Source organism: Eupeodes corollae, chromosome 1 (genome assembly GCF_945859685.1).
Source record: "Eupeodes corollae chromosome 1, idEupCoro1.1, whole genome shotgun sequence".
NCBI classification, from domain to species: domain Eukaryota; kingdom Metazoa; phylum Arthropoda; class Insecta; order Diptera; family Syrphidae; genus Eupeodes; species Eupeodes corollae.
Window position 1 is genome coordinate 7518386 of NC_079147.1, and position 217741 is coordinate 7736126.

Below are 217741 nucleotides of genomic sequence, written 5' to 3' on the forward strand. Positions count from 1 at the left end.
ATAACATTATATACTATTTTTCAAATTCCTTGCAAAAGGAAATCGCACATCACTAGAATTCTTGAATAAAAATAATTTCCTGGCCTACAGCATTTATTTTCCATCATCCCATAATCATGTAAATTCCGTACCTCCTCCTCCTCCCTGACAACTTTTACATTCACCAAAATATTATTTGCATAAATCAACCATTAATTGATAAACTTTATATTGATTTATCTATAAATTCATACTCATACATATACAAAAAATTATATCCGGTTCGGTATTATTAATTGGTTGCATTGAAAAATTTTAATTGGTATTTGTATTTATTTAATAAAATGCCTGTGTGTTTTCCAAATGAGCCTATGAAATGTGTTTACCTATGTTAAAAAAAAAAATAAAATGTTTTTGAAACAACAAAGAATACAATTTATGGTTATTTAGAGGTTTCAGATAAACATTCTTTTGCCGACCTTTGATTATTATTATCCTTCGGCTTTGGGTGGGTTAATTAGACCGCGGACAAATAAGTCCGGCTAATAACTGAATTCCGTTAGTTAAGGAATGTTCATAACGAGCTATTGGGGATGGAGGTTGGGAGTTAAAATTTTGAAATTCCATAATAACCAATATAATAAAAGGAGAATGAATACACCAAATACATAGATAATGTACGATTTCAATATTGTGGTTATATACATAAATAGTGTAATGGATACGCTTTGGTTTTTAATTTCAACGCAATTTTGAAATGTAATTTAAATTAATTTGAACTTTAACATACAAAAAAATGTGTTTCCGTTGAAATTAATTATGGAAATATGTAAACAAAATATTGATGTTCGACCTTATGGATAACAGTGTTCGTCAAACTTCTCACCCACACACTTTCAAAAGTAATAAGCAATGTCGGACCAAAATCACAGAAGTCAGTGCTTTGACAATATGTGCTAATTTGATGACAGCAGCCCAATACCTGTCAAAAAGAAATTGTCTGTGCACAAGTTTGGCAAATTTTAGAGCAATCCTCTCACGATTTTGCTGTTAAACCGATAGCTGATTTGATTTAACGGCTTTAAACGTCGGTCGTCTTATAATGGCTAAACATGAAGTTCCTTCCAGTGCTCTCCGACAAAATTGTAATTTTACACGATTAAAGGATACTTAACTTTAGACTACTAGTTATATGAGCAATATTCAATTTACAGTTAAGGAATCTAATTTTTTAATTAAGAAATCATTATTTACAGAAATCAATGGATATTTATTTTACTGTGAAGATGTGACAAAATGCCTGACAACTTGTACCACATTTTTGGCTGTATTTCCTTAGTAATTTAACTTGAATTTTGGACTTAAATGTTTATTATATTTATTTAATAATTTTAATGTGTTGTTGAAGCGTGTAATAGATTTTTTAAAAGTAATGCCGTAGTTTTTTCTTATGACATGTCAAAAGATGACAGCTTTAAAAGTTAAAGTGACAGCTGCCAAAAAAGCGGGCTGTCTTTTTAGAGAACTTAGGTGAGACTTGTAATAATTTTGCCTTATTTTTCCAATTAAATTTTGTTTGCCTTTATTTATCTGATTTGTATGATGTGTTGTCAGCCTTATCATCTCGGTGCACCAGATAATATTCCTCCACAATGTAACAGTGTCTCACTGTAAGATCCAAATCTGGATCTAAGGGATCCTTGGAAATATTTGTGAATAGACCTATTGTTAAATTTAAATCAATCTCTAAAGTATTTTAAGCAATTGTTAAAAATAAACTGTATAATTTGGTTCGAAATCATATTTGCCAGCATCCGCATGGCCTTATGAGCAACCAATTTATCAATATTTACGAATTATTGTGTTGGTTGTTTGGAAAATCTCTTGCAAGTTGAGTTAACAACACCGATTTTTTAAATGCATTTGATCGAGTGCAACATATTATTCTTTTGAAAAAACTTGATCTGCACATTGATTGGATCAAAAGTTATTAGTTTGGATGAAATCAATCAGGTGTACCACAAGGGACCCACCGTGGACGAGTTCTTTTTATTCTTTTGATTAATGATTTACCAAATTATATTTCTTATTCAAAGTGTCTCTTATGTGCCGATGATCTCAAGATTTGTATCTGTGTGTGATCGTAACGAGTATTGTTAACTGGTTCACTATAAATGGATTATAAAATGTTTTAGGATTAAATAATACAATATTGTTACAATGGTTAAAATACTAGATGCATTAAGTTTCAATTACGAAGTTAATAATCATTCATTGTAAAGGTTAACAAGACAAAAACTTCTTGAGGTTATCTTTGATTATAAAATGAGTATCTCCTTCAAATTGACAATGTGATTTCTAGAGCTTAAGCGATGTGGGGTTTTATTTCTAGAAATTCTGAGTCTTTTGAAGATACATATACTCTAAAAACCCATTATTTATTCTTTGAAAAAGTTCAGAAAACATTTGCCAAATTTTATTTAAATAAAGTTTATAAAAACTCATGTTTTTTATCTTAAATGATTTAAAACCCATAGTGCTGAAAAGAGTATTGGCCGTGGCATGGTGGTTAGGGCGTTGGACTGTCCCAAGGGCCCCCATTTCTATGGCACCAGAAGTTCAGATTGAGTTGTTGAGAATTCAAGGTCAACTTACAGAGCTGCAAAGTCAGATAAAGGAGCAAGGTAAAAGGGTTGATCATCTTTACTCTTTGTTGCCTGGCCTAGCGCAATTTAGACCATAATGGGGGCGATGTTGGAGACGCGCCTAAAGGTCATAGCTTTGAATGTAAATTCACTGATTAGAATTAAATGAAGGGCAAACATGTTCCAATTGTTGGAAGTCTTCAGTCCCGATGTGTTTATGGCTACCTTGAAAGAAAATTATGTATTTCATCTTGGCCGGTGATTTGAACTCAAAACATGAAGATTGGGGGAATTACCATAGTAATGGCAGAGGTAACCATCTTCGATGAATATTTACAGCGTTGAATATGGTGTCGACCTGCGGCTAATGAAAAGCCATCATATCCAAAAATCTGTTCCTTTCTGGATCTTTTGCTGTAGGGCACCCGACTGACAGTTACAGACAAAGTGGGTAATCACGCTCGAAACTTTATACAGACAGTCGAAAACGACAGTAATCACTGCGGACTAGCTGCTGTAGTGCAGATAACGAGTGGGACCAAATAGTTGCTTACAGAAACGCGGCTATTGACACACTACGTAGGCACAAGAGTGCCTTAGAGGCAAGACTCAAAAACATGTACAGAAGAGTTACAGACCCATACGACTTCGAGGTTAGAGCAATTAAGTCGTCAATAAAAAATGTCAATCTGTTGATTAAGGAGAACTACAGGCTATTAATTAACAAGTACTGAAACCGCAAGATCCGATCAGTTAATTTCAGTGACCCTATAGTATTATCCCTAAAATCAACAAAATACTCACAAAAAAGAACTATAATGACCTTCTGTGTCTGTAACTCCAAAGAACTGAAGAGAACAGAGGTGTTCTCATGACAGCGCAAATAGATCCTGAAGAAGCCATCTTTGACGGTGACTTTTATATAATTGAAGATCCGAAGGAAAAAGTGGAGGCGGTGGGAGCTGCTTTCCAGCAAGTGTACAAGGTGAATGTAAGCATTTGCCCCAACCACGACCTGGAAAACAGAGCCACACTTAATCACTTTTACGTCCGAAATGATATGACACAATGGCGATCTGAGAAACGAGGTTTTATGCTGTTCAATGACGATTCCTTGGCAAATGCCATAATCGCCGAGTAAACGGGACCAAGTCCCTTGTTAGTAACGAAGGTTGAGCTTCAGCTCATCTTCAACTCAATAAAAAACAAAAAGTCAGCAGGTATCGCTGGTATATCCAACGTTGTACTAAGACATTTACCCATGGAGCCAATTGACATTAACACCACACTCTTCAACAATGCACTAAATAATGCATATGATCCATTGTATTGGAAAACCGTTCATCCTCTCCCGAAAAAGGGAATTTTCAACTCAAAACCGTCAAATCTTCGGTCGATAAGTCTTCTTCCGAGCATCATCAAAGTTTTCGAAAAGGTCACTAATATGGCTCTGACTAAGTGAGCTGCGGAAAACAAAATAATTCCGGATAAACAGTTCGGGTTCAAGGCGGGTCATGACACAATTCATGCTGCGTCTAAACTAGTTTTCCGATATTCAATGGAATAAAACAAACCAACAATGCACAGGTGCTGTTCTGGTTGATTTGGAAAAAACGTACAGAACGGCCCCAAAGGTTGAGGTTATTAGAATTCTCTTGCAGCATGATTTTGGCAAGATTCAGCGATATTGCGACGACTGGAAACTGAAAATAAATGTCCAGAAGTCGGAGACAATTCTGTTGTGAACTCCGTTGGCTGAGGCCACGAGGGATACGTGTAAGAATTGGCGAAAGATGGTCATCGTTGATCTTCACGGGCAACCATTAGCAAGCAAAAGTGTAGTGAAGTACTTCGGTATCTGGTTAGATCAGTATTTATATTTTAAAGACAGGGCCAGAGGAGCCTTCGCTCTGACGAAACGGCTGTTTTTTAGCAATCGGCTTGACCCCAGAGTGAAGGTAATTTGCTACATGGCCCTCATACGGCCGATGGTCGTTTATTGTTGTCCTATGTGGTTCAAAGTTGCCCCTTCCCAAATTGGAATGTCCCGGGTGTTCGAGCGGCAGTGTTTATGACGCTGTACCGGCTTATATCGAGCAGTCGAATTTTATGACGTGCATTACTATTTCAACGAGGGCCTATACAACCGTGCACCAACAGAATTGACAATTTCGTGATAAAACTCGTTCGAGGTTACAATTTTCGGGCGTTCTATTCAAACGACGAGTATTTTGAGAGTGCACACCTGAGCGGCTTCTTTCCATCAGAGGCATTCCTCTTTTTAGACAGATGCGGTCTGATACAGGATAGATTGGCAGTCTACTACCACGTCAGACGAAAAAACTTGGATAAGCGACTCGAGTTCAATCTGGACGTCCTTCATGGCACAAGGCGGAGCAGAACTCCTTTGACCGAAATGATAGGGTTAAGAAGGAGAACCAGTTTTGCTGCCTTCAATCGGCATTTGATAGTTAGAAGTCGGGATGGAGTTTTATGCCTTGTCCGGCTTACATACTTATTTAAAAGTATTAGGGTTTAGTTTAAAGTAGAATAGGAATGGTGGAACAAAAAGAAATAGAATAAAAAAAAATTAAAAAAATAAAACATTAAAAAAAACCATGGAATAAAAAAAAAATACAACATAATATAAAAAAAAAGTTAGATAGTTAGGTTTGCTGCTGTGGTTGTTCTAGTTTAAAGTAGTTTTAGGTTAAAATAGGTAGTTTGTGTTGGTTTAACTCAATTTTTAATCAAGGACCTTATTTTAAAAAGTTTTTAAGTACAAATACAAAAAGGAATATTGATATTAGTTTTTTTTTCAAATTTTCGATCCCTGCCTATGCCACCTAAAGTTTTTTGCACGGGTAATGCCTTTTGCGAGGAACCGACAAATTCTCTAACAGTAATTCTTGTCATGAAAAGTGCTTTCTCAAATTAGCTGTTCGTCTTAAAACTGTAGGTCCCCTCTACTACTGACAACAGCACTTGCACACAGGAATGATTAAAAGTTGTAAGTCACTAGGCCCTAGTTCTCAACGGACTGCTGCACCATTTTATTTTTTAGTGCTGAAAAAATAGCTATATTCGATAAGCTTTGATTTCGATGTTTTGAATTTTAACATCTACAGATTGTTCTACTTTGCTATCAATGTTTAATATTTAGGTACCTTCTCGTAGTTTGTGACCTAAATATGGTAATTTGTTTACCATTTCCTTTTCAAGTACAAATTATGCTAAACACAATCCAATTACTGATTCTTGAATTTGATTTTTTAATCCATTTTAATTAAAATTGTTATACATTTTATTGTATTAAGTTAATTACATTGAACTTATGTATTAAAAATGTTATCATCATTGGATTTAAGTGCCCCCTCTATAAAATCATTTAACTAAAAAAATAAATAAATAAATTAAAATGTAAACGGTTAGGAATACCCTGTTTTTGTTTTGGTTTCAGGTAAAGTATTTAATTTTTTACGAAGGCCAAATAAATCTTCAAAAGTGGACACACTAAAAAATCTAATAAAGATTTCAACAATTCTCTCCTGAGTCTATTAAAAACTAAGTTATGATTGTACTTTTTAAAATAGAAGTGATAACATATTTTTAAATAGCTAAATTCAATTTTATATTAATAGCCCCGTAAATTAAAACTTAAAACTAAAATAAATACAAAATAAAACATCAAAAAGATGTAGATTGTAGATATATGCACGTATGGCAACGGCGGCAGCCCGGTGCGTTGGGTAACAGGCGGCAGTAGGCAGGCGGTGGCGGCGGTACTACTCGAAGTTCAATCAGTGTGACATTCAACATTAATATTTCTTCACCCAAGCCATCGGTTCACACACTCTTTCTATATTCGCGGTACAAATTAAATGACATTTACATGCCCCTTAGACTTATTTACTTTGGCAAATAGTCAATAGAATTAATCACATTCCATAATAATTTCAATCTTATCCAATCCTAATTCGAACTTCTACGATTATAGACATCAGAATTTATGTGAATATCTATCTAAAAAAGCTAGGATACCGAAATACATTACGTCACAACCATATTTTGTATTCTCGAATTCTGATGAATCCAAATTCGCTATTTGCTTACGATACGACAAAAACAAAAACAACAAAAACCACGACGACTACGACTGCGAGTTAAAAGGAGATGTACCGCCCGTGTCGCTTCTGTAACCCCAATCTCCATACCAGCAGGACTGCCACTGCTGCCGCACGCCTGCCACCTCCACCGCCACCGACGCCGCAGGCCACAGGCAACCCAAATTGGTTCGCTCGTAAATCATATCCACATCGTTCAATGTTACGGAGAGTCACAAAATTTGTCGTATTTGATATCGATGAAAACAAATACACAATTTTTTGGCAAAGTTTCAAAATTATTTTTGTTGGTGTCTTGCATTTTGGGCGTACTGTAAAAACACTCTGAGTCACTTGTTTAGAGACAGATTAATTTTGTGTGGGAGTGCGGCCGGCGCGGCGGGTCATGGATGGTTAAGTGAATAACCTTCACATCACTGGTGTCATTTTCAAATTCAAAATAGTTGTTTTCGACAATAGTAAATATCTTTCATTTAATTTAATTATAAAAATAAAACTCCATTAAGATTAAAAAAAGTATATTTCACTTCAGAATTAGTCAGATAATTAAATGCACACACACAAAATGTTTGCGTAACTGAGCTTAAAACTTTTTAATTCTGCATTAGAAATAGAACTAGATATGTTAACAAATTCCCATTCCATACTCAAAGCATTTTCCCCATCCATAAAATATGTAAATACCGGAACTTTGACATTTATGAAATATTAATTTGTATAGTTTCAATTCGAAATGAGGATATGTCATTGCGAGTGTCAACTACAAATAAAGAGCTAATGAATGTCAATGTTTGAAAAACGATTTGATTAGAATTTCCAAATTCAGAATGTTTCAGACCTTTTTTTAATAACAAATTATATAAAGTTTCATATTAAATGAAGCTTCAAAATGTAGAATTTAAATTTTTGTGTACTATTTCTATTTCTATTCTATTCAAATTCTTTTACATGCAAAATATTAATTTACATGTTTTCATTTTCTACTTATGTACAAATTACGAATGTATAATATGCACTATGCCATTTAAATAAAAACGACATGTTTAACGACTAAACGACTAAGCTTAACAATGCACCATTTTTAAATCGTTTATAAAGAATTAAAACACCCTAAATCTATTTATTTGCATGTTGATTTAAGACTTTTAATGCAAATATCTCAAAACACAAAAAATGGACTAAGTGAGTTTTAATAGAACGACGATGATTTGTCGTTCAACAAAGTCTGTATTAGGGTAGAGCAAGAGCTTAAATATCTCGGAGTTTTATACTATCGCTTAATTTTAACTTTTCGAAACACGTCAAACAAAAAAGCAGTAAAGCTAAGATAGGTATAAGTTCGATGTGGCCAAAATGTTTTGGAAATCAATCCAAAATTAGATCTGGTGTCCAAATACCGCGTGTTTCAAGCGTTTGTCAACGCACTCTTGAGCTATGGGGCCCACGTGTTTGGTTTCTTGCCTCTCGAGAAGTTTGAAGCACTTCAAAGGCATTTATTCAAACGCTTAATTTAATAACCAAACACAACACCGAATTATGCTATCTAGGTGGAGTCTGGCATAACGCCAATATATAATCAATATATAATCCAAACCTCAAAATTAACTACGACTACATAATAAGAGTTATGGAAAGAGATGAGAAAAGTCTTCACAAATCGTTTATGGTAAGGCTAGTTCAATGTAAATCCTCCCCTTTCAAGGAATGGAATCAGCAAGCCATCTCCAATAATACTAACGTAAACTTAATCGAGTGGGAGTCTAATGTGGATGATTGGAATAGAAAGAAATTTCAATCAACATCGTTCTAGAGCAACATTAACAACATCCAGAAATGCTTATAGGTATTCACCAGATTCCATCAGAATCAAACTGTTTCAGTAATCATTTGTCGATCGAAGAAATAATCCTTACCTTTAAATGACGAGTTGAATTCTTGCAACTTAACTTTATCAAAAATACATAACTTCATCAAGTTCGTGAAAGAATGCTTTTCCAAAGTATTTCATTCTAGTGTTATCCAAATCAGGACATTTGCAGAGGAAATGGATTATCGTTTCACTTTCTCTTTGGTCACTACAACTACGGTAAAAGGTGTTGTAGGAGATACCCAACTTCTCCGCATGACCTCCTATAGGCCAATGTCCAGTACGAACCGCAACAATCCTGGCTATGTCTTGCCTTGGCCTGCATAGAAGATCGTTTGTACGGGTTTTATTATAGGTGGGCCATATTTTCCTAGATATAATGCAGTTGAGTATATTGCTCCACCTTCGGTTTGATTCAGTTTGGTGATAATAAAGATTTTACCCTTTATACCACCAAGAGGAATGCTAACCATTTCCGCAAGTAAGCTATGAAGGGCCGATCCTTGCCTGGCTAGCTCGTCAGCCCGTTCATTTCCCACGATACCACTATGGCCCGGAACCCAGATCAGGGTGACACCGAGGTTCATATGTGGCCGAGTTAATGGCTTTGACAGCTGCCTGACTGTCTGTAAAGATAGTCGCATTTCGGTTTTGGTTTGGGTTTTGTTTAAGTATCTTACATTCCTCCCTTATTGCCAGCAGTTCAGCCTGAAAAACGCTAGCAAAAGTCAGGAAGCCTAAAGCATTTAGCTACATTTAGGGACTCAGAAAAGATCCCAGAACCAACTCCGCACTCCATCTTTGAGCCGTCAGTAAAGATGGTTGTGTCGAAACCTCCCAATCTTCTCTGAATGCTAATAACCTTAAAACCCCTACTAAGGCTCAAAGTAGGAGTGCAGTAGTCAGTGTCTACCGAGATAATATCTGAGGGAATCAATTTCGTTGTTTTGCTGTGACCATAAGGTTTTGACAACCAGCTGTTTGATTCCTTCAGCCTAATATTTATTACTAGATACTTTATTTATTTCATTTTGTATTTTTTCTTTTTGAAATGTCAATTCGAATCGTTTGAAAGAGGACCCTTTTTTTGGCTGAAAAATCATCTTTAGTGACGAGGCTCATTTTTAGCAAGCAAAATTGCCGTATATCGGACGACACTTACCCCCGTAAGGTTTACCAAGTGATAATGCATTCTTAAAAGGTGTGGATCTTGGGCGGGTGGAGTTATATTTCCGGTCTGTTTTAAACCGTGTTAGTGAGACGGCCACCGTCTACAGCTATATTACGATGATACATAATTTCTTATGGCCCAAATTAAACCATATGGAGGGACCTAGACGATATGTGGTTCCAGCAGGTTGGCGATACGTGCCGCGCAGCTAACGCCACAATTGACATTTTGCATGAACGATTTAAGGTTATGCCGCTAAACTTTTTCCTATGGGGTTTCTTGAAGTAGCAGGTCTATAAATAAACCACAATCGACCATTGCAGTAAAGAAGAACATAACACATGCCATCAGGAAGATTCATTGAAAATTAGACCACACAGATGAGTGCCACCGTAAGAAGCCGAGTCTGGCATTTAAATGATGTCATATTCCACACTTAATTGCATACATGCACTTTTCATATAAAAAAATATTTTTTTTGATACCTCACACACACAACAACTGTTTAATTCCCTTTTAGTATCTACCCGCCCCTATTGAAAAAACCTTTATAAATATAAGTTAGTAATCGAGATTAAGTGACTCAGGGATAAAATCGGAGCTATCCAAAAAAGTTTCAGACATACATAATTCAAAAGGCTTGATGTTCCTTGCGATTTTTCAAAACATCTTCAACTAGAATTGGACATTTGCCCGGCGTGTGGCCGGCGTGTCTTTGAATGATGCATTTGTTAAGTGTCAACACAACATCCTAGAATGTTTCAATAAATTACTTCCAAGAGTTGAAAGAGTAAAATCATTTTTACTTAATATATATTCTTAAGCAAAAGAAAAAAATGCCAGGGGTCTTGTGTTCAACCCCTGCCTATGTCATCTAAAGTTTTTATGCCTCTTGCGAAAATATGAAAAATCCTCCAAGAATAATTCTTGTCATTAAAGTGCTTTCTCAAATTAGCCGTTCGGATTCGGCTTAAAACTGTAGGTAGGGGACCTACATCCCTGACAACATTTAACGAACACATGAATGATTTTGAGTTGTAAGTCACTAGGCCCCAGTTCTCAACGGACTGTTACGCCACCTAATTTATTTAATAAAAACATATTGAACGAAATCTGAACTGTCAAAGTATTTTTTTAAGGAGACTGAGATTTACTTTTGAAATACTCATAGTAAATAAAAAACTATCGATTTGTTTGGTTTCGAAAATATAGCTTAATGAAACACACGCTGTGATTTTTAGTTATTTCTGTCTGAAAAACAAATATTTTGACACTTCAAAAAATTGAGGGGTTTAACATTTGTCCAATACCAGTTTTAATGAATCGTAATTAATGATCTTAGACTACAATTGAATATTTACTAAATTACTATTGCTACTATCACTTTTTTGAAAGTTTAATTATCACCGAGCTTTTCGTCTATGTAAGATCATTCAACTCAATTTAGTTCAATTAGATTGAAAAATATCCGATTACATTAATAACATTTTTAATATTCTGTTTTTTAACTGAGAAACGTTTGTATAAGTGTCTGGTAGTTCTATTAAGAAAAGGCATAATTGGAAAACGACTATCTTTTGTTGTTTTGGCAGCTTTTCAGCTATCAATTTGACTTTTAATAATCACTTTAACCAAATCCACTCAAGATCTACTAAAAGCTTATGTATGCAAAATATGTCCCTTTACAGATGAACTGGACTGTACCTGGGGTATATATAAATATCTATTAAATACACAATGTTAAGACGACACGACGAATTTTTGGAATATTATAAAGACTATATTTGAAATGCTTCCCTGTTCCCAGTTCTCAGTTCTCATGCACCATCACATCATATAGCCGAACCACAAGTTATCACAAAATTTATGCGATAACTGCAAAATGTTTGCTGAATAAATAAATACAAGTCGAAGTCGGTGTGTGGCATTATTTTGTATAATGTTGATGTTGTATGGCATTAGGTTAGAAAATGGGATTTGGTATCCTGATGGGAGGTATATGCATTATACTGTTCTCATACTCGATCTCCAAAGTCGTATAGCATAGGTATTATGTGGTTGGATAAATGTTGTAGATACATATATTTAAATTATGTATATCTCTAGCTTGATATGAATAAAATTTTTATTTGAAATTTGCATAAGATTGCAGGTTTTGAAAAACAAAAAATAAGGTATGTGTATAATGCTGAGTTTGCTGAGCTTTAAGGAAGAGAATATGACAACTTAGGATTTGTGTTATTTACTTCTGTTGTTGCCTTGAACAAAAATTGGCCTACCTACAATCTATAAAATCCTCCTACATGTGAATATAAAAGCAGATTTCATTTTTGTCAGCCTCTTATATTGTTGTTGTGTTTTTTAATGCTGACGTAAAAACGAAAGTAAGACCTTTATTGCATAGTGTAGTCTTCTTGGGAGGAGATGCGATTTAATGACATCACAATCATCTGTTTGTGTATTTTGCTGTTAAAGAACCAAACATTTTGAATTAAATAGTAAAATAAAAAATTTAGTTATTGTCACCAAATCCACTAATATTTCAGGAGTTGAAAACTCACTGCATCGGTAAAAAATGAAAACAGCGGAATGAAATATTGAGATATTTAATGGACCTTATAAAAGAAGAATAAGATGTCCGTTCTATTTAGTCCTTGAACAGTTGGAAAGGAAAATTATTCATCAGAAGCATCAGGAGAAGTGTTATCTGTTCCACATACGAGGGCGGATCAGCAATTGGCATTGTGAAATGTATAGCCAATAAAAAACGGCTTGTCTTTTTTGAAATATCAACGAAAAAGTCTAGACGCAATTGTAAGTAGAATATAGATAAACTATACTAACGAGGTGAGAAAAGTACTGAGATGGAATTTGATGATTGTAACAATAAATCTTCAGGAAATTTATTGTGACAAATTAGATGAGTAAAGATGAGTCTTTTCTGTAATGCATTTCAAGAGTGCAATAACTTATTTGACGGCTACGTACGCCTAGGAAAGTTTATATGACTGTGTTGATGTAGCTAACGAATGAGTTTTTGAAATTTGTTTGCAATTAAATTATTATTATTCTGTATTATAAACAAAGATTTGAAAGGGGCGTTTGATGAGAATGTGCTAATTATCTTTTTATTATAGCGAAATTCTTGGAAGAAAAGTTGCTACAAGAATAAACAAATATTAACTATCAGAACGGATAAAATATTTAATTTAAATCAACTTTAAGTACTTTTATGCCCTTGGCGTAATGATAAAACTTTATTGTTGTTCAGGAAATGTCATGAGCTTGCCAAACTATTGTTATGAAAAAAATTTATTATAAATATTGTCCAATTGCGGAAAATTCTTTTTTATAGGGATCACAATTCTTATTTACTTATTTATTTATTTATTTCATAAATCAGAGAACATTTACAGACCAATACATAAGTTCTTAACAACTAAACTGGTAACAAAATAAAATTATTGTTTGATATTAAGTATAAATAATTATAAAATTTCATTATTTAAATTTAAGCAGATTTAATAAGTTAGATACATATAGCTTAAAAGTATCGCTATTGCAACTACCAAAAAAATCTAATCTGTTGCAAATAAAAGTAGCTTCCCTGAAGCAACGAGTGATTGGTTCATAATGATCATAGTTCGTTCTCTAAAAACGCGTATGAAGCAAAATTAAATCATGAGAATTACTTCTAGGAACGCGTATACATATTGAAGAAAGTAATAGAGAACATTTATTATGGTATGTGACTACGAGGTGTGGCAATTTAGTTCCAGAAATTTGTCAATAAAAAAACAAAAAAATAAAGTGTTAGGAAAAATTTTAGTATCCACCTTCACAATAATCTCCCTTTAACTCTACACAACGGTTCCAACGTCACTCCCATTATTGGAACACCCTTATTAGTCATCCGAAGTAAGCCCGTTTAGCACCACGACTAGAGCTTCTTGGACCTCCTGTACGCCGCCATGGTGGGTTCCCTTGAGGTGCGACTTCATCTTGGGGAGTACAAAAAAGCCGCATTATGCAATATTGGGGCTATAGGGTGGGTGAGGCAACGTTGGGATGCCTTTTTTGCCAAAAACTCTTGTACAACGAACGAGAATGGGTAAAAACCTAAGGAACCATCTTTGCGCAGATCTTTCGCATGTTCAAATTTTCGTGTAACATCTTGCGAACCGTTTCTTTGATATGTTTAACTCGTAAGGTAATGAACGAATGCTTAGGCGACGTTCAGACATGATCAACATGCACAAACGATCAACATTCTCGGTACGGGAGGTGACGGGACCTCCTTCACGTGGATCGTCTTCCACCGATTCACGCCCTTCCTCAATCGCTTCGCTCATTCAAACACACGCGTTTTTGACATACTATTGTCTCCATAGACAACCCGAAATTTTCGGAGGATTTCCAAGGGTTTTCGCAAGATTTCACTAAAAATTGAATCACAAGACGCTGCTTGTAATGTACGTCACACATTTTCACTACGCCACTAAAAAAGTTACTTGCAAAAAATGCGCATAAAACGCAAACCAAACGTGCTATATACTTCAACTTTGAACTCTAACTAAAAGGAAGATCCCCCTTCTTAGACAGATGATAAAAGTGAAAAAGTGTTTCCACTTTTTAAATTATAACTAAATTCTCTGATAAACATTGTACGAAGACTTTCCAGATTTTGTATTCCAAATAACTGGCACCTGGTTTTATAGGGTAGAGCATGAAAACCGTCTTACTTTTTGTAACTGATGAAATAAGAATGGTAATGGACAGTGATCATGTTACATTGCTAACACTGTTAGATAATTTAAAGGCTTTTGATACTGTTAACCACTCAATTCTTTGTAGAAAGCTGCGAATCAACTTTGGGTTTTCTTTAGAGTAAGCTTAAGTAACAATGCGTGGTGGCCAATGGATACTCGTCCACAGGGATCTATCCTTGGGCCAATCCTCTTCTCACTTTACATAAATAAGTTACCACAAGGTGCTATACATTGTTTAATTCATCTTTATGCTGACGATGTGTAGCTCCTGATAAGTCGACCTCTAGGGGCTAAAAATGATGCCGTAGCTTTAATAAACAAGGGTCCTCCCCATCTATCGCAAAAACTTTGACCTAACGGGTTTCAATCTGTTGAAACTTGACGACGAAACCATTGAATATGTAAGCACTGCTAGAAATTTAGGAGTAGTATTCAATCGCACTTTCACTTGCGATTTGCGAAAAAAAATTAACAAAAGTTGGCAAACATTTACTTTCGACTCAAATAGCTTTTCAAAAATTAAAAATATTGGCTTCAAACTTATTTTATTTCACAGAATATATTGTTTTCGATATTCAGTAATTTTTATATAAAAATCCAACAGTCCGTTTTTTCATAAAAAATGAAATCTACAAAAAATAGTACGCAAATTTGGTAAAAATTGATACTAGTACATATAGGCAAACTTTTAAGCAAGACAAATCGACAGACGGGATGGGAAGTTATCAGTGTGGGTCGCATCCCAGCCTCTTTTTAAAACTAAAAATGTATGCAATGTTGTTAAAAGTCAGCGTGTCAAAATTTTACATTATTCAGCTCCCAGTTATGACTTCTTGCTAAAACGTCAAGGTTTACGTATTTTCTGAAAAATAATTAATTATTGCACATAAAATGCCCTGTGGTCTTATATTTAATCCAAAATCAGAATGAACCTACAAATAAAGCCTTTGAAAAATAAAAACACTGATGAACCGAGGAATAATGTCCTAGACACCCAAGTTTCAGGGTCTTATGAATCGAAGTTCTATCTCAAACCGAGATCTAAATCAGAGTTTGAGAACTTGATAAGAAAATGAATTAGAATTCAATCGTATTCTAATTTATCAATAAACCGAGGTTTAGAGGTTTAAACTTTGTCAAGAAATAAGTCGTAAGAATATCAAAGTAACTTCTGCGAAAAAGTGATTTTGTTTTAAATTTTGAATATTCATTATTAGTACCTATGTATCAGGAAACTTGTAAATTTATCCTACACTGGGGGACAAAACCCCCTTCCAACACCAAACAAATACTTATCTTCTTCGTTCACCCATCAAACATCTATTCGTAGCACTTCATGCGAGATCGAACGTTACGTTTGTATATTAAATATGAATAAGTATCTTCAGTGTCCCTTTTTTCCTCAGAAATCACTTCGGCACATTTGGAAAGGTATCCGTGCGTTTTGATGATTTCTTTGACATAAAAGATGATAATAAAGAAGTAGGTAAAAAAGTGCTTTTCTTTTTTTAATTTCCAAATTAGCTTTTATAAGAGATTGTGGGATAGAAGAAAGTCGACCAGTCTTCTCTTATAAATTATTATTGTTGTTGTTCAAAGAGAATTCCTCATTCATAGGAAAAAGTACAATTTACCTTGTTACTCAATGCCGGACTTAGATTCAAGAAAAGTTCCTTACAACACCGACATTGTACATAGCTTACAAAGAAATAAAGGTTTTCTATCAACTGTCCCAACGTATGAAGAGTTGTTATTAAATGTAGCTCAAGCCCTTTTTATGACTGATAAGATGGACTACGGGTTGAACACATCTGATGTTTCGTCATTTTTGTCTCATTTGTGCTTTTGACCACACAAACAATCTTTTACTAAATCTAAAGGTTTTCACAGCCTTGAATGGTTGACATGGTTAAGTTCAGCCCTGGTCAAAAAATAATAAACCTTCCAAATACACGTTACTATATGAACCCAAGATAAATGTTTTTTTACCTCTGTTGGTCGATTTGATGGTGAAGGACACATTTATACATTATATTAAACGTAATACAGATTACACTCGTTTTGGTCAATCATTTATAATTGGAGACAGATTACTTATATTCTATCTTTTTATTCTTTTCTATTCCATAAAGAACCATCCAACTTACTCAAGTATAAGGAAGGATCCCTTTTGCGTTGTTGGAGGAAGAACGATGGGAAAAGTTGGTGTGCTGTGTCTGATGGAAATAATAGCATCAAACACCATAATGCTTTAAGGTTTTATTCTTCGAATGAACACGATAAAAGAAAATAAATTTAGATATACGAATTTGACAAAATATAAAGAAGAAGAAAAAACAAATTTGATTCGTTTTTCAAATCCTCTTATGGGTCATTTCTTATATGCGAACAACCAAAAAACAGCTATGGTTGATGATGTATTTCAAGAGAAAAAGGAATTTCGATTCGAAGAAGTCCTGACAGAAATGAAAGTTTGTTTTGTGGAAGTTTAGTATGCCATGTTTTATTTGAAGTATTCATCAGGCGTGTGGAATGCTTCTGTTGTGAGCATAGAAATACTGAAATTTAAATTAGATGAAGAGATTTAAATCTGAGTTATAGAAAAGTAGCAAATTAGAATGGATGAATCTAAAGTAGGGACAATACGGAGGGCTTTGAAATCTATGTATGTAGGTATGTACCTACTTTTTAAATCTAAACAAAATCGTTTTGTAAAGCTTCAAATTAAATATTACCTAATTTTAAGGACATTTGAAGCTTTTAAACCAGCTTTTCTCCTTAGGTTAAACATTCACGACACGAGAAAACTGCATCGTGAATGGAATAGGCTTGTTCGTGCGGTTTGCAGTTAACTGTATACAAATTAAATGTGCAGATATTTTGTGTCATAAATATGAACGTTTTCACAACCGCTCATTTAAAAAAAAAGTTTCTAGAGTCGAAAGTTAGGTGCTGATGCAAACGATATTTATGAACCGTCTTTATTGTTTTTTTTGCAATGCTATTAATTTTGCAGAACCAGATAACTGATACCCCAGGAAGATATTCGATTTACGATGAAGATACAGTAAGGTATTTAAGGTCACGCCGAAAAAAAGATCAGAAGAAGACAACCCCAAAAGATTAACATGTCAGCACCTTTTAAAGGAGTGCACATCATTCAACGGCGATGATGCGATGTTATTTATATTTGTATTTTATTTGTTTTAAATATCGCTTACAATGTAGGACATGAGTCTTATAAAGTGTTGCAAGCCCTTACATTAATTTTATAACTAAGACTTCTATTTGCATATTTACATAAAGAAGAGGAAATTTAACATTATTATTTGCCAAATAGTTGAAAAGTAAAAATTTAAAGCTACTTATGCTTCTTATTCTTCTCATAGCGATCATCAGCAGAGAGTTCCAAAGGCGTACAATATGAATACAAAATTGACAATTGCATCGGGGTAATATTAAAGCAAAGGACCTTGTTGAATGAGGGAAATTCATGCTTATCGTATAGATAATCAGGTTGTTGTGTTTAGATGATTTCATGCAGGTAACCAAGAGAGCGAAAGTTTATTAAGCTGTCTAGGCGACAACCAGAAATAAGTACCGCAAAAATGGATATGTGATAACGACGTAGAGTATAAATATAGAGGGCAATTCTGTTTTAAGCAACAACAATTAGCTTCCAGTCACACAGTCTAGTTTACAAAAGACTTCACACCGATACAGCACAATTGGTAGTATAACGGCCTTATCAAGTAGCGGTTTAGTTTAGTTTTAGTTTAGAAATTTCGAGTGACTTGAAGAAGGCGGAGGCTTCCATAGACTTTACCAATGGCACTATTAAGGTGGTTATCCCAAGTGAGAGTGCGATTGAATACTACTCCTAGGTTTCTAGCAGTGCTAACATATTCAATGGTTTCGTCGTCAAGTTTCAACAGGTTTAAACCCGATAGATCAAAGATTTTGCGATAGATGGGGAGGGGTGTTGATTTCACAGGGTTACGGAGGAGATCGTTCTTTATTGACAACTGTGAAATGCGGAGCAGATTAAAGCTACGCCATCATTTTTAGTCCTAAAAGTTAGACTTATCAGGAGCTGCACATCATCAGCATAAAGATATATTAAGCAATGTTTAGCAACTTGTGGTAACTCATTTATGTAAAGTGAAAAGAGGATTGGTCCAAGGATAGATCCCTGTGGCACTCCACTCAAAACATTGAGAAATGTGGACGAGGATCCATTGGCCACCATGCATTGTTGCCTTCCGCTGAAATACATAAGAACAAGCTTACAAGACTTTTAAGAAAACCCAAAGTTACTTCGCAGCTTTCTACAAAGAATTGAGTGGTTAACAGTATCAAAAGCCTTTGAATAATCTAACAGTGTTAGCAATGTAACATGATCACTGTCCAATGTCCATAGCTATTCTTATTTCATCAGTTACAAAAAGTAAGGCGGATTTGAGCTGCACTTAGGTCGAAAACCAGACTGACAGGTATTTAACAGGATGTTGATTGTAAGACATTTTTGGATCTGCCCCAAAATAGTTTCTTCAAACACCTTCGAAAGGATCTATGCACGTTATAAGCTAGGCGCAGCATTCTTGTAATATGCTTAAAAAGGCCATCATTTGTATTGTGAAGAGAAAATATCAGAAACTTCACTGCGTTTTTGGATGATTTTGCAGATAAAAAGATAAAAATATGGTAAGAATAGGTTAACAAACCAATGAAACCGAGGAGTGCAAATCGAAGAAATCTTCGTTGTACAGATTCAATTCTTTAAGAATGAGAGTTCTGATGATGAGACCAGAATTAACTGTAGAGTATTCAAGTAGAGGTCTAACAAAGGAGGTGGATAGGGATTTAGTGATGTTCGAGAATTCTTAAGACCAACGTTTGATGAAGCCAAGGGTTGAGTTGGCCTTGTTAATAATATAATTAAAATGGGCTCGAAAATTGAACTCAGAGTCACAAATGGTCGCGAGCAGAACAAACAAAATGAATGGTAACATCGTGCAGGCTGTAAGTTCGGTAGAGCAGATTTCAACGCTTACTGGGGAATGTTTTGAATTGGCATTTAGCTACATTAAGTTCTAAGACTTGTGTGGCACCAACATGGAGCTATTTTCATGTCATCAGCGTTAATAGAGAGAGTTGAATTGTCAATGCCAATTATAACTTCTTTGATAGTTAAGACAAATAATAAAGGACCTAGGACCTGAAATAAATGGGATCGGAAATTGAGAACCTATAAAAACAACTCTATATCGGTTTGTTTTTAAGGTACGATCTTAACTATGGAATAAAAAAGGTGCGAAATGAAGGGCTTTAAGTTTGAGGTAGATAATTTGATGACTTATTTTATCGAATTCTTTACTAAAGTCTGTAGTGGTAACGTAATCTTCATTCCCTTTCTCTACTTCGTTTAGACCATTCGAAACAAATTCAGTAAGCTTGGTTGTATTGGATCTTCTATTTAAGAAGCCATGTTGGTAGGATGAATAGGTCTACAAAGAAAATAGAAAGGGCCGTAAGAAATGCTTTCGAAAAGTCATCGTCATTATGGAAGAGTCGCTTGATTCGATGTTATTTTTTTAAATATTTATAATTGCTTATGCACATATGTTTGTATTATTCTAAAACAAGTCGTAATCCGAAAATAGAATTTTAAAATGTAAACTTCATGTCCTTTGAAAAAATGTAAACATGTAACTTAGATAAAATTATTGGTTTAAGTAAAATTATGCTACACAACTATGTTTTAAAACATTTTTCAAATGCCTTCTTTATGTAGTTTTCTGCGAAACAGAAGGATCGATGAATGTTTTATTTGGTGGCAGCAGCATTAAAACCCCATTCAAACTCTTCTAAAGGTCTGGAAAAGACTAGAAGATACTTTATGTAAAAACAAAAAACAATATGAACTTTTAAGAAATCGGAGCTGCTACGGTTAGAGAACGGAAATGCAGAAAAGATGATACTTTTCCGAAAGAAAATCACAATTATAATTGAATGCAGATTTTGAAATGCTCCAAACAATAAGCTGAAATTAAATTAGGGGTTTCCAAAACGTAGACTTACTGGAGGATCGGGACTTAAGTTACCAACTGTTTTGAATTGCAAAACTTTTGCCACTTGAAATGTTTTAATCACAATTAATGGTATTCTTAAAGTTTAAGGAGATAGATATAAAGAAGAATATAAAACAGTAAACATAATTATTAGGCTAGGCTGGTATTAAAAGTACTTTATAAGATTAGTAAGAAAGGGATATTCCACGGTAGTTGTCTTGATAAGATATTTCTTCTTTTTTTGGAATGCAAATAATATCGCTTCCTTAAATTTACTCAGCACGATTCTATTATTCAAAATGCTATTAAAGGTTTTTATAATATTTTTTTTAACAAGATCCACCGTTCCATATTTTCTATCAACTTGATTCTATCAGCTTCTGGTGGTTTCCCATCTTTAAACTTGTTAACAGTAACTCGAACTTCTCCTTCTGTTGTAGTAGCTTCCAGAATTTCATCTTTGTATAAGGGTTTTGCATACATACATCCGAATCAATGCATCTTTATAAGAGCTTAAATATTTTTGGAGTGGTTTTTAAGCATTTTAACAGATCACTGATTTGAAGACACTTTCCATTAAGGATCTTAACGTTTCTCCAAAATTCAAATTCCACACTCAAGGGGATATTACTTACCTTATTATACACACAGTGTGAGAACTAGGAAGAGGAGAGGGTTTGAAAGGAGATGTCGGTGCACATTGGTTTTGAATTCCTGAATATTCCAACGACTGATAAAATAGGGTGTGGTTAGCCATTCCACATTCGCGTAGTACGGCTAAAGAACGAATCTTAGTATGTATTTAACAGTACGGCTGAAGTTAGACTCAAGGGTTAATTGATGAGCATTTCTAGAAGCACGAGTAACAGGGTTGCCTGTTTAAGCGGGCTAATTCGAAGGAAAATATTTTGTATGGCATGAAACATTACGGCGGCTATTTCTGTAGAGCTTTGGAGGTATATCAGTTTTGTTGATAACATCCAGATAAAAAGGCGTGACATATTTCTGGCATCGCCTGTAGCCGTACTAATGGTTCTTAAGTCGCTTTCGATCTTCAAGATATTACTTGAGCTGATAATTAATCAGTGTTTCCATGATCTTGGAGGGAAGTGCAATCGGTCGATAATTGGAAGTTGAGGAAGATTCGCCTTTTTTTGGGATGGGCTGGACAAATGCAGTTTTCCATCTACTCGGAACGAGACCTGAGGAGTGGGAGAGATGAAAAGCTAACGCAGTGGTTTCGACAGCGTGGAAGAACACCTCTTCAAAAAAATAGCGGGGATACCATTTGGACTAGTAGATTTATGTGTATTAAGATCTCTAAGGACTCTTGCCACAGTACGATTGAAAAAAAAGAGATTGGTCCCATAACATTAACTGGCAGCGTAAAATTGACGTAAAATGACGCCAATTCTACCAGATAAGCTGTTTCTAAAGAGCCTACAAATGGAGTATCATTGACAACGAGCGTAGGAACCGAGAAAGAATTCCTTATGTTTTTTTTACAAGTCACCAAAACTTTTTACTGCCTTTGGATTATTGCAGTATTTTTTCCGTACTTTTTGATCATGTATAAATTTGGTACGTCGAGTTGGAGCCTTGCATGCCTTCTTGGCTTGTTTAAACTTTTTCCGGCTTTTCTCAGTGGGATGGACATTATACAATGGTAAGGTGTGCCTTAAGGAGAGAGAACACTTACAGTGTACTTATCAGGGTCAGAGGTAAGAAAAAACTCAAAAATGTTTTCTGCTTTCCACGTCCAATCCAATAAGATAAAAATTTGCAATTTTTAAGTTGCAAGGCTCGAGATTTATAAAAATAATTTTTTCAGATAAGTTGATTTTTTTGTTAGCTTCTATATAAAGTCTTTTTAAATACTGGTCGTTTTGGTTTTGGAAAGCTCTTAACCATAAAATAAATTTGATCCTGGCTGCTTCACATTCAGAGTCGTAACACTTCTCCTTCTGCATTACGGATGCGAGGATTTTATATTCTCTTGAAAACTCCTATACTCAGATCTTCTTCAACTTGCAGATTCCTGTTCATATTCTGACGCATAATGCTAATATTTTATAGTTATGGAACTTAAACTTGTGGTTTAAAAGAAATGTACCCTACCCCTTGAACATCACAATTTTGGTCTTTAAATTCTTTAATGCTTCGAATTAAAGCATGTCTTGATTTTTAACGTCCCATAATACATGCCACGAAGGCAAAGCAATTATTTTGTTCTACCTCAAGTTTAGACAAAAAAGTACCTTAGCAAATCTCCTTCCGAAATGTTGGTTCTTTTATTTTTCACACAACACACGTTCAGGATTTTTGTCACAACTCACAAATCATGCTTTACCATGTGTACCTGCAGTTGATAGAAATACTTTTTATTTTGTTCTTTTAAGCAAATCCAACCCCTCTTCCAAAAACCTAAATGGAATAAATTTGAAAATATTTTAATATTTAAATTTCTCAAAGACTTTATGGCTCTTCTATCCTACCTACCTATCTCCTGGTTTTTCATTAAACATTTGCAAATGTAGGCGACTACTGGCAAGCGCATTTAAAAACTTCTGCTATAACAAGTAATATTGGGACTTTTTTAAATACTCAATTTTCCTAATATACCGCGAAGTTATATAGGAACAGAGTGTATACAACATTTAAGGGGTATATCAGCGGGAAAGTTTTAGCAATAATTACAATGCCTGCGTGATGGCGGTACGAAGCGGTGGTGGTGCGGTGCACCAGTGAGTGGTGCGATGATGATGTTGTATAAGAGATGATGGGGGAGGAATCGGTATAGAGGAAAGGAAATGAATAAAGAAGAGGAAACGGCATGGTGGCGGTTTGTAGGTAATGGAGGGCTGCTTAACTTTTAAATCAACAAGATGGCGGTAAGTTGTACCTACTGCTAAATAAGAAAAGTTCTTTTTTCCTTTTCTTTTTCTTTTTCAGCAGACGGTTTAGTGCGTTTCATGCTCGTATATTGTTTCATTTATACTTTTTTCTTAGGGTCACGTTTTGGAGGCTTGAAAACTTTCATTTTGAAGCCTTGACACTCTTGATGTGTATAGATTGAAGTATACGATTGAGCAAAATTACTAAGTGTCTAAATCATTCTAGACCATTCTTAAGTTTTAAGGAACTCCTGGTAGTTAATTGTACTTAACCAATCCCAATTCAAGCAACTTTAACAAACAAACTTGTCCTAATCCAAATAAGTCCCTACTTAAGGTATATGATTACCTAACACCACTGCCTCTTATTTAAAACCTACGCAAAAAGATCCAATTCCAACACCTCGACTATGGACCTAGCACCTTTCCTACGCTGAAAGGTGTTCCTTTCCTAAGCCCACGCCATTCACAGCACAATAAGCATCCATGGAAAAGATGGGGGTGAAGAAGACGACTTAAATCTTAAAATTGTTTCGTCCTCTCAGGAAGTTCGTGTGATGATGAAGGAAAAAACGAAAGCAAAAATTATAAAAAAATAACGGAAAAAGTAACAAAAAAATAAAAATAAAAAAGGACGAAAAGAATACGAAGAAAAAATAAAGTGTTCCCCATGTCCCCTGCAATGTTAGCTCTCGAGAAAGTCGTTAAAAGTTTTTGCCTCCCGTAGTGATTTATATTCTTTTTTTTTTCTTTTTAAGCTTTTAGTATAAGGCATAGTGGGTACACCCCATAGCTAGTGAGTGAATCTGGAACTGGACAAGTCATCTCACTGTTCCCTATCCCTGTCCTTATAACATTACGAGGAAGGTGCATTTTCATCTAGTTTTCTCTACACTGTGCGCGCCGAGAAAGAAGATCGACCGACCTACGATGGACGGGCTGATACGGCTTGTAGAAGGAGTTTGTATTGCGTTGGTTGCTGGTAGGTATGCAGAGGTACGTCAGTACAATGAGAAAGCATTATCTTTAATTCGAAAATTAATTTGCATAGCAAAAAGAAAAAAAAAGAAACGAATCTTCGCGCATTTAGAATATGTCCGGCACAAAAAAGTGCGAACGTTACGGAAACGGAAATGATTCGGAAAGAATTTGAATTAACTTCAATGTTGGATTTTGTTTGTCACTAATGTGTGGACTAAAGCGTTGCTTTTCAAATGAATATTAAAAGAAAAACTTTTTGTTAATTTCAGTTTGTTCAACAATTTGAATTTATTTTATGTTATTTCTTTCTTATTTTCCGTTTGATATAATTTATGGTCATGACACAGCAATTGTCTTTAAACAAAAATAACTTTTATTGTTTTTGTAACAATATTGAGGCTTGATTTTATGTTTATAATAGACAAATAGGAAATGTTGAAGGAATGGATAAGAATTTCGTAACTATTTAATATTTCATGTAAAGGAAAAGGTGAAAAAGTATATGAATAACGGATAGCTTAGGCACCATTTTTTAAAATGCTCTTCAAAATACAGCTTACATGTCCTGTATATTCCCCCTGTTTGCCAAATGATAACTTAAGTAGAAAGGATGGCCGATTAGGACACATCCCGTCATAAGCGAAGCCAAGACAAATAGTTTTCAAGCCACTTTGTCAATTTATTGATATTGTTACAGTGTGTCACACTGAACATTGAACATATATTTACTTTAATAATAATAATTAGGTGGCGCAACAGTCCGTTAAAAACTAGGACCTAGTGACTTAGAACTTTTAAACATTCTAGGGATGGAAGAGACCTTTCGTTCTAAGCACTTTTCATGACTAAAATTAGTCTTGGAGAATTTTTGAATTTGCAATACCAAATGTCACAGGTGGGACTGAACTTAAGACCTCTCGCATGAACAAGTCCTACGCACTTGCCAAAGGCCTTTTCCGAATCAATCAGAATTGACCGAAGATTTGATGGGTTGGAGTTGTCATTTCCCTTTTTTGGGATAGGATGAACCACAGCGGTCTTCCAATGCACTGGATAATATGCATTATTCAGTGCATTGTTGAAGAGTGTGGTGTAAATTTCAATTGGGTAAATATCTTAAAATCGACACCTGCTGACTTTTTGTTTTTTATTGAGTTGAAGATGAGCTGAAGCTCAACCTTCGTCACTAACAAGGGACTTTGTTCCGTTTACTCGGCGATTATGGCATTTGCTAAGGAATCGTCATTGAACCGCATTAAACCGCGGTTCTCAGATCGCCATTGTGTCATATCATTTCGGAGGTAAAAGTGATTAAGTAGGGCTCTGTTTTTCAGGTCGTGGTTGGGGCAAATGCTTACATTATCCTTGTACACTTGCTAGAAAGCAGCTCCCGCCGCCTCCAATTATTCCTTCGGAGTTTTGATTATAAAAAAGTCATCGTTATTTTCTGGATATATTTGCGCTGTCCTGAGTACGTCTCTGTTCTCTTCCGTTCTTTGGAGTTACAGACACAGAATGTCATTATCGTTCTTTTTTCTGAGTATCTTGTTGATTTTAGGGAACATACTAGGGTCACTGGAATTAACTGACCGGATCTTGCGGTTCCAGTACTTGTTAATTGATAGCATGTAGTTCTCTTTAATCAACAGATTGACATTTTTTATTGACGAAATCAGTGTCCCAATTTCGAAGTCATGTGGTTCTGTAAGTCGTCTGTACAAGTTTGTGAGTTTTGCCAGTGAGCCACTGTTGGTAACGTTCCTTGTCTTTGGTATTGTCCGTTCCATCGTTAGTTTTATTGTTTCGTCCAACTGTTGTTGGTCAATTTCTGTATTTGTCAAGTTTCTGTTGTTTGGTGGGGTTATGTCACTCGAACGAAGTGCTCTCTGTAGGGCGTTGGTGAAACGAGGCCAACGCATCTGACTATAATTGTTAGAGTGCCTTGCAACGTATTCCTCGAGTTGCATAACCCGCAATTATATACGTCCGCTTTCCTTGAGTGAGAGATATGCATACAACGCAAATGTCTAGCTTCTTAAGCTTTCGCAATGCATTGTTATATATGGATTAAGTTGGTGCATTCGGTCCGGTCTTTTCTTACGGAATTGTATTGATTTAAAGAGTAGAGATGATCTACCCATTTGCCTTGCTCCTTTATCTGACTTTGTAGCCCTGTTAGTTGACCTTGAATGACCTACATACAATGTCAGGCTGCACCTGTGATGACTTAGGCACGGGGGCCTTTGGAACAACCGTTGGTGGAGCCTGTCTCGTTTTCCCATTCCCTAACACCATTTGGGCGTAAGACTTCCTTCGGCTTTTTGACTGGCCTATTTTTGTTTTTTTTGGTGGACCTTAGGGCAGCCCCTATAGTTAGCCGGGTGCTCTTGGTTTCCACAAAGGACACACTTGAGCTGGGTGCAGTCCAACGCACTAAACTATATTTACTTTAATAATAATAATTAGATGGTGCAACAGTCCGTTAAAAACTAGGGTCTAGTGACTTACAACTCTCAACCATTTCTGTATGCGAGTACTGTTATCGGAGATGGAGGGACCTACTATTTTAATTCGAGTCCGAACAGCTAGTTTGAAAAGCACTTGTCATGATAAAAATTACTCTTGTGGAATTCGTCAATTCCTCGCAAGAGGCAGTACCCGTGCAAAAAATTTTACATTACATAGCAGGGATCGAACCCTGCGCCTCTAGAATGACAGTCCAACGCACTAACCCTTATGCCACGAGTACTAGGTTGCTTCAAATTAGACTAGGTTAAATTGGCTGTCCGTGAAAGGCTGATTATGTTGATATAATTGAGATCGGTTGGATCGTTATAGAAGACTTCTCCTAGGTAATTCCCACTTTTTGATCTAGAGCACGAGATGGACAGAGGAGGTGAAGAACTGTTTCCTACTCTTCCTCATACTTATAGCTTCTCCGACTATCGAGCTTATATGCGACCTGATAAGAAATAGCAATCACTTTGGACGCTTTAAATATAGTGTAGGCTTCTTTTATCGCCAAAAGTTCCGTATGTTACACGTTACAATGACTTAACTATATTCGCCCTTCATAGGGCAGCAATGGAGTATTCTTCCAGACAGATCTGGAAGGTAAAGACATCTGGAAGTTTCTGTCGAATTTGAGTTGGAGAATGGTGCAGTTTATGTACTTTGGAATAGATTCTAAACATACTTAAGAATTACGGAGTGCCCAATGTTGCAAAGAAGCGAATAGCAGAGCTTAATGCTATTTATTTGCGAAGTATATGAGAGATATTAAGTATAGATCAGAGAATTCAGTGCCGCAGATGGGGTCGTAAGAAGCGATCCGCTTATACATAGACAAACTGATGTTGGACTTTATTTAGCTTGTCGCTGTTTATAGCTTGTTCTGAAGAAATTCACCGTACTACCACACTGTACATTATAATATGTCTGATTAGCCAATTCGTAATTCGGGGTTGGAAGGCCCATTTGTTACCAATAGGTTTTTTGCACGAAAAGAGAGCTACAGTATATTGCTTTTCACATTTAGTTTTTTACTTGCTATAGATTTTAATCAAACATGATATTACGATGGTAGAGAAGGCGAAAAAAGTGCGTCCCTCGATTCCGTCTTTCTGTCCACGATTCTGCGATGGTTCGAAGAGGTTGAGAGCCCTTTGTATTCCTTGTGATCAGACCTTGTGGATATTTTACATTGGAACTTGAACAATTTTGATTGTTACAAGTTGTGGTTGCTCCCGGTTTTATTAAACTTTGCAGTATGATCATGTATGTAGCCCAATTAGTCTACCAATAATTTGTAAATGTCAATTAACTATAGGGTATTTGTCCATATTGATATTGAATTGGATATATCTATGATCAGAGAACGAGTAATTTTTGGATCTTGGTATCGCAGACAAGAGCTATGTATATCTATTACTTCTTGTCGAGTTTTAGTAATAAAATAGGATTTAAGTCCACACCAAAAACCAAACAGCCACCGTTTAAGTATGGCACACACAAATGCAGCATTAAACTTGTCAATGATAATAAAAACCTTAAAACAAATTTAAATTTAAGTATTAAGAACTTTATTTTTGACTTCTTCAAAAACTGATAATTAAAAACCTTAAAACTTTGCAAAATACTTATAACTTACGTGCATCCATGAAGTTTAAGGACTTTTTCCAAAAATTTCAACCACATATTTTATCCATAATTTATTACTTTTAAAGTCAAACATATAGAAAAAGCTACATATCGTCTTTAAGAACTTCTTGTTCTCATGTTGCCATATCACAAAAAACTTTTTATCCAACAAAATCCTTGTTAAGTTCCTTTTTTTACCTGAGTTTCCACTTTATTTTAACCCCAAAGCTCCAATATCATCGACGATGTGTGTTTCTTTCCAAAATATGAAATAAAACAAAAAAAAAAACAAACTGAAAATGAAAATGAAAAAAAAAAAGAAACTTAAAGGAAGAAAAGAACTTTTCTTTCAAATACCAATTTCAATAAGTTATTTGAAAGTCCATTTTGTCACAGGCAGTTTCACAAAACTACAATCTATAAGTTCTGCCAGAACCATTCTCCAATTCCTTTCCAAAGGGATACCTTTTAGTGCGTATATGTACTTATTTCTAGATATCGATATACTCATAACTCGTATATCTATATACAAGAGCATACACACTTTAGGTAAAAAAGGCATAGTCTGCATATGTACCCTCTGGCTTCATTTTTCCATTCAATTTGTCCTTTCAAATTCAATGAATCCATATATTTTATATACTCGTAGATACATACATGGGTCCTTGGAACTCTTGCCTTCATTTGGCAATGGCAATACTTCTTCAAAAGAATTACGCTGCTTCCAATACTACTTTACCACCCGGACACACGTTGGCCTCTTCATTGTTGACACGGCAAGGGGAAGTGGGGCTGGTTAAATGTAAAACTCCTTCTTTGTCATACTTGAATACCAATGCCTTCAGAATAAACTACTTGTACTCGAACACATCACCATGCCTTAACCTTCGTACGTAAAATACTGAATAGTTTTGAAGTCACGTACTTTGTGGGAAGGCTTGTTCTCCGAGAACGTGATTGAATTCTTCCAAAACTTTAAGCCCTTTTGCACGAGTAAAAGCCATAAACTACACATAGGTACACTTCTTTAACTTTACATATATTGCACTTGCAATATCCCAAAACTCTTCAAAATCATTAAACTTCCTTTATAAGCGCATCCTTATACAAGTTCAGAGGACATCCATCTGAAGATCGAAGCAAAACTAACTATCTTAAAGATACATACACAATATTATGTCGTCTTTCTAAATCAATACTGATTAGTGATTAACTAATTACGAAACGCTCCCAACAAATACTTGATTATAAGTAATTTTCCAATAGCAATCAGTCGGATTAGGAGGACCGATTCGGGTCCTGAAAAGAGCTTGCCCGTTACTATATATTGAATAGAAGCTATAAGTCCTGTATTGTGAACTTCACTTTAGCTGATGTTTTTGTTCGTTTATGGTAAAATGGTATTTCGACGAAATTGTTGTCGTTAAGTCAATGGTTTACTGCTGTTGCTGTTTCTGTATACCAGACTTTGTTGATGACTGTGACTATGACGGCAGCGGCAAACGTCAACGTAGACGACACCGTTCGAACAAATAGACGGAAAGACGGACGGACGGAAGGAACTAAACTATATATTGTAAAGGTAATGTTAGAAATGTGATTTTGTTTTTGAGGGACAAAAACAGGATAACAAGCTAAGCCATACTACATCCCCAATTTCATTCAACATCAACCTGCCCTATACCTATATCCTGCGTTTATACCTATACATATATATTTATATGCAATGCAAACCAAGCTGACATAAAAGCTAGTACTGGGAACCATACTCATTTAGAGTGCTCCGACCCAACCCCATCGCAGCCACTGTATATACCCGATACCCGAGACCAGGACAGACCCGACCAGACCAGACCAGACCAGGACAGACCGACCGCCTGCAGATTTAGAACAAGCGAGTTTCGAGTTTAGCATCAAACCACCTCAACGCCCCATCGCCATCGCCATCGTATCGCAGCTCCTGCTTATAGCTTGGGTCAATTTGTGAAATTCACAATCCGAACACCTGCTGCTCTTAATCCCATTATTTATTTTTGTTGATTGGGGTAAAATGCTGTTGTGGCTTCCTGCCTGGTGGGATTTAATGTTACTCTTAGCTCAGGTAGCTGCTTGCATACATATACGTCTATAGAAACACTGTTCCTGTACTGTTTGTGTAAAGAGACTAAAACCTCGGTGAAGGTTAATTCAACGCCAATCTATGGATTCAATGTCGATGTTGAAGTTAAATATCCGGTGCCGGTGTAGTTTAAACCACTAAACGGGCACTTGCTTATAATGATCATTTATGCGAAACTATTATCGCAACATTTGATTTCAACAACAAGACCATTATCCATAGGCAGCAGGTTTTTATTGTCTTGTAAAATATTTTAAATATTTTTTTAGTTTAAGTTTATAATCACGTGTATGGGCAATAAAACTATATTAATGTTCCATGGGACATTTTATATTTTTACGATAGTTTAAATTTGAATCAATAAACCCTTTTGGGAATCATTATATTTGTTTGTTTTTTAAAAAGTCCAACGTACATTAGGCTAAAAGCCACTGTCAAAAAAGTTAAGTCAATTTCAAAAATCTTAGTTGACTTAGATATAGGCAAGTTACATACATATGTTATGAAAATTCAATAAGATTGCGATATTTAATTGACGATTTTAAAAAGTAATATAGGTTTGAGTAGCCATTAAGAACGTAGAGAAGTTTGTTCTGTACGTTTTAAATACTGGGCAGGTTCCAGTTGATGTCTTTACCGTCAGACTTAGATCAATACAGATCCATTGTGATACCCGTGAGTATTGGTACTCAAGCTAATAAGAAAAACCTATGTGTTCATGTTCAGTTAGTCAAGCCATTAAGAAGCTTTGACGAAGTTCAGAATGTTACTACCTGGCGTACTAGCGAGTTCTTCTAAATCCCCGAATAAATAGTTGCCAAGCAGTTTCTTCATTTGATGGGAGAGTGCGGTACAGTGACACAGAAAGTGCGGAGTGTCTTCACGCATCTCCTTGTCACCGCATCTTCTGCATAGATCATCTGAACTGATTGTCATCTTTTTCATATGATAACCTAACAAATTATGTCCGGTGATTATGCTTACAAGAGATCGAAGTGATCCCTTGTGTAGCTGCATAATTCTTTGCGTTCTTTGTTTGTTAAAACAGGCCAGATCTTTCTTGTAGTGTCGCAGGTGTCAGAAGGTTCCACCTTTCATCGGCCTTGATAGTTATTATTTTGAGATTTCCTGTTTTAAGTAACAGGTAGGAATGCTAGCTTGGCTTGAATTAGCAAGATGATTCATCAGCTTTCTCGTTGCCTAGTATATCGCTGTGGCCTGGGACCCAACAGAGTCTAATGTTGTGCTGTGCTCCAAGAATAATATAATATCCGATGGTACTAGGGTTTCTGTTTCTGGACTGCGGATATCAGCTACGCAGCCAGAAAAATGAGTAATCACAAGGAGCTCAAGCGTTTCGCCACCGGATTTAGTCCAGCTGCCTTTAGGTTTTTTGAGAGATTAAAGAGTGACTGAATCCTTGGTTAGAATTTTCCTGAGTCTTGCTGATACATTTGTGCTTTCTATTTCGTCGCAGAAGGCCATACATCAGCTTCGTTTTGCTCGTTGTGTTTCGACCCTAAAAATACGTTGACTAGTCTTATAATGTTCACAATCAGCTTCTTTCCTAGTTGTTTTGGCGATGTTGAAAAGTCTTCAAGTTTCTTTTCTTAAGTTGCCTATTTCAGTGGTTCACCAGGGTGGTTTTTTCCTACCTTTTCCCATATGATTGATGGGAAAGCTTTTTTCTAAAGCGTGATTCAGAACAATTCTGAGTTTTCCTGAAGCAATATCTATGTTGGAGGGTTCTTGAATTAAAAGTGTGTCCGGGTTTTGAATCCTCTGTCCAACTTCCATACAGAATACATTCCAGTTTGTTTTCCTGAAATTCCTAAAGGGTTTTGGAGTTGCTGCTTCATTTTGTATAAAGAACCCTATCAGTTTATGGTCTGAGAATGATTCTTCTTAAAGAACATCTTATTGATCTTTACTATTGTGCTTGAGTTATTGCTTAGCGTAGCGTCAAGCACTTCTTTTCTATTTTTAGTTACAAAGGTGGGTTCGTTACCCCTGTTTGCTACTAAAAGATTATGGTCTAGTATAAATTCAAAAAGAGACTCACCTCTGTTGTTGATGTCGGTACTACCCCATTGGGTATGATGTGAGTTTGTATCACAGCCTAGTACCACGTTCCATCTCTCGCAGGCATTGAAATTCATTAATGACAGTCTGTTCAAGAGAATTGTAATAAACAGCTTATAGAGCGTATCGAGAAAGGAGCCTCGTGATACGCGTCACACGCTGCAGTACAATTTATTCCCGATGTTTTCTCGACGAATGTTTTCTTCTATGTTCAGCAGAGTTCGGGGAGTGTTGATGTAATATGTCTCTCTGAGGTGGCCCCATAAAAAAATGGATTAGACTTAAGCCGGGGGACCTCGGTGGCCACGGGATGTTCCCAAAGCGACTAATAAGTTTTCGAGGGAAAGCTTCCCGAAGCAAATTCATCGAATCAAATTCATTCAGCGTCAGCAGCACCGAGCTTTCTCAATAAAAAAAAAAAATGGTCCAAATATCCCATTCGTGGATAAGCCGCACAAAATAGTTACCCTGAGGCAATACAATGGCTTTGAGTTCTTGAGCGATTTAAATTTTGAATGGATGGACCTTTAAATTTTTTTATTAAATTGAGGCTTCCAATTTTCCGTATCGAAAGTCGTGCATTTTCAAGTTAACTCTCTTCAACCACTTCAATATTTTCAGGAGTTCTTGAACATTGACAGGGAACTGGCCGTGGAGTGTTCATAGCCTAAGCCTCTGCATCCACGAAGGAATAAAATTCACACTCGGCCCATGACTTTTTCATCGCATACCAACGTTTGAACTAAACTGTCGACACAAAGTTTTGTTCGAATAATTACTCTTGAAAATGCCTGCACAATGTGCATCATCGTGACTGAAAATCAATCATTCCAATGCTATATTCTTCCCCGAACCATTTATTAATTTTTGAAAGAATCCTTTTTAAGAACATACATAAATCTGCCACCAGACACGCTATTTACGCTTCATCAACGCACTTAAATAATTGAATATCACAGTTTTTTATTGCAATAAGCATTATTGAAAATCGTGAGCCCTAAAAATGCATTAAAAAAAAAAATTATCTTCACTGATGAGGCCTACATCGGAGCAATGGAAGTTCCAGGGGGAGGGGGGTCATAGTGGCCATGATGACCCCTTTAACAATAAAAAAACGAGTAAGCAAACTGATACCGATAATAGTAATTGAATCCCGAAAATTGAGTCCGAAAAAACTACGTTAGAAAAACCTGGACAGTTTTTCATATCAGATCATCTCTCTTGAATTTTTGTAGTGTTCTTGCATTAATAGAAATGGAAACAAGAAAAGTTTATTTTATTTTTGGGAAAAAGCTACGTTTCAAAACAATTTCCTACATCTTTTTGTGAAATGTTGGTGCTCTTAACTTTTTTGTTTTATCTCTTACATATGGCATATTTAGAAAACTGTTAGAATCTTGGAGTCATCGAAATTAAATAGTTAGACCATACCTTGCCGTACAACAGTGTTCTTAAATAATTTGATAACTAAAGTTGTCACTTTAGCCCTTGAAATGTATAAACGTAAGGTAAAGTGTGTGACCTCCTCCTAATTAAAAGTCTGGATCCGCCCTTGCATCGAAAATTACGTTAGTAAGCACTATTGTTGGTCGGTGCTTAAGTTGAGACATCCAAGAATGAGAGGTAAATATCCTCTTCAAAATAAATGTGTCACTATCGGCTTTATTTATTATTTATTTAAGGCACTATTTAAAAAAAAATTATAATTATTTTAATTCTAAAACTAAAAGATATAAAAAACATGTTTCCAACAATATGACGCTTCGTGCCACAAAGTTAAGCTTTTTGATCTCGTTGTTTTCAAAAGAGATGATCAAAATTAGCCCAAGAGAGCTTTTAGCTCAACACTTTTGTACTTTTTTTCACCTTTCATTGTTGTAGGACTCCTTTATAATGGCAACAATTTTTGGCGGAATTCCTCTCCCAAGAAGTGATCTCCATATACATTCTCTGTTAACTCGGTCAAAGGCCTTCTCAAAATCTATAAACATGAGGTTTAACGGTGTTTGAAATTCTGTACACTGCTCAAAAACAATGCGTATGGTCCACGCACGACGACCTTTGCGGAAGCTGGCCTGATTCCTCTTGAGTGTAGTCTCAATTCTAGTCTTTATCCGATTGAGGATTAAAGTTGCCATTAGCTTTGGGAAAACGGACAAAACGGTAATACCACGCCAATTGTTGAAGTTTATGAGATCATCTTTTTTTGACACCTTAACAATCACTCCATCCTTCCATTCCCTGGGATAGGTTTCATTTTCCCAAACAGTTTGTATAAGCGGATGCAAGATACTAGCTGCTGTGGCAGGATCAGCTTTCAGGAATTCCGCTGGTACTCCGTCAAGCCCGGCTACTTTGTTGTTTTTGAGGAGATTAATCGCTGTTTCAATTTCCGCTACGGAAGGGGGTTTGATGTCAATACCCCTGAAGGATCTGGGCATCTCGTTAAGTTGGGGCACTTCAGCACTCTGTTCAACGGGGTCCTCATTTAACAGGGCACAAAAGTGATCCTTCCACCTGCGAAGTTGATCTTCAATTGATATTAATAGTGTCCCATGGATGATTGTTGTTGCTTCTTTTTCCGACAATTGCTTTGGCTATTTGGTACAATTCTCGGATATCTCCTCTTCTTGCAGCTATTTCAGCATTCCAGTCCATCGATCCTCAATCTCCTGTCACATCTCACACAACGATAGACCATTTTGTGTGCAATCCGATATTAGTTTCGCAATTTAGCCTTTCGTTGAGCGTCTGTCTCGGCGCTTATTTGCAGCTTCAACGATTTGCGAAGCTCGATTTTTTCCCACAGTCACTAACGCCTAGGTACAGTCTTCGATCAAGCCTCCATAAAAACACTTTTAATTTGACCCCACATCTCATCAACATCTGAGTCAACACTCAAGAAGCTCTGTAGTTAAGGGTGTGATATAGCTACGTGTTGGGATCACTTAAGGCATTCGTATTGAATTTTGGATTTCTTACTGCATTCTGCGATTGTCTTAATACAGTCGCGGTTTTTAATTTGAGACTCATGACAACCAAATGGTGGTCGCTTCCCACATCGGCATTTCTTATATTTCGGACATCACACATAGACTTCCTCCATCGCTGGTGAATCAAGATGTGATCAATTTGATTTTCAGTATGACGATCTGATTGCACCCATGTGACTTTGTTGCACGTCTTATGTTTGAGTACAGTCCCACAAATTACAAGACGATTTTCGTTACAAAAGTCTACAGGCATGTCAAGATTTTCATTACGTGACCCCAAGCCATGTTTTCGAATAACTCGTTCCAGACCGTCTGCACCGACTTGAACGTTGAGGTCTCCCATGACGATTATGTTATCGGCTCTCGGAACACTGCCATAAACAAAAAAAAAGATGAGTGTAGAACGCGGTTTTGTCTTTTTCGGTCGCTTCGCTTTGTGGGGGCATAGCACGGAACGATTGTGATATTGCGAATTTTTGAGCCGAACCTTGCATTCATTATTCCTTCAGATATTGGCGCCCAGGAAATAAGACTGCGCCTAGATACTTCGTTCAACATAATTCCAACACCATGCAGCCTTTGGCCACCCTCTCTGGATTACAACATTCTCGTTTGTCCATTGTCAGATCTATATTCAGTTCTTCATCTACACTTTGTTTCACTAATAACCAGGATACTGATCTTAAGACGAAGCATTTCGCGCTCTAGCTGTTCGTATCTTTCTTCGCCATACAAGGATCGAACGTTCAAAGCGTATTCATTTCATTTCTTGAAAGACTTCTAATAATTGTTGACGATTTATTTATTATTATGGCGTATTGATTGACGCTGTCGCATGAAAGATTCCGCATCCCCAAATCCGATGTGCGGCTTACTGCAGCCGAAGCTGTAGAAGAATTCTCCATAATAAGGTAACCTCTTGAAGATTCGTTTCCAGTTGTTGTCATATTTCATGTAAAAGCATATAACCTTCCACCATGGTGTTTTCCGAGATAGGATTAATATCATACAAAACCTCAGATTCGACAGGCACACCCGCCCTTTGTATGGTCGAACACATAACCGATTGAATCCGCCCACTATTTGAAAACAGACGCCTTTCGTAGCCGCCCACTCTGGAATACAGACGCTACTTGCTGCTACCGTTGGCCTTCTTAAAAAGCTCATCATCCGTGCCGTTGACCGCAAACTGCAGTTCCTCCGCCTTAAGGTAGATTTTTTTCAACCCAAGGACAAGTCAGTGCCTCGTACAGCAAAGCTGGGTTGGGTGCTTATTCCGGCAGTTGGTCACCTCCCTTGTGCGTTAGTGTTACCCGCTCTCTACCACGAGGAGGCGCACATAGGGATTTTCCTTTCATTGAGCCTAGAGCCACCGAAGTACCGTTACCTATAGCTCTCCAGTACTTTAGAGCACAAGCCGCTAATATATGAACTTCAAATTCCCTGAAAAAACGATGATGCGGTGGTTGGTTTTTCTGATATTGTTTTCTATACTTAGTGCTACACCTTTATCTTTAATTTGAATTGCTTTAAAAATAAAACCTCTTATTGTAAACCCTATATTACAGCTATCTTCCTTTTTCCAAAATTAAAATAAGTTGACAACAAAACAGACTTCCTTCAAGATTTGAACACTAAGCTTACATCTTTTCATAGTCCCTTTAATACAAATTTTACAACTACCCACGGAAAAGAAAAACTATTCGTGCTCAAGAGATTTAAGAGATTCATCTTAAAAAAAGAGACCTTGAACATTTTGATGTTCTTTTGAATTTGTCTTACCTTATCGCGAATCACACCCCATCAGGGTATCGGCTTAGTCCTGTATTTTGTATTGATATATTTTCCAAGTGTGAATTTACATAGAGGCTGTAAATCCACACTCTAATTCAAAGTTATTTTGAAATAAAATCCCTTTTTATCGTCTGTAACTAATACATTCGGGATCGATTCGGGAATTTAATCGAATTAATTTTAGTACTGGACCTTTTTTTATGTGAATATTTGAAGTTTTTCTTTTTTCGTTCGCCATCAGCAAAACAACCAGAATAATCCTCCACAATCTCATTAACTTTGCATCCAATTTTATTTTAAAGCAAATGTTTTTGTCACCTTTTGCTGGAGGGGAGGGATATATACCTTTTTTTTTAAGTTTGGTCATTAATTAATTTGAACTTTTATGGCCTTCGGATTTTCAAGCAAAAAAGTTATGTCCAAGCTACAAGATTAAATTCAAAATAAACGCATAAACATGTTCAAAATTAGTTGAAGGAAAATGTTTGTATGTATTTTAAGTTGTGGTCATTTAATTAGCAAAAGAATTAAATTTAAAATTTCAGATGAATCAGTTTTGAGTGTTAATACAGTACATGAGTCTAAGTTCTTGATTAGTAAGTTGCACTTCTTGAAATGTTTGTTTTATTTTCGTGCCATAGGAATAGAGATACAATTTTTAAAAATAAAATTATTCACAACATGTTGAATTGAAAACAAATATATTTCTTTCTTTTATACGCACTGATTGACACTTCTTATTATACTGTTTGTTCAAAATTCAAAATTTGCAATTTAAATTTAAAACAATGTATCAAACTACAAGCTATTTTAAAAACCTTAAAATACTTGTCATTTTTGAGTGCAAGAAAAACAAAAAATTTAAAAAAAATAATCACAATAGAAAATAAGGTGCGCTGCAATGTTTCATGATTTTACTTTCAAGAACTGTTAAAAGTTTTGGTAAAAAATAAATGAATTAAGAATATTGATCAAAGGCTGTTTAGTTAAGAGGCACTTGGAATAAGGAATTGAAGATTGAAATAAATTTTGAGATTGCTTTTTAAAGTTTCTAAATCAGTTCATGAAGCTTGTAAATAAGAAAACAAACTGGAGTGATTTTAGAGAAAGGCTTTTAAGTTTTAAGATCTCCCATGGATATAATCGAGCAAATTGACCATGAAGTGGAACAATTTATTGCTGATGTGCAACACGCCGTTGAAGAAACTACTCCAACATTTTCTAATAGAAGACAAAATGAAATAAAATATCCTTTAGAGATAAGAGAGTTGATAATAGAGAATAGAAGAGCTCGAAATGACAACATTGGAAAATTGTTGAAGTAATTGTCATACAAGGTAAACCACCTACAGAAGTGACGGCTTACAGACCAATATCGCTTATACCAATTATGGCAAAAGTTTTTGAAGAACTGCTTCTGAAGAGACTTAGCAAAATCATAGAAGAAGGAAGGTTAATCCCAAACCATCAGTTTGGCTTTAGAAATAAACATTCCACGATAGACCAAGTTCATAGAATATCGGATGTAATAGAAAAAGCATTGGAAGAAAAACAAGTTCGTTCAGCTATTTTCTGAGATGTTGCTCAAGCTTTTGACAAGGTTTGGCATGAGTGACTTAAGTACGAACTGCAAAGGGATCTTCCCAGGCAGTACTTTAAAATATTAAAATTGTACATCTCAGACCGATTGCTTCGAGTAAGGTACGAGATCAAGAATACTCGGAATTGAAGAAAATAGAAGCCGGTACGCCACAAGGAAGTGTCCTGGGTCCTACCCTGTAATTACTATACACAAAGGATATTCCAGTTGGCAATCACACCATAATGGCTACTTTTGCAGATGATACCAAAATTTTGGTACCCCACAAATGTGTGTCTAAGGCAGCAGTAAAACAACAAAATGCCGTCGAAATAGTGAGAACTTGGACCGAAAGATGGCGTAATAAACTCAATGAAACAAAATCTTCACATATAAACTTTACAAATAAAAAGATAAACAATATTCATTAATAATCAAGCTGCCAAATACCTTGGAATGACTTTGGATGTAAAGCTAAAGTGGAAAGAGCAAATCAAAAAGAAAAGAGAAGAACTAAACTTGAAATAAGAAAATTGTAATGGTTACTTGGTGACTATTCTGATTTATCAATCCAAATTAAGCCCTATAAGGTGTTCACTAAGTAGTTCAACCTTACTGGAACTGTAGACGCCACCGTTGATTCCATCTCGAGAATTCGTCCGCTGCCGCCTGGATAAGGAGAGGTGCCTTAGTGGAAACACCTCTCCCCCCCTCTCTCGTTTGCTGCCACCAACAAACTTTCCACTAGGGTTGGAACCCAATCTCCAGTTGAGGTACTAGGCACCCGATGTTCACCGCGGGGAGGTGGGAGTAGGAGTTGATAGACAGAGGTGGGTTTTGAGAAAAACCTGTGGACGCTTGTGTCCTCTTGAATGCACATGTCTACCATTTGAACATCAGAAAGGGTTACAGAAGTTGTTAAAAAATACGCTGTATCGCACAACCAGAGACTGAAAAGTCATACTAATTCTGAAATGAAGTCCGTCTTGAATACAAGAAAAGATGTTCGGAGATTAACAAGGAGCAAGCCTCATGAGCTAATGGTCTAAAAAAAACATGGGAAAGTATTAAAAGTTTAAACTTGCCCCAAAGTGATTGTACAAAGTTAAGAAAGAAAAATCTCTAGTCGATCCTTTAAGATTGGTGCTGATAAAGAAGTGGTTTTAGTGGTTAAGAGTCCCACACTACTTGGTGTCGAGTACTGCCAAGTGTCTTTTGAAGATTTCCTTCTGTAAATAAAAAAAAAAGTTCATGAAGCACGTAGAACGATCACTTTGGAAAAGTATGCTACAATTTTTGGCCAGAAGTCTTTTGAAGAAACAAGAGAACAATTCACTTAAAACAAACGAACAAAATTTGTCGTAGAACGAAATTTTGGCACTTTTTCTTGTTTTCAAACGTTTTGTATTGTTTTTATAACTAATGCACTCTAAAACGGTTTTGCATACCTCTAATATGTCAGAGTGTGGTATGTAGCTCAAAGTACGGCCAAATTTGGGCTCAAGGATAAACTTATGGACATTAATAGAAGCTCTAATTGTACGGTATTGTTCCTTAAGGGGAAGAATGCAACTGGCTATTTCAATAGAGCATATAGTCCGTTAAAATAAAGATAAAAAAGCGTGAGACAGAAACTTTACAAAGGTGTTCGAGTGATTTATTCGAGTTGATGATTCTTTTAAAAGATTATCTTTGAATCCTGTTTAAAAGGGTTAAGTAAGTTACTGGATCAGCAGCCCAGAAATGAGACTTATATTCAAGTTCTGAACGTATGTATATTATGTAGGTTTTAGAGTTCGTAGCCATATCAGACGGAGAGGAAAATTTCTTGCATTGTCTAAAAAACCTAGACATCTAGCGGCATTTTTGGCCACATCGCGTATGTGCTAGCTTCATAAGAGCTGGTTGCTGTCGCACATATCGAGGATATCTATAGATTTTTAGATTTGTTGATGCAAGTGCCACTCGTAGATGGTGTATCTTGTTTAACGATGCAAGACAGCTTTGGGTTTTCAAAGCATTACATTAAACACAGTTTCTTTCTTTTACAACGCTGTGCATTTCGGAATTTAATAAGCTTTAGAGCTAAGAGTGCTTTCGTCAGCGAAACAATGAATTGGATTAGAATTTGCAGACAGTAGATCATCTATAAAATGCAAAAAGGGGTTGGAGACAAAACAGAGCCCTGGGGCACACCATCTTTTATTTTATATATTTCAGACTAGAATCCTTCCAAAATAACTTGTATTGAACAGTTCAAAATAAAACAAATCTTTCGGGTTTTTGCGACCACCATACATTTTTTTCACTTTTCTAGTATGACCTCTGCTCTATCGCGCAAGAAAATTTTTGAAGAATGGGAAAAAACTCCCAAAATAAATTGAAAAGACGTCGTATTGTCATTAATAATGGAAAGATATGGTCTTTCAGTTAAATCAGAAAAAGTTAAATCAAATCTTAAGACAAATATTAATATGTTTTGCTTTAAGCTAAGCGAAAAATGGGATAAAAGTGAAAGGCATCGCAACCGTTTTTTGACATCAAATGACTGTTCTAAAAAATCAAAAAAAAGGTAGACTTAAAGCCTTTTAGATTCAACTGACCCTCAAGAAATTGTTAAGTCTAGTGAGACAGTGCTTCGAAAAATGGGAAAGCCAGATTCAGCCAAACTTTTGAATGATTTATCGGAAGCTTCGTCCAGTAAGGGTACGGAATTTAAAAAAACTTTGTAAAAGATATAGTTCTGGAGTATGTACCTTCAGTGGGCTTTTCTGCTGATTAAGCATTATCTTTAATAGTTGATGCTAATTTGTCGAAACATCAATATTTTATTCGGCAAAAAGTAAACGCAAAATGCAAAGATCTTTTTCCCTCATATACAAACATTAAAAAAGCTAAGAAAAACTATTATTCAGCTGAGTTAATAATTGCTGAGGTATATGGAAAAGTTCACTGCAGTCATTAGTAAATCATACCGTTGAGAGTCTTTGTTTGGCTCAACAGGAGGTTTCACTTGGAATAGACGAATTAAAAACTGGTGAAAATCGTATTAATATTCTTATAAAGTGGGGATGCGATGTTTTGTAGGAGGGCCATACGGATGAAAGCTTATTTAGTATTTCAATAGTGCCTATTCAAATGAATTTTAGTTCTCCAAAGGCAAAAATAATTGTTTGGCAAAATCCAGCTCTTTCATCTACAAAATATTGCAGTCCAATCAAATGTGTTTTTACCAAAGAATTATTTTCTCAATAAGTTAATTCAATAAGAAATAAGAGATTTGTCTCCAGTTCTTATCCGAAATGGCGAACCAAATTTTCTTGTCGACTCTACGTTTATGCTTACAATGATAGACGGTAAAATATGAACTGCATTTTTATCTGTGACTTCGTCTTATTAAACGTGCTTCATATATTTGGAGCGAAACCAAGTGAGTTAAATAAACCTCCCATGATATTTAATAAAACTGCTGTCGATAAAAGATCTCTGACCTTTGCAATGTCTCCGCTACATTCATGGATCCGTTTTATATAGTACTTTTTACATATAACGTATAAGCTTCCCATTCTGACCTGGCAAGTTCGAGGACAAACAAAGGATAAATTGAACGATTTCACATTATTTTGGGAGCTTCAGGAAGTGGTTTTCCAATAAACGAAGTTACAACAAGAACCTTATATTTAAATGCCAGAAATAAGGGCACGGAGAAATTTAGAGAGCTGTTTACTAGAAAAACTGTGAGAGTAGATACAAATCCAGATCTTGTCAATCGTCTTTTAATTTCATCTGATCCATTTATTGCAGGCTTACATCACAATCCTATTCGAGTTCGATATATAATAGCAAAAAAAGTTCTTTCACTATTAACTGTTAATGCTCTTGAAGAGAAAGAATCTTTTTACGACGGATATGAAAGTGCATGACAAAGTCTATAAGTGTATTTAATGTAATAAACTAAAAACAAACAAATAAAAACAATTATAATAAAATTTTTAATAGAGGCTCTACTGTAACAATAGCGGCGATGAACTCCGACTTATTTCGTAAAAATTCACTTAATAATTGTAATTATCATGAAGATTTGTAATATTTAACCTAAATACAAGAAGTATATAAAGCTATAAATAATCTCAGAAGCATGAATTTATAAATTAAAAATGTCTGTTTTCGTGCCAGTGAGACTTTTAAGTTTTGGTCTGTTATTATTAAAAAAACATAGTTTACAAAATTCTGGTTGTTTGGATTTATTAATACAATTTAAATCATTGTGTATGAAATAAATTAGCAGAAAGTTAAACCTACGCAAGTTAATAATTTTGTCCAGCTAGATTTGTGATCCACCTTACTGTGCGATGTAAGGTCCACTGTTCGGTGGGATAAACCATTAGATAACCAGTGGACCTATTCCAGTCATTAAGAAGCTTTTGTTCCTCGAGATATCTTTTAATCTGATAAATAATCAGCGTTTTCATGACCTCAGAAAAAAGGGACGTTAGTGCTATCGGTCGATAATTTTGTTGGGATTGGCTGAACAATAATGTTCTTTTCCAACTACTCGGACCAAGCCCAGAAGAAAAGGATAAGCAAAAAAGCTTGGTTTTACTTGCGTATAAGAACACCTCTTCAGAATAATAGCGGGGATATCTTCCGGACCAACAAATTTATGAAAATTAAGATCTTTTAAGACCCTCACCACAGCTGGAGTAAGAAAAAAGATTTATCTCATAGAGTCATTACCGCTGTCTAAGACCGGGGGAATCATGACACTATGAGGTAAGGTGGAATTTTCGGCGATCTGCCTTGTAAACATATACGCTTTTTCAATCGATATAACTAAAGGAGTGCAATTGGCAACATGTGTAGGGACCGATGAAGAGGAAGAATGTATCATGTTTTTTTTTCGCAAATGCCTTTGAACATATTTAAATGGTTTCTCACTCGAGTTGTAAAAATGTTTCCGAAATTGGTAGAAACATATACAAAACTGCACAGTTGGCTTGGACAAATTTGTTTTTTTTTGGTATTCCATGTATAGTACAGTGTGAAATTGCCAATAAAACGATCCGTAGATCTGTCAGAATAGTAATAAAAAAAAACACACAAAGAGAAGAAAGATTTTTGTCAAAAACGACATTATATCCGAACTTCGTGGAAACATATAACTTTGCGAACAAAAATTACAAATAAACACCTTATTGTTTCACACAAACGATTTAGTCAAATTAACGAAAAAAAACAAATTAAACATTAATTAAAAAAAAAATTGTTTGGATTCCAGGAATGAAATGAAAAGAGAAGTCTTTAATTATGTTCCAGAAATAATGAACAAATTTAAAAACCGTTTAAATAAACATAACATTTCACCAGTGTTCTCTAATAGCCAAAAATTAAAAAACATTTTTGCATCTACAAAAGATAAAGTTGACCAAGAACAAAAATCGGGAATTTACGCTATTGAATATGGAGTTTGCAAACGACGTTACATTGGACAAACAAAAAGAAGCTTGAATATAAGATTTAAAGAACATTGCAATTGCATCAAAAAGAAAAAACAAAAACAATCGGCTTTTGCCGATCATGTAATTGCGGAAGGTCATGGTTCTGATGAGAGAGAGCACATCATAACATTACTAAAAAATGTAAACAACTTTAATAGACTTGATGCTTATGAAAGCTATTTTATTGAAAAAGAAAACAACAATTTGAATGTGGATGGAGGAGACATTCAATCACCTTTGTTCTCTCTTGTATAGTTTTTACTTACAAAAAATGTAACTGTTTCTTCTTCGCTCTGGATTTACCAAAACTAATAATTGTTTGGGTCAATTGAGTTAGTGCTGATGATGAGCGCCACTGAAGCGTCCGAAATGCATTCACGTGTAAGTCATTTATAATTAATGTTTAATTTGTTTTTTTTTCGTTAATTTGACTAAATCGTTTGTGTGAAACAATAAGGTGTTTATTTGTAATTTTTGTTCGCAAAGTTATATGTTTCCACGAAGTTCGGATATAATGTCGTTTTTGACAAAAATGTTTGATAGATCAATTACCAAATCAGATCTGAACAAATTTACTCGATTGAAACAAAAAGTTATGTTTCTTTGTGCTGACGTAGCATTTCTCCGAAAATGTGTTAAAAACAATGTGACTCCGCGATTTGTGTCGGTATTCTGTACGGTAAAAAACAGTAGAGCAGAAGAAGCTGTAAAATATGCGAGAGTGAAATATTTGAAATGTGAGATAAAACACATTTTCCGTAAATTAGCCGGGGTTGAATTATTGCTATATGAATTACATATGAAAATTATTAAAAATATGGATGGTCTGTGTTATGAAAAGTGGTCTGAGTTTATAAATGATTGTGAAGAAAAATTAAAATGTAAATTGGAAAAAAGAAAATTAATTCACAAACAAAAGTTTGATTCACTTCTTTGGGAAAAAAATAATAAAAAAAATGTAATTGAAAGTGTATGTAAACCTGCAATCATTCAAGATTATGTCGTTAACCAGTCGAGTGTTGTCTTTTCGGAATTGGAAATGGAACTTTTAAATAAAGGTTTTAATTTCACACCGGTCCCTAAAAAAGAACACTTGCTTGATTTGGTTGTTGACATTGAAACCATGCTCAAGTACAAACCGTTCGATGTGCAGAAAAGTATAAGATCTACTGCGTTAAATTTAATATATTCATATAAATCAAAAGATCGAAAATCTGTGATAAATAAATATAATAAGGCTATTGCTTCAATTAAAAAGAAAAATTGTTATTTCGTTAAGGCAGATAAAGGAAACAAGCTAGTTATATTAGATAAAGATGATTATGACAAAAGAATGAAAAATTTAATTGAAGAAGGAAATTATCAAAAAGTTAAAAAAAATCCCTTGCCAAAAATGATAGATGAAGTGAATAGCCTAAGAAAAGAAATAAGTGATGTGTTTAATAACAAAAAATTGCAGTTTTCGTTAATTGTACCCAACCCAAAAGTTGCTCGTATTCACGGTTTGCCAAAAATTCACAAGCCGGGAAATTCTTTACGACCCATAATTCCGAGCATAGATACTGCGTGTAGCAAAGTGGCTAAGTGGTTGGTACGGGAAATGAGTTGTTTAAATCCCATTAAAAGTGCATCGGTGAAAAATTCTCTACAGTTTTGTAAAAATATACAAAACCTAGTTTTAAGACCGGGTGAAAAGATGTTTTCGTATGATGTTGTGTCTCTTTTTCCGAGTGTGCCTGTTGATGAAGCTATTAAGGCATTAGATGATTATCTTATAGAAAATAATGTGCCAAGTGAAAAAAGATCTGTTTATACAAAAGCTGCCAACATGTGTATGAACCATAGTTTTTTCCAGTTTCGCAGTGAATATTTTAAGTCAACAAAAGGTACAAGTATTGGTAACCCACTAAGCCCCTTCATTGCTGAAATTTATATGGCAAAGCTTGAAATGAAATTGAAAGCTGAAGGTAGTTTACCAGAAGTTTTTTATCGGTATGTGGATGACATTTTTACAATTTTAAAAGAGTCAGAAAGTGATAATTTTTTAAATCTTTTAAATAATCAATGCGAATCAATAAAATTCACAAGTGAAAAAGAAGTGGATCAAAAACTAGCCTTTTTAGACTTGGAACTGACAAGAAAGTTGGACAAAATTGATGTGGCAATATACCATAAGCCAACTAGTACAAAAAGAATAATAACTAGTGATTCTTATTGCCCTATTCAACATAAACACGCGTCGTTTCATTCCATGGCACATCGTATTGTCAATCTCCCACTATCTATAGTAAATTTTAAAAAAGAATATGAGTACATACTTGATGTAGCTATTTTAAATGGTTATTCCAAGACTCTTGTGGATTCCATTATAAAAAAGCATTCAATGAAAGTGTACCAAAATGAAAAATCAACTTTGTTTAAGAAAAATTGTTTGGATTCCAGGAATGAAATGAAAAGAGAAGTCTTTAATTATGTTCCAGAAATAATGAACAAATTTAAAAACCGTTTAAATAAACATAACATTTCACCAGTGTTCTCTAATAGCCAAAAATTAAAAAACATTTTTGCATCTACAAAAGATAAAGTTGACCAAGAACAAAAATCGGGAATTTACGCTATTGAATATGGAGTTTGCAAACGACGTTACATTGGACAAACAAAAAGAAGCTTGAATATAAGATTTAAAGAACATTGCAATTGCATCAAAAAGAAAAAACAAAAACAATCGGCTTTTGCCGATCATGTAATTGCGGAAGGTCATGGTTCTGATGAGAGAGAGCACATCATAACATTACTAAAAAATGTAAACAACTTTAATAGACTTGATGCTTATGAAAGCTATTTTATTGAAAAAGAAAACAACAATTTGAATGTGGATGGAGGAGACATTCAATCACCTTTGTTCTCTCTTGTATAGTTTTTACTTACAAAAAATGTAACTGTTTCTTCTTCGCTCTGGATTTACCAAAACTAATAATTGTTTGGGTCAATTGAGTTAGTGCTGATGATGAGCGCCACTGAAGCGTCCGAAATGCATTCACGTGTAAGTCATTTATAATTAATGTTTAATTTGTTTTTTTTCGTTAATTTGACTAAATCGTTTGTGTGAAACAATAAGGTGTTTATTTGTAATTTTTGTTCGCAAAGAGAAGAAAGTTTTGTGAAAATCAAATGTTAAAATTAACTTAGCAAAAAATAATAACTAAAACTAATAAAATGGACAATTTTCAAGAAGAAATAAGAAAACATCTGGAAATTGATATTCTATTAAAAAAGTTCATTTAATAATTGCAGCTTTGACATAAAATAAAAACTTTAAGGAGGGGGTTTGTTCGTAGTATTAAGCTCGTTTCAATTCTTTATACGAGTATATGTAACTAATCGAATTGAAATGAGCTTGATTTACCTGATTCCGGTCGGGGATCGGAGTCTATTCAAATTTTGTGAAGAAAAACCCTTGTGGAGGGGGTGTTCTTATAGATAATGCATTATGGTCTGCATTTTGTGTAATAAAAATATAGTTAAGTTTTAATCAAATTACATATAAATTGCACATGGAGTGGGTAGCAAATTCTTATATGGCTCTGGACTATTAGTTCTTCATTGTTTCACACGAATCAAACTATCTCACTTGCACTTCATAAGAAACATCGAAACACCATTTGCATTTTAGAAAGTGCTGTCAAACTTAATCATTTTTAAATCTTATTTTATCTAAACCGAGATAACTTTTGGTGAAAACGTAGTAAAACTTAATTAGCTTTTCTCTTCTTGCAAAATAAGCCCAGTTAGTCCATTTTCATAAGCAAGACTAAATAATATCAACAGTAATAGATTGATTTTTTTTCGCTAATGGAAAACATATGATTCCAAATGCACAACTACTCAACGAACACAGCCATCAAGGTACAAATGCAATATCAATGTACCAACATTTGAGAACAAAATCACATAAGATCCATTCGAGGCTTGTATACAGTTCAAAAACCCATCCCTAGTAAGATCGTACTCTAACTTTTATCGCTAGTATTCATACTATGGATATTGTTTTTGTTATTCGTGTAAAATCCTACTACACTATGGATAGATTTTCCAACAAAACACGGATAATTTGAGGATTTGTTGCATACAGAGTTCCAAAAAAATATAAAGCAGCTGAAAAGTAATTCGTCAAAAACTTAGTTGAAACATTTACGCCTCCAAAAACTTAACTATTATGGAAAAAAAATATGTCAAGTGAACATCGCAAGTTGTTAAGGACTTTGTCTACCTAGGCAACGCTATTAATGCAAACAACGACACCAGCGCTCAAATCAAACGAAGAATAGCTCTTGCAAATCTCTGCTTCTTTGGACTTAGAAGGCAATTGAGAAGTAAAGTCCTCTCTCGAGTATCTAAAATCGCCATCTATAAGACACTCATCATCCCGGTTCTCATTTATGGCGCTGAGGCCTGGACCCTGTCAAAGAAAGATGAGAGCGTCTTAGGATGCTTCGAGAGAAAAATTCTTCGGGTGATTTTTGGTCCCCTACGCATAGATGAAGAATGGAGGAGAAGAAATAACAACGAACTGTACGGGCTATACAGCGACACTGACCTAGTTAGCGGAATAAAAGTCCAACGGCTTTGATGGCAAGGTTTTGTAGAGCAAATGGACGTCATCACTCCAGCCCGGAAGGTCTTCGAATCCAATCCCAAAGGACGGCGCAGTAGAGGAAGACCGCGATTCAGGTGGGTGAAGACCTAAATCAACTTGGCGTGCGAAACTGGTGACAGCTAGGGACGGAGCTGGCTGGAGTCGCATGTTGGTTGAGGCCCAGGTCCGCCCGGACTGTAGCGCCACCTTAAGTTAGTAAGGACATCACAGTAATGTGTCACGTCTTTTGTAATTTTATTTTTACTTTTATAGAAAGAATTCTGTTGTATTAAACTTCCCCAAATATGAATCAGTTTTCACTTGGTTTTCATTCGGCTTTCATATGTAGGGATTACAGACAATTTTAGCTGTACATCTAAAATGTGTAATTCTTAACAGAATTCTGTTTTTTTCTCTTATAAATACTCAAAACAATAAAACCAAAGTGAATCGTCACCTTCTCTTTAATCGTTTCTTATAGTCTAGTCCTGATGCCTTGAATGAGAGAAACTTATATATAAAAAAATGGGATTAGATGTAACTTTAAGCTTGTAAATTGTATTCCTTTAAAACCATTAAATCAAGATGTAACGAAGTTATACGTTGTTTTAAATTTGTTCTTTCATTTTCTATTATTGTGTACGTACTTTGGCCTTTTTTCAAAAAATCAAGAGGATTGTGATCCGTCGATGAAATCAAAAATTTTGAACTTAAAATTGATTCTTATTGTTAAAAAATAGTAATTAATTTAATAACATTGTGTCCATGTTTATATATAATATTCTTAATAATGTATTTACTTAGATTAACTTGCAAAATATTTCTTCCTTCATTTATAATTTAAAAACAAATGTCTACTTTTATTTTAAAGAAACAACTTCTCCTTTAATTAAATATCTGCACATGTACATATGACAATTAAAGCGAAACTATAAGAATGTCAAAATATTCCTTAAGCTAAATGTTTGAATATAGGCACTGGTTTAAATGTAGAATAGGTATAGAAAAAAGTTTATCCGAAAATAAACTTACATCATTAATTTTGGCCTGCCAGACACAATGCATTCTTTTTTCATTATTTTAATATTATGTTCTGTCTTTGTGTCTTCTCTCAAAATACTATGCAAACATTTTTGTTTCTAAGAAATTAAAATAGAACTTATAATAATTAGTATTGTAAATGTCTTTCAAAATCTTACACTTCTCTGAGTGAATTGAATATGTTTACATACTTAAATCATTTACATGCATATAAATAAATAATAATAAAATAAAAGTGTACATAAATACTTTTATAGAACTATACGAAAATTATCCCTAACTACTCGTTATTTTCACAAATTAAGTGAGCAACAATGATGAAGCTTAATTAATTGATTTGAATTGCAAAAATAAAAAACAAAGAGAAATTATATTTCATTTGATACATTTTAAATTTAAATAAGAATTATTTAACGTACAAATTTCTAATAGAAGGTTTTCCAATTGCGATGGGAACATTTTGAACTTTCATTTCTTGTGAAGGGCACCTAAGCCAACAGACAAGCTGTCAATGTCAAATAATTTAGTAAAAAGAACCAATCCTGGTAATTATTGAAGAATATGTATGCTTTAATAAGGAAGACAGATATTTACGAGTACGACGATGAATTTATTTAAATTATTATTATTATTTATTATTATTATTATTGTTATTATTATTATTACTATTATTATTATTATTATTATTATTATTATTATTATTATTATTATTATTACTATTATTATTATTATTATTATTATTATTATTATTATTATTATTATTATTATTATTATTATTATTATTATTATTATTATTATTATTATTATTATTATTATTATTATTATTATTATTATTATTATTATTATTATTATTATTATTATTATTATTATTATTATTATTATTATTATTATTATTATTATTATTATTATTATTATTATTATTATTATTATTATTATTATTATTATTATTATTATTATTATTATTATTATTATTATTATTATTATTATTATTATTATTATTATTATTATTATTATTATTATTATTATTATTATTATTATTATTATTATTATTATTATTATTATTATTATTATTATTATTATTATTATTATTATTATTATTATTATTATTATTATTATTATTATTATTATTATTATTATTATTATTATTATTATTATTATTATTATTATTATTATTATTATTATTATTATTATTATTATTATTATTATTATTATTATTATTATTATTATTATTATTATTATTATTATTATTATTATTATTTTTAATATTATTATTATCATAGTTAATGGACAGATTTAAAGTGAAAAGGCAATGAAATGGAGGTGACCTTAATAAACAAATTCAAGTTTTTAATGTTTTTTGAATAGCACCAAGAATGGAAGAAGATTTATGAGTTGGTAAGCAATTTTGATTTAGAGCTTCTTACACTATTGGAAATAATTTATCGGGGTGGTAAAGAAAATTTGAGTTTATCATATATAAAGTCAATCGATTTAATTTGAAAATGAGCGGAGACATATTACTAGTATTTCCTTGGTCATTCCACACAGCAATTGCAACAATGTATTTATCGGCAAGACAACTCATCGTGAAATTTAGGCCACTAGAACAGATTGAACAACTATTGACTTCTTTTTTATGACAATATTAAATCAGTAAAATATGTTAACAAGCTGAGAATGGCGTATCGTTAAGGTTTGGAGACAATATTGAACAAAACATTTCCTTATGTCAGGGTAGTGTTAGTCTAGATAATCCTCATCAACTAAATTTGTCAACAGGTCAGTATCTCACTTCAGGTGTTCTCAATTGCATTGTTATGTAATTAAACGCCAAAGCCACTTGTCTACCATAGTAGTCCGCGCAAATATAGGTAATCTAAAGTAGACCGCGTGAGTATTAGTGTACCAATTTGTTTTGTTTTCTTTTTCTGTTTTCTAAGAAAATAAAGGTTTTTCATCATGATCGTGAGGCGAAAATTCCAGAAATCAAAACTGTAGATGTGGCGAGTTGGCAGGGCCCGAAATAGATCCACCAAAAAATGGTCCAAGACTTGCCACAAATGGATTTGTCCCTAACACCAAAATTAATTTTTGTATTTATTAAAAACAATTTAAAAAAATTAACTATTGATTCTGAACTGCCATTATTATTGTTATTAAATGTTTAAGGCTAAAATGAGTATTACGTAAAAATATTTGTTTCATTTATATGTTTTCAGAATAAAAAATTATTAAATGGTCTACCATATTAGGCCACGTTTATACCTTGGATATCAAAACTAAAATCTCTAGTGGCGGCCATTTCCGATTTTTGTCTGACATGTACGAATATTCACTGACTAATTTAAGTTTTACTAAAGCAGAAATGTACAAATTTGGCAGAATTGGGCGTGTTAATTAACGCAAGAAAGCAGAAAGACCATTGTACTAACTCAGATTTTCAACGTTTATAAGAACACAGCATTTGTTTCTTTTTAGCAACATGAAATTCTTTTTTCAACTTTATGAATTTCCCATAGGAAGTTATTGTAATGGTTCCGATTTGTCAAACTGAAAATTTTGACATTTCTCGACGTTTCAAGGTCCCTAGAGTCGAAATAAAATAGTTTTAGAAAGATGTCTGTGCGTGTGTGTGTATGTACGTTCGTACGTCCATACGTCCGCACGTGAGACAAATCGAATTGACAGTTTTTTTTATAAAAAATAAAAATCTAAAAAAAAACCTTACAAGTTAAATCTACAAAAAATAGTACGCAAATTTGGTAAAAATTCATGTTCCGTTCTCGATATCTCTCAAATTAACTTCATTCATCCAATTTATAAAAATTTAAGAAATTCTATTAAAATTTGTAAACAAAATTTTTCAACTAAAAATCTATTTAACTAAACTAGACTTTCAAACTAAAGTATTTGTTTAGATGAAAAATATTGTTGGTTTTAAAAATTTAAAAAATTTTTAAGAATAATTCAACTGACAACTTTTTTAACCCAACACGAAAATTTACAAACTTTTAAGCAAGGAAAATCGACAGACAGGATGGGAAGTTATCAGTGTGGGTCGCATCCCAACCTTTTCATCTCGATACAGTTTGAAAAATGTAAACAGTCCATTTTTCATAGAAAATAAAATCTACAAAAAATAGTACACAAATTTGGTAAAAATTGATACGAGTACATATAGACAAACTTTTGAGCAAGACAAATCGACAGATGGGATGGGAAGTTATCAGTGTGGGTCGCATCCCAGCCTCTTTTTTATTTTTACAGATTAAGCTGGAATAGCACTTAGAATTACATAATATTTTATTTTTGAAGCAAAAACATTTTGATGAGAGACAACCCTTCTTGCAAAAATATTTTTTGAATCCTTGTCCAGTCCCAGTTAATTGCATACTCGCAATTGTGCGTATGGAAATGTCGGTACTTTGGTATTCAGAATACCTCTTGGGCACACACTGACTGAATTCAGATCTAGAATAGAATTGTTTTATGATTCCATTCTTTTTTCAATCTGATAAAGCTCGTTATCTGTTTTATTTAAGATTACACTTATAATTTTTCGGGCGTCGTCACCACGTCCCCAGTCGACTTCTCGTACGGAAACCCTTACAGAAGTTCCTAAGGACACAGAAAGAAACTTCAAGTCCCTTGTTGCAGGTTTTGCAGAATGACTATTTTTTTGATCTACAACATTTTTGGAACACAATAGACAAAACAGTTTGGACCCTTGTACTTTCGTTGCCTCTATTGCTACAGAACATATGCACTGGCTGAAGGTACTGTGCTGGTCTCACACTGATCTAAATTATTACAGATTGAGATTGGTTTCCAATAATTTTCTCTAAATCTTCTTAAGTTCCGATGTTTTGCGTGAAGTCATGTGGTAACTGTCAGTAGGCCTACCTTAATTTTACATGCAAAAAGGGCTTCATACGCACTTTGCTTGATGCTATCGTGAAAAGCTCTATGTTTTTCATGAGTTGAAGAAACCTTATACCCTCGCTTCAATGTGAATTATTGTCTTGCATCCAAGTGGTAAACGAAAATATCGATATCCTGATTCGCCTTTTCCACACTTCCCTGTTATAAAATTTAACTGCAATTTGGTAAAAAATAATATTTCACTCGAATATCTCTATGAAAATTTAAAGGATTTACTCAAATTATTATTTGATTTTTGGTAACAATTCGATTGACGTTTTCATTTTCTAACGATTTTAATTTTTGAAATGCTATTTGAATTGAAAGTAAATTTTTACTTAGTTTTAGTATTGTTTTTTTTTTCGTTAGGTTTTTATTGTTTGACTGAAAACTGTCAATTCGATTTTTTTCAAAATTGTACCGAATAAATTAAATTGGGTGGCGCAACAGTCCGTTTGAAACCAGGGCCTAGTGACTTACAACTCTCAACCATTCCTGTGTGCGAGTACTGTTGTTAGGAATGGAAGGGACCTACAATTTAAGGCCGAATCCGAACGGCTAATTTGAGAAAGCACTTTTTCATGACAAGAATTACTCTTGAAGGATTTGTCAATTCCTCGCAAGAGCAGCTGAAGATGTCGAGAGAAAATTCAACCCATGGTCCAGAGTTTGTAAAATAAAGCTTGTGTGTTAATAGTGCCAAAATCTGCTTTAAAGTCGACAAAGCATACGTAATGTTTTCTATTTTTTTCGAGATAATTTCTTACGATACTTGTCAGCAGAAAAACTTTTACGAAGGCCAGCCTGCAAGGCGCTTAATTTTGTTGTGTTTTCGATCCCCCCACTAATTATTATAAAGTATCGCGGTGAAAACTTTTCGAAGGAAATTTAAAATGGAGATTCCTCTTTAGTTTTTGGCAAGATTTCTGTTTCCCTATATAATATTTATAACCAGCTTTAGTAAAATTCGGGGTACATAACTGTTTTCATATAGTAAGTTGTAAAGGTTGAGGATATTTTCTTTTAATTCTCTACTACTGTATTTGAAAAATTCAACAGGAACTCCATCAATACCAGACGCTTTATTGTGTTTTAATTGTTGCAAAGTAAATTCAGGTTCAATTGGTGTTATATGACTTATAAGCATTGATTTCGTCAACTTTAGTATTTGGAAGAGCGAAGCTGAAAGTGTGAAGATTCCCTTCGGCCGACGGTAGAGTTTTAAAATGAGCAGGTAGAGTTTCAGCGTGAAGAGTTTTCTTCGTTCTTCTTTTCCCATCGGTTACTTCTTTTACAATATTCCAAAATTCTTTTGAATTATTGCTATGAGATAATTTATTTGCTAGGTTCTTGTAGTAGATAGCTTTCTTCATTGTACTTAGTGATTTGAACCCCTTGATTGTTTGTAGGTAGAGGTTTTTGAAAAGTAGCATATTTGAAGTTCTGAATAATTTTTGGCATTTGAACGATTGCATTCGAGTTTTGTGACAATCCTTGTCATACCACTTAGTTTTAGGGGTAAATGTTTTATATCTATCATTAAGCGGTGGCAAAGATGAGTAAATAACTTCCATTATGTTATTATTATAAAACTATATTTATTTAACTCCACACATATGTACGTCCTTACATAAAACGGCTTAAACTTCTATATTGCATATCTACGATTTCAATAATTTCTTTTAATAATAAAATTGATTTGTTGCATTGAAAATTATAAGCGGGTACAAATGGAAAGTTAAGTTATCAATATGGATCCATAAATATCATGTATGAATATATTTTTCTACTCACTCGGATGGGCAGTGTTTTTCACTTAATTGAACATAGCTTTGGTAAAAGAATTAATTTAAAGAAAATTCTTGTATAATATCATTTTTACAACTGACCATTCCATGGATAAACTGAAAGGTACATGTTAAACAATTCAATTAAAAAAGAAGCAAACAAAATAGACAAAATCCAACATTCAAAGAAATTTCGAAAACAAAAAATTAAATCACACAGCAGACTTTCCAGCGCTGCCAAACTTTTTCATTTCAACTGATGTGCACTAAAGATACCTTGAACTGAAAGAATGCAATCACATTCTTCAATTCCTCTTGATAATCCGTGCATTCATAAAGCAAAAATAAATCTCTTCAAAAATTATTACAATTTCAAATAATTAACGTACAAACTAGATCAAGCCACTTCATCATCATCATCCCTCTCTGCCTCTTCTTTAAAGGATTGCTGAAAAACAATGAAAAAAATACCCTTACATCAAAACTTCCAATATCAAAGCAAACAAACCCGACAACTTTTATATTTTTTTGTTATTTTTCAAAAAGGTCATTTGAACGTAATTATGGTTAGGTTTCAATCATGCTATTTGTTTTTCTCCTCGCTAATTGCCAAGCGTGTTGAAAACGCCCTTCATTTTCATTAAAATTGAAAATTAAAATCATTCTTACACAGCATAAGTCCCACACCACACCCCCTTTCGACATACAAAAATTATAAAAAAATGTACCACCGCATCCAAACCATAGCCCACAAGAGTAATTCAAATAAAAATCAATACCAAATAGAGCACGAAATTCAACATCAGTAACTAACTACATTAAAAGGTCCTTCTCGCTCTCCTAGCCTATCCTTTCCTATCCTAACCTAACCAATTCAAACTATTACAAAAATAACAAGGGTTACAGGGTATAAAGGGTTGGGGAGGGGGAGTAGAAGATATGCTTGGCTGGAATGAATTGTAAATAATGTTCCAATTAATTACAATTATTGTTTTATGTGGTGCACTGTAGTGTGCTTAAGTGGATTATTTAATTTGTAAAATTTTTATTTTCACTAATTTTATGTGTTTTCTGATTTTTTTTTATGTTTTGTCTATTTTTATGTGAGTTTTATGTTTTTTAGTTGCATTCTTCTTTTAATATACATTTTTATGTATTCCTTTAAATTTGAAAAATTTAAAATTTATGATGAAATCAATTAAATACTAATGAATCCCCAGAATCTACCTGGCAAAAAGATATAATTTAAAAATTCCAACATCATAATTTGTTTCGAGACTAATAACCTTAACAATTTCGGTTTGGATTTCAAAAATACGAACTACTTCGAGGAAACACGCATTCTCTTCCGAAAATAAAAAATAAATAAAACATCTGTGAGATAAATTAAAAATCAAAATAGCGACCACAAAGAAATGACACTTCTCGTTTGACTTCGACTCGTTCCTAATAAGAAAATACATTTTTCTATAGCTTTTAATTTTGTTGCTAGGTTTTGGCGCCCTTGGGTGGGAATGTTTTTGGAGTTTATTTTTTTTCTTTCAATTTGTTTAGTTTTCTTTATAAATAAATCTTTTTTTTTTTTGGAATGCGAATATGTGTGAAAGAGTTTTCCATGTTTTTTAATAAAAATAAATAAAAAACTGATACGAATTTTAAATGCCCACTGTCAACATGCGAAAATAGCTCACGGTGCGTAGGTGCAACTAATTTATTACAATGCTTGACAAAAACAGAAGAAAACTTAATTCGAAAAGAAACTTTGGAGAAAAAACTAAAAAATAGTCAAACAATTAAGTTAATGCTGTCAGTCGATGATGATTCTTATTTTTATTTTGTGTATCATAAATAACGTCTGTAATTGCCAACATTCACAATAGAAAAGAATTTCAGCGCTAATGGAAAGTGAGCAGTTGACGTTTTAAAATTCACTTTAAGATAAAAATAAAAAAAAATAAACAAACATCATTTCTAATGATGTCCTTCAACAACGAGCTACGAGCGTCAAACGTCGGGTGACGGGCAACGGGCAACGGGCGACGACAACGACAGCATCAGGGAGGAGCTATGGGGCGTGGGTCATTCTCATTCTCATTCTCATTCTCATCCTAATAGATGTGGTACTTGTCTTTTTGATTTTTAATGCCCTTCGAATGGCAAAACCAAACAAAGCATTCAACGCTCAACACACCATGGCATACAGCATGGCATGGCGTGGCAGGGCAGAGCAGAGCTGAGCTGCAGAGCATGGCAAGCAAGCACAACAAAGCCATCCATCCATCTACCAACAACCAACAATCCCTTACTACCCGCCGACAAAAACCCTGAGCTACACTCTTGGCAAAAGGGAAACCTTCTCTCTGGATAGGATATGTATCTGTATCTCTGGGAAGAACGTTCTTTGAGATTTTGTTATGATTTCGAAAGAGTTGAACATTTTTCCACTCCAATGGCTTTTCACAAGTGAATGATTTTAATGGAAATATTTACTCAGATATACAATACCTACACAATAAAGCAGTGAAGAGGGGATATATAGGTTGTTGTGTGTATTTAGGGTGTAAGAGTGGGTGTGGGGAGGGATGATATTTCACTTCAAGGCTTACTGGGTGAAAATGCAAAAAAAATATGGGAATAAGAAAAGAAAAGCAAAAAAGAAAAAAAATTACTGGTGTGCAGAATCCTTTTTCTTAATTTGCTCTATGATGACACTTTTGTGTTGGGTATTGATTTTCTACGACAAAAATCATCTCATTTTTTCTCAGATTTAGCTCTCAAAAGATCTTCTTTCTACTTTTAAAACAGGTATGCTTAAAGATAGTGTTTTGCATCCATGAAAAAAGTGGAGTTTATGAAATCTTCAACCTTAATTTATAAATTGCTGAGAACTTAGTTTATGGTTTTGTATGAGAAAATAGTTTCACGTCTTTTTAATATGTTTAGTTCACAATGTGGTTTATCCGGTTGAGAGTTGATTTTAATCATTGGTTCCGTGATTTTCTTGATACCACTTCCAAAGCTATACTCTGATTCACCACTGACGACCATCTCGGATAGAGACAATACTAAACCAGATTTCTGACTTTTGAATTTTCTGTAACAATCCTAATCCTGTTATTTGGAATAGTTTCTTAAACAAGTATTGTAATCATAACATTTAGGAAAAGTGCTTAATTCTACAGATTGACCCAAATTTCACACACTACCAGCGGTTAAAATAGGGACCAAAATGGGAGTATCAGCCAGCCTTACAACTGTTCGAGGGATAATACCGAAAAGTGGAAATATATAGAAAATAAAAATAAGTGAACAAAGTTTAACCTTGACCTTGGTTCCGAGGGTTACAATCGGATAGATCATTTCCATGATCTAAGAAAAGATAAGCTTATTTTGGCAAGACATCATAGCCGAACATAGGCTGTAATAGTGTTGGGAGATATAACCTACTATGGCACAGTCAAGTCATTGAAGTATTTATTCACCATAAAGAACGGGAACAACTATTATAAATGTTTGCCGTAACGGTCGTTTACAAAAATACAATGGCAACATCTACACTCCAGGGTTCTTAGAATTTTATCACAAGAGACAAGTTACAATGGGCTCTTAACAGCTTAAATCTGCAGGACCAGATGGAATAATACCACCCAAACTGCAAAAAGCCTCAGACATAATTGCACCAATCCTGGAGACAATTTTTAACCGCTGTTTATATCCAGTCCATATTTCCTCTGTATGGAGAGAAGTAAAAGTTTGTTTTTATACGCAAGGCTGGAAAATGCCCGCAAGTCAACCCTAAAGGGCAAGTATTGATACAATACTTTTTTCTATGTCTGAACATGCTTACTGTAAGGGCAAATCGGTGGAAACATCGTTGCACACACAGAAAGTTCACTTTGGTTAATTTGCTTGACATTAAAGACTCTTTAAACAATGTGGAAACATCTGCACTAACATATTTGAACGTAGAGTAAGTTCATTTAATGCTGACTAGCACAATAATTAACTCAAATCTGGGCAACTATTGTGCTAGAAGATTCAATAGTATAGGAACACCGCAAGATGGTGTTCTATTCCCTATCATCTGGAACCTATTGGTTTATAAAATTATGGATGTGCAGAGTTTCAGAGTGATTGCCTATGCGGATGACGTTGCTATAGCGGATTCAGGAAGGCATCTTAACACCCTACAAATACTCTTACAAAATTCCAGATCGGTGCATATTGGATGTCAACCCATACAAAACCGAATAGCTCCTATATTTTCGAGGAAATATAAAGTTCGATTTGTTAACCATCCCTATATTAAAGGAATCCCATTTATGTTCTAGGATGGGGCTTAGTTTAAACAAAAACTGTACGGTTTGTTAGAATAGTGGATGTCTTCAGAAAAAATCTATAAAATGCGACAAACTAAATAAAGTCCAACGTCTATTTTACATAGGCAAGCTGTACGTTTGACTTAGCGGATCGAATCGCACGACCCCATATGCAACGGTGGATACCCTACTCTACCTAACATCCCTTGATATACTTAGCAAACAAATAGGGAGGATAGGGCATTCCTAGAAGACAGTTCTGTCCACTTTTATACCGATGTATCAAAAACAAATGAAATGGCTGGTGGTGTGTAGTCTGAACGACTCAAATTTAATAAGATCGCTATCAAATCTTTGAGCTTTGTTTCTACAAACTCTATAATAGTCCATAATTGTTGGTTATCTCCAATGTACGAGTAAATGGCACAACAAATTAATATAAACCTTTGATGGATGCCGGGCCATAAAGGCATTCCAGGGAATTGTAAGCCAGATGAACTCTCCAGAAGTGGTAGAGTACAACCCATTCTACCACGCTTGGATAATGCTGGCCTACCAATCGCTACATTTAAGCTATGATTAATGGAAGACGCTATGAAGAAGGCAAAAATCAGGTGAAATAACATCACCACTTGTCAGGTCAGCTCGATACCCGGTGTCATAAACTGGCACTGTCTAATATCAGTTGAGGAAACAGTTCTTTACCTCCTATGTTAATTTTTCTATAATGATCTCAATCATATTAACATAATCAGTCAATCAAGTTTCGTGAGGGACTTAAACTGGTTTCATTGAGCTTAGAAGAAAGCCCTAAGATTCATGTGGTATGACAATGGGCTATTAAACTGGCTTAGGTGTGTCCTACTCCATTACGGAGAGAAAAATAATCTTACTTTATTACTTAAGGTTGCGCTACAGTCCTGTGTAAACTAGTGCCTCACCCAACAAACTTCTCTATTTAGCTAAATCCCTAGCTACAATTCTCCAGTTTCGCGCTCCAAGTTAGGTGAGGTCACGTTCCACTTGTGCGCGCCACCTGATCCGCGGTCTTCCTCTACTGCGCTGTCTTGTGGTGTGGATTTGAAGACTGGCTAAGTCTAAGTGGCAGTACAGCCAGTAAAGCTCGACGTTCCATCTTCTCCTCCACTCCCCTTCGATACATACGGGACCGTAGATCACACGGAGAACTTTTCGCTCGAGCCGACCCAAGGTGCTTTCAACCGCTTTTGTCATAGTCCATGCTTTTACACCGTATAGCAGGGTCCCTCGAGAGAAAAAAGAAAAAGCGGTTAGCAAAAGTTATTCTGCTTTTGATCTCAGCGGTGGTATTATTTTCTGTGTTTACAGTGGAGCCTAGGTAGACGAAGTCCTTGACTAACTCAAAGTTAAATCTGTCGATGGTGACGTTTTGATCAAGACGTCGGTGTTGTAGATCCTATCTTGACGACAGCATGTACTTTGTTTTTTCCTCATTAACCGTCAAAACCCATTTTTGCCGCCTCTGCCTCAATACTCACAAAAGCCCCATTGACTTCACGCTCAGTTCTTCCGATTATATCAATGTCATCAGCATATGCTAGTAATTGGACAGACTTTTAAAAGATAGAGCATCTGGTGTTGACGTTTGAGCTCTGCACTATTCTTTCAAGTACGATGTTAAAAAAATCACATGACAGCGCATCACCTTGTCTAAAACCTTTTTTGACATCGAAAGGTTCTGCTAAGATGTTTCCAACCTTTATGAAGCAGCGTGAATTCTCCATGGTCATCCTGCACAAACGGACAGGGATGCCAAAACTAGACTATACAGCTCGTCCGTGTAGATACTATCATATACGGGGTGGGTATCGATTTGATGTTCTTTGGTTTTTTTCAGGATCGGCGGCAATGTGAATCGATTGATCGATTGTGTACTTTCCTGGTCTAAAACCACACTGATAAGGACCTATTAGATTGTTGACGATGGGCTTTAGACGTTCACATATTACGGCAGAAAAGATTTCGTAAGCGATGTTAAGTAGACTGATTCCCCTAGTTGGTGCAGTTTAGAGATATGCTTTCTTCCGACCATATCTTACAGATAAGTTGGTGCATGCTCCTAACCAGCTTATCTCCAGCTGCTTTAAGGAGCTCGGCATTGAAGCCATCCGCTCCAGCGGCTTTATTAGACAGTTTAGATATGGCAATATTTACTTCGTCTATGTCGGGAGGACGGGATTGTTGGCTTTCGTCGTCTATGTTGAATGGATCATCCTGCCTGACAGCGGAATTCAGTTCGTCGTCACCGTTATACAGTCTGCAGACTTATATCCTCAGCATTGACTGCCATTCCACTATGATGTTTCCACTTTGGTTTTTGCAGCATTCAAGGTTCAAGGTTTATGGACTTGTAAATTCAGTTTCACCTGCCCATAAAATTTTCAAACTTCATTCCAGCTTTTGAGCCTCTTAACATCTTCCACCGCGCGCTTCTCATGCTCTCTCTTTTTTTCCTTCTGAGAAGTCGGTGTTACTCTCGCCTCTTCTGCTCATAGAGATCATGAGTCACTCTCATCCTTTTCTGCAGCACATCAGAGGCGGCTTCTCTGATTGCATCTTGGGAATGTTGCCACTGGTTTTCGATACATTGTGTTGGCGGCAGAGAACTTCGAGAGACGTTGTACCTTCTCCCAGGCTCTCCCTGTTTAGCCCTGGGACAAGAAATCCGAAGTGCTATCATGGCTAGAACGAGGTAGTGGTCCAAGTCGATGTTAGCTTCTCGGAAAGTTCGGACATCCATGATTTTGAAAGCGTGTCTGTCGTCGATCGCAATAATCTGGTTGATGGTAGATTGATCTGGAGAACTCCAAGTTTCTTTAGGAATGTTGAAGTGTGAAAAACGCGTACTGGCTACAGTAACGTTTCGCACCGCAGCAAAATCTATGAGCCTGAATCCGTTGTCGGAAGTGTTGTCGCGCATGCTGTTTTTCCCGATTATTCTACCAAAGATGTCTTCCCTTCCTAGCTGGGATTAAAATCGCCCAGGACAATTTTAATAACGTTGCTAGGACACTGTCCATATGTTTTGTCTAAGAGCTCGAAGAACATATCTTGGGTGTTGTCATCCTTCTCTTCTGTTGGGGCGTATGCGCTTATTAGGCTAATGTTGCCGAATTTAGCCTCGACGCGGTTGGTTGTGAGGTGTTCGTTGATGCGCCTATAGCTCAAGACTTCTTGCCTAAGTCTGGCTCTAAAGACAAAGCAGAATCACAATAGTGAATATCACAGTTTTTTAATTTCTTTGTGCCCGCCCCATCCCATCGTATTTCGTGGATGGCGGTGATATCTGCTTAATAGCAGTCTAGAGCCTCCGCTAATTCCTTGGCTGCAAGTGGTCTGTTAAGGGATGGGACATTACATTCCACGTGCATATCCGTAGTTTGTTGTACTTAATTCGTTTGCGTGGGTTGTCCACAGTAGATCCGTCCGTATCCAATCCTTGTTCTTGCTTCGCACCTATGATATTTTAATGTGCTCAGGAAGTCACCCCGACGGCACAGCCATCAATTTTATATATCAGCCGAAAGCATGAAAAATATTTGAATGCGTTTAAACGATTATTTATAGTAGTAGAATGTAAGAATAAGTTCAAGACCGTGCGACCATTTGGGGGATTTGCTTTTTCTTGAAGATATACAACACGCTGAAGAATGGTATTTCCTCCTCTCATCTCACCTCGTTTTTGTCTGTTTTTCTGTTGTTTTTTTTACTGTTAGATGAGCAGGAGGAACGTCTGGCAGCAGCAGCAGAAAGCAAATAAAACAATATTATATCCTTTATTGCATGCACGAATTTGCCTCACTTGAGCTAATGTAAATTCAGGATAACATTTTGTTTTGTGCACATTTGGTTTTCAGGTAACGTCTTTGCTGGAGCTTCGTCACGTCTATTAAAAAGTTTTCCTTCAGGACGTGCTCGATTTGTTTAGTTTGAGTTGGCCTCACTGACATTTTTGGTGTTTTTGTTTGTTGCTTTTCTTGGGCTCTGGAATACTCGTACTTGTATAGCATATCCACCATCACCAAATGTTAAAAGTTTTTCCTTCGACTCGACCTGATGGGTTCGTCTTCATCGTCATTGGTTTTCTTCCTACCTAGATACAAATATATATAAATGTCCGCCTTCTTATAGATAGTCTTCAATTTTTTATTTATAAAATTTTCACCATCATTTAAGGGGATGTTGCATAATATATTTAACGGAGTTTTGTAATTTGTGGTCTAGTTTTAATGGGTCTGCTGGTCTGTGAGAAGTATTAAATTGAAAATACATAAAACATAAACAAAAAAAAAGTTAACATCTATCCTTAAGAGGTTTTGAAACTTTTTTATTAGGATCAAAATTGAAAAATAAAAACAAAAACATAAAACTTAATAAATCATTTTGTGGAAAATAAATTAAGGTCTATCGATGGGAGGAAGTGTATTTTATTCCATCGGTTTTAAAATTGTTTTTTATCTATCAGTCGGTTATTTTTATCCTGAACAATTAAATGCGAATAAATTCTAAAAACAAAACCATGAATTCCTCAAAGTTGAAAGGTTCCAGAGTTGTGGGGTGTGTTAAGATAGGACTTACACATCACGTAAGAGGAATTTTTTAAAAACAATTAAAAATTGATAACAAGTTTTTATATTTTAAGCTTAGAACATAACTATTTCACAAATAATCTAATATCTTATATGGGTTAAGAAAAAGTGCTTCGGAATTGTAATTATTTCTGAAAAACTTTTATTTTTGGGTCAATATTCAAAGTTCTTCTCGACAGCTCTTCAATTTGTACTTAACTTATCCATAAATACAATAACACATATTTTTATATCTTCTTTACGTACAAGTGCACTTAAGTTACTTTTATTTTCCGTGACGACAGCAGTATCAAGTTTTATTAATATTAAATAATTTACTCTTTTTTTGATTGTAAAATAAACTCACTACATTTTAGGTAAAATTCCGAACAAAGTAAGATTTAACGTCTATTGACCTACAAAGCAAAAAGGTGTTAAACCTTTGTGTCTATTTATCAATAAATTTTCCTCAGTCGATATGTTTTGTTAAATGATTTAGAACTGCAAATATGTACTGTAAATTGGTATTTTCAATGAGTAAGCATGTTTACTTTTATGATTTTTTGGTAATGGGCAACAAATTTAAAAGAAGGTAAAATTTGAACTTGAAACTTAAAGTAAAAGTGTTTTTAACATATTGCCTCCGCAATGGCGTTATATGAACACGATAGCTGGTCTTGGGTTATATCATAAGAGATCTAATCAATCTAAAGTGGTTAAAAGAAGCGTTGAAACATTGTTCAGCATATCAACAGAAACAAATTAATTCTATACCCACATATGTACAAAAACACACTATACTATTAAATTCTCGAGCTTGTACCATTTTCCCCATTATTAGTTCTATGGAAGTCAATATGTATTAAATCAAAAGTACGCAGGTTATAACTTCCTCTTCGGTAATTCAAATGTACACAAGATATCAAGTAAGGTGCATCATTTCAAATATAAAGTCAATATTAACACGCCTTTGATGGAGAGAATGCTTTTAAAGAAGCAGAATACGATGTTCATGGGGAGGCAGATCATAACGATCATCCCCAGGAAGACCCTTTAGGGCAAAGCCAATGAAATTATGTTGAATTAATTCAATACATTTTCTATGAATTTCGTTATAGTGAGTCCATACCTGCGAAGCATATTCAAGGTGAGGACTATCATGGCAATTATACAAAGAAAGAGTTACATAGGGATCATTGAACTCCTTTGCCCAGCGTTTTATAAAACCAAGCATAGAACTTGCTTTATTAACAATCAAATTAATGTGATGTGTAAACTCTAAGTTGGAACAGAAATGAACACCTAAATCTTTAAAAGTGGAAACGCGACGGAGTTTTTGCTGTCAATAGTCAAATACGCTACTGATTAGTTTTTTAGTAAAAGTCGTCTGGCATTTTAAAGAGTTGAGTGAAAGGCTATTTTTCCCACACTAAAATGTGAAACTATCAATGTCGGCTTGTAAGAGAATACGGTCGTGGGTGGACTTTATTATTTTGAAAATCTTCATATCGTTAGTAAAAATGAGAAGTTCACTTGAGCGTAGACATGACGATACGTCGTTAATAGACAGGATGAACAGAAAGGAGCCAAGATGGCTTCCCTGGAGAACACCAGATTGAGCAACAAAAGGATCAGAATAACAATTTTTAAATTTTACCTCATAGGATCTGTTTTCAAGGTATGATTTGATCCAAGCTAAGAAAAATGGTGGAAAACCAAGAGATTTAAGTTTAAATAAAATGATTTCGTGGCTAAGTTGGGAAAAGCTTTAGAAAAGCCAGTGTATTCATAGTCAACTTCATAACCTTGTTCTTAAGCGTTTGAACATATTTTTCAGAATGTGTTGAGATTTGTAACAGTTGATCTTTTTATTCAAACAATTTAGGAATTTAAGAAAGCTCTGCAATGGGCCTGTGCTTTGTTATGTCTACCTTGTTGCCTTTCTTGAAAATTTGTTTTAGAAATGACTGCTTCCATACACTGGGAAATTTGGCTGTTTTTACAGAAAGTTTGAATAAGAACGTAAGGGGTTCAACTAAAGCATTACTACACTTTTTAAATACTATCGGGAAAATACCATCAAGGACCGTACTGTGTAGCACATGTATGTGACTACAACTAGTTTGCGGAAAGGAGTGAAGATTATGAAAATATACTTCATCAACTTCTTCAGGGCTATTAACAAAGGACTCAAGGAAATTTGTTGCGAAAGCATTACAGAAATCAATAGTTTTATCTAATGAAAGGTTCTTGTTAGTGAAGTTAACTGGAAAGCCATCTGATTTTTTCTTTGAGTTTACAAAATTCCAATTTTTTTTAGGATTCTCTTTCAAAGAGGTGTCCATATCAGTAACATAAATAGTAATACAAAATTAGAAAGAGACTTAGATTTGTTAAAAAGTTCAACATAAAAAGAGAAGTTGATAGGAGACAAAGGTTTGAAAAAAGTGTTCCAAGCCTTTCTTTCGTGTACCAAGGGTGATCAGAGTTTATATTTCTTATCTTTTTTTAAAGGTAAATTGTTTTCTAAACAATTATTACGGATCTTAAAAAAAATTGAAATAGCTTCGTCAATATTAGAAATGCTAAAATATCAGCAATTCCAGAAATGGTTAAATCTTCAAAAAATAACTGGAAATTAGCTCTTCTGAAGTCAAAATTATATAAGCAATCAAAGGAATAACTGTGTTCAGTAAGGTGATTACTTAAGTCAAGAATAATGTCCACGGAGGGGTGATATTTATCAATATTAGTAATTCCTGATCTAGATTCTAGAACAAGAGTGCTAACAGCGTCATAAGAAAAGACCTAATCGAGAATTCGATTTTTTGAGTTTTTAATACAGCTTGTTTGCTTTAATTCAGTAAAAAGGACTTTATCGAGAAGAGATAGTTCCAATTGTTAAGAAGAAGGAGAGCTGTCCAAATTGATAGAAGCTGCTTGGCTGTCAGTGCAGATAGGCGTGTTTATATTTTGAGTACTTCATATGCTTCTTTGATTGCTAATAATTCCGCTTTAAATACACTGGCACAAACAGGTAGCCGATAAAACTCAGAGAAGACACTCTAACCAAATCCACACTCCATCTTTGACACCATCCTCCAATCGTTTCTGGCAGGAAAGATCACTTTAAAATCTTTTCTTAGGTTAAAGGCAGGGAAACATTAGTCGGTGTTTGTTGCAATAATATCCGCTGGGTCTGTAAAACCAACAGTTTGGTTCCTTAAGTCTTAGTGTGTTGCACGATACTAAATATTGAACGTGTAAGTATACTGAAAGGAGGTTCAAAATAACAAATAAAACATCTATTGGGCAGGATCGAAGTGTCCTTGTGGTGCCAAAACTTTGAACCTTCCTTAGTTTTTGAGTTTTTGTCAAGGGAAATCCACCACACAATTGATCCATAAGACAAAATAGGACGTACAACAGTTGTGTACGTCCACAAAATCATCTTCGATTGAAGGCCCCACTTTTAACCAAAAGTTTTTCTACAGGCGTAAAAGCCAATTGATCTAGAATGACTCCTAGATTTTTCGTAGCTTGAGAATTAAGCCAGAATTTGACCATTCAGTCGGGGAAGGGTGAAGGCAAATATTTTGTTGTGGTCTTAAAGAGCATCAGCTATGATTACCACCTATTCCACTGCTTCTGGCCCATCTTCAAACTTTCTTCAAAGTCACAGTGACTAACTTTTCCGACACTAGTGAAACCAAATAATCAGCATTAGCTACCGCCGCCGCCTTAAAACTTTTTAACTTTATGAGGATTTTATTTATGACGTGTAGAAAGGTAGCAAGAATTTTTTTTATAATAAGCACACACTCAAGGGGATAATACTAGCCTTATTGGGGAGAGAGGGGTTGAAAGGAGGTGTTGTTGAACATTGGTTTTAAATTCCTGAATATTGCATAGGCTGGGAAAGACGGAGTGTTTCAAGGCATTCCACATTCGCATAGTACGGCTAAAGAACGAATCTCTGTACTTGTCAGTACGATTGAAGTTGGGCTCGAGGGTATATTGATGAGCAGTCCTAGAAGCGCGAGTATTACGGTTGAACTTTTTATACTCAAGCTTTGGACGCATATAGGTCTTGAAGATATAAGCCATATCAGAGGGGGAAACAAACTTTTTACATCGCCCTAGAGAACCAAAGTATCTTGCGGCGTTTTTGGCAACATCAATCAGCGTTTTCATGACCTTGGAAAGAAGGGACAAAAGTGCAATCGGTCCGTAATTAGATGATGAGATGGTGAAGATTCGCCTTTTTTGGGAATAGGCTGGACAAATGCGGTTTTACATGCACTCGGAACTACACCTGAAAAATAGGACAGTTGGAAAAGCTCACGCGGTTGCTTTGGCAGCGTTTAAGAAGAACAATAGCGGGGATTCCATCCGGACCAGCAGATTTATGTATGTTACGATCTTTTATTGGACTCTCGCTACAGTACGAGTGCGAAAAAAGATTTGTTAAATAGAATCACTAACTCACTCAAGTACAGGCGGCGGCGTCATAACACTCACTGGCAGTGTTGAATTTGCGGCGAACTGCCTAGCAAAGAGATTAGCTTTCTCTAAAGATCTAAAAAATGGAGTGTCATTGACATCGAGCGTAGACACCGAGGAAGCGGAAGAATTCCTCATATTTTTTACAAATTACCAAAAATTAGTTCTACTTTTGGGGCATTGGTCCGTCGATTATGGCCGTTACAGGCTTTCCTGGCTGTCTTGAACTTATTTCGGTTTTCCTCAGCTGGATTTGCTTTAAAACAATTTAAACTTACCTTCTTGACCTTAATAACCTCTTTACAGCTCGCATCGCACCATGCGTTTTCCTTAGGTCTGATGCTTTTAACCCTATTCGAGATAAAAGTTCTCATTCCCAGGGGAATCAAACTTGTGATCATATCAGGGCTGGCGTCAACATCACTATCGAGGAATTATAGTGACTATTTAAAGATCCTAAAATAATTGTTGAGACCGTCCTTTTTCGTATTGTTAAACGGTTCTCTTAGGAGCCTTTTCTTTAACTCGAGAGTTTTTTACACGAGAAATTTTCTGATATGACACAATTGTCAGATGTGCCTATTCGACATAGAACACTAATAGTGTACTTACTAGCGTCAGAGGCAAGAAACAAGTCAAGAATGTTTTCTGCCTATATTCGAGTGGGCTCGTTGACCAGCTGAGTTAGGTGGTTCAACTCAGAGTATATTATTGTTAATGAATTGTCATCTCAATGGTACACACTGCAGGGCCCTCTCAGTAGACTTACCTTGGAATTATTCGTGGTGAAATTCTTCTAGCGGACATTCTTCGAGAATTTCTCTGATACAGCACAAAAGAGGTCAAGCAATTTGGCCGAAAAAGCTCTACATATTCACGTTCACGCCTAAACACTGTGTGAATAAAAACTATTTTAACCTGTCTCGATGTCTCTGATACATGATTGAGATAAAGGTGCATCTTTTGAACATTGTCGCCAGCCATATAACTGCTATGCCTTCCAATTTTTTGAATAAAAGTGAAAGAATGAGTTAAGATCTTTAGTTCACTTTAATTTTGTCATAAGCACTTTGATATTTCTATTACTTATTATATTTTCTTTTAATTCATTATTTTCAAGACTTCTTCAATGGTTAATTGTGTTTGATTCATTTAAGGCACTATTATTCTTTTGGAATTTTAAATAAATAAATAAATTAGGTGGCGCAACAGTCCATTGAGAACTAGGAACTAGTGACTTACAACTCTCAGCCATTCCGGTGTTCGAGTAAAATTGTAAGGAATGGAGGGGCCCTACAGTTTTAAGCCGAATCCGAACGGCATATTTAAGAAAGCACTTTTTATGACAAGAATTTCTCTTGGAGGATGATTTGTCAATTCCTCGCTAGAGGCAGTACCCGTGAAAACCAAAGACCTTTAGCATGACAACAATACACACTTACCACGGGTACTACCTGTTGGAATTTAATATTTTTTAATATTTTAAATTTCATTTAGAAATCACCAATCCATTTTTTTCTTTTTATAGCTGTAAAAAATATGTAAATAATTATGAGTCTTCAATCAACTACTAAGCCTAACTGGCCTAAGACTGCCTGTTAGTTTAACTTCTAATTATTATTAATTCTAATTATTATTATTATATATAAAACGTCTCCTTCTAGTTCGTTTCAAATGTTGAATCCCAAACCTTCTTCTAGGGCATCCTTTGTAAACAACTTATGTTCTATCGAAATTGGACAAACTTCCAAAAAATCAACTCTAGTCCCAAAGTTGCAAAGTTCGTAAAGTTCAGTTCAACGGCGTATAAATAAATATTTTACTGATTTTATCTTCAAAACAGCAGTTTAAAAAGTATATATGTATACTTTCATTTACATGATAGTTGAGTCCGCTGTTTAGACATTCCTAAAAAGCAAGGAACCAGCATCTTCAATAGAGTTTTCTTCATCATCATTCACTCACTTTGTCCAACAATAAATTGAATTTCACTCTTAGAAAAGAATTGTCTTCTCAATCGTTGCATTTCATTTCATCCGTTCTTATAAAATATCTTATTATTACGTTTGGTAGTCTCATGTCTTCATTCTTTAGTCCATTTGTCAAAAGCTAACAACTTTTTGTTAAAGTATAAACAAGACCCTATCATTTACAAACAATTCAAAATAAACTTGTTAAGGAAGAATTGAACTACTAAAATTCATACTTAAAACGTTTAGTTAGCCTATTTGCCTTTCAATCTAAAAATACATATTCTAAACTCGGCAATAAACAATCTATCCAAGCAACCCAATTAAAATTCATTCATACCATAATACGTTTACATTGGAATATAAAAACAATTAATACATAATTATTAATAACAAATGTCAAAAATACAGACTAATAACAATTATATCATTTGATTCTAAATTTAAATAAAAAAAAAACTAAATTCTTTCGAAAATGATTAAAAAACTAAAACTTAAAAAAATTCTTAAATAAACATAAATTTACAACGCGTATCTTTGTTAACACTAAACTTGTTAAAAAAATATGTTAGTTTGACATTTATTGTGGTTTCAATTTGATTTATTTTGAAAATTTTAATTTTCTTAATTTTAAAATAATCTCAACATATTATTTTGATTAATATGACAATATTGCTAAAAAATAAATCACCAAACAAAACAAAAGATGACAAATCTTAGGCTATGTTAAAAGATGTGTATATGTATTTTTAAATATATATAAATTTAAAACAAAATACAATTCTATTTAAAATTATAAAACAAAAAAATAGATAATAATAATAACATTCTAAGATAATAAATTGTGTCATAAATGGACTATTAAAAGTAAATGTGACGGAACAATAGATTTTGTTTTTGTTAGTTGTGTTCTTCGAATATTAAAGCAACTTATTTTGCTTTTCATTAATTGAAACATAACAAAAATGAGTGTATCCTATATTTACACGTTAGAAACATCCTTCCCTCAGTTCTCTATAATATTTTACACACAAAAATTATTCACATCAAAAGCTCTTTAAAAACACTTTAACATGTTTTAATCGTGTGCTATCAAAAATTATAAAATGAATTTCCTCTCACTCTCTTTTCTAGTTTCTCTTTCAATTACAAGCGCGCACATCACGATTCATGAACCATCATACCTCCCCTTTGCCCACAAACCCCCTCTGTCTTTCATACCCCCTTTTGTCACTCATAACCCCCCTCGAATCTACCCAAGGGAATTCTATACATTTCACAATAGCACAATATTTCGACAACAAACCGTGTAACCTATTTATATCTTTATATCTACAACATAGTACACTTCAGATCTCAAAACCTCAGAGCGAGAGAGAGATGGAGCGATGCTGTCCTGATGCTTTATACAAAATTGTATAGAAACAAACAAAAATCGAAAAGATACTTTCCTCGTGTTATCTCTAAAGGTGAGTTTTAAAAAACTTTCTGCTATTTAGAATCTCCCCGAAACTGCCCGAATTTTGAGATGAAAACACACCGCAAAGATACATTTTCCCCCTTCCCCCAAAAGAAAAACACAAACTCACCAGCTGAATAAAATCTCACGAGAGATTTTGCACGAAGAGAGCACGAGAAATGGTTTTCTATGTTATGTACGGAAAATTCACATCGGAAAATTCAGTTTTTCCTCCCATTCAGCAGGAGCAGCCCACTGCACGACAAGAAACAGTGGTCCATCGTGTATATCAGCCATCATCTCGCGTGCTCCTCTGTAGCTCCGTCGTTACTCCGTATCCGTAGCTCCGTCGTCGTTACTCCGTGACCAAAATCCAAAGAGATTCTCTCTCGATTGTTGTGCCATGGTCTAGTGTCCTATCGCAGTTGGTTCGCATGCATACGCAACATACCAACATTTTTGCACGGCGCGTTTTATTTTAATTTTTTTTTACTATCAAAATAAATTATGTGTATAAATATTTTCATTTAGAATTTACTTTGCAAGTTTAACAACAAAAATAAAAATTCACAAAAATTATAATAAATACAAAATTTTGTTAAATTTATTTATATAATAAATTGTATATAATACACAAAGTTTAAAAAAATATATATTAAAAAATAAAATACAACAACACCCAACAGTGCTCTTTATCGTCGATTTTCGTGTCTTATTTGTGTTGAAGTCTTTGAAAAAAAAGTAAGAAAATATGTAAATTATTCGCAATTTTTAAAAAAGGAAGAAAAAGAAGAAGGAATCAAAATTGCAAATGTGAAGAATATTACAAAAATCCTTGTAGCTCAAAAAAGTTAATCATAAAAATGGAATAGAGAAAAAAATAAAAAGAAAACCAAAACGAAAACGAGACAAAATGCTTTAGAAAAAAAAAACGTTTAGCAAAATTTTTGTTTTAAGTTTAAACTTAAATTTTCTTTAAATTTTCACTTCTTGTCATAGTTTAAAATCGTATTTGTATTCGTATTCGTCTTCGTCACTTTCGTCGTCGTCGTCAAAGTTGTCAAAGTCGTTTTCGAAATCGTTGCCGTTGTGAACCGTCGGTAGTTTTTGATTTTCCAAATCCTCCAAAAAGTTTTTGCATTTAATCCTTTTTATTTATTTAACAAAAAAAAGAAGAAAGAAAATGTGAGAAAAAGAAGAAAAAAAAGTATATATCTATCTATCTATCAAGTTCGACGACGTAAAGGATGTGGTATTGGATGTGCATGGATACCTGAAAGCAGCAATTAAGTTCTTGAAATTGATGGTTTATGCAGGATACTAAAATAATATCAATTAAATCAAAATCAAAAACGCAGAGAGAAAATCTTATTTAACATCATGGATATGGATAACGATTTTAATATGCAAACATGGATAAATCGAGGTGTGTATTTACTCCTACCTTTTTATAAAGAGGGGGGAGGGGAGGTGGGTTGAACATACAACAACAACAAAAAAAAAAAAACAAATGTCGCAATTTAATATTTTGCAACATCAATAAGGAGAGGGTTGGTTATGGTTCGTTTGTTGGTTGGTTGGTTGTTTGAACGAAAGAGGACAACACAGGACACCATTGTATGCTGCGATGTATTAAAAATCCGACCTTCACCTATTTTTGTTTCCTTAGGTGGCATTGTAACGTAATGTACTGTGTAGTGTATGTCCTCAGTATTGAAATGCATGTGATGTGCGCGCACTTTTAAACCTCTGCTGTTACATTCCTTTACATTTGTATATCCTTGTTTCAGCAAAATATTGTTATAGATACATCAATTATTATTATACCAAAGGTCCTTAGAAAATGAAATTCGATTTTAAGTCCTGCAAAATAAAAATAGAAACAATACTCGTAAAATAGGCAGGAGAGTAGATTTAAAGTTGGTTTTTTCGTTGGTGAAATGGTGAGATGGTGGTGTATGGGAATATCCTTTTTAGAATGAGATCCATAGAATGATGGTTTTGCGCGCCATCTTTTTCGCACTTGTACAGAGTTATATCCTTTCAGGCTTGGAGCATCTAATTCACCATCATCATCAGAGGCATCAGGAGCATTGTCGTCATTGAGTTGTGGCACTATTACCTTTGATTCTATAGGTATACGTATATCCTGTGATGTGCTGTGTTGCAAGTGCAATCGATGCTCCTTCAACAATAAAATAGAAAGCTTCTCTCAAAAAGGACACGATGATAATGATGATGGTGGATAATGGAGATCCCATCATAATGATAAGATAAGTGATTTGTGATGTTGGTGCGGATGATGGATGACATAATGGACCAATTTTGAATTTTTATTTAATTATTTATTTTTCTGTTGTTGCTCTGATAGAGGGTGTTTTTTTTCTGTTGTTGTTGAAAATAGTTAGTGTGCACATGTCATAACATCGCACACGGAGAGAGAGTGAGAAAGAGACTAAGACAACATAATTTGATAAACGAAAGCGAAAGAGAAAGAGAAATAGAGTCTGTCTGTCTACCTGAGATGATAAAATGTAGTTTGGGGAAGTTATTGATTTTATTTTTGTATTTTATGTGTGTAGATACAATTCTCGAAAACGTTGCTTTCGTTGTCATCCTCGTCTTTATCCTTGTCTTCGTCAGCATCATCAATTAACGATTTTGTTTCTTTTTCTTCCTTTCTTGTTTTTTTTATATATGTATGTATATTCCTCGTTTGTACTACCATAATATCTATCCTCGAAATAACAATAACAAAAACAAAAACACCAAAAACAACAACAACAACAACATAAAAAAGATGTAATTTTATCCATTGTAAAACCAACCATGGGCATGCTGCCAATTAATTGATGTATTTACTTAAGACTTGCAAAAGACTGATGATGGTGGTTTAGAGATAGAAAAGAAAAGAGGTGTGGGACGGGAGGGTGGTGCTTGAAGGAATGGATAATGAATGCATAACAAGAAGAAAAATATCAATGATAATAAAAATAAAATATAATTTAATGCACGCAAATAGAAGGTCTTCCTATACACGAGTCTTATGCAAATTTAATTCTAAGAAAACATTCTATGTTTTTATTCTTTTTCGTTGGGCTATTTTTTGATGGCGCTCGCGCCCTGTCGAGACACACATGTGCCACAATTTGTCATTTTAATATTATGAAATGCATATAAAATCACATCTCATCAATTCAAAAGGTGCTACCCCAAAAATTCAACTTTTCACTTGCGATAATTTTGTTGTTTTGTTTGTATTTTTATTTGAAAAAAAAAAAATATTCCACATACGCCCGAGTGAGCAATAATCAATAAATTAATTTTCTATATAATTTTTCATTCATGAAAAATATTATGATCAGTGAAGTTTATATTTTGTTGTATTTTGTTTTTCTTTTTTGTTGTTGCTGTTGTCTGATATTCATGGGTAATAATTGGAAAGCCATTATAATATACTCACTTGTTCCGTCGGTATATTTGTGTTTATGTGAATTTTCTTGGAGGAAAACACTTTATATAGATTAAGAATGAGTCTGCAATTTTTGTTTTCTTTTGATTGTGTTTTTTTTTTACAAATTTACTTCACTTTCTTCCTTTTTTTGGTGGGGGAGGAGGAAGAAATTTTCTTTAGTGTATTTTCTTTTTTTTTCCTTCTGGCTTTGGTGTTTTTTTTTTTTATTATTTTGTTGGGCTCAATCGGCGACGTAGAAATTTTGAACCCTTAGATTATCTTCACGTGTCGTTAAATTTTCCAATTGACTTGATTTTCTCGCCAAGTCAAGAAAACGACGACGACGCACCATGGTTTGGTTGGGTTGAGTTGATGCGGGATATTTTATTATCCATACCTACCCATCACCATCATCCTACTTTGATCTTGAAGAGGATGTGATTATGATGGTATCATTTATTTGATTAAATATATATCTAGCACCTTTTACATTTTACCGAGATGAGAACGGAAAATTAATACTCCGTAATGAATATCAAGTTTTTTTTTCATTTTTCTTTTAAGGGGGAATAAGGTGTTTTTGTAATTTTGTGTTTATATAAATTCAGGATAAAATTGAGAATCATCATTAAAACGAGGCTTCATATAAAGTAACTTTCATTACACTAAATATGTATAAGGAAGTAAATAAAATATTGAATTACTTTTCACTTTATTAGTTAATTTTAAGATCTTAAAATTTCACTGGTAATACGCATCGATGTCGGTGAGGATATATTCTGGCATAAATTATAATTTTATTTTAACTTTTGCTGGCTTCTTTATTACTTTTTAATTTCGATGTCATATTTTCTTTATAAGTTTAATCAGATACAGGAAGGATTTGTATTAATATATCTTGTGCGGTAGTTGAATTTTTACGATGTTACTTTCTTTTCTGAATCAAAGATTTGAGTTCGTTTGAAATTAGTATGCTTTATATTTTTTTTTTGTATTTAAGCATCAAGTGAATTATTACATTTTCGAATGTTAAGGATATATACTATCTAGATACTGGTATATCCGTAGAATTTTTTCGTTTGAAAACAAACAAAATCCGAGACGATTTTTGATCAAAAAGAAAATAATCATATTTTTTTCTGACGTTAAATATTGAAAACAACTTCTCAAAAAAAGCACAAACGGCCAAAGTACACCAAAATATTCTGCTTAGTTTTAAATATAATACATTTTAAATATAAAAATATATAACTTTGAGTGGAGTTTTTGAACAATTTTGAATACCGGCGGTAAATTATACCCATCTCTGAAATATAAATTATGCTAGTAGTGTTCAAATTGTTCTAGTTACCAGAACATAAGTGCCCCGAAGATGTAAATAATAAATACAGAAAATAGTCTGCATAATATGCTGCTGCCAAGTACCCAGCGAGTTAAAACCTAGTTTAAATGTTAATTTCAAAATACGACTTCAAATTCAGTTTCAAAGAAATTAACAGGATGGGTGGCAATTCAGGTTCCATATCCTTAAAAAAAGCAATCTGAGATGGACTTTTCAGAAATACTTTTTTTCAAGTTTGACATGAAGGAGTCAATTTTTGAATAGTGACCGCGAGTGCGTTCACAAACTCTGCTTACACCGTGTGCGACACAAGTTACGTGAACCATTTTCGAGTACAAACCTTGCAGAGTTTTGCCACTCTTCTTCGTTTACACGGTGCAACGTCTGATACGAACAACACAACCTTTTCTTTCTTAAGTTAATCGGGCCACATCAATCGGATCGAATTGTCAGAAAGGTCGGTATACATTTTATTTAATGCTTAACCAATTATTAGATATTTTTTAACAAAATTTAATAAAAGATCAAAGAATGCAAGAAAAAGCAATTTCGTTATAAAAAGCCAAAAAGAGACAAAATAAAATACATACATTTGCAATCACTAGGGCTTGAAACATTTTCGAAAGTCGTTTCATCTTCCATTTTACCAAAAAAAGGCAAAGTTAGTAAAATCCTATCCCTGGTTATCATCGTTGTAGGAACCATCGGTATAAAAGACATGATCAGGGTTGACTTTATCAACCATCTTTTGGTGTAGAATATGAAAGATATCATCAAACTCAAACAATATTTGCTTCAACTTTTATCAAGTTAAATATTTTAAAAACTCACCATACAGAGTTTTACTGTTTTTTTTTTCCGGAACCTATAATTTTCATGGCAATATTATACAGAAATGAATAGGATCAGCAAGGGTCAACTATTTTATATCTTTTGAAGCCGAAATTCTAGCACAGCGCAGATTTTAAGAAACTTTGTGTTTTTACAAAGATAGCATCTCATTGGTGTCTTTTAAAAATATTTTCACATTTTGTAAAAACAACGTGATTAAAAACAGATTTTTCTAAAAATCTCCCCCAATGTTTAAAACAATATTTTCTATGATGTGAAACAAATTGAAAGTTAATTTTTTTAAACCAATTTAATATGGTATTTCATTTTTGAAAAAAAAAAAACTAGCACTACAGAATTGTCCAAGGCTGATCCCTGCCTGTGATACGTAAAGTTTTAATCAAGGGTTCTGCCTCTTGTGAGAAATTGACAAATTCTCCAAAAGTAATTCTTGTCATGGAAATGTGCTCTCTCAAATTAGCGGTTCGGATTCGGCATATAAGCTGTAGGTCCCTCCATCACTGCACTTACTCGTACATAGAAATGGTTGAGATTTGTAAGTCACTAGGCCCTGGTTCTCTACTGACTGTTACGCCACCTAATTTATTTATTTATTCGAAATACAAATTATGGTAGTGGTGTTCAAATTATTCTAGTTACTGGAACACAAGTATCCCAAAGATGTAAATAATAAACTAATAATATTTTGTTCAAATAATATACCTCTGTGTAAACTATTGACATCACATTTTGGGGTAAATTTATTATGAATTGAAACATAGAATTTATTTTGGAATAAGATTTAAACCGATGTTTATTTTCTAATTGAATTTTTTTCTGAAGAATTTGTAATAGTTTCTATGATTCTACTTTATTAACCTGCAAGAAAATTATGAATAAGTATCTATGAATGCGAGTGCCGAATCTAAAAACGAATCATACTCTGCCCAAAGATTTTTGTTCCAAACCGTCTAAAAATTGAAAGTCTCGAAAAATATATATTGATTCAAAATTTCTCAAAAGATTTTTGATAATAAATCGTTTGAAATGTAAAATACTTTGTTTTTTATTTTTTTATTTTTAAGAGACGTTATGTTAAGACTTAATTAGTCCAAATACGGTGAATAATTAAGTCGTGTTTTAATATCGTAAAAATTATTCAGTACTTTCATTTAATATTTACAACTTTCTAATATTTCTTGAAATATGTGGCAGTCGTCCAAAATATATAGTGTCTCAAGGTAACCAACGGAGACGAAAACCATCATATGGTTTAGGAGACCTATTTTCAAGTCAAAAAAATTTTGAAGTAGTTTTGTCGTTTTCACTTCATTTTGAATTCAAATAATTTATACTGTTTTTTGAGTAATTTCTTTTTAACTCATTTTTGACATTTTTAGGTTATAGTAACACGGAAGGAATAATTTGTTATTAATCAATATATGTATAAATATTGCGATAGTAAATTAAGTAACGATCTCTAATTGAATACAATGTTATATAAAGTCCACAGATTAAATTAAGTATCTATATAAACAGAAAATGGTAAATTATACGACACGTTAATTTAACCACAAACGCAAACGTAAAGGACCTGCTCTTAAAAATTACTGGTGAAAAAAAGTCTTACCATTGAGAACGATATTTAACTTCGAAACACTAAAGCTGATAGTTCCTATTTTTTTCATTTTTAATAAAACAAGAACAGTTAAAATTTTCTTAATATCATACATGTTTTTTCTATCGAGCTTAATATTTTATTAAATTAAAAAAAAAGAGGCTGGGATTCAACCAACACTGATAACTTCCCATCCCAACAGTCGATTTTCTTGCTAAAAAGTTTGTATTTTTAAGTGCTTTGTTAAAAAAGTTGAAATATTCTCAAAATTTAAAAACTACCAACAATATTTTGCACATGATGCAATATGAAGTTTACTTGTTTTTAAAATATTTTTGTTAACGAGATATTTTTTATGTACTAATGTACAGAAAAGATGTTGCATTATTATAACATAACATTTTTACGGAATGTCGAAAACAATATTTTTTGTGATATAAAACAAGTTGTAAGCCAATATTTTTAATTTTTGAAAAGATGTTTGAGTCTAAAGTAAATTTTTAGCAACTTTTGTTTATTATTTTGTAGGCTTTTAATTTTTTGTAAAAAATTATTAAAAATTATTTTGAAAATAAAATAATATCTGTCCATGAAATTTCCGAGGTGACAAATATTTTTTGTTCAGTTTTTTTGATTTATAAACAAAACTGTCAATTGGAATTTTTTTATAAAAATATATTTGTTTGGTTATACGTCATATTATATAATATACAATTTAATTCAAGTCTCTAGCGTTATTGGTTCGTGAGATATTAAGGGTTATCCAAAAAACCACAGACGCATTTTCTTGAGAGCCCTTTCGGCATTTTTCTGCATTATTATCTGTATAACTAAATCAATTTGAAGTCGATATCTCTACTGGTTCTTGAGCTATGGCTGACGAAAACCACGTCACGCTGACGTACATACACTCGCACGCGCAGACCTCTCTCTAAAAATCTTTTATTTAGACTCTAGGGACCTTTAAACGCCGAGATTTGTGAACATTTTTAATTAAACAAATCGAACTTCCTATGGGAAGTTAAAATTGGTTATCATATGTAGTTGTCACTATGGAACACCCTGCATACTTATGCATACTTATATCTTCTGATTTATGATAAAGTTCAATCTTTTTTAGGAACAAAAAGGAAATTACTCTATTGATACATTTTGTATGCTGTAAAATGTGCAATATGTTCCACCAATTTTAAATATATCCAAAAAATGTTAGAATTTTTTTTAAATAAACCTCAAGCAATAAAGAAATGCACTATATCGAAAAATTTTTTATTTTGTATTTTCTTGCTGTAAATAGAGTAAATACTGAAAGTAAAACAAAATTTGAATATTATTTAATTGCGCAGAGTGCGATGAGACACACATTCGTCTACTATACATTTTTAAATTTTCAGTACACTTTTTACTTGAAATAGGATACGTGACCGATTTTAAAGGTCCAACATTCAATTTCTTCATAAAATAAATAAATATACTCTCAAATATGCAGAAATATTTCGCATCGAATTTCTAAATTCCAGAACATCATAAACATGCATTAAATTACCCGTGTTTTGTTGGAAAATCTATCCATAGCATAGAAGGATTTTACAAGAATAACAAAAACAATATCAATAGTATGAATAACAGCGATAAAAGTTAGAGTTGAATCTTACTATGGATGGGTTTTTGTCATTTATACGAGTCTCAAATGGATCTTATGTGATTTCGTTCCCAAATGTTGGTACGGTTGATATTGCATTTGCATCTCGATGGCTGTGTTCGTTGAGTTGTTGTGCATTTGGTATGATGTGTTTTCCTTTTGGGGAAAAAATCAATCTATTACTGCTGATATTATTTAGTTTTGTTAGAGAAATGGACTAACTGGGCTTGTTTTGCAAGAGACAACAATAGAAAAGATAATTAAGTTTTGCTATGCTTCCACCAAAGGCTTATGTCAGTTTAGATTAAATAAATCTTCATGGTGTTTCCACCACACAAGAAGATTTTAAACCGATAAACTTTGATAGCACTTTCTAAAATGCAAATATTTTTGATGTTTGAAGTGCAAGTGAGATAGTTTGATTCGTGTTGAACAATGAAAAACTTAATAGTTTAGCGCCATATAAGAATTTGCTACCTTTGTTTTTATTTGATTAAACGAAACTATATTTTTTGTACACAAACATGCTAATAAATAGACAATAATGCATTATCTGTAAAACCAACTCCTTCACACAGTTTTTTCTTCGCAAATTTTGACTTGACTCCAAACCCCGAACGGAATCGATTCGAATCAAGCTCATTTCAACTCGATTCAGGAATTGAGGCGAGCTTCAAGTTCGTTTCAACACCACATGTAAATGTAGTAGTCTGCGAACAAACCCCCTCCTTGAAGCAATTGTTAAAGGAACTTTTTGTATATAGAATTTCAATTTACAGATGTTTTCTAACATTTCTTTTTGAAAATTGTCCATTTTATTAGTTTTAGTTAGTTTTTTTTTTTGTTATGTTAATTTTAACTTTTGATTTTCGCAAACATTTCTTCTATTTGTGTTTTTTTTATTATTATTCTGACAGATCTTCTTTCAGTTGTACCAATTTTTAAATAAAAAAATTTGGCTACTGCGGATCGTTTTGACAATTTCTCACTGTGCTAGATTTATATGGAATACCAAAAAAACGCACGTATTGTAAAGATTTATAAACATTATGGTTTGACATTAGTAGTTCAGTGTAATTAATCTTTACAAGATTAAAATTTTACACCAAAAAATGGTTGCTCATTTAAAATGGTGTGTTTTATCTACAAAATTTAATTTGAAAAATATATCGTGTTAATTGATTTCAAAATTAAATTTTTGTATGAACTATTGATTGCATATTGAAAACAGAGTTGCGAATCAGTTTTATTTTCTAGATACACCAAAATCCTAAAGCGATCTTCAGTTTTTTTCAATTTTAGACTAAAATTCAAGAAATTTTAATCAAACTAAAAATTATCCTTACCGTTTTATCTACCAAAATTATTTTTAAATTATAAGGAGAATGTAGTCTTCTTTCAAAAGTGATAGCTTTCAATTCTTCCGTCGGGTATTTTCGTCAGTGAAAAATGTGCGATTCGCTTAAACTGGCATAGTTAATGTTTTTTTTTTCTAAAATCCTTTATTTAAATATTATGTAAAAAAAATTGAAAAACAAAATATATTCTTACCAAAAATTAGTAGTTTTCGCCTAAAACGACTATGATTATAAGATGATTGTTTAAAAAAATTGTAGGAAAAGAATTTGTCCTTTCAATAATTTGTAACCTCTAATTTCAATTGATTAAGAAATAAAAAAATGTTTGTTTATTTGTTTTCAGTACATTAGATAGTAAAACAATTATTTATATAATGTTTTTCCCACATTTTGGGGAAACCCTCTTAAACTTTTTCACTTTGTCTAATTGGGTGTCTATTTTATCGTACGAATGAGAAATTATAAAAATATGCTAACGTTTAAGTCTAATTTCTCTGCGAAGAAACTAATTATGATGGCTAATATATATTTGTATCGAAATTTCTTAAGAATTCGGTTTAATATTATGTTTTTTTTTCTACTGATTTTTCGTAATTAATGTTTGAGGAGGATAAATGATAAACTGAGAAAGAACAAAGTAGAAGAATTTACTAATTTCCTTTAATAGCTCTCTAATTAACAACAGACATTTTTCTTCAAAATATTCTATTATCTTCTAAATATGATGGTGTATTGTTTTAAATATTATAAATATTGATAATTTTGTTGATTAATATTACTTTGTTCGTAATTTTGTTTGTTTTTTGTTTAAGTTCTTTAAATGTGTGTATTTATGGTATATTATTTTTTATATTTTTTTTTCCTTTTCTTGGTCTAAATTTTGTTATTTATCGTATTTTTTGTTTGACATTTAACAAGTTTGTTTGTCAAGATATTTGAGTCAAAAACATATTGATTATTAAAGTACGACTATTTTCGTTTTATTTTAATTTATTTAATATAATTTTATCTTTTTTATTTCTTGCCGGTTCTACTCTGGCTCAAAAGAGAATAAGAATGTTAAAAAGAAGAAAAACGTCAAACAGCATCGATCACTCGTCGATGACCTTTTACTATTCGAATACTATTCGATGTTTGACGTTTCGAATATTGAGGGGTAGCTTACATTTGAACAAAACAATTATAATATGATTAGATTATGTTAGTATTTGTATAATGTATCTATTTCTCACACACAAAATTTCAGTTGGAAATTTGAAAAATGTTATCAGAGCTAGTTTGTATCAAATAAGGCTTAAGATACTTTCTATTTATGTAAATAAAAAATGTAACGTAAATTTAATTTTTCTAAAAAAAATACTAGATATCAAAAAATGTCCTTCTTCAACACTATACATGGCTCTATACAGCTCGTCTCTGTAGATGCTGTTATATGCGGCCTCGAAATCGATGAAAAGATAGTGGGTCGATTTGGTATTCTTAGGTTTTTGCAGGATCTGCATTAATGTGAATATTTGATCGACTGTGGACTTTTCTCGTCTAAAACTACTCGAATTAGGACCTATCAGGTGTTGTTGAGGATGGGCTTTAGACGTTCACATATTACGGCTGAGAAGATTTTGTAGGCTAGACTGATAGACTGATTCCTCTATAGTTGGGGGAGGATCTTTGTTCTCCTTGAGTCAAAACCATTTCTTATCAGTTTTTTTTTTTATTGTTTGTTAAAGCTGTCAGATAATTCTTTTCCTAAAACATTCAAGGAGTCTATAAAAAACCGTTAATTGAATTTAGTTTAAATAATATGAATTTGGTATCACGTCACATTATTTTATAAAAAAAGAAGCTGGGATTCAAATCACACTGATAACTTTCCCTCCCGTCTGTCGATTTTTTATGGTTAATAGTTTGTAGGATTTCGTGTTGGGTTAAAAAAGTTGTCAGTTGAATTGTTCTTAATTTTAAAATTAGCAACTATATTTTTCATATAAAGAAATAGTTTAGTTTGAAAATCTAGTTTTGTTAAATAAATTTTAAGTCGAAAACAAATTTTTACCAATTTTATTAGGATTTCTTAATTTGAGAGATATCAAGAACTGAACATCAATTTTTAGCAAATCTGCGTACTATTTTTTGTAGATTTATTTTTTTAGGCAAAAATCGAATGTTGGATTTTTATAAAAAAACTACTGAATATCGAAAAAATATTTTCTGTGAAAAAAAAAGTTTGAACACAATATTTTTAATTTAAAAGCTATTTGAGTCGAAAGCAAATTTTACAAAGTTTTATATTTGGTTTATATTTTTTGTAAAACAGCTGCCAATTCGATTTTTCTCAAAATTTGTCCGAATGTAGAAAACAATGGAAACAATTTAAATCCATAATTTAAAATTTTTGGAAAGATATTTGAGTCAAATAACAATTTTTACCAACATTTGTTAAATTCTCGATTTTGCTCAAAATGTTGGAAACAATATTTCTCATATGATAAAATAAGTTTGAAACCATAATCTCCAGTTGGTAAAAAGATATTTGAGTCGAAACTCAAATTTTACCAACTTTGAGTAATGTTTTTCTTTAGATTAGATTGGGTGGCGCAACAATCCTTTGGTAACTAGGGCCTAGTGACTTACAACTCTCAATAATTTCTGTGTGCGAGTAATGTTGTCAGGAATGGAGGGGACCTACAGTTTATATGCCGAATCCAAACGACTAATTTCAGAAAGCACTTTTTCATGACAAGAGTTAGTCTTGGAGAATTTGTCAATTCCTCGCAAGAGGCAGTACCCGTGAAAAGGCTAGATGGCATAGGCAGGGATCGAACCCAAGACCTCTGGCATGACAGTCCAACGCACTTACCATCATACCACGGGTACTGTAATGTTTTTCCTTAGGTTTTTATTTTTGTAAAAAAAAGCTGATAATTTGGTTAAAAACATTATTTTTGTTGCACAAAATTGTTTAAAAGATGAAATCATTTTTTGTTCGTAAAATTTTCGAGGTGACAATTTTTGTTTCAGTTTTTTTGATTTATAAAAAAAAAACGTTTATTGGATTTTTTTCCAAAAAATATGTTTGTGAGGTACCGCGTTACAATATATAATATGAAATTTAATTTAAGTCTCTAGCGTCATTGGGTCGTGAGATATTTAGAGTTGACCAACATTATCACCATTTTTTTAAGCTGCTACGGTAGAAAAAACCACCCACGCAATTTTCTTGAGAGCTCTTTCTGCATCTTTTTGCAATATGTATTTGAAGTCAATATCTCTTCTGGATCTTGAGATATGAAAGTATCGCCAACGTCTGGGCTTACAAACATACGAACAAAAGAACATACGTACACACGCACGCACAGATATCTCTCTAAAAATCTTTAATTTAGATTCTGGGGTTTTTGAAACGTCGAGAAAAGTCAAAATTTTCAATTCGATAAATGGGCCCGAATAAAATAACTTTCTATGGAAAGTTAATAACTTAATGGAACAAAGAATAACGTTTTTCACATCAGGAGAAATTGTGAAAAATCGAATTACAAGTTTGTTTACAAAAAATAAGAAATTAATTCCAAAACTGCTGAATTCTGACCAAAAAAACAATCGCTCAGGAGCTGTTAAATGATGTCAACGACTATCTAAGTTTGCTTGAAAGGGTCATAACTGGTGATGAAACATGGGTGTATGATGGTTATGATGTCGAAACCAAAGCACTATTGTCCACTTGGAAGCATCCAACGTCACCAAGAGCGACAAAAACACGTCAAGTTCGATCAAATGTAAAGGTTTTGCTTACTGTTTTCTTCGATTATAATGACATAGTGCATCAAGAGTTCTTACCACAAGGTTGTACTGTTACTAAGGAATATCACCTTGAAGTGATGCGGTGTTTGCGGGAGGCAGTCCGAAAAAAACTCTCAGATTTATGAAAAAACAATTCCTGGCTTTTAAACCACAAAAACGCACCTGCTCACTTGTCGATTGCTTGATTGTTGTCCAAAAACGATACCGTTGTCATGGCCCCAACCTTCATATTTACCAGATATGGCTCCTTATGACTTTTTCCTCTTTCCAAAGAAGAGACCCACCAAAGGAAGGTATTTTTTCTCGATTGGAGAAATAAAGGCCATATCGCTGAGAATCCTCAAGGAACATATCAAAAAGTGAAAATGAAGAGTGCTTCGAAGATTGGAAGTAACACTGACATAAGTGCACTATATCTGGGGGGGGATGTAAACGAATAAATAAATAATTTTTTGAAAAAACGAAAACATTGGGTACTTTTTGAACACTTTTTTGATTAAAAAAAAAAAAAAAACAATTCAATTCTTCGTTTTGAAATAACTTTTGTAGTAAGTGTGTTGATTGCTAAGCGATCCTTTCACATAAATGCTAAACATTTACTTATGTATACTCCAAGTAAAAGTTAACTTTGACCGGTGTCAAATACCAGGGCTATCAACTAAAATTCATTCTTAAAGTTGCATCCAGGCTAACAAACAAATTTTTGATTTTTTTGTTACCTTTCATATAACACATCATGAATAAATATATGCAACTTATACATTTATGTAAATTTCAACCTTTTTAAACAAAAAATGCAAGGTTTGTATTTGCTCTAAATTTCAACAAAATCAAACAAAATCAGTTTGACATCACAAAATTCATTGTAAAATAATATTGAGTAAAAATAAATATGAAACTTAATGAATTGTAAAAGTTCCATTGAAAGAATTTATATGAATCAAATGTAAACAATTTTTCATGCAGTTTTATTTTTATATAAAACAAAATAAACAAAAAAAAATAGAACATCTCATGACAATAAAGTCTTACAACAACCAAGCGATGAAATGTCAGATCGTAGAGCATTTACTTCCAAGAATTTATTATTATTAAGTTAGCTATGGAAATTTTTCTGAATGTTGGTAGGAATTTCTAAGAAATTATTTTTCTTTAGTTGAAAATTTCCATGAAAACTTCGTTGCATTTTTTTTTTACTTTTGTATGAGCTATTTGACACTACAATGCTTATGAAGGTAAGACTTAATTAAATTCTAGAACAGGTAGAAAGTTGAAAAATCCTTTCGAAAGGGATTTTCAAAAAGTCTTGTTTATGAAAAGCATCGAAATACATTTACATAATAAAAGAGAGAATATAATTTCGAGAGTTTATTGATTGTCCCCGAAATTGAAATATCGAAAAATAATATTTGAGTTCAATCTACTCATTTATATGTATGTACATATGTACATCGAAATAAGCATGATCTTAAAAAGCTTTAAAAAACTGTTTTGATTAGTTTTTCACTTGTGTAATTGCACCCTTATAAGAAATTCCTACATTCAAGGACATCAAGCCAAAAAATACAAGTACGAAAATCGTCTCGAGGTCGAACTTAGTAATTTAATAATTTTGTTCTATATTTAAAGTTATGAATTTATAATTTTTTAAAAGGATAAAAGTTAAGACAAGAGTTGATTAATATAAACGACATAATTAAGAAGGATGGTTGTGAAACTCATTAATATTAATTAAAGAATGTAAGTAGGTACACAAGAAAATGTTCATTTACTATGTTTTGAACTTTGAACCCATTGAGTTTTCAAGAAATAGATAGAGATATGTACATACATACCTACATATTGTTTCTTAATTAGTAATAGTTTATTAATGTGACCCAACATTTGTTCTAAATGTAATTTTAACATTCATGAAATAAAGTTAGTTTTTAATACGATGTAAGCATAATAAATAATATTTTGGGGCAGAACTAGTTTTGTGATATTTTTTGTAAAAACGTTTAAATAACAACTTGGGTACATATCCTCGTCTTGAGCCTTAAATATACCAAACCAACATTTTTAAAGTCTAATAATTGAATAATTGATAAACTTGAAATATTTTTAAATGAAGTAAAAAGGGCTTCGAGATTTTAGGTTGAAACCGTTTTCTAATTCAAACACAATTTCTAGTAATTTGTATATCGATTCCCAAACCTTTTTGTCTCGATGATGTTATACTCGTAAATCAAATTAATTACAACTCTTTTTAACTTCCCATAGGAAGTTTTTGTAATCAGTCCAATTTGTCAAATTGAAAACATTTCTCGACGTTTCAAGATTCCTAGAATCTAAATAAAACATTTTAAGAGAGATGTTAGTCGTATGTCCATACGTTCGCGACGTTTTTTACGTCATCCATAGCTCAAGAACCAGTAGAGATATCGACTTCAAATTAATTTGGTTTTACCTGTAATAATTCAGAAAGGTTCAGGTGAACCTAAAATACCTCACGAACCAATAACGCTAGAGACTTGAATTAAATTTCATATTATATAACATGACGAAGTTTCGTATAACCTGTATATTTTTGGAAAAAAATTCCAAGTAGGTAACGGTTTTTTATAAATCAAAAAAACTAAAAAAAAATGAAAATTTTACGAAGAAAAAATGATCTTATCTCCAAAACAATTTTGTGCGGAACTTAAATAACGTTTTTAGCATGTGGTAAAGTTTTGAAAAAAAAAATCAAATAGGGAGTTTTTTTATAAAAAAATAAAAACCTAAGAAATACATTACTCAAAGTTGGTAAACATTAAATTTCAACTCAAATACATTTTCAACACGTTAAGACATTGTCTTGAAAATTATTTTATCCACAAAAAAATATTATTTTCGACATTCAGTAAATTTTGTTTAAATATCCCATATTCCGTTTTTTCTTAAAAAAATAATATCTACGAGAAATATAGTACTCAAATTTGATAAAAATTTCTGTTCAGTTTTCGATATCTCGTAAACAATAGAAGATATTGACTTCAAATTAATTTCATTCATCCAGCTTGTCTCTTTTATATAAGAAATAAAAACTTTTAAGAAATGCTACTTAAATTGGTAAAAATTGGTGTTCGACTAAAAATCCCATTAAGAAAAATAGGTTTTTAAATCAAACTATTTCATCATATACAAAATATTGTTGGTAATTTTCAATTGTTTAAGAATAATTCAACTGATAACTTTGTCAGCAAAACACGAAAACCTGCAAACCTTTTAAGAAAGAGAAATCTACAGACGGGATGGGAAGTTAACAGTGTGGGTCGCATCCCACACCTTTTTTTAAAGTAGAATCATTTTTTTTTTTGAAAATATCACGCCAAATTAAACAATATAAAACTAAATTAAAGTAGCAAGCGTTATTGGTTCGTGAGATGTGATAAAAAAAAACCCCACTCAATTTTTTCGAGAGTCCTTTCAGCATCTTTCTGAATTATTATTCGTATAACAAAATTTATTTGAAGTCAATATTTCCACTGGTTCTTGAGATATGCACCACGAATATTGCTTTCCGAACATATCTCTAAAAATCTTTCATTAAGACTCTAGAGACCTTGAAAAGTCGAGATATATAAACATTTTCAATTCAACAAATCGGACCGATTAGGTTAGGTTAGGTTAGGTTAAAGTGGCTGTCCACGATGAAAACGGACACACTAAAGCCAGTTTAATGGCCTGTTGTGATACCACATGAATCTTGAAGCTTTCTCCTAAGATCAATTTAACCAGTTTGAGTCACTTTGACTTTATTCAACATATTCCTCTTTATACCTTTCTCTAAAGCAGTCCACCATACTGCCACACCGTACATTAAAATCGGTCTGATAACCAATGTGTATAGCCAATTCGGGGTTGTAAGTCCCATTTATTACCAATAGCTTTTTTGCAAGAAAAGGGAGTTACAGTAACTTTTTTGACTCTTTCCTGTACATTGCGTTTATAATTTAGTTTTTTATCTAAAACAAGACCCAGGTAGTTAGCCTTGTATGAGAATTTTAATTGGACCAATTAAAAATATCAGGAACATTTTTTGTCTACAAATAAATAAATCCAAGAGACTTTAATCTCGTATTACTCCCTAATTCAGATATTCACAAATCCATGCAATCCATTTTTGCGTCCTTAACCATGGTTTATGAATGATTGGCTCAAAAGTGTTGTTATAGTTTTAAGTTGTTCATCAGATAAATCGAGCCCTTCCCGCCATTTTATCGTAAGTGACATTTTCAATAAAAAAGAAAACTTAATTATTAAAATTTTCTAATAACACGTAGAGCCTTGTAGGCTATTGTCATTTATTAACTTAAGCATAATTAATAATTTCCAATACCGACTATGGGAACAAGTTGTTTCAAGGACCAGCAGTAAGCTTTCGATTTGTCGTTTACGATAAAATTTATTTTGGCGCTTATGATAAATTTGCGGGAAGGGCTCGAAAATAACTGAATTTTTATTGCCAAATTTTTGTCTGGGCCCATAACCTACATTTTGTATATTGACCTTTTTTACTTTATAAATATTTCTATTTCAGCCAATATAACTACTTGCAAGAAATTATAAGCAAGATGTAATAAAAGAGGATTTCAAATTTTATATTACTTAGATCAGTAGTTAAGTTTCTTAATTTTAAACGAAAAAAGAATTACATTTGTTTTATATCATAAAAGAAATGAGACATTAAAAATATTTCTACGCTATCTAGGAAAAATTGAAACCCATTTTCTTCCGACAGCGTTTGTCCAATATCACATAATTTATCTAATAGCACATTTGTAAGCACTTTTTTCTGAACTTCCGGACTCGCAAGGCCATAAATCAGGGACGAACGCAGGTAGGGGTTTGGGGAGTTAAATACACAGAGATGCTCTATTTCGTATTATTTGTTATGGTAAAAAATGCAAAAATTGAAAACAGAAAATAAAGTTGTTGTATTCGTTTTTGAAACGATCTCACGGCCACTCATGACACATTTGAATACATACAAATTTATGTTAGCTTTAGCTGTATATTAAAAAAAAAACTTTTAAGTCAATTTCTTCAATTGTGACACTAAAAAATATTTTAAAACAAAAACAGCAACCCTGTTTGCTTTTTTAGCGTTTTTTCCCTATTTTTCAAGAACAAGAATCAAATTAATAACGAAAGTTACGTGATGTCTTCTAAATTCAATATTATTTTAAAATTTGAATGCGTTTCTAAATTTAAACACACCTTAATGTAAGATACAAAACAATATGGGGCAATAGTTAGGTATATTTTAAACCCAAGTCTATATTAACTGGAGTCCAAATTTAACATATATAGGTTAAAGAATTTTCCAGATCTTTGAAGTTCAAAGCATATTCTAATACAATTTTAAAAAATTTCACTTAAACCTATACACAATGGCATGTAAAGGGTAACAAATTGCGTTAGCTGGAGAGCCAAAATCTTTGAAACCTTTTAAACTATTTTGCTTGCTGTTAGTTGAGAAATTTTATGAAGTCAGGCTGTTGGTTTTAAGACTTGAAAGCACGCAGGTAATGGTAAACATTTAATGAATTTCGAATCTACATACAATATCTAGAAGGTCAATCATTAACTTGACAGTTTTTTTTTTCTCGAATTGATACCTTTCATGCAAATCGTCTTCATCTATTTCAAAGGGGTCCAATTGGGTTAAGTAAAGCTTTTTTTGTTAGTTGGTAGCATTCCAACATCCAGCAAAATATAAAAATATTGATATATGATTAAGTCTTTTGACATTTTAATTTTTGATTTTAAATTTTCAAATAAAATGTCTCGCAACTAAACTTACTCAGTCAGTTTGCTTATTTTTGACGTTTAATAGATTTAGAAGCAGCTAAAACATGGCTTCCGTCGTATTTACCTAAAGACTCCAGATTATCGTTTTAAAATGGGTTAAAATTGTTTATGAATAACATAAACTGAAGTGTCAAGGGCCTATGAAAAATCTCACCTCATCTCTTTGTTTTTTTTTAGTACCTACATATATTAAATAGTGCCAAAAAAAACTTGACATTTATAATAAAAAAATAGTATAATATATATAATTATTTCTAAAATTAGCTCTAAATTGATAAATGTTACATATCCATATTTTCTATTGAATTTTATTGAAAAAACTTATCCCCCAGAAATTGACTAACTAAAATTCAAATAAAATATTTGAATAGTTTCGTTATTTTTGTTTTGTATTAATGTTCATTTTTTTCTTACAATTGCGTTTTTCTTTTTAAAATGACAACTTTTTAAAATCTTAAGTTAATTTTCTAAATTTAAACAAAACAGTAGTATTGTTATTTATTTCTTTCTCTTTATGTTCACTTCAATTCTCACGATTATCTTTTTCTGTCAAAATGACACTAAATTTGTCATGTTTTTGAAAACTTAAGAATATTTTCTTCATTTTTTCAGCACTCAGCGGACAAAATCGTTTCCATCTGAAATAAATTAAAAAATGATAAGAACTTGAAAAAAAATCATTAAAAGAACTTTAATCCCAAATCAAAATTTAAATTAATATAAATCAAATAACAGTGGTTGTGTCTTACAAGCAAAACAAAAACAAAAAACAACAATTAAAGAATGTTTATTTATTCATGACGACATAAGCAGAATTGAAAATTTAAGTTTCACATGTGTATAGAAAAAAACAAAAACGAAAAGGTTTAAAAATAAAAAAACAACAAAATATTTTGTTGCTCTTTAAAGTGAAAAAGCAAATCCACCTTTTTATAAGTGAACATAAAACTTAATTACAAAACAAAAATAATAATAATAATAATTAATATATATATAGAAATAAATGTAAAAATTAACACACACTACAAACTAATCTTTTACTAACTGTCTTTGAATAAATATATAACAAAAAAAAAATAAAATTAAAAATTCTGAATCTCTCGTGTGGTTGTGAAAATAAGTTGTATAGCTAATTAAAACAAAATACATATTACTAACAAATAAAAACATTTAAAATATATATCTATATATATTTTTAAAAGCAGTCATAAAATTTTATTATACATAAATATATATATATACATATAGAGAAATGAAACTATAAGAAGTGTTATATACGTATGTAATATATTACCATGTGCTATAACTGCTCTATGATTAGAATAGTACTCAAGTAAATAAAAATCGAATTGTTGTTGAAGTAATAGTTTTTAAATTAAAATTAAAAAACAAAAACAAAAACACACATCTCAATCAACCGTCCTCTATACAAAGTGTTTAAAATTTTGAAAGAAAAAGAAAATCAAATTGTTTAATGGCAGAAAAAACGTTACTAATTAAAAAAATATGCAAATAAAGTTTAAGAACAAAATAAAAAACATCACATTTTCTAATAAATACTTTCAATAACCTAAATCTAGAATTAAATGTTTACAAAAAAAAAATAATATAAATATATATTTAATATGTGTGTAAAAAATAATAAACAAATAAGAGAACTGTAGTAAAAGTAGTGCTCATGTTACATAATTTTCATTGAATGTTTCGTATGAAGTAAATCACACTTTTGGATTATCAACAAGAGAAGTAATTTTTTTAAAAAGATTAAAAGAAAAAGTCAAACCTGATTAACTTTAATGTTGAAAATCAAATGGATATAAGGAATAAGATTGATTAACATTTAATTTAAGGAAAACAAAGGTATGTAAGAAAATAATTAAGTAGATATTTGTTTACAGTAGTTTTTATCCAGTAATCAATTTTGAAACAAAAACCTTTTTCTTAAAATATTTGTCTGATAAAATGATAAGAAACTAATCTTTTCTATAAAAAAAATAAAGAATTTGTTTCTTTAAATAGAATGTCCAGTGAAATTCATGTATGCATTTTCGAACAGTATGTACCCTGCCTTACAAAAACCTTACTCGTTATATTCTAATGAATACCCCCGACGTCTTATTGAAGGTCTTAAAAACTCAATGCATTCAGATCTCTGTCATGTACTTTCCGAAGAGTAAAAAGAGTTTTAAACTCCATAATAGATTGCTACCAGAAAACTATTTTGTATACCTTCCTATTGACTTCCTACACATTCTCTACATCGTTTTGGAGAAAGTAAGATTTTTGCACTTTATATTTCAAAAACGTTTTATTGAGTTCGGAATTAGGGGCCTTACTATGTAACTTGATTCTACAATAAAATAGTTCGAATTCGAAAAATTGGTACTATGTATGTATTTGATTACTTTCGAACCAACGAGAATCGAATATTAGTTCTAGTGGTGCCAACTATATTCTTATGAACTTTAAAATTCAAAACAAGGCAAAATCGAAAATAATCACTCTACATCAAATAAAAAATCCGTCTTTAGAAAGACCGTAGCTCTTGAGAAAACTAAAACAAAAGTATATATTTTTAATTAAGAATGCGTTCGAATATTCAAACGTGTATAGAGGGTATACTATTTCCAACATTTCGGCCGGCATCTCACTAATAAATGCTTAAATCGCACGATCTAGGCGGCCAATTGACAGGTCTCGAACGTGAAATAAATCCATTTTCGCGCAAGTTGTGTGGCATGTGGCACCGTCTTGTTGAAACCACATGTCATGCAAGTCAAGCTCTTGCAATTTGGGTAAAAAAAAGTTGGATATCATCTCACTGCAGCGCTCACTATTCACAGTTACGTTACAATTTGCATCATCTATCCATTTTGCTTTTCATATTTGTTTTCAGATTCAAACCACTTTTCTTGGAATGTGATAAGCTCATTAATTGCATTGTACAAAGGTGAATAAAACAACACTGTCTTGTATCGGTACTCGCACTTGCAATAATAAGACTGGACATCTCTATATGTGTGTCACCAAGAATCTCTAGAAGAACGATCACATACTCGATATTACCAAAAATACCGCAAGATTTTTGGGATCTCTAAGGCGATGGAAGACGTTTATATCTGTTATCTACAAATGTTAATTACGTCCAAAGCTTGAGTATAACTCCCATCTCTAGGCTGGTGTGCCTGCAACTTCCTTAAGAATGTTGAAAAGTATTGAAAGTGTAGAGCATTTAAATTGATGGATGAGACTTCAATACGTATTAACTTTACGTCCCATGAACATTTTCGTAAATTATCTTGTCTCATCATTTTCAAAGTTATTTTAACGGTTTGTGCTCTAGAGATAAAGCCAACTGCTTTCCTTGAATTAAACAGTTCAATAGTAACACTCACGATCTTAAAAATGCCCTTATATCCTTGATCGCAACTTCAGTCCTAATGTCAATTACAGATATTTATTCTTTAGCTGTTCTACGCGAATGCGGAATGCCTTACCACAGTCTGTCTTTTCCAGTCATTGCAATATTCAGGAATGCAAAACCAATGTGCACCGAGATCTCCTTTCTAGCCCTCTATCCCTCACATTGTGTCTCTGCAACTTTTGTTTAAAAAATCTCATAAAATATTCAAACTTACATTTTAAGGAAGAAACAACTTATTAATCTAAACGTTATATAGTTGATTATGAAAAAAAAATTCAAATGACTTTTGATCTGCTTTTGAAATATCAATTGTTAAAAACAGGTCATTGTAATCTCTAATCATACACAAGAAACAATCGACTTTACTTTAGATTAATTCTTTTGAAGGTTTGTCATACTAATTTGCAACATAATTCTTAAATTCGTTAACATAACATTCGTTTGAAACTATAGAAGCATTTTTATAAAAAAAATAATCAATGAATCTATTCTGAATATTTTGAACTTTGGAGCCTGGTATTTAAGGCTTTATTTTTAAGGCTCTTAAAAATGAAATTTACAGGTGGCCACCGTTGAAAATTTCGTATTTTTTTCCAGCATATATAAGCCTATGTCGGGTAGCGCCACCTTAAGTATATAAACCTATGTCGCCAAAGTCATCACTAACATTCTTTATAAAATGACGAAGAGTCTTAAAAAAAGACCGGTTTATATCAAAGATTTGAGGTAATGTTATAAGAAGGGGATAAATCTTGCGATCGTACTAACCACTATAAATCACCTGTAAGCGAGATGAGCCGTTTGAGAAAGTGTTCACGAAAGAGATTCATTGATTTCAAAATCCTGTAGAGGAAAAATATCCTCAATAATTTTGAACGTATATGTTAACGTTCTTTCTGTTTTTTTTTTGCCCCTAACTGTTCAGGAAGTTCCTTTACGTTTTTTTTTTAACAATTCCGATATCCCTAAGCTTAAAAAAATCAATTTCCGATCTGTCATACGACCTGAAGGTGCGCTAAAAGTTTTTCGAATTTACAATGAGTTGCGATGGTCGGACAGCTGAAAGAAAACTAGGCCTCCAGGCAAACGTGCGATCTTGATTTTTCCACCCTTTGTTGATACTGAACTAATCATAACAACAACCTTAGATAATGTGATTTCGAACGCGAGATAAACCAACACTTTACTATTAAAGTTCTGTCATTTTTGTCTGATTCTAGCAGTTTTAACAATAATTTTAGTACAAATAAACAGAATAGTGATTTGTAATAAATAAACTTTAAAAATGTTGGTAAAAAAAGGGTCATATTAACTTGGAATGATGTTAATTTTTAGTAAACTCTTTCTTTCTTCATGCCAATGGTATTTTTGATATATTGTATGCGGTCTTTAACTGTATACCTTGCAACTCCTTTGCGGCAGAAAAGCGACGGTTTATCGACTTAAAGAGAACTTGTTCCCAAGTTATTTTGCTATAATTTCTTTTGTACAAGTATACATAAATGCCTTTTTCAAAGCGTAAAAGCTTAATTTCTGATATTTTTATGGGGTCGCCGCTTATGTTTTTGGAAATATTTAAACACATTTCCTCAAAAAGCAACTTTAAATCGTTGAAGTAATTATAGTTTAATTCCTTAACTATGAAAGCATTTTTTTCCTTTTTTGATGTTCTTATGATCGACACACATTGGTCTATAACCTTTCAATAACACTATGAACGCCATTCATTCTGTGTGTAACCTCGAATAAGAAATGTATGTGTTATGGACTTTATTGAAAAATTTTCTACTGCACACAAATACATTCCAATTTTAAACCTGAAATCAAAATCTAGTCAAAATTTTACTATTTTTAGAAATTTTAAGTATGTAGTTGTTTCACTGACCACCACAGTTGTCGGTGTAAATCACAACGTCTGCACTTGGACGAGTGATCGATAACTCTTGAAGAAACATAAGCACGCAAGATCATATCTCGTTTGAACCTATGTTGCCTAATACCTCGTGCCAGAAATAACAAACAGTTTGATCATTTTTCATCTCCCATACCTGCAAATTGAAAACTAAAAACATTTTAGCATCATTGAAATGTTACGAGTATGGAGGTATTACTTATTTTACTTACAGTCAAATTGTAACAGTTATGTCTTGATTTATAAAAAAAAGCTGATGATTGTCCATGTGTGTTTTCTTTGTCGTTGGTCTTTTCAACCCGATTTAATTTTTTCCTGCTGGTTTAGTTTGTAAGAGCCTTCTAACTGCTTCCTTTCCTCTCCTGTTGAATATTTAAAGGCTTCGCAAATGTCGCACTGATCCTTTTTTGGTGCGAAGAATCGAATATTAAATTCATTATTGAATATCCTTGCGTTTGCATCATAATCATAACTCACAACGTTTTCTTTGGAGGGAAGTTCGATCCGCTTTATAATGCATATTACCTATACATTTCAGCAATAGACAGCCCGCGGTCTATAAATTCCCTTGAAGTCTGAGCCTCTAATAGTGAATTTCGATTTGTGGAATGGAGTTTATGTGGGCGCTTAAATAGATTGTTTTTTTCACAAACAATGGAGCAACTAACACTTGTAAAAAAAAAATCAACAGAAAACTGCCATAACGTGTACTTACGACTTTGTTCCACCGAAAATAATATGACAGTACAAAGACATATTTGCCCTCTGGGCACAAATAGAACAATTTCAATTAGGTCTTTGTTTTATTGGAAGCAAATATACCTTTTTAAGAGTTGTGGCATACTAAACTGAGAAAATTCAAAATTTTCAATAACGTAGTTGTACTACCGTAGGTGCGATGGTTAAATATAGTATCCAAACAAAAAATTTGAATATTAGAAACACACGAATGTACACAAATTGTAAAACGGACGACCATTGATTGTACTATTATAGCCAGCATAATTTTTGAAGAAATATGAACCAATGATTCCCTCTGTTCCCTCTGAAGATGTAATTGTGTGAAGTATCAACAATGGCTTCTGGATCACTGCAAATATGTTAGTTTTACTTATTTTATGTCAATTCAAGTAAAAATAAGCTTCATAGTGGAACAAAATTTACTTGTGAAAATCGGAATCAGGGTCCATTTCGTTTTTGGCGCATTATCCTACGGTGTGCCGCGTTTAGTGATCGTTTGACTTCAATTCTTTCCCAAGTTGTGAGCTAGCAATGCAAGATCCTTCCATAAAATCTTACATAATGTGGATGGGCACACCTCCTATTATTGCGCACTTAGCTGAATGGACTCATTCGGGTCTTCTCCGATACTCGGCTAAACAGCATCATAAGTCTTTTGTGCTCACTATGTGACGTTACTGATTATGCGCTTTATCCACTAGAGCAGTGTTTTTAACGTCTTTTTAGGTGGAAATTCCAAAAGGATGAGAAAATACTTCAGTTAAACAAACCAATAAAGTTAAAAATGGTTTATTAAGAAATATAATAATTAAAGGAAATATTCATTTGTGTCAAATAAACAAAAAATAAAAATAACCTAGGAGATATAATCCATCTTAAATATTTGTATCAAACTAACAAAAAGTTAGTCATAATGTAATAGTTACGCTTGTTTTTCAGAAATCAATTCCTCCCAACTTTGATCCGTTTTTGCTACATTAAGAATAAAATCATTTTACAAATTTAAACGATTTCTTTCCTTACTTTTAATTTTGGCCAGTGATGTAAATGTCAATTTGCAGAGGTACGAGTTGGCAAATGGAATCAAACACTTCAAAGCCTCTAATGTTAACCCAGGATATTCTTATTCCCTTTTTAACCAAAAGGTATCCAAATTAAGAGATTTAAATTCCAATTGCAGCATTCCATCGGCAGATAGATCCAGCAGACTTTCCTTGAACTTGATTGCCAATTTTGCCTCCTTTTAAAACCGGATTTAAGATCCACCTTGGCCCAATATTCTTCAATATCTCTTAAATTGTGAAATAATGACACATTTCATCTTTCAACTTTTCTAACACCATTTTCATACCTGGTATAAATTCCTTGATATTTGTCTCACATCCGAATTCTTCAACAAAAGATTGTGTCGAGGAAAATGAATCTAAGTGGTTTTGATTAAGAGACGATGATCGAAATTTCAATTTTCTTTGTAAAGTCATGGATTTTTTCATCCTGCCCTTGAAGACTTGTATTCAAGATGTATAAGCAGAAAAGTTCGAGATGTCAAAGTTAAGATGTATGAAAGAATAGCTCTATAGACTGTTGCCACATTATTTTGATTAAACAAAATTCGTGTTATCGAAGTTTCAGCTATCGAAGTTCGACGGTACGGAAAAAAGTAATGGATTGCGGGGTTGCGAAATATTTCTTCGTGTTAAAGGATCCGTTTCATATAAAAGGTTGAAAAACACTGCACTAGAGTAAACTTGGAACGAAACCGATTTATGATTGCTCTGCTGGTCGATTATGTCGGCCGAACCTTTTTTTGGTAGTAAATTTGCACGATTTGTAAGCTTTGTTCGTAATAAAATGGCAAACCAATCTAAAAAGAAATCAGACTCCGAAATTAGTGTTGTCGTTATGAAAGCCACACTTCTTAAAAACAAACACTCGTTTCAAGACAATGCTTTTTTAAATTATCCGTTCTGATTCTGCATATAGACTATAGGTGCACTCGATACTTCACAATATCCTCACTCAAGAAAGGGTAAAAGATGCAAGTCCCTGCTTTCTCCTGAGCTGTAGCGCCAACAGTTTTTTTTTTATTGAATTTCAGTTTTAGTCATAAAAAGACAAATACAACAATAGTGAAATAAGATAATTCGAAATAATAAAAAGTGAATGGTAAAAAAAAATTAGATAGAAAAAATGGCCTTATTTGACCATACTCAAGTTATTGATTGTCTCCTTGACACAACTTCAATGTCCGCACTGAATTTGTTCAACACGTGTCTAATATCACATCTAAACGTTCTTAAAAAAACAACCGAACCCGTCATAGAAACTATATGAGATAGCACACTTCTTAGTATTCTCAAAATATTTCTTAAAATATCAATTGAATATATAAATTTTAAATTTATTAACATTCCTCGCTGGCATTTATCCTCAACTAAAAAAACACAATTTAACTCCAACTGCTAAATTAAAAATATAATAAATTAATGAATTTTGAATAGTATCGTCTTTTGGAAACCTTTTATGCGCGTTTCTTCGACAAATTTCTTTCTTTCTTTTATTAATAAAATATCATTCGGGCGTTGATAATAGCGCTTTCCATTGGTTAACAAATCTGTTTGACGCCAAGTGTCACTATTCACTATCCTAACCAATTTATCTCTTTGTCCTTTCTCCGTCCGTTCCATCTTGAATTGCTTAAATATTCTATACAGCCCCTGATTCCAACCCCTCCAAGAAAAGAAAACAAACTTTCTTCTATTAAATTTAATAAAACAACTCATTCATTTATTATATTTTGTCACAACAAGAAACACTGTTGATTTATTCCTTCTGTTAAAATGATAATTCCAAATAACAAACCCACGCGAAAAATCATCAACTCGCAGAAAATTTATAAACGGACCCAGCTGTGCAAAGAAGATTTTCCGCATGTATCTGTCAGATTACAGAGCAACAACCATCAATTCTTTTCTTTTTCCTGTTTTTCCTGAAAGCAAAAAAAGAGAGTTACGTAAAAACAAATAATCAAATAACCAAAAAACCAAAGTGATGGTGCGGTTTGTCAAATGCAGAAATTGTATTTTTAACATCACTGAGATGTCCCAAAGGTGGAATAGGAATTAGACTGAAGTTTAATATTTTGATTGATGTAGAGTAGACTGGGTTTCGCAGGTAAAGTGACACATTTCCTCCTATATAAAATGTATATTGTATCTTATACAGGTGTACAAAGTATGTACATGTTGAACGAATCCTGTGACAGATAAACATACCTCCATTTTGTTTATTTTAGTCTGATTGATGTTTGTACAAAATGAAATTTAAAACAACATAGGCACATAGACTTGAAAATAGGTAGGTAGGTGGGCTATAGAATGCTGATGCCGATGCCGATGCTGAAGCCTCTTCCATATCCAATTGTTTATTTCAGTTTAATTACAGTACACGAGTATGAACCAACCTTACTATTGAAACTTATACGAGTGCTTTTCTAAATGATTGAAAAGAAAAACAAAGGAGCCTCTTAGACTCTTAGCAAAATTGTCGAGGTTGACAAATTTAACATTTAATTGTTACCTTCGAGTACTTTGATCATACTAAAAAGAAGTTTTTGATTAAAATGTGTTGTAAGGTTTTATGGGGAACGAACCAATGTGATGTAAATACGCGCATGAAATGTTTTTAACAAGTTCACATTTAAAGAGGGTAGATATTTGATTTTTTAATGAGTTAACTTTATTTATTTGTGGAATTGTCAATAAAATGGAAACAAACTATTTTACGTACACATGCAAGGAATAAAAAAACTAAACGGTTTGGAACGCGCTAAGCGCTATTTCGTAAGAAGTGTGTGTTGGGGGTTATGGGGTTTGGGGTAGTTACATTATTGCAACATTTTATTTAGACCCTTATCTTATTGTTTCTAAACAAAGAAACGGAAGTATTTTATTTGTACTAAAGCTTTCATCAATTTTCTTAGCTTTAATCAAATGTTTCCTTTATATGCTATAAGGTAAAATTTAGAAATTGTTATTTCAATTGACTTTATTTCTTAAATGTTCATACACATTAAGACATATTGTCTTTAAAAATAGATACGAGCTTTAAAATTTTAAAATTTACAAGTTTCGAAATTAACATTTTTAGCATTATTGTGATGATCTTCAAAGGTTAAATAAGAATACAAATTTTAAAAGTTTTGTAAGACCAGTTAACCAAAATAAATTATCAAATAATTTGAGAATTTAGAAAAAACCTTTATAAGAAGAAAAGAATATGATAAATAAAACAGTTAAATAATAAAGAGCAGTTTTTTAAAGAAAGATGCTTTCGAGGCTGGGAGTTATGATTTTAAATATTTTTTCTTTAGTATTGTAGCACCATTTATTTCACTTAAGGGGGTATTCTGGTCAAGAAATAAAAAAAATCGATTTTTTTTTCTTTTCAAATATTCATAGTTTAACTATTTAAGAATATGTCTAAGAGAGGATTTTCCCAAATTCAAATTATTTTCGGAGAAATCCAAATAGGTTGGGCTGCAACTAATAGAACAGAAGACATAATGGGGTATTTCAAACGCGTTTTTCTCAGAACTGTCTTTTTGAATCTGATACCCACGATTTCTCAGGTTTTGCGAAACCGATTTACTAAAAATTTAAAGAGAGTCTTCATAAGAGACTTGTCTACGTCCGGAACTACAGCCATCTCCAAATTTTTATTTTTACTATTCTTAACAAATCGAAGAATGTTCAAAAGAGTGGTAAATTTTTTTTTTATTTTTAGGCAGTCGCCATTTTGTAAAAAAAAATGTTTGTAACTTTTCCGTTGTTCCAGACATTGCGACATTATTGTAGATTAATAATCTTTTTTAGTTTTTGATTTCAGATTTCTAGGAGAGTTAAAATCGTGGGTATGGTCACGCACCAAATTTTTGAGACGCACCACTTTATCAGCTGATAACTAACGGAATTTTGATTTTTTTTTACTTTTTTTTTGTATGCTTCTAATGTGAATAAATTCTAATGTATAAAAAATTGATGGTAAAATTGTTGCTTGCTACAGCACTTCAAAAATTACCTAAAATTCATGTCTCTAGACCAGAATACCCCCTTAAGTAATGAGGTAAAAAGTTTAAGAGATGTGTAAACTATACAAAGAACTGACGATCAAATCTAAGATAGCGTAGTTGTGTCATAATTCGAGTTCTAAGGGATGAGGCCGTACTTATTACATATCTAATGCATTGGGGTTAATTGGTCAAGAGAAGGGTAAGAAACTTAAAATAGTTTCCAAGGCTTATATTAAGACCATACTTTAAGAATTTAGAGATTACTTATATCATATCTGAAAATAAACATTTTCGTCCTTAACTTGGATATGCTTCACAAGTATTGACTTAATTGACGTATTGACTCTTATGATCTGCCTCCCTATGAACGTCGTATTTAGCTTCTTCAAATGTTATTTCTACTTACTTACTTTAGTTGGCGATACAGCGCATTATGCTCCTGGGCCTCAAGTAATAACTTTCGCCAGCTTACTCAATCTCGGCCTCAACTTGATCACTCCACTGAACATTTTGGTTAACCCTTAATATCTTACGAACCAAAAACGCTAGAGACTTAAATTAAATTTTATATAATATATTGTAACGTGATATCAAAGAAATATATTTTTTGAAAAAAATTCATTTAATGTTTCTTTTATAAATCAAAAAAACTGAAAACAAAATTTGTCACCTCCAAAATTTTACGACTAAAATATGATTTTATCTCCAAAACAATTTTTGGAACGAAGAATAATGTTTTTGACATCTGAAGAAATGTTGGTAAAAATCGAATTGACAATTTTATTTACAAAAAATAAAAACCTAAAACAAATGAATAAAAGTTGGTAAAAATTGATTTTCGACTAAAATATCTTTTTAAAACTTTGAAATATTGGCTTTAATTTACTTTTATCTTTAAAAAAATATTGTTGTCAACATTCAGTAACATTTTCAAAAAAATCGAATTGACAGTTTTTTTTACAAAAAATTGAAAACCGAAAAAAAAATAACGAAAGCTGGTAAAAATTGATTTTCGACTCAAATATCTCTTCAAAAATTAAATATACATATTGGCTTTAAACTACTTTCAAATGATATTGTTGTTAATATTTAGTAAAATTTTGAAAAAAATCGAATTGACAGTTTTTGTACAAAAAATTAAAAACCTAAACAAATTTAACAAAAGTTGGTAAAAATTTACTTTCGACTCAAAAAGCTTTTCAAAAATATTGGCTTCAAACTTATTTTATTTCACAGAAAAAATTGTTTTCGATATTCAGTAATTTTTATATAAAAATCCAACAGTCTGTTTTTTCATAAAAAATAAAATCTACAAAAAATATTACACAAATTTGGTAAAAATTGATACGAGTACAAGACAAACTTTTAAGCAAAACAAATCAGTGTGGGACGCATCCCAAACACTTTTTTGTTTTCAAATAGTTCATGTTATATGTTTATAATGTTTTTTTTTTATTTTTTGCGTGTCTAAGGCTAAAATTATTAAATTATTTTGTTGACTAACCACTAACGCCTGCACTTGTGTTGAATCTCTAATCGTATGTAACTACTTTTTGAAAATTTTTAAGTGTAAAAAATATGTAAATAAACATATTTTTAACAAATGTTCATTTGAAATGATAAACATTAGGGAAGGAAGATGGTTTCTATAAGAATGCCGAAGCTCATCTTCGAAAATATTACGACACATTAGATTTTCTAAATCTTCGAATTTTGCTCTGAATGCTGTCTCAATGCTCTAATTTTTTTTTTAAATGAAGTTAAGCACTAGGCAGCCACGGAATGACATTCGTGACACTATTTCAACTTAATATTTGTAGTGTTCAGCCTTTTACTTTATATTTTTTTTTCTGAGTTCGTTGACTGCACTATGACCATTCTGTAACCTTCCTGTGGACGAAAAAAGAACAACAAGTGTAATATTGAGGTTTATAATTTAAACATTTTTATAAGTAATAGAAAAAACGCTTTATGGAATTGCATAACCAAAAACCGAAAAACGTCATCCTATTAAAACTAAATTACTTAATTTAATACCTCTTTATAGGAGGGCAAATTTCCAATCAAGATTGTTTGTCATTTGTATTGAGATTTCAAATTGGAGTTGAGTGATTTGACGTCTAAAAAACAATGTACTTTAAATTAATAATATCATTTACCATCGTTACAAACTAAAGTTTAAAATACAAAGAAAATATGAATTTTAATAAAAACTTAAGCTTAAGGCCGTATTTACTTAAACAAAAATTGAAGTACTGATATCATTTAATATCATAGTGTAAATTAAACATACATGTGTATATAATATTCTATGAAAAACCTTTAGATTGTTACCATCGACTGTCCAGCTGTTCATCGTCAATTTCCATGACATACCTTCTCTTTGGGTTTTGCAAAAGGAATGGATCTAACATAATAATCTTGTAAACTCGATATATATTAAGAAATATTCCTTAAAGTCCTTTATCAAAAAAATATGAATTACTAAGTATAATTTTCTTTCATTTATTACAAAAATACACTACAAACCAAAATCCATTTCTTTTCGGGATGATTGAATTTCCTTTCCGCTACAACTTTATAATTTAGGTTCTTAAAATATAATAATTTGTATCGCCAAAACTATAACTTTATTTAATTTTTTGTAGTAAATAAATTGTATTCCAATGTTTTCGAATATTTTCTATCAAATCTATCAATTAAGAGTTACTAAACAGCAATAAACCGTAGTTGAATGTTTTCCCATGAAGGGTATCATTTTCAAGAGCTTGGTCATAGAGGCATTTGAAGCTGCCGTCTTAAAACTTTTTACTAGTAAAACTACGACATTCCTTACAATTAAACGATGCTTCAACTATACATTGAAATTGTAAAAATTCACTAAAAAATTCCAAATGTTTGCAAGAAAAGTTTCCTTACCATGTTACTTCTCGAAAAGGTGATCACAGTTGGCAACCGAGAAATTGTAATTAAACACCTTTAGACTTTTTTCTTGGACCAAAATGAAAGATAAGGCCATTGCTTGACAATCGATTTAACGCTCGAAGACGTATCTCTTCCGCAAATGTTCGAATTAGTCATCGTTTTTTCTCTTAACACCTAAATAAACATCGAAATATAACTTTTTATTAAAAAACCCTGCACATAATTCAGTATTCCCTCCGAAGAATAAAATTGAAGTGATGAAGCCTTATATTTAAGTAAATTCAAAAAAGGTTACTCATAATTCAAACACAATACATCGAAATTCCTCGAAGGACCAAACTCTAAATTCTGTCACAAAAAGTATTCCCAATTATAAAAGAATAAATTAAAATTCAAACCCGTGAAATTTGTTTATGCCTTGATACAGATATGTTTATGCCTTAATTCAGATACGTTTGATTTATTTCTAGGACATTTAACAAGGCCAAAATATATGAACTTTTTTTTGTAAAAATGAAATATTCTTTTTAGTTACAAATAAAATAACGCCAACGGCCCTGACGTAGGTACCCTACATAAATCCCGAAGGTTTTTGCATTATGAAATTGTGTTCATGTTAGGACTTTGACAAGTGGCCACACGTTTGTGATTCCATAGAAACGGCTATTAATCAATATGAATTCGAAACGAATTTAATTTCCTCAACCCTCTATCTTTCTGGCAAAAAGAAAATATACTAAACCGTCCTAAAACCGGGGCCATTAATTCTGACCAAAAAAAAAAGAAAAAGAAAACTCACTCCAACTCCACCTTGAAAAACCCATGCACATATATAGAATTGGCAAACAGTATATCAAAAAGCCAAAAGGTTTCTTTAAGGGATAAAAATAAAACAACAATCAAACCGTACAAAAACAGCAAGTATTAAAAAGTTGGAATCGAAGAATGAAATATGGAATTCGTTGTGCATGAATGTTTTAGAAAAATGAAAATAAAAAAAATAAAAATAAAATGAATGACCCCTCAGTTCCAATTCTCATAAACTGTGGGGTTTTCCAGTATTTTCACAGTCTTTTCCCTAAATAATAAATGCAGTATAATGTGTGTTCGTTTATAACGTAAGATCGGCAATGGAATTTTTACCGCCATTCAAGCTTCTTTATTGTGGGTATATATTATTGTTAACTTTGCACAATTTGGGCTTGATTTAGGGGCTGGGGCACCTACAAGTTTTTCTTGCTTATGTTATATTGGGCGCTTTTGGCTTGAATTTATTCTGCTTTTGAAATAAATATATATGTATATGTCATTGTGATTTATTAATCATTTATAGAAATGACATCGTCCGTGTATAAATATAAAGAATTTCTTTTATTCCCGTTTGGAATATTATATGAATTTATTTTGGCCACCTACTGATATTTTATTTGGAAAGTTTACTTCGGAAGGTTTCAAAAAGGGGGAGACGGAAAAAGACACGAATTTATTTACAAGGTATTAATGAGAGTTTATTTTCTATTTCACCATCCCCTTTGTTTGGTTAGGGAGAGATTTAAACTATAGTTGATATACTTAAAAGTATTATTCGACTTTCTATAGAAAAATTCGCTGACTTGAATAATTTATCAATATGGAAAATAAAAAAAGTTATATTTTTGATATGTCACATTTAAAATTACTCAGTTGTATTATGTATGTCAAGAATTTAAGTACACATGAGAAAGCTTATTTTAATTGATGCTATGAGAAATGTAATGATATAAATAGTCCTGGAGCGTTGAAGAAGTGATTTCATAGAAACAAAAAGTAAGGGAAGGTTGCTATTACATTAAAGTGAAACAAAACAAAAAAAAACAAAGTATGCATTAAAAACATATTTTTCCAATTTTTAAGAGTAAGTTCCAACGTTTCAGCCGGTGTCTCACGAATAAATGCTTCAATGTTGTCTTCCATTGTTGCGTCAATTAAAACGGACTTGTCTGTATGAACATTAGCATAAACATAGCCCCACCGGTCCCGAAAGTGAAATAAAATTTTCACCGAACTAGCTTCTCCATTGTTGCACGTGCTGTGTGGCATGTATCACAGTCTTCATGAAACCACATGTGAAGTCAAGCACCAGCCCATAAACCGCACCAAACTGTGATTTTTTATGGATGCATTGATAGCATTGATAGAATTTGGGTACAAAATAATTGACCTGTTTGTATTCCTTGTCCTCCAACCTTCTTATATTCTCAGTCTCCGACTGTTTTGAGTGCCAAAACCATGTTTATCGTCAAAAAATCCAAAAGTCACAAGTTCTTTCGAAAACTACCAGAGATGCTCAACAAGTAAATTTTGGAGCGCAAATTTTTAAATGAATGCAATTTATATTCTTGTAGTTGTCAAAGTTTTTAAGTTGTTCCAAATCATTTCGCGGAGCTGACAATGAATCGGAAGAAATCATTCAGACTCCAACATAAACTGTCACAACTAATATAATAATTATTACCAATCCCTTTTTCTCTTCTCTTTGAAAACTTGAACGGACTCCGAAACATCCATAACATCAGGGAGTAGACACCTTTTGATTTCCATCTAGTAAAATGGAGTCCAGCTTAAATTTAATTTTTCAGAAACGCCTTCCAAGAAAGTAATTGTTAGTTCTAGTAGTCCTCGAGGCTGCAATTGTTGCAACTGAGATTTCTAAAAATACAATCAATTTAACGGACAATGCTGTTTCAAATTTATTTTGATCAATATCGGGTCAAATCTTTTAAATATTAGAATGTCTGGACAAGTTAATTATCCAAGTGATCGCAGGACCAGCAGTTACAACACAATCTCTTGAATGTAGTGACAACATGCCAACCTGCCTGTCTTTGCGGGAAGAATGCATGTCCTATTTCTTCTCCCCGTTTTGACTGATATTGCACTTGTCTCTATCTGAAATTCCCCATTCAAAAACCGTGTCATAAAATACCATTGCGGCAGTCTTACCTGTGCCAGAACTTAACTTCAGTACCGTGAGAAGTTGATTTATTTCTTATCCAGAGACCAAAATAGGTAGGCTATCAACAATTTCATGACGAACTACGTCTTCAATAAGTTAGCCGACCCAATGAATTGTAAGTTGTTTTCTTCTCACGAGGTTTTTCACACTCTCGATGAATCGAATTCGAATTAAAATTGTACTCAGCTTATGTGAAAGAAGTTTAAGAATAGAATTCAAAACCATTCCAATCACTCAATTTAGCAATATCAAGACTAGCAGTACGTAAAGTTTTGGTATAATATTTGTTGTTGAAGGAATTTGTAATTCACTCGTATCTTGGTTTGCAGTATCACCTTCCAATTCTGTTTCTGATGAAGATGAAGATGACGTTAAAATGACCTTAATTTCACGAGACTTTAAATTATTCTTAAGATGATGGATGGGAGAAGTTGGAACATTTTTAACTTCCCATTGGAAGTTATTGTAACCGGCCCGATTAGTCGAATTGAAAATTTAGAAATTTCTCGACATTTCAATGACCCTGACGTTTTTTTCGTCGTCCATAGCTCAAAAACCAGAAGATATATTGACTTCAAATAAATTTTGTTATACAGATAATAGTGCATAAAGATGCAAAAATGGCTCTCAAGAAAATTGCGTGGGTGTTTTTTTTTACCACAGCAGTTTAAAAAGAGGTGAACATTTTATTTAACCCTAAATATCTCACGAACCAATGACGCTAGAGACTTGAATTAAATTGTATACAATATATTGTATAACGTGATACAATACAAGTATACCTACTTTAGAAAAAAAAACAACTAACATTTTTTTATAAATAAAAAACTTACCTCGAAAATTTTACCAATAAAAAATGACTTTATCTCTAAAACAATTTTGTACAACGAAAAATAACGTTTTTAACATCTGGTAAAATTTTCAAAAAGTCGACTTGACATTTTTTTATAAAAAATAAAAACCTTAAGAAAAATTACTAAAAGTTGATAAAAGTTGAATTTAGACTCAAATAACTTTTTAAAATTTTGAGTTTATGGCTTCCAACTAATTGGAACTTATAAAAAATATCGTTATCAACATTCAGTAAAATATTGAGATAAATCGAATTGTAAGTTTTTTTCACAAAAAATAAAAGCCTTCCAATTGATGTTCGGTTCTTGATATCTCTCAAATTAATTTCATTCATCTAATTTCTAAGTATTTAAGAAATGCTATTAAAATTTGTAAAAATTTGTTTTCGACTAAAAAAATATTTTCAACAAAACTAAATATTTAAACTAAACTATTTCTTGATATGAAAAATATTGTTTTTAATTCAAAAATGTTTAAGAATAATTCAACTGACACCTTTTTTAACCCAACACGGAAACCTACACACTTTTAAGCAAGCAAAATCGACATACGAGATTGGAATATATTAGTGTGGGTCGCATCCCAGCCTCTTTTTATTTTATACGGTTTCGAAAGTTAGTTCAATGTTATAAATTTGGAGGCTATTCGAAAGATTTATCTAACGCCATTTTTCAAAAAAAAAACAGAACATTTAAATGTCATATAAATTGGGTTGATGTGGATTATATCTAAAAATGAAGTTCGTAAAATTACTAAAATTAGTTTTGAACTTCAAAATATGAATTTATCAAACATTTTTACATAAAGTAGTTCGAATGTTCCTAAATATATTTCACCATTCGTTTTTATTTAAAAACATTTTTCTGTCAACTTACGGCACTGTTTTTTTGTATATAAACTTAAATTTTATTTTTTAAGTCAATAGAATCCCACAAAATCTTCTGTGGCTATTGACATTTTAAGTTGCCGCCGCATAAATATTCAATTTAATTAATGAACCTTTCAGCTTCCCCATTTGCACTAACAGAGTGTGTGATGTATTGTGCCTATAAGACCACCAAAATGATTCCTAAAGGACATCTCAAATGTCATATCTTCCTCTTGAATCATTCAAGATGTCATGCGAAAAAATTTATTACAGGTGCCCAGCAATTCCCATGTCAACAATAATTCACCAAAATTACTCGAAAATGAATCCCATTAATGTCAGCACCCAAAAGCACGTTTTGAAAATCACCATCTGTCAGTTGTGTCTAAATAAGATAATTATATACACCTACAATCTATATATCTTTATTTATTTGTAGGTATACATATAAATATTTGAATTAAATGCAGAATTGGCATATACCTATCTACATTTGTTACACAAAATAAATGATAAACATACAAATATACAATAAAACCAAAGTGAGTGCGAGTGTGATGCCTGATTAAATTAGTTTTCCGATCAAACTCAATAGAATTGGCAATTAAATTAAGAACGTGTCATGTTCGATTTACCTACCAGCCCATAAAAGATTCACTGATTCAATTAGGGATCATAAAACAATTAATTATAATTTTTGCCGTAGCCATCGCATCGCATAAAAATGAAAAGGTTTTGGCTCTGATTGGCCTTTCCCTATACTCGGTTGTGGTTTCCTGATTTTGTTTTCTCAATTCTCAAAAAAAGAAAAATTATGAACAACAACAACGCGCTATTCTTCCGCAATTCATTCATTAATAAAATTTATGAAAACAATATTACCTTATCCCCCACCAGCTACCAGCCACCAGCCACAGCCCCAAAACTGAAGAACTGACACAGAAACAAACCACATCCTTGCTTCACTATCTGGTAGCTGCGACACCACTGCCACACAATGACGCAAATTACAAGCCACGTTTCTAAGTTGTAATATTATGGCAAGCGGTACGCCATTGCCATCGCCATGGTGCCATCGTCCATCAGCAGCCGGCAGATACGCAAGTACAGCCCCATCGCCATCACCATCCCCAAGCAGTTACTGGTTAACAGCTTACAACATCAAGCACGCCCAGACTTATAATTAAGCATTTGGAGCAAAATATCTTACGTGAGACGTCACCTATTGCCAAACATTTTTAACACAATTTTATGTACCGATGATGGTGTACCTTGGCTACTATGGCTACTATGGCCACTATGGTCTGCGGGGTTCGTTCTGTAATGGCCACGAATCAGATCGTTACAAATCGTTGCTCGCTAGCCATGTTATTCTGATTCTGATGAACATTCGCATTTCTGATTCTGAGAAATCTTTTTTTGTTGATTTACATTGCAACGCTGCGCTGCTCTGCGCTGGCTGCTGCAAAAATGCAATTTGTAGATGCTTCGCAAATATATAGATACTGCGGCATATTTAGGGTGCGTCATCTCTATTCATCGTCTGCCTCCACTACACATCCACATTGCATCCCTTGTAGCAGCAAAAGCAGCAGCCGGCTGGCAAAATTATTGCAGCATTGCAACCGACTCAAGGAAACTAATCAAATTGCTGAACCACACGACCCGACCATTCCACATGAAGTACTTATCATGCGAAGCTCTCAACGGACAGCGACAGGTGGCCCCACATGCACATTGAAGATGCTCAAGATAGTCCATCAGTTCAGACCTACTAAATTATTTCTGAAGACATCACACACAAAAACAAAATAATAAAATTAAAAAAAAAAAACAGAAACAGAAAGACTCATGTTAGTGACAGAAATAGAATGTTTATACAGTGGCAGTTAAATGTTTTCAGTTTTAGATTAATTATTTTTATGTTTTTAAAGTTTTTGTATTGTTTTTTTTTTTATTCTAAGATTTATTAATTTATTGTCTATTAAAAAGCTTGGCTGACGAATTGTTTCAAGGACTGTCATACGCAACGCATACGCACGTCACTAGTCACAAGTCACAGGGTGTGATTTTTGGCATTCCTTAGATTGCGAAATAATTTTAGTATTTATTTTAAATTATTCAAAATCGAAAATTAAGCAGAAATCTAATAATCAGGCAGTGTTCTTGTAGAGCTTAGTTTTTAAGTGAAAAACAAATGTTTGCACATAATTTATTGCTGCAAAATATAAATTCATTAAAATATTTCCGCATTAGAGGAGATTCACCTATTTATTGAGGTTGACAGTAATTTTGTTTTGTTTCAAAAATCACATGATTTTTTGGATATGAGGAAATACATTATAAAGAAAGCAGTACCATCTCAAGATCATTTTTGAAATGATACGCAGGTATTCTTCAATGTATCTCTCAAGTGATTTTATATTAGATCGAATTAAGTGACACATTTTAGAGTATCAGTGGAGACACATTTTTTATTGATTCTTTTTTTTCTTAGATTTGAAACAATATGTTTGAAAAACAATGGGTCTACTGAAGAAAAATTAGTAAGCTTGAAAACTTATATATGAAGCAAATCACTAATAGTTTTACAAAGATGAAGAAATTTTGAACGGTTTGTTGTTTATTTTTGGACATGTTTAAAAAATCTTAATAAGTAAAATAGGTTTGGTGACAATACATGTAATAGAAGTACAAATGCCTCTGTAATTTTCAACATTATTTTTCCAACTAGAATTATAAATTGGGATCAAAAAAGAAGATTTCCATTCGTCCAAAAATATTTTAAAATTGCAATGGAAAGCATACAGAACTCGAGCAATTTTTTAAGATTCTGAAGACCATTTAATACATCCGACCTGAAGACCATTGTAAGTATACTAATATCTACTTAAGGGATCATATCTTAAAGAAAAACCAAGCTTCCTTGTGAAGTTGAGTAAACTGATTCAAAAAATTGAGCAAAAAGATCAAGAGTTTTATTAATGTCAGTAGAATTATCGCCTCTAAATTTTATTGTAATTGGAATACCAATTGATTTCCTTTTAGAATTAATAAAACTCCAGAATCATTTCGGATCACTTTTCAACTTAAGCTAAATATTCGAAATATAATTTCTCTGCAAGAATTTTCTGAGAACCATGAATTCTTTACGAAGTTTACAAATTTGTCACTTTATCGTATCGAATCAGTGGAGAAAAATGTATTCGATGTCTTCGAAATTGCAATCATTTCCGTTCAAAAAAATGTAATTTCATAGATACATTGGTTCAAGAAGACACGAAACGAATGTTCAAATTGAACCCACAAGTTTATTCGGTATTCAAAACTCCAGTACCTTATGAATCAGTTATAATTTTTTAGACATTAACTGTCATAAAAATTCCCACATAGATGAATTTGGGTGAAGTACTTATAACATCTCCTAAAAAGTAATGTTCAATTCTACATAAAGAAGATTATTGTTCTTATCAAATAATGTTTGAGAAATATTGAATTCAGATAAAGGTTTCGTTCGCAATTTCGAAAAAAAAACAGAACTTATAAATCGAAAGCCCGAAAAACTATAAAAATGAAAATGTTTGTTATAAAGTGTGATTTTTTAGCTATTATCTTTTTGACAACACTGGTTTAAACAGGTAACGCACGTTTCGTGTTTTGTTTTACTGTCAAACATCTTCAGTTTGGTCTATTATTTAACCATGGATCATCTAACAAACGAACAAGCTTGCAAATTAATACATTTTTTTTATCAAAATACGTGCTCTGTTAAGAAAGTTCAACGCGCTCTTCTTCCATTTTATGGTCACTTTAATGCACCACATTCCGCACCGAATTTCCATTTTTAGACAATAAACCACCAACACGTAGTGTGCGAACTGGAGAAAATATCGCAGCTGTTCGCAACAATTGGGCCTCAACAACGTGGAAAATTTTGCGAAAGGATTAAGTTTGATTCCTTTCAATACAGCTGGTGCAAGAATTGAAGCCGAACGACCTACTTCAACATAAAACGGTTGGCGAATAGGCTCTTGGAAAGTTGGCCGAAGATCCACTTTTCCCCGAAAAATTGTGTTCAGCAACGAAGCTCATTTTTGGCTCAATGGGTACGTAAATAAGCAGAATTGTCGATTTTGGAGTGAATATCAAGCAGAAGCATTGCAAGAGCTACCAATGCATTCAGAGAAAGTCACAGTTTGATTGCGGTTTATAGACTGGTGGGGTCATTGGATCGTACTTCTTCAAATATGATACGAATCTTTACGTTGTTGTGAATGGTGATCGCTACCGCAAGAGGTTGGCTTGGCACATGACACACAGCACGAACAGAGAGTCGAGTTCGGAGCACATTTTATTTCACGTTCGGGACCGATCAATAGATCTTGCGATTTAACGCCTTTAGACTATTTTTTGTGGGGCTATGTTTAAAGTGATGTCTTTACAGACAAGCCCGTTTCAATTGACGCATTGGAAGACAATATTAAAGCATTTATTTGTAAGATACTGGCCGAAATGTTGGATAAAGTAGAGCCAAAATTGGATTTAGCGGATGGACCATTTGAAGCGTAGTCAAGGTCAACATTTGCATGAAACAATATTCAAACATTAAATGATATGGACTGTACTATCGATTCAAATAGAGATTCTGAATTGTATGTGTTTTTGTTTTGAAAAAAATTCCTATAGCTTTTAAAAAATCATCCTTTATATCACCCTAGAATTTTTCTATATCTGTTTACCAATGTTTCATTCAATCCGTACCAAAGTAACACGAACAAATGTGCCTTTCTCCCCTCTCTGATATGACAAAGATCTACGAACCCTTCTTAATGTCAGAAATTCATTGTGTAAAACATATTCGAAAACCAGGTCAAGTGTTGGCTTCTCTAACTATGAGCTATCTTAATGCAGATCATCTTCATTCATCTCTTTGTGAATTTTTATATCTACAATACATTGACAAACTGCTACATTGCCATTAAACGTCAGACCGATGCGATGGCTTCCCTTCAACATTTTAACTAGACGATATGACATCTACCAAAAACTATTACCAATCTTTTTGCTTTTTTCCTTCAGCTAATCATGCAGCAATAATCTTGACTATAGTTTTTTGATTACTTTAAAGGTACCTCATACACCTCTCTTACTCAAATCGAAAAAAGCCTTGGAAAGATTCCTTTATTATTTCTGTTTATAAAAAAAAGCAAAAATCATGTTATGAACTACAGGACTAAGCCAAGCTTTCTTCAATTCCTAAGGTTTTCGAAGGCGTTGTCCACGACACTCTCTATTTTGAATTTTTATTGTTTCTTAAAAGACAGATCCAATCTTGCTAAATTTTTGTCAAAAACTATGAACGCGAATTAGAGTAAAGAAACGATTATCACTGCAGATTTGAGTAAAGCCTTAAAGAATAAAATCTGTCATCAAACTATTAACTTAAATTATCAACTTAAAGCCCTTCTGTTCTCACCCATTTTTATTTCATGGTCCCTGTGTTTTCACCCATTTTTATTTCATGGTTTGGATCGTACCTTAAAAACCGCCAATATAGTGTTTTGTTTAGGTTCTCAATCTCCAATCCCATTTCTACAAACTCAGGAGTCACTTTTGTCATTTGCCTTAACTATTAACGACTTTATTAATATCATTGATAATTCAACTATCTCTATTTACGACCGACGGTGACAAATAACTAGTTGAGGTTATTCCTACTCCATCTCAATCTGTCTTATTCCAAAATGATCTGTACTCATATCAGACTTGGTGCGAGAAAAAATTCTCAGAACTCAATGAAGCTTAATGGCGTTTCATAACATTTAACCGTAAGCCTTCACATCTTCACTATCGAACTTATAGTCCGCGCGATATGTTACGATTTATTCTTCCTGTTCTATTCGCGACCTAGAAGTTATTTTCGACACTCAGTTAAATTTTTAAGCCCATTTTGATCATATTATTAACAAAGCTTACTTATCCCTTGGCTTCATCAAACGTTGGTTTAAAGAATTTTCGAACTTCACTAGATCCTTTTGTTTGTAAGACTTTTAATTGAATACGCTAGTCATGTTTGGTCTCCCCTTCAGAACTCTCACTGTCAAATAATTCAATCCTAGGTCATCCTTCGGGTGATAATCTATTCTTACCAGATATTGAAGATCGCTTAATACTTATTAATCCGCAAAACCCTCTTAAAACGCCGCTGCGACGTCGCTGATACTCTCTTGCTACACCAGCTTGAACAGGTATCATAGACTTACCATTTCTGGAGATTCCTATATAAACTAATCCAATTTACGTCAAACAGGGCCCTCTCATTTGCCTTATCAGATTTGCTCACTTAAAAACAATATCTACAACTCGTTTTAGACCTGAGCCTTAGCATAATATAAAACTCAAAAAAAAATAGGTTTAAGTCTATACTATAGCTTTACGTCATTTTTGTTAATAGCAAAGTTGAGAGAAATGCCTGTACCAATAATTATAAGGAAACTTTTCATCAGTGCTGTAAAGTCAAAGAAGCAACAACTGCAGTCAAATATTAATACCATTTTGTCCAACGGCCAGCGCGGGTAGCGTTTTCCGTTGACCATCTCCGTACAGGAATCGTCGATTCCGAAATTTCCGAAATAATCTCTAATTTTTTTCTCTACATGTGTTATTATTAGTGGCATCGTTGATGGATGCAACACGAGTTTCAATCTGACGACGACTGTGCCTGACAGTCATAGTCATAGTCATAGTTATTTCTTTTTATTTAGATGCTAGTTGCACTTATTGCAAATGCTTTTAGTAAATATACTCGTACATACTCTAAACAAAAATTTCAATTTAGAGGAAGAAGAACAGCAGCATGTGCCGAAATTAGAAGCAGACACTGTCGATGCAAATAGACAACAAAAAGATATTCTTAAAACAACGACGACTCCGACGACCACGACGATTGGACGGTACGGTACGGTAAGGGAAGATCGGCTACACGGGCGGCTACGGCCAGAGGTGGCGGCGGTAGCAGCGACGACTACGACTGTGACTGCGACTGTGATGATGAAGGGAACGATGAAGATGAAATAATGCAAAACATAGATACTTTCAAAACTATACACGAAATAAATCCTTTGAATAATTTTAATTCCATTGTTTTGTGCCAGTGAGTGTTTGAAAACTATGCATTATTTTTCTTGCATATATATAAAAGTATCTTTATTATATATTTTGTTTTTTCTGTTGTTGTTGTTTTTAGTTTAGGGCTCATTAATTTGTTTAATTAATTCGGCATTACTAACAATGTTAAGAAACAATTTATATTTATTTTAATTCTGTTTGTTCATTTGTGTGACATCCAAATACAATAGGATTGATGAAATTTATTCATCTGCTTTAGGAGACAGTCCTTCGGACCTAAATAATTTAATTTTTATTTTAGGATTTTAAATATTTATGTAAATTTCTTTGTTCTTCAAGAAATGAACGTGCGTCTTTTAGTAAAGCACTGCCAAACTTTATTAGTCACATTGTTTTATGGTTTTGTATTTATTTGTTTTTACTGTTGATGAAAACTTATTGTTTTAAATTCGAAATTTTAAAAATGCAAAACATATAAATTAAGTTTTCGACCAACCATGTTATTTTTTCTTTAATTTCTACCAAAAGATAGACAAATATCTACACAAAGAACACTTTTTTTCAAAGGGGAAAATTAATTTTGGGGCAAGTTAATTTTGTATCAACATTAACTTTGTAATTCGATCTTAGGAAACAAAAAATTAATACTTTTTCTTATTTTGATGACTAATCGAGAAAACTTGTCCTATTTACTTTTTGTCAGTGCCAAAAAGCTGGCAGTCAATTTTGAAACCTTAGAATAGTTATGTTTTTCGAAATTTCTTAAACTTGAATGCACTTTACACTATTTTTGAAATGAAAGTTTAAGTGCAAACGTATAGTTTTTCTTAATTACATTGTATGTTATAGAAATAAAAGATAAAATTATATTGTTTTGTCATTTTTATCGGAACAAATTTGTTTTCTCGACATCTGCATCGGTGCATCGTATTAACAAAAATATTTGTCTTAGTTTATTTTTATTTTGCAACTATAATAATTTTAGAACTGTTTTTTGAAATTCGATGTCAAGAGCGGTCACTCAAGATTCAACGGTTTAATGAATTAAATATAGAAAACCGGAGAGAACTTACACGTTGTCCGGAGAAATTTTAAAGGCAGATTTATTCACTATTATTTAACTTTTTCTCAGCAATTTCAATTACACATTTTTAGAGTGTATTTGAAAACAGAAAATAAATATGTATTCAACTATTTTATATAACAAAAAAACGAGGATGAAAAAAACTACTATTTTTTATATATTGTACTTTTTTTTATTTATTAATTTATATATTATCTCAGTACACATTTCTATTACGGATATAATATAATACTTCTTTGTTAGCTACATATATTTTTTGTTCTTTGGTGAGGAGCATACACATATACATTTTTTGCCGAGCTGACACGGGAGCAAGTATCATAAAATTGTCCGTGGTTAAAACAGGGATTTGTGATGTCACGGCCTGCAACCTTTAGTGTCTGTCTCTGTGCCTTATTGATAAACATAGCAAAACAAAGCTTAATAGAAAATTGTAGTCGTTTAAATTTGAGCTTCAATCACGTTCCTCTGATGCATAGTTACGATCCGTAATCTAGTATCATTACAAAATTTCGGTACATTTAAATTTTTTCATAAGTATTATTGGAGCTCCAATTTTCAAGTATAGTTTATGAGGAGGAAGTCCTGATGTATTCAAAGAATTTAAAAATATTAACATCATTATCTTGATCAGTCAGATTATCAATAGAAAGATAAGATTGTTGTCCAGTGACGCTATCAGCAATCCCAGATGATCCTAATGCTAATGTATTTTTTCCTTGTATTCTAAATTTAGCAAGTAAAAGATTGATCAAGAACGTTTTTCCAGTCGGGCCAGGTGCATCAATAAAGAACATTATTGTCCACTGTTCTGTATCACGTTGTCATTTATAGTGTTGTATGCAAGTTGCTGGTCGTCGTCGGTTAATTTTTGTTCATTTTTTTAAACGAAAATTAAAAGTTGGTTGGCGTCATTCGTTATTTCTGTCACGTTCGTAGGAGATTCCATATCAAAGTCTGACATAATTTTTCCTGATATTTTTAGAAGTTGATCTTCATTTGTGGCGTGATTGCTAATTAATTAATTAATTAATTAATTAATTAATAATGTGATATAACTTCATAGCAGTTTTTCTGAACTACCAGAGTTCTATGTATATGCGTCACTTGAATATACGGGATAATACTGCATTATATGGTACAATCCAACGATTATCAATACGAATAACGTGTCCACTTTTCATCTTCAGTGGACCAGTCTTTCCGGCATCGGCCGGTGATCGACGCCGATATTTCGAATAGCTATCATTTTCTGATTGATTGTGTTTCAAAAAATCCTTTGGAAATGCCTTGCTACATTTTAAATCTTTCATACATGGAGCTTTAGAATTTAATCGATCATATTTTTGCGAACGATATCGTATAAAATAGGATCTTCTTGTTGATCAGGTAACCCAGCAGAAATGAAAGTATCAAAATCGTTTGTCCGTACTTTATCTTGGAGCCAAACTAAAAGATAAATATGAGGCAAGCCTCTTTTTTGAAACTTGATTCAATTTAAGCGTGCCAATGTTAATACATATCGACAATATACTGACTGAATAATTCTCCGCAACGAAGTAAAATAGTATTTTAATTTTCTCTGCTTACACCGGTGTTTTTTGAGGAACTCTTGTTATTGGATGGACTTGTAATACGTTAATTGAATAACCGTCTTCACCATCACTAAATATCAAAGTAAAGGGTACTGCATTGCATCGTAAGCCCGGTGTATTTCACTTAAACGTTTTAGAGTCTTATCTCGTTCTCGCAAAACGATATCCCTTTTTGTAAATTCTTGTCCAACAATTAATACGGCTACTTCATCAACTTGAGATGCATTATAATGACCTCTGTGCTCTGTCTGTGGCTCACGGGCAGCTCTGATAATGACTTGAACATTTTCTGTATTTGATTGCATTGCTATATGTATATATATGGAAAACAAAAGATATTTTGACAATTATATCGTTTTTCGTTAAAGTGTCATATAATATTAATGCGGCCTTAGTCAGAACTTGTCAGAACGAACTTAAGGTATCACTACAGTCCTGTGCGAACTAGGGCCTCACCCAAAAAACTTCCTCATCTTGCACTCCAAATTGGTTGAGGTCAATTTTGACCTGATCCGCGGTCTTACTCTACTGCGCTGTGGGTGTGGATTCGGAGACCGGGCCGGAGCATTATTTTCCATCCATCTCAGTAGTTGGACTCTTATCCTTTCGGCTAAGTCTACGTTGCTGTACAGCCCGTACAGCTCGCCGTTCCATCTTCTAAAAAACTCACCTTTTCTCTCAAAACAACCCAAGGGGCTTTTATCCACTTTTGTCATAATCCATGCTTCTGCACCGTAAGGCAAGACGGAGATGATAAGGGTTTTATAAAGCGACACTTTGGTCGATTGAGAGACCCTTAGCCACTCAATTGCTTTCTTTGCCCAAAGAAACAGCGAGTAGCTCGAGTTAGACTTCGTTTGATCTCATCGCTGGTTTTATTTTCTATGACCATATTGGAGCTTCTGTAGACAACGTCCTAAACTACCTTAAAATTACGTCTGTCGATGTCGACATTTTGAAAAAGACTTTGTCGGTGTTGTAGGTCCTTTCTTGATGACTGAATGTTTTTTGTTTTATGCACTAATTAACCGCTAAGCCCATTGTTGCCGCCTCTGAGTTCTACCTATTATGTCAACAGCATATTCCACAAAGCGGCCTTGAAATCGATGAAGAGATGGTAGATGTCGATTTGATGTTCTTGGATCTGTCATTATGTGAATATTTATTCGACTGCGAACTTTCCTGGTATAAAACAACAGTGATAAGGACATATTACGACAGAGAAGATTTTGAAAGCGATGTTAAGTAGACTGATTCCTCTATAGTTTTTGCATTTTTAAATGGCTTTCAGTATCGGGAAAACAATACTAAAGCTCCATTAATCCGGCATGCTAACTTCGGACCGATAAGTTGGTGCATGCTCCTAACAAAACTATCTCCAGGTGCTTGGAAGAGCTCGGCATTCTAGCCATCTGCTAAAGCGGTTTTGTTAGATTTCAGCTTATATATAGCAATCTTTATACTTCGTCTAAGATTGTTGACTTCCGTCGAGTATGTTGAATAAATCATCCTGCTTGACAGCGGGATTCGATTCGTCGTTACCATTATACAGTCTGCAAAAGTTGTCTTTCCATATTCTTAGCATTGACTGCGGTTCCGCAATTATGTTTCCACTTTCATCTTTACAGCTTTCAGTTCGATGTTCATGTTCTTGTTGATTTTGTTTCCATTGTTGCTCTCTCTTTTTCCTTCTTAGAAGTCGGTGTTCCACTTTCCTCTTTTGCTCATAGAGCTCGTGACCAGCTATCGTCCTTTTATTCAGCTGCGCTTTGCGTGGCTGTTCTTTGGCTGCATTCCTCATAAGACCAGGTGTTTCTTGTTGGTGACTCCTTGAAATCTAGTCAAAGGCGACTTCTCTGATCTTGGCAATGTTGCCACTGGTTCTCGATTCATTGTGTTGGCATAAAAGAACTTCGAAAGATGTCACTTTTGCCTTTTTCGGTATAAGACTTGCAAGGATTTATAGATGTGCAGAATCATAAAATGAAGACTTTTATCATCTCTTGGTACACTTTAAGTTTTTGACTCTTTTAAAACAAAAATTATGTAATGACAGTTTTAAAAATAAAGAGGAATTTTTCACAAAATAATATAATCCGCTTTTGCAATTAAGGTTTTTAAAATTGAAAAACTATTAACGCTTTAAAAAACATTTCAAATTTATTGGCATACCATTTGCCCAGATGCGTGGCATATATTAGCCAGGAAGTCAAAAGGGAAAACCATTTCTTAAATCAACATGGTTGATAAATTCTTCTTCATTGTTGACATAAACATACAGGTAGTTTTTGAAGCATTCAATTATTCAAGCTTTATAGTTTACTGAACTAACGTTTAAATTGAGCGTATGCTGAAGTTGTAAAAGTTCAGGATGTAAAAGTTTTTTTTTAATTCGTCGCATCCGGAAGCTCTTCATTTTTGAGGTTGAAAGTGTTAATGATAAATGTGTGTGGCCGCAAAACCAGCAGCAATCGAATATGCGTTTTTTAGTTTCTGGACTTTTAGAAACCCCATATAAAATTGTTCGTACTACACTACAAAACTATAACTACAAAAATAATCCCACAGCACTAAGAAACACAAAAAATGTTTTCAAAAAGATATAATGAAAATGTATTATAATAAAGAATTTTTTTTTTTCAAACACAAAAATGTGTTGAAAGTTACACGTACAAATATTCAAGTCGTTTGTTATCAATTTTGTTTTTTTCTCATTTTCAGACAACGTATGTCAAAAACATTAACTTCAGAACAATTGCAAATTATAACAATAAAAACTTCACAATAAATTTTCAACCAAACGCCATGTGAATAATTTATTACAAAATGACCGCCACAAAAAAATTAATAATTCACATCCACTCCGATTCATAATTACATCACAGCATCACCAACAGCACCTGCCCTTCGAAAGTATTCTAAAATATTTTTAAGACTTTTTTGTATTTCACTAGTTTCCTGGACATTCAAAGCTATTCATATCAAAATAATGCGAAAACATAAAAATTGCTCTTAAAGTAAAAAAAAAAAACAATTGAATCTTATAGATATACTCGTATCTATGTTGGTATAAACAAAACAAACAGCAGAGAGGTGGAACGATATGAACTATTTGATCGTCATTCAAGAGGCCATATCAGGGTTACGATGAAATGTTTTATCACCTGGCTGCTGGCCAAAAATGTTAACCGAACAATTGAATGTACACAATAAAAAAAAGCATTGTATTGTATGCAAGAATTTTTCACTAAACAATATAAATAAAATAAAACGAAGGAACGAAGAAGATAGGTAGGGTTTGAAGAGGAAGGTATTGTAAAGTTGATGGTGACCATCTCTCTTCAGGGTTTCTACAGTAAATGTTAAAAATATGTCCCCTAACGGCTTCCATTAAGCGAAATTAATAGTTAAGTTACAAATGGTGGATTTCACTTCGAATACAATTTAAAAACATTTTAAAAAATCAGTTGAGAAAAAATGTGAACCATTAAGTAATTGTTAAAATCTCAAAATGGCTACTTTAACTTCATGTGCTTCTGAGTTTCTGACATTAGAAATTGTTTCGTCCGTTTTGCAGACTAAAGTTCTTTTTTCTTTGTATCGTATTTCCAAAGCTTCCAATGCAGCGTTTTAAATTAATTTCATTAACTTAATTTCTTATTAATTGATCGTTTACAATTTTGTTCCATTACATTTCATTTGTATTATGAATAGAAAAAGAAATAAACCGTTTTAGAAAAACGAAAAGATAATGAAGTTGAAGCTGTAGAGTGACAGTGTAAGCGGTTTCGGCTAAACTATTTTATGCTTTAAGACGCATGTCTTAAAATATCACTCGAAGCTCAAAAAATTATAACTTGGGAGTATTATTTTGTACTTTTTATTCTAAGAAACTTGAAAATATCATCAAATGTTACAATATGTTCCGAGAAACTTAATTATAGGAAGTTTTAAGCTAATATCAAGCTCAATTATCACCTACGTTATATCAATAGAGTCAATTTAAAGTTTCAAAGCATTGAAAATTAAATTCAAAGTTTTTGCGAAAAAAAAAGAAGAGATTGAAAGAATACAAATATGGTCACCCTGTAAGTTTAAGTTCTGTAGTACCTATGCATCGGCAATAGAAAAATCGCAACGTTTTTCTTCTTTTTTTTAACCATTCGTGGGGGGCTCGTGATAGGGGATGCCAACAAAAACAACAAAAAACACAGGGGTTGTAAATTCTTTTCGTATTTTACTTTGGTCATACATTGTGTTAAGTCAACATGGGTATGGGGCGAGTTTGTTTGTTTACAAATCGGTGTTGTCAATGTCTGCCATTCACTTTGAAGCGCAAGTGTTAACAAAAAAAATACGATATCATTTTTAAAAAAACAATCTTAAAATTTTCGAACAAAAGAATATAAATGTAAATAACTGCGATATATTAGTATAAGGAAAGAAATTTTACGAACAATTTAGGGAACTTATATGTTTTCATTTTTGGGGATCTATCAGGTTGTTAGATTGTGGTGGGATGGTTAGTACGTAGGACTCTCATTCTAGAGGTCTTGCGTTCAATCCCTGCCTATGCCACCTAAAGTTTTTCAGGGGTATTGCCTCTTGCGAGGAAATGAGAAATCCTCCATGAGTAATTCTTGTCGTGAAAAGTGCTTTCTCAAAATTGTCGTTTAGATTCGGCATAAAAACTGTAAGTTCTCTCCATCCCTGAAACGACCCGCACACAGCAATAGTTAAGAGTTGTAGGCCCCAGTTCTCAATGGACTACATTTTTCTTAGAAAAATATCTTACGTCAACAACTGAATTTAGCACAGAACGAAATCAATTTGAAGACAATGAATTCAATTATTAACGAGATATCGAGAATTAAAAATCTATTTTTACCAATTTATTTTTTAAACCTTTAGGTTGTTTTGGAAAAACCCAAATGTGAAATGAATAAGGTATGGATTAAATTTATATTGCAAGCATACATTTTGGAATTAAGTTGAAAAATAGAAGGTTGATGACGGTTTTTCCAAAGAAATTCATAAATTGAACCAGTTTTTTTGTGTCACATGAATAGGGACAAGATCTAAATTTACCTATTACCGTATTTTAAATCAGATAAAAGAATACTCTGATTCTTTGGGAGCTTAGTACAAGTATTAATTTAATAGAATTAAGAAGTGTGGGTAATGGTCTAACCAATTACGAAATAGGCCAAAATCAAGCTTACCCGGATCTCGGCAAACCACCTGTTTGATAGCCAGCAAAATTTGAAGAAGTTAAAATGTTGTAAACCTCAAGGACCATGAGATATATGAAAAACACAAGGGATTCAAAGGAAGAGTCCAGAAAGCCACATTATTAAAAAAACTGGCAAAAGTGAAAGCTGCTTTAAATTCAAGGCAGAAGTTGGGATAAATGGTAGTAGAACGACTCTTGCTTGGGTTATACAGAAGGCAGACCATATACGACACCGAAAACTGAAGAAAAAATCACTATTGAATGCTGCACGCAAGAGCTAACGCCTTGATGTTGCAACAAATCACATCAAGTGGAATCGAGCTTGGCATACCGTCGTCTTTTCCTATGAAACAAAATTTTTTTTGGACCGACCTAATGGATACAGCTGCTATTTTCATGATTTAAGAAAGGAAAACATGTATCTGGAAAAATGGCACAAAAAAGTACGCGGTGTAATATTGTCGGGAGTAATCAGCTAATACGGAACCGTGGAGCTGGATTTCCAAAGCTCTAAAATGACGTTAATTACTTAACAAATGGATTCTGGAACCAGCTTGTCCGCATTTTTCTGAATTATTTGGTGGACAGCAAGATATTGTAACAATAAATACCGCACGGACAACAAAAACCTGAATTCAGGGGCCAAATGTGAACCTTTTACCATTTTTTGTTATTTTTTTACTTTAAAGGATATTTAATGTATTGTTTACACTTTCGTAGTACATGTAAAATATAAAAAATATTCCAGTTTTGAGTGCAGTTTTTGTACAATCAATTTCAATTCGGTATATGTACCCCGATGTCGGCTACACATATTATACCAATCTTCGGTACATAAATTGTGCCAATAGTGTTCATATTAATCTGGTTACTAGAACATAATATACCCTGAACATTTAATTGGTTTAAATCAGCCATACTCAACTTTTTCTTTTAATGGGCCACATTGATACTTTTATAACGCTACCCCAGGCCACAAAAATTTTTTTTATCGTTAATAATAAATTCATTCTGGAAAACGAAGATTGGCAAACAAATGTAGATCTAAATAATGTCAACAGAGTCTGTGAACTTCTTTTGACAATTGCATATTTTTCGGGGACCATGCTCCAAAATTTTAAGTATTACCCTTCTCCCTTTTTTCCTTAAACAGAGCTTCAAGATTTGAATCGTTTTTAAAATCGATGAACTCATCAAAAAACTTTGCCCGATCTTGATTTAAAACAGAAGCCACTTGTGAGATAGTCGTTGTTTCCAGATGCCATGGGTTTTCTACAAGCGTTAAGGATTATTCAATATTGTTGAGAAGTTTTCTTCAGAGATGTCGATGAGGTCTTTTGTAGCTATTATCATTGTTGGAAAATTTTGTAGCTGTTTACTTCTTATTTCTTCATGAAAAATATCAAGCTTTTCTTCAAAAGCAAATATTTTACTTGCTATAAGAAGAGGATTATTTCGTGACGCAAGAAAAAAAAACCTTTCCAAAACCCTTCCCCTACCAAGCCAGACAGAGGTATGCAAAAGAACATTACCATACTCACTTCCCTATTCTTCCAAAAAGCTTTTAAATTTTCTGTGGTTTAATTCTCTCGCTCGAATATAATTCACAATATCAATTACAATCTTCATCGCAGCATCGATTTTTAAATTTCTTGAGGAATAGTGCAATAAAAAGTAATTAAATTTGTCAAATTATATTTTTTTAAACAAGATTATAAATAAATTTTCAGATCCCGTCATGGAAGGACAGCCATCTGTACACACACGATTTTTAATATCATTCTGCTCTAGAAAATTTGAAATTGTATCAAGATAATCTATTCCCCGGGCCTGACCTTTCATCGGAAGGAAATTGAAAAATTCTTCCAATATAAAATACTGTTCTGTGCAATATCTAAAAAAAAAACACTGAGCATTGAGATAATGCTGAAATATCAGTGCTGGAATCGAAAGCCAAGCTAAAAAAATGCATTTCCTTAAGTTTTCTATTAAATTTTCCCGAATATATTTGGAAATGTCTTCAATACGCCTCACACATGTTGAATCAGCCAGCCGTAATTTTTTATTTCAGACAATATTTGTTTTTTGTTGCTAAATTTGTCAAACAGTATATCGGCAGCATTACGAAACATTCTTTGACAATTTCTTCATAGGTGAATGGTTTCATGTGCTTGCTAAGATGCTTTATTTGCCACAGAGTCTTGAGATAAAGCCACGGACATCACATTTTGGTGTTGTTGCAATGACCATTTTAAAAGAGTTAATTTCTCACATCTTAATTGTGTTTCAGGAAGATAAGTTCCGTTAAAAAATGTGTGTTTTGTGTTAAAATGACGACATATATTTTTTTTAAATAACTTGTTCACGGCATATCATTGTTTTTGCATGGCACAACAAAATATTCAGTTTCCAATTCGTCTTGAAATGATCTATTTTCATCGCAGATGATGTACGTTCTAGTGTTGCTTCCATTTTGAAAACTCAAAAGGATACTTTTTCTCAAGTTTCACTGTAATCACTCTATATTTTAAGAATTTATTAAGCATGCGGCCGGCCAACTTTTATAAGCTCGAGGGCAGCAGGTTGAGTATAGATGGTTTAAATCGTACACCTTGATGGTAATCAATTTACATCACATTTTGGTGCATATTTACTTTAACTTCAAGCATAAAATTTTAGAATCAAATTTACACCGATGTTTATTATCTGATGGAAAATGTTTCCAAAGAATTTGTAATGGTTTTTATGATTTGAAAACTAAAGCAAATTCTGATGAATGATTTTTGACCCCACCCCGTCTAAAAATTGAGGGCCCCAAAAATATTAATTAATTCAAATTATTTAAAAAGATTCTTCAAAATTAATTATTCAAAATCTAAACTGTTTTTTACCGAATACGGGAACAAGTTCAAACAAGCTAGGAAAAAAAGCATGACCAGAAAAAAAGCAAAAAATAATACAATGTCCCAAAGGTAGTACAAATTTCTGGTCATTTGTAAGAAATGTGCGCAACACTACGTCATCGTGAGTTCTTACGCTCGTTTCCAATAACACTCCTTTTGTAAGCTCGATTGATAAAGCTAATTTGCTTGCAGCACAGTTTGATGTTAATTCGATGCTGCCAATAAGTGAAATGACTCCTCCTGTACTTGAAAGCGTAAACGTTTCTATGGGACAAAATTCTTTCGCACTTGTACAGTTGCTAAAGTATTAAAAGACGCTGGCAAAACCACTGCGTAAGCTTTTCCATCTGTCCTATTCCACTGGTCTCTTTCCGAGTGGATGAAAAACTGCATTTGTCTAGCCTGACCCTAAAAAAGAAGAATCCTCCTCCCTCTCTTACGTCCTTACGTCCCTTCTATCCCAGGTCATTTAAGCTGATAAATTTTCAGCTTAAGAAATATTATTAAGAACGGAAGCTTCTTGTTGACCGGCAATACGGCTTTCGTTGCTATAGGTTCACTGTTGATCTCATGGTATATCTCACCGAAAAGTGGAACAAATCTTTACATTGTTTTGGAGAAAGTAAGATTATTGTACTTGATATTTCAAATGTGTTTGAAAGAGTTTGGCATCAAGCTCTCTTATCAAAAATGCATGCATCTGGTATCGATGAACCTCTTCTTTTATGTTAAAAATTACCTTTCGCATCGTTCAATTCAAGTACTATTGGAAAATTTTCAAATCTTATGTTCACAAAATAAATGCTGGTGCAGCCCAAGACAGCGTATGATAAGCTCATTCAATTCTGATCTTTACAGCATTGTTCAAAACCCGTACATCTGCCCCCAATGCCACTTTAAATGAGTGATATTTGCATCAAGGAGACTGAACAACTATCAGTCCTAAATATGTGCACCACAAACCACTTGTTGTGGAGTGATCACATACATATCATCGCCAAAAATGCTACTAAGTGTTTAGGTTTTCTCCGACGATGCAAGAAGTTTTTTTACCCATTCTGATCTGGCTATATTTTACAAAGCTTTTATTCGTCTAAAACTTGAGTATAACTCTTATATTTGGGCTCGTGCTCCAATAACGTACTTAAGTCTTCTGGATATAGTTGCAAAAGAGCTCTAAAAATGATTATAGATCGTTCTCTTACCGAGACAGTTGCATTCCTCCCCTTAAACAATTCAACCCGTACTGCTGGGAAATCCCATGAGTTAACTCTTGAGCCCAACTTCGGACATACTGTTAAGTACAGAGATTCTTTCTTCAGCCGTACTACACGAATGTGGAATGCCTTGCCAGGCTCAATATTTCCAACTCATTACAAGGTGCAAGACATTCAAAACTAATGTGCATCAATTTCTCCTTTCTAATTTCCCGCACTATATGTTTAATCATCATAATAGTATTCATAACCCCTTTAGTGCGCGTATAATATAAAAAGAAAATCAAAAACGTTATGTTAAAAACTACTTAGTCGAAAATACCAAATGCGATATTATAATCAAGTCACTTTAATATTGTAACAATAAATCATTCTTTTCATATAATATCTACAGTTTTTCAATATTTCATGAAATATAAACACAATTGCGAAAAATACAGTACTTGTTTTAGCATTTTTTATTTGTTGTTGAAAGTGTAAATGATGAAAGTAAAACAAAATTACAATAAATATTTTAATTTCATTTGATTTGACAGAAAGCGATGAGACCCAACTTATTTTTTCGGTCTTCTAACAAAATGAACGCTGAAAACTTGATCCTGCCATACATTTCAGAGTTTTCGTTGAATTTTTTATTTGAAAAAGTATATGGTGCTGATTTATCTAATGCAATTTTTAATAATATGTTTTGACACTTGACCTAAAGGTCTAGAGACATTCTTTCAACCAATATAATGTACTCTTAAATAGATAAGAGAGAAATATTTCGCAACGATCCAATTTTCAGAACGTTATCATGAACATGCATTAAATTGTAAACATTTGATAACAATATAATTTTACTGTACTAATTAAGTGTATTCAATACTGATAATATTAAATTCTATAACATCGAACGGCTGCTCATTTAAAACGGTGTATTTTATTAAGAAAATTTGGTAGGAAAATTTTCTGATGTTGATTGATTTTAAAATTGAATTTTTGTATGCGCCATTAATAGCTTATTAAAAAAACTGCTGCGAATATGAACACAAATGTTGAAGTCCTGCGCAGAAAAGTAGTGGTGTAATTTTTACACAGGTATATTTTGCCAGATACCCCAAAATATTAAAATAATCCTCAGACTTCTAAATTTTACACCAAAATTCATGAAATTATACCAAATTATACAATAGTGTCCTACTTGAGAATGATCGCATAGTGAATGGTAATAAGAATATTTATTTTTTTTTTAATTTTGGTACAATCGATGTATCAAAATATCTCAGTAATTTTTCAACCTTCAAATATTCCCCAAAATCGAAAAAAAAATCCCAAAACAGTGTGATTTATTTTCTTACTACCTCAAATGCATTTTTCCATTTTAATTATTTTTTTCAATAAAACTAACTTGTTTTGGAAACCATTTTCATTTTTCTTTTCTTTTAATTTTTTTATTTAAGCCAAGGAAAGTAATTATTTCAAAAAATCGAATAACTTTGAACTGACATTGAAAAGACTCTGAGATAAGAAAATTTTGAGCTAAGACAAATTTGAGATTAGAACATTTAAAAAAAACACTTTGGAATCATTCATTTTATTGATTGAAGAAATTAAAAATCGCAATTAATCTATGGATCTCCCTTAAAATTAAGATTAAAGACCTACGCACATATTTAATGAAACGAAGCCTAATAATTAAATTATTCACAAAAAATAACTACGAGACCGAAATAATACCGCAATGAAATAGTCTCTTCGCCAGCCTTTAATCAAAACTAATTTTGTGCGTGCGATAAATAAGAAAAAAAACATTTAATTAGAAATTCAACTGTGGAATAATTACTTCAACCACTTTAAGTTATCAAATTATTATTAATATAGCTTTCATTGAAACTCATCTTAATTTCAATTTTAAATGTTTAGACTTTTAAAAGGCTTAATAAATGATGAATTTGTAGCCAAAGTTATCCCCATAAATTAGTTATTATATCAAGGAAAAAATAATTACTTAAACCCCATCTTTTTACAACACCATTAAAGACGATTACCGAACTTAGTTGAAAATTATTATCATACAAAATTAAAAGTCCATTATGCAAAAGGATATTTTTGTTATTTTTCAACGTTAAGTTACTCTTATTGGCACTCAAATAATATTATTGATTTTGTATTAATAAAGTTTTTAAGTATACACGATTTTAAAATAAAACGTCTATACGAGTGTCTTAAGAATAAACTTTTTCAATAAAACGATAATGCAGGCGCCTGCCCTAATTAGGTATATCTTCTTTGAAAGTCCCTTTGTTGTTAATCCTGTTATTCAGAATATTTATTAATAAAAGAAAGCACACGTAATATCTATCCGTAACATAAATAAATACCCATAATTATTATTATGATTTCATTACAAAATGTTTTAAAGACTTTTCGTAATGGCATCACAAAGTACAACACTTTGCGCGAGTATTTTAAATTTATTCACCTTAACGTAAAATTTAAGTAAACCTTTAAAAGAATCACTAAGTGCACTAAAAATTATTTTTATTGAAATTGGGCCATTGGATATTCACAAAAAATACTTCAGAAAGCTATTTCAGAGTCCAAAAAGCAAAAGCAGAGACCCTTTAAAATTGATTTACTTTGAAAACTTCTTTATTAACCATTTAAATTAATTAACCTTTTTACATTGTTTGTTATTTTGTTTGTTTTCAGATATTTATCCAAATATTAATATGGCTGCTGTAAATTCTGTAAGTACGGATATTTTTGTTTTCTTAATTTGCATATACGTATATGTGTTTTAAACCACCATATTTTATTAATCAAAAAGAAGTTCAAGAAAAGAAAACACTAAAATACAAAAAATTTAAAAAACAAAATAAAGGTTGCCCATAAACAAGCATTTCCCAAATTAAATTGGTTTCATTTTGGTGTGAGAGGGAGCGGGAATTCGGGGACACAGAAAAAAAGAAAAAGAAAAGAAGAAAGCAATAGAAAGAGCTCAAAAAGCATAGCACAAGCCATAAACACAACTTGCCTCCATAAAATCATTAATAAGTTTGTTTGGGGGGCTGCTAGCTAGCTGGCTGGATGGCTGGCTGTTCTCTTTTTGGAATTCCTTGAATTTCGCTGGAGGGATTTTTCATTTCGAAACACAACACACAAGTCCCGGCACCGCCATTTTATGCTCCCTAATGAGTTGTTTCAGAATGTTTAAAATTCTGCTCGAAAATGGAAACATGTTTGTGTACATTATCTCTCAGATAAAATGATTGAATGTTCCTTCGGGATTGTCAGACGTTCGTTATGGCATAGTGAGTGAGCTTAAAAAACATCGACTTCACATCCACATCCTCGTACTCAATAAAAATTATCCTTGAGCTTCGCAACCCAAACCAGCAGCATCAGAGCGTGAAAGTAAATTTAAATACATAAGTTCTTCAAATTGAAGAACTTGGGTTTTTCTTCTCTTCGGTATTCTGTTTGTTGTTTTAAATTTTCTTCAATGGAAAGAATGAATTTAAATAGACAACTGTGTCGCATGATTTTGCTTTACTTTGAGAATGCTGAAATGAGAGTCTAATCAAAAATAAATAGACTGACTTATTATTATAACGATGGTTATATTCAAATGCTCGCACTTTGTCCGTCATCTAAAAGGTTTTTTGCATTCGTTCTTTATTTTGTAAGTCTAGTTTCTTTGCAGTGGGTCATCGTTAGTTCCTGAATATTTCGTTGGTATATCCCCAAATTATTGACAATGAAATGGAAAGGTTAAGAGAACCAGGGTCTAGTGGCTAACAACTCTTAATCTCTGATATGTGCGACTTATGTCAGAAATGGAGAAGACCTACAGTTTTTCTGCCAAATCTGAGCCACTAATTTAAGAAAGAACTTTTCATCGCAAGTAAGATTTGTCAATTTCTCCCAAAAGGCAGTACCTGTTTTAAAAAAAAATGTGGGTTACGCAAATAGGGATGGAACTCAAGACCTCTGGCATGACAGTGCTAAGTACTCACCACTGCGTCATGCCACAGGTGCTACAGTTTAAGCAAAATATTATTAGTTATAGATTAATGTAATCATCCGATTTGTCTAGCAATTGTACTCTAAGAACGTTGTTAATCTAATAAGCTTTGAACACATTAGACTTAAGAGTTAATTCTAAATACTTTTAGTATGGGTGTTGTACCTAACCAAACTCGGCAGACATTTAATTTGAAAATATTTAAAATAATTCATACTTTCATTCATTTTATACAACTTTACACCAAATAGGGAAACAAACTATAATATTCTAAATAGAAGGTCGTCAAACTTTTTTTTGATAATTCAACAGAGTTAAAAAAGAAGAACCTTATTAATCTTTGATATTCATTTTAAATTTTTGATACAAATACAGAAATAAATACTCATAAGGTTTTTTTTCGAGCTCCTATTGCCATATTTTTCTTCAGCAACAAAAAATAGATAAAAGCAAATTCAAGTTCTAAATCAACAGTTTTATTTGTTCAGGGAAGTGAGGGTAGAGGAATAGTCATTTAAGTGCTCTCATAATTGCTTCTTGAATTTCATATAAGAACTTTAAGTTTTTTTCATCGAAAATCGTAAAATTTCAAGACCCAAAAAACCAAAACTAACGAAACTCAAAACTAAACACAGAATTCCAATGTCCAGAACATATTAATTTATTGTTCATATATATATTCAACATCTTATTTCCTATGCAACCACGTTTTGAAGCATGGAGCTTATAAAAAGTTTGACATTTTTAAGAATTACTATTCTCAAATTGAATTGGTATTCGATACCTCATTATTATGCTAACAGCATACAAAAGAATTCATCTTAAGAAGAATAGAAGGGGTTTTTGATAAATTCAAATTTACCAAATCGATAGATAAAGCTTGCACAACAAAAATGTGATAGTCATTTGCCAACACGGAAGAAGTTTCATTGCAATGTGATCAGAGCTGCCAGACGTGATACTCAAACAACTGCAAGATTTTCTCAGTTACTTTTATCCGTTAAAAAAAAAAACAAATATTCTTGTGAATAAATAAATAAACTTCAAACATTCGATAAATATCAACAAAATTAGGAATGTTATCACAAGATATCAAACTTGAAACCTTATATGTATCATAGGAACCACTTTAAAATGCCAACATGGCAACAATGAATTTGAATTTTATTGAGTTGAATTACCTTATACAAACGGAACGCACGGTGTCAATTTAACTACCAAAAATATGACAATCACTTGTCACCTTAGCTGATTCCACCCACAGTTTATTTTAGGGAAAAAATTGTGTACGATTTTTAAAGAATATTTTGATCAGCTATCCACGTTTGGTGTCGTGGTCAAATCCTTTTGCACTGTTAAATCCTGGTATAGTGGACAAGATTCTGGGTTAGTTCTCCTTAAAGACAAAGTTCGTGAATGTCTTCCAAAGTCAGGTAACAAACCGGGAGATAGGAACTACCCGTATTATTAGTATGCCAAACATTAATAACGTAATGCATTAACACTTATTTGTGATAATGTTCACTCACTCAAAAAAAGACTAGTGTCATTGGTACATTTCCTTGCTCAAAAAATCACTGGTGGTGGCTCGAAAGACCTGTAAAATATTGACACCAATGAATCATAAATCTATGCCATTGAATAGCACAGTTTGCTGTTGATCCGGTACTACCAGAGAGTGTTTTAAGTCCTCCTGTTCTTAAAAGAGCGAATGGGACAAAACTTCTTTCGCACTCGTTCAGATGCAAAAGTACTGAAAGACATTGACATACACAAATCCACAGCCGGAAAAAATCCGCCTATCATTCTGAATAGGTGTTCTTCAACGCTAGTAAAACCACTGCGTTAAGCTTTTCCATCTTTTCATCTCTATAGGCCTCTTTGAGAGTGGATGGAAAAAAGTATTTATCCAACCTGGCGAATCTTTCTCCACTCAAACTATCATCCAATAGCGCTTAAATCCCTTCTTTGCAATGTCTTGAAAACGTTAATTAACTATCACCTTAAGAAATATCTCGAAAACCGAAAGGTTCTAATGACCGGCAGTGTGACTTTTGTTGTAATATGTCCACTGGTGATCTCATGGTTTATCTCACCGAACAGCAAAACAATTCTTTACATCGTTTTGGAGAAAGTAAGATTATTGCACTTGACATTTCAAAGGCATTTGATAGAGTTTGGCATCTTGCTCTTTTATCGAAAATGTGTGCTTTTAGTATTGGTAAATCTCTTCTTCTTTGGATTAGAATCTACCTTTCGAACAGTTCAATACAAGTTGTATTGAATGGTTTCAAGTCTTAAACTCATAAAATAAATTCTGGGGTACCCCAGGGCTCCATTTTGTCTCCCACTCTCTTCCTTATATTCATAAACGATCTCTCGTCTGCGTATCTGCTGAAGATCTTTAAGCTCACTTCATGCTCCTTCTTTCCAACAATTCTAATTTAATGTTCTCCTACGCTGAACCATTAAGTGTTGACGACACATTATCAATTGAGGAAATACAAGCTGTGTATGAGTTTTCAAAAATGCTTTAACAATCTTCAAATTTTGTTTAACAAAATTTTTTTCACAGGTGAAATCCACTCTTCTTTTAAAAAGTCTGTAATATTTCCTATTCACAAAAAATGACCTTTTGAAGTTTTGGAAAATTACAGAGGAATTTCTTTTATGAATGTAATATCGAAAATATTCTGTGGCGTTGTTGTAGGGAAACTTTAAAGGTGGGTCGAACGGAAAAATATTCTATCTGACTTACAAGCTGGCTTCAGGAAAAATTATTCAAACATTGATCAGATATTTACTCTGTCATTCATTGTCAAAGCGTTTCATGCCAGGAACAAAAAAGTTTACTCATTTTTTGTTGACTTTAAAGCTGCCTTCGACCTGGTTAGCAGAAATGCGCTCTTCTATAAGCTCTCACAACTTAGCATATCTTCCAAGTTCATTAGACTGATCAAAAATTATGGTGTTTGCGCCATATGCAAGAGTTCACAATGAAAGGCAATGGACTTATGATGGTCATTTTCTATAAATAGCTAAAGGGGCCAAGTATTTGGGAGTTAAACTAAATCCGGCTTTAAATATCAACAAATACCTAAAATATCGTGAAAAAATGTGTTTTCCAACAAAAGAATAATTTTATCTGTAAAATATAAGATATTCAATGCAGTAGTTAAATCAACTCTTTGCTATGCTTCTCAAGTTTGGGGATTTTGAGAAATTCCATAAGAATTTCATAAAAAAGCTCTTCAATCTACCCCAAAATACGCCTTGTTACGCTATATACTTGGAAACCGGACCAAAACTCTTGAAAAATACACTCAAGTCACTGGCTGATTTCATAATAAAGGTATACTGTCATTATGAGGCATCAAGGCTTTCAAAAAAAACTAGTTTTGTATGAGGTGAGGAATAAGGACTGGTGGTATAAAAGATGGCAATCTATTGGCAAAGCTTGTGGGGAAACCTTTCATATTGATGTGAACAACCAACGTAATTTGAAAGACCATCTCTACCGCCACTGGAGTACCCGTGGCATGATGGTTAGTGCGTTGGACTGTCATGCAAGGGGTCTTGGGTTCAATCCCTGCCTGTGCCACCTTAATTTAAAAAAAAAAATAATTTTCGCGGGTACTGCCTCTTGCAAGGAATTGACAAATCCTTCAAGAGTAATTCTTGTCATGAAAAAGTGCTTTCTCAAACTAGCCGTTCGGATTCGGCTGAAAATTGTAGGTCCTTTCCATTCCTGACAATAGTACTCGCACACAGGAATGGTTCAGAGTTGTAAGTCACTAGGCCCTGGTTCACAACGGACTGTTGCGCCACACCATTTGATTTGATTTGATCTCTACCGCATTATTCAGAAAAGCGAAGACTCTATAAGAGTTATCTTCATCGTAAGGCTCGGAATTCTGAGAGTAGAATTTTATACAGTCAGCTTGATCTTAATCTAAACAAGAAAAACTACTTTCACGACTCACTTAGCTATGATGAAATATCCGTGATATTCAAAGCAAGGTGTGAGTTCCTTTCCTTAAATGGTAACCCTTATAATAAAAGCTTTAATCAATTCTGTAACCTTAAATCGAAATCATATCATAAGTATATTTCCACTATTAAAAGCGCAAAGGCAAATTTTCTTTGGAAAAAAATCATTAACTATTCAGAAAACTATCCAACTTCCAAACGAGTGTGACTGGAAAGGCCTAAGCAATTTCTTAAACACAGTTTACAAGTATTGGATATTATTAATATCACAATACGTTTGAAACTTTAGTTCTTTTTTTGATGATTATTGAAAATTTAATTAAATTTTAAAATAAATATTTATAAACTTGTCAACCAAGCTGACAACTTAGCCATAACTCTTAAATTCATAATTTGTGTTATATGTTTTATATTGAAATGTATCCCAGATCCTAAGGATTTCTCCGACTGTACAAGACTTGTAATTAACAAAGCCTTAATTTGTCGAGAACTTAAATACAACTCACATATTTTTGCAGGTGTCCCTAAAACAAGTTTAAGTCAACATTTACATCAGTCGAACATTGCCGCAATGTTTCAATGTTTTATTGTTTATATATTTTTGATATTTAAACAAACAATATTCTGTCGAATTAGCCAGTTTTTTCCCCCTCCCCTCAAACAATTCAGCCGTAATACTCGCACTTTTAGGAATGCTCATCAGTTTACGGCACTGTGTTTTAACGTAAACATGTTAAGGGGTTTTATAACCCCTTGAGTGCCTGTACATTATAAAACAAAAATAAAGATGACATCTTGGATGTTTCCAAGTGAACTAAATCCAACAAAAGTTGTGCTTTCTTGAAGCACTTTCATAACTTCTCGAAATATTATGCAAAAATTTGTTTGCAATCCTTTGTTAATATGCCCAACAAAAAAATAGAATGGGTTGATAATTCTTCATTAAAAAAATAAAAGCCTCTAAAATCAGTTGAAATACATGAATTTTCTAAGACTTAAACTTGACTTGATCCTTAATCTTCCATATGATTTTATGTGGCACCCCGTTAACCACAGTAATATTTTAAAATTCATACAATAATAATATCAACTTTCAAATGTTGTGTTTTCTAACTTCAGTAATTGAATACCATTTCAAGTCTTCTTCCTATTTCGCCCTAGAAATAGGTCTTTATTAGTTCAATAATAAAAACAATAAATCTCTCAATTATCAAATAGGCTATTAGCTCATCTTGTACAACACTCAACATTCATTCATTTGACCTGATAGAGCGATAAATCTTTCAAACACATAATAAATTTTTATTTAAATTAGGTGTTTTTTTTTAATTTAATTTCACGCTATAAATAACTTCGTTCCGATTCGAATTCTAAAATCAAAGAATTAATATATTGGAACACTTAGTTTCCTTTAATTTTATTTTCCAAACAGAGAAGAAATGCGACAGTTTTTTAATATGTCTGAAATGTGCATCGAGTTGAACATACTTGAACTTAGAGGTAGGGCTGTAAAATGAAGCCCAACTTTTAATAGTATAATGTTTCGGTCTTCCCAAAATCAATACATTTCTGTCTTTTCACGTTAGCTGCGGTATCGATCTTCCTGTTCTTAAAAAGCTTAATCGAGTATAGATATCGGGTATATTTCTAGGGAAAACCTTGATTTGTAAAGTCTTGGCATTATATTTCTTGGGTCATATTAAAAATGAAGTGGGTTGATCGCCGATCCCGACATAAAATTTGAAAATTTATGACTTGACATATAGAGCAAGAAATGTTAGTTTGATATCCGTGTTTCTAGTTATATAGCTCCGAAATCGACCTATAACAGAACACAAATAAAATCTGAACCATTTAAAATCAGAGGAAGTTTTCTAATAGTTCAGAAGATTTTAAATCAATCGGAATCTTAACCTTCAGAAGAATTATATAAATAATAGCTTGACAGGTAGACAAGAAACCAAAATCATACTTTTTAATATTAAAAATAAAATTGTATGCACGATTATTTACTTGATATCCTTATTCCATTATTGTTCATTAAATATATATAAATTATTTTGTAATTGTTCAGATCTCGAATTATTGACAATTTCTCCTGGCAACACTATGCCTGTGGACTTTATGAATATGAATGCAAATCTTATTTTTAAAATATTTTATGAATGCATATATTTTATGAATTGCACTTCTTTATGGAAGGATTTATAAATTTACACACAACCTATTAACAAAAACAAAACTATGTTTTTTAAAATTGTGTTTATTCATTACTTATATATTTATGATCGATGGTTTTTGTGTTGGTTTTATTTTTTGATTTTATATAAACCCAATACCTGTCCTATAGAATCTATGGATTGGTACCTTATTCACATTGGAAAACGTGCAAGGACCTTTCTTTTATATAAAACCGCAATAAATTAAAATCTATCCACGTACCACTGATTTTCAATAGAAAGAAAATTGCGAATAGGTCAGCGATAAATTTACGAGAATTACTTCAATACCTTTGTGCATATGTATAGACATACATTTATATGTACACCTTTACCAATACTTAAACATATTATTCCCTAGGGCGGTTTTATTTGTTAAAGAAATAAAATGCACATAAAGGTGATTCCGTCATCAAATAAGAATATTATGACGGTATATACACTACACGTACATATACACAGGGTGGGTCGAAAGTGACTTCCTAGCTTATATGTTCCAATGTTTTAATCCATCGTCAGGATAATGATGAGTTGTCAAAAATGTCCGTTATTAGTGCCATTTTGTCACGAGCATTGTAACAGTAGCTCTATCCGTTTTAAATCACAGCTCAAGGCTATCAGTAATCGTTGGTAGTCAAGACTGTTGTTGACCAATTACAATCTAACATTTATAGTTACAATATTGGCGGCATGGTCTTAAAGGAAAAATGATCCAATAATTTTGTCTGAACTTAAACGAATTCCCACAGTTAAATCAATCTTAGGGCAGGATTAAATAATAAAATTCACTAATTTTGGTCCTAGTAGTTAATTTTCTCATAGTTTCTTTTATAAGCACCTTTAAAAGAATTTTAAACACATAAGCTCTCGAACTTTTGACACACCCTGTATATATGTTGGTTTATATTTACTCGTACTTGTAGCTACATTCCTCATACATACATACATAGATAAATACCAGTGTAGTTATACACGAAGGACAAGTGAATACACGTGTATAGATAATGAAATACCCTGCAGGACATAAATGGATCCATAACGAATGTGACACAATCATCATTCTGATAGTCAGGTCACGTACGTTTAAACAGTTTAGCGTAACGATGACTTTATCAGTGCTGGCAGGCATGAGTCCAGTGGATGGAATATGTATTATTAGCTCCATTTATGGGTCAAATTTCTTTTATGTACATCCATATGCAGGATACATAAGTTTATTTGCCTAGGTTTCAAATCGTGACGTGGTAGTGTAAGATCCCATTGGGAAAGTTAAGTAGGTAAACCAAAAAAAAAAAAATGTCCCTCTTTTAGTTCCTGCTTTACATATATATATTATGTATACATTTTGAGTGCTTTACGTGAATGAGGATTTTTAGTATTTCTATAACTTACTCATGATCCTTAGATGCATAAGTTGCATACTAAATATTAAAATCGAATTAAAGTTCACAAACTGAATTTTACTTTAATTTCATTTTTTTTTATATCTACAACATTGATTGATTTTAGATGAATACAAATTTTAAATTAATATTATTTGAATTTTTAATATTAGTTGAATTTTTAAAATGAATTTTCAAAACAAATGATAATTCATTTCTAGATGTTAAGTTGGTAACGCTGGCATTTGTCATCTTTCACGCTTAGCTGTCATTTGAAGTGTCATAATATTAATTGGTTGTTTACAATTTACAATTTACAAATTATTTTTAAAGGCCGAAGTTGAAACCCAAATTATTTGGAAATTACTGTTTTCTTTTTATTACGATAATATTGGAATGATTAAATAAAGTATGGAACAAAATATCGGTAATGTCCGCCGCGACCTCGGCAGCACACCTCTTGCCGATGGTCCAAATTTTCGATGATGTTGAGACATAATTGAGGTACTATTCTGGTAACGTACCGAATTATCTCATGATTAAGTTCTTGAATTGGTGCTGGTATATCGACTTACATCCTTTCTTTCAAATAGCTCCAAGGAAAGAAACCGAACGGTATCATTTCACATGATCACATGAGATAACAAGTCCATTAAATTTGTTGCTCAAATGAGCCATTGTTTCGTTACCTGTGTGCCAAGTGGGACTCTCCTGTTGATACCATGTCTCGCCCACATCCATAGCTTCCAATTCGGATTATAACAAGTTAGTTACCATCTCGCAAAAGCAAACAACATTCACAGTTACTGCCTTACGGGCTTCATTTTGAAAAAATACGGTCCGATGATGGCGCCGGCCCATAAACGGCATTAAGCAGTCATTCTTTGTTGGAACATTGGCTTTTCGGCAATCATTTATGGCTTACCATCGGCCCAGTACCCGTGGAGTGATGGTTAGTACTATGGACTTTCATGCCAAAGGTCTGGAATTCGATCCCTGTCTTTGCTATCTAAAGTTTTTCCACGTATACTGCCTTTTACTAGGAATTGACAAATTCTCCGAGAGTAATTCTTGTCATGAAAAGCGCTTTCTCAAATTTGACGTTCGGACTCAGCTTAAAACTGTAGGTCCCCGTCATCCCTGACAGCAGTACTCACAAGCAGGAATGGTTAAGAGTTGTAAGTCACTAGGCCTTAGTTCTCAAGGGATTGTTGCGCCACCCAATTTATTTATTTCCCAAACGCTGTAATTTTGTTTAATGACGAATCCACTGAGGTGAAAATTTTGCCTCATCATTGAAGATGATTTTCTTCGAAAATTAGTCAAGAGACTTTAGTTCTTGAATTTTTAAAATGAATTTTCAAAACAAATGATAATTCATTTCTAGATGTTAAGTTGGTAGCGCTGGCATTTGACATCTTTCACGCTCAGCTGTCATTTGTAGTGTCATAATATTTATTGAATGTTTATCATTTACGGTTGAAACTCAAATTATTTAGAAAATTACTATCTTTTTTTTATTATGATAATATTGGTATGATTAAATAAAGTATGGAACAAAATATCGATGATGTTGAGACATAATTGAGGTACTATTCTGGTAAAGTGTCAAATTACCTCATGATTTAGCTATTGAATTGTTGCTGGCTTATCGACTAACACCTTTTCTTTCAAATAACCCAAAAGAAAGAAGCCCAACGGTATCATTTCGCATGACCCTGGCGGCCAATTGACACCGCCACCACGTGAGATAACACGTTCATTGAATTTGTCGCTCAAAAGAGCCATTTCCTGTGTTTTGTTGTAAAATCTATTAATAGTAAAGTAGGATTTTACATGAATAACAAAAACAATATCGGCAGTATGAATAATAGCGATAAAAGTTAAAGTACAATCTTACTATGGATGGGGTTTTGACATTTATACGAGTCTAGAATGGATCTTATGTGATTTCGTTCTCAAATATTAGTACGATTGATATTGCATTTGTATCTCGATGGCTGTGTTCGTTGAGTAGTTGTGCATTTGGAATTACGTGTTTTCCATTGGGGAAAAAATCAATCTGTTACTGTTGATATTATTTAGTTTTGTTAATGAAAATGGACTAACTTATTTTGCAAAAGAAAACAATAGAAAAGATATTTTAGTTTTGCTATGTTTCCACCAAAGGTTTATATCAGTCTAAATTAAAGAAATTTTTTGTTGTTTCCACCGCACATAAGAAGATTTAGAAATGATCAAGTTTGACAGCACTTTCTAAAATGAAAATAGTTTTTTGATGTTTTTGATGATGGTGAAGAGCAAGTGAGATAGTTTGATTAGTGTTAAACAATGAAGAACTGAATAGTTCAGCGCAATATGAGAATTTGCTACCTGCTCCATGTGCAACTTTTTTTAAATTTGATTTAAACAAAACTATATTTTTTGTACACAAACATGCACATAAACAGACCATAATGCATTACCTGTAAAACTTACTCCTCCACAAATGTTTTTTTTGACTCAAGTCCAATCCCCGACTACAATCAAGCTCATTCCAACTCGATTAAGATATATACAAAATAAAGTCGAGCTTCAAACTCGCTTCGTTTGGTTAAAACTTTGAAATTTACTTTTTTCTATAAAAAAATTTTAATTTCCATATGTTTTCTAACAATATCTTCTTAAAAATTGTCCATTTTATTAGTTTTAGCTAGTTTTTTTTCTGAAGTTAATTTTAAATTTTGATTTTCACAACACTTTCTCCTATTTGTGTTTTTTTTAATTATTATTCTGGCAGGTCTTCTTTCAGTTGGACTAATTTTTAAATAAAAAAATCTGGCTACTGCCGATGGGGTTTCTTGATAGTTTTACACTATACTATTTATATTATTTCGTTACCTGTGTGCCAAGTGGCACTGTCATGTTGAAACCTTGTATTGCCTACATCTAATTTGGGCTATAAGTTAGTTAGCATCTCACGAAAGCAAACACCATTCTAAGTAACTGCCTGACCGGCCTCACCCTTTGTCATTTTAATTTTTTTCACAGGTACTGTCTTTTGCGAGGAGTTGACAAATTCTCAAATTAGACGTTCGGATTCGGCTTAAAACTGTAGGTGCCCTCCATCCCTGACAACAGTATTCGCAAACAGGAATGATTGAGAGTTGTAAGTAATTAGGCCCTAGTTTTCAACGGACTGTTGCCCCATTCAATTTATTTATTTATTGGACAAATGCTGTAATTTTGTTTAATGACGAATCCAATGAGGTGAAAATGTTGCCTAATCATTGAAAATCATTTTCTTCGAAAATTAACCATCCACTGTTGCCATTTCTTACCACCCACCATTGTTGTGACCAATGATTAGTCTTAATGTAGTCAAGATGCTTTAGTTCTTGAGTCAATTGAACCTTGAGAGAGTGAAATTGTTTGGCACGAAGAAGAGTTGCGGTGGTCGGCTCTTCAGCTGCACTATCACGAATAGCAGCAATACAAGAATGCTATGCTGTTTTCACATCTCTTACAGAGCCAGTTTGCACAAAGTTTTCCGATTATACGCACATTTCGTAGATTCAATTGACTAGAGAAATCATGAAGTACACAATATGCATTTTGACTTGAACGCTCATTTTCAAAATAACACTGCGTTTGTCGATTGTGCATCATTTCATGGTTCAAAAAAGAAATGCAGACAAAAACTTAACGCAAAGGTATGGTTCACATTAAAGACCGGACCTTAAAAATGTAACCACCCTTTACATTAAAATTATTAAATATTACTTAAAAGGTTTAGTTCATCATTGTTATGCCAGCTTAATGTCTCGATTTTCAGTATATGCGACGATTAAAGATCATGACTCGGAAGATATATTGTTCGTATAAAACGGGGCTACAAGTGACAAGTGTAGGTATAGAGAGGTGCATTAGTTGGTATATGAATAATTGAATAATTATAATTAAGCCTTTAATGGAAAACTAAACACTTTCAATTTTAATGTCACAAAAGTTAAAAAAATATATTTAGCAAGTTGATAACGATGAAAAGTAAAATTAAATAAATACAAATCTATTTTGACTAACATAAAAAACCTTATTTTTAGAATTTATAGTGAAAACCCATTTCGGAAGAATTTCCAAGAAGAACGAAGTTTAACATTAAAAATATTAATTTATTTGCAACAATTATTTAAATCTGTTTTTAACCGAATCTTAAAAGCTTTTTTGGAAAATAGATTTATCTGTTTTTTAAACTTTTAGTATTACATCGAGAACTCTAATTATCGAAGATATAATCTGTAATAATATAAATGAGTTCCCATAAAATCAATGATTCGGTGTGCAAACGACACAATAAAATAAATGTTGTGAATGATTGTTGTGTTCAATATTGTAAATAAAAAGTAAATGTAGATATTCATGATAATGTTATATACAGGAATACACTTTTTTAGTAACTGTACTCATTCTATTAATGTGTAAAATCAAAGCGTTGAATTTAATCACAATCGATAAGGAATTCTACAGTAATATGTAGTTCAGGCTATGGAATTATAAAAATCATATGAAGAACCCAGTTTTTTAAACGTAATTTAAAGTTGGAAAATGTTTCACTTCTTTAAATCAACTTAAACTTAATCAAAAGATTGTTTTGCTTTTGGAATTGGAAACCACGAAAGCTTTCAATGATAGTGGAAAATTTCAAATAATAAAATGTTGTGCACAAATTTTTGTCAATCTTAAAATCTGTTTATAGTTTAAATTGAAACTTTTAAAGGCAACCTCTTTGGAAATAATGCGTTAAGCAAACCTGCTGCAGAAAACGAAGAACAAATGACAACATTTAGATGCAGGTTTTTTAATGTCATACTTGTTAAGCATTTCTTGTATCTCTATCTTCATTTATATATATTGACAAATCTAGCAATCATAGAGTCATTTCGTCGCATTCAGAAAGGGAATCAGGTCTTAAGGGCCTTGCACATGCATGAGAGAGCGAACAACGAATGAACGAATAGACAAATAAACGTGATTTTACACATTTAAAAAAGCCAATTTAAAACAAAAGCACATTTACATTAAAAGAAACCAATTGATACTTTTGATAGGATAATAAAATTTTCATTTTGTTCTCTAAAACAAGACAATTTTGTAAAAACAATTTGGTAGTAACGAATTGCAGTGTGGTTGCTACGAACTGCCAAAGTTTATTCGCGTTCCACATGCCATCCACACTGCAACGAGTAAATTGTTCGCTTTCAGCTTAACCTCAAAATTTTACTACTTGTGTTTTGTTTGTTGAAAAGAGTAATTATTATTTTTCAAACATAAATCTACAAATACTCCTATTAATATAGGCAGTTTAAATTTTTCCACTTCTGAGATTGATTTAGCGTTGTCCAAGCTTAAGGGTGATAAGCGACGTGATATTGACGGAATTTCACCAATCATTTTATGAATGTGTGCGAATGCATTGGCTGTTCCATTAAAAATTATTTTTAATCGTTCACTTGCAAATGGCGAGTTTCTAAATGCTTGGAAACGTTCAACAATCACACCTATTTACAAATCAGGTGGTAGGCAAGATGTTTCAAACTATCGTCCAATTTGTAAATTTGCTACTATTTCCAAATTTTTTGAAAAGTTGGTCTATGACAAATTTACTCCTTCTCTTAAGCAATGATTCCACCATAACAACATGGTTTTGTAGCTGGTAGATCCACTGCAACTAACCTCACTATTTTTAGTAATTTAGTCTTGAACGTACTTAAGAAAGGTTATTAGTATGATGTTGTCTACACTGACATTTCTAAAGCTTTTGACAGAGTCAATCATGATGCTTTACTTATGAAGATAAATAAAGAAGGTTTTCACTCAAACTTTTTAAAATGGCTAAATTCATACTTAAGAGATCGTATTCAGCACGTTCGTATAAATAACATTATTTCTGCACCGGTATATGTTACGCCGGGTGTTCCCCACGGAAGCCATCTTGGCCCTATTCTTTTTTTGTTGTTTATAAACGACATTCCTGATATGTTTTTAAAATCAAAGTGCTTGATTTACGGTATTTCGTTGAATCTGAACATGATTGTTTTCTTCTGCAACAAGATCTTGATGTTTTATCAGACTGGTGTTTAGCTAACTGTTTACATTTGAACATTTCCAAATGCCAAAGCATAACGTTTTCTCATGTAGCATATAGATTTTTTAGTTGCTAAAGGCAGTTCAATGTTATGTGTCATATTGCGAAACTCAAAGGAGTTTTCCGATCGACACACCTTAAAGTGTTTATATTTTGCGTTTGTAAGGTCTTATCTTGGATACTGCAATGTAATCCGGAATCCTTCATATTTTCTTTATTCATTTAGAATCAAAAAGATCCAAAAATGATTTACGAGAGTTGTAGTGAAAAGACTTCAATGGGACATAGATTTTCCTCGGTAAACTACTCGGTATTTTGCCTTTTAACATTCGTAGAAAGTATACAGAGGTTATGTTCATTCGTGACATAGTAGCAAATCATATTGATTGTTCACAAATTTTAGCTCTAATTAGAATTGATGTTCCTGCGAGATTGCTTCAAAACCAACCATTTTTTAATGTTCCATGTCATAGAACCGTGTATGCTTCCAATGAACCAATATCCAGGTGTTTAAGGGAAACAAGTACTTTTTGCAACATGATTGATTTCAATGTTAGTAGATATTGATTTAAATCAAATTTATTGTTAATTCTAAATAACTTTGTTGGTGGTAATGTTTAAAATTTTAAACACAGTTTTCCATTTATGTTGATTCCGCGGCTACGGGAGTGAGTATTGTGAGGGATACCCAGCTTTGCTACATGCTCTCGCGGCCCTAGCTATCTTATACCATGTATCCCTGCGTATGGTACAGTTCGTAAGATTGTTGCACCTGCGGTTGGATTTTGTTAAAGAAAATTTAGTCTTTTAAGCTCGAAGAAGAAAATTTACTCTTTATGCAAGTGATCCTTGCCGGGCCGACTGATCAGCCCGTTTATTTCCATCAATGCCACTATCACCTTTATAAGACTGAAACGAAGATTAATGTAAGGGCTGTATAGTTTATCCAGAATATTGGCCGAATTGATAGCCACCTGGTTAACAGTACAGATGGCCGTGTTCATGTTTTGATTTAAGTTTGAATTGAATCTTTTGCATGCTTTTTTGATTGCTAGTTATCTAGTTATTCCGTTTGAAATACCATTGCACAATTAGGTAACAAAAAAGACTTAGATATTTAAGGATTCAGAGAAGTTCCCAACTCCACACTACATCTTTGACCAGTCAGTAAAGATAGTGCTATCGAAATCTTTCGTAACTACGTTATCCTCGCAATTCTTTCTTGCAAGAGAGATTACTTTAAATTTTTTACTGAGGCATTAGTCGGTGTCCCTCGCAAAAAATATCCGCTGGAATGAGTTCGTTAGAGTTTAATGTGTAGGTCTACTGGTAGCAGGTGTAAAATAACATTTAAGGCATCTGTTAGGTAGGGACGAAGGGGCTCTGTTGTTCCGACACTAGCTATTCTTTCAATCTTCCTTAGTTTCTCGGTAGCATATTTTATGTTAAAGCAGGCCACCACACAATTGATCCATAAGACGAAATAAGTCTTACAACGGCTGTATACGTCCACAAAATCATCTTCGATTGAATTTTATCAACCAGCTTTCCCACAGTCTTAAAGGGCAATGCAAGCCTTCTTAGCCCGCTCTTTGATGTTTTACATTCATAAACAAGTTAGGAAAATTAAAATTGAAATTATCAAAAACATTCTGGTACCGATTTTTGGCCTGATGTAAAGTTGGGTTCAAAAAGAACATCATTTTTTGAAATGAGGAAATTTCAACACAACATAAAGAGAAATAATGTTGATTTCTTAATTAAATTTGTTTGTGCTCATGTAGCCATTAAGTTGTGAATATACGGTGGGGATGAAAGTTATGCGCTTAAAAAAAGCAAGAGTTTTATTTAAAAAATAAATCAGATTCATATTATTTTAGCCATAGCTATTCATATTGTCTTATTTTAATTCGTCTTATATTTCGTTTGTTTTTTTTTTATCCATTAAAATTTTTTGCAAACCATATTAATATACATAAATCAGCTCTTGATATTCGCATGACAATTTAAAATCACATAATGATCAAAAGTTGGCAAAACAAATGAATTTTAAACAATAAATAAATTTAATTAAATTAAATTAAGAAAACACTATTTTACCTCAAACTATTAAATAAATCAATCTCAATTTCTACTCATCTCTCCAAATCCTATTTAACATTTTCTTATTTTCACATTTAATTTAATTTACTATCTAATTAACACTGACCTTTGACATTAACTTAGAGAAATCCAGAACAAATAAATTATAGCATGCGTCGTTTGACGAGACATCTTAACAAAATGGTACAATAAATTCCACCTTTATCATTGTCCTTGACTTAACGAAGCGGTCTTGAAAAAAGACTGCACATTTTATTCTTCCTCCACATAAATATTAATAACTCATCTCACCAAAAATTCAAAATTTATAAATAAATACTACCGCAAATAAAATATAGAAATGTTTTCATAAATTGTATTGTTTTATAGATTTGATAAAACCTAAAACAAGATCCATAAAATTCATCATCACCATCCTGCTACGTAAGAGTCGAGGTAGGCTCCAAGTTCCTACTTGCATCACGCCAAAAAAAAAACATATCTCTCTCAAAAACTTGCGAGTTGACAATCAGCTGTTAATTGTTTTATACGATTTTAAAAGCTCCTCTGCTCCCAACCTACACCTACGTACCTACGTACTAAAAAATATTTTCTTTTTGGAAATTTATTTTTAAAAAACTGAGGAAAATAAAAAAACAAAAATAAAAATGTCACACACGAATTCTATGCGTGGTTGCGCTATTCTTGACTTCCATTTCATTTTTAATTAGATTTGAGTTTAGAGCAACCTTTGATGACAGATTCCACACAGTGGAAGCAGGTTTCAATTGGGTCCACAAAATGAATGAGTATCGTCTCTCAACGATGTTTATGCAACATTTTTATTAGACCTTGAACCGAATCGTTGGTAGGTGTTAGATTATGTGCTTTAGTTTAGTTTTCGAAAGTCTGGAAAGAAGAAACCTTTAGAATATCAAACGCGCTTATTGCGTTTTATGCTCACGCGATTCACATATGCTGCTACTTTTACAAAACATACCTTTACAATAATTACGAACTACGCTCCAACGATCAACAAATGTTTCAAATTAAACATTAAACAAGGAGGAAATACTTTGTACCTTTGCCAAGCAGAAGCGACAAAATCTGTTATAATTAAAAACAGATCTATTGACGGGAAGCTTTCGAGGCAAACGAGAATGCAAACGCAATCATTTCGAACTCGGAAACATTTCGGCGGCGGTGGCGTTCTTGTTAAGCAGAAATTGGTATTGGGATTTTCTAATTCCGTATTTTTAATTTCGTTCCAAATATCGCACGCTTCGGATGAAGTTGCCGCAAATCCTACTTAATTTATGTTTATTCTGTTTTGGTTCCATCACAACCATTTCTAACCTCAGTCGTCTACGTCTCGAATGTACGTATACGTTCTTAACGAATAGTGCGTCAGAAGTTAAAAGTAATTTTAGAATTTTTTAGTTTTTAAGTAGATATAGGCGATGTTCCAACAGAAAGAAAAATAACAAAATGACACTTGATTGATGTGTCAGACAGATGGAGACCTAGAGAATAGGAAATTCTTAGTAAATATAAAAAAAAACATGACAAACTGGAGCAAAGTAGACAAATATTCTAGTGGAATCGTAAAAGTAGAAAACAAAACGCCCACCATCGATGTTAACCACGGAAAGATATATTTTCTCAAATTCATTAGCACTTTATCACTTTATGCAAAATGAAACTCACTTTTTATTCTTCAATAAATTAAAACAACAACAAAAAAAATAGAAAATATTCGATTTTTATTTTTATTTTTTCACCTTTTATTAACACTATAGGGAATCCGCTTAAAAGTTTTTATTTTTGTAGCCATGAGACAAGTTTGAAACAAAAAAAAAATATGACGAGTTTTCGCGAAATTATTTCAGTTTAGTTAAAAAAAAAAGCAAGATCGTGCTTGTTTTTGCAATTCTCATAAATTAAGCTAATTTTAAGTTTAAAGCCTTTCAAACTTTTAGTGATAATTGAATAGATTTACAACAACAACAGTCTTTAAAAGTACAGTAAATTATTGGTTTATAGATTCAACAACTTACTAAACGCACTTAAGAAAATCTTGTGTAACATTGCAAGTTACTATATTTTTTTACCTGATAACAATTGATTTACAACTTTTTTATTTATTTGACATTAGGAAAAAAGGCATTTTAGGTGTTTGATTTGGTGCAACGGCCTATTTTACTATATGAAACTTTGATAAAATGTGTTCCTGCAGACCATTGAACTTAGGAGGAGATTGTGCAGTATTTATCAACAAAAACACGAGCGTTCTAGAGTTTTTTACTAGAGTGATGATGATGATAATCAATAAGAAACAAAATTCGAAAACTTTTAGAAAACAAGATTATTAAACAGCAGTGATCATTTATTTATCAATACTCTTACTTTCGAGGTTTACTCCTACTTTGGAAGTCTTGATTGCCTCGATCGATAGTTAATTATTGGAACTAAAAGCTTTTGGCATGAAAATTATGTAACTAACAAAATAATGAACAAATTTGAAGACAGTACAAGTACTATAGAAATCTTCTCACTTCCGAAAAACGAAGAAACAAGGAAGAACAGTGCAAATAACACAAATTTGAAAATGTGTTAATGTGTAAATGAAGTAATTTATAATGCTAAAAACAACAAATCAGCTGCATTCTTCTTAAAAGGTGTGCAAAAGATCAAACAAAAAATAAAATTGAATTCGTATATGATCATCTTTCATATGTAGGAACGAAACTAGCTTTCCAGATCAACAATACCAACACTGCACCAATAATTCAAAATAAGGAAGATCCTTGTTTAAAATGTCAAGATCTATTTAAAAATCATAAACAACCTGAAATCATCAAAAACTATCGACAGTTCAGGTCTCTCACATGTTAAAAACCTTATTTGTGTATAAACGGGTTTTCAATAAGGGCGGGTGTTGAAATAGAATAAAACAAGCTGTGTGTGAGGTTTTAACAAATTTACATTAAAATGTACAAACATTAAATGTAGAATATGGCCTGTGTTATGTTCACCTTTAGAGCATCTCGGTCGATTGTGGTTTATTTGCATAGACCTGCCACTTCAAGAAACCCCACAGGAAAAGGTCTAGCAGGGTCAAATCGCATGACCTTGGTGGCCAATTCACATTACCCCTGCGAGAGATAACCTTACCCTCAGATCGTTCATGTAAAATGTCAATCGTGGCGTTTGCAGTGTGGCACGTAGGGCACACCGCGCCGTCCTGCTAGGTCCATATGGTTCAATTTTTGCCATATCCATAGGATGATTTTTTGGGCAAAATTGAGGACCGCTTCTAACCGATTCGAAGACCAGTCAGCGACAAACGGCATTATCTATGGTCATGAACTTTGAGCTCCTGGATCAGTAGGATCTTGTAGGGGTGTAGGCCCAAGTCCCGACACAAAATTCGAAGTCTACAAAAGGTCGAGTTCTTTTCACGCCGAGGAAAAAATTGCCTCGGGTTCTGCTGTACACTTTTTTGCACCACGACAATGTTCTGGTTGATTGTTTACTGAACTGTAAAGGACCACCACGTCTACTGTAAAATGAGTTCAATGCCCGCAACGTTTGCAGTTACGAACACTCATTTTGATAATTAAGTTTTTTCATTTGAACTCTTCAATCGTGTAACTTGCCATGATGATATGGCATAAACAACGGAATAATAACCAAAAGATTTGACAGATATTCCCTTTACCCTTTAATGCATTTGACACTGTAGGAGCTAGAAGCACATCGTTCAACTTATTTAGATCGTATCTTAGTCAAATAAAACAAATAACTGAAATAGATGGAATACATAATACGCATTGTGATATAAAATTTGAAACACCACAAGGCAGTGTACTTGGGCCAACATGCCTATACGTCAACGAGCGAACTTAAACTGAAAGGAAAAGTCTTCATGTTCGCGGATGTATGCCTTGTGTATGTGTGGAAAAATTCCGAATAAAGGAACGATAACGAACATGATAAAAAATAAATAAGCATACTTTTGACATGTAAAAACGAAACTATAGAAAGAGTAAACGAATTTAAATACTTGGGCTTATGGATGGACTCATCTTTAGGTGTTGATGTACACGTTAACAAAACAACTAAAGAGCTCTCATTAAGCGTTGGTGTATTTAAAAGAATTGCCTATTATATCCCCAACAATATGAAAAGACAGCTTTATTTCAGTTTGTTTTATAATCCATAAAAGGGTTTTGTATACCTTTAATATGCCAAAGACACAATGTGAGCATTAGGAAGAGAAGGAAGGGTAGGATAGGAGGTGTTGGTGTATATTTATGTTGTATTCCTGAACATTGCAATGATAGGGAAATATAGAGCGTGGTAAGGCATTCCACATTCGCGTAGTACGGGTAAAAAATGAATCTCTGTACTTCATAAAACGGCCCAACGGCTCAAGGGTAAACGGATTGGCATTCCTAGAACAGGGGATATTACGGTTAAATTGTTTAAGGGCTGGCTTTTTCACTGGAGCATAGTGCATTTTACGTTAAAGAAGGGTAAGACAAGAAACTTTACGACGATGTTCGAGTGAGGTCAAAGCTCTTCTTTGAATAATGTCCAAGAGGTTTAAATAAATTACTGGAGCACCAGCCCAGAGATGAGAGTTATATTTAAGTTTCGGACGTATATAGTTTTTGTAGATTGTAGCCAAATCAGACGGAGGGAAAAGTGTATTGCATCTTCTCAAAAAACATAGACATCTTGTTACAATTTTGGCGACAAAAATAAGTTGTATTAAACGGATCGAAAGAAAATTTCTAATCCAACGAAAAAGAGATTCGTCAATATCAAAACCATTTTGGATAAGAGTGCAAGATGCCAGACTTTATCCAATACCTTTGAAGTATCAAGTGTAATAATCTTACTTTCTCTAAAACGATGTAAAAATTTATTTCACTGTTCGGTGAGATGAACTATGAGATCACCAGTGGACCTTTTGCTACGAAAGCCGTATTGCCGGTCATTAAGAAGCTTCCGTTCCTCTAGATATTTCTTAAGCTGATAATTAACCAGCGTTTCCATGACCTTAGGAAGAAGGGACGTTAATGATATCGGTCGATAATTTGTGGGGGAAGAAGATTCGCCTTTTTTGGGATCGGCTGATTAAAAACAGTTTTCCAACTGCTCGGAACAAGCCCAGAAGAATAGGATAAATGAAAAAGCTTACGCAGTGGTTCTGCTAGCGTGGAAAAATACCTCTTTAGAATAGTAGCGGGGATATCATCCGGACTAGTGGACTTATGAATGTTGAGATCTTTAAGAACTCTCGCCACAATACGAAGAGGAAGAATTCCTTTTTCTTCTTACAAATTACCAAAAATTCTTACAGCTTTTGAGACATTGCAGTATTTTTTGGAATTATTTTTGATCATGCAAAAATTTGGTATTTCGAATATGGGTGTTACAGGCCTCCCTGGCTTGTTTAAACCTTTTCCGGTTTTCCTCAGTTGGGTTGGCTCTAAAACCCTATTCGGGATAAAATAAATTAAATTGGGTGGCGCAACAGTCCGTTGAGAACTAGGGCCTAAAACTCTTAACCATTCCTGTGTACTATTAATGTTGTCAGGAATGGAGGAGACCTACAGTTTATATACCGAATCCTAACGCCTAATTTGAGAAAGCACTTTTTCATGACAAGAGTTACTCTTGGAGAATTTGTCAATACCTCGCAAGGGGCAGTATCCGTGAAAAGACTTAAGATGGCACAGGCAGGGATCGAACTCAAGACCACGGGTACTAATCCTTATTCGGGATAGAAAAAAAGATAAATCATGCTAGTAATTATATCTGCACTGGAGTCTACGTCACTGGCAGTTATAGATCCCGAAGTCCCTAAAAAATGTATTTGGCTATGACTGATTCACACCAACTAGAGAAATGCACATAGAACTTAATCTTTCTCTCGTAAACGATCTTATTGAGCTTTATCTAGCATGCAACTATCATAAGATAAGGTGTTTGATAACTTATTCGACCATATAACTAAGCAATAGAGCACAATATTATAACTTCAACACTCGGAACCTGAACAAAATTCATTAACCTTAACCAAAAACTTCTAAATTTGGAACCAACTTCTTTTTTTACAAATCTGCCCAGATATACAACAATTATCGCAAACTTATTTCAAAGATGAAAGTTGATGCATTTTAAATGTACCTTAAATGTTAAGTCCTATGTCAAGTAATTTCAAATCAGTTTTCCAATTTACAATTTTGCTTTGATAGCAATTTTTTCCAGAATTGAGCAATACCCTTTGGATATACCTAATGGGCAATTTATTGATCTTGTATAATATCAATACACAATAAACCGATGAACAAATGAAATACAAGTAAAAGAAGTGCCTTTAGTGCTTATTAGTTCCTTTTTCTTACAACATTATTTTCTTGGCGTTAGCCAAAAAGGACTTTAGTCAGAAAATGGTGACACAGGCTCAATGAACTTAAGACTTTAAGATCAAAAGAAGTACGATTTTAAGCAATTCTTCTAGACTCAAGTTTAGATTAATTTTATCGATATAGATGCCAGGTAGATTTCTCTCATATTTGGCTGCATACGTCTTGTATTTCAATAAATTATTTTATTCTTGTTAAAGTATATTTTACTTTTCTAGAATTATACAAATTTTGAATATATGAAACTTAATAAAAATACATATAAACTGGCCAAGTAAAATATCACATAATTATTGACAATCATTGCAAAAATATAATAAAAAACAAACATTACGGATTAAAAGTTTGACTTAAGACAATATTTGGCAAGACACAAAAGGTACAATAAATAAATCAGTACATTATTTAGTTACATAATAGTGCGAAGCATGTTGATTTCTTTTATTTTAAAAGAATCTTTTAAGTCAATAGCGACCAGTGATTTTTCAACTAATCTTTGATGTTCAAAGAGAAATACATTTGTTCTAGAATCGAGTTTTGCGGAACACCTTATCTTAGTAACCTTGATACTCATACTGACAACATTGTAATTTATTGTAAAAAAAAACCGTTGAGAAATATTAGAAAATTCACTTCATTCTTTTCAACGACTTTCCAAATGCCTTCTGTCACATAAAATAATTGTGATTGATTCAAAATTGAAGAAATTTTAACTGCAGTGCAATTGGACTTCAAAGAACTTAAAGTAATTATTCCCTTCTAGAACTTGTAAAAGTTTTTGTATTTTTGTATTTTATTTATGCTTTTCATTTCGCAAGTCAAACTTTTTAAAGTCTCCAGGAACATGAACAGAAATTTACACAAATAGAATTCTATAGAAAAATCAATTTTAAATCATATATCCATTCATTTTGCTATCTGAAATTCATTTGAGGAATTGCTGGGGTTTTTTCTTAAAAATGTTGTTCTTTAAAAACAAAAGGCTAATTTTAAGCTGGGCGTTTTGATAATACTTCAACTTGAAATTTAAACATTATTTCAAATTAAGGGCAGGATTTTTAAAGTTGTCCAGCTATTTCTATGACACAAATAAAGATATTAAAAAACGATAACAGTATGTTAAATATTAAAATTTAAAACACAAATAAAAAAATCAAACATTGTAATTATTGGGAGTGATTTGCACTTTTGCAATAGCAATTGCAAAATATTTAAAAATTATACATACATTTCTATTCAGAAAACAAAAATCAATTTCATCAAATCATTTTAAGCCCAAACCATCAACATTTTATGTATTGTATTTACATGCATAGATAAATTAAAATGATATTTTTTCAGTAATTACTTCAAATAAATATGAAAAATTGTAATAACTAAAGCATCATTTCATTCTAACATTTCAATTCAAAGCCCATTCACTCTAATTCACAAAAAAAAACTACTTTTGCTTTGAAACTAATGCATTACATTTTCCTTAAAAAATATATATGTATTTGTTTTTTGCATTTTTCAGTGTCTAAACTGACTGAAAGTCGTCAGCAAAGACTTCGACACTGATGGGTTAAACATGATATAGAGCATCATGCTAAATAAAGTAATAAGCATCAAACTCTAAAATCAGTTCAGAAAAATAAAGAAAGAAATAAAAATAACAAAAAAAAAACATTACTTCAAATCGCGCAGAATCCCCACATTTGGAAATCAATATCCTTTTAAAAAAGGTATGGATACAATATATTTTTATCTGTGTTTTGATGTTCCATAAAAAAAAATAAGAAAACAAAAACAACTTAAATTTCTCTATTCAATTTGAATGATATGTGTTCTCCTGCTACCCCCCAATTCCAACCCCAACCCCTACCCCAGCAAAATTTTGTTTCAGTTAACCCTTTTTATAGCTTTTACAATTACTTGTACATACCTACATTTGCCCACATTCACATTATATTGGCATTCTTTTGTGTCTCTGTTTTCGAAAATTGTTTTTTAAATGGAATGTTTGAAATTGAAAATTAATTTCTTTTGTCGATGTTTTTATTTGTACTTATTTTTTCTTTTTTTTATTTGCAAGTTTTATAGATTTTTCCTAAAAATGTTTGTGTTAATCAAAAAAGCTATGTATGGCTAACCGGGGTGGCTAGCTGTATGTGCAAACAAAAATTTAACAAAAGCAATTAGTCGTCCATTCTCGAGGACACAGCCCACCCGAGGAATACCTCTAGTTGTGTATGTTTCGAAAACAAGCTGAGGAGCAGAGGTGCAAACAAATAAATCCACGTGCTCTTGACAACTACAAAGTGGAACTGGATTAAATAGGCTATCTTCACTTTAAAGCCACTACTGACATCTCCTCACCACCCCATACCCAGAGATACCTACCTCCCATCGGCCAATCAGTGCCGTACTCGATATGAATATCAAAGGTCTGGGGCGCCCACTCACTGCTTCCATAGTTAATAAAATCTAAAATTCTAGGAAATTTGGCTTTAAGGAGAAAAAAAAATTATTTTCGAGGAATTCTCAAACATCTTGAATTCATATTTCTACAAAAAGATTGTTTACCTACGAAATGTAACTTCAAAAACGACGTTTTTTCTTGGCAAAGATATGTTTTTTTTTAGCACGAAACATTAGAAAGTGAGGAGGCTGTGTGTGATAAGCCCAACGTTGAAGGTTTCGGTAACTGATACAAATATGAAAAAAGAGCATTCAGAAATGTACAAAATTCAAGAGTGCCATTTCGTAAGAAATTTACTCAAGATTGTTTTTACAACAACGAATGTGCTTAAAACAATTAACTCACAAATTTAACTCTATAATATTTGACTCATTGTCATTCTACACATTCTTGATATCACTGAGCAGACAAAGTATAAGCTCTACAATTGGAGTAATAACGAGACACTGCCTTATAAAAAGACATGCTAGGGGTCAACACAAATGACTTCTGTAGAAGCTGCACGGACGAGGAGAAGAAGGTCCAACACCTTCTATGTACATGTCCAGCACTCTCCATTAGAAGGAATTACTTTCTATGTAATCCCTTCTTCGATAACACCAGTGAACTGGCAACGATTGCCACAAAACGTCTCTCTAACTTTATTAAAAGTACAAAATGGTTTGTTTAAATTCATTACTCTCCCATGAGTAACCTCATTAGTGGTATCACAATGGATCCTTGAGGTCTACGTGCGTCAATGACATCTGGACAGCCACTCCAACCTAACCTAACCATTCTACACATTTAAGAACTTCAAAAATGTTTTTTCTTAACAGTCTTATAAAACATATAACTAACATCTTGTGCTAACTAATTTATAACGTCGGTCGTACGTTGCTTGATTATCTGTTACAAAAGCATGAAATCTAAGTTTTTCGATGTTCATCAAATTGGAATTACAAGATATTACATTGAAATTTTGACAATTGTCAAAGTAAATATTTTCTGATATTGAAATGTTTGTTTTCCAAAACAACTCACAATTTAAGATAGTTAATCGATAGAGGAAAGAATTTATTTATTTAGTTTAAAAAAAACATTGTTTTTAAGCATCAGGTACAATTTCTCTGTGCGGGATCATACCAGTTTATTAGAACGCTCAATTAACTTTTAATCAAGTTTATTTTAGTCCCGACTGAGTCCTTCCTTCTGAAATAATCTGAGGTAGGTTAGGTTAGGCTAAAGTGTTTGTCTGTTTTGCCAGTTTAATGGCCCATAGCGATACCACATGAGTCTTGAGGCTTTCTACTTAGCTCAATGAAACCAGTTTGAGTCCCTTACGAAACGTTAGAGACTCATTATGTGAATATGATTGAGATCGTTTAGATCTTTATAGAAGAATCCTCTAAGGTAATTTGTTCCTTTTTGAGCTAGAGCAGGGCACGTACACAGGGGTTGAAGAACTATTTAGTCCTCTTGCTCATCCATACAGCTAGGTGCTGTTAAAGTCATTTGAAAATACGCCATCCCCGTGGCGTGCTTTCCTATTACACAGTAACCGATTATCGAGCTTATTATGCTATCTGCTTAGAAATAGCAAGTACCTTGATCGTTTAAATTTAGTGTGGGCCAAATGTGTTTTTTTGTCACCCGAAAATTGGTGATGTTATTTTGAACTTCATTATAGCGTCTTGAATTAGCAATAGTTTAAATGTAGCAATTGGTTTGCCAGTGTTGGTCAAATGTAGTAGAATGGGTTCTACTGTATCACTTTGGGCGAGTTCATTTGCCTTACAATTTCCTAGAATTTTTCTATGGCCGGCACCAAGATAGCGGCCTGACTATCTGAAAAAATACAGATATCAGATATTGAAAGAACTTTTTCTTTAAGCCAAGACAAGACTTCTTTTATTGCCTAAAGTTCCTGGGAAGGCAGAATTAGAGACTTAACTTCAGTCAATCAGAGTACACACTTCCACTAAGCCCTTGATCTATTGTTGATCGATCTTTGTAAAAGTGGGTTAAATCATCTTACTGGAATGCCCTTTCCTCATATAGAATATCTGGAAGGTATGGAAATTTTAAGTTTCTGTCGAATTGCAGTTGGGGGATGGTGAAATTTTTGGAATTCGAAATACTTAAGAATTATGGAGTGGCCAATTTTGTTGTTAATCCACTGTGATGAAGCTTTAAGGCAAATAGTACAGCATGCAGCTATTTGTTTGCTAAATACTTTAAAAGATTTTAGGTAGAGTAGGGTGTCCTGTTCCGCGATCCGCTTATACGTAGGTAAGCTAAACGTTGGACTTTGTTAAGTTCATAGCACTTTATAGCTTCTTCTAAAGCAGTTCGTCATACTACCAAACCGTACATTTAAATGGGACCGTTTTCCAATATGCCTAATTTATTACTGTTAAGTTTTATGAGCTTAAGAAAAGACAACTGCAGTGTGTGATAGTAAAAAAAAGACAACTTTATTTAGAAATATGTAGAAATTCATTATTTTAAGAAAGTACAATTTCCAGTGGGAGCCGAAATTGACAGAAGCAATAAACAAATTCATTTTTCTAAGAATTACCAATAGCTTTTTTGTAGGAAAAGAGAGCTACGGTAAAAACCAGCTATCTAGCCTCGTTTGTCTGAGAACTTTAATTGAATTCCTTTAATATAGGGAGAGTTAACATACGGAATTTTCTATTTCTTCGAAAAAGGGCTTACTAAGTTCAGTGTAGGTTAACACCCAGTCAAAACCGATCAGCCCAAAGTAGCAGTTTGTCTGAAGCATTTTGTAAGAATTCTTTTAAGGTGTTTTGACCGCTATAGCAACTTTATCGACACAAGCAATCACTCTGAAACCCTCCGCATCCAAAACAGTTATGATCTCATTTACCACCAGGTTTCAGAGGAGTTGGGATAGAACACCACCTTGCGGTGTCCCTCTACTAACAAACTAACTAACAAACGGAAGAGTTGCACAGTTTTAAGTTAATTATTCTGCTAGTCATTATTAAATACAGTAACTCCCCAAGCAAACTCTCTACGTTCAAAGATGTTAATGAAGATGTGATTGCTGATGTGTCCACTTTGTTAAAAGCGCCTTCAATGTCAAGGAAATCAACCATTATGAACTCTTTATCATGGAAGGAGTATTCGATTGTGCGTACTAATTTGCGTAACGCCGTTTCCAATATACCTTTGTAGTAGACATGTTGAGACGTTGGGACATAGACAGAAGTCTTGAATCAATGATTGCCCTTAAATGGGTGTAAATCAATCTTTGTAAGGTATTAAGGAAGAATGATGATTTATAGGTCGTAGAACTGATCCGAGGTAACTTTATCCAAATGAAGTTCGATACATTTTTACTGTTGTGTTGTTTGCATCGTGTTAAAAAATTCAAACAATTTTTAATGAAAAGGAATAATTTAAACTTGAATTCTGATGATCATTTTAATAATAAAGACTAATATCTTTACTCAAAGCCAACTCAAGACTTTTAACTCTAGAATGTATCTAATTTTTTTTTAACTTATGTGAAAGGTTCCTTACTAAACTTAAGATCTTATGAAAAAACTTGTGTCAGAAATAAACTATTTTTGTTTTTTTTTTGATCGGCACCTCCTCTTCAGTTGATGTTAGCATAACTGGATTTAAGATGTGGGCATAATCCACATCGCACAAATTATCCTTGATCCAAAATATTGGACCAGATGCTGAAAAGTACCCAATGATCATATTCTCACGACCGTACTTCACTCTCTTTCTTTGTTTTTTTGAGTTAAACTTCTTTCTCACATACATTTTTCCATCGTAAGTAAATAAATTGATCTTCTTTTCATCCGACCATCCAACGTTATTCCAATAAGAACGGTTTAAGTGTTTGTTTGCAAAGGGAAGTCTTTGTATAATGGGTTTCCTGGTTAAAATATTACACTCTACGTGCACTTCTACAAGGAAGACTTGCTTCTATAAGTTGGTTTCTTATTGTTCTAGATATCACTTGTCCGTTTTTGAGTTACCTTAAAGAAAGAAATGTTCTTACATATTCTTAGCAATAGTGTATCAAAACGCGAAGAAGTTTATCTTTTTTTCCTCTCGTTCCTCGTTTAGGCGTGAATGTAAGGTCTCAAATACTTTTTTCTTCAAACAGTTTAAGGTTTTTGCAGTTTGAACTATCACTTTTCCAGTTTGTCCTAGTTTTTTCATCACATTTGCGTTTAAAACGAGTACAATGTAATTCACGATCTATTGTTATTAAAATTATAGACGGCTTTTAAAAAATTTAGTAAGAATCGAAAATAAAATATCTGACAGACGAATAAACAAACTAAAAAAACATATTTGCATAAATTAAAAACGGACCTTTAAGTAAGGATAACAGTTAAAATAGCAAGAAAAAAATAAATTGAGGCAAAATTATCATTATCTTCAAACTTTTTACCATTAAGTGAAAACAAAAAGTTATTTATACAAAACTATTTAGCCATTTGAGAGCATTATTAGGTACGATTAAAACATAGAAAGACTAAGGACCAAAAACTTAATTGCTAAAAAAAAATCTGTAGCGGAAATGATGAAGACACATGTTTCTATAATTTTTTCCATCGCTGTAAGTGCTTTATTTTAGGGAATAGTCAGTAATTCATACAAATACGCATGGGAACTGTCGCGTAGGTTGGAGTAAGTTTTTCATAAAAAGTTGTAAGGTGTCTGGAAACTTGGCTTGCTATTACCGTGCCTTATGATAAATATATGTACATAAGAGTGTTAAGAGAAGCTTTTCTTAAGTAACTGGTTTTATGAATAATTTTGAATGTCCTTTATCTTTGTAGGGAATAGAAACTTGTAGTGCATATAATTTCTACTTCTTGCAGGTTTATGAATCTCCAACGTCTTTTTGTATTTTCATTCAATCCCGAATGGTATCAAATTATCGACTCCTTTTTTCAGTATATTTGAATACCAAATCCGATCCTGTAATATGGGGAACTTGAAATAAATCATTCCTTTCCGATTTCGTTTTAAAAACAAACATACATAAAAGTCTGTTCAATACAATAAAATACAGATACAGCGACGGAAATAATATATCAATTATTTGGCTTACCTAAATAATTCAACAAACTACAATTTTAGTTTTTTTTTTCTTTCCTATAAAAATAAACTTTTTACCTACCCAATAAATTATTATTGAAAAATATTCCACACTCAGGACGCTGCGCTGCTATAAATATCATTGATCATCTAATAGCATTGTAAAAATTATAATTGAGTTTATAATTAACTAAATTGAATTGGTTTTTCGTGGTCGGTTGTGTTTTTGCTTTTCTCCTTTTACACTGAGTGGCGCGCCCCCCACGCATGTTTTTTTATGAACCTAAAATATTTTCATTAACATTAAGAATCAAAAAAGATAAATAAACTTTATTGTGTATATTTTTGTGTATATGAATCTATAGTTAAGCTTTAGGCACGATTTTTCTTCTTGGGATCGAAGAGAATAATTACTTTGTTTTGTAAACTCATTTAGTTTAAAAATGTCGGATATTCCGCCACTTTGCATTGTGACGCGTTTGTGTGTCTTCTGGCTGTTTCGTCGCGTCGTCACGTCGTCGTCGTCCGCCGTTCATTTGTTAGTCGGTGGCGTTGGAAATTTATTTTATTTGTTGACATTATTCATCATCAAAATGCTCTTATAGTTCCTATTGAAGCCTATAGAGCAGTATACATTTACGATCTTAATAGGACAAGTTTATTGTATAGAAGTTTATGATATGACATAGATTTTCAGCGTATAGCAAAGAGGACGAATAAAATTTGATTTTTATAAAAATTAAATTGTCAACGAAAGTTGATTTTTCAAAATACTTTTTTTTTTTAAACGACCTTGACTGAGGCCATTAGTTTATTGTGAAACTATATTTTTGTTATAGTTTGTTTAGTTGATAAGACACAAGCGACAGTGCCACAGATAGGTTGGGATACTTTTTTAAAAATGTATTTTTATAAAGTAATGGCCCACTTATTATAACAGTTTCGATGAGAACTGAAGAACGTTTATAAATGATTCAATAATTTGACAGCTCGTGAGAAAAACCAGGCGTTAAGTTAAGAGGTTCGTTTCTTGTCTCAACTCTTTCTATGCGAGTATTATGTAACTCAATAAAAATGAACAAATCCTTAAAGAAAAATTATAAGATAAAGTGTATAAGTACTTAATAAACAATTAGATATTTTTCCATTTATTTTATCACAGGCTTGAGGACCATTTTTTTTTTCTTCAGACTCGTATTTGTACAAAAGATATAAAAGAATCACCCTCTTAAAACCATAATGACAGATTTGTCTCAAATTTATGTAAGTGTAGCTTTTTAGGTTCGTTTCAAAAACTTTAAATTAAAACCGATCTTTATAGGCTTTTAATTTATCGTGTTATTTTATTGAGGTAATCAACAATTTTAGTAACAATTAATACTACTATTAATTAATAATAATTATCACAATATTGACGTATTTCATGAAATTAAATATGTCAAATATTATTTTTGTATGTTGTAATGAATGGGAAATATTGAGCCTGGTAAAGCATTCCACATTCGTGTAGTGCGACTAGAAAAAGAATCCCTGTACATTACGTTATGTCCGAAATTGGGCTCAAGAGTAAACTCATGATCAATCCTAGAAGAACGTGTATTACGGTTAAATAGTTTGAGAGGACGAATGCAACTGGCTATTTCACTAGAGCATTGCTTATGAATGACAGGCATTAAACCTTACGACGACAGTACAATGTTTCAGTTAAACTACGGTTTCCTATCATTTTTCGAGCTCTCTTTTCAAGTGGATTATTGGAGCATCTGCCCAGATATGTTAATTGTACTTGTATGAGCTTTATAAATTATAGCCAAATCAGAAGCGCTAAAAAACTTCTTGCATCTACGGAGAAAACCTTAACACTTAGCAGCGTTATTGGAGACTTCATATATGTATGTGAGCAGCCCACAAAATAAAGTTTGTGATGCATACCTAACTCTAAAAGCTGTTTGGTCTCCTCGATGCCAGTAGCATCAATGGATAGTGACAGAGGTAGAGTTACGCTTTTGAGACAGTTAATTGAAATTTCGAAGCATTAAATTTAACACGGCTTCTGATTCCCTGTGATCAATGCTGTCGAGATCAGAATTTACTGAGCTTATCATCCACTGTCATTGATAGTCTACATCCGAGGGAAAAATGGACCTTTTTGGGGGACAAGCTGGACAAATAATGTTTTGAATCTACTCGGAAATAGGCATGTATAAAAGGACAGGTGGAAAAACTTATAAAGTGGTTTTATCAGCGTTGAACAACAAAGCGGGGTACTATCCTGGCCAACGGATTTGTGAATGTCAAGAATGTATTCTAGCAACTGTACGAGTGTGAAAGAAGATTTAAACCATAGAATAGTTTACGCTTTATGCAGGTACAAGATGAGTCATGTTACTCATTTGAAGCAACGAATTAACATTAAACTGTGCTGTAAGCAAATTAGATTTATCAATCGAGCTTAAAAAATAAGTCTCATTAGAAACGAGCGTAGGAATCGAAGACGACGTAGTGTAACGCACATTATGTACAAATGACCAGAAATGTTTACCATTACGATATTGTAGTATTTTTTGCCGTAGTTTCTGGTCATGCAAAAATGTAATGCTTCCAATATGTACGTAACAGGTCTTTCTAGCTTGTTTATACTATTAAGGTTTTTCTCAGTGAGGTTAGATCTGTTAATCCAGAAACTTACATTTTTTATCCCAATAACCTTGCTGGAATCTACGTCACTTTAACATAAAGGTAGATTTTTATTAATTCTTTCCTATTAATTTACAAGAATTTTTTTATCACACTTTTATAATACTCAAAGGTTTCATAATACCAGGCACACTTTATAAGCTTTAAATCGTTGAGATATTTTTGAAGATGTTAAAATTTTTTATGATGAAATGACTCTAGCGCATAGAGGAATGGAAAAGCCTTGGAACAAAGAGTTTCGAGACGATGTATGTGTTTAACAAAGATACGTTGCTCTATCCAATATTTGATTATAAAGTGTGATTTTTTAAAAGCTATAGGAAAGTTTTTTTCAAAAAAAAAAACATACAATTCATGAATCGATATTACGGTCCATATAATTCAATGTTTGAAAATTATTTCATGCAAATGTTGACCTTGACTGAGCCTCAAATGGAATTCCCACTTTGTCCAATTTTGGCATACTCTTTCCAACATTTTGGCCGCTATCTTACGAATAAATGCTTCAATATTGTCTTCCAATTCATCAATTGAAGCGGGCTTGTTTGTATAGTCATGAGCTTTAACATAGCCCCACAAAAATAGTCTTAAGGCGTAAAATCGCACCATCTAGACCGGTCCCGAACATGAAATACAATTTTCATGGAACTCGCCTCTCAATAAGTCAACTGTTGGTCGTGCTGTGTGGCCAGTCTAGCTCTTGGATTTTGGACAAAAATAAAAGTTGGATATCATCTCACAGTAGCACTCACCATTCACTGTTACCTTTCGATTCGCATCATCTTTGAAGAAATACGGCCAAATGATGCCGGTACACTTTTACAATTATAGATAGAACTTCTGTCTAGAAACATATCCCCACCCATCGACAGGAATTTGAAAAATACCGAGATTGACGGATATTTACAACAAATGGACGAGACAATCCAACGAACCGTGGTAGGAACTGTACCGAAATACAAGGAACGAGACACTACGAACTTGTACCGTAACGCGACTACAAATGCACTTCACAGGCACAAAAGTAGACTTCTGACAAGGCTTAAACGTTTGTATACCGGAGGTTTATTGACCGAAACAATCTGGAGGTTAGGACATTGAAGTCGTCGATAAGAAACGTAAACAAATTAATCAAAGAAAACTATCGATTAAACATTAATTTGTACTGGGACAAGAAAATTCAAGCCGTTAATTCTAGTGACCCCAGTATGTTTTTGCAAATTAACAAGATCTTTATAAGGAATGATCAGAACGACCTTCCTTGTCTTAAGCTTTGGAGGACGACAGAGAACAGAGACGTACTTCTGACAGCAGGAATAGATCCAGGAGACGCCGTCGTGGACGATGACTTCTTTGCTGTCGAAGATCCGCAGCAGAAAGAGACCATGATGAAAATTTAAAAAAAAAAAACTGCCCAATGATGCCACCAGCCTATAACCCGCACCAAACTGTGACTTTCTGGATGCATTGGTAGGTCTTGCAATGCTTCTGGCCGATATTCACACCAAAATCGACAATTCTGCTTATTTACGTACCTATTTAGCCAAAAATGAACTTCGTGGCTGAACACATTTTTTCTGTAAAAAAGTGGTTCTTCGGCCAACTTCCTATTCACCAACAATTTTACTTTTTATTAGCTCGTTCGGCTACAATTCTTGCACCAGCTGTATTTTGAAAGGCATCACACCTAAATCCTTCCCCAAAAAAAAAATTCGACGTTGTTGAGTAGGTTAGGTTAGGTTATCGTGGCTGCGGATTTAAAATCCACACACTTAGGCCAAAAGAAAAGGCCATTGTGATACCACATGAATCTAGAGAATTACTTCTTACTAGTCAAACCAATTTGAGCTTTTTAAAAAGCGTAGAAGATATTTGATATCCTTTTTAGCTAGTTCACTGGGATTAGTCTCCCAGATGAAGTTTGCGCCTTAGTGAAAGAGCAGGGCAAGTGCAGAGGAGGTGAGAGATTGTTTCCTCTTCGTCATTTGAGGCTACACCAAATCGTATTGAGTGCCTGCCTATAAGACAGTGTCCCATAAGGACACCTATTAGGGAGCTAATATGAAGTCTGCTTTGAGATTATGTCCAGTGAAGGCCATACGAGTTTTGTGGCTAAGCATGTTGGTAAATTCTGCCACCTAGAATTTGCTATCGCAAAAGCTGCTTCTTTTAGCATTAGTTTACAAGTAGCTATCGTACCTACCTATCTCCTCCCTTTCAGGTGAAATGTGCATGACGGTTCCATTCTTAGCGAGTTCATCGGCTCTACAATTTCCCGTGATGTCTCTGTGGCCCGGCACCCAACATAGGTGAATGTTAAATTGCTGCGCCATCTCCATAAGAGACGATCGACAATCGGTGCTCATCGTTAATCTGGCCGATACAGCTCCGATATTTTCTTCAGTTCGCATTCTATGTAAGCGTTTTGGTGGTTTAATGTCCAACAATTTAAAGTCGGTGCGAAATTTAGTCATAATAGCCCGAAAGCTGCTTCAGTGGGTCGATTAAACTGACCATTAATGGAAGAAGAACACGATGAACTTTCTTATCAGAATACGCATTTTGATAATAAAATCCAATAATTCGCAAGCGTCATTCTATTGTAAGAACTATTCATGGTTAAATTATAGACCAAACTGAAAATTTTTGACAGTGAAAAAAACACGAAACGTGCGTCAGCTCCTTAAATCTGTGTTGCCAAAAAGATAATAACTAAAAAATCAATTTTTACTACAAAAAAAATGTTTTTAGTCTGAAAGGTTTCCAACCCTTTGCACTAATCATTTTTCAAAATGATGTGCCCTACAACTTTCAGTATTTACTACTACTATTTTGCTCATTTAAAGGTTTTTCCAAATCTCTAAGGTTTACTCAGAACCAAAAAAAAAGTTCACAATTCTTCATTAATGTGAACTTCACCGGAAATCCTTCTAAATCTAAAGGTTGCTACACCTAGTGGAACTCATCATTGAAACAAATGATGCGTTTTTTTTTGTGTTTTAATTCGTTTAGCAGTTTTACGGTATTTTAAAATTTTAAACATTAATCATTTTCAAACCACTTACATAGCAGCAGCTTCATAGCTTCAAACAAAAGTGTCTTAACCCACGAGAATATTTTACAAAAATATACAAATTTTAAATTCTTAAATCGAAAACCAACAACCAACAAAATAAAATAAATAAAACGATTTAAATAATACACGAAGTTTGTGTTTTGTATAGTATTTTTATGTAGGCCACTACCGGCTATCCTTTGGCTACAAACATGAATCATGTGCATGTCCCTGTCCCTGCCAGACAAAAAAACAAAAAAAAAAACATTACAAACAAATACTTTACAATGGCGGCGGCGGAACTATAATGTTGGCAGTTTGCAAGATGAAAAATTGAAAGTTATGTCTCTAGGTTTTTCGTTGTTGCTGTTGTTGTTGTTGCGGTTGCTGCTCATTTCTTTTCACTGGTTTCTAATTTGAATTTGAATGCATGCCGAGTTATCGTAGGTACATAGTTTTGGTTTATTTGTCATATTTATGTTTTAATTTTTCAGTTTTGTTTGGCTTTTGTAATTCGGTTAAGACCCATATATATATAGGCAAACAAACATCTATAAATGCTACACAGCATTGCGGGTCGTGGGAGCAGGCTTGCCAGATTGCGCAAAACCTCGCAAAAGTTCTTAGTTTAGTTTTGTGATATCTCATTTCTTTAATTTGTCTGAATCAGTTTGGTTCAATTAATCAGTTAATGAATTGGGTGGCGCAACAGTCCGTTGTGAACAAGGGCCTAGTGGCTTGCAACTCTCAACTATTATTGTGTGCGAGTACTGTTTTTTGGGATAGAAGGGATTCAGTTTTAAGCCGAATCCGAACTTATTTGAGAAAGCACTTTTCATGACAAGAATTACTCTTGAAGAATTTGTCAATTCCTCGCAAGAGGCAGTCCCCTAAAAAAAAACTTTAGATAACACAGGCAAAGATCGAACCCAAGACCTTTGGCATGACAGGGTACTACAGCTTGGTTCGGACTTCAAAATCCTTTCGCTTGAATTGACTTTTCGTCATGAATCTCTTGAAAAGCTTGAAGTACAACGCAATGAACTTATAATTGTCAACTGGGCTTAACAGCCTTACCAATACCAGACAATTATGTGGAACCACAATTTTTCAAGCTTAGTCAATTTACTCGCAAGAGCTCTTTACTTACAGCCATCTAAAGTAAGTGGAAACAGCATTTTCTTACATTAATACAAATAATACCAAGCGGAAAAGTACATTTTCGGATTCTAATACGTGGATAAGGTTTTATGCCCATTTCTAGAAAATATGTATCATTAACTTTCCACCAATCCCAAATGTGTCGAAGTCTTACATTCTTATAGTGACAAACAATTCCCAGTAATTAGGGATGAAAAGGAAGTAACCTCTTTCAATGAAAAATTTGCTAAAAATTACTAAATGAATTACTTCCACGAAAATGTGTTGTAAATTAATCAAAATAAAATTATTATTATTATTTAGTTTGATTTACGGTTTTTGTGATATTTCTGCGGTATTTTGGCAAGCCTGCTCGGGAGAGACGAAATATTCACTTAATTCAATACAAAATGTGGCGTTAATACTATATTCAAATACCATTGCGGGTAAAGCAAACGCAAATTTTGCAAATTTGACATGGCAGGCATCCTGTGCTGAAAACTCACTGACTTTGGGTGTTTTTGCCAAAATTTAAATTGGCTTTAAGATTAGGTTTTTCTTGTTGTGTGTGCGTGTAAAAGTAACGAAGAGGAATTTTGCTGGCAGTGGTTGGTTGGATTTGTTTCTTAATGCCTTAGGTATATATTAGGCATACCTATGTATAATTGTGTGTACCTTAGTTCAAACCAGCGATAAGCTCCTTGCACTTGCTTTGAATTTTGTTTGTTTTTGTATGGAAAAGGTATCTATCTTTATTCATAGGTATATGCCTAAAAAGCAAAACAGGAAGTTAGAATTCGACAGGACATGGCTGTTTGAATAATGGATCCATTTTTAATTTTATCAAAAAATGTCTTCTTTTTTATGCAGGATTTTCATACTTAACGAAAAAAAGAAATCCTCTGGAAGCTATGGGTATCAAAGCAGTTTTATTTTTCATTAAATTGAATGATGTATTACAGAATATTTATTTTCAAAATATGTAAACATAAATGTATACCATAGCCGTAAACTTAATATTTTGTAGATTGAACATGGATAGACATCCAAAAGAAGAGAAAAGAAAATACGGCCCATTGATGTAAATAAATATAGTCATACAATCGTTCATATAATACCTGTGGAATTTAAGAACATTATCCTGGGGTACGGAAGGAACAATCAAACTAGCCTAGCTACGACTAAATTAAAAAATATATGTTCAATCAGGGACTAGCACACTTGGAGAAAATTTGGTGCAATTCAATTTAGGCGTTGGTAACTGCTAGTGATTGTTTCTTATTGTTTTATGTCGCACCAAATTTTGTATAAGTATCTTTTTTTTATATTTCTATCAATAAATAAAATAGATGAATATAAAACCTGGGCCAATGCAATTCAGAAATCGAAACATTGAATGGAATTCGTTAAACTTTACTCTGATTTATTTTTACCTTGCAATATACCCAGCTTTCGTCCATTAGAAATAATATTTCGGGCCGTTCAATCCAAGTAGTATTGAACGCGTTCAAATCTGATATCCACAATATAAACGCTGGTGTGGCCCAGGGCTCCGTTTTGTCTCCAACTCTTTTCCTTATATTCATAAATGATCTTTTGTCTGAAACTTTTAACCAACAAAATTGTTTCGCTGATGACAGTACCCTCTGGTTTTCATATTCATTTTAAGATTCTCATCCTAATTCTTCAGATGTCGACTATTTTAAATTATTAAATTTTGATCTTGACAACATTGTTTAATGGGGATTCAAAAACCGTGTAGAATGTAATGCTTCGAAAGCTCAATGCTGTCTACTGTCACAAAAGTGTTTCCTTCCCCCAATGCCACTATCCATGGGTGGTACTTGCATAGTGGAGATTGAACAACTATCAGTCCTATGTATTCATCACAAACCACTTGTAGCGGAGTGATCATATATTTGATATCGGCAAAAATGCTGCTAAGTGTTTAGGTTTTCTCCGACGATGCAAGAAGTTTTTTACCCCTTTTAATCTGGCTATAATTTACAAAGCTTTTATTCGTCCAAAACTTGAGTATAACTCTTATAATTAGGCTGGTACTCCAATAACGTAGTTGAATCTACTGGATATAATTGGAAAAATAGCTCTAATGATTATAGATAGTTCTCTTACCAAGACATTTGCTCCTCTTGAACACCGCCGAAAGGTATCATGCCTGTCATTGTTTTATCGTTACTTTTATAAAAAAAATGCTCTATTGAAAAATCCAGTTGCATTCCTCCCCTTAAACAATTCAACCGTAATACCCGTACTGCTAGGAATGCACATCTTTTTACCCTAGTGCCCAATTTCGGACGTACTGTTAAGTACCGAGGCTTGTTCTTTAGCCGCACTACAAGAATGTGGAATGCTTTACCAGGCTCAATATTTCCCACTCATTACAACGTGCAGACATTCAAAACCAATGTGCACCGGTTTCTCCTTTCTAATCCTAACCTCATTTCTTAATTGCTCATACAGCATGGTCAGAGTTGTATTTTTAAGCAAGACCAGGATCCAAAAACAAATGCTTTGTTGTTTATCTCCAGTGAGGTAGAACTCAAAAAGTTCAGATAAAAAACGAGGACACTTCATGCACGTCAGGTGTTCCCAAAAAAAGCCATCTTGGTCCAATCCTTTTCCTTTTAGAAAGTTCACTCGACCTCAATAGTTTATACTATTGGTGTAATGTCAATGGTCCTTAACTTAATATTAACAAATGTAATTTGATCTCTTTCTCAAGGAAAACTATTTGCTTATTCTTTGACAATACAATTGAATCTTAATCTATTGATCGAGTCTCAATGATTAACGATTTAGGTAAAATACTTGACTCTGCCATTTCTTTTTAATTCCAATTCGATTACTTGATTCCTTAAGCTAATTTGTCGATAGATTTCATTAAATGAAATGCTAAAGATTTTTAGAGATCCATACGTTCTTTTATCACTATATATATTGCTTGTAAAATCGATTTTTGAATATGCAGATGATATTTGGAACCCCGCATCTAAAGCTCATTCTGACCAGCTTTAAAAATTTTAGAGATGGTTCACTTAAGTCCAACATATGCGTAGAAGCGTTTGTCCAGAATAAAATGCTAGGTGTCAATTACTTGGCATAGAATCCCTGGAATTACTTCAAAAAGTTCATAGTGTAATGCTCATTAGAGATCTCCACTGTTATAGCATAAAAGGTTCATCACTTCTTGACATAATTCCTACTTATGTTCCAACTAGAATATTGAGAGCTAAAACCTTTATCCAGATCCATTGTTTATTTCAATGAAGTGTCGTAAGGTATTGATGTTTTATGTGCTACCTACTCGTGTAAAATTTAAATCTAAAATATTATATAGGGTGATTTTTGTAAAGCTATAGAAAAGTTTTTCAAAAAAAAACACATACAATTCAGAAAGCATGCGCTTACCATTCACAATTACGTTACGATTTGCATCATCTTTGAAGAAGTGCGGTGCAATGATGCCACCAGCCCATTAACCGCACCAAACTGTGACTTTTTCTGGATGCATTGGTAGCTCTTGCACTGCTTCTGGCTGATATTCTCTCCAAAATCGACAATTCTGCTTATTAACGTACCCATTGAGCCAAAAATGACCTTCGTCGCTGAACACAATTTTTCATTAAAAAAGTGGATTTTCGGGCAATTTTCCACGAGCTTATTTGCCAACAATTATACTTTCCAGCTTCAATTCTTGCACCAGCTGTATTTTGAAAGGCATCACACCTAAATCTTTCGGCAAAATTTGCCACGTTGTTGAGGCCCAATTGCTGCGAACGATAATTGATGGTCATCATTAACACTGGCCGATAAAGCTGCGATATTTTCTTCACTTCGCACTCTACGTAAGCGTGTTGGTGGTTTAATGTCCAACAATGTAAATTTATTTATAAATATATTAACTTTTTATTGGAGGGCCACATATCTGTAAGCTGTAAAAATGCTTTTAAATGAAAAAATAAATAAAAACATTTCTCATAGCTTTAATTCTTTGCAAGTTATAGCTCTTCAAATTTACTAATCATCTATGTTGAGAGAATAAGTTCCGCTTATGATTTGTTTTACATACTTTGATGTCTCGAAATCACGGAAGCTTGGCTATATGTTTTTTATTTTTCACCTGACAAAACTAAATACGCTTTACTCCATAGTTAATGCTCAAATAGGTGAACATTTCGGTTACAGAGAAAACGCTTTTTGAAAGGTTTTTCCAAATAAATTATTAAGAATAACTGAACTTAGCTTAAGGGTGTTAAGTTGCAACAATTTTGTTTAGGCCCAAATGTGTTTATTTTGTTTTTAAAAACAGTTTCTCGTAATTAAGTTATATTTAACATAACAAAAGGAATATTTTAATTTGCATATCATTTTCATCCTCCCAATCCTATCAACTGCCACAACCAAAAGTTGTAAAATGTTTACTAAATTTCAAAATATGCATTTGGAATAAAATTATATAAAGTGGATATAAAGTTCCAGCTATACACGAATCTTGATTAAGTTCACAGTCTGCTGTCCAAATTTCTATGCAATGATTCCAACAATTCATATAATTTAAGCAAAAAATTGGAATTTTCAACTGCAAAATTTAAATACTTGAATTCTGTCACTCTTCATCCAAAAGCCAAACCAACACGACACTATGATGGTGTCTACACATCACATAATACGTAGAATCCATTCTCCTTGTTCTATAACCAACGTTATCAAAACTGCATTCAAAGATTTGTTCATCATCTTTTTTTCACAGTTTATTTACTTAGCAAATATGAAAACTCTTTTATTAGTTTCATGTTCTTTTCTATCCGATGTGTCCATCAACCAAACCAGACCCAGTTGAAGGGTGCCCCTAGAATGCCGAATCCTAATCCAAATCCAAATTCAAATCCAAATCTCGGATATGTGTTTGCGTCTAGATTATGCTCGATGCACACTGCACAGCACAGGCACACATATGTTTCAGCGCTAATGAAATTTCACTTTAATTAATGCAAAACATCCATGTTACTGAATAGAACTGTGTTTTTTTCACGTACCCTTGTTCAAAAACAAAATAAATAAATAAACAAAATTAGATTTTATTTTCAGAAAAATGTTTTTTCTGCATACTCGCATATATTTAAAAAGTACAAACTACAAACTATATTTCTTACATGAGAAATTTAATTAAATTACAATCTGATGTTGAACATGTTGTGTTTTATATTCTGTTGGAAAATAGGTTCAAAGTGGCCTTCATTTGCCATTGGCTGGACTCTCGCCACCCAGAGTTTTGATGTGTAGTGCCTCTATGGGTGCAGAAGGATCAGTTACATTGCAATTAAGAGAAGCTATTCATTCGTCAGATTCCTCATCGGTCGATGGTTATTCATCTCTAGACAATGCCCTCACAATTGGTTATCCCGATCCGGACATGCTAGCCGATGTTCTAGGTTCGCTACAAACGGCCTGTAAGTTAAACCAATTAAATTGTTGTTCTTTGGTGGAACAATATTTCTATTTGTATGGAAGTAACTTCATTTAATAATAAACCTTTTGTATTTTGCAGCCCTCAATAATAACTCAAATAGTAATAACACAATGATTAGTGCCATTACTTTGGAAAATGTGGATGGTAGCAAACTCAATGATATCAGTTCAGCAATCAGCAACAGTAGCAGTCCAAATAACAATAACAATAATAATAATAATAACAACAACAATGGTGGCAAGAGCAACAATACCAATAGCATCAGCAGCAGTAGCAGCAGCAGCAATATCAACAATAACAACAACAACAACAATAAGACCTTCAATAATAACAGCCTTATTAGCTGTAGCAGTAATATATCGCTGAACAGTCCGATTAGTGGACAAATAATTAGCATTACCGGTAGCAGTAGTGGAAGCAGTGGCAGTAGCAGTAATTGTAGTACAACCAGTAATAGCAGTTGTAGCAGTAGCAGTAATGAGAGTATATCAAATGTATCAGTTCCTGGATCTAATCCACCGATTGTAAAGAAACAAAGACCCAAAACATCCTCCCCCACTCGACATGGACCTCAGCAATGTCAGGTAATTGTTGTTGTTACTGTTTTATGCATTACATTATGTTAGTTGGACGAAATTCATAACATTAATTTTACTTAACCTAAAATCTTATCCATACACAAGGCTTTTTAGTAAATAGGGTACAGATAAGAATGTTTTAATAAAAATGTATGGAGTTTCTTCGAAAAAGGATCAAAAGATTGGTTTTGGTAAACAAAATATTGTAGCTACAGTTTTCGAAAAAAAGACTAACGAATAATTTCTTGACGAAGTTTTAAGCACTAAAACTCGGTTAATTGAAAAAGTAGGGCTCAAGGTCTCGAGCGTTAGAACTCTAATTTAAATATCAGTTTGAGACAGAACTTCGATTTATTAGATCCTCAGATTTAAGCGTTTGTAATGATAAACTGGGTTTATTTGTAAGTATTTGACTATGTTTGGGTAATATTCTGTATTCAAATTAATACCACAAGAATTTAAAATGTAAATTGATAATATATTATTAGAACATGTATTTATATACGTGGACAAGTCCAAAATGGTTTTTGAGATAGAAGAAAGTATTGTAATTGAATTTAAACTTTTTTTCTTGGCTTTTTGCACAGCAGGTATCCTAGGACATAATATTTTCAGTCATAGTGACCGTAAACCTTGAGACTAGTGTCCGACCGAAGGTCGATTTTCTGCCGAAGCCGAAGCCGAAGCCGAATTATTAGGCTGAAAGAAAATCTTCGGCCGAAGCCGAAGCCGAAGCCTAAGGTTAAAAAAAGTCAAGAATTTTCCTTTCCAATTGGATACAAATATTATTTTTATTGAAATTTATTGCTTATAAGACAAATGAAATAAAAATAACTAATTAGTAATTACTAATTATAAAGAAAAAAGAAATAAATAATTCATTTTTAGTAATATTAATTTAATACATTAATAATTAAAATCAAAGAGTCTAATGTTGTATGCTAAGAACAAAAGTTTTTCAACATTTTCACCACTCAAATTTGATCTTCTGTCCGCATATATCTGTCCGGCAGCACTGAACAGTTGTTCACTAGGAACGCTAGTGGGTGGCGCAGACAAAAATTGTATAGCTACGGTCCTTAGATAATTGTATGGGCTAGACGCCCAATATGCATATACATCAGTGTTTCGTAAGAGTAAAGGTTCTTTCAAAAAAGACAACAGCTGTCCCTCAAACGGAGGAGGTTCATTTAAGCAAGTTCCGCTCTCGACTGGCAAAACAAATTTATCATGTGATTCCCATAAATCATCATGTTGCAATCCTGATGCTGATGTTGAAGAAGATGGCTGGGGATCATCGGCTTCTAAAATCATCGGAACCGTTTGATTTGACAAGTTCTGTTGTAATAATTCCAATATTTTTGCCTTGGTATTTCCGATTTCATCACCGGTAAAATACTTCCCTTTAAATCGAGGATCTATAAGGGTAGCAATCAATAAATTTGGAGTACTTTTTGCGTACGAAAATCGTTTATTAACAGACTCGCACAACCGGATTTTAAGCAATTTTAAGTTTTCAGTATCTTCATCTTTTGGAGCTAGTTTTGAATTCAGCATGACAATCAGTGGTATAATTAATGATATTGATGAAGAGTCGCTTGAAATATCAAGTGTAGCTTGATAAAAGCATTTCAATGCGGATATCAAATCTCTTATTTGCACCCATTCTTCTGCTGCTGGTACTTCTATGCCACCGCGTTCTGCCATGTACAAATTTACAGCGAATTTTTGTTCCATGAGCCTTTCCAACATTAGATACGTGCTATTCCAGCGTGTTTCAACATCTTGAATCAAAGTGTGCCTGGGTAAGTCGCAAGTTTCTTGGAATTGCTTTAAATATCGACAAGCTTGCTCACTTCTTTTAAAATGTCCAACAATTTTGCGACATTTTTTTATTATATCCATCATGGGATCGCTTTTGAATATAATGTCATGGATTACCAACTGAAGCGTATGAGCTACGCATCCAATGGATGCAAAATTTCCAAGACGCATGGCAGACTGCATATTACAAGCATTGTCACGTATAACCATGTGAACTTTGTTGGTCAATCGGAATTCAGCAATTATATTGATAAGTGTTTCTGAAATATGCTTTCCAGTATGATTGTCTTCAAGTGCACTTGCTGCCAATATAACTTTTTGTCTTTTCGTTGCTTGAATGAAGTGAGCTGTGCAACTCAGCAAAGAACAAGTCTTCGCAGGATTACTCCATATGTCTGTAGTAAGGCTGACCCATTCAGCCTTTTCCAAGAGAAGTATGACTTTTTCTTTTACCTTTAAATACGTCGCTGGCATTAAAGTCGTTCTGAAGTATTTTTCAGACTTCTTTCTGTATCTAAATGGAGTGTCAGGGTCAGCTAAGTTGAGCCTTCGAAATGCGTCTCCTTCAACCAAGTTATACGGCAGCATGTCGACGATAATGAGATCCATTATATTTTTATCGATTCTTAGGGATATCGGATGATCATCAGGGTACAGCGCAGCTTTTTTCTTTTCAATCATTTCATATAATGTGGATTGCTTCAGTTCATTTTTGTCGTGTGAAGGGTTTAAGTTTGACCTCTCGCTCTCAGTTTTTTTTTTTTTCAAAGTTTGTTTTTCTTGTGTTGTTTGTGCATTACTTTTCGAATAAGTTTCCCATTCATTTAAATGTTGGCTTTCCAAATGCTTCTTAATATTTGTCGTGGTCTGATTTTTTGGTAAAACACTTCCAAGAGACAAAGCTTTTTTACATATTTTGCAAATTGCTTTATCGCTGTTTTTAGAAAAATATTCCCAGATAGGATTTTTTCCCAAAGATGTCATCATGTAAATATATACCTATGTACAAATATAAACAACAAAACAAAATAAAAATACACAAATCGTCCAAAAAAGTTCTATATTTTACTTTTACTCGATTTAAGAGCGGATAAATAATTATAAGCAAATGCATGTAAATGCAATGTTTCATATTCTTGCAATACGAATATGTACATTAGGATGTACTTACTTGAATTTTTTTAAATTCTTAAGTGATTTTTCCTTTTAAAATTGAACAATTTAAATTAATAAAAAACACAACACAAACCAAACCGAAACCACGATTTAACAAAACTAAACACAAACTATTTGCAAAAGGTGTCAGGCAAAATTCAAAAATTGAAATTCTGCGGCGCCTACTATGATGGCACACAACTGTTTTGAAATACCTATTCAAAAATTTTAAAAATTTAAATTTTTTTCGGCGCCTGTTACGATGCTCGAATAAACAGATTCTTCGGCTTCGGCCAAAACTTCGGCCTAAAATGGCCGAAGCCGAAGGTTTGGCCGAATGTTGTTTTTTTGGCCGAACTTCGGCCGAACCGAAGCCGAAGCCGAAGCTTCGGTCGGACACTACTTGAGACTGCTCAAAAGAACAATTAATAATTATATAGACAACAAGCTTCATATTTCGAATGGTCATTATGTTCACGAAAATGCAGTTTAGGTAAATGTCATTTGGTCATATTTTGTATTGAAAACGATAAAAGTTTCAATATACATTTTATTGTAAGTAAAATATGCCTCGCCGGCGACTCTTTTACTCTCGGGAGCAAAAACGTCGATCATATAGACATAAAGGATCCAGCCACGCAATGAGATGCGCACAAAAGTTTTGCGATAAGCGAATCGAACGTTAGACTTGGAGCGAATGTTTGTAAAATCAAATATAGAGCAAAAATAAAGATGGGTGAATTTCGACCTTTAAACGGGTTAACAAAAAAGTTGGGATTTGAAGTGAATATTACAAAGGTATTCACGAAATGAGTGATTTTAAAGACGTTCGCTTTCCTTGAGCGACTGAGCTATTTTTTAAGCGACACAAAGCGACGGACGTCGTTCTGCAATCAAATCTGTTTAAGTCGATTGTTGAACGACGAATAAAAAAGATGAAAAATTAATACTAGAAGTTTAATTTCGGCTGTCTAAACCCTCCTGTTGCTATCAGGCACACAAAGTTTATACAAATAAAAATGTCACCGATAAATATTTGGACTCAGAACTTCTAGAATTAGAAAAAGAAAGACTCCAAATTTGAGGTTGAAAAAGAGGATTATGGTGAGATGCCCTTCAATTTATTAAAATATTGTTGCCATTTATGACAGAATTTATAAATTTCGAAAAACTTGAGATAAGAACTTACAATCAAAATATTATATTCGCAAAAATTACTCGTAATACAAATATAGAAAAAATAAGGGGTACCCTTCTGGAGCAATACAAAAATATTTTGTTTATATTGAAAGAATCCAAATTAAAAACAAACATTTTAACGAAAATTTAAAAAAAAATCTATCGGTTTGTTTTTGAGAAAGTTAGTCCAGTCATTTAAGCTTAAATTAGGTAAGAATTCGAGATACCCAGCTGTAAGTCTGTAAATACTTGTATATTGACACCCTTAAAATTGTCTCAAAACCTACGTATGGTAGGCTGTTAGGAACTATTAAATTTAAAGGTCAAAGGTCACAAAAATCGATTTTTATTATCAATATTGTAAAGTATAAAATTCTCTACAAATTTTGTCCAAAAAAAATTGTATACGGTGAACCGATTTCGAGATAGAGGGCGGAGAGCGTCTCAGCATCACTTTAGATCAACCGGTGCCTCCGGTCGAAAACGCGTCATAAATAGTTGATGAACTATCGATAAATCAATGCAACTTATTCATCCAATGATTTTTTTTCCTTTTTAACAAACGCAGAGGTTGTGTCACACCCACTTAATGCGTGCAGAAATAAAATATGTTTTTTGCAATGAGGATAATTATCAAAACTTTAAGTCGAGTATATCTCCATTTTTACATTACCTTTCCCAACTTTTTTAAAGAAAATTTCTTGTTCGTAGGACAATGTACGCCCAAGTTAGGAAAAAAATGATAAAATCATCAACTATAGATGGCGCGTTTTCGACCGGATGCACCGGTTGACCTGAAATGGTGATGTGACCACGCGCTCTCCACTCCTATCTCGAAAACGGTTCACGGTATACAACATTTTTTTAAACTAAATTTGTAGGGAATGTTGTATTCTAATAAATACCATTTGTAGGTTTTGAGGCAACTTTTAGGATGTCAATATACAAGTATTAGACTAACAGCTGGGTATTTCGAATTCCGAGGTGAACTTACTGTAATGACTGGAGTAAGTTGGAATCTTCGTTTACAAAAAAATACAAAAATATCTAATGCGAATCGGCTCAAAACTTTTGTTTTCAAATTTAAAGTTAATCGACCTAATGCTTTATGCTGTAAAAGAGGTAAGGGACAGACAGACAGTTGAACGGAGTCTGGAAACCCACTTTTTTCTACTCTCATACCATCTTAATGTCATGTTTGCCAAATTTGCCACATAGATCCTATGTCACAAGTATATAAATGTATGCATCAATTTCAGTGTCAAATCAAGTTACCTCTTTTAAAAAAATTTCTTAAGTGAAGTACAAAACGATCTTGCTAAGAGCATGCACCTGAAACTAGCATAAACGTTAATGTCAGTGTAGTGAAATAATCAAAGTGAAAGAAGACCAAATTTCAAAAATGACCTTATTTCACGGCACCATAAATGTGTAACAATCGTCAGTATTTACAATTTTGGGAACAATGTTCCCATAATAATAAGAATCAGACAAATTGAAGTTTAAAATTATCAGACGTGCGTCGTTTCTTAAAATATTTTGCAATTGTTGAAAAAGTTTTCAATATCCTTCAAGTAAATGCAGTTTCATTAAAGATATATTTTCACCAGACGATTAATTGTTTTAATCCTTTTTAAAACTAAATTGCCATAATGAACTTCAAAAAAATTATTTTAAATATTAATGACAGCAAACATTAAGGTCTACTTTCAAAAACATCAATCAAATCCCAAACCTCAAGATGTTGACATATGACTCAATTTAGAAATAGTGTTAATAAATGTTAAATAATAAAAAATCAAATTTAGAAACGATGTACATATGTAGATTTTAAAATTAACTCGTGTTTTGAAGTTTAAAAAATAGAAAAACAATAGCAAAAAGTTTTGGAAGACAAGCCTTTTTAAACACTTTTTCTAATAAAGTTTTAAATCGGACGGGTAATAATATTTTGGAATAATAATTCTCAAATATAAAACTTATGAAAATACTGTATCTACCATAACTACAGTTTCTAGGTTAGGTTAAGACGACTTAAAGAGAATTTAAATACAGAAAATAGAACATATACAATCTTTATGACACATGACCGATGTTACTAAAACCATTTCAACATCTGAAACTTTATAGAAATGGACTCCTACTATGAATTTACGAGCGGTCTGTTTACAATATTTAATGTTATGCTCATAAGAACATGTTGACATTTAAGGTTTGTGTCTACATGTTTCTAGTGTGGTTTCTTTTATGTACCAAATAAATACTAAACATGAATATTTCCATATTTTCAAGTAAAACAAATACTGGCGTCTAAGGTTTTTTTTTTAAATCATAAAAATAAAACACGTGCAAGATTTGAAAAAAAAATAATAAAAAATATTACTTATTATGCCAAATGTTCATAAATACGAGTAAATATTTATTTCTCTCATTTTCATTTAATTGTCCTTAGCTAGATCAACATTTTCGCTAAGCTATAAATCATTTTATTTAATGTTTACAAAGTAAAGGTCCATTAATTGCGTATTACTTTGTTGTTTTACAAAATTTTACGACTTTGTCGACTGTTTACAAGATTCTAATCAAACAACTAATAATTATACTATTTTCCACATATGTACGCCTGTTTTTCTGCTTGCGCCCGCCGCCGCGCCGCTGCATTCTTTGAATTTTATTACTCTTTTCAAAACAATTCAGAAACAGAAAAAAAAGACCGTGCGTTAATTTTTGAATGTCCACATACAAAATATTCGCGTCATATGTATGTCCAACATATAATTCGAATATTTGTTCCCCTCCAATCTTCATCGAATGATAGTTTAAATCTATAGACTTACAATTGACGCAGAGGTATAGTTACATAAATTCATCAAGCTACAAATATAGCTATGTACATAGGTACCTATAAAGAGATATAAAATATTAAAAGTTCAAACAGAAAATATTGTGCCAAAAATAGTGGCAATTGGTGCGGTACAAAGCGTTGCGCAATTTAAAAGCGTTCTCGCGCCCATCACCCGTCCAGTCCAATCCATCAATTTTATCTTTCAACTATTTTCAGGTTTGCAGTAAAGTATTCGGAAATGCATCTGCCTTGGCCAAGCACAAATTAACGCATAGCGATGAGAGAAAGTATGTCTGTGTAATGTGTTCAAAAGCGTTCAAAAGACAGGACCATTTGTGAGTACACACATTTTCGAATATAGTCGATGTGCCCCTGCCACGTGCACAACATGACGATGACGACGAATGCCAAATTTACATTTTCAATTTGTCTTCTTTTTTAAAATTATAGAAATGGTCATATGATGACTCATAGAAATAAGAAACCATACGAATGCAAGGCTGAAGGTTGTGGCAAATCTTACTGTGACGCAAGATCGTTGAGACGACACACCGAGAATCACCATAGTGGACTAGCAGCGGCTGCAACAACCCCCCAAAATCAATCATCATCCCTTTCGCCATCAACAGGACCGCCGACAGGGCTTAGTTTGTCACCAGCAACTGCCAGTGGTAAAGTTACAACAACTCTCCCTCCCAATCGAAACTTAAGTAAAATTTAATGGGTGTTTTTTTAAACTTGATTTTCAAGGAGACGCAAGTTCACCTCACGGAGCAAACTGTATTCAGTACACAACTATGGGAGGTGGCGACGATGGTAGTGGCAGCAATAGCAATAGCTCAATTAAACAATCCTCATCGGCCGTGAATGTGTCGGTTGTGTCATCTTCGACACAAGCCAGCTCCGCTTCACAGTGCTATTCAGTGACGTCTTCACCTGCTTCTTCGCCATCGTCGAATGCTTCAATAAAATCGGTTGTTTCGGGCGATGGCCTCACCAGGCAGCAGCTAGATCTCATTAGCCAAATTATGCAGCAAACCAAGCAGGGCAACACCCAATTGACTGTCGGATCAACAACTGCAAATTTGAAAATAACTAACCAACCACCGTCACCCCATCAGAGCCAGGCCCAAAGTACTCAGCATCAGTTGCAGAGACCAAGGACATGGAATATGCAGGTGGGTTTTCTTTTGTTTTTACACCCTCAAAAATATTTATTCATTTTTTATTTGTAAACAAATTGAAATTCCTTTTTGTAGTGTTTCTATTTACTTAATTTGTCGAAACATTAAAAAGCTCCGTAAAGCTGGAAACACCACAATCGAATTTCGAAATTCTAATGGTTGGGTGATGTAGGGTTCTTTTTGTGCTAATTTAGTGCTCTAATCCCGACTTGGTTCAAAAATCCCTTCCCTCTCAAAATTGTGCTTGACGTCAATCTGGAAACACCACACCTTTAGGTTCATAATTTCAAAAAACTTATTATTAGGGGATTTAGCGTTGTTTTTGGACTCCTAAGTTATCGAAACTCCAAATCAGTATCTCTACCGCTTACCCCCAAAATTGAGTGGAAAAGTTCAAATTTTTTGAGACTTTCTAAACCAACCAAAATTAAAAAAAAAACTAATGATGGGGTAATTAAGTGCTATTTTTGGGCTTCTTAGTTCGCGAGACTCCAAATTGTTTTTTAAGCATATATCCCCATATTTTTAGGGGGGAGGGTTTTTTGAACCAAACCGGGACTAGAAATCCGGGATAAGAGCACTCAACTAGCTAAAATGAGCCCTAAATTACCCCATCATTAGATTTTTAAAATTTTGTTTGGTTTAAAAAGTCTCAAAAAATTAAAACTTTCGAAGTGATTAAATGGGTAGGGGCTTGAGATATCAAATGGGGTTTCACTTACTTAGGAACCCAAAAGGAGCCCTAAATCCCCTCATCATCAGTGGTTTTTTCAGCTTGTCGTCAAGCTGGAAACATCACAAGTTTCAATGGGGAAAGGATTTTCGAACCAATTAGAGATCAGAACACTAAATTACCCCAAAAAGAGCCCTAAATCACCCCATCATCATTATAGAATTTCGAAATCTGATTATGGTGTTTCAAGTTTTACGGACCTACATTAAAAAGCCTTAGATGGGCCCTGGATCACCTAACATATGATAAATCATCTTGTCACTGACTGATCTGATGCAATTGTGAAATCCGATAAGCTTTAAGTCTTAAGATTTCCAAAAAAAAAAGGCAGGCTTAACTGACTTTATTTTAGAGAGAATACAGTCTTTTAAAATATATAAATTGAGTTTCTGTCAATTCTTCAAGGAATACATTTCTTTATTAATTTATGTTTTCAAACAACAAAAGTGCTCACTTATTTTAAAACGGTTCATTAAATTCAATCCTTTGGAATCATAACGTTGATTAAGTTGATTAGAATAATATATTTCAGACCCAATTGCAGCAGACACAATCAAAAGTATCGGTAGTAGAGAATTCCACATCGCCAATGACATCCATCTCCATTAATGAGCTACTCAACGGAAGTGGTCCCCATCAGCAACAGCAACAGCAGCAACAACAACAACAGCAACAACACCAACAACAAAATCTATCAAGCGCTGCCGCAATAAATCAACAAATTTTAAATATTGTAAAAATAGAACAAAAACCTGTAGAGTGCAATCTATGTCATAGAAAATTTAAGAACGTTCCAGCCCTCAACGGACACATGCGTCTGCATGGCGGTTACTTTAAGAAAGAATCAGAAACGAAGAAATGCGATCGAAAAGACGGACTTGGTGGACCACCCCTTCAAACCGCAAGTATTGGGGTGCGAGCTTTGATTGAAGAGAAAATTATCAGTAAACGATGTAAGGATTTGAAGGTACGTTTAGTCATTTCTTTTGATTTTCCTTGATGTTTATTGGTTTTTTTTTTTATTTGCAGGGTGCCTTTGTAGTTCCTGCCCCACCAAATACGGCTGCAATTAGACGAACAGCAAGTGACCTAGAAAACTTTTTAACCCCCAAGTCACCTATAGTACATCAAACCGGAAGCTCTCCATCCGAACGAAACAACAGCTTACCAGACATTGGTAATGCTGTGCTTCCATCGGGTCTGCAAATTCAAAAGCAAACAATACCAGTGCTTCAGAAACAATCAAACGTCAGTGTCGGAACGGCAACTGTATCAACAAACACTTCCAAAGCTACGTCCACCATGGATCACAAGGACGCAACCTTGATTGAGCTCCTCAAGCGTGGCACTAAAGTGGCAGTGAGAAAAACATCGAATTCTGATTCCAGCCAGATATTCACCACTAGTAGTGGTACACTAATGCTGCCCTCTGAACTGTCACTTTCCACCAATTCGGGCACATCCAACCCACCACTAGCAATAACACTTCCCAATGGAGAAACAACCCCCGTCTCACTCACCATATCCCAGGCCTCCAACGGATCGGGTGACGTCTATACGCTTACCTATTCCACAGATTCAGCAGCGTCCTTTTTTGAGGACAGTGATGTCTATAGCGTATCAGAGACCGACATGCTTCTACAAACGGTCGATTCGATACAGTTGCTCAACGAAACAGAAGAACCGGATCACCTAGATGAAATAAGCTCCCTTGGTGATTTCCACAATGACACCAGTAGCTCTTCCACCAACCTTGTGGTGAATCGAAATAGCAAGGAAATGCAAACGGTGTTCAGTTCCCCATTGCAAGACGCATTGCCCGACTTTCAAACTCTTCATTCCAAGGATTTTGTCCTGTACAACAATGGCACATGTAAGGCTATAAATAGCGGTGGCAACCACACCACTGCAGCTAAGTCACTGGCCACTGTGATTAAACAGTCAATATCTCCACTTCCCTCACCGCTGGCATATCCTACCCCACCAGCAAGCCATGAGACGGTCGCACAAGCTTCGCCATTCCTGGATGATTCCCACCACTTTTCGGATGCAGCGAACTCCTTCTTCCAGGAGAAGTCCACATCTGACTTCATTGATGATGCCGGGGGAACCTTCTTCAAAGACTGTTCCAGCGAGGCACTCACCGAAAGTCAGAAAATCCTCAAGCTCAAAAGCGTTCTCGAGGATAGTGGACAGTTTTTTAAGTCTGGCGATGACAATTCGAACGATGTATTCGACACCTCGGTGGTAAAGGTGGAAGACCTGCTAAATGAGTCCAGCGATGGGGCAAACTGTGATCTCAAAGACTTTGCCGAGCAAAATCTGTCCTTTTTGGAAGATGCTCAAGGATTCCTCGATGATTCCCGCAATGCCACGTCTCCGCTGTCGGAATCCTTTTTCACAAGTGGCATTGGCACTGCCGAAGAAGTCAAAGAAGTCCTGCGTGATGTTCTCCCCGACGAATCCTTGAACTGTGATCCACAAAATTCAACCGATATCGACCTGTACTACTTACCAGGTCTGGGTCTTCAATCTCAGATGATGCCAAACTCCGAGGATCCATTGTTATCATCTTCACCCAGAGATTTTGGTCACAGATTGACCGTTCAACCACATCATCAGCAAACGCAGATGATTCGCATGGAACCGCAGACATCAACGATGCAGGCACAATTGCTTCCCAAAAAGCCAGACCCGGATCCAAGTTTCCCCTTATTGATGGCCACAAGTACGTCCAGAGATGGAAGCACCGAGTTCCATTTCACCATCCAGCAACAGGCAACTAAGCAAGACAACGAAACACAAATCAAACCAGATACTATGTCGACAGGCCAGATGTGTGTGGACAATCAGCTGGCAGCACCACAACTGCCACCCCCACCGTTCAAAGACACTTCCGCTCCCATAAAAACGCCACAGTTTTTCGGAGCCAATGAGATGCCTGCACAACAAAGTCACCAGCAACCGCAAAATATTCTAGCGGCAGCTGCAACCGCTTCTCCCTTGACTAGTTCAATCTTGAAGAGGAGGTTGCGTCAAGGATCCATTTGCGGCGACAGTAACTCCCACTCAAGTAGTATCCCTCGTAAATATGAGCTTTACAAGTCGAAACTACGAAAACCATCAACCACTCACTACACTCCCCAACCAATCCTAAACCCCGGCAGAAAGGGAACCGGTTTGTATTCCAATCTACCCAAACCACCCACCTTTGCCCAGGATGCCTTGCATTTGGACGATGAATTCGAGGAGGCTGCCAGTCTCATGGCTTTCCTCGATGAATCCAAAGTCAACATTGGTACAGCATATCAAGCAACTATTCCGGCTCTAGAAACAACTCATCATCAGCTGCATGGTGCTAGACAACAATCATCGAATGTTACAGATCATGAGGAAATGATGTGGGATCCAAGTGTTGCCACGGATGAGAAGATTCTAACGAGATACATTGAGCTGAGCAAATCTTCAGCCATTCCACTTGGTTATCATTCGGAAGAAGTTGCCTTAAAGGCATTGCTTCAGGTCCATGGTGATACACCGATAGCTGTGTTGAATCTCTTAAAGTCGCAATCGAATCCTTTCCAATTGAAGTGGTCGTCGCTAGAAGTTGAAATGTTCCTTAGAGGTCTGGAGAAATATGGAAAGGACTTCTATAGCATCTCAAGAGAGGTAAGATTGTGTTTCTTTGGAAGGTTTTTATGTTCAGAATTTGTCTTTAAACTTATTTGCTATTGGAAACGGTTATCAATTATTTTGTATTAAAGTTTTTTGATAAGACTGAAACCAAGATAAAGTTGCAAGACTTATATCAAATGATTGCAATGAGGGTTGAAGAATGATCTTAAATGTTTCCTTTTTAAGAGTTTTGTAAAATATTGACATTTTCAAACAAAAATTTTAAGAAATCTCATGATTGTTTCAGATTATCACCAAGTCCACAAGTGAATGCATACAACTGTATTACTTCTGGAAAAAGCTCTGTGTGGACTACAAGATGACTCATCTAAAGGTCGAAACGGACGATGCATCACAGTCGCAATACTCCTCACAAGTTGCAGAGCATCGCCCTCATGTTTGCGAGATGCCAGATTGCTCAGCTGTAAGTTATTCTTAATCACTCTTAATTCTTCTAAACTTTAAGTAATCATGACCTCGAAATTTTCAGAGTTTTACATCAAAAGCTGCTTTACACGGGCACACTCGAATCCATTGCATTGGCCGCAACATGAATCAACTCAATAACAACAACAATTCAATGATTCTGGCCAACAATGGCCAATTGCAGCCCCATTCAAATCTTAAAGATGACTTCCCCTGCAAGGTGTGCGGCAAGTAAGACCTCCCCATAAGTCCTTACAGACAAACAGACAACTAAACAATTAAAAAAAAAAAAACAAAAATTAAAGATTATAAAACAATGATATACAAACGCACGCCTTTATACCTGTTCTGAAAACATAAATTGAACCTTACAAAATTATTATACAAAACTCTACTTAAACTCTTCTCTTATTTATAAATTGGACATCAGTTTTGTTCTTATAGTCAATGTTGTTAATGTTATCAATTATATTATATTGTTTTCTTTTTATATTGTTGTTACTGTTACATGTCCATAATTACACAAAAAAAGCATCACAAATTACCGTTAGAGCGTTTGTTGTAAGCGCAAGCGTTAAAAATCAAGATAAAAGTGCCATAAAAATGTTGTACGTGTAACAAAATATCTACCAACTACATATTCAAATTTTCGTTTCATCTGTAATATCGTATATGTTCTTTTGGATTATATGTAAGTTATTTTTAATTTTTTCTTATTATTTGTTTATTTTAATATTCATTTTTAAGGCTTACTTTTATTCATTATAATTTAATTTTTTTCTTAAAATAGCTTTAATAGTCGCTTATAAAATTAAGGCAAACTAACAAAGATAGTGTTATTGAAAGTTTTTCAGAGTAAAATCATTTTAATAAATCAAGGCCTAAGATCCAAATGTCTAAACTTCTTAAGTTTTGTGAAGCACAAATAAAAAAATACTTTTTTATGGGATTAAGACGCCTTAACATCATTTGGCCTTGTCGAGGTTTTGAACAAAACTTGAATTTAAAAATTTTATAGTTTTGGTGTTAATATGTACTGTTGATTTCGAATCCGAACTTTGATTTTAATTATCTGCTTAATATATTTCAAAAACTTGATATGCTAGAAATGTTAAAAGGATGGATTAGGTATAAGAAGGCAAAAGATACTGAAAGTAATTACCCGTTTTGCCTTTTTCAGTTGCTAAACGGTTTTAGAAGAAATGGTTCAGCGTTTCTTTAAGATTAATTTGAAATAAGCGAAATTTAACAGCTGATTAAGATTTTTCGAACATTGTATGAAATACGTTAAATATTTCAACTAAATAAATGTTATAGATATGGGAAACCATCACGAATTGAGATAGCATCAAAAAGGGTTGTATATGATTCAGTTTTTAGATATTAAAAGTAATATCTCAAAAAACCTTATGTAATAAAGTAATTTTGAACTCGGATTTGAATTAAAGCTATCAAAATTGATTGAAAAAATGCTGCCAGGAATAAAAGCTTGTCGACCAGTGTTTTTTTGAACAATTCTATGAGTGCAAATGGTTTCAAATTGAAACTTTACTTTTTAAACGACATCATTTACCAATTACCAAAAACAGGCTAATAAAAGAATGTAATATTCTGTGAAAACAATTTTTAAAGAATACAATCATTTTTTCTGTCTCCAATCATTTCACTGCAACAAATTGATTGATGTTATTTGAAACTTTCTGCATTTATCTTAATGGTTCCATACCTTTATAATAAAAATTAGGCTTTTCTTACGGATCCTCAAAAAAGGTGAATCTTCCTCACCCTCTAATTACCGACCGATTGTACTTACGTCCCTTAATTCCATGGTCAGGGAAACGCTAAATTATCAGATCAAGAAATGTCTTGAATATAGAAAGCTTTTTAATGACTGTCAGTACAGGTATCGCAGCAATATGTCCACTGTTCATCTCATGGTTCATCTCGAACAGTGGAGCAAATCTTTACATCGCTTTGGAGAAAGTAAGATTGACTTGATAGTTCAAAAGAATATCATAGGGTTTGGCATTAGGCTCTCTTATTGATTAACATGAATCCATCCTTCATAAGATTAGTCATTACCTTTCGGATCATTCAATAAAAGTACTATTGGATGGATTCAAGTCTGAAAAGCACAAATGCTGGTGTGCCCCATGGCTCTGTTCTATCTCCATCATTCTTTCTCATTTGCATTAGTGATCTCCTGTTTCGCTGACGATAGTACTTTAAGCCTTTCATATTCGTTTTTAGACTCACATACCTCTTCTTCGGATGTAGAAATGCAACGACAAATAATATGATAAGCTCAATAAGTTAGAAATATACGCAATGCCGCCAGAAATTCCTGAAGGTGTTTGCGTTTCCTTCCCTTCTTATCTGGATGTTATCTACAAGACTTATATTCATCCAAAGCTTGAGTATAACTCCCATCTCTGGGCTGTTGCTTCTGCAGCTTAAAGGATATCATCAAAAGTTCATTTACTTTACTTGAACATCGTCGTATGGTTTCTTCTATGACCTTTTCTTACAATTATTTCAACGGTTTATGGTTAGATTAGGTTAAAGTGGCTCTCCAAGATGGAAACGGACACACTTAGGCCAGTTTAACGGCCCGTTGTCATACCACACTAATCTTGAGGCTTTCTCCTAAGCTCAATGGAATCAGTTTGAGTGCCTAACAAAACGTAAGAGGCTGATTTTGCTGATATGATTTAGACCGTTTAGATCATTAAAAAAGAATTCTCCTAGGTAATGAAGGTAATATGAAGAATTGTTTCCTCCTCTTCCATACAGCTTCTGTAAAAGTAATTTGAAAATACGCCTAGTCGCGTGCGTGCTTTCCTATTAGACAGTGTCCGGTTATGACACCTATTATCAAGCTTATATACGATCTGCTTAGAGATAGATGTGATTGCAGATGTGTCCACGTTGTTAAAGGCACCTTCGATGTACAGGAAAGCAACCATAGTGATGGAGGGAATATTCGGCGGTGAGTATTAAGGTGTGTAACTCTGTTTCCACCGATTTACCTTTACAGTAGCCACGTTGAGATGAAGACAGAAGTCTTGTATCAATACTTGCCCTTAGATTAAAATTAGTCAATCTTTTCAATCTTATAGACTTTTAGGTAGTAGATCTTTAGGATTGACTTGCGAGCATTTACTTGCTTTGGGTATAAAAACAACTTTAACTTCTCTCTATGCCGAGGGAATATGGACCAAGTAGAGACAGCTGGTATAAATTGCCCCAAGGATTGGTGCAATTATGTCAGAAGTAACTTGGCTAGTATTATTCTATCTGGTCCTGCAGATTCAAATGTTTTGAAGCTGTTGAGACCCATTGTAGCTAATTTCTTGTGATCTGACCTTGTGGATAAGTTTTATTGTAACTTGAACGTATATGATTGTTTCAAGTTTCGGTAAGAGAACTACCAGGAAAGTGAGTGTCCAGTAGTAAGTTCAGCGATTCATTACTTGAATTTGTCTGCATTTATCAAGGAATTTGGCATCTCTCGATTGGTTGAAGAAATTTTCCGTAACCTAGAGGCTTCAGAAGTTTCTTGTATCGTGTCACTGAAGGATCGCCAAGAAGTTCGCTTAGATTTCCTTAGTGCCTTCTTGTAAATTTAAAATAATTATTTGTAAGAATACCAGTGAGAGGCTAGTTGCGGCTTTGGCTCGGTTGAAGAGTTTCCTGCATTCCCTTCTGAGCGAGTCAAGCTCTGAGGCCTACCGTTGTGGTTTCCCTTTTTCTTCTTATGAGTATAAGTGGGAAAGCAATTTTTAGCGAAAAACTTTGTTGTCAACTTCGTTAGCGTTTTAGGAAGGAGTATATTGTCCAGGTTTTAGTAAAGTCTAGTCAGTTTCCCGATAATTTTGAAAAGCCAATGGAGTAGGGTTTTCATCCACATTGATATTGAACTGGATATATCTAAGTTCTATCTCCATCATTCTTTCTCGTTTGTATTTTTGATCTCCTGCCTGCACCTTCTAATCCAATACATTATTTCGCTGACGATAGTACACTTAGCTTTTCATATTTGCTGTCAGACTCACATCCCTCTTCTTCGGATGTGGAAATGCAACGATTAAATATGATAAGCTCATTAAATTACATGAACGATCACATACGCAATGTCGACAAAAATTCCTCAAGATGTTTGACTGTTATCTACACGACTTATATGCGTCCAAATCTTGAATATAACTCCCATTTCTGGGCTGGTGCTCCTGCAACTTGTTGAAGACTCTTGGATAGTATTGACCATAAGAGCATTTAAATTGAAAATGTATAAAAAGGCGAATTTAAAGAACTTTTTATAACTTCCTAATCACAACGTCTTCAATTTTTGTATTTCATTAAAAGCTATTAATTCTTTAACGGTCCTTGTATTCCTTTGTGGTCATTGATGTAATTATATTCTTTAAAATCTTTAAAATCTTTGCAATTTTTTTTTCCAACACCCAAATTAATGCTTTATTTAAATTTATTAAAATTTGCATTCGCAGAAGATTGCTTTCTTTAACAAACTAAAACCCAAAAAAAAATATATTATAAGAAATTTATACTATTTTTTATCAAATTCCAAAATATTAAAAATCCGTCCAAATTTCATAAGGATTATTTTCACTAGAAGACAGACAGTTCAACAGAATTTCGTCGTAATACTCCAATGTTAATTTTCTGTTACTGCAATTTTCAAGAATTTAAAATCTCTTCATCTTTTCCTAATGTTTACAATGTGTCTTTGGTATATTAAACGCACACAGTCTCTTAACACAGTTTTTTCACCATTAATGGCCTCAGTTTTATTTTAAAGGACTTTCTAAAAATAAGTTTAAATTTGATTAAAATAGTTGAAATTTTCCCAAAAATTTTCAAAATTTCGCAGTCAAAGTTAACACTTTCGACTTCGCTGGAAGAATCTATTAGAAGTGACATTCATTTGGCTAGTATCGTATTCGTTTATGGCATTCGTTTTTTTGCCAATGAAATTAACGTTCATTGTAAAAAAAAAATACGCTAATGTACAACAAAAAAGCCCACAAATGCTTTGTCGGGAAATTATTGATACTCAAACCGAGTTCTGAGCTCTGAATAGCAGTGATCTCTTAAACAGAGTTCTGTTGCTAGCATCCTCTCCTGTTTCTTAATGCACTTTGTGAATTTAACATTACTTTTAACTTCTCACTTTGCATAAGCTTTCATTTGTTTTCGTTCGATGTTGTCCAAGTCTGATCTGAAAGCCAAGTGATGTTTCTTCCTTGCACATTTCCGTATCAGGTATGAAATCTATTTTTACAGCAACCCAAAGGTTTTCAATATACAGATGTTTGTTCTTGTTTCTTGAAAAAGATGGTCATTTAGATATCCACGAATGGGGTGGGGCCATTAAAGCCTTCCGTGTTAAGCTATTGTTCTCATCCTATCTCCGAACCACATCTGTACATAACCTAATGGTATACTCAAGTAGCACACTGGTGCATATTTTGGTGTATGTTCAATAATTTTGGTGCAAAACTGAGAAAATTGAAAAAACATTTAATATTTTGGTGTATTTTTCAAAATGTGCCGGTAATCAAAATACACCATTGACTTTTCGGTGCAAAATTTTACCATTTTTTTAAAATTTGGTGTACAAAATAAACTGATTCTTAGATGTTTTTATAATACACCATTAATGGTGCATAAAGTTATTCGATTCTGAAACAAACCAAAGTTGTATATTTTGTACACTATATTTAGTAGATAAAATACACTATCTGAAATGGCAATTATATTTTGGTGGAAGATTTAAACCCCGTGGAAATTAAATACACTGAAATAAATGGTGTGAAAAATAAATATGAAAAATGAGTAGCTCAAAATTTAACAATTATTTGAAGTGTTATCCTGAAAGAATATCCTGCTGAGCATATTAAATGCAAACTTATTTGGTTACATCCATATTACCAATACCAAAATTCGGTATATTTTTTGCACAGCTGGTGCAAATTTTAAACGGTGACGCGGTATAATTTACACTGAATCTTAATTAAATGTTTAAATATTGCACCAAAAAGTGGTGTATTTTTTATATTTAAAATGTATATCACGAAAGTGTAAAATATACCCCAAATATTTTGGTGTATTTTGGAATTTTGTGCTACTTGAGTAGCGACCATTAAAATTGAGATCATGAGTCCCTCTTCTAATAAGAACAACCAGGAGACTGCTTCTGAAGTGATCAATTAAGTTGTAATTACTGTCTGTCGAAACGGAGCTCATTTTGTGGAAAGTACTGTGTTTTAACATGATGCCAACATTTTAAAGACTATGAGTTTATTTCATTTCAATGCGATAAAATTTCAAAAGTAGTCCCATCTTTGCATAGACAATGCATTAATTTCTTGAACCTTATCATTCCCAAATATTTTGAAAGTCGGTTTTATTAAGTTTAAAACCTTCTTTTTGGGATGGAACGAAAAGTTTTCACATTTATTCACCCATTTGCTATTAATTTGTTTAGTGCAATTATTTTTTTTTTTCAATTTCTCATCTACATAAATAGATTTGTTTTGATAAAATCTTAAATATACTGCATGTTGCAACTTTTGAATAATGCTTCCTTTTTGTCCAATGTAAAATTAAAAACCAAAAATGTTTAATATACATTTATAAAAAAAAACAACAAAAAATATTTTCAGAGTTTTCAACAAAGTCAAAAGCAGAAGTGCTCATATGAAATCGCATCGTCCTCAGGAAAATGACCCAAATACGAGTAGCATCCCACAGCAGCAACAGCAGCAACAACAACAACAGCAGCAGTCACAACCACAACAACAACAACAGCAACACCAGTCTCAACAACAAATTACAAATTCATTATAAAGCCAAATTAAAAACCAAATTAAAAGCAATTTGAATCAAATTACCTACAATACTCCAATTATTTGGAAAACCAGAGTCAAGTGTTTAAATGGATCGATTAAAATCAAATCAAATCTCCAAAATGTATAAAAAGCAAAACCAACACCATCATCATTATGCCAAGACACTTTCTAAGATATAAATAATAGTTTAACTTATATTTTAATGCAAATTAATATTTAAAGAAAACATAATAATATAAAATAAACATTAATTTATAAAATTGACAATCGAAAAAAATGTATTATTCAAAAAATTATTTAAAAACCGAAAAAAAAACAACAAAAACAATTAAGAAAACAACAAAATGTGCATTAAAAAATTTTCAAAACCACAAGCAAAATTTTGCAAGCATATAACGTCCTAATATTTTTTTACTTCTTTTCTATAAATATTTATGACATGTATATTTTGTTCTTGTTTTTGAATTTTCAAATATTTACTCTATTCGTTCTCTTTAATTAATAATTGTAATAATTTGTTTGTTAAGAAAATCAAAACTAAAAAATTTATAAAAACAAGCAAATAAAATGTTTTGTTTTTAAGTGAAAATAAAAGTGATAATGAGTGAGATAAAAACGACATTAATTTAGCTACAAGTTAAAATAAAAAAAAAAAAACATAAGAAAGTTAAAAGCATCTATACAAGCACACATGAAAACTATTAGTTCTATTCTAACATATAATAAATTATATATACGTGTACTAACAAAAAATAATTTATTATTTATTTTAAAAGAAAATGTTCATTTGTTTTTGTTGATTCTTCGCTAGCTAAGTTTTTCTTTTCTACATTGAAATTCTAATATGAAATGAGTGAAATGTTTTTAAAAATTATATTATTTTACAAAAACACACATTTGCTCATTAATATATTATACATAGGTAATAAATTATATAAAATATATATTTAGTAATATGGTTGTATTGTAGTTTTAAGTGTTTGTTATAATTATAAAAAAAAATTATTAAAATATATATTTATGCATATACCCGTAGAATAAACCTGTAATAATTAATTAATTGTATCTTCTCAAATTTAAGAGCGTCCACAACCATAAATTTCATTAAAAAATAATTTAATCCCATAATGTGCACATCTTTAAAAAAAAAAAAAAAATCAAAAAAAACAACACTCTTCTCTCTCTCTCTCTATCTATCTCTCTCTTCCTATCATCATCTATCTCTATCTATCACTCTTTGTTAGCCTATAAGCCAGAAGAAACTATAGTTGAATTAGAATATAAACATGAAGTTTTAATTGTTAAATATTTATTTGTTTAAACTTTTTAATAATATGTTTCTTAGAAATAAAAATAAAAATCCTTGAGAAAATAATAAAACACACATATACGTACGATCATTTTGTATTAAGTACCTTTGAAGAAGCTAAAATTTATTATGTATTTATTGCAAATTATGCTAATAAAAATCAATTTTTAATTTATCTATATATCTTTTTATTTCATTTTAATTTCATTTTTATTAAAATTATTTAAAAAAAAACTGTTTCTTTCTTTATTTATAATTTTCTGTTCAGTTGTTTGAAAATCAATTTTAATTTCAAAATTGAGATGGTTTTATTGACATCTTATTTTAAGGCCAATCAATTATCGGTTTTAGAAAACTACACAATAATTTTAATTTTCTTTGTTGAATTAGAACATTCATTCAATTATTTTTCAAAACATCACTATAAATTTTTGTTTGGTAAAGTCAGCGATTTTCTCATTTTTTATTATTTATCAGTTCAGGTCGAAAATTTTGTGATAGCTTTTTTGAAACTATAGTACTTTTTAACATTCTCTAATTCATGCTTAGAAATTGAAAAAAATAAAATACTCTATAGAACCACTTTATGGTCAAAGTAGGATAGTTGTGGATTTATGTTTAGTTATCATCCTTAACAAAACTAAAAATAGGGCGTGATTCAAAAGCTTTTGCATGTCTGAACGAAATGTCTTAAACCAAAGGAAACATTAAAAACTTTCAAAGCACTATGTGCAACACGCAAGTCATTATGGAACACCAAAAAAAGTATGAAGAAGGCGAACGAGGCAAAATATTAGTTAGGTATACAAGATTATAAAAAAAAACTTCCAAGCTCTCAAGAATGTAAGCCTTGATATTATGAGTTGTGATTTTGAATAGACTTTAAAATAAAACAAACACTTCGAACGATAACTAACAACAGCAGCTTTACAAAAATAGAAGGGAAATCTGCAGATGAATAGCGTTGCCAGATGGGGATATTTTTGTGTATTTTTCATTGGTCGCATTCACAGAGCTAGTGGCTACGTAGTCATGGGATTCTGATTGGCTAAATCTATCTACAAAAGTAATTGAAATTTTCCCTCCGACGTAGTGTACAAAATTCGGCTACAAAGTTAGTGGAGAATGATTTTGACGTTTCAGAATCAGCTGCTCGGTAAAGACAAACGAATTCAAAATGAAATAAATCGTTCATTAATTAAATACAAATATAAATGATTCAAATTGATTTTATTGAATTTAAAAACACAAAAGATAAGTTAAAGTTATCAAATCAAAAATTAGTCTTTTTATATATTTGCATTTGTCAATAATAAGACAGTTTCAGATTGTTATTCTTCTCGCTGAATGCTGCCATTTGCTTGCGTTTAGTTCGTTTTTGATCATAATGGCTGAATCACAAACACGCATCTGCTTCGGCTTCGTCTGCGTTACAGTGGGCCTGCTTCGAGGTTGCTTTGAATGACGTTTCTATTATTTCATCCCCCCAAAGAGCAAAAATTATGACATTTTTGTACAGCTGTTGAGCAAATGTTCAGATAATTGAACTAGAACTTCCGTTTGGAGTTACATTACGTTCTTTTACTATAGATTGTCAAACGAAACGTGAGGTCGAAGCTCTATTGTGATAGCATGCATTGAATTCTTATGGCTGAACTCGTAAACCTCAGGTGAAGCCGAAGCTGAAGCGTGTTTGTGATTCACCCATAATGTGTTCAATAAAGTCATTGCAGTCAGGTCAGTTTAAACATAAGAATAAAAAGTACTTCAATATCATGCGCCATATTGAAATTGAGTTTATTTAGAAAATTGACCTTTATCTACTAACCAAAATGTATGCATTATGTTTCAGGGTTGCTAACGATATTTACTTTGTTTTCAAAATATTAAGACAGAAAAAATCATAGATTCGAAACAGTGCTTCCGTGAATCACATTAAACACTGATTAATTAAATAAAAAGCTTTCACATGCTTCATTTTTTTTCAAAATTCGCAAGAAAACAAAAAACAAACAGAAGTGGAATCGGCTAAGGTGATTGTTGATAAATGACAATCAAAATAATTGAATTTGATAAAAATGTGGTTATCATTTTTTTGATTAGAGCTACCAGACGCTTACACAAACGACTGGAACATTTTCTAAGTTAGCTTTTTTTCGTAAAAAAAACACATGCTTGTGACTGACAAAGCTTACGATAATCGAAAGAAAGATGAAAGAATGTTATTCAAACACAACCAAGCGGATACTTTTATTAAGATATTTTATATTAATCACTTTAAAATTTTACCATGGTAACAATTAATTTTGAAAGCTCGGTGATAGTTAATTTGAGTATCAAAAATATGATAGTATATTATCACATTAGGGGCCGTTTTTGACTATAAATAAAATAAATCAGTAAAATGTTAAACAGGAGAAATCTGAAATGTTTTTCTAATGAGCGTGTATAGCAATCAGTAAGTTTACGTCATTAAATTAAATGTCACTTTGAGGCTTCCTGCTTCAGACAATTTTTTTACTGTTGCTTTCATCAGTAAATTCTGTAATGATGTCATCGGGACAGTAAAAAATTGGAACATCAACAGTAAGGCTTAAGTTAAGCTATTATTGGTTTTCATCATTGAAAACAAACATTGTAATTTTTTGACAGGTCGTTTATAGCTACCATTAAAAATGTCTGTCATTGAAAACAATTTGTTGATTGAAATCCACCGAAAATTGTTTACTGACAGAAATCTGTCATTCGAATTGTGTGAAATTTCAGCACAAGTCAGTGGAACGAATCGTTTCACTTTTGAACCTGAAAGTGTAAACTGTTCAGTTAATTTAATTTCCGTCCGGAAAATAGAAAAATAAATCATCATTAAAAAAATAAAAATGCATTAATAAATGAAATAAAACTTTCATTGTTTCTTTTTGAAAAAAAAATACGTGAATATAGGATTCATCTTATTGCATCAATCTTTTGCTAGAAATAAGTCTGTAACATGTTCAATAACTAAAAACTAAAATTTTACTGATGGATTTTACTGACAGCTATAACCGGCCCTTTAGTCGATTCCACCTCAGGTATATTTTTGATTAGAAGTCAGATTCGAAATAAAAGTATACAACAAATTATATCTTTCAAACCTGTCTCATATTGAAAACAACTTTTATTTCAATGTTAGTTTAGCGAAAAAAATAAACAAATACAACATTTTCAAAAAGGTCATTTTTGAACAACTTAAAGCCTTTAAAGAAGACGTCTGGACATCAACGTAAGAATACTGAAAGTAAATAAGAATATAAAATTTCAACTTAATTTATAAAATTACATAATTCAACAATACAATTTTAAAGAAATAGATACTTTTCAAATTCACTCATTTTATCAGTTTGTTCTAATATTTCTTTTTCTCTGTGCTGTTTTTTAATAAATGATGAACATATTTAAAAAATATGATGGCTGCAAAAAAAAAAACAATTCCCTATTTCTTGAGCAAATTACAAGTGTTTGAAAATATCCCTTTCGTATTTTTGCCCTAATTCAAAAGACCAGCCTACAACACTTACGGTCTTATTTAGTGGCCAAGATTTACAATACAATTAAATAGAAATAAAAGGGCTTTTTCCGTCATCTGAGTCTTAATAATTTGTATTGAGTTCTACTTATGATTTAATTTCTTTTTTCAATCGTTATTTTGAAATATTAAATAATTATTATTTTGAAGTAAAAGTTAAATTAAATATATTTTTCAAGCAGAAATGTTGTGAAGAATTCTTAAAATCAACTGTTTTTGACTATCCTTATCGTTTTTGTTACCAAGTGTGAGAAAATTCAAACTGACTTTTTAGAGAAAATTACTTTTTCCAAGTTACTGCTTTCGCTTATTACTCAAAAATTACAAGAAATGAAAAGTAAAATATTTTGATGTATGGATCAAATATGAACTAAAAATGTATCTAGCATATTATCAATATTTTATTTTTAATTCAAGTACATGTCATTCCAGTACTGAACTATGAGTTTGAAAATTAGATATATTTTAGTTCTATTGTAACAATTTTTTGAAAAAAACGCATAGAAACAATAGCGTATTTATACACTAATTTAAAAAAAAAAGCGTATTTACAATTCGTGAACACATCAATAGAAAGATCTCCTGTTAAGGTTGATGGTGACATAACTTTCTAAGACAAAATTTGAACGTACTGAAAAGTTTTTAGCTATACTTTTTTACAAAATGATGTTTTGATAGATAACATCCTTTACACTCGTTTTTGTTCTTTTTGACATTTTGAGGAACTCTGTGGGACAAATATCTTTGTCTCAAAATTATGAGTTTCAAATAAAATGTTTAGCTCTTTATCTTTTAAGTACTGAAATTAATCGTACTTGACACTTTCAACTACTGACGATGTGTCTTCTTTAACTCTTTTATATAACAATAAAAAGGTACTACTATATTAAAAAGATCATATATTTGGGGGTTTAAGACAACTATAATAAAAATGTTGCATTTGTTTTTGTTAATTTATATTTATTAATTTGTTCGGATATAATTTATTTACGAAACTTCTTTTATTTCTTTTATTTGATTTCTAATTCAAACAAAACAAAATTAAACTAATATTACAACTAAATTTAAGAAAATTAAATTTAATAAAAAATCATCAGAGTTGCCTCTTTGTCTCAGATTGGCAAAAAATATTAAATATAACATAAAAATGAGTATCTTCAAAGAAAAGAAAAGAAAATTTTCAAAATAAAATAACAATGTTTAAAAAAGAAACAAAATCAAAAAATACTTTCCCTTTTTGATACGCACACATTACTACAAAACAACATAAATAAAAATTAAAAACAATTTCAACCAAAAATTGACTTTAGCATATTTCTAAGAAATATTTAAAAAAACAAAATTAATTTGTTGCACCGACCTCTGGTGTTAAATGTATGTATGTGTGTATGAATATGAAAAAAAGTTAAATTTATTATATATATATACACACATAACATATAATATACATAGTATATATTTGATACATAAATTGACAATCCAACTTCTAAGCAATACACGTATTTTAATATAATTTTTGTGATTTGTGATTTCTTGAATCGGATACAAAAACCGAATGTAAACATAATATAACATAAAGCCTCCATTTTGTAGCTTTAAATTAAGTTTGTAATGTTAAGGAATTTTTAAGTTTACCTAAATTTTATTAGAGAAAGAGTTTATTAGTTAATTAAAATATTAAATATAAGAAATTAAAGTTCGCTCAACTCTTCGTTCTTACATCGTCAAATTAAGATATTTTTTTTTTATAAAAAGGAGATTACCTGTTCTGACGTTGTTAATTTTTAAACAAAAAAGGTTCCATGAACATGAAGGAAAGTGACAAGCCGCGAAGGGGAAACGATCTCTCTTTTAACTAAAGACTAATAATTCACATGTTGTGGCAACATAAATAAAAACTGACCTGAGGTCTGAAAATAATACAAAATTTACTAATTTTATTACTCATTTAGTTTACACAAAGTTCCGAATACAAACAGAAATCTTATTAATCGGTTGGCAAAATATCTTGGAAACTTAAAGTGTCAGTTATTTCGAGTTATTGGTCCTCTGGTCGTCTTACACAGACATAGTTTTGTACTATAATTAGTAATTAGTAACAGAAAAACAATTGTATGTGCAAACAATTTTCACAAACTAAAATAACCGTTTTACGGGCTACATCAAAAACGATTCCTTTATTTGGTGCATAGATATTTCGAAAAACGTTGAACCGCCGTTTAATTTAATGATTCCCCTTTTTTCCCTTTTTTCTTAATTCAGTCCTTGCTTATTGTTCAACAAATTTAGGAAATTCAACTTTAAACGTATTTAAGACTAATGGAACACTATCCATGTTCAAAATCAAGTGGAAACAACAATTGGGTTAAAAAAGAATTAATTTTAAAAAAATCGTTTCAATCTAATTACCAAATTTTACACGCAATATTGTAAAGTAAATATTTGGTATAAACTCCCTTTTAACTGAAAATGCACAAGCATTTTGTAAAACACTTATAGGTAACAAGGCTAGGATTTTCATGCACTTAAAAATGCGAAATACAGAGGTAGTCAAAAGTATTTACACAACAAGCTTTATTGTGCACATTCAATTGAAAAAGCTTTTTCTTGATGTTTTTGTTGTTGCAGTCCAACAAAATGCTATGTTCTTTTAAGCGTTGTGTATGCCTTAGGAACCGAAGTCTATTTGGTAAGGATAACGGTACATTGGGCAGAAAACAAAGCGAATGAACTGATGATTAGCGGTAGTCAAAAGTATTTACACAAAACTTTAAATAAATTATTATGCTCCAGATTAATGATAGTTCTTAAATTTTGAAGTTTAGCTTAACTAATTATTTTTAGATATGAAATTAATAATGGTTACATCTCCTTTGGAATCAATAACTGCCTGCAATCTGGCTGGAATTCAACTGTTAATTTGGACCAAATTTTGGTTATTTCAGCAATTGTGTCATTACGTCTTCGGTTCTGATCAATTGTCCTCTGACCTTTGACGAAAGCCCAAACATTTTCAATAATGTTTTAAAGGACAACATGATTTACTGCAATTAAAAGTCTTGTAGGCAACCATCCTTTATGACATGGAGCATTTTCGTGTTGTAAAATCCAGTCGATAGCTTATCAATTTTCTGCATTCTCTTTGAGTCATCACCGGTTTCCTCCCAGTTCTCTTTAAATTGTCCAAGCAATTGTTCGTCTTCTGCTTTTTAACTAAATTATAAACAGTTTTCCTTGAAATTTTATAAATTTTTACTAACTCCAAAGCCGAAATCCCACATTTAAACTTGGTAACGATCTCCCATCGAGTTTCAATGGATAATTCCTTTGCTTTTGGCATTTTATTTATAAAATTCTAAAGCACATTTAGTTTGTTATGAAGGCAATAGAACTTAAAGACTGCTCTGACTCAAATAAATGAAGAAATAAATGCTAATTTGCATTGTGTAAATACTTTTGACGCAATAAAAATGTGTGTAAATACTTTTGACTACCACTAATCATCGGTTAATTTGCTTTGTTTTCTGCCCTATGTACCGTTATCCTTTCCAAATAGACTTCGTCGCTAAGGCATACATAAGGCTTAAAACAACATAGCAACAATAAGAAGAAAGCTTTTCCAATTGAATGTGTTCTAAAAAAGTTTGTTGTGTAAATACTTTAGACTACCGCCTATGCACTTAAAATATGCCCTTATGTAAAATATGCACCTCAAATATGCTTTTAAAACAATATGCCTCGCGAACGAACCATTACTTTGAAAAAAAAAATTGTGTTGTGGTTTTATAAAAAAAAATCAATCTTTATTCGAGGAACACAACATTGTATTAATAAAAACAGAAAAAATAAAAGTTTTCATTTCAATTACAACAAAACAAAAATTATTATTTCGCATTATTTATTAACATAAATCATGAAGTTTTTTCTTTTGACGATTCGGTCGCTGAAATGTCTTTTACATAAAAAAAAAACTATCGCTCCACGTCAATTGATTTCAATGGTGCATTTATTGAATATATTTCTTGAGCTGTTAAGTTCTCAATGTAATCTTCCTCGGCGCAACTCAGAGAAAATATCCCACATATATGTTTCATAATGCAGTTTTTCTTTTAAATCGCTCGCTGCAACAAAAGACCCTTGAACTGCAGCAATCTTAGAAACAACTGTTTCAATAAGATCCACTTGGTTTTTTTTAAGGAATTACATCACACAAGAAAGTATAGTTCGAATTTTTGAACATAATTTCATTTTTAAAAGAAGATTTCTTCGATAACTCTTTTCTATTTTTAATGGCAACGGGATCCGAGTCATCCGTTGACAACATCTTCAAATTCTTAATAGTTCTTGGCGTAGTAAGCTACAGCTTCCAACGAAGGTCCCCACCTGGTGACAATTGGCTGTGGAGCAAGAGGAGTCAAGGGATACTTTGTATTGAAATTGAATCAATTTCGGGTACAACATTTTTAACCCTCGGAGCTGCCTTTACCATGTATGGAACGGCAACACTTAAAAACAGAAGTATTTTGTTTCTTTTTATGAAAAAATAATTGACAGTTTCGTCAAAAATTTGGGTAATCGTGGAATGGTTTATTTTCTACAACACGACACCATTCAGCAATACTTTTTTGCGTAAATCTTCGCTTTGGCTCAGCACACCCGCAACAACATTGGCCTCAAAACGGTCTTGAATGTCTGTGGTTGCATCAATTAAAATCCATATGTATTTGTCTTTTAAGTCGGATTTTATATTTTTTGTTAGTAAATATATATTTTATTAAATTAACATTCAAACACAAATTTTCTCTAACTGGGATTATTGAGTTTACTTAACGGAAGCTGCAACAAATGCTTAACATATATATCCATATTTAAATTACTTTGGGGGTTTTGAAACGAAAGTAGTTGCTGCGTCTTTGTAGAACTTGAAAGTTTTGATAGAACGTCTCAGGCACCTTTGGTACGAATTTTTCTATCATTTGTGAAAGTTTGCGGGTTGTTCGAAATATATTTTTTCAGAACTGCACTTATAGACGTCTTTGCATTGTTCCTGAAATAACTAAAAATCTCTTATTTTTTACAATTCTACTTAAAAGCAAATCTTAAATTTGAAACTATCCACAACGAAAGAAAAATTCTGTTTTTAACGAAAGATCATCGACGACGTACATAAATTAAAATCCAGAAACTTAGCAATAGAAAAAAAGAACCGTTTTTCAAATAAAACTCGAAATAAAGAAGGACCATAAAATTACAGCTATATTTTTCAGCTTACTCACCCAGAAAAAATAATTTAAAAAAGTTGCCCGCTGGAACTGATTAAAGTATGAAGTTAAAGGCACGAATTTTTGTATGATTGCTTCGATTTTGGGAAATATGCAAAAATATGCATTTATTATTGAAAATATGCAATTAAAAGTAAAACATGCATGTATCATAAGATATGCAAAAATATCCACAAACGATTAAATGCCATTTTAATCATTCCTGTGCTTCTAAATTTTCTCAAAAAAATATGCATTTGCATGGAAATCCTCGCCCTAGTTAAAACATTTTTATCCAATATCATCTGTGGGTGCTAACTACTTCCCTAAGAAAAGATTTTTAATAGAATCATCCAAAAAACCAAAACCAATTTTTCTTTCGCCTACTTGCAAAGCTTTCCTAATATAAAAAAATTGAATATTTTTTTCAGTTAGATAAAATTGTTATCTGATTGCAATTGGAACTTACTTTTAATTATATCGTAAATAAGTTCCTACAGGCAGGCCATTGATATAATTGCAGAAATTAATAATTCCTTCTCTTCTAAGTGACGACCAGCCATCATTAACTGTGGGTACTAAACTTCCTTAAGTATATTTGATAACGTTTAGATTAGATGAGTACCGCTTTTATTGAATGAAGTGCAAATTTTGTCTCCTCTGTCCAAATCCTTCACATTTGTCATGCAGCTTTTAAAACCTTTTTATTTTCATTTATATAAAAGGTTGACCCATCAGGGATATGTTGGTATGATTGATATTGCATTTTTATCTCGATGGCTGTGTTCATTGAGTAGTTGTGCATTTGGAATCATGAGTTTTCCATTGGGGAAACAAATCAATCTGTTACTGTTGATGTTATTTAGTTATTTAATTTTTTTTAATGAAAATGGACTTATTTTGCAAGAAAAAACAATAAAAAAGATAATTAAATTTTTCTGTTTTCACCAAAGGTTTACCTTAGTTTAGATTAAATAAATCTTTTGGTTTCCACCGCACAAGAAGATTTAAAAATGATTAAGTTTGACAGCACTTTCTAAAATGCAAATGATGTTTCGATGTTTCTTATGAAGTGCAAGTGAGATAGTTTGATTTGTGTTAAACAATTAAGAACTAATTTAGAAATGAAAAATAAAACGAAAATTGATTGATTGAATTGAAAAATGATGGACGATAAGGTTCCGAATCGCTTCGCGTTATAAATAAATATATAGTAACAAAAAGTTGTGAAATTTATTGTTTTAAAATAAAACAAAATAATAATAATACAAATTTAATTTTCGTTTTATTTTTCATTTCTAAATTAATTGCACCACAACCGGAGACAACCACACCATGTATGTAAAGAACTGTTTAGTTCAGCACCATATAAGAATATGCTAGCTACTCCATGTGCAATTTTTTTTAAATTTATTTAAACAAAAGTATGTTTTTGTACACAAACATGCAAAATAATAGACCGTAATGCATTATCTTCACAAATTTTGACTCGACTCCAATCCCCGTAAACAATCGAGTCGAATCAAGCTCATTTCAACTCGATTCATATATATGAAGAATTGAGGCGAGCTTGAAGCTCGCCTCAACCCACATGTTAATGTAGTAGTCTACGAACAAACCCCCTTCTTGAAGTTTTTATTTTATGCCAAATCGTTTGGTTAAAACTTTGATACTAACTTTTTTTATAGAATCTCAATTTCCAGATGTTTTCTTACCATATCTTCTTGAAAATTTTCCATTTTATTCGTTTTTGTTTTTGATAAGTTAATTTTAACTTCTGATTTTCACAAAACTTTCTTCTATGTGTTTTTTTATTATTATTCTGACAGGTCTTCTTTCGGCTACTGCCGATGGTTTTTTTTTGGAATTTTCTGCTAATCTATTTATAGAATGCCAAAAAAACACGGCTAGTGTTATTTCCTGGAAAAACAACATGATGCCATTTTGTTGCAGATTATTTGAGTTTTGACAAACGGGTTTCTTAAGTTCAATTCGTTTAAGGTGGCTCGAATTTTAATAACTCTTGAAACTGTTGAAAAACTTTTGTCTACGCCAATTCCTTCTTTTCTTGGCCAAGAATCACAAGAACCAGATGCAGACCATAAAATCGCTCGTATTCAAGGTTTTGTTCTATGTACCTCCCTTTATGTTTTATGTATACGAATCTTTATTTTTTAATTAGGAATAAAATCCATTAAGACTTCGGTCAGTTTTTTTCAACTTCTGCACGTCTGGTTAGGTTTTGCTGTCTAATGAATTCTGCTAAGGCTTGTAGATCTTCCCGTTGGTCTTAAAATGTTAGATCAGGAATTTCACATAAAAAACTAAAATTGATGATTTAAACTATAAAATATTTGAAAAGTCATTCAGTAGACTCAAAAAAAGCTTCTTCCTGAAGTATGAAATACTTTACGAATGGGGAGAACAAGGCTCGAGGTTTTATTTGGATATTTCTTAACATCTTAAGAAAATAGTTAGCATCGACAAATGTCACAAAATCACTCAATACTTGGAAAAAATTTCAAAAAGGATTTTCGAAAATATTTGTGCATATTCAGTTGAAGCGGAATGATCAATCATTGCTCAAACTTATAAGCATACATTAGTAATGTTTAAATATACTCGTAGGACCCAACTCAAGAGTCCCAAGTCCCGGAGACCAAATTCGGGATTTATGACTTAAGGGCTATGTTTCCTGTGACAAATATCGCACAGAAAACACTAACTGTAAGAATTATTCAAGTTCTGTTACCTTTTTTGAAAGAATTAAAAAAATAACACAAAATTAAAAGTCAAAATACCACGGTACACAAATTATTTGAATATATAAATTTGAGGGATGGGTTTTCCAACATTTTTACTTATTTTTCTTTAAATATAAAACTGATATATTATGTTTGCAACCGGGGAAAGGTTCCTATACAGTCATAATAATTGTCATTATTGATAAATAATTAAGTTACATATACTATGATGTATGCATGTGTTCCCAAAACAAATAAATTCAGAACATATTTTTTTAAGTGAATAAAAATAAGTTTGGGCAAAATTAATATTTTATTACTTTAAACTCTCAAAACTCGCTCAACTTTCCATGAATTTAAATTTAAAAAAAAAAAACATAAAACGTAAAAACTATTTCTAACCAAACAGTCACGTCAAAATCGTCTCGTTAAAATCATTAACTGCGAAAAAAAAATTAATTTATTTCAAATTAAAAAAAATGTGATGCATTTAAATTTCTTTTCAATAAATTTCCTTGTAAATCTTTTTAATTTTCAAAACAGAAAATAAATCAATCTAAAACGAAAAATGAGAAAAACAAAATACTTCAGAATAAAATTGATAACGAATGATAATAGCTCTTAGACATATCAGTTTTTTAGATCTTAAGGACATGTTCTGAAAATATACATATATATATACTATATTGTGTATGTAGGGAACTTAAACGTGATGTAAAGAAAAATTATATATATATACATATTTAAATATACGTATGTATATGAAACCTCTTTTCAAAAATAAAAATTTAGGTACCTAAAGTAAAACAAATGAATAAGAAAAACAAAAAAAATAACGTAAATAATATTTACTTTTCTATGGTTGTAAAATAAAAATGAAAAACAAAAAATAAAAAATATAAATGAAAACAAAACGCATAAGCTATCGAGTTAATTAATAGTATAAAATTATTCCTACTGAATTTCCAAAAAAAAAATAAGTAATAGTAAATTAAAATGGATTCAAAATCTCTATACCGTAACGTAAAATAAAAATAAAAATAATTACATCCATGCATATAGTAAATAATAAAATCTTTAACTTTGTATGGTGTACTACGATCAAAAGCAGAATATAAACAATGATTTTTTTACTACGACCTTAGTGCAAACTGTTGTGCTAAAATAGTAATAAATGAAATTAAATATTTACAAAAATTATACAGTGAGGCCTATGCTCATCGTTAAACTATTTAACACTTGTACATAAAATTATAATTATTGTTTCTATTATTATCAAACCTATAAATCAATGTAACCTCTTAGAAAATTATTATTATTATTAGTTTTATTAACTTTCTGCTAATTTTTCTTTCCTGTTGTTATATAAGTTAAAAAAAAGTAGTTACATAAATTACTTTTAAAGCAAATTAAAAAATGAAAATGTTTATTTAAATTTAATTAAACAAAAAATTCAAATAAACGAGTGTTCTTATTCACAAGGCTGTTTCTTACACATAAAACTTTGATTTTCAAATTTCTCTTGACATTAAATTTTCAAAAACAGAAAATTAAAAAAAATAGTTTTCCTTATCACCGCCAACGATATCCCTGTTTAGTATTTAAAACCAAAACAAAAGTACTTACTTATAATATTGTAAAGTGTGTAGGATCAATATGAATATTTTTCGTTAAGTAGACAACTGATGTGTTAAACTATTCGATGTATTAATTAAAACCACAAAAATATTATGTTTAAAAACAAAAAAAATCTATTCAAAAAATATATACCTACAATAGAATGTACACAGAAGAAAAGAAAATTCAGGTGCTTAGTATTTATTGAAAACAAAAACAAAAACAAAAATCAAACAAAACACCATTTTCAAATTTTAAAAATACTTTTCAAAACAAAATACAAACAAAAAAAAAAACATAGAACTTTTTAGGTGAAAAATAATGTATATGTAAATTTAGTTTTTCTGTGATTAAATATAATATTAAAAATAAAAACAAAAACAAAAATGTAATCTACTATAAAACTCTCTTTTTCTACATCTAGCAATCTGGAATGATGATGTAAATGTTATTGAGATGAAGGTGTCTTTTCTTGAATTTTAAACAAATAAAAACAAAAAATATAAATGTGAAGAAAGTATTAATATTAGTTATATTGTAAACTATTTATATATACATTATAAATGTAAATACAAAAATGATTCCGCCGAACAAAAATAATAACAAGAGAATAATAGTTAATTTTACAATACAAAAATATGTGAGTGTTGTCGGATTGTTTCTGGTAAAATTGTTCAATTTTAGTGTGATCGGTTTGGTTTTGGGTATATCGTTTTGGATACTGTTATTTATGACAATATGCGATTTGATATACCGGAACTTGATTGGAAATCATATGAAAAACAAAAAACAAACAACTTTATATTGATCTATATTATTGAAACATGACAGAAAACAACTAAAAGACATTTTACGAAAAGGCAATATGCATTTAATAATATAGTGCATAAAAATGGGGGGATGGTTTAAGGTGTTTATTATAAGAAAAACAAAAACAAACGAGGAAGAGAAGGGGGAATTTTATCTCATTATAATATGCATGAATTTATATATGTAATATTGTAAAAAAAAAACAAAGTCTTCAAGTGGAAATAAAAGAGAAATATAATAATAAAAAGAATACGATCGTTTTTTACTTCGGTCAATTTGATTAACTACTGCATGTCCGGTTAGCTCTTGGTATCTAATCAAGTTAAGATAAGGTTTTGAAACACTACTAAGGTTCTTTGGTCTTAAAATTTAAGATCAGGAATTGAATTTCACTTAAAACACTAGAATTTAAACCATCCAGCATTTAAAAACGCTCATTCAGTTGATTTGAAAAAGAACTTCTTCCTTATGTATGAAATACTTGATAAGTAAGCGAAAACAAAACTCCAGATTCTATTGGAATATTTCTGTTTGAATTTCTTTTCTTAACACAAAAACCCTTAGTATTTCGAAGAAATTTAAAAACCATTTTCGAAATGTTTGTGCGATATATTTGATGGATATTATTGCACCATTTTTATAAAAAGAATACGATCGTTTTTTACTTGTTGAAATGTTTTTTTCAATTGCTAAAATCAGTTGTGATTTCTGATAGAATCAATAATTATTTACGACAGTGAAAAATTTGTTTTTTCTGGAATACCTCATAAATAAATAAATTAGGTGGCGCAGCAGTCCTTTGAGAACCATGGCCTGGTGACTTAGAACTCTTAACCATTCCTGTGTGCAAGTAATTGTGGAGGGGACCTACAGTTTATATGCCGATTCCGAACGGCTATTTGGGAAAGCACTTTTCATGACAAGAATTACTCTTCAAAGATTTGTTAATTCCTCACAAGAAGCAGAAGGTACCCGTGAAAAAAGTTAGGTGACACAGGCAGGGATCGAACCCAAGACTTCTTGCATGACAGTCCAACGTACTTTTTTTTAATTCATTTTTATTAATTCAATATTAAACCTATCTTAAAGCTTGACAAAAATTCATAAAACTAGCCTAATTAACCATAACTTACAACTTACTTACTGGTCCCATACGAACACTCTTAGTTAAACTATAACACTTAATACTAATGCCTTTCGGCGAAAAGATCTATTTTACTTCAATTCAGTTTTATTTACTTTTTTATTCATTGGAAAATAAAAAAAAACTAATATCAATATCTTTGTATTATATTATTATTTTTGCCTAAAAACTTCTTAACTTAAACTACCTATTCTACCTAAAAACTACTAAAAACTAGAACAACCACAGCAGCAAATCTAACCACCTAACGTTTTTTGTTTTTCATATTTTGTTCTTTTTTGTTTTATTTCATGTTATTTTTTTTTATTGTTTTTTTTTTTAATTTTAATTGTATTTTTTTTGTGTATATTTTATTTTTATTTTTTTTTGTGCCACCATTCCTATTCTACTTAAAACTAATCGCTAACACTATAAAACAAATATGTAAGCCGGCCAAGGCTTAAAACCCCATCCCGACTACCCACTATCAAGTGCCGAATGAAGCCACCAAAACTGGTTCTCCTGCTTCAGTTCGGTCCCGTTCGGACACCCTACGGAACTGAAGGAGCTGTGCCATGACGTCCCGATTGTACGGGAGTCGCCTATAAACGGTTCGTCGTCTGACGTGGTAGATTAATGGAACTGCCAATCTATCCTGTAAAAGACCGCATCTATCTAAAAAGAGGAATTAATCTGATTGAATGAAGCCGCTCAAGCGTGCACTTTCAAAATACTCGTCGTTCGGATAGAACACCCCGAAAAATAAATTGTTGTTTGAAGACATACCTCTTGCAATGTGATCTCGAACGAGTTTTATCACGAAGTTGTCAATTCTGTTGATTCGAGCCCCCTTGTATAGGACCTCGTTGGAATAGTAATGCACGTAAGAAGATTCGGCTGTTCGATATAAGCCGATACGTCGTAAACACTGCCACTTAAACAACCGAAACTTCTCAATCTGGGAAGGGGCAACGGTTAACCACATAGGACAACCATATGAGGGCCATGTAGAATTATCTTCACTCTGAGATCAAGCCGACTTCTGCAAAACAGCTCTGGCCCTGGTCAGGGCAGCATTTATATGCCTGTGGAAATATAAATACTGATCGAACCAGATACCGAGGTACTTCACTTGCTCGCTAATCGCTGCCCGTGAAGATTAACGATGACCATATTGCGCCAATTCTTGCACGTATCCCTCGTGGCCCCAGCCAACGGAGTCCGGAACAGAATTGTCTCCGACTTCTGGACATTTATTTTCAGTTTCCAGTAATCGCAATATCGCTGAATCTTTTCGAAATCACGCTGCAAAAGAATTCTAATAACCTCAACCTTTGGGCCGTTCTGTACCCAATTAGATCGTCGGCGTACGCAATTGCCTTTGAAGAGTACCTGTCAGATCGCTGGTGTAAATGATGAAGAGAATCGGCGAATTCACCGCTCCCTGTTTAAGACCATTTTTAATTGAGAATGTTGTGGTAGAAGTTACATTGCCACTTTTGACAACAAACTTTCTACCGTTAAGCATATCATAAAGTATATACAACAATGGCTTGATTATGCCAAGCCTGCTCAGTTTTAGATAAAGACCCTCTAACCATACGGTGTCAAAGGCCTTTTCCAAATCAACCAGAACAGCACCTGTGCCGAAGATTTGACGGGTTGGAGTTGTCCTTTCCCTTTTTCGGGAGAGGATGAACCACAGCGGTCTTCCAATGCACTGGATAATATGCATTATTCAGTGCATTATTGAAGAGCGTGGTGTAAATGTCAATTGCTTCCATCGGTAAATGTCTTAGTACAACGTTGGATATACCATCGACACCTGCTGACTTTTTATTTTTTATTGAATTGAAGATGAGCTGAAGCTCAACCTTCGTCACTAACAAGGGACTTGGTCGCGTTTGCTCGGCGATTATGGCTTTTGCCAAGTAATCGTCATCGAATCGCATGAAACCGCGGTTCTCAGATCGCCATTGTGTCATATCATTTCGATGGTAAAAGTGTTTAAGTAGGGCTCAGGTCGTAATGGGGGGGAATGTTAACATTTACCTTGTACACTTGCTGGAAAGCAGCTAACACCGCCTCCACATTTTCCTTCAGATTTTCAATTATATAAAAGTCATCGTCAAAGGTGGCTTCTTCTGGATCTATTTGTCCTGTCCCTTTTCTCTTCAGTTATTTGGAGTTTCAGACACGGGTGGTCATTATCGTTCTTTTTCCTGAATATATTGTTGATTTTGGGGAATACACTAGGGTCACTGGAATTAACTGACCGGATCTTGCGGTCCCAGTACGTGTTAATTGATAACCTGTAGTTCTCCTTAATCAACAGATTGACATTTTTTATTGACGACTTCAGTGACCTAACCTCAAAGTCGTGTTGGTTTGTAAGTCATCTGTACAAGTTTTTGAGTCTTGTCAGTAAGCCACTCTTGTGCCTACGTAGTGTGTCAATAGTCGCGTTTCTGTAAGCGTCCATTTGGTCCCGGTCTTTGTACTTTGGTATTGTCAGTTCCATCGTTCGTTTTATTGTTTCGTCCATCTGTTGTAAATGTTGGTCAATTTCTGTATTTGTCAGGTTTCTGTTGTTTGGTGGGGCTATGCCACTCGAACGAAGTTCTCTCGCTTGGGTGTTGGTCAAACGAGGCCAGCGCATCTTACTGTAATTGTAAGAATGATTCCTCTAACTGTGCGTTCATTCAGAATCTGCATTACAGCAGCCAATCCGCAGTCATCACTGTCGTACTCGACTGTCTGTTAGCAATTTCGAGGGTGATTACCAAAATCACGGGCCAAGATGGAATAGGTTTCTTCCAAGCTAAGTTTCAGTTCCGCAAAAATAATCTCGAGTTCTGAAACAGAGTAAGTAGCCTTCGGAGCTCCAGCCGCTTAAGCCGCAATCATATACAACGCTTCCCTTGAGTGAGAGAGTATGCATCTCAACGCAAACTTCTAGTATCTTGAACTTTCGCAATTCATTGTTGTATATGACTATAATTAATGTCCAATACACTAACCATCAGGCTACGGGTATTACCTCATGAGCATAAGAAATAAACTGGCTTTAACAAAGCCCCACAAAAAATAGTCTAAAGGCGTTGAATCGCACGATCTAGCTGCAAATTGACCGGTCCCAAACGTGAAATAAAATGTTCACCGAACTCGCCTCTCAATAAGTCCATTGTTGCGCGTGCTGTGTAGCATGTGGCACCGACTTTTTAAACCCATATGTCATATAAGTCAAGCTCTTACATTTTGGACAAACAAAAGTTGGGTATCGTTTTTACGGTAGCACTCACCATTTATAATTACGTTACGATTCGCATCACCTTTGAAAAAGTATGATCCAATGATGCCACCAGCCCATAAACCGCACCAAATTGTGACTTTTTCTGAAAGTATTGGCAACTCTTGCAATGCTTCTGGCTGATATTGACTCCAAAATCGACATTTCTGTGTGTTTACGTACCCATTGAGACAAAAATATGCTTTGTTGCTCGATGATAGAAGCGCGTGATGAACTTTCTTAACAGAGCACGCATTTATAATAAAATTCAATAATTTTTAAGCGTTGTTCGTACGTAAGACGATGTTTGGTTAAATTATAGCCCAAACTGAAGATGTTTGATAGTGAAACAAAACACGAAACATGTGTCAGCTGTTTACACCAGTGTTGCCAAAAAGATAATAACTAAAAAAACACCTTTTACTTTGTCTCCACTTTGAATGCAGAAAACAACACCAGTGCTAAGATCAAACGAAGAATTATTTTTTCTAACCGCTGTTTCTTTGTCGCAATATAAAACCCTCATCCTGTTTACGGTGTAGAAGCATGGACTATGACAAAGCCTAATGAAAGCAACTTGAGTCGTTGAACAGATAAGTAGAGGAACA

At 33.0% G+C, this 217741-nt stretch overlaps 3 protein-coding genes across 8 annotated transcripts; 1 reads left to right on the forward strand and 2 right to left on the reverse strand.

Moving 5' to 3' along the window:
* Positions 1 to 1561: 1561 nt before the first annotated feature.
* LOC129942628 (uncharacterized) lies at positions 1562 to 36178 on the reverse strand. Its single transcript, XM_056051641.1, has 4 exons — positions 35825 to 36178; positions 34709 to 35439; positions 32823 to 32929; positions 1562 to 1701 (listed from the first exon to the last, which is right to left on the reverse strand). The coding sequence occupies exons 1-4, from the start codon at positions 36176 to 36178 to the stop codon at positions 1562 to 1564; spliced, it is 1332 nt and encodes a 443-aa protein (XP_055907616.1).
* A 37004-nt stretch (positions 36179 to 73182) lies between these two features.
* LOC129938832 (uncharacterized) lies at positions 73183 to 197402 on the forward strand. 6 transcript variants are annotated; one of them, XM_056046625.1, is made up of 15 exons: positions 73183 to 74375; positions 93443 to 94690; positions 133473 to 133510; positions 158541 to 158748; positions 176696 to 176924; positions 177023 to 177528; positions 184742 to 184860; positions 184976 to 185196; positions 185276 to 185703; positions 186960 to 187409; positions 187472 to 190111; positions 190365 to 190541; positions 190608 to 190763; positions 191076 to 191234; positions 197230 to 197402. In XM_056046625.1, exons 5-14 carry the CDS (start codon positions 176750 to 176752, stop codon positions 191106 to 191108), a joined length of 4905 nt encoding a protein of 1634 aa, XP_055902600.1. In that variant the 5' UTR covers positions 73183 to 74375; positions 93443 to 94690; positions 133473 to 133510; positions 158541 to 158748; positions 176696 to 176749; the 3' UTR covers positions 191109 to 191234; positions 197230 to 197402. The 6 variants fall into 6 exon arrangements, with proteins under 6 accessions (XP_055902600.1, XP_055902599.1, XP_055902596.1 ...); XM_056046624.1 differs by lacking the exon at positions 158541 to 158748; XM_056046626.1 differs by lacking the exon at positions 93443 to 94690 and having other exon boundaries at positions 74343 to 74375.
* Positions 178400 to 180898, reverse strand: LOC129938833 (zinc finger BED domain-containing protein 4-like). Its single transcript, XM_056046627.1, has one exon. It carries the CDS (start codon positions 180331 to 180333, stop codon positions 178429 to 178431), a length of 1905 nt encoding a protein of 634 aa, XP_055902602.1. The 5' UTR covers positions 180334 to 180898; the 3' UTR covers positions 178400 to 178428.
* Positions 197403 to 217741: the final 20339 nt, after the last annotated feature.

What these genes read in the sequence shown, in the direction of transcription:
- LOC129938832 (XM_056046621.1), top strand. Translation starts at nt 74,330, where the DNA reads ATGGATATGGATAACGATTTTAATATGCAAACATGGATAAATCGAG. An exon ending in AACGATGTAAGGATTTGAAG is followed by an intron (nt 187,410 to 187,471) that starts GTACGTTTAGTC and finishes TTTTATTTGCAG; the next exon opens with GGTGCCTTTGTAGTTCCTGC. An exon ending in TCTATAGCATCTCAAGAGAG is followed by an intron (nt 190,112 to 190,364) that starts GTAAGATTGTGT and finishes TGATTGTTTCAG; the next exon opens with ATTATCACCAAGTCCACAAG.
- LOC129938833 (XM_056046627.1), bottom strand. Translation starts at nt 180,333, where the DNA reads ATGATGACATCTTTGGGAAAAAATCCTATCTGGGAATATTTTTCTAAA.
- LOC129942628 (XM_056051641.1), bottom strand. Translation starts at nt 36,178, where the DNA reads ATGGGAGACCTCAACGTTCAAGTCGGTGCAGACGGTCTGGAACGAGTT. An exon ending in GAGTCCTACAACAATGAAAG is followed by an intron (nt 32,930 to 34,708) that starts GTGAAAAAAAGT and finishes TCTCTTGAACAG; the next exon opens with ACTGTCATTAATGAATTTCA. An exon ending in TACCGACATCAACAACAGAG is followed by an intron (nt 1,702 to 32,822) that starts GTGAGTCTCTTT and finishes ATTTAACAATAG; the next exon opens with GTCTATTCACAAATATTTCC.